The 273503-nt window shown below is 61.7% G+C and overlaps 13 protein-coding genes across 23 annotated transcripts; 8 read left to right on the top strand and 5 right to left on the bottom strand.

Moving 5' to 3' along the window:
• Positions 1-14934: 14934 nt before the first annotated feature.
• On the bottom strand, positions 14935-34697 carry LOC123346434 (HLA class II histocompatibility antigen, DR alpha chain-like). 2 transcript variants are annotated; one of them, XM_044983829.1, is made up of 6 exons: positions 34565-34697; positions 32850-33107; positions 32119-32400; positions 31680-31830; positions 19206-19208; positions 14935-14946 (listed from the first exon to the last, which is right to left on the bottom strand). In XM_044983829.1, coding segments are annotated over exons 1-6 (777 nt in total). In that variant the 5' UTR covers positions 34647-34697; the 3' UTR covers positions 14935-14945. The 2 variants fall into 2 exon arrangements, with proteins under 2 accessions (XP_044839764.1, XP_044839763.1); XM_044983828.1 differs by lacking the exons at positions 14935-14946; positions 19206-19208 and having other exon boundaries at positions 31676-31830.
• A 1702-nt stretch (positions 34698-36399) lies between these two features.
• On the top strand, positions 36400-45822 carry LOC123346422 (H-2 class II histocompatibility antigen, E-S beta chain-like). Its single transcript, XM_044983812.1, has 6 exons — positions 36400-36599; positions 37723-37992; positions 39668-39949; positions 44010-44120; positions 44681-44704; positions 45061-45822. The coding sequence occupies exons 1-6, from the start codon at positions 36494-36496 to the stop codon at positions 45072-45074; spliced, it is 807 nt and encodes a 268-aa protein (XP_044839747.1). The 5' UTR covers positions 36400-36493; the 3' UTR covers positions 45075-45822.
• A 35378-nt stretch (positions 45823-81200) lies between these two features.
• LOC123346435 (HLA class II histocompatibility antigen, DR alpha chain-like) lies at positions 81201-83764 on the bottom strand. The gene is made up of 4 exons (XM_044983830.1): positions 83669-83764; positions 82218-82475; positions 81562-81843; positions 81201-81355 (listed from the first exon to the last, which is right to left on the bottom strand). Exons 1-4 carry the CDS (start codon positions 83748-83750, stop codon positions 81201-81203), a joined length of 777 nt encoding a protein of 258 aa, XP_044839765.1. The 5' UTR covers positions 83751-83764.
• Positions 83765-88250: 4486 nt separating this feature from the next.
• On the top strand, positions 88251-94110 carry LOC123346421 (H-2 class II histocompatibility antigen, E-S beta chain-like). The gene is made up of 6 exons (XM_044983811.1): positions 88251-88411; positions 89310-89582; positions 90533-90814; positions 92780-92890; positions 93446-93469; positions 93833-94110. The coding sequence occupies exons 1-6, from the start codon at positions 88306-88308 to the stop codon at positions 93844-93846; spliced, it is 810 nt and encodes a 269-aa protein (XP_044839746.1). The 5' UTR covers positions 88251-88305; the 3' UTR covers positions 93847-94110.
• A 7978-nt stretch (positions 94111-102088) lies between these two features.
• On the bottom strand, positions 102089-193660 carry COL11A2 (collagen type XI alpha 2 chain). The gene is made up of 67 exons (XM_044982829.1): positions 193569-193660; positions 175780-175947; positions 174892-175102; positions 173535-173697; positions 171681-171818; positions 166480-166677; positions 165480-166295; positions 163151-163336; positions 161109-161168; positions 160066-160107; positions 159892-159954; positions 159344-159418; positions 157409-157495; positions 156336-156392; positions 155694-155747; positions 154930-154983; positions 154783-154836; positions 154016-154069; positions 153052-153105; positions 152788-152832; positions 148983-149036; positions 148846-148890; positions 148379-148432; positions 148042-148086; positions 147862-147915; positions 147017-147061; positions 146654-146707; positions 146265-146309; positions 145450-145503; positions 145248-145355; positions 144388-144441; positions 144248-144301; positions 143474-143518; positions 141518-141571; positions 141002-141046; positions 139588-139641; positions 138467-138520; positions 137499-137552; positions 137247-137354; positions 137056-137145; positions 136924-136977; positions 135935-136042; positions 135345-135452; positions 135215-135268; positions 135062-135115; positions 133916-134023; positions 119995-120048; positions 119851-119904; positions 119719-119772; positions 118423-118476; positions 117562-117669; positions 117319-117372; positions 117090-117143; positions 116434-116487; positions 115624-115677; positions 115178-115285; positions 113883-113936; positions 113736-113789; positions 113180-113287; positions 112226-112279; positions 110552-110587; positions 110400-110453; positions 109840-110110; positions 108975-109087; positions 108607-108675; positions 107341-107574; positions 102089-102803 (listed from the first exon to the last, which is right to left on the bottom strand). Exons 1-67 carry the CDS (start codon positions 193642-193644, stop codon positions 102657-102659), a joined length of 6153 nt encoding a protein of 2050 aa, XP_044838764.1. The 5' UTR covers positions 193645-193660; the 3' UTR covers positions 102089-102656.
• Positions 129763-130600, top strand: LOC123346441 (tropomodulin-3-like). The gene has a single exon (XM_044983838.1). It carries the CDS (start codon positions 129941-129943, stop codon positions 130598-130600), a length of 660 nt encoding a protein of 219 aa, XP_044839773.1. The 5' UTR covers positions 129763-129940.
• A 6993-nt stretch (positions 193661-200653) lies between the features above and the next one.
• Positions 200654-215979, bottom strand: RXRB (retinoid X receptor beta). Of its 3 annotated transcripts, none has more exons than XM_044982973.1 (10): positions 215806-215979; positions 213286-213488; positions 212649-212802; positions 211721-211900; positions 210957-211120; positions 210536-210665; positions 208871-209003; positions 208537-208628; positions 204025-204130; positions 200654-202149 (listed from the first exon to the last, which is right to left on the bottom strand). In XM_044982973.1, the coding sequence occupies exons 1-10, from the start codon at positions 215822-215824 to the stop codon at positions 202002-202004; spliced, it is 1329 nt and encodes a 442-aa protein (XP_044838908.1). In that variant the 5' UTR covers positions 215825-215979; the 3' UTR covers positions 200654-202001. The 3 variants fall into 3 exon arrangements, with proteins under 3 accessions (XP_044838908.1, XP_044838907.1, XP_044838909.1); XM_044982972.1 differs by having other exon boundaries at positions 213271-213488; positions 215806-215975; XM_044982974.1 differs by lacking the exon at positions 215806-215979 and adding an exon at positions 213998-214144 and having other exon boundaries at positions 213271-213488.
• Positions 215980-216550: 571 nt separating this feature from the next.
• SLC39A7 (solute carrier family 39 member 7) lies at positions 216551-223741 on the top strand. Of its 4 annotated transcripts, none has more exons than XM_044982971.1 (9): positions 216551-216647; positions 217890-218031; positions 218104-218445; positions 218548-218716; positions 218955-219038; positions 219388-219525; positions 220381-220515; positions 220671-220867; positions 221870-223741. In XM_044982971.1, exons 2-9 carry the CDS (start codon positions 217903-217905, stop codon positions 222119-222121), a joined length of 1446 nt encoding a protein of 481 aa, XP_044838906.1. In that variant the 5' UTR covers positions 216551-216647; positions 217890-217902; the 3' UTR covers positions 222122-223741. The 4 variants fall into 4 exon arrangements, with proteins under 4 accessions (XP_044838906.1, XP_044838904.1, XP_044838905.1 ...); XM_044982969.1 differs by having other exon boundaries at positions 217890-218043; positions 218086-218445; XM_044982970.1 differs by having other exon boundaries at positions 217890-218094; positions 218155-218445.
• A 316-nt stretch (positions 223742-224057) lies between these two features.
• Positions 224058-229301, top strand: HSD17B8 (hydroxysteroid 17-beta dehydrogenase 8). 2 transcript variants are annotated; one of them, XM_044983375.1, is made up of 9 exons: positions 224058-224202; positions 225516-225718; positions 226145-226261; positions 226341-226436; positions 226712-226797; positions 227391-227475; positions 228089-228131; positions 228352-228426; positions 229110-229301. In XM_044983375.1, exons 1-9 carry the CDS (start codon positions 224157-224159, stop codon positions 229124-229126), a joined length of 768 nt encoding a protein of 255 aa, XP_044839310.1. In that variant the 5' UTR covers positions 224058-224156; the 3' UTR covers positions 229127-229301. The 2 variants fall into 2 exon arrangements, with proteins under 2 accessions (XP_044839310.1, XP_044839311.1); XM_044983376.1 differs by lacking the exon at positions 226341-226436.
• A 9681-nt stretch (positions 229302-238982) lies between these two features.
• Positions 238983-243954, top strand: RING1 (ring finger protein 1). Its single transcript, XM_044981577.1, has 7 exons — positions 238983-239117; positions 239785-239888; positions 240086-240246; positions 241190-241405; positions 241773-242078; positions 242584-242752; positions 243513-243954. The coding sequence occupies exons 2-7, from the start codon at positions 239811-239813 to the stop codon at positions 243612-243614; spliced, it is 1032 nt and encodes a 343-aa protein (XP_044837512.1). The 5' UTR covers positions 238983-239117; positions 239785-239810; the 3' UTR covers positions 243615-243954.
• A 644-nt stretch (positions 243955-244598) lies between these two features.
• On the bottom strand, positions 244599-256906 carry VPS52 (VPS52 subunit of GARP complex). Of its 2 annotated transcripts, none has more exons than XM_044983506.1 (20): positions 256753-256906; positions 255052-255136; positions 254768-254820; positions 254603-254678; positions 254235-254302; positions 253854-254029; positions 253318-253468; positions 252926-253026; positions 252292-252424; positions 251942-251999; positions 251610-251743; positions 250347-250502; positions 249671-249789; positions 249041-249164; positions 248664-248759; positions 248230-248337; positions 247475-247540; positions 246729-246840; positions 246392-246510; positions 244599-245167 (listed from the first exon to the last, which is right to left on the bottom strand). In XM_044983506.1, the coding sequence occupies exons 1-20, from the start codon at positions 256876-256878 to the stop codon at positions 245021-245023; spliced, it is 2208 nt and encodes a 735-aa protein (XP_044839441.1). In that variant the 5' UTR covers positions 256879-256906; the 3' UTR covers positions 244599-245020. The 2 variants fall into 2 exon arrangements, with proteins under 2 accessions (XP_044839441.1, XP_044839442.1); XM_044983507.1 differs by lacking the exon at positions 256753-256906 and adding an exon at positions 256244-256262.
• Positions 256907-257232: 326 nt separating this feature from the next.
• Positions 257233-260505, top strand: RPS18 (ribosomal protein S18). Its single transcript, XM_044983508.1, has 6 exons — positions 257233-257324; positions 257930-258028; positions 258756-258842; positions 259188-259289; positions 259951-260042; positions 260394-260505. The coding sequence occupies exons 1-6, from the start codon at positions 257322-257324 to the stop codon at positions 260467-260469; spliced, it is 459 nt and encodes a 152-aa protein (XP_044839443.1). The 5' UTR covers positions 257233-257321; the 3' UTR covers positions 260470-260505.
• Positions 260506-262001: 1496 nt separating this feature from the next.
• On the top strand, positions 262002-272691 carry WDR46 (WD repeat domain 46). 3 transcript variants are annotated; one of them, XM_044983238.1, is made up of 17 exons: positions 262002-262204; positions 263103-263288; positions 263445-263525; positions 263702-263814; positions 264013-264100; positions 264549-264610; positions 265002-265106; positions 265398-265548; positions 266146-266281; positions 268079-268178; positions 268686-268839; positions 270258-270383; positions 270606-270627; positions 270896-270990; positions 271259-271354; positions 272059-272172; positions 272452-272691. In XM_044983238.1, exons 1-17 carry the CDS (start codon positions 262148-262150, stop codon positions 272551-272553), a joined length of 1788 nt encoding a protein of 595 aa, XP_044839173.1. In that variant the 5' UTR covers positions 262002-262147; the 3' UTR covers positions 272554-272691. The 3 variants fall into 3 exon arrangements, with proteins under 3 accessions (XP_044839173.1, XP_044839174.1, XP_044839172.1); XM_044983239.1 differs by lacking the exon at positions 270606-270627 and having other exon boundaries at positions 262003-262204; positions 263106-263288; positions 270258-270405; positions 272452-272690; XM_044983237.1 differs by lacking the exon at positions 270606-270627 and having other exon boundaries at positions 262004-262204; positions 270258-270405; positions 272452-272690.
• The last annotated feature ends 812 nt before the right edge of the window (positions 272692-273503 follow it).

Genomic DNA, 273503 nt, shown 5'->3' with positions numbered 1-273503 from the left:
AAATGAATAGAGCTTTGAAATGCAAGTCGGCATTGTTAGAGGTAGAAGGGTAGATGTTTGCTCAGGTCTTGGGATGCAAGCAAACAAGTCTTGTCTATTGCTAGAGCTTTAATTCAAAGATCAAAAAAAGGAATATTAACATTTATGATGATACTTGAGTAAAATAGTATTATTGTCTATGTGTCTCTTTGAAGGTTGTGCTAACCTGTATCTGAACTGTTTAATGGATAAATTACTCTGTGCTAATTGCCACGATGTTTGGGAGAAGGAGTTAAGCCTATTGTTTTCTCAGGCCGAAAGGCTGCTGGAAATGTATAAGAAGCCTGGGACACGATCCTTCTTCATCTCAGATCTGCTTTGGGTTTCAAGAGGGGGAAACCCTAAGCCACAAGGATTGAGATCCCCAGTCACTGACTGGAGCCACCCTGAATATGGACATTGGACTATAACCTATGGACTATTTCTAAAAGGACTTTTGGCAACTACAAGCTCATCTCTGCTGTGTCTGAACCTCAAGAATTGAATTCAAGTCTGTCTGTATATGGAGCTTTTAACCAACTCTCTCTCTCTTTCTTTTTTAATAAATTTTAGCTTAGTTAATAAGAATTGGCTATAGCGTGTATTTTGGGTAAGATCTAAGTTATAATTGGACCTGGGTGTGTGGCTGATCCTTTGGGATTGGAAGAACCTTTTCTTTTATATGATGAAGTAAGATTCTCAGGAATCATCATCATATCTGACAGGTGTGTCTGGACGGAGGCCTGAGGCTGGGCACTTTAAGGGAACTGCGTGGTTTGGACTTCTAAGTGACCAGTGAGGTGCTGTAGAAGCTGTTTTGTGCTGGTTGGTAAATCTAAGTATTGGAATAACCACCAGCATTTGGGGTTTGTCTGCCCCGTTTGGTTTGCAGTTCACCCTGATCGAGTGACCTCAGCTGGCTCCCACGGGCAGCACCGTCACACAGGGTACATGGCCTCTCCCCTCTAGGGGCACCAGCTCCAGCCCAGCCCCAGTGTGGGGAGACCGGCTGGCAGGAGGGCAGTGAGCTATGTGGACTTCCCCTCCATGGGGCGCTGGCTCTGATGCAGGGCCCTGTTGGTTGCAATGGCTGTTTGCCCCGGCAGGGACAAGGGGCCCTGCCAGCAGCCCGAGCTCTGCGTGCCCTGGGCTCTGCGCTCCCCTTGCCCTGGGGACGGGTGACACAGGGCCCTGCTCCCTCCCCACTGGCCCTGCCACGGGGCTGCCTGGCCTGGGGGAGCCGCCCAGCCAGGGCCACTTCCCCTCCGAGCCCTGGAACCCTCCAGCTTCTCCCTTTCACTTCCCCCAGGGCTGGACTCTGCCCAGTGCGGGACTGCAGGGAAGGAACCAAAACCCCAGGCGTCTACAGTGTCGCTTGGCCCCCACGCAAGGACCCCAGCACTGAGACGCTGGACCCGGGGTCGGCTTCATGGTGCTGGGGGCTTCCCGCATGGAGAGCTGGCCCCCATCCAGCCCCAGTCTCAGTCGGGGTCTGTGCAGCGCCTGTCAGAGTGGAGATGGGGCCTCAATTTCAGTCAGGGAAAGTATATGCAGCACCCAGAACAAGAGGGACCCCAGTCTGAGCCTGGAGGCTCTAGAAACCACTGTCATGGAAATAATTAATACAAGGACAAGGGATACTTTTCACTTTTATTGACTATCAGAGGGGAGCCGTGTTAGTCTGGATCTGTAGAAGCAGCAAAGAATCCTGTGGCACCTTATAGACTAACAGACGTTTTGCAGCATGAGCTTTCGTGGGTGAATACCCACTTCTTCGGATGCAAGTAGTGGAAATTTCCAGGGGCAGGTATATATATGCAAGCAAGAAGCAAGCTAGAGATAACGAGGTTAGTTCAATCAGGGAGGATGAGCCCCTGTTCTAGCAGTAGAGGTGTGAAAACCAAGGGAGGAGAAACTGGTTCTGTAGTTGCAAGCCATTCACAGTCTTGTTTAATCCTGAGCTGATGGTGTCAAATTTGCAGATGAACTGAAGCTCAGCAGTTTCTCTTTGAAGTCTGGTCCTGAAGTTTTTTTGCTGCAGGATGGCCACCTTAAGATCTGCTATTGTGCGGCCAGGGAGGTTGAAGTGTTCTCCTACAGGGTGACAGGAGATCTACATTACTCACTTCACCTCTCTACAAAGGAAAAAGGACTGTAAGCTGTCTAAACTCCTACCTGCTACATGGGGCCACAACCGTGGTACCCCTAACCCACCCAGCAATATCGTTAATCTATCCAACCACACACTCAGCCCAGAAGAAAAGTCTGTCCTATCTCGGGGACTCTCTTTCTGCCCTGCCACCCCCACCAACATGATACAGTTCTGCGGCGATCTGGAAGCCTACTTTCGCCCTCTCCGACTCAAAGAATACTTTCAGGACAACACTGAACAGCGCATTGATACACAGTTACCCTCCCACCAACAGCACAAAAAGAACTCCACATGGACTCCTCCTGAGGGCCGAAATCACAGTCTGGACCTATACATTGAATGCTTCCGCCGACGTGCACAGGCAGAAATTGTGGAAAAACAACATCGCTTGCCTCATAACCTAAGTCGTGCAGAACGCAATGCCATCCACAGCCTCAGAAACCACCCTGACATTATAATCAAAGAGGCTGATAAAGGAGGTGCTGTTGTCATCATGAACAGGTCTGACTACCAAAAGGAGGCCGCCAGACAACTCTCCAACACCAAATTCTACAGGCCACTTCCCTTTGTACAGATCCCGCTGAGGAATACATTAAGAAACTGCACCATCTGCTCAGGACACTCCCTACACTAACACCGGAACAAATCAACATATCCTTAGAGCCCCGACCAGGGTTATTCTATCTACTACCCAAGATCCACAAACCCAGAAATCCTGGACGCCCCATCATCTCTGGAATTGGCACTCTCACTGAAGGACTGTCTGGATATGTAGACTCTCTACTCAGACCCTATGTTACCAGCACTCCCAGCTATCTACGTGACACCACTGATTTCCTGAGGAAACTACAATGCATTGGTGACCTTCCAGAAAACACCATCCTAGCCACCATGGATGTGGAGGCTGTCTACACAAACATCCCACACACAGACGGAATACAAGCTGTCAGGAACAGTATCCCTGATGATGCCACAGCACAACTGGTTGCTGAGCTCTGTGCCTTTATCCTCACACACAACTATTTCAAATTTGATGACAATATATATCTCCAGATCAGTGGCACTGCTATGGGCACCCGCATGGCCCCACAATATGCCAATATTTTTATGGCTGACCTGGAACAACGCTTCCTCAGCTCCCGTCCACTCACGCCCCTTCTCTACCTACACTACATTGATGACATCTTCATCATCTGGACCCATGGGAAGGAGACTCTGGAAAAATTCCACCACGATTTCAACAGCTTCCACCCCTCCATCAACCTCAGCCTGGACCAATCTACACGGGAGGTCCACTTCCTAGACACCACGGTGCAAATAAGTGATGGTCACATTAACACCAACCTATACCAAAAACCTACCAACCGCTATGCCTACCTTCATGCCTCCAGCTTCCATCCCGGGCACACCACAAGATCCATTGTCTACAGCCAAGCACTGAGGTACAACCGCATCTGCTCTAACCCCACAGACAGAGACCAACACCTACAAAATCTCCACCAAGCATTCTCAAAACTACAGTACCCGCACGAGGAAATAAGGAAACAGATCAACAGAGCCAGACGTGTACCCAGAAGCCTCCTACTGCAAGACAAACCCAAGAAAGAAACCAACAGGACTCCACTGGCCACCACATACAGTCCCCAGCTAAAACCCCTCCAACGCATCATCAGGGAACTACAACCCATCCTGGACAATGATCTCACACTTTCACAGGCCTTGAGTGGCAGGCCAGTCCTCGCCCACAGACATCCTGCCAACCTGAAGCATATTCTCACCACTAACTGCACACTGCACCATAGTAACTCTATCTCAGGAACCAATCCATGCAACAAACCTCGATGCCAACCCTGCCCACATATCTACACCAGCGACACCATCACAGGACCTAACCAGATCAGCCACACCATCACCGGTTCATTCATCTGCACGTCCACCAATGTAATATACGCCATCATATGCCAGCAACGCCCCTCTGCTATGTACATCGGCCAAACTGGACAGTCTCTACGGAAAAGGATAAATGGACACAAATCAGACATTAGGAATGGCAATATACAAAAACCTGTAGGAGAATACTTCAACCTCCCTGGCCACACAATAGCAGATCTTAAGGTGGCCATCCTGCAGCAAAAAAACTTCAGGAGCAGACTTCAGAGAGAAACTGCTGAGCTCCAGTTCATCTGCAAATTTGACACCATCAGCTCAGGATTAAACAAAGACTGTGAATGGCTTGCCAACTACAGAACCAGTTTCTCCTCCCTTGGTTTTCACACCTCACCTGCTAGAACAGGGCCCCATCCTCCCTGATTGAACTAAGCTCGTTATCTCTAGCTTGCTTCCTGCTTGAATATATACCTGCCCCTGGAAATTTCCACTGCTTGCATCCGAAGAAGTGGGTATTCACCCACAAAAGCTCATGCTGCAAAACGTCTGTTAGTCTATAAGGTGCCACAGGATTCTTTTCTAATAAAAGTGAAAGGCAGCCAATTTAAAGCTGGCAAAAGGAAATAGGTGCTGTTGGTCTGTGGAACTCACTGCTACATGATCTCACTGGACCAAGAGCTCAGCAGGATTCACACAAGAACGGGATGTTTGTAAGGATGGGGAGTATCTGCAGTGAGGGGTTAGCAGGAGTTTGGAACAAGATCTACCTGCATCTGTGCCAGGACAGGAGCTGAGCTCTAGCTGCTGGGGGGTTAAACGTGGGGCAGGTTATCCTATCCCTGTGGGGTTCCTGCCCCCCTCCTGCAGGGGAAGTTGGGACTGGCCTCCCCTCAGAGATGAAAGTCCACATTAGATGGGCCCCTGGACTGAGCCGCTCTGGGGATCCCTGCCCCTCTAAGGGTCTGTTTACATCAGACATCTGCCCACCCCGACCTCAAATGTCCCAGGCCCAAAGCCCAGCGCGTGGGCTCAGACTCCGGGGCTGGGTCACAGGAAGGTTCTTGTCCAGGCTGTCACGGAGTCCCCGGGTGATGCTCTGGAGCTGCTCCCCACCAAGCCAGTCAGGACCCTGGGGAGCCTCCTCTCCCTCGGAGCAGCCTGTCTGCAGGGCAAGAAGCTCCCACGGCTTCACCTCCTGGGTCTCTCTTTGGAGCATTCAGCATCCTCTGCCCCTCCGTGCGCTTCCCACAGTGAGTCCGCCCAGGCGGGGTCCTGGGGGGGCCACAGGGTCCTGCCCCCACACTCCGCAGTCAGACGTGACTCTCAGCCAGCCAGGAACACAGAGGTTTATTCGATGACAGGAACAGGGTCTAACACAGAGCTTGTAGGTACAGAGACCAGGACCCCTCGGCCGGGTCCATTCTGGGGGGCAGTGAGCCAGACCCCCACGTCTGCCCTCACTGCTCGTCCCCAGCCAGCTCCAGACTGAAAACCCCTCCAGCCCCTCCTCTGCTCAGCCCCTTTCCTGGGCCAGGGGGTCACCTGACCTCTTTGTCTCCAACACCTTCAGTTGGCACCTTGCAGAGGAGGGGCCCAGGCCATCAGTTGACAGTGTCAGGCATTTATGTGCACTGGCCCTTTGCTCTGCCAGACACTTAAGAACTGCAGAGGGGACACCGAGGCACCAACACAGTATTCAGAGGAAACATTAAGAACATTCCCAGTTCGTCACATCTCTCCCCCCTTCGAGACTGAACTGAGCGGGGTCACTCCAGCCAGTGACCTGGGGAAGTTCGAACCCACCAACATTCCCATGGATGCTCCAGCATCTCTCCCATTCCTTGGTGGGGGTTACACCAGGACAGTCCAGTCTCACACCCTCCCTTAGGTCAGGGGTGCTTGGTGGCACTCGCAGGCCGCATGTGGGAAGGTTTATGTGGCCCGAACCCTTTTGCCCCCCAATACCCCTGGGGTTCAAACTGGGCCGGGGTCTTCTCCCAGCGCCCTGGGCTGCGATTCGGGGTCTCTTGGTTAAGAGCCCCCATCTTGGCCTTGGCCAGCGCTGGGCTTGGGCAGCCGCTCCCCACCTTGTGACCCAGATACAACACCTCTGCCGCCCCCACCTGGCACTGTCCAGCTGTTACCGTCAGTCCCACCTCCTTGGGGCAGCCCAGCCCCCGCTTCACCTGGGACACCTGTTCCTCCCAGGTCTGGCTAGAGATGCCCATGTTATTAGTGTTACTGCTTTAACAAGGGGAGAGGGAGTTTGTTATTACAGAAGACTGGAGAGGGAACCTGGGACCCCAGCCGATGCCCTGGAGGATGGAAACCCCAGCGACTAGTGACCTGGAGACCTGGAGACCCAGTTCAGGAGTCGCAGCCAGTTCTGGCCAGTGGGAGGACAATGGGCTATGGGGAGAGGACCCCGGTGACCTGATCAGCTGGTTCCAGCCAGAGGGGCCAGAGGACAGAAGAAGGGAGATGAGGCCCAGGCGGCCCTGTTTACGACCCTGTTTCCCTGGAGAGAAGCCAATGGACAGAGGGGGCTTGGGGCCGGGATATCGGAGGCCCAGCTGGGAAGCAGGGGGGCTCGGGGCTGGAGAGGGGGAGCAGGCAGAGCCCCCCTGGCTGCAGGGGGACTGGGATGTGCTGGGCTGAGGGAGGCCAGGCCTGAGGCCCTGAGAGTTTCCTGTGCTGTGTTCAACTCTCAATAAACCCTCCTGTGTTACGCTGGCTGAGAGTCGCTCCGGGCTAGAGAACAGGACGAGGAGGGGGCAATCATCCCCTTCGGCGGGGTGGAGGCCCCAGGGGGCCCAGAGCGAGGGGACTCCCTGATGGGGCCCACGGCAGAGACAGACGTGCTGAGGCTCAGGGAGGTGCGGCTCCAGGAGGTGGAGGGGCCTGACCCCGAGAGAGAGGGGACCCCCGAGAAGGGCTGTCACACGGAAAGGGGCACCCCCATGGACCGCATGGGGCCACGAGTGGGCACAATCTGTGAGTCCATGACAATAACATCCTCTGGCAAGGAGTTCCACAGGTTGACTGTGCATTGTGTGAAGAAATACTTCCTTTCGTTTTAAACCTGCTGCCTATTCGTTTCATTTGGTGCCCCCTAATTCTTGTGATATGAAAAGGAGTAAATAACACTTCTTTATTCACTTTCTCCACACCAGTCATAATTTTATACACCTCTATCATATCCCCCCGTCACAGAGTCCCCAGGTGATGCTCTGGAACTGCTCCCCACCAAGCCAGGCAGGACTCTGGGAGCCTCCTCTCCCTCGGAGCAGCCTGTCTCCAGGGCAAGGAGCTCACACGGCTTCACCTCCTGGGTCTCTCCTGGGAGCATTCAGCATCCTCTGCCCCTCCGTGTGCTTCCCACAGCGAGTCCGCCCAGGCGGGGTCCTGGGGGGGGCCACAGGGTCCTGCCCCCCCACTGCGCAGTCAGACGTGACTCTCAGCCAGCCAGTAACACAGAGGTTTATTCGGTGACAGGAACAGGGGCTAACACAGAGCTTGTAGGTACAGAGAACGGGACCCCTCGGCCGGGTCCATTCTGGGGGGCAGTGAGCCAGACCCCCACGTCTGCCCTCACTCCTCGTCCCCAGCCAGCCCCAGACTGACCCCCGCCAGCCCCTCCTCTCTGCTCAGCTCCTTTCCCAGGCCAGGGGGTCACCTGATCTCTTTGTCTCCCACACCTTCAGCTGGCATCTTTGCAGGGGAGGGGCCCAGGCCATCAGTTGCCAGGAGACAGAGTTTAGGCCATTCTCTGTGCAGACGGCATCACACTGGCCCTCTAGGGCTCTACAACAATCACACCCCCTTATCCCACCATCTAGATCCTTGAGAAATGCATAGGAGAAACTGAGGCACCCACACAGTAGTCAGAGAAAATCTTAAGAACATTCCCACTTCATCACACAGGCATCTCAGGGCTGGCAGAGCCGGCTGGGCCGGCAAAACCCTTCAGGCACCAATCAGAGACAAGGTGGCTACTAACCGGCTGCCCTTGGTGGGGTTTGGTCTGACTGTGGCAGGCGGCCCAAGAACTAAACCAGGCTGGATCAGAGCTGGTGCCCCTAGAGGGGAAAGGCCCCAGGCCCCACCCCACTCCCTGAACCAACCAGTCCTCGCCCTGTGGCAGGATTGAAGCTAGCGCCCCCTAAACAGTAAAGGCCCCATGTCTCGTCCCCATTCCCCTTTAGCCAGCCAGGCCCCTGCCAAGATCCGGGCTGTGTTGTGCCAGCAGGGCCGGCTCCAGACCCCAGCGTGGCAAGCACGCGCATGGGGCGGCATTTGCCGGCAGGGGCGGCAGGCGGGTCCGGTGGACCTCCCGCAGTCATGCCTGCGGCAGGTCCACCGTAAGCCCGGGAGCAGCGGACCTCCCGCAGGCATGACTGCGGAAGCTCCACTGGAGCCGCTGGACCAGCAAACCGTCCGCAGCTGTGGGCATGGGCGCCGACTTATATGGGCTCCTGCGGCTTTAGCCCCAGGAATATTCACAGACAGGGGCTCTGCTCCAGCAATATTTGGAGCTAGGTTTCTCCCCTGCTGTGCGCTGCCGGCAGCCCAGAGCCTTTTAAAACCCCGCCGCGGCAGGGAATCAGAGGGCTCGGGGCTGCCTGCCCCAGGGGGGAGCCCAGAGCCCTCTGTTTCCCGGCCGCGGCTGGGATTTAAAAGGCTCTGGGCTGCCTGCCGCGGCGGGGAGCCCAGAGCCCTCTGATTCCCAGCTGCGGCTGGGATTTAAAAGGCTCTGGGCTGCCTGCCCCAGGGGGGAGCCCAGAGCCCTCTGATTCCCGGCCGCGGCTGGGATTTAAAAGGCTCTGAGCTCCCCGCCGCAGTGGGAAGCCCAGAGCCCTCTGATTCCCGGCCGCGGCTGGGATTTAAAAGGCTCTGGGCTGCCCGCCGCAGCAGGCAGCCCAGAGCCCTCTGATTCCCGGCCGCGGCTGGGATTTAAAAGGCTCTGAGCTCCCCGCTGCGGCGGGCAGCCCAGAGCTCTCTGGTTCCCGGCCGCGGCTGGGATTTAAAAGGCTCTGGGCTCCCCGTGGTTGCAGGCAGCCCAGAGCCCTTTAAATCCCAGCAGCGGCTGAGATTTAAAGGGTTCTGGGCTCCCCGCCGCAGCGGGCAGCCCAGAGCCCTCTGATTCCCGGCCCGGCTGGGATTTAAAAGGCTCTGGGCTCCCCGCGGTTGCAGGCAGCCCAGAGTCCTCTGACTCCCAGCCGGGGCTGGGATTTAAAGGGCTCTGGGATCCCCGTGGCTGCCAGCAGCCCAGAGCCCTTTGAATCCCAGCCTCTGTCCGCTGATTGCCCCCTCCCCAGACCCCTGCCCCAACTGCCCCCCAGAACCTCCACCCCCTATCTAAGCACCACTGGTCCTTGTTCCCCGATTACCCCCTCCCGAGACCCCTGCCCCTAACTGCCCCTTGGGACCTCAGCCCCTATCTAAGCCTCCCTTCTCCTTGTCCCCAACTGCCCCCTCCTGAGACCCCACCCAACTTCCCCCCCCAGGACCACACCCCCTACCTGTCCCCTGATAAACCTCTTAGACTCCCATGCCTATCCAATTGCTGCCTGTCCCCTGACTGCCCCTTCGAACCTCTGCCCCATCCAACTCCCCCTGCTCCTTGTCCCTTGACTGTCCCCCGGAACTCCCTACCCCTTCTCCAACCCCCAAACCGCTTACTGTGCCACTCAGACCAGCGTATCTGGCTCCATGCAGCTCCAGATAGTTGCTGCCATGCTCCCCCATGGAGCCCACAGCCCTCTCCCACCCCCAGCACCTGCCTTCCAGATTTGAACACCTCAAAATTCAGGAGTGCTCAAGCTCGGTTTGGGCAGCTTTTACTTCATTTCTCCTGTGGAGGCCAAGAATTAATTAATATAGGTTTGAAGGGATCTTAATGTATGTTAGATGTTAATGTGACCCTGCATGCTATGTGGTACAGAGAGAATTGTGTGAAGAGTCATTACGACCTTGTGAATTGCAGTCTTGTTTTCTGTTCTAGTATTGCAGACAAATAAGATAGCGAATAGGCTTATGTATAAACAAATGCAAATGTTTACTTTTACTGTCTCCAGGTTTGCTAGCCACTGTCTGTTAAGAAGGTATAAAAATTATTATGATTGTTTACTACTTGAGAGAGAGATCCGTCCAGGTTAAGGGGCAACCCAGTTCCTGACACTCTCTCCCTCTTGTGTTCACTAGAGTATTATAATAAAGTATTTGTTTTTGCTGCACCTAAACATAAAAGCGAGAACTGAGTTTTTCTTCGACAATTTGGGGGCTCGTCCGGGATGGCAACGCCCACGGACACACAGACGGCTGCTACGGATCGTTCCCCTTCGAACCCCATGGCGCCACAATAGAGGTAAGAGACCTTTTGAAATCTCTATTGGGGTATCGGAGGAGGACTGTCTGTGGGGGACGTCTGTTTCTGCTGGGCTCACGCCATCTGAACTTATTGACTGTGCAGCAGGATCAAATGCAGAGTGGTATTGGGGAGAGGCCCCGATAAGGTTAGTTTATAGCAGTACTGGGAACTGCTGAGTTGGCCAACAGGTACATGCATAAGGTAATGCATGAGGTAATGCATAAGGTAATGCATTAGAATGCACCGGTGCTGAGGGGTTTTTACCGCCTCAAGAGGGGTTGTCATACCGCCTCATAGTATTGGTCCGGACCAGGTAATGATGCATCTTGGTTAAAAAAAAAAAAAAAAAAAATTTAAAAAGAGATAAAAAGGTTAAAAAAGGGTTAAAAAGAGGAAAAGAGGCCTTGGTGTGTGTGTGTGTGTGTATACCTGTGTGAGTGTTTGTTACTGGAAGACGCCCAGATTGCCCTGTGAAGCGATTGCTAATGATCAGGAGTAGTCTAACGCAAGCCCAGTAACTAGTGGATCTTTAGGAGATCCGACCCACGGTGGGCTGACTCAGCTTGGCATAGTCCGGCGAGGAAGCAGCCTGGGTCTAGGAGTGTGTGAACCCATCTTCCCTCCCCTTTCCCTTCTGTGTGGGCTACTGACAATCTGATCGTCTCCCTGGAAGCAATTAGAGTACGCGGCTAGCCGACGCTCTTTGCTGAAAGGGGGTGTGAGAGGGTCGTAGTCTTTCTTGTGAGTCTCTCCTGTACGTGAGTGCCCTGTAGGGAGGGATTCTTAGATTCTGGTCCGCGAGCGTGGACAGGGAACCCCTCTGAGTTTGTGTGATTGGAACATGGGGGAGGGACAGTCTAAACTTTCCACCTTACCCCCTAAGGGTACCCCTGCATATTACATGTACGTACATTATGGTCCTCAAACCTGCAGGTATTTAAATGATTGGAATCTATACACGCGTGAAAATTCATTTAAACAATGCCCATTAGAAGGTACCTTTGAGTTAGATAAACTTACATACCTCAGGGAAACCCTTAAATCACACGCCTCTGCTGCGCAGTGCGAGCACTTTCTGTCTTGGTGGGAGGAAGCAACAAAGAGACTCCATGAGTCTCGGGTGCGGAGTCTGAAGGACTCCCAGGAGAAATTAAAAATTGAAGTACAGGATTTAAAACTTAAATGTAAGACATCCAAAGGTCTTCCTGCTTCAGTGCAGCCCTCTGCTTCTCTTTATCCTCAATTAGTTCAACCTGAAAGTGAGGAGGAGACTACAGAAGATATAGTGGATTTTTTTAGCAGCATTCCACAGCCGCTGCCAGTTCCCCCCACGGCCCCCCCTTCTCGGGCTGTGCAGGCAGTGGTTGTCTCGCCGCCGCAAATATCAACTGCACAAGTTGTTCATTCTCCTTCTTCGGAAGAATTATCTTCTTCCTTACTCACTGACACCAGTAGTCCGGTTAACCCTGCTTCTGCTGATAACAATGCCGGCTACTTTCTTAGAAGCACGACACAGGCACTCCAGGCTCCTTTAAGAGACTTGCCTGGAGCTGGGGCTGTAGGGGGGTTGGTTAAGGTACATGCCCCTTGGACGCCTGGAGATCTTAGAAACTTGGTGAAAGAATTTCCTAAAATCAGGGAGGAGCCGGTAAAGTTTAGAGAAGAGCTCCAGACAGTGATTCAATGCTATAATCCATCTTGGGCGGATATTAATCAGCTTTTACGAGCTGTACTGCCCGCTGAAGTTCAGCAACGACTTAACAGACAGGCAGCTTGGCCTGATGCCGACCCTGGTATTGGGGATGCTTTGACAGAGGCTAGGAATTGTCTCTTGACCTCTATTTCGGAAGTTTGTCCTAAGAAAACAGATTGGACCAAGATTGCAAATTGTAAACAAAATAAGGGAGAATCCCCTGCTGATTATCTTGATAGACTAACAAAGGTCTTTGAACAGCATTCGGGAATTACTGATCCAGCTGATAATGCCAGGGAAGCGGTAGGAGCTGCTTTTGTTCAGGGACTCTTGCCAAAGGTTCAGCAACCATTGAGAACTATTTGTATTGGCTGGCAAACTAAACCCCTTTCAGAATTGGTGACAGTTGCAAATCATTGTACGGCTTGCATAGACCAGAAGAAAGAAACCAGTGAAACGAAACTTATGGCTTTACAGTTACAAACTTATCAGCTCAGGGGTCGTGGGGGAATGAGAAGAGGACGGGGACGAGGTCGTGGGAGAGGTATGGGAAGGGGTTCCTCATATCCTGCCCAGAATCCTGCCCCGACTGGGAGCACTGCATGCCACTTGTGTGGTCAGGAGGGACACTGGAGGAATGAGTGTCCAAATCGGTTAGCTCAAAATCCTACTCAGTTCCCAAATCCTGAAGCGCCTGTATTCTCCCCACAGGGAACCCCTTACTAGGACAGCCTGAGGAAACTTAACTGCATCATGAATCCTTTAATTCCTATTAATCAAGAAGGCCCATTTGTTGATTGTAATATTGCTGGTAAATCTGTTACTTGTCTTGTGGACACTGGGGCTAGTAGATCTGCTCTGAGATCCTCGGAGTTTCCCTCTGTTCCTTTGTCCACTTTGTCTGTTAATGCTGTGGGCATTTCAAACTGTCCTGTTTCGCATCCTGTCTCAGTACCCCTCGAAATTTGTCTTGGCCCTCTAGAAGATAAACATTCCTTTCTACTCAGTTCTACTTCTCCTGTGAATCTGCTGGGAAGAGATCTGTTGTGTAAATTAGGTTGTACCATTTACTGTACACCAGATGGCGTATTCTTACAGGTTCCTGATGAGAATACTAACCTGGTGTTGGCCACACTCCATATATCCGAGCCAGCTGCGTCGAAGTCTCCACTCAGCCCTGACCTTGTGCATTTATTGTCACAAGTGCCCCCCCATCTCTGGTCTCGTCATGCAAATGAGGTGGGACAGATTAGAACTGCCGACCTGGTTACAATTCTTGTTGACCCTGCTAAGATTTTGCCAAGAATTCCACAATACCCACTGCGTCCTGAAGCAGTGGCAGGCATAGCTCGAGTTATAGAATCTTTATTACAACAAGGTATTATTGTTCCCACGATTAGTTCTTGTAATACTCCTATCTTTCCTGTAAAGAAGCCAGGAAGGAACACCTATCGGTTTGTTCAAGACCTCCGCGCTATTAATGCTGTGGTTTTGCCTTCTTTTCCAGTGGTTCCAAATCCAGCTACCATTCTTTCTTGTATTCCACCGTCAGCCACTTATTTTACTGTTGTGGATTTGTGTTCAGCTTTTTTTTCTATTCCAATTCACCCAGATAGTCAGTATTTGTTTGCCTTTACTTATAAAGGATGTCAGTATACCTGGACCAGGTTACCCCAAGGGTATACTGAATCTCCCTCCCTGTTTTCTCAGATCCTGAAGAAGGATCTGGATGATGTGGTTTTCCCTGGAAAATCAGTGCTTATACAGTATGTGGATGACCTTTTGCTGGCGTCTTTCTCTTTTGAATCTTGTAAAACTGATACTCTGATACTTTTAACTGCTTTAGCTGCCAAGGGTCACAAAGCATCCCAGGAAAAACTCCAACTGTGTCAACCCAAGGTTCATTATCTTGGTCATGATATTTCTCATGGCAAGCGTCATTTATCAAACTCTCGTATTTCAGCTATTTTGAATATGCCTAGGCCTGGTACTGTTTCTCAAATGCGTACTTTTCTGGGCATGACTGGATACTGCAGACAATGGATTTTAGGTTATGCAACAGTGATTAAACCCTTGCAGGATCTGACTAAGTCTGGTACCCCTGAGCCACTTCCTTGGCCTCCAGAGGCTGAAAGTGCTTTTGTTGCTATTAAACAGAGACTATCTACTGCTCCGGCCCTGGGACTTCCTGACTATACTAAACCATTTACTCTTTTCTGTCATGAGCGTAATGGGTTTGCTTTGGCTGTACTAACGCAAAAGCACGGAGACAAACACCGTCCAATTGCGTACTACAGTACTGCCCTGGACGCTGTGGCGGTGGGATTTCCCCCTTGTTTACGGGCTGTGGCGGCCGCGGCCCTTTCTGTTCAGTTATCTGAATGTCTGGTATTAGGCTCTCCTTTGATTGTGTGTGTTCCGCATGCTGTGGCTGCGCTGTTGTTGAAGTCTAGGACGCAGCATTTATCCGCTTCTCGTCTTATCAAATATGAGCTAATTTTGCTTTCTTCCTCTCATATTACTTTGGCTCGTTGCCCCGTTCTAAATCCAGCTTCTTTGTTGCCTGGGCCTGAAGATGGAGACCCGCATGATTGTGTATTTGTAACGTCTGTTCTTACTCGTCCTAGGGATGATTTACTGGATGTGCCTTTGCAGAATCCTGATCTCCTTTACTTTGTGGATGGGTCGTGTTTGCGAGATTCTAAGGGTAAATTAGTTGCTGGTTATGCTGTATGTACTGCCTGTGCTGTGGTTGAAAGTGCTTTCCTTTCTTCAGTGTTTTCCTCTCAAGTAGCTGAACTTGTGGCTTTGACTCGAGCTTGTGTTCTGGCTCGAGATCAAACGGTCACTATCTATACAGATTCTCGTTATGCTTTTGGAGTAGTTCATGATTTTGGATTGCTTTGGAAATATAGAGGCTTCCTTACATCCACTGGTTCTCCTATTAAGAATGGGTTTTATGTTTCTGCTCTTTTGGATGCTCTTTTGTTGCCTAAAGCTATAGCTGTTGTTAAATGTACTGCTCACAAGACCCCTCATGATGAAGTTACCCGTGGAAATGCTCTGGCTGACTCTGCAGCTAGAACAGCGGCTCTTTCTGCACCTCAGGCTGCACATTCCTGTGTACTGATAGAGCAGCCTTCACTGGCCTCCCTTGAGGATCTGGCTAAGATCCAGGAGGCAGCATCGAGAACTGAGAAGCACTCTTGGAGTGCTGCTGGCTGCATTTTACATTCTGATCATCTTTGGCGTGCCCCGGATGGTCGCCTGGTGGCACCGAAGATGTTACTGCCCTATCTTGCTCGCATATACCATGGGATGGCACACGTGAGCAAAGGGGGGATGGTTGCTGCAGTTACCCGAGATTGGTTTGCACCCATTTTCCCTTCTGTTGCCCATTCCTACTGTCAACACTGTGTGATTTGTCAACAGCACAACATTGGTAAAGCTGTTAAAGCTAAGCAGGCAGCCCACCCTCCTCCTTGGGGACCTTTTGTAAATATTCAGATTGATTTTATTCAAATGTCTAAATGTTGTGGTTATGAATATGTATTGGTTTTAGTTGATGTATTTACCAATTGGGTTGAAGCTTTTCCCTGCAGGAAGGCAGATGCCAGGACTGTTGTGAAACTTCTGCTTAAGGATTTTGTCCCTCGTTTTGGCATCCCTGTGAGTATCAACAGTGATCGTGGAACTCACTTTACTGGACAGATTGTAAAGGAGTTATGTGCAACTTTGCAGATCCAACACAACCTTCACTGCCCTCATCACCCACAATCTGCTGGGACAGTGGAACGCCAGAACGGGATTTTAAAAAATAAACTGGCCAAGATTTGTGCTGAAACAAACTTAAAGTGGCCAGATGCCCTTCCTTTGGCACTGATGAGCATGAGAGCCATTCCCAATCGAAAGACTGGACTCAGCCCTCATGAGATTTTGACAGGACGCCCAATGCGACTACCAACTGCACCCCCACTGACCTTAGCTCAGATGGACATTCATTTGATGGATGACATAATGCTTAAGTATTGTCAGGCACTAATGAAATGTGTTAAGTCTTTTTATACACAGGTGAAGGAAGCCTTACCGAGGGATCCTGTGCAACCTTGCCACTCGTTGGAACCGGGAGACTGGGTCTACATAAAGGTCCATCAACGAAAGACTGCCTTGGCTCCACGCTGGAAAGGCCCTTTCCAAGTCCTGTTGACTACCAACACTGCTGTGAAGTGTCAAGGACTACCTGCCTGGACCCATGCATCGCACTGCAAAAAGACTCCTCCACCTCGGGAGGACACTCCTACTGATGATCAACGTACTCCTTCTTCTAGCCCTGCTGTGCCTGCTGGACAGCGGAAGAAGAGGACAAGGTGACGTGCTAGAAACCTCTCCCTTATCCTCTAACAGATCTACTGTGCCTTTGGATTTTTCTAACGGAATTCCAACATTACAACCCTCTTCCCCTTATCGTGCTAGACCACAATTGCTTTTGGGGAAGAAAAGAAGATACATTCGTTCTGCAAACACCTCCAGAGTCCCGGGATTCCTGACTAAAAGAGACATTATGAACTGGCCCTGGTGGAAGAAACGCAGCATCATTTATTGGCAAGGAGGAAACTGTGGGGTGCGTGCTTGGGCATGTGGGGTTGAATGGTGGCTTGGATTTCTTCCAGGGGCAGGGCTCTGTGCTTATGGACAAGTACCCTGGGGATGTACTGCCCTCCCTAATTGGCTTTCAGATAATGACTACCAAAAGCACCTTGCTACCACAAAGGTTACCCCCACTAGCCCCTCAACCCTGGCCGTCACTTCTGTAATTTATCCAGATGTACACAAAATTGTATATTCTAATGAAATTCGTTGGCCCAGACCTTCCCATCTTAGTGATTTATTAGAATATTGCTCGGAAAGCCTATTTTTTAAAGTTCACCAAACTTCATATGAGAGAACCATTGAGTGGAAAACAAATGGATCAGTGGAAATAGGGATCCATAATATTACTGCACATCAGCCCCGAGATTTTATAAATGAAATTGATGGGTTCCATAGTGAAGTAGATATGATGGTTATTCCTGGAATTTGTGCTATGTTACCTGAAAGAGGCCCTTATTTTATTTGGTTACTCAATTAGTGAATAATCAAATGACTACCCAAAGAGTTTGTTCTGCTACTGGAAATTTTACCTGTATTGAGACCATTCCGGTGACTGATAATGTGACCTGTACTTTATTGCAATACACTCCCTCTTATGCTATTGATATTAATGCCTCTCAGAAATATATGAAGGTCTACAACCAGCAGATGTGGTATAGACCTACGCTGAGGGGAAATGTGCCAGAATATCGGTGGACTGTACTTAACACTACACTAGGGACTGTGAAGTTTACATTGCCTTTATCTAGTTTTCAGATCACCTCTACATATCCAAATTGTTCACAAGGGGCTGCCATTAGATTAGCACAACAGAGGGCCTGGGTTATTTCCTCTAGAAAGAAGAGGGATCTAGCCGGATCCTTGTGGGATGGGGCCAATTCTGCAGCTGCTGTTTGGAATATTTTTAAGACCCAGGAGCATGATGAGAAATTGGGCCAATTAGAGAAGGCCACCGGCCTGATTTCTGGGGCACAGCTGACACAAGTGCAAACTGGGGTGGGTGAGTTACATGTCATTTCCGCCCTTAGTTCTATGACCCAGAATTTATTGAGAGCGATGGTACTGAATATCACTGAGGCTGCGAAGGCATTGCAGTGGGATCTAGCATGTTCGGAAATTCAGGATTTCCTGAATGACCAGCTGATGGCCATTCGGAATGATCTAGTGCACCAAGCTTGGCCCACTGCCCTTACAGACACGTCAGGAGTACCATCTGATCTGTGGCCATGGAGACATACTTGGAGACTTTCTGGATGGAAGTGTGGACGTTCACAGTGCTCCTTCCAAGCATATGGACCCTTTAAGGGGGTGTGGGCTCCCACATACCGAATCCTGCCGGGTCCATGGGGAGGATGCATGTGGGATTGGGTGATTCACCGAGATATCTGGGAAGTGAGGCCACCTGATTCTCCTAATCGATTTTTGGTTAGTGCTCCTGGGCTTACAGCTGATATTTGGATGGGGTTAGGGAATTTATGGACATTTTGGCCGTTAGAACCACCACAGCTTCAGTGTATACGGAAACTGGAGCCAGGGGAAGTTGTCACTGTTTATGACCATATTTGCTGGGAGGGTAGTGGTCAAGGAACTACCCTTACAGGACACCCACTTTTTCAGGCTAATGATAGCTGTGTGTACGTTAATACCACCACGTTACAAGATATACATATTAATCTTACCACTGCTGCAGGCACTCATATCGTTTACTGGCCTGCAGATAGGATGTTACATGTAGCTCTTAGATTTCAGGTATATTTTAATTGGACTAGGATAGTACCTGATCGGTTTCAGAATTTGCATTCATTATTGCCACAGGTTCGCAGAATCTCTGCGTTGCAAGGACAAATTCACATGCTTCAGAATATATATCATGCTGAACAGAATGCCTTTCATACAGCTTATAGAGTATCTACTTTATGTACTAAGTTTGATATATTGTGCATTGTTGCCAAAACTGTACGACAACCCCATTATTTTATTCCTATGGGGATGTTATTGTTTGTAGTGTTGTTAGTTGGTGTGGGATTATGTTATTGTTGTTGTTGTTGTAATAGACGTAATGATGGTAATAATACTTTTCATGTTCATACTAATCATTCATTGTCATTACATCCCATGAAAACCCCTAAAGTGGCCATGTCTCCTGTAGACTCTGAGATCCATGATTTGATGCAAATTGAGATTTGAGGTATTTGTTGTACTAGAAGTACAAAAGGGGGGAGTGTGGAGGCCAAGAATTAATTAATATAGGTTTGAAGGGATCTTAATGTATGTTAGATGTTAATGTGACCCTGCATGCTGTGTGGTACAGAGAGAATTGTGTGAAGAGTCATTACGACCTTGTGAATTGCAGTCTTGTTTTCTGTTCTAGTATTGCAGACAAATAAGATAGCGAATAGGCTTATGTATAAACAAATGCAAATGTTTACTTTTACTATCTCCAGGTTTGCTAGCCACTGTCTGTTAAGAAGGTATAAAAATTATTATGATTGTTTACTAATTGAGAGAGATCTGTCCAGGTTAAGGGGCAACCCAGTTCCTGACACTCTCTCCCTCTTGTGTTCACTAGAGTATTATAATAAAGTATTTGTTTTTGCTGCACCTAAACATAAAAGCGAGAACTGAGTTTTTCTTCGACACTCCCAAATCAGTTTCCCCTGCAAGGTGCCAACTGAAGGTGTTGGAGAACAGAGAGATCAGGTGGCCTCCTAATGCCTGGAAAAGAGACAAAGGCCGGAGGAGGGAGTGTCAGTGCCTGTGCGGACTTCTGGGAAGTGCACGGTGTGGAAAGGGATGCTGTGATGCTTTGGAACATCTCCATACAAAGCCAGTCAGGACTCTGGGGGAGCCTCCTCTCTCAGAGCAGACTGTCTCCAGGGCAAGAAGCTTACACCTTCCTGGGTCTGACCTCGGAGCATTCAGCCCTTCCACGTCATGCACTTTCCAAAGTGAGTCTGCCCAGGCTGGTCCTGGGGCAACCAGAGGTCGCTGCACCCCAACTCCGCAGTCAGATGTGACTCTCAGCCAGACAGTAAAACAGAAGGTTTATTAGATGACGGGAACACAGTTTAAACAGAGCTTGTTGGTACAGAAAACAGAACCCCTCTGTCAGGTCCATCTTGGGGGGTGGGGAGCCCAGAACCAAGTTCTGGGTCTCTCCCCATTTCCCCAGCCAGCTCCAAACTGACACTCCCTCCTCTGGCCTCTGTGTCTCTTCCAGACAAGGAGGCCACCTGATCTCTTTGTCCCCAACACCTTCAGTTGGCATCTTGCAGGGGAAACTGAGGCACCCACACAGTATTCAGAGAAAATATTAAGAACATTCCCACTTCATCACAACAGATGCAACAAAATATAATACTGTATATTGAAGTAGGCAAGTGCTGCTTCTGACTTTCCACTTTTAATTGACCCTTGTAATCTTGTGGCACTGACGCGTTGTAGCTTCATTTTATATCGGCTTACAGGGCGGGAGCGGGGGGGGGCACCACCATTTTGGGCCCCACCAAAAATTATACAAACCTGCCGCCTATGGCTGTGGGAGGTCCAGCCGAGCCCCATGTCACAGCTGGGAACAGAGCCCCAGCCAGGGAGGGATTCACCCCAGTGCACACAGCACAGTAGTGCCAAAGGGGGGAACTGAACCCAGGAGTCCGGGCTCCCAGTTCCCCATGCACTGGGCACCATTGGCTGCCCTGGGGCGAGCTGGGCACTGGGGGAGGGCTGGGTTGGGGGGCTCAGACGTGGGAGCCAGGCCGAGGGGAGGAGATTCGGGCTCTGGTGCCTCCCGCCCTCCAAATCCTGATTTCAGGCTTTGCGCAAAAATCCTCTGGGCTCAGAGGGCGACTGAACTCAACTCCCAGCTGGGGGTGCGTGTGTGGGTGTCAGGGCTGTACTGAGCCTGCGCGGGGCAGGGACGGGAGAGCTGGGGGATCCGCTGCCCCCTATCCCCAGCCCAACCCGCCCGGCTGCTCCCAGCTCGTCAGCCTGCCCCAGTGCAGCCCGGCAGGAATCTGCCGGAGACCGATGACGCTACCGAGAGCTGCGCGCTGATTGGCTGGGGGTGGGGGGGTGACTTCAGTTCAAGGTGAAGTGGAAGCTTGTGGGGAAATCCCCGAGGGCTGGGAATTGCGGGGGCAGGTGCGGACGCTGGGCGGGCGGGGTGCGGGGTGAAGGGCTCTGGGAAGTTGGGGGGCTCAGAAGCTGGTCCAGTCAAAGCTCTGAGCTCCCCTCCCCACCCTGTCTCCCTGAGATGCTGGGACCCACCCGGCCACAGCCCAGGCAAAGCTCCGGTTGGGGCAGGGATCTGCAGTGACCCCTGAGCCCTGCTCTGCTCTGGGCTGTGGCTTTCCAAGCCAATCACCATCCTGTAGGTCTAACCTGCATTCCTGGTTCCCAGCTGGCCTGCCTGGCACTGGCTGTATGCTGTATGCGCACCCCTTGGCCGATTCCTTTAGCACTCTTGGGTGTAAATGATCCAGGACTGGTGATGTGAGAGTGTCTGACTTTAGCAGCTGCTGCCTCACCTCCTCCTTTGTTAGAGACGGGAAATTTTCTGGCGTACAACATCACCCACAGCAGGGGGGTCTCCAAATTACGGCCCGGGGCTTCCATTTGTCCGGCCCTCCAACCAACAGGGGAGAAGTGAACAGCTGAGTAGGCAGCCGAGCAGGCAGGGGGAGGGGCTGCTGGCAGCAGTTCACGCGGAGCAGCAGCACAGCTGAGCTGTGCAGAGGGGTGAGTGCCCCCGGAAGCCAGTGTCCCCCCAGAAGGGGAGCCTACTTAGGGGAGAGTCGTTTCTGCAGCCGAACAGGCACAGACCCCTGCCTTAGAGTAAAAATACAAGCCAGATGCTTAATTACATCTCCAGTAAATGGAGTAAAGAAGATGGAAATTAACAATTTCATAATGGTTAAATTTTAACTACAGCACTAATAGAACCAAACAGTATTTGCATGATACAAATGTGAGTTTTCAGAAATAAAACTAAAAAGTGAAATGATTTTTGATGTATTGACAAATATTTTGTGTGATTTCACTGTACCTGCATCGATTAACTTTTATACCTGATTTAGAATTTAATGCTACACTGACACAGTAGTGTTGTTTTTTAATGATTGTGCATATATTTGCATATATTTAGTTTCTTTCACAGTCGCTTCGGCCCCTGAAGCCCCATCAAAAATCTAATATGGCCCTCGTCTCATAAAGTTTGGAGACCCCTGATCCACAGCATCATCAAGGACAGACACAACCTCCTGCCTCACTCCAAGCACAGCCAGGAATAGCTAAGGGACATTTCTGCCTTTCCAGCTTCACTAGTTAGTTTCACCAGCTGCATCCAGCACTGGACCTGGACCCGACCTAGGGCTATGTTTGTTCCTGATGTGTTGTTCAGCTGTTTTCTTGCTGTCTTTCACACTATTGGCCATTGAATCCTTTAGTTTCCCTTATCAGTTGCCTACGTGTTTACTTGTAACTTATATTCTTTGCCATTTACTTCCTGTTTCCCAGCCTCTGTACTGACTGGGCTTTGATATCCATCCAGCTTGGTGTTTGCATGTTCCAGCCATTCACGCAGCGTTCTTAAAGCGCCTTTTTAATCCAAAGCCTGGACCCTGCCGGGGGCTGTCAGTGAGTGGACTCCTGCCCCCCCGCAGGACTCAATGGGGCTCCCCTCACGCATGGTCTGTTTGTGCAGATCCAGTCTCAGGGCCATGGCTGTGTTTGGAAAGCAACATGCTCCCACCGGCTCAGCCGTTGCAGTGGTTCGCGGCCCCCCCTGTGAAAAATGGGACCCTGGTTTCTAGTCTGAGGTCATCTCACGTCAGTTCCCAGATGCTGGCTTCCGTTCTGCTTTGTCTGGGAGACTGAAGAGCCCCCTGCTCCCAGCAATTGGCTCCCCGGGTGCTTGGTCCAGGATCAGGTCGCCCCTGAACCTTCCCCTGGATAAACTGCACAGAACAGGCTCCTTCCGTCTCGCACTGACAGACAGCTTTTCCAGACATTCGATCATCTTTATGGCTTCTCGCTGAAACCCACCAGCATCTCAGTGTCCATTCTGGAGGGCACACCCCAGGGCTGGACACAGCAGCCAGTGACGCTCTCACCAGGGCCGGGTACAGAGGTGACACCATCTCCCCGTGCCTGCCCCATATTCCCCTGTTCCTACAGCCCAGGGTCACATCTGCCCCCTGAGCCACAGCATGTTCAGTTGGCTTCCACCATGACTCCCACGCAGAGCCATAACTAGGTATTTTTGCGCCTGAGGCAAGAATATAAAATTGCGCCCTCCCCCAGGGCAGGCTTTTTGGCAGCAATTCAGTGCGGGTCCCTCGGTCCCTCTTGGAGGGAAGGGCCTGCCGCTGAATTGCCGCTGAAGAATGAATGAAGGGGCGGTGGTAGAGCCTGTGATTTTGGGAGGTCAACTCATGATTTTTGACTGCTTGGGCTGGTAATGCTGCTTCCAAGATGGTCTTTGGTTCCAGTCCAGTTCCAATCCAGAGAGGGGCTCACAGGTTAAGAGAGGAGGGAGGTGCTGGATATCAGCAGTGACCACTAGGAATCAGGATGTGTCCTGAGAATGCTGGGAGTTCAGATCTGCAGGGCAGGATCGGGGTGGCAGGTTTGTAGACATTTTGGTGGTGCCCAGAACCTGCCCCTGCCCAAACTCCACCCCCCACCCCCGCCCAAGGCTCTGGGAGGGAGTTTGGGTGAGGGAGGAGGTCTGGGGTTGTGACGTTATTGATATAAATGGGGACCATATAGAACATGGGTTGCAACCAAGGTCCTGTAGTGGCTCCAAATCCTAAGTAAAGGGGGTCATATAAGGTGTCTAAGACCAGGTTCTGGGTTGCTGATTATAATTATGCTGTCTATATGTCTGTATCATTTTTAGTTGAAGTTATGAATGTTGGCTCTATGCTGTCTGTATTTCAAGTTTGTGCTGTGCTTCTGGGGGAAGCCTCCCAGACAAGCTGGTGTTAGCTCTGCCTAGCCTGTTTGATGGCCCATTAAGGACCGTCAGCTACACAATGGACCCATGGAGAGAAGGCAGACACGCCTTGTGACTCAGCAAAGTATGCAGGGACTGGCCCATGTGACTCCAGGCTCCATTTTGCTGTAAATTTCCACAGTGAAGACAAAGAGATTCTTACACCTGGAAAAGTCTATATAAGGCTGATGCTTCATCTCCATCTGGTCTTCAATCCTGCTTCTGACCTCTGGAAGGACTTTGCTACAAACTGAAGCTTTACACAAGGGACTGAACGACCCATCCCAGTGGGGGATGCATTCCAGAGACTCAAACCTGCAGTTTACTCCAGCACTGCTGCAAGCCTGAACTAAGAACTTTGCCATTAATGTATGTAATTGATTCCATTTAACCAATTCTACCTCTCATCTCTACCTTTTTCCCTTTGTAAATAAACCTTTAGATTTTAGATTCTAAAGGATTGGCAACAGCGTGATTTGTGGGTAAGATCTGATGTGTATATTGACCTGGGTCTGGGGCTTGGTCCTTTGGGATCGAGGGAACCGTTTTCTTTTATTGGGGTGTTGGTTTTCATAACCATTCATCCCCAGGACGAGTGCACTGGTGGTGATGCTGGGAGACTGGAGTGTCTAAGGAAATTGCTTGTGTGACTTGTGGTTAGCCAGTGGGGTGAGACCAAAGTCCTTTTTGTCTGGCTGGTTTGGTTGGCCTTAGAGGTGGAAAAACCCCAGCTTAGGGCTGTGACTGCCCTGTTTGAGCAATTGGTCCTGATTTGGCACTCTCAGTTGGGTCCCGCCAGAATCGCTCCGTCACAGTGGCGTAGTCGTGCTTGGATCCACAGGACCAGGTCAATTAAGCTTTGGGTCAGAACCCCACGCTATCCAAATTTTAACTTTGGGATTGAGAGTTTGGTTGGTTAAAGATCAGTGACCATGAGACAGAGAGCATCAGGAAAAGCAAGGAAACTGCAAGCCTTGAGAGACAGCCTGCAGTTTGATTATGCGCAAGAACTGGCAAAAATTCGAATGGAAGAGAAGCAAGTCTTGGCCCAGCTGGAGAAAGAGGCGGCTGAGAGAAAGAGAGAGGCAGCTGAGAGAAAGAGAGAGGCAGCTGAGAGAAAGAGAGAGGCAGCTGAGAGAGCAAAAGAGGCTGCTAAGAGAGAAGAAAAAGCTCGTAAGGGGCGTCTGGAGCTGCTGGCTGCTGAGGAGGAGACTCACAAGGTGCAACAAGAAACTGCTAGACTCCAGCTCCAAGTCAAAAAAGCAATGGAAGAACGGCAGAGACTGTATCCTCTGGAAAATCCAGTTTATAACTGTGTTGATATGTGGTATTACTCTGGGCAGTTCTCTGTGTTTAACCCGTTTTGCTATGGCTATGGAGAGGGGAATTCTAACCTGGTGGAAAATAGCGGTTTGTCTGTGCAAATAAGCAGTGTGTCTGGGAATGAAGTTTCTGAATGTCTGTCTGATGTCTCAGAAGTGAATCTGAAGTTAGATCAAGAGCAGAAAGATCTCATGGATGAGGAAAATGTTTCTCAGGAGCAGATTAAAGTAAATGGTCAGGTTAGAGCCCTAACTGAGGAAGGAGAGGGTAAATTTGTAATGGGTAATGAATTGGTGGCTAGTGCAGCTTGTAGAAGTAAACCTGAAATGGGTAACTGTGATTTGCTAAAAGTAGCTCAGTGTAGTGAAAAGAGCAGCAGCTTATCTGTTGGGAGAGGCAATGTGCCTGGTAGGGAAAGTTCGGAGAAGCCTAGGCAGCCTTGTGAGCTGGTGGCTTTGTCTAATCAGCAGTTTGGGAAGGGAGGGATAGTGGAAGATGAGTGTCCATATCCCTTACCTGTTTCCTGTGTGGAGAAATGTGACAGTGGAGGGAATGTGCCTGTGTCTGTCAGGAGTATTGACTTGCCTATAAAGGAAGCTACCCCAGTCTCCAAGCAGTTGTCTGTGAACAGCCCTGTGTGCTGGGACAAGGGAAGTAAAATCCCAAGCTGTGTGTCTGGTAAAGGAGAATGTGTCTCCGGCTCTTCTGTGTCTGTGGAGCAGACAGAAGGTGCCTGTCAGCCTGTGATGGTTGAGGGTGATTCAGTTGTCTCGAAGTTGGTTGTAAATACAGCTAAAGCCCAGGAAGGGAATGGTCCTGAGTTTGGGTCTGCTGGGGAGAATGGCACTGTGACTAGGTTGCATCCAGTTAGTTTCTTAGCAAAATCCCAGAGAACAGACAATTCTGGTGCTTGTGGTTTGCCAGTTGCTAATGTGTGGTTGGAAAAGGGTGCAGCAACTCTGTCTGATCAGGGTGATACCCCAGCCAGGGCACAAGGAGAGCATAAAGGTGATTTAATTGTGTTACCGACTGACAGTTTGACAACTTGTAGCAAGAAGGAAAAGATTCCTGAACTTGTTCATGGCCAAGGGAAGGAGATTGTTTCTAACCTGTTATCTAGAAAGTCTGTAGCATCTGTGGTTGCTCAGGGAAGTGTTCCTGTAGAGCAAGCCCTAGGTGAAGAGGGGAAGGGCAGAATTTCTGTGAGGGGTGAATTGCTGCTTAGAGAAGCTCCTAGGGAAAGGAATCCTCATGGTAGCCTGTGCAAGCAGTTTACTGCAACTGAAGGGTGTAAAAGTGATTTAATCAAGAAAGTTTCAGTTCCTAACAGCCAGAAATTTTCTGTTGTGAATGGATCCACTGACTTTCCTTTTGAGAGATCCAGTGTGGGCAGCTTTGAAAAGGTCTCAGGTGGAGTAGAAGCTGTTAAGGAAGTTGAGCAGCCCTATAACCACCTGGCTGTGTGTGGCCAGCTTGTTGGTGGGGAGACAATGCTGTTGGGACAGGAATGTCTCCATGCTGAATCTGTAAGTGAGCAGTCTGTGCTTCAGGATCTGAGGACAGATTCAGTTACTGGTGTTTCAGAGCAGAACAGTTGTATGGCTAAATGCTTGAGGAGGCAGGGGAGAGCAAGCCAGCTCTCACCCTCAGACTCTTTGGATTTGTGTGGTACCTCTGTGAGACAAAGTCCAGCCTTGGAATCCATAGCAGCTGAAGAGTTAAAAGCTAGTGTCTGGGTAGATGCGAATTACTTGGCTGGCAGGGAGAAGACAGAATTGCTAATAGCTGTTAGCACAGAGGGCCCGCCCCATCAGCCAGTGAATTCTGTTAAGCAAGAGAAATCAGGGTTTAATCCAGAAGGAAAGAGAAGACTGAATTTTGCAAAGGGAAGCCACAGGTTAACCCTAAAATGCCCAAACTCCAATGGTATTGAGCCAAGGGTGTGGCATGACAAACATGATTGTAAATGGACACTTGCAATGAATTTGTTGTTATTGCTAATGCTAATTTTTGTAACTAATGTGTTGCTATGGCCAAGAACTGTAACAATGTACAATGTGCCTAATCTTTTGGAAAATCCCTTAAACATGTTGAAAGGAATACATGAAAACACACTTTATGTTAAAAGGCCTTGCTATACTGATGTTTCACAGTTAATGCATGTAAACAGTGTTGGAACTTTTCACAGGGGAAAATACATTCCAGACCTGATGTGCTGTATGAAAGGGGAAACTGAGGCACACTACCATATTGCTTTCATGGCTAAATGCCAAGATTCCTGTACTATGAACAACCTCAATATCTACATTGGTTTAATGTTATTTGGGTTCAAAACATTGGCCAGAACTGGTATGGATAAAGTAGCTATTTTCTTTAGCTCTTGGCAAGATCACATGAAACATACAGGAACCATGCTGCAAAAGCTAACCAAGTTATACCTTGAGTTTGTAAAGAGATCCATTCATGTTATTGAACATGACTTTGATAAACCATTTCGGTTATACACTGGTACGGCCTCTAGCCCAACACTAGCTGTAGTGAGACAGACCCAAGGAAAGGGGGCTCTTGGGATGCAGTCAGCGATGTTTTGTCATCCCTTCCTGCATCAATTTTGCGTTGGGGGTGTGACGTTATTGATATAAATGGGGACCATATAGAACATGGGTTGCAACCAAGGTCCTGTAGTGGCTCCAAATCCTAAGTAAAGGGGGTCATATAAGGTGTCTAAGACCAGGTTCTGGGTTGCTGATTATAATTATGCTGTCTATATGTCTGTATCATTTTTAGTTGAAGTTATGAATGTTGGCTCTATGCTGTCTGTATTTCAAGTTTGTGCTGTGCTTCTGGGGGAAGCCTCCCAGACAAGCTGGTGTTAGCTCTGCCTAGCCTGTTTGATGGCCCATTAAGGACCGTCAGCTACACAATGGACCCATGGAGAGAAGGCAGACACGCCTTGTGACTCAGCAAAGTATGCAGGGACTGGCCCATGTGACTCCAGGCTCCATTTTGCTGTAAATTTCCACAGTGAAGACAAAGAGATTCTTACACCTGGAAAAGTCTATATAAGGCTGATGCTTCATCTCCATCTGGTCTTCAATCCTGCTTCTGACCTCTGGAAGGACTTTGCTACAAACTGAAGCTTTACACAAGGGACTGAACGACCCATCCCAGTGGGGGATGCATTCCAGAGACTCAAACCTGCAGTTTACTCCAGCACTGCTGCAAGCCTGAACTAAGAACTTTGCCATTAATGTATGTAATTGATTCCATTTAACCAATTCTACCTCTCATTTCCACCTTTTTCCCTTTGTAAATAAACCTTTAGATTTTAGATTCTAAAGGATTGGCAACAGCGTGATTTGTGGGTAAGATCTGATGTGTATATTGACCTGGGTCTGGGGCTTGGTCCTTTGGGATCGAGAGAACCGTTTTCTTTTATTGGGGTGTTGGTTTTCATAACCATTCATCCCCAGGACGAGTGGCACTGGTGGTGATACTGGGAGACTGGAGTGTCTAAGGGAATTGCTTGTGTGACTTGTGGTTAGCCAGTGGGGTGAGACCAAAGTCCTTTTTGTCTGGCTGGTTTGGTTTGCCTTAGAGGTGGAAAAACCCCAGCTTAGGGCTGTGACTGCCCTGTTTGAGCAATTGGTCCTGATTTGGCACTCTCAGTTGGGTCCCGCCAGAATCGCTCCGTCACAGGGGTGCAGGCCCTAGGCTGGGGCAGGGGATTGGGGTGCAGGCTCTGGGAGGGAGTTTCGGGATGGGAAGGGTGCAGAGGGATGGGGTACAGGGGCTGGGAATGGGGGAGGCACGGCGGGGGGTGGGCGGCAGGCTGGTTATAGATTACCCAGGTTATAAATATCTCTGTGCCAGCAGCTTCTTTTTTTTTTTTTTTTCTCCACCACTTTCTGCGCCCCTTGGCTTTGTGTGCCTGACACAAGTGCCTCACTCACCTCGCCCTTAGGTTACAGCATTGCCCCCACGTCCAGTTCAGAGTCACGGCTTCCCAGGGTACAGCCCCACGTCATCTGGGGCCTACATCCTTGGTTTCGAGCTGTACAACCTTGCACGTGGCTGAATTGGCACAGCTCACCAAGTGACCCAGCTCGTGCTGTGGGTAAGTTAACTGACCTATCCCATCACCACCTGCCATGTGCCCCCCGCAGCTCGGTGTCCCTGCAGACGTGCCCAGCAGTGGGTTTACATCGTCTCTCGCTCACTGAGTTATTGACAAGCCCTGGGCCAAGGTCCAGGCCCTGCCAGACTCCACTGGAAACACCCCCTCCCCCAGCCACATGCCCAGCCCCCCAGGGCCTCCCCAGCTGGCAGGGGCCCAGGGCCTGTGTCTGGAGCTGCCTAAAGGGACCTGGGAACATTCCTCCCCGGGGACAGCTGTACAGCGGCAGCCAATGGGAACGCGCAGGAGGCTGGACCAAGGCTCCAGCGGACAATGGGAGAGCTTGGCTGGTTGGTGGCGTTATTGGCGGGTTGGAGCAGCCAATCGCTGCTGGTGGGAGCTGGGGGTAGGATGGGGTGGGGTCTCCCAGCATGTGTCAGGGGAGGGGTGCGAGCAGGACCGGCTCCAGACCCCAGCGCGCCAAGCAGGCGCGTGGGGCGGCCCTTTCCCGGGGGGGCAGCATTTGGCTCCAGCGGACCTTCCGCAGTCATGCCTGCAGGAGGTCCACCGGAGCCCGGGACGAGCGGACCTGCCGCAGGCATGACTGCGGCGGGCGCGCTGGTCCCGCGGCTCGGAGGGAGCTCCCGCAGGCATGACTGCGGATGCTCCACCGGAGCCACGGGACCACCGCACCCGCCGCAGACACTTCTGCCCCAGCCGCGGGACCGGGGAAGGGCGGCGCAGCGCGGTGCCCTGCTTGGGGCGCCCTAATTTATAGAGCCGTCCCTGGGTGCGAGGAAGCTGGGCTGGGGCTCGGTGCCATGGTCGGGGGGGGGGGGAGGGGATCTGCCCTTCGCGTCACAGTGACCCCAGCCTGGGGGACGTCACCGCAGCCCCCAGACAGGCCAGCGTCTCTCTGCAGCCGCTCGCACTGCGGGGCTCAGTCCCGGGGGAGCCTGGCCCATGAGCCCTGCCCTGCTCCTGGGCTCCCGGCCATGGGACGAGCTGAGTGCTCCATGGACCATCCCTCAGCCCCAGAGCTCCCACCACCGACCCAGCTGGGAGAGAACCCAGGAATCCTGGCTCCTTCCTTACCCCTCCTACCAAACTCCCCTAACTCCCGGTATTAACCGGTGCCCCTGGACAGGCTGCAGCTGGGCTGGGGTAACACAGGCTGCCGCGGGCACGGCCCAGACTGACCAGCGTTTAAATCATGATAAAAAACGTCCCCAAAATCCACTTTATTGCTGTTGGCAAAGCTGCAGAGCGATGGGGGCGCAGGGCTGTGACTCACCCAGGGCGCAGGGCGGGGGCTGTACAGGGACGGGGCCCGTCCCACACAGACCCCGCGCTGGGCGCTGGGCGCTGGGCTCAGCAGGGCTGGACCCGGGGGAGCCGCACACGGGTGCGATGGGGCCTTTAGCCGGGTGCTAGCGCTGGGGCTGCCCAGAGTGGTCCATCTCCCCCATGAGTCTCTAGGAGTCTCTAGTGGGTTGGTCGGCACTGTTATGGGGCCAGGGGGCTCCTGCCCGGGTACAGCAGCTGGCATCAATGGGAGCAGGGACGCTGGGGGCGGGGAGGGGGGCGCAGCGTGAGCGGGTCTAATGAAGGCACCTGGGAAGGATTTGGAGGCCCCCGTCTCCTCCCCCCGTTCATCTGAAAGGCAAAGAGGGTCAGTTACCAGGAGCCCTGGGCTCCAATGTGAGACTGGCAGGGATCGATGTCACTCCCCAGCACCCCGGGGAGTCTCCCATTGACACAGGGGAGGCTGGGTGGGGGAGGAGCTGTAGCTGGCTGCAGGGGTGGCACAGTGGGTGGGGGTCTACCAGTGGGTGCTGGGTGGGGGAGGGGCAGTGACTGTCTGGGAGGGGGCACAGCAGGTGGGGATCTCTCCAGGGGGTGCTTGGTGGGCCCAGGGGCTGTGGCTGGCTGGGGGGGGTCACAGCAGGTGGGGGGTCTCCCCAGGGGGTGCTGGGTGGCCCAGGGGCTGTGGCTGGCTGGGGGGAGCACAGCGGGTGAGGGGGTCTCCCCAGGGGGTGGTGGGTGGGGGAGGCGCTGTAGCTGGCTGGGGAGGCACAGAAGGTGGGGGGATCTCCCCGGGGTGCAGGGTGGCCCAGAGGCTGTAGCTGGTTGGGGGTGCACAGTGTGGGGGTCTCCCCAGTGGGTGCTGGTTGGGCCTAGGGGATGTGACTGGCTGGGGGTACAGCAGGTGTGGGGGGTCTCCCAATGGGTGTTGAGTGGGTCCAGGGGCTGTAGCTGTCTGGGAGGGGCACAGCAGGTGTCTCCCAGGGGGTGCTGGGTGGGTGAGGGGAGCACAGGGTGTGGGGTGTGTCTCCCAGTGGGTGCTGTGTAGGCCCAGGGGCTGTGGCTGGCTGGGGGGGGACACAGCAGGGTGGGGGACTCTCCCCAGGGGGTGCTGGGTGGGCCCAGGGGCTGCGGGTGCAGCGGGTGCCTCCCCGGGCAGCAGCTACTCACAAGGGGCCCCGCGGGTTGCGGGCGGCGTTCATCTTCATCCCCTTGATGATGAGGATGGTGCCCGCGATGATGCCGACGATGCCCACGGCCAGGCCCAGGGCGCACACCAGGGTCTCTGTGGTCTCGGGGACGGGGCTGGGCACCTGGGCTTCTGGAGAGAGGGGGAGAGGGACAGGGTATGGGGTGAGGGGGGCTGTTCCTGCCCCTCCCTCCCATTCTTGGGATAGAACCCAAGTGTCCTGGCTCCCAGCCCCCCCTGCTCTACCCACCAGCCCCCACTCCTCTCCCAGAACCGGGGAGAGAACCCAGGAGTCCTGGCTCCCAGCCCCCCTGCTCTAACCCACTAGCCCCCCACTCCCCTCCCAGAGCTGGGATAGAACCCAGGCGTCCTGGCTCCCAGCCCTGTGCCCAGCAGGGTCCCCGGGAGCCCCGGCCTCACCCCAGTGCTTCGTGAAGGTCTCAGCCAGCCCCCCGTGCTCCACCCGGCAGTCGTAGAAGTCGCCCTGGCTGGGCAGGAAGGGCAGGTAGGAGAACTTGCGGAAGGAGTCGTCCTGGCGGGGGTAGAAGTCGGTCTCGTAGACGCCCCCCGTCACCTCCTGCCCGTTCTTCAGCCACGTCACGCTGAGCACCGGTGGGAAGAACTTGTCCGCGAAGCAGATCAGGACGTTGGGCTCCCCCAGCTCCACGGGGCCTCTGGGGAACACGGTCACCTCAGGGGGCACTGGGGAGACAGGGGTCAGTGGGTCCCATTGCCTGCCCCTCAGCCAGCCAGTCCCTGGGGCTCACGCTCCAGCTCAGGGGTCTCTCCCCAGGACTGTGGGGGCGTCACCGGGGCCGTCCCAGCTCCCTGCCCTGACGGCTCATGGGGCACCAGGGGCAGGGGAGAGAATCCCTCAGGGGCAGGGCCTGGCGCTAGGCAGGGGCCATGAACAGCCCTCGGCAAAGGAGCTGCCCTGGGCCCCCAGCCTGGAGGGTGAGAACTGCCCGGGCCCCCTGCCCTGCAGAGCCCTGGCCCGGCTGACTGGCCCCCGGAGCCCTGTAGGGGCTGGAGGGGAGCTGAGTGGGGACGCACAGCCTTTCAGCTGCCTGATACTGGGCTCAGGTGGGGAGGGGAGGGTCCCCTGGTGAGCAAGGTGGGGAAAGGGCCCCAGTTGCCCCCCCGTTCTGTACCATTCTGGGCCTGTGTGTGATTGGACCTCTTGATCAGGGACTCCAGGTTATGCTTGAGCACAGCCATGTTCCCCAGGGCGAGCTGCGCCTCGAAGCTGGCGAACTTGCTAAAGTCGGGCAGGCGCCAGATGGTCTCCTTCCTCTCCAGGTCCACGTGGAACATCTCGTCCTGGTCGAACTCATGCATGTACTCTCCAAAATCCTGCTGGGCTGGGTCCGTCCTCTGGTAGATATTCACCTCAGACATCATGTGGTCCACTGCGGGGAGACGGGCATCAGCAGCAGCCCCAACACCAGCCCCCCTGGGGGACAGGGTTTCTCAGCACTTCCCCTCAGGCCACAGCTCCCAGCTGTGACATTGGCATTAGGATTTGGTGGTGTGAGGGGAAAGCGGGTGCAGGGAGCCCAGGGACCCCTGGCATTGTGCTGGTGCATCGGGGTCAGCGCTGCCTGGGAGGGGACAGCGCCCCCTACTGTGACCCCCCCCTGCTCATTTGTTCACTCCAGCTCTCCCATCCAAGCACTGGCCAGGCCTCTACCCACTCAGCCTGTGACAGGGGGAGACGATCCCCACCCAAAGTGGCTCCTGGGGGGAGCTGGGGGCTGCGGCTGCAGGACATTTCATTCTCCCATCTGTGTGTGGGGCTGGTTCCGTGTCCCGGGGTCGCCAGGACCTGGTTCTCGGGGCGATTTCAGTCCCTGGTCCCCGATACTCACACCCCAGGGCCGGTCACTGGGAGACCCGGGAATTCCCCAGCCAGAGACACACTCCAGGAGCGGGAGGCATCTGGCTGGAGGCTGAGGCTGGGAGTCCCCAGGGCCCAAGGGAGTGGGATACCTACATCCTAGGGCAATGGTGTGCAAACGGGGGGCACAAGAATTTGGAGGGGGGAGTGCAAAGAAACTTCCACATTTCATCCTTTTAAAAACCAAACATACACATCAAAGCCCAGGCTGGCTATTTTCAACAATTTGCTAAGTTTATAACTACACTAGGTCTGCTGTGCCCTTAAAATTAATTTTAATTCTCATTAATTTTAAAACTCATTTAATGATTAATAATTGATATTAAAATACATAAACTGGTAACATATAATAACGGCTGAGAGCCCTTTCTAGAGTGGGTCAGACGCTCTAACACTAAACCAAAGGAGTGAACAGACTCATCTGTGTTTCCCCTCCACTTTCTGGCATGAAATAGTTTCAGATCACAAGTAATCAGGGCTGGGGGGAACAAAGGGAGGGTGCACAACTAGAAACATTTGCACACTACTGTCCTAGTGAGTCATTCAATGATCCCAGCCTTGCCCGGTAGGGGCCCGCTGGGCGGGGGGGTTCAGCCTCTGAGTCCCTGTGGAGAAGGGGGGCTGCACCCCTAGGGCAGGGCCATGTCATGTCCAAACCACAGCGATTTTTCCACAATCCCTCTGCTGCCCCCGTGCCAGCCTCCTCCTCCCAACAGGGGTGAGACCCTCTTCCCTGCAGCCCCCATCCCATCCAGATCAGCCCCCTGACTCCTTCTTGCCCACCCCATCCCCCCTCTACAGGGTGAGACACTTCCCCTGCAACCCCCACCCCAACCTGGCTCACCCCCGTCCCATCAGTCCCCCATTGTCCCCTTCCTGGTGGGGGAGCCAGGCACTCTGGGGGTGAAGCCGTCTTGTCCCCCCTCTCGCCCCCGGGCTCAGGTGTCCCAGCCCCCGCCCCGCCCATACCTCTCACCGCCCCGGTGCCCGGCAGGGCCAGCAGGGTGAGCAGGGCCAGCTGGGCCATGGGGACGCCCCGTCCTGCGCCCATCTCCTCTCCCTGGCACTGGGCTGGGCGCGGGGCCGGCAGCACTAGGAGGCGGCGGGGGCACATGTCACACCCTCGGGGGGGGGGCAATGCCCGGCATTGGCCAGGGGAGCCCGGCCCAGGGGCCCGCACCCAATGGCAGAAATCCCTGCGCCGACCAGGCTGTTACCGGGCAGAGCAGCAGCGCTGAGCCTCCCCGAGAGGAGATGGAGAAATTCAGTGCTTCTGGCTCGCAGGATCGTGTCACGAGTCAGGATAATTCTTGTGTTTTCCTAAAGCCCCAGCTCCGGGAGTCACGTGGGTCTGGGAGGATCCCAGCCTCGTTCTTAGAGCCCAAGGGAGTGTCCAGCCCTCGGGGCAGTGGGGAGAGCTTCGACCTGTGACCCCCAGGCACCCTGAGGCTCAAAGAGCAGAAGGCAAATAACCCCCACACCTGGGATTTGTACAGAATCGCAGGATTTTAGAGCCAATCGCAGGATTTTGGCGAGCCTGACTCAGGATTTCTGAACATTTGGGGTTGGCAATACTGCAAATTCCCGGCCAGATGCCTGCTCCCAGGGCTGGGTCTGCACAGTGAGGCTCAGAGCGGTGCGGCTCCACCCAGCCCAGTGCAAACACAGCGCTGCCAGGAGGGGTTTATCCCCAGATTGGGGCCAGCCCCTTCCCACACTGTGCTGCCCAGAGGTGCTGGACTAGGGGTTTGGGGAGGGCTGCCACACACCCCGGCTTGAAGTGGTTTCCATCTTACAGTGTTTGGTCCAATGGCTCTCAGCATCCCTGGGCCCTCACCCCATCCACAGACACCCTGTTCTGCAGCAGGGCTGGGTGCGCATGGGGGGCTTGGCCGGCCCAGCTCTGCACTGGGAGGGAGGGGTATCACACCCCTGAGCCACACAGCTCTGCCGGGATAAGTGTTAAATGCAGTTCAGGGCACGGATGGGGGTCGGGGGATCATTAATGAGAGACTGGGACATGGGGACCTCTCTAGAAGCTGCTGGCTCTGATCTGCTGTTAGTGACCAAACTCCCTCCCCCGGGGCTGTTCTGGGCCCTGTGTGGGGCATTGGTCCCTGTCCCCCGCCCCTCACCATGGCACCAGCTCACCCCGCCCCCCAGCTCTGAACCTCCCTCCTCAGATGGGCCGTGGGGACAATGGCACGGCCCTGCCCCACAGTGTGGGGGGTGAAGGCAGCGGGGGGAGGGGGGGGGCTCACAGACTGAGGGAGGCCAGAGAAGCCCCTTAGGGAGATCGATGGTGGGAGCAGCTGGGAGGCCGAGCTGTGCCTGACCCATGGCCCCTGCTCTGGTGGGGTGCCTGGGGGGCAGGGCTCAGGCATATGGAGGTGGAGGGGGAAGCTCAGAACTTCTGTCTGTGGGACCAGCCCCAAACCTTCCCCTGGGGCTAAATTTACCCCCAACAAACCAGAGACACCCCCAGACACACCGGTTCTGCCCCAGCCGGCAGCAGGGGGTTGAGGCACCAGGGGAAGGGGACGGAGGGTCCCAGGCCTGTTGCTGGGGGCCCTGCTCTGGGGGGGCTGGTCCCTGGGCCGGCCCCGCTCTCCAGCTGCCCCGGGGTCATGGCAGGCGCCAGGCGAGTCCAGCAGCCCGACCCCAGGCCCTGCTCTGCCCCCTGCGAGGGAGAAGTAGGGAACCGAGCCCTGCTGGGGCCGGCTCTGCCTGGCGACTGGTGATGCTGCCCAGCCCCGGTGCTGACTGGCCCCTGGGCTGGGGGTGCCCAATCCCCGGGGCCGTGGGCAGCGTCCCGGGGCTGGTGCTCGGAGCTGGGCAGAGAAGGTCTCAGTCTGGGGGGTCCCGAGGAGTTTCCAGGTCTCTCCCTCCTGAGCAGCGATGGGGGCGGGTCGGATCCTGGGGGCCGGGAGCCGCTGGGCTGGGGCTCTGCTGGTGACACTAACGGTGCTGAGAACCCACCTGGCTCATTGCACGGAGCCCCCAAGTGAGTAGAGACCCCAGCGCCCCAGGGAGCCCCGTCCTGGGCAGCGCTGGGTGTATCTGGGGGGGTCAGACCCCAGCGCCCCGGGGAGCCCCGTCCTGGGCAGCGCTGGGTGTAACTGGGGGGAGATCAGACCCCAGCGCCCCGGGGAGCCCCGTCCTGGGCAGCGCTGGGTGTATCCGGGGGGGGGGTCAGACCCCAGCGCCCCGGGGAGCCCCGTGCTGGGCACCGCTGGGTGTATCGGGGGGGTCAGACCCCAGCACCCCGGGGAGCCCCGTCCTGGGCAGCGCTGGGTGTATGGGGGGGGGGTCAGACCCCAGCGCCCCGGGGAGCCCCGTCCTGGGCAGCGCTGGGTGTATGGGGGGGGGTCAGACCCCAGCACCCCGGGGAGCCCCGTCCTGGGCAGCGCTGGGTGTATGGGGGGGGGGTCAGACCCCAGCGCCCCGGGGAGCCCCGTCCTGGGCAGCGCTGGGTGTATGGGGGGGGGGGTCAGACCCCAGCGCCCCGGGGAGCCCCGTCCTGGGCAGCGCTGGGTGTATGGGGGGGGGTCAGACCCCAGCGCCCCGGGGAGCCCCGTCCTGGGCAGCGCTGGGTGTATGGGGGGGGGGTCAGACCCCAGCACCCCGGGGAGCCCCGTCCTGGGCAGCGCTGGGTGTATGGGGGGGGGGTCAGACCCCAGCGCCCCGGGGAGCCCCGTCCTGGGCAGCGCTGGGTGTATGGGGGGGGGGGGCAGACCCCAGCGCCCCGGGGAGCCCCGACCGGGGCAGAGCTGGGTGTATGGGGGGGGGTCAGACCCCAGCGCCCCGGGGAGCCCCGTCCTGGGCAGCGCTGGGTGTATGGGGGGGGGGTCAGACCCCAGCACCCCGGGGAGCCCCGTCCTGGGCAGCGCTGGGTGTATGGGGGGGGGGGTCAGACCCCAGCGCCCCGGGGAGAACCGCCCGTGCTGCTTGTCGTCTCTCCCCTGCGCCCCCCGCGGCTGTTCTCAGTGTCATTCCCCTTCTTGCGCACGCGACACGCCCCTGCGGCGGGTTCCTCGTCGTTCGCGGGGCTCCGGCTGTTCCCCCCCCGAGCTCCGAGCCCCGGGGCAGGCGGCGGGTCCCTGAGCCCAGCCCGTCTTGCCCCGCAGGGCGGTTCGTGTACCAGGTGAAGGAAGAGTGTTACTTCACCAACGGCACCGAGCGGGTCCGGCTCCTGCTCAGGTGGACCTACAACCAGCAGCAGCTCGCGCACTTCGACAGCGAGGTGGGGGTGTTCGAGGCGGACACGGAGCTGGGGCGGCCCGACGCCGAGTACTGGAACAGCCAGCCCGAGCTCCTGGCGCAGGCGCGGGGTGAGGCGGACCGGTTCTGCCGGCATAACTACGGGGTGGAGAAACCTTTCACCGTGGACAGGAGAGGTGAGTGGGAGGGGGGGGGGTGCACACTGCGCTTCCCCCCCCCAATTATCTTCATGGTCCCGACCTGCGCCGGTGGGGGCTGAGCTCCAGTACTGGGGGGGGGGGGGCAGCAGGGATATAGGGGGCGGGACCAGGGCACGGGTAAAGGACACGGGGAGGGGCAAAGAGAGCAGGCCGGGGTGGGGGTGGGGCAGCATCTCCTCCCCTTCGCCCCCTGGTGTGGCTGCGGCGCCCCCTGTCGGCAGAGCCCCACCCGGGTCAGTCTCTGGGAGCATGTGTGACTGACCCTCCCCCACTCCCAGCCCCCCCACTTCTCTGAGGGGTTCAGCCCCCCACACACTAAGACCCCCTGGGGCAGGCGGCTGCTGCAGCTCCAAATCTCCTTCCTGCGCTGGGGGTGGGGCTGGGCAATGGGACAGAACTTTCCCCACCCCCCCTCGAAGTGCCCCTGGCTGGGGGGTGGGAGCAGGCCCTGGTCCCTGGGCTGAGACCCCATCTCCCTGGCAGGGCCGGTGCAAGGAAGTTTCACGCCCTAGGTCAAACTTCCATCTTGCGCTCCCCCACTAACCCCCCACCCGTGGCAGCTCAGCCCTGAGGCACACCCCCCCCCCCCCAGCAGCTCGTCCCCACCCGGCCCGGGGAGCTGTGCGGCAGCTCCCCACCCCAGCTCACCTCAGCTCCACCCCCTCCCTAAGCCCTGTGGCAGCTCCCCACCCCACCCCCCTCCATCCTGAGGCTCACCCCCCCGTGGCAGATCCCCACCCCCCTGGCCCGGGGAGCCTTGTGGCAGCTCCCCGCAGGGCCGGCTCCAGACTCCAGCATGCCAAGCGCATGCTTGGGGCGGCATGCTGCGGGGGGCGCTCTGCCTGTCGCCGGGAGGGCGGCAGGCGGCTCCGGTGGAGCTCCTGCAGACGTGCCTGCGGTGGGTCCACTGGTCCTGTGGCTTCGGTGGAACATCCGCAGGCACGTTTGCAGGAGGTCCACCAGAGCCGTGGGACCAGCGACCGCCAGAGTGCCCCCCGCGGCATGCTGCCCTGCTTGGGGCGGCGAAATTCCTAGAGCTGCCCCTGGCTCCCCGCCCCAGCTCATCTCTGCTATGCCCCCTCCCTGAGCACGTCATCACCGCTCCACTTCTCCTGCCTCCCAGGCTTGCGGCGCCAGTCAGCTGTTTGGCGCCACAAGCCTGGGAGGGGAGGAGAATTAGAGTAGGGGCAGCGTGCTTGGGAAGGAGGCAGACCAGAGGTGAGCTGGGGCAGGGAGTGGTTCCCCTGTGTGCTGCCCCACCCTTACTTGCTGCAGGCAGCCCTCCCTAGGCCCCCCTGCTCTAGCTCACCTCCATTCCACCACCGCCCCAGAGCACGCTTTTATCTGCCCCCAACCACTTGGCACCCTAGGCAGCTGCCTGGTTTGCCTAGTGGTTGCACCGGCCTTGCTCTCTGGGCCCCGAGCATCAGACAGTCCCTGGCTCTGTCCCCATGGGGGTAACAGGACACGACTCCCCTCGGGCCCTTTCTGCCAGAGCCTGCCCAGGGCAATGGGAGGCAGGAGAGAACCAGCCCCTGGAGGGTAGATGACGGGCTGAGGCCTGTCCCTGGGGCAGGGGAGCACCTCTTCTTCCTGAGCACCCTCCGTCTCCAGCCCCTTTCCCAGAACCTCCCCACCTCTCTCCCCCCAGTTCAGCCCGAGGTGACAGTTTTCCCCACAAAATCGGGGTCCCAGCCCCACCCCCACCTGCTGGTTTGCTCCGTGATGGGGTTTTACCCCAGGGGGATCGAGATCCAGTGGCTGAAGAACGGGCAGGAGCAGACGGCCGGGGTGGTGTCCACGGAGCTGCTCCAGAACGGAGACTGGACCTTCCAGATCCTGGTGATGCTGGAGATGAGCCCCCGGCGCGGGGACGTCTACACCTGCCAGGTGGAGCACATCAGCCTGCAGGGGCCCCTCGCCGTGCACTGGGGTAAGAGCCTCTGGGTGTGGGGCAGCCCCTGAGCCCGCAGGGGCACCCCTCGGGGGATGGGCCTGGGTCAGAACGCTCACAGGAGCCCTGATAACCCAAATCTATTGACCTGGGCTGGGAGCTCACGTCCATGGGCTCCAAAACACTGTGTAGACACAAACTGAGTGGGGCAGTGACGGGGCGGGAAACAGAGAAAAGTCTCCATAATAATGACTGGTCTGGAGAAGGGAGATCGGGAGCGTCTGTTCTTCCTGTCTCAGAGCACAAGGACAAGGCCACACTTAGTGGAATGGAAAGGGGTGAATTGACACCTAGTAAAAGGAAGGACGTTTCCCACACACTGTGTAATTAGCCTGTGGAACTCACTGCCACAGGATGTCACTGAGCCCAAGAACAGAGCAAGGGTCACACGGGGGGCATGGCTACACTTACAAATTTGCAGCACTGCAGCAGGGTGTGAAAACACACCCTCTCCAGCGCTGCAAATTGCGGCGCTGCAAAGCGCCAGTGTGATCAAAGCCCCGTTATTCCCCACAGGGAGGTGGAGTACGGACAGCGCTGGGAGAGCTCTCGCCCAGCGCTGGCGCTTTGACTACACTTAGCGCTTCAAAGCGCTGCCGCGGCAGCGCTTTGAAGTGCAAGTGTAGCCATAGCCAGAGACTGGCTATTTCTGTGTCTCACAGACTATCCAGGGCTAGACTCAAGCCTGGTCTACACTAGGTGTTTAAACCGGTTTTAGGAGCGTAAAACCGATTTAACGCCACACCCGTCCACACTGAGAGGCCCTTTATATCGGTATAAAGGGCTCTTTAAACCGGTTTCTGTACTCCTCCCCGACGAGAGGAGTAGCGCTGAAATCGGTATTACCATATCGGATTAGGGTTAGTGTGGCCGCAGATCGACGGTATTGGCCTCCGGGCGGTATCCCACAGTGCACCACTGACCGTTCTGGACAGCAATCTGAACTCAGATGCAGTGGCCAGGTAGACAGGAAAAGCCCCGCGAACTTTTGAATATTTCCTGTTTGCCCAGCATGGAGATCCGATCAGCACGTGTGGCGATGCAGTTAAAAAATCAAAATAAAGAAAGAGCTCCTGCATGGACCATGCGGATGTGATCGCTGTAAGGGCAGGCAAATCTGTTCTATCAGCGCTCCGTTACAGAAGACGAAATTCAAAATCATTTTTTAAAAATCTCCAGACAGATGCCATAGCAGGGGCTCAGCGCACTGCTGCGTGACAAGCGTAACGGAAAGCCAAAGAATCAAATGGATGCTCATGGACTGGAGGACTCAAGCTATCCCACAGTTCCTGCAGTCTCCGAAAAGTATTTGCATTCTTGGCTGAGCTCCAAATGCTTCTAGGGTCAAACACAGTGTCCGCGGTGGGTCAGGGCATAGCTCGGCAATCTACGCACCCCCCCACCCACCCCCGGAAGTGAAAGGGAAAACAATCCTCTCTTGACTCTTTTACATGTCACCCTATCTTTACTGAATGCTGCAGATAGACGCGATGCTGCAGCACTCAACACCAACATCCTTGCTCCCCCCTGCCATGGGTGGCTGATGGTGCAAAAGGACTGGTATCCGTCCTCGTCATCAGCCTATTGGCACATGGGGCAGTGCAAAAGGACTGGTAACCATGCTGACTAGCATCCGTGAGGTTGATCAAGGGCGCCTGGCCCTCATTTTTCCTGGTAGATGGTGCAGTATGGCTGGTAACCATCCTCATCATAGCAACAGGGGGCTGAGCTCCATCAGCCCCCACCCTTCATGTGTAAAGAAAAGATTCAATTGCCCCTGGATGCTGGGCTCCTCTTCTCCACACTCCTTACTGTCCTGTCTGGACTATCATAGCAGCTGGAGGCTGCCTTCCACTCATTTCTCACTAACAAGTCACTGTGTCTTATTCCTGCATTCTTTATTACTTCATCACACAAGTGAGGGGACACTGCTACGGTAGCCCAGGAAGGCTGAGGGAAGAACGGAATCAACAGGTGGGGTTGTTGCAGGAGCACCCCCTGTGAATAGCATACAGCTCATAATTTCTGCTGAATCTGACACAGAGCAGCTGTGCTCTCTGGTTCTATGATACAGTGGTTCTCTAGTACACTTGCCCATATTCTAGGCAGGACTGATTCTATTTTTAGATACCAAAAAGGAGGGATTGACTCAGGGAGTCATTCCCAATTTTGGCTTTTGCGCCCCTGGCTGATCGGCCAGGGACACTTATGACAGCAGCAAATGGTGCAAAAGGACTGGTAGCCATGATCATCTTATTACCAATTTATGGTATGGTAGATGGCACAGTATGGCTAGTAACCATCTCTGCTGTCATGGAAAAGCATGCTGCTGTGTAGCGCTGCTGAATCGCCTCTGTCAGCGGCATCTAGTACACATACGGTGACAATGACAAAAGGCAAAACAGGCTCCATGGTTGCCACGCTATGGCGTCTGCCAGGGCAATCCAGGGGAAAAAGGCGCGAAATGCTTGTCTGCCGTTGCTTTCCCAGTGGAAGGAGTGACTGACGACATTTACCCAGAACCACCCGCGACAATGATTTTTGCCGCATCAGGCACTGGGATCTCAACCCAGAATTCCAAGGGGCGGGGGAGGCTGCGGGAACTATGGGATAGCTACGGAATAACTACCCACAGTGCAACACTCCAGAAATCGATGCTAGCCTCAGACCGTGGACGCACACCACCGATTTAATGTGTTTAGTGTGGCCGCGCACACTCGATTTTATACAATCTGTTTTGCTAAACCGGTTTATGTAAATTCGGTATAATCCCGTAGTGTAGACGTACCCTCAGAGCTGTCCCTTGGGTAGGGCTAATCGGGGCAATGGCTCCAGGCTCCTCAGGTTGGTGCGATTCGCCAGCACGATCAGTCCCAGAAGACGTGAATCCGTCACTTCCACCCTGGGCCTCGCACTCTGCTAGAGTCAGCCCTGGCTACACCACTTCACACTGACAATGGGCGGGGATCTGAAACCTCCCGCTGCAGGGCCTGAGCCGATCTCTGACGATCACAGGGCAGGAGGAGCCCTGACATGGGGCAGATTGTCCCACAGCTGCTCCTGCAGGCCCTGGCCCCTGGCTCTGACCCAGCCAGCGCCGGTCACTGGCACAGACGGGAGCCCGGCCCGGAGGCCCCTGGCTCTGCCCTGGCCGGTGCCGGTCACTGGCACGGACGGGAGCCCGGCCCGGAGGCCCCTGGCTCTGCCCCGGCCGGCACTGGTCACTGGCACAGACGGGAGCCCGGCCCGGAGGCCCCTGGCTCTGACCCGGCCCAGAGGCCCCTGGCTCTGCCCCGGCTGGCGCTGGTCACTGGCGCGGATGGGAGCCCGGCCCGGAGGCCCCTGGCTCTGCCCCGGCCGGCGCCGGTCACTGGCACAGACGAGAGCCCGGCCCGGAGGCCCCTGGCTCTGCCCCGGCTGGCGCTGGTCACTGGCGCGGATGGGAGCCCGGCCCGGAGGCCCCTGGCTCTGCCCCGGCCGGCGCCGGTCACTGGCACAGACGAGAGCCCGGCCCGGAGGCCCCTGGCTCTGACCCGGCCGGTGCCGGTCACTGGGCAGACGGGAGCCTGGCCCGGAGGCCCCTGGCTCTGCCCCGGCTGGCGCCGGTCACTGGCACGGACGGGAGCCCGGCCCGGAGGCCCCTGGCTCTGCCCCGGCTGGCGCCGGTCACTGGCACGGACGGGAGCCCGGCCCGGAGGCCCCTGGCTCTGCCCCGGCCGGCGCTGGTCACTGGCGCAGACGGGAGCCCGGCCCGGAGGCCCCTGGCTCTGCCCCGGCTGGCGCCGGTCATTGGGCAGACGGGAGCCCGGCCCGGAGGCCCCTGGCTCTGCCCCGGCCGGCGCTGGTCACTGGCGCAGACGGGAGCCCGGCCCGGAGGCCCCTGGCTCTGCCCCGGCCGGCGCCGGTCACTGGGCAGACGGGAGCCCGGCCCGGAGGCCCCTGGCTCTGCCCCGGCCGGTGCTGGTCACTAGGGTGCAGACGGAAGCCCGGCCCGGAGGCCCCTGGCTCTGACCCGGCCCGTTCCGTGTCCCTGTTTCAGAGGCGCAGTCTGACTCCGCCAGGAGCAAGATGCTGACGGGGGTCGGGGGCTTCGTGCTGGGGCTGATCTTCCTGGCGCCCGGACTCCTCATCTACCTGAAGAATAAGAAAGGTGAACGGCTCGGGGCGGGGGCGGGGCACCAGGGTGTGGCTGGGGGGAGGTGGGGCTGGGGGGGCTCAGGGGAATCTGGGCCTGGCTGCAGGCTCCCCCCGCCCACCCCCAGCAGGAGCTGCTCAGAGTCTGGCAGGGGCCTCCCGGCTTCTCCTCTCCTGGGGCCCAGGCTGGGTCAGACCCTCCCCCTCCTAGGGCAGGGACAGAGCAGGGGCCGTGGGGAGATCTCAGTGCGGGGCCCCGGGGCCAGGCTGGGAGCTCCCACTGTCCCCTCCCCCGGCCGAGCCCCAGGGTGGGACAGACCCCGACCCCTCGCAGTGCAGGGAGCTGCCCCTGCCCCGGGGCTCAGAGCGTTTCTGTCCCCTCCCCCGGGCAGGGATCCTGGGTCAGGGATTTACAGTAATAACGGGGGAGGGGGGGACCCCAGGTCTGGGGGCCGGAGGGGGGCTGGGTTCCTAGTGGGGGGTGTTCCATGCCGTGGGGCAGGGGCTGGAGCTCTGACCCCCAGGAACTGGCTCCCCCCGCCCAGGGCTCTGACCATGTTTCTCTCTGTTTTTCAGGGCGCCCCGTTCCCCAACCTGCAGGTAATTTCAATCCCCCTCCCCCGTTACACCCGCCTCCCCCCACACTGAGCACAGGCTGCCTGGGGCACCCGTGGGGCGGCTGCTTCTGCCCCTCGGCCCGTGACACCCGCCCGGCTCAGCCCCTGGGCAGCTGGGCAATGGGGCTCTGGCCCCGCGGAGGAGGAGGCTGCGGCTCCCTCGGTCCCCGTTCAGGCCGATCCCCGAGCTGCTCCCGGGGGCAGAGGGTCCTGGGTCCTGCCGAGCATCCCCCAGCCCTACAGCTGCCGGGCAGAGTCCCTGGGGCCTGGCAGAGAAAATCCCCCGTCCTCCTGCTAGCCCCACGGCCAGGGGCTGATTTCTCTCCCCTCTCCCTGCAGGGCTCCTGAGTTAGATCCTGGGCGTCGGATCCCCCGGCCGGCAGGAGTTTCCATCCGTCTGTCCCAGCCCCTCGCCCAGCCCGGAGAATGCAGAACCTGGGGCCGGTCCCTTCCTGTCCCCGTCTGCTCCCTGCGCTCTGCCCAGCTCCAGCCCACGCTGCCCCCCCGGGGACCCGTCCCTGCCCCTCAGTCCCAGCCGGGCCCCGGGGTGACCCTTTCCCGCTGTCGAGTGGCTCACGAGGGTGGGGACCAATCTCAGGGCACAGTTAGTACCCGGGGCACCAACCCCACATTGGGTGAGTTCTGTGCTGAGATTTCACCAAAGTATCGGGTGTGAACTCTGCAGGCCCTGTAACAACGTAACCGCGGAGCCACAGACACTCCCCTTGGGCTCTGTGATCTGTCTGGCCACCCCGGCCAGCCTGCCCCTGTGATCCATCGATCATCCCTTCCCCCCCAAATCACAGCAACGTTCAGTCACTCCCTGTCCCAATGCACCAGTCGCTCACCCCAGGGCAGCTGCACCTTCAGTCTCACCGCACAGGCAACGCTTGTAGCCAGTCCTGTGATAACCTCAGTAAAGATTTGTTACCTAAGACAAAGCACGGGGAGTTCTTGACAAGGTTACAGCAGGTCACACACACCTCAGGGAGTTACAGCCCTAGGGGCCCAAAGGTCACAGAAACTCCTGTCAGAAGCAAGCGCTGTGTGTGCTGTGGGGCTGACCTGGGCACAGCCAGGGGATCTGGTGCTTATGCCTGGTCATTCCTGCCCTTTCCCATCCAAGCAGCTTCCAGCGAGGGGTTTCTCCTGGACGGGGGTGTTCATGCCCTTCCTCCCCACGTTCCAGCTGGTGGGACGAGCTCCTGCACCTCTCCTCTTCATAGGTGTGTGTCTGGGGGGGTGCCCTCAACCAAGTCTTGTGTCCTCTCAGATCCTGCAATAGCCCCCCTGGGGCGCAGGGCTTGTCCACACGCCCAGCGCTGCTGCAGCACGTCTGGTGAAGACGCTTCGTGCCGATGGGCGGGAGATCTCCCCTTGGCCTGATAACCCATCTCTGCGCGGCAGGGGAGTGGGGTGGAGACGGTCTCCGCTGGCAGCGCTGGGCACATGAGTGCTTGTGTCCATGTCACTCACGTCACACAGGGAGGTGGTTTATTCACACAGGAACGTGCGCCGGGGGGGGGCCAAGCAGGGGCAGCTCCCCCCATCAGTGCAGGCACAGAACTGCCCCAGCCCCATGGGGGAGACGACATGTCCTGAAGCCCTGGAGCCGCGGGGAGAAATCCAGCTCCTCTGGCTGCCAGAGTGGGGGAGGGAGCCAACTCCTCCAGGCACAGGGGGCACAGAAATGGCCCCTCCAAAAGTGGCCAAATTTGTATTCCTGTGCACGCCCCTGCGACACCCTGAGCGACGTCAATTACTCTGACACAAGTGGCAGTGCAGACTGACCCCAGTGCAGTGGTTCCCAAACTGGGGTTCATGAACCCCTGGGTGTTTGTGAAATGTTACAGGGGGTTCTCAGAAAAAAATTCCCTAATGGCGGACAGAACTGTCCATGGGGCCAGCAGCCCGGAGCCCCTGGACTTCCAAGGGCTAAGCAGATCAAAGCAAGCACATCTACCACACTGAGGAGATTTAAACTTCAAGACTCCTTTTACGAAATGGAAAGGGAGGTGGATATTTTTTGCTGTTTAAAAATTAAATAGGCAGCTAGTGTTGTTTTTAAAATTATTATGAAGAACAAGTTTAAGCTTTGTTGTAACGGGCGTTGTTTGCCTGGACTGCTCAAGCCCTGAATGCCTGTGTAGGAGGAATTCTTTGAGTTGTCTTCCTGCTGTTTCATCTGATACTTCTTGATGAAACATAGGAGCCTTTGAATAAGCCTGTTATAAGACAAGTGATACAAGCTACGGAAGAGAGATCTTGGAAGAGTGTTGCCATTTTCATAATGTAATAAACATACTGTAATGATAAATAATAATTAGTGCGTAATAAGCATGTCATAAAAACAAATTTTATATTTCCAAGATCACTGCTTTTATAATTTATACTCAGGTAAAGGAGAAAATCCCTGGAAATATTCATTTTTAGGAGGGGGTTTGCGAGACTTGACATTTGAGTGAAAGGGGTTCACAGGTTGTTAAAGTTTGGGAACCACTGCCCTAGGGCATCTGTCGCTGGGCTGGGCACTCTGGTGTTTCACCGCTGGTGACATGTCTCTCCTGCTTGGGGTCACTGATTCAGGGCAAACCCCTCCCTGTCGCCAGACAGGCTGGGACGCGCGTTCTAGGTGAGACTCACGCTGACAGCCATTGCCAGCATCTCACACAGTCTGACCCCACTGGGATCCATCTAACCCCATTTTAACAGTGCAAACACACAGCTGAGCCTGGCTGGGCATGGGGCAGGGGCTGGATCTGAGTGGGAGGTGATTCCGGGGGGGGGGGGGGGGTTGCGGGTTTGTTCCCAGGCTGGATGGGCTTCTTGCCCAGGGGTGGGGACAGCGGGGAGGGGGCCCCAAAATCCCTTCCCCAGGGGAGAGGCAGCTGGAGAGATGCTCCTGTCCTAAGCCCGGACTGCAGTGACCAGCCTGACAACACAGCCCCGGGGGCTCAGCAATGGGGCAGCAGGGCTGGGGAGCAGCTCAGGGGCAGCACACGGGGTGGGGCAGTTATTACCCAGCATTCCCACCACCCCGCACCCCCAGGGAGTCACAGCCCCCCCCCCGGGCCCAGAGAGTCACTCCCCAGCCACCCCGGAGCCCTGTCCCCAGCAGAGTCCCAGACCTGTCTCAGGGGTTGGCTCTGAGCTCCAGTGTTTGCCAGCAGTTACCAGGTGTGACGAGATGGGAATTGTCTGTGATGTTATTTATGTGACCTCTGTGTGCCTCAGTTTCCCCCATATGCTGCAGTGTTACCCAGTGGGGCGGAGAAGGACTGTCTGCTCTCAGGGCAGGCTAGGAGCCCCAGGTGTGGGTATCACCCAGCTGCCTGGGCCAAAGGCCCCAGATCAGTGGGGCAGCTGAGAATGGCAGATCTAGTAGCCAGGACATTGACACACCGAGCACCCAGCACCCCAGAGGGAGACGGACTCCCCGCCTCTCCGCAGGGGGCTGAGCAGTGACCCCCAGCTGGAGAGCAAAGGGTTGGGCGGGGCGAGGGGGGGAGGAGCTGGCTGCTGGGAGGAGTCGGGGCTCTCACCTGGCGCCTGCCGAAGGAGGAGACAGAGGGAGCCTGAGCCCAGGGGTTCTCTGCAGCCGGGCTGGGCGCTGAGCTGACCATGGGCCGGGCTGTAACGCTCCATCCTCTGAGCTCCCCTCAGGGCTCCCTGTGCTGGGGCAGCTGGTGAATAAACCCCCTGTTCTGACAGCGCCGTGTGTGTCCCTGCGAACGCTGAGCCAGGGCACTGATCCCCGAAGCGTGGCCAGGTCTCCCCCAGGGTCTCCAGAGAACAGTGACTCTCGGGGGAAAGCATCACAGAGAGATACAGATAAAAAACAATAACCAGGTGTAACCACACCCTGAGCAGCAGGAATTGCCCGTCTCCCACACGGGGCGTCAGGGGGGCCGAGCTCCTCCCCGCCCACCCGCCAGAATTGGGGCCCTCGGGACCAAAGCCCCTCTGTCGGCGGATCCAAAGCAAGGCTGTCATGGAGTGTGGGGGAGTCCGGCCCTGCACTCCCGGACTCCCTGCGATTCACCAGGACTCTCAGCCAGCCAGTAAAGCAGAAGGTTTATTTAGACAACAGGAACACAGCCCAGGACAGGGTCTTGCAGGCACAGATAACAGGATCCCCCCTGTTAGGTCCATCTTGGGGCCCCAGGAGCCCCATAGCCCCCATTGGGGATCAGAGCCCTGTCTGTGCTTCCCCTCTTTTCCCCAGCCAGCTCCAGTCTGCCCAGCCCCTTTCCCGGGCCAGGAGGTCACCTGACCCCTTTGTCTCCAACACCTTCAGCAGAAAGGTGCCGAGGGGCCCAGGCCATCAGTTGCTAGGAGACAGAGTGTCAGGCATTCAGGTGCACTGGCCCTTTGCTCTGCAGCAACCACACACCCTGATCCACCACCTAGATAGTAAGAACTGCACAGGGGCACTGAGGCACCAACCCAGCATTCACAGACCCCAGTAAGAACAGTCCCACTTCATCACAAAGGCCCCAACCTGTTAAACTCCCTCTCTCTAGCCCCAGTTCGTTTTGTGGCCCTCACCTCTCCTCTGGCCCAGCCCTGCCATTCTGGGCAGGGCCGGCTCCAGACCCCAGCGCGCCAAGTGCACGCTTGGGGCGGCGTCCCACGGGGAGAGCGGCAGGCGGCTCCGGTGGACCTCCCGCAGGCATGCCTGTGGAGGGTCCGTTGGTCCCGCGGCTCCGGTGAACCTCCTGCAGACGTGCCTGCGGGAGGTCCACCAGAGCCGCGGTCCCAGCGGACCCTCTGCAGGCACGTCTGCAGGAGGTCCACCGGAGCCACAGGACTGGCGACCGGCAGAGCGCCCCCCGCGATGCGCCGCCCTGCTAGGGGCGGCGAAATTACTAGAGCCGCCCCTGATTCTGGGTGACCCGCCCCAGGCTGGGCGATACATCTCTGAGCCGGTCACAGTCCCAGGCACTGCAGTGATTCTCCCCCTGCCCCTCCACTGCTGTTAGTGCCTGGGGAGCTGGATGACCCTCCCCCCCCACACACACACAGGCCCAACAAGGGAGGTGGAAAGCCAGTACAAATTACCAGGGCTCGGCAGTCCGGAAGGGGGCCTGGCTTCCCCGGCTGTCCCCCCTCCCTTTGGCCCAGTTTAGCCGATCTGCCCTTGCTGGGGGGTCCAAAAAATTTTTTTTCACCGGGGCCCGAACCCGCTCTCAGCGGCCTTCCCTGCCTGTAGTGATCTATAAACCCTTCATGAACATAACCCAGTGTGGGCCCCACAGACACCGCTCAGGGCTGTGATATCGCCAGGGCCAGCTTAGGTTTTTTGCCGCCCCCAAGCAAAAAACAGTTTGGCTGCCCCCCATCCCAGCCCTGGGTTCCCCTTGTCAGGGACTCTAACCCCAACAGCGAAGTTCGTTGTCTGACCGCAGAGAGACAGGCAACACCAGCAAGGTCCGATCAAAAGCTCTTTACTGACAAGTGGACGCATCAATAGAGAGCAGCTCGTCTCCAGAGAGAACCAGCCCACTCTTTTACAACTAAGTATAGGTTATATAGACAGTTCCGTCGCGTCACAAATTATTCATTTCACACAACCCATATCCCAGCCCCCTTTGATTAGTAACAAACCCTAGTATAACAAAGCACATCTGTCTTTCTTTATAATGTAAGCAAGTCGTGATGCCCCAGCAACTTTCTTATCAGCATGGTTGCCAAGCACCAGAAACTGGAAGACAGGAGTTAAGAATGGACCTAAGACAGAAACAGGGAGTGAATACAGGGAGGCTGGCTCCCTATCAGTTCTTCAAACGAACTGTTCCTAACCCAGCACAGCTGGTACTATGCCAGGAATCCAGCCCCTCACTTATCTCACTTTTTCCCAGGGCTTTGTGAGACAATGCTGCTTCTCAGTATTTTTCCACTCTGGGATTACCCAGAAACCTCTGTTAGCCTGACTCCGGTCAGGTTGGCATAACTGGTTTTGTGCTACATCTTTATTCAGGCCTAACAATCCCCCCTTTGTCCCTAGAGGACCAACGGGACCGGGTTACGGTTTCTTCCGTTGCAGCCGAAGCCTCAGATCGCCCACAGGGATAACAGTTCATTGGTCTGGGGCACTGACCATAAATCAGTTAGGTATACCAAGTGGTTCAAGTCCCCAGATGTCTCGGTGAATAATTCAGTCCCACATGCATCCTCCCCATGGACCCAGCAGGATTTGGTATGTGGGAGCCCACACCCACCCTAACCGATCCAAATGCTTGGAAGGAGCACTGTGAATGTCCACACTTCCATCCAGAAAGTGTCCAAGTATGTTTTCCTGACCACAGATCAGATGGTTCCTGATGCGTCTGTAAGGGCAGTGGGCCAAGTCCGGTGCTCAAGATCAATTTAAACATACTAGATCCCACTGTAATGCCTTCCCAGCCTCAGTGATATTCAATACCATCTCTGTCAGTAGCTTCTGGGTCACAGAACTAAGGGTGGAAATGACATGTAACTCACCAACTTCAGCCTGTGCTTGGATTAGTGGAGCTCCAGAAGTAAAGCTAGTGGCCTTTTCTAGTTGGCCCAATTTTTCATCATGTTCTCGGCTTTTAAGAATATTCAAAAAGGCTTCTGCACTATTGGCCCCAGCCCACAGGGATCTGGTCAATTCCCTCTTCTTCCAGAGGAAATAACCCAGGCTCTCTCTGTTGTACTAATCTAATGGCAGCCCCTTGTGAGCAATTTGGGTATGTAGAAGTGATCTGAAAACTGGATACGGGCACTGTCATTTAAAATCCAGTTAGGGAGGTCAATACATGCTGAAGGATTTATCCAAAACACAGGGCGCAAAGCAAGGCTGTAGAATAAACCCCAAAATCCAATCAATACCACATTCCCAAGCAGGGGTCCCACAAATTTCTTCCTGCCAGTGTGTAATTCTTTGTTTCTTCACCAGGGTCAGTTCTCAATGTCCTTTCTGGTCATGAATTCCTGGACTTTGGCAAGTGAGTGTTTCTTCTCCTTTCCCGAAACAGTTGTAGTTCAGCATTCTACAGGGGAGAAGTTACCAGGACATCACCCTGTAATGGTTTTGCTTCTTTTAGAAAAATTCAAAGGCACAGTAGATCTGTCAGTGGACAAAGGAGAGGTTAACTAGCACGTCACCTTGTCCTTTTTCCCTGCTATCCAGAAGGCACAGTAGAACTAGAAGAAGGAATAGGCTAATCATCAGTAGGAGAATTCTCCCGAGGTGGACGGGTCTTTTTGCAGTGAGAATCCTGGGTCCAGGCAGTCAGTCTTTGGCACTTCACAGCGGTAGTGATAGTGAGCAGGACTTAAGGGCCTTTCCAGCACGGAACCAAAGCAGTCTTTCGCTGGTAGACCTTTACAGTGATGCAGTCTCCTGGTTTCAAGGAGTGGCAGGGCTGCTAGGGTCTTCGGGTAGTGTTTCTTTACCTGTAAAAAAAACCTAACACACTGTATTAGTGCCTTTGCAGATCTCATAGCTGTGTGGGCAAATTTAAGTCCCCCCCTTTTTCTGGTTATCAGCCAAGTCTTAACTGTGAGCAGTGTCCTTGAATGGGGCCAGCGCCTGATCCTTGGACTGAGCATGTTAGCTATTTTTTCTCAGTTAACTTGTTTTTTTTTCTTTTCCCCTTTTTGACCCTGTTAACCTACAAAGGAAACTTACCTTTTACTTATACACCCTTTTGTTAACAATGAACACATACACATTGCTGTTATACAGTACATTAGTCTTATTATTTAATGTATGCCACATATACCCTTCTACTAAAATAACCTTACTACAGAGCTTTGGAACAACAAGCCAGGACAAGCACACCCACTTTGATGAGTTCATTCAATACAACCTCTAGTCCAATAGCTTCCCACCATCCCCAGCCCTCTGGCTAAAAGTCTGAGGTAGCCAGAAGGATCCCATGTACAATATGGGGAGTGGGTTAACTTTTCATGTCCTTGCTTCCAAAGACTGTTGATATGCACATTTTAATAACAATTTTAATTAAAAGATTTGGCCAATAAAGTTTCTCTCTCTTACTTAAGGAAATGTATTAGACTTTAGTATATCACATTTTCCTGATTTATCCAAACACTTTGTATTTCAAGTTGAACAAAACAAGTATTTGCATTCCAATCCAACCCTTCCACCTGATTTTAAACCAGACCATCCCATGAAAATATCAAACACAACAAGTCTGGCCACGAGACAAACTCCACAAGACAGAACATAGAACACAAAACATAATTTCTATTGTGCTAGTAAATGCATGGTACGTTGAATGCTGTTCAGCTGGCATCAGTTTTCTCTGATTATCTGAAAGACAAAAACAGAGGTCTACCCCTTGAGGGCAGTCAATCATTGCTTAAAATATACAAATATCCTTGTTGATTTTAGGCAAAACAGGGGAATTACCCTATATTTTCTTTGTATGTGTTTCATAGGCAGCCCAGGTTTCAGTGGCTTCTACCTTATCAGTTAGATAATTTGCATTAATACAGATGCTTTCTGGCTTGCTTTTTACTTTTAACTCCTGCTTTTAAACACTGAAAGAAAACACCACTTATAGTGCCCTTAGAGCCTAATACAATTTCAATTGCATAACACTGTATACATTCTTTAGCTAATTCAACAAAATTGTTCATAGCCAAATGATTGCAATCTAATAATTTCTTTGCCTAAATTTACAAACATTTTAAAGACACCAAGAACTTTTTTCTTTAGCATGTTTACAAGGTTCAACTACTGTTCCCTCCAGCAACTACAGAGTTAACTTTTCACTCTGCCTTAAATCACTTGCTTGTCTTCCAACAGCCACTTACCAATTCAAATAACCATTCCAAATATCCTCCTGAGTATTTGAAATCCCCATGCTTATACTTACTTACTCCTTCCGTCCACTACACCCTTAAAAGTTTCCAACCTGTTCTCCAATTTCTCTGTCTGTTGCCTGCCCGCCTGGGCCTGATCCTGCTTTTCTCGCTGAACCGTCCCTCCCATGGGCACCAACTTGTTCCAATACCAGTTTAGTTAGGAGGGTGGGCTTCACAACTAGCACCCACCCTTCTGGTCTTTTCCCTAAAACATTTTTACTTACAAGACTACCCGACCCGAGTCCTCCCTCGTGAGGCTTGCCACCTGGGCAAAACGCATGGCCCACTGGCGTTTAACTATTTAATTTCCTCTTGTAGCAAACACACTGCTGTTACGGCATATGCTGAGCACAAATGGTTAAATTTTAACAAGTCCCTGAAGGACTGGTACTTGCTTAGCCAGGGCTTCCTTTTCTAACTGGAAGTCCTGTCTCAAGGCCTGCAACTTGCCCTGGGTGCAGGTTTGAGTTGCTGCCTGGTTTATGATCTATGCTCTTAATTGCTCAATTCTAGTTATCAAATACACATCTCTTCCCTTTTCTCCAACTTCTCTATTGCCCAGTCCCGCTACGACTGGGGGTAGATCCACCTGCCACCCTTCCCGGTCAACCAGGGTGGAGAGAGGAATGCTAAACCCCTCTCCAGTTCTCAGACTTTCTGCAGCTGAGAATGGGCACACCTTTAATTATGCAATCCTTAACATATAACACCAACAGTACCAAACAGAACAAACATAAAATAACAAGGGTAAAACAGATAGATGGTGTGAATTCTGCAGGGCTCCCCCATTCTCAATTGCTCACCAAACTGTGACAAATTTCTGTTACCAATCTATCCCTCATGTCAGGTGATCAGGCTGACACTGCAGGACGTTGGGGGAAGATAAAAAAACACACCATATAACCGAATTTTAAAGCTTCATTAAAAATAATAAAACAACAATGGAGAGTGTTGGGAACGCTCCCACATCACTCAGGAAAAACATGAATGCCCCAAGCCCTAAGCCACTTCAATACTCACACATGTCCAGACTGGCCATGTCTGTGTATAACGCTCAGAGAAGGGGAATAGGTAGACGGGAGATTATCCTGTATACAGCTTGTCCAGAATTTCCAACATGCTTCCGCTCTTGGGAGGGCTGTTCTTTTACACCCTGGAGTCTCCTGCGGTGTCTTTTTCAGAGATTCCAGTCCAGGTCAGCTGCCTGTGGCTTCTCCAGTGTCACCAAGACACACCGGCTCCGGGATTGCAAAGACTGTTGGATCTCACTGGACAGTTAAGCTTTGCAAATGCAATTTCAATTCTGTAACTTGTACTGCCTTTGGTTTGCCTGTCTCTATTTTTCCACAGCCAGCTGGGGCTGAAAGCAGTTTTTCTTTGTACTTAGCATAGTCTGCGTTGATTCTTGACCCTGAACACAAAGCAACTTTCTCTTTATCTCTGGGCCAAGCTGAATTTCAAATTAACCCCTTCCTAGATAAATTGCTCACACTGTGTCAGAGGCTTTTCTTTGTGATTAAAAGCTCCTCTGAGATGTATGATCTTATCTAGATTGAAGGTACCTTCTAATGGGCATTGTTTAGATGGATTTTCACGCATGTGAAGATTCCAATTCTCTAAATACCTGCAGGTTTTAGGACCATAATATACGTACATGTAATATGCTGGGGTACCCTTAGGGGGTGAGGTGGAATGTTTAGACTGTCCCTCCCCCATTTTTTACTCACACACACAGGGAGGGTGCCCTGTCCGCGCTAACGGCTCATAAACTAAGGATCTCTCCCTAAAGGGCACTCACACAGGAGAGACTAACGAGGATGACCACGACTCTCCTACACCTCCCTTCAGCAAAGAGCGTCGGCTAGTCTCTGGGAGACGGCGCCGCTTACTCTGATCGCATCCAGTGAGATGATCAGACTGTCAGTAGCCCACACGGAAAGGAAAGGGGGGGGAAGATGGGTTCACACACTCCTAGACCCAGGTAGCTTCCTCGCCGGACGATGCCAGGCTGAGTCAGCCCACCGTGGGTTGGATCTCCTAAAGATCCACTAGTTACCGGGCTTGCGTTAGAGTAGTCCTGGTCACGAGCTTTCGCTTCACAGGGTCCTCTGGGCGTCTTCCGATAACAGTCACTCACACTGGTATACACACACACACACACACCAAGGCCATTATTTCCTATTACCACGATGCATCTTATCTTGCTGCACAGTCAATAAGTTCAGATGGCATGAGCCCAACAGAGACAGACATTCCCACGGACAGTCCCCCTCCCAGTGCAGCTCTGGGGCATATGATGGGGATTTTTACAAGAGCTCTCCTGTATCTGTTTATGACATCTCCATACAGCTTAAACATACAGCTCCAAAAGCTACCTGTCCCTTCATGGGTTTATAATTATACCATACAAACAAATGTTCCAGAAATCTCCTTCCAATCTCTAAGTATTAGAGACAATGGGGCGTCCCCTGGGCACTTACTGCCAACTTGTCCCATTTGGTAAGGGGACTCTAACCCCCACCTCCCGCGTCGAGCGCTCACTTACCTCTCCACGGGACTCGAACACCTGGACTGGGACTCAAACCCAGGCTGGGACTCTAACCCAGACCTGGACTGGGACTCTAACCCAGACCTAAGTTGTCAGGGACTCGAACCCCGACAATCTGCACTGGGACTCTAACCCAGGCAACCTTGACCCTACTCAACGGGTAGGTGGATGTTGCTGGATTTCTACGAGCTTCAGCTGGTTCACAGAACTCGCCTTATCGCCGATGCAGAGATCAGATTACCAGGCAAGGCTCCTCTAAACCAGAGGATGTGCGCTGCGTTGCCTCAGAGTCCGATCCCCTGCTGGAGAGTCAGACAAAGTCCCGGCGGAGTCGCCAAAGATGTCGGGGACTCGAACCCCAACAGCGAAGTTCGTTGTCTGACCGCAGAGAGACCAGGCAACACCAGCAAGGTCCGATCAAAAGCTCTTTACTGACAAGTGGACGCATCAATAGAGAGCAGCTCGTCTCCAGAGAGAACCAGCCCACTCTTTTACAACTAAGTATAGGTTATATAGACAGTTCCGTCGCGTCACAAATTATTCATTTCACACAACCCATATCCCAGCCCCCTTTGGTTAGTAACAAACCCTAGTATAACAAAGCACATCTGTCTTTCTTTATAATGTAAGCAAGTCGTGATGCCCCAGCAACTTTCTTATCAGCATGGTTGCCAAGCACCAGAAACTGGAAGACAGGAGTTAAGAATGGACCTAAGACAGAAACAGGGAGTGAATACAGGGAGGCTGGCTCCCTATCAGTTCTTCAAACGAACTGTTCCTAACCCAGCACAACTGGTACTATGCCAGGAATCCAGCCCCTCACTTATCTCACTTTTTCCCAGGGCTTTGTGAGACAATGCTGCTTCTCAGTATTTTTCCACTCTGCGATTACCCAGAAACCTCTGTTAGCCTGACTCCGGTCAGGTTGGCATAACTGGTTTTGTGCTACATCTTTATTCAGGCCTAACACCCCCCACACACTCCCCTTCCGCCCCAGCCCTGGGCTCTCCCCCACAACCTGCACCCTCCTTCCACCGCAGCCCTGGGTCACTGGTAACTCGCTCCCAGGGCAAGTCATTCAGCAGGAATTTTGGATGTGCATAAAACACAGACAGGATTGGTTCCCATATGGTTACAGAGCTGCAGTAAAGTGGAACAAGTTTCAGCTTGTGTGATTGGAGGATATCTGGATGCATATTATAAGACTGTCCTCCATAAATGAGGAAAAGTTGAGGTGCCTTTATCATTCTTTTGTTCCACTCTTTCTTTCTATGGGGAATTTGCCAATGCAATCTCACTGTCTTCCTTTTAAACAGATAAAACTTTAAAAGGGCAATGGCTGTTGAAAATAGCAATTGCAGTCCTAAAAAATACTGGGAAGCATGTCTTGCTTCTTCATTTCGTATCCTACTTTTTCTACAGCAAGTTACAGTGGATCAGTATATTTGATTTGGGAGAAATGAAGTAACAGCCGCCCAAACTGAGCTTGAGCACTCCTGAATTTTGAGCTGTTCAAATCTGGAAGGCAGGGGCTAGATTCCCTTTCTGAATATTAGCTAAATCTGAAACGGAAAAGTCAATTTCTGCTTCCATGTCTCAGAAGTGGAAATCCTCCTAAGTGCCTGGTACTGTATCTAGAGCTGCCCAGGTCCAGAGCCTCCCCTCCCTTACTTTTAATTTTAAATTCTCGTGGGATCCACTTACCTCCCTTGCTAGGCTTCAGATAGAGAGGGGCACTGTCCATTTAGTCCACCCAATTCCTTCTTTGGGGGCTGCAAGGTGAGGTCACACCAGTATCCCTAATGCAGTCTGGGGATGTCTTCTGAAGGGGATATCTGGGCCAAAGCCTTCTACTCCTTGGGCACACTTGTTCCCCATTCACAGTGCCACCCCTTTCCATTCACAACAAGCTGCAGCATGGCTCAACTACCTCACTCCCTACCCCTCCCTTTCCTGTTGATAGCTGCCAAGGGACTGCTGGGAAATGTAGTTCTTTCCCTGCTCCAGGGCTGGCTCTATAGGCAGGGAGCTAGGCAAGGAACTACAGCACCCAGGGTCTCGTGGGTTCTCAGCTCCCATGCCGGATTTCCAGCTGCTCCGTGGCTCTGCTTCTGCAGGGTTGTGAGAGGGGAGGAAGTGAGTTAAACAAAAAAAAAGAAAGGATGGCCAGAATGCTGCCCCCTGGAAATGTGCCACCCCAAGCACCTGCTTTTTTTGCTGGTGCCTAGAGCCGGACCTGGATATCACCTTCCTCATGAAGCAGTAATGGACCCAAGTTGCCCAGCTGGCATCCTGGGGGAATCCGTGGCTCACGGCCTGGCCAGGTACCAGCTGGGAGAGCTGCGTTCCCTGTCGCATGGATCATCCCGCACCATTCGCTGGGGCACCAGGCTCCATTAGTCCCCTGGCCTGAGCCCCTGTCACTGGCTGCGGGCCAGCGAGGGGTCAGTACACGCAGGGCGATGGCTCCAGGACGGACAGTGTGGCTGTAGTTTGCGGAGGCCCCGGCCCCAGGCCCCATGTTGTGTATGTCAGTGTGTGTGTTCCTGTGTCACGGACTCACAGATGGTGCCCACTCGTGGCCCCATGCGGTTCGTGAGCGGGGGGGTGCCCCTTCCAGTGTGACAGCCCTTCTCGGGGGCCACTCTCTCTCGGGGTCAGGCCCCTCCACCTCCTGGAGCCGCACCTCCCTGAGCCTCAGCACGTCTGTCTCTGCCGTGGGCCTCCCCAGGGAGTCCCCTCGCTCTGGCCCCCCCGGGGCCTCCACCCCCCAAAGGAGATGATGCCCCCCCCACCCTGGTCTCTAGCCCGGAGCGACTCTCCCCCAGCGTAACACAGGAGGGTTTATTGAGAGTTGAACCCAGCACAGGAAACTCTCCGGCCTCAGGCCTGGCCTCCCTCAGCCCAGCACATCCCAGTCCCCCTGCAGCCAGGTGGGCTCTGCCTGCTCCCCCCCTCCAGCCCTGAGCCCCCCTGCTTCCCAGCTGGGCCTCCGATATCCCCGGCCCCAGGCTCCCTCTGTCCATTGGCTTCTCTCCAGGGAAACAGGGTCGTAAGCAGGAAGGCCTGGGTCTCCTCTGCTCTCAGCCCCCCTCTGGCCCCTCTGGCTGGAGCCGGCTGGTCAAGTCGTGGGGTCCTCTCCCCGCAGCCCATTGTCCCCCACTGGCCAGAACCGGCTGTGACTCCTGAGCTGGGTCTCTGGGTCACCAGTCACTGGGGTCTCCATCCTCCAGGCGATCAGCCAGGGTCTCAAGTTCCCTCTCTGGTCCTCTATGCCAACAAACTCCCGCTCCCCTCCCCTCGTTAACCCAGTAACACCCAGGGACACTGAGTCCCACCCCCCTGCATGCACCCACTGGGAAACACGGAAAACCTCAAGAAAACCCCCCACTTCGTCACATCTCTCCCCCCCTTCGTGGCTGAATGGAGCAGGGTCACTTAGCCAGTGACCTGGGGAAGTTCAGGGCCCCGCCCCGTGATAAAGCATCGGCTGTAACATCGGCCTCCCCCTCACATGAACCATTCCCATGTCATCCCCCTAGAGGAGCAGGCTCCATCTCAGCAGCTTGGCATTAGCCCCTTTCATTTGGTGCAGCCACGTCAGGGGTGAATGGTCAGTGTACACAGTGAAGTGCTGCCTAAATAGACACGACTGCAGTTTTTTGAGGGCCCACCCCATGGCCAGGCCTCCCTTCTCGATGGCCGCATGGTGCTGCTCCCGGGGCAGCAGCTTCTTGCTCAGGTACACGACGGGGTGTCTGTCCCCCTTAGTATCAGTTTGCTTCAGCACCGTCCCCAGCCTGTGTCCGAGGCGTCGCTGAACACCAGGAAGGTTTGCTGAAATCCGGGTTTACCAGCACCGGGCCCTGGATGAGTGCCCCCTTCCGTGCACAGAGAGCCCTCTGGCACTGCTTGGCCCAGACCACCTTGTCCGGCTTCCCCTTCCTACACAGCCCCGTGAGGGGAGCCGCCAGGGAGCTAAAGTGGGGCACAAACCTCCGGTAGTACCCCGCCATCCCAATGACAGCCTGGCCCTGCTTCTTAGTCTGGGAAGCGGCCAGTCCTGGATCGCCTCCACCTCGGCCGGCTCCGGCTTCAGGTGGCCGCCCCCCACCTTGTGGCCCAGGTATAAAACCTCCGCCATCCCCACCTTGCACTTTTCAGCTTGTATGGTCAGTCCTGCTCCCTGGAGGGGACCCAGCACCCTCTTCACCTGGGACACATGGTCCTCCCAGGTCTGGCTAAAGACACAGATATCGTCAATATACGCCAGAGCAAAGTCCTGCGTCCCCCTTAGCAACTGATCCACCGGGTGCTGACAGGTGACCAGCACCTCCTTGAGACCGAAAGGCAGGACCAGGAACTCAAAGAGCCCTATTGGGGTGGTGAAGGCAGACTTCACCCTGGCCTCTGGGTCCAAAGGCACTTGCCAGTAGCCTTTGGTCAGATCCATGGTAGTGAGGTACCAGGCGCCCCCCAACTTCTCTAGGATCTCATCGGTCCTGGGCATGGGGTAGGCATTGGACACGGTGATGGCATTGAGCTTTCAATAGTCCACACAGAACCGGATCGACCCGTCCTTCTTGGGGGCCAGCACCACCGGCGAGGCCCAGGGGCTGGCGGACGGCTGGATCACCCCCAAAGCCAGCATGTCCCTGACCTCTCTCTCCAGGTCCTGGGCTGTTTTCCCAGTGACCCTGAATGGGGAACACCTGATGGGATGGTTGGTTCCCGTCTAGTGAGCCCAGGCCAGCTGGAGAACAGCTGCTGGTGTGAATGCAGCACCTCTCTGATCTCTGCCTGCTGGGCTGGGGTTAGCTGGTCTGAGAGGGGAATGGATTCCAGCGAGGGGTTAGCCCCTGCCTCAGGGAGGAGTCCCACCAGGGGATCCTCTCCCCTCTCCTCCCACTGCCTACCCGCAGCCAGCACCAACGTCTCCCTGTCCCAGTGCGGTTTCATCCTGTTGACATGATACACCCGGTGGCTGTGTGCCCGGTTGGACAGTTCCACCACATAGTTCATCTCATTTACCTGTCTGATGACCTTGAAGGGGCCGTCCCAAGCAGCTTGTTCCTCCTCACGGGGGTGAGGAGCATCACCTGGTCCCCAGTGGCATAGGAGCAGGCCCCTGCTGAGCAGTCGTACCAGACCTTCTGCTTCCTCTGGGCCCTTGCTAGGTTTCCCCTGGCCGAGCCCATGAGCTCCACGAGCCTTTCCCAGAAAGCCGGTACATACTCCACCACTGATTCCCCGTTGGGAGAGGCCTTTCCCTCCCACTTGGCCCTCATCAAGTCCAGGGGTCCCCTCACCTTCCTCCCGTACAGCAACTTGAACAGGGAGAGCCCTGTGGATTCCTGGGGCACTTCCCTATATGCAAACAGCAGGTGGGGTAAATACTTGTCCCAGTCCTGTGGATGTTGGTCCATAAAGGTTTTCAGCATCCTCGTTAGGGTCCCATTGAATCTCTCCACCAGCCCGTTGGACTGACGGTGGTAGGCTGAGGCCCAGGTGTGTTGGACCCCACACTTCTCCCACAAGCACTGGAGCAGGGTTGACATGAAGTTAGACCCCTGGTCTGTAAGGATCTCCTTGGGGAACCCCACTCTGCTGAAGATGGTCAGCAGCGCGTCTGCCACGGTGTCGGCTTCGGTGGAGGACAAGGCCACCGCCTCGGGGTAGCGAGTGGCGAAATCTACCACCACCAGGATGTATTTCTTCCCTGACCGGATCGCCTTGCTGAGGGGCCCCACTATGTCTATGGCCACCTTCTGGAAAGGCTCCTCTATGATGGGCAAAGGTCTCAGAGCTGCTTTCCCCTTGTCCCGGGCCTTCCCCACCCTCTGGCAGGGGTCACAGGATCTGCAATACTGTCGGACAGCGTCAAAGACCCCAGGCCAGTAAAAGTGCTGCAGCAGCCTGTGCCTGGTGCGCCGGATGCCCTGACAGGGGAAGATCGTGGGCCAAGTACAACAGTCTGCGGCGGTACCTCTGGGGAACCACCAACTGCCTCCCACCTGTCCAAGGTTCGGTTTGCCCTGAACCAGCCCATTCCCGGTACAGGAATCCCTTCTCCCACAGGAATCGCTCCCGGCGGGCCTCCCCCTGGGACCCTGCCCCCCCCCCCCCGTGGCCTGCCAGGGCCCTCAGTTTCTCCAAGGAGGGATCCACCTGCAGTGCTGTTTGGAATCCAGCTGCTGGGTTTGAGGATACAGCCCTGGCTGGTGGTGCCTCAATTTCCCCACCCTGGGACGGAGGCGCTGGCCCAGCCCTGTCGAGCCCTGCCCTCGCTGGCTCTGGCTCCGCGTAGGGACCAGGGCGCTCCAAGTGCCATCCGGCCAGTTCTCCAAGTCATTCCCCATTAGCACCTCGGTAGGCAGGTGATTGTGCACACCGACCTCTTTGGGTCCCTCCTTAGCCCCCCATTTCAGGTGTATCCTCGCTACAGGCACCTTGACGGGGGGCCCGAACCCTCCCCTCAGGGTCATGTTGGCATCGGGCACTAGCTGGTCTGGGTCCACCCCCTCGGGCCGCGCCAGCGTCACCTCCGTGCCCGTGTCCCAGAACCCTGGACGCTCCTTCCCCCCACCTCAATGGGGATGATGTGGGGATTGTCCCCCGGGGCCTGTCCCACGCTCACCCGGCGGATGGAGTACGGACGCTCTGGACCTGGGGCCCTGCCTTCCCCTGCTGGCCTGGCCTGGCGGTACCCTCCCCCTGGCACAGCCCTCTCACCTGACCCGGCAGTGCCCCCTCTCGGTGGGCTTCCACCCAGTTCACACTGCGCGGGTTCTACTTGGCCGCCATTTCCTTCATCTTCAGGCACTGGGCCACCTTGTGCCCCTTTTGGCCACAGTAATTACATGTCAGGTCCCTCAAGTCCCACGCGGGGTCGGCCACCCCGGCGTTCCCGGCCCCCCTGAGCTGGGCTTCCTGGAGTCCCACCTTGGAGAGGTCTCAGGGTGACTCCCCTTCTGAGCCCCCGATGTGGGTCTCCCTCCTGCCCCTGATCTGCTGTCCACAAACTCATCCGCCAGTGACCCCGCCCTGCGCTGCTCCTTGGGCTTCCAGTCCACTAGCCACAGCTTACGGTCCAGAGGGCAGATGTCATCCAGCTGCTCCAACCCCACCCGGTTATACACGTCCTCTGCGGTGGTGGCCCCTGCGCCCTTCCCCCACTTGCCGAGATATTCCCCCAGCAGGTTGGCGACCTCCATGTAAGTGACCCCTGAGGTCTTGCGCACACCCCGGAATCGTTTCCTGTTCGCCTCGGGGGGCAGTTCAAACTCCAGCAGCAAAGCCTGTGTGAACAGGTCGTAGTCCCCGTCTCCACACCATCCACCTGGCTGAACCCCTCTCTGGCCTTGGGACCCAGCCGGGGGGGTCAGACAGCGCAGCCTGTCTGCGGGGTCAGTCTGGGTCAGATCACAGGCCTGCTCACAGGCTGTGAGATAGGCATCAATATCCTCCCACCCCCTTGAACTGGGGCAGCAGTTTGGTGTCTAGACTCCCCCCAACACTGGTGTCTTGGGGCCCTTCCCCACTTACCCCCCGGAAGGCCCTCTTGGCTGCTGCTCCTCCAGCTCCAACTCCTGCTTCCGCTGTTCTGCACTGTCCACCAGCCTTGCTCCTCCAGCTCCAGCTCCAGCTCCAGCTCTAGTTTCCGCAATTCTCTAGGGAGGAACCTGACTGGGGTCTCCCTGTGCTGACTGGAGAGTCGGGTCTGACACCCTCCCAGTTGCTACACAGACTGCCCCCCCCCCGGCTACTCCCCGGCTCACCGGGCACCCAGGGAGTCCCCCTGGGATCTGGAGCCAGGTCATTCTCTACACGCTGAGCCATCAGCTGCTCCTTAGGGAGCCTCCCCACGCTCGGCCCCCTCTCCCTGCACAGACCTGCCAGGTTGCACTTATGGCGCCGGTTCTAGGCCATTTCCAGGCTGGTTTCGTTCAATCCCCTTGTTCTGTCGCTGGTAGCAGCTCACTGCAAAGTGCCTGCACCCGCAGCCACACGTCTACAGGGGGCATCCGCCAACCATCCTCTGCAGCCACGTTGTCACGGACTCACAGATGGTGCCCACGCGTGGCCCCGTGCGGTCCGTGGGGGGGGCCCCTTTCAGTGCGACAGCCCTTCTCGGGGGGGCCACTCTCTCTCGGGGTCAGGCCCCTCCACCTCCTGGAGCCGCACCTCCCTGAGCCTCAGCACGTCTGTCTCTGCCGTGGGCCCCTCAGGGAGTCCCCTCGCTCTGGGCCCCCGGGGCCTCCTAACCCCTGAAGGGGACGATTCCCCCCCCCCTCGCCCTGTTCTCTAGCCCGGAGTGACTCTCATCCAGCATGAAACAGGAGGTTTATTGAGAGTTGAACCCAGCACAGGAAACTCTCAGGGCCTCAGGCCTGGCCTCCCTCAGCCCAGCACATCCCAGTCCCCCTGCAGCCAGGGGGGGCTCTGCCTGCTCCCCCTCTCCAGCCCCGAGCCCCCCTGCTTCCCAGCTGGGCCTCCGATATCCCCGGCCCCAGGCTCCCTCTGTCCATTGGCTTCTCTCCAGGGAAACAAGGTCATAAACAGGCAGGCCTGGGTCTCCTCTCCTCTCAGCCTCCTCTGGCTGGAACTGGCTGGTCAGGTCACCGGGGTCCTCTCCCCGCAGCCCATTGTCCTCCCACTGGCCAGAACCGGCTGCGACTCCTGAGCTGGGTCGCCAGGTCATCAGTCACTGGGGTCTCCATCCTCCAGCCCATCGGCCGGGGTCCCGAGTCCCTCTCCGGTCCTGTGTCCCAACAAACTCCCTCTCCCCTCCCCTCGTTAAACCAGTAACACCCGGGGACACTGAGTCCCACCCTGCTGCATGCAACCAACTGGAAAACACAGAAAATCCTTTGTCACACTCGCCCACATGCTTAGGGTCTAACTGATCACCAGATGGTGGGTGGGGAAGGAATTTCCCCTGGGTCAGATTAGCAGAGACGGGGGTGGGAAGGGTTTCGTCTTCTGCTTGCAGCATGGGGCACAGGGAATGGACAGGTTTAAACTAGTGTCAATGGTGCAGTCTCTGTCACCTGACATCTTTAACTCATGGTTTGAGGGTGTCAGCGACTCAGCCAGAGGTTCGGGGTCTGTCACAGGAGTGGGTGGGTGAGGGGCTGTGGCCTGCAATGTGCAGGGGTCAGACTAGATGATCATAATGGTCCCTTCTGGCCTTAGAGTCTTTGAGCAGGAGGACATGGAGCCAGGACTCCTGGGTTCTCAACCTGGCCCTGGGAAGGGAGTGGGGGCTGGTGGGTTAGAGCAGTGGGCTGGGAGCCAGGACTCCTGGGTTCTATCCCGGCTCTGGGAGGGAAGTGGGGTCTAGTGGATAGAGCGAGGGGGCTGGGGCCAGGACTCCTGGCCTAATCTCAGACACATCATCTGTGCTTTCTAACCCAGAGGAATGAGGCCCGAGTGACCAAATGGCTCCAGGCTGGAGGGGAATTGGGGTGGCTGGTTGGTTTGTGGTGGGGGCGGGGTATAGGGCCTCTCCCCTCTATGGGCACCAGTTCCAGTCCACCCCCATTATGAGGAGACAGGCTGGTGGGGGGCGCAGTGAGCTATGGGGCCTCTCCCCTCCATGGGGCGCTGGCTTTGATGCAGGGGCCTGTCGGTTGCAATGGCTGTTTGCCCCGGCAGGGACGCGGGGCCCTGCCAGCAGCCCGAGCTCTGTGTGCCCTGGGCCCTGCGCTCTCCTTTCCCTGGGGATGGGTGACGTGGGGCCCTTCTCCCTCCCCACTGGCCCTGCCACGGGGCTGCCTGGCCCAGGGGAACCGCCCAGCCAGGGCCACTTCCCCTCCGAGCCCTGGAACCCGCCAGCTTCTCCCTTTCACTTCCCCCAAGGCCGGACTCTGCCCAGCGCGGGGCTGCACGGGGGGGAAACGAAACCCCGGGCGTCTGCAGCGTCACTCGGTCCCCGAGCAGGGACCCCAGCACTGAGACGCTGGACCCGGGGTCGGCCTCACAGTGCTGGGGACTTCCCCATGGAGAGCTGGCCCCATCCAGCCCCAGGCTCAGTTGGGGTCTGTGCAGCGCTGGGCACAGTGGGGCCCTGATCTCTGCTGAGGGAGTCTGGGTGGTGCCTGGCACAGTGGCGAGGCTGAAGTCTTGGTCCGGGGGTGTATGTGCAGCCCCTGGCACAACAGGGAGTCTGGGCCTCTAGACAGCGCAGTATTAGAAATAATTAATGGAAGAACAAGGGGACAGTCAGTGAAATTGAATCATGGCCAATGTAAAGCTGGGAAAAGGACAGATGCACCTCTGGCCTGTGGAACTCACTGCCACAAGATCTCACCTGGAGCTCAGCAGGATTCACACAAGAACTGGAGGTGTATATGGACCGTGAGGGTATCCCGTAAGGGTTAATAAGGGATTGGGATGGGAGCAAACACCACCTGCGGCGGGACAGCAGCTTAACTCCGGCTACGGGGGGGTTAAACTTCTCCCAGGGCAGGTTATCCCATCCCTGTGGGGTTCCTGCCCCTCCCCCGGAGCAGCTGGGACTGGCCTCTGTCAGAGACGGGGACCGGGTTAGATGGGCCCTGGCCAGGCTGAGCTGCTCAGGGATTCCTGCCCCTCAGCGGGCCTGTTTACATCAGACCCCTGACTGACCCGACCCCAAACTCCCCAGGACCAAAGCTCAGTGTGCGGGCCCAGCATCTGCGTCCGGCACCTCCTGCTGCCCGGAGCCGCTGTGCAGGGAAAACCCTGGAGGGCACCAGTCAGTGCTGGGTCTGGAAATTGGGATCGTACAAACTGGCTGCACTTGTGTAACGTTATGAGTGTAATATAATATCTCACTGAAAGGTGGCAGGGCCAGAAAGAGTTAATTATCTCCCAGACTGATCTGACCCAGGGCCCAACTTTAGAGACTGGTTAGGAAGATCTGTAAATGAACTGAGCTTTGAAATGCAAGTCTGCATTGTTAGAGGTAGAAGGGGAAGTGTTTGCTCAGGTCTTGTGATGTTAGCAAACAAGTCTTGTCTATTGCTAGAGCTTTAATTCAAAAAATAAATATTAACATTTAGGAAGACACTTGAGGGAAATAGTATTATTATCTCTGTCTGTGAAGGTTGTGGTAACCTGTATCTGAACTGTTTAATGGATAAATTACCCTGTGCCAGTTGCCAGGATGTTTGGGAGAAGGAGAGTTAAGCCGATTGTTTTCTCAGGCCTACAGGCTGCTGGAAATGAATAAAAACCCTGGGACACGATCCTGCTTCATTTCAGATCTGCTTTGGGTTTCAAGAGGGGGAAACCTTGAGCCATATGGATTGAGATTCCCCAGTCACTGACTGGAGCCACCCTGAATATGGACATTGGACTAGAACATCTGGACTGTTTCTAAAAGGATTTTTGGCAACTACAAGCTCATCTCCGCTGTGTCTGAACCTCAAGAATTGAATTCAAGTCTGTCTGTATATGGATCTTTTAACCAACTCTCTCTCTCTTTTCTTTTTTCATAAATTTTAGTTTAGTTAATAAGAATTGACTATCTCGTGTATTCTGGGTAAGATCTAAGTTGTAATTGGACCTGGGTGTGTGGCTGATACTTTGGGGTTGGAAGAACCTTTTCTTTTATACGATGAGAGAAGATTTTCAGGAACCATCATCATGTCTGACAGGTGTGTCTGGACGGAGGCCTGAGGCTGGGCACTTTAAGGGAACTGCGTTGTTTGGATTCCGAGTAACCAGGGAGGTAATACAGAGGCTGTTTTGGGCTGGTTGGTAAATCTAAGTATTGGAATAACCACCAGCGTTTGGGGTTTGTCTGCCCCGTTTGGTTTGCAGTTCACCCTGATTGAGTGACCTCAGCTGGCTCCCCCGGGCAGCACCGTCACAACTTGGCCCATGGGTGGGTTTGGGGAGACTGGAGCAGGCAGCTGAAGAGCCAAACCTGGGGCTGGATCGGAACTGGCGCCCTCTAGATGGGAAAGAGCCCGTGTCCCCTTCCCTGCCCCCAGTCCCTGCCCTGGGGCTGTACGGAACCCAGCTGGGATCGGGGCCGTGTTGTGCTGGGCGCTGCCCAGACCCGCAGGCTCTGCCCTCGGAAGGTTACAGGCTAAGACGACAAGACCCAGGGGGGTCGCCAGCCCCACGTCACAGCTGGGAACGGAGCCCCAGACAGGGAGGGATTCACCCCAGTGTTCACAGCACAGTACTGCCAAGGGGGGAACTGAACCCAGGAGTCCTGGCTCCCAGTCCCTCTCCCCTGTAACTCACCAGACCCCCGGAGCTGGGGTTAGAACCCAGGAGTCCTGGCTCCCAGTCCCCGCTGCTCTAATAATCAGACCCCACTCCCCTCCCAGAGCCAGGGGCTGGCTGTCCTGAGGCCAGCTGGGCTGGGGGCTCAGACATGGGAGCCAGGCCGGGGAGGGGGGCTGCTCGGGCTCTGGTGCCCCCCACCCCGATCCTGATTTCAGGCTTTCTGCAAAACTCCCCTGGGCTCAGAGGGCGACTGAACTCAGCTCCCTGCCGGGGTGGGGGCTGGACCGAGCCTGCGGGGGTGAGGGGCTGGGAGATCCGCTGCCCCCTATCCCCAGCCCCCGTCTCCGTCACCAGCCCAACCCGCCCAGCTGCTCCAGCCTCCCACAGCGCAGCCAGGCCCAGCCAGAATCTGCCGGAGACCGATGACGCAACCCGGAGCCGCGCGCTGATTGGCCGGGGGGGGGGTTACTTGAGTTCAAGGTGAAGTGGAAGCTTCTGAGGAAAGCCCCGAGGGGCGGGGCTGGACGGGGGCGCTGGGGGGACACTGGGTCGGGGAGGGGGATGGGGCTGACGCTCGCACCAGCCCTGCCATGGACACAGCACCCCCCCATTCCCCCGTGTGGAGATGCACCGAGAGCCATGGGGGGGGGGGTCTTAGCCTGGGGGTCAGGGATTGGGATGTGGGGCCCGCCCGCCCCAGGGCACTTGGGGGTCGTGGGCAGAGGGGCTGGGCTGGGGCCAGCTGCCAGCACGGGTGTGACAGGTTGGATTGGGGGGCCGGGTTGAAGTAGGGGGCAGGGCCGGGGGCTAGCGCTGGGGGGAGGGCAAAGGTCGGGGCCCCCCTCACCCCAATGAGCCCCAGGATCCCAGCTCCCGAACATGCTGTGCCCAGCCCAGCCCTCGGGGCAGCGCCCAGCCGGGTGAATCGGGGCCAGGCTCCCCCAGCCGCAGCGGGTGCTGAGCCGGGAGTGACACCCCCCAGGAGCGGGCCCCCAGCACGGCTCCATAGAGAGCCAGGCCAGCAGGGACCATCGGATCCCTGGTGCCTGGTCAGATCAAGGCATTTCAGCCTTTGGGGGACCGAGCTGATGTGTCCCCACCAGAGCCCAGGAGGGACCAAGGGGCCCCAAGGGCCAACACCCCTGCAATGGCAGGGACCCGATCCACTGAGCCCGGCCAGTGACCCACACCCCAGGCTGCAGGGGAACAGGAAACCCCCCAAGGGCCCTGCCTGTCTGTCCTGGGGGAGATTCCTTCCCTGCCCCAGTCTGGGGACCCCCAGCAAGTGAGCTGGACAGAGTCTCTGGAGCGGCTCAAATAAATGTGTTAGTCTCTAAGGTGCCACAAGGACTCCTGTTCTTTTTGCGGATACAGACTGACACGGCTGCTACTCTGAAACCATCTCGTTTCAATGACTCCGCGAGGGTGTGAATCGCCACCCACCTCCTCTGGGGGCTGTTCCAGTGTCAGTCACCACCCTCTGCTAGGAAACTGCACCTTATTTCAAACCGAGTTCTGTCTAACTTCAGCTTCCAGCCATTGGCTCTTGTTCTGCCTTTGTCAGCAGGACTGAGAAGCCGCCCCACTCTCAGATCTGTCTGGGGGCCAGGACCTAGCCCCAGTGATCAGCCCCTCTCAGCCTTTAGCCTCCCCACCTAAGGGTTGTTACCCGGCCCATGGACGTGGGGCGTTTTTCTGCCCTCCTTTGAACTCGCTCCAGCATTTCCACATCCCTCTTCAAGTGCGGACCCTAGAGCTGGACCCAGCAATCTTTGTCAGTCTCACCAATGCACCATACAGAGGCAGGGTCACGTCCCTACTTTTACTCGATATTCCTCTGATTATACAGCCAAGGATCTGCTCAGCCCACCTTGCCACAGCCCTGCACTGAAAACTCATGTTGAGGCAGGTATCTGCCCTGATCCGAGCCTGTCTCTGAGTCACGACTTTCCAAAGCCGTCCCTGTCCTACAGGTACAACCTGCATCCTTGGTGCCCAGAGGGGCGGCCTGGCCTTGGGCTGTATTTAACCTCAAAGTGCCCCTCATCTAGTTCCTTTGAGACTCTTGGGTGTTAAAGATACAGGACAGTTGATTTGAAAGTGTCTGAGTTTAGCAGATGCTGCCTCCCCTCGTTCTTTGCTAGAGATGGAAAATGTTCTGTTCCCATCACAGTATCATCTGAGATGGACTCAGCCTCCTGCATCACTCCAAACACAGGCAGGAATAGATGTGGGACATTTCTGCCTTTTCTGCACCTGTAACGTTTTACCATCTGCATCTAGCAATGGACCTATACCTGACCAATGGGTATTTTTGTTCCTAATGTGTTTTAAAATGTCTTTATATTGTCCTTAACCCTGATGGCATTGGATCCTTTAGCTTCCCTTATCCATTGCCTGTATTTGTTGACTTGTAACATATTAGTTACCATTTACTCCCCCTTTTCCCATCCTTTGTATATTGATTGTTTAATGTTTGATCGTTGTTCCCACATCTCCTTTCAAGCAGGATGGCTTCTTGCTGAGCACAACTTTTTCCATGTCTGTGGCATCGTGGCTTGTGAGGGGTCTGTGAGCTGTCGGGGGGAGCCCTGGGGCTGGGGGGTCTGTGAGCTGGGGGATCCTTTCCCTAAGGGAGGGTTTGGTAGCCCCTTGGTTGGGTGGGTGTGAGATGAGGGGATCCGTCTCTCTGAGGGGAGTGGGGGTCCAGGCAGGATTTTCTCAGCTGGCCCAGCTGCCCTATCTGACTTAGCTGCCCTCACAGCATCTCTAGGCTGGGCAGCTCCTCACTCCATGATGCACTGGGAGCTGCTCCCCATCCCCCACGCTGGGCCGGCACCAGGGACTCTCCCAGGATCGGTTCCTTGGCACGTGCTCTCGGGACCCGGGGCTTTGCCAGGGACTTTCCGTGCACCGGGTGTGGATCCAGAAGCACCAATTGCAGGCCCTGGGGCTGCTGGGTCATCGGTTGCTGGGTGAAACTTCTGCAGCAAGAGCTGGGTCCAGGCTCTGCATCAGCCATGTCTGCTCCATCCCCAGCCCAGGGGACAGGGCGTGCCCCGAGCTGCAGAGACACCCCAGCCGGCTGGAGGGACAGCAGCCTCCCTGCGCCCTGGCATAGGGCAACCAGTGCCCTGCAGCCTTGTGACCTCTAACCTGCCGGACCCGCCTGAATCCCAGACCCTCATCCCTACACCCTGCCCTGGGTAACCCCTGACCCTGCCAGACCCTGTCCTGTGTGCTCCCTGATCCCCCCATTCCAACCCCTCCCCCAGCCCTACACCCCCCCAGGTAATCCCTGACCCTGCTGAACCCTGTCCTGTGTGCTCCCTGAGCCCCCCCAATCCTAGCCCCTCACCCCCAATCCGGTAACTTCTTACCACTCCAGACCCTGTCCTGTGTGCTCCCTGAACACCCCCATCCCAGCTCCTTCAGCAGTCCCAGCAGGGCCGGCTCTAGGTTTTTTGCCGCCCCAAGCAAAAAAAAATTTTGGCTGCCCCCCCCCTTTTTTGGCTTTTACACGTTTGCTCTTTGCAATTTTGTTTGTTTTGTTTTGTTTTGTTCCTATTATTTAGGAAACTGGAGAGAAGATGCAGGGCTGCATGGAAAGACACACTGGCCAGTAGAAGAGTAACGTAGGCTTTTAATGTTTTCAGTGAGCTTATCACAGAGTGAGACTTTACGTGTTTAAACGTACGTGTATTATTGTGAGATGTGTCTGACGCTGCAAGATGAAAAAGCAGCAGTGACTGACCCTGGGTTACTGGAGCAAACCAAAGTGCCTTGGGCGCTAGAAAGGGGAGAGAGTAGGGAGAAAAACGTAAGGCTCTTTGGATCCACTTCTCATCCTGAGTCAACTCCTTCAGGTGACAGTTTCCTCAGCCCCAGACCCGCCTGAGCCAGACTTGTGGCTCGGATCCCAGCCTCAGAGCCAGCTCCAGGCACCAGCATTCCAGGGAAACAGGGTCACCTGGGTCTCCTCTCCCAGATTGGACAAATGACCAGGGAGGAGTATAAAAATATCGCTCAAGCTGCAGGAGTGAAATCAGGAAGGCCAAATCACACTTGGAGTTGCAGCTAGCAAGAGATGTTCAGAGTAACAAGAAGGGTTTCTTCAGGTACATTAGCAACAAGAAGAAAGTCAAGGAAAGTGTGGGCCCCTTGCTGAATGAGGGAGGGAACCTAGTGACAGAGGATGTGGAAAAAGCTAATGTCTTTTTTTGCCTCTGTCTTCACAGACAAGGTCAGCTCCCAGACAGCTGCACTCTGCAGCACGGTATGGGGAGGAGGTGACCAGCTCTCTGTGGAGAAAGAAGTAGTTCGTGTCTATTTAGAAAAACTGGACGAGCACAAGTCCATGGGGCCGGATGCACTGCATCCGAGGGTGCTAAAGGAGTTGGCCGATGAGATTGCAGAGCCATTGGCCATTATCTTTGAAAAATCATGGTGAACAGGGGAGGTCCCGGATGACTGGAAACAGGGCCGGCTCTAGGCACCAGCCCTCCAAGCATGTGCTTGGGGCGGCACTTTCTAAGGGGCGGCACTCCACCCTCCCCCCCCCCCTTTTTATTTTTTATTTTTTTTGCTTGGGGCCTCATTGCCGGGAGCCAGCCCTGGCGCAGCCACTCGCCCGAGCCAGGATCCGCACCCACTGCCCAGCCCCGCGGCGCCTTGCACAGCCCACTCGGAAAGACGGCGCCGCCAGGAGTGGCAGCGGCAGCAGGACCCCTCCTCCCTCCTTCCCCGGCTCCTCACACGCTCTGGTAGCTCCTCACACAGCCGAGCCGGGCTGCGGCGGCAGCGAGAAGGGCTCCCAGAGTCAGGGCCGCCCATGCAGGGGGGGGCAAGTGGGGCAATTTTCCCCAGGCTCCGGGCCCCGCAGGGTATGTCGGAGGCTCCCCCCACCTCCGTCTTCCCCCATCCCCTGGTGTCTCAGCTGGTAAAGGGGCGGGGCTGCGAGCTGCAGCCGAGCGGCGGGAACTCAGACCCCGCTGGAGACACCAGGCTGCTGCAGCGCTGTTGGGTAGAGGGGGTAAGTCGCATGGTAAGGGGCCAGGCCGGAGCCAGGTACCCCCCGACCCCATTACCCCCCAGCCCTGACCCCCAGCTCCAACCCCAGCCCCTCTGAGGTGGGCACCCCCCCAAACCCATCCTCCCCCCCCCAGCCCTGACCCCCAGCTCCAAGCCCAGCCCCTCGGACCTGGGCACCCCCCTGACCCCATTCCCCCCACAGCCCTGACCCCCAGCTCTGAGCCCAGCCCCTCTGAGCCGGACACCCCCCTGACCCCATTCTCCCCCAGCCCTGACCCCCAGCTCTGAGCCCAGCCCCTCTGAGCTGGGCACCCCCAACCCCATCCCCCCCAGCCCTGACCCCCAGCTCCGAGACCAGCCCCTCTGAGCCAGACAACTTCCGCCCCCATCTCCCCACATCCTGAGCCCAGCCCCTGTGAGCCGGGCACCCCCCAGAGCCCAGCTCCCCACCCAGCCCTGTGCAACAGCAGCACCACCTCCAGGCAGTGACAGCCCATTGGCACCAACCATCACCATCACCCAGTGACAGCCCATTATGTAATTGCAAATGTAGACAGACCAGTAAAGCATTTAATGTTTTTAAATAATGTATTTGGTGTATTTTCAAATTATTACAAATTAATTTTCACTAGTTATTTTTTACATTTCCAAATACATGTTACTATAGTTTTGCAACTTTTTTTATGGAAGGGCCCCCAAAATTGCTTTGCCCCAGGCCCCCTGAATCCTCTGGGCAGCCCTGCCCAGTGTGTGTGAGGAGCCGGGGAGGGAGGGAAGCGGGGTCCCCTGGAGCCGAGCCCGGGCTGCGATGGTGGCGAGGGGCTCCTGGAGTGTGTGAGGAGGTGAGCGGCCGGCTGGGTTCGTCGGTGCTGAGCAGGTAGCCCCGCAGCCGGAGATCCTCGCCTTCCCTCCCGCCGGGGCTGGGCCAGGGCACCGTGAGGCTGAAGAGCAGCAGGTCCAGGGGGCTCTCCAGGTCTTTGGCCGCCAGCATGTCGGGGGTGAGGGCGGTGAGCGCGAACTGATCCACCTTGGCCACCAGCAGTGCTGCGAAGCCCAGGGAGGGGGCCGTGTTCTTTGCGCCACCCCGTAGCCGTGCCGCCACCTGGAAGTACTCCCGCTCCGTGCTGCCCAGCAGCTCCACCCACATGGGGACAGAGTCTCAGCTGGGCCAGGGCTCGGCTGCAGTGTGCTGGTAGCGGATCCCACATTTGGGGAGGAACCCAGTGCTGGGGCAGCAGGGGGTGTGAATGGGGGGGCACTGGTGGGCAGGGGGGGCTCATGTCTGGGGGTGGGGGGGGGGCAGCCAAAAATTTTTTTGCTTGGGGCGGCAAAAAACCTACAGCCGGCCCTGACTGGAAAAAGGCCAATGTAGTGCCCATCTTTAAAAAGGGGAAGAAGGAGGATCCGGGGAACTACAGGCCAGTCAGCCTCACCTCAGTCCCTGGAAAAATCACGGAGCAGGTCCTCAAGGAATCAGTTCTGAAGCACTTGGAGGAGAGGAAAGTGATCAGGAACAGTTAGCATGGATTCACCAAGGGCAAGTCATGCCTGACTAACCTAATTGCCTTCTATGAGGAGATAACCGGCTCTGTGGATGAGGGGAAAGCAGTGGACGTGTTATTCCTTGACTTTAGCAAAGCTTTTGATATGGTCTCCCACAGTATTCTTGCCAGCAAGTTAAAGAAGTATGGGCTGGATGAATGGACTATAAGGTGGGTAGAAAGCTGGCTAGATCGTCGGGCTCAGCGGGTAGTGATCAACGTCTCCACGTCTAGCTGGCAGCCGGTATCAAGCAGAGTGCCCCAAGGGTCGGTGCTGGGGCCGTTTTATTCAATATCTTCATCAATGATCTGGAGGATGGCGTGGGCTGCACCCTCAGCAAGTTTGCAGATGACACTAAACTGGGAGGAGTGGTTGATACGCTGGAGGGTAGGGATAGGATACAGAGGGACCTAGACAAATTAGAGGATTGGGCCAAAAGAAACTTGATGAGGTTCAACAAGGACAAGTGCAGAGTCCTGCCCTTAGGACGGAAGAATCCCATTCATGGCTACAGACCAGGGACCGAATGGCTAGGAAGCAGTTCTGCAGACAAGGACCTAGGGGTTACTGTGGACGAGAAGCTGGATATGAGTCAGCAGTGTGCCCTTGTTGCCAAGAAGGCTAACGGCATTTTGGGCTGTATAAGTAGGGGCATTGCCAGCAGATCGAGGGATGTGATCATTCCCCTCTATTCAACATTGGTGGGGCCTCGTCTGGATACTGTGTCCAGTTTTGGGCCCCACACTACAAGAAGGATGTGGACAAATTAGAAAGAGTCCAGCGAAGGGCAACAAAAATGATTAGGGGGCTGGAGCACATGACTTATGAGGAGAGGCTGAAGGAACTGGGATTGTTTAGTCTGCAGAAGGGAAGAATGAGGGGGGATTTGATAGCTGCTTTCAACTACCTGAAAGGGGGTTCCAAAGAGGATGGATCTAGACAGTTCTCAGTGGTACCTGATGACAGAACAAGGAGAAATGGTCTCAAGTTGCAGTGGGGCAGGTCTAGGTTGAATATTAGGAAAAACTTTTTCACTAGCAGGGTGGTGAAGCACTGGAATGGACTCCCGAGGGAGGTAGTGGAATCTCCATCCTTGGAGGTTTTTAAGGCCCGGCTTGACAAAGTCCTGGCTGGGATGATTTAGTTGGGGCTGGTCCTGCTTTGAGCAGGGGGTTGGACTAGATACCTCCTGAGGTCCCTTCCAACCCTGATATTCTATGATTCCCCTCTTCTGTCCTCTGGCCCCTCTGGCTGGAGCCGGCTGGTCAGGTCACCGGGGTCCTCTCTTCGCAGCCCATTGTCCTCCCACTGGCCAGAACCGGCTGTGACTCCTGCGCTGGGTCCTTGGGTCATCAGGTCACCAGTCACTGGGGTCTCTATCCTCCAGGCCATCGTCCGGGGTCCCGAGTTCCCTCTCCAGTCCTGTGTCCCAACAAACTCCCTCTCCCCTCCCCTCATTAAACCAGTAATACCCAGGGACACTGAGTCCTACCCCTCTGTGTACAAACCATTGGAAAACCACAGAAAACAAGACACCCCCCCTCACTTCGTCACACCTTCCTGAGCCCAGACCCTGCTACACCCTCTCCAGACCCACCCCTCACCAATCCCCACCCTGGGCAGTGCCCTGAGCCCAAGACTCTGCCAACCTCTGTCTCTGGGCCCGAAGCCCAGACCCTGCTGGCACCATGCCCTGCCCTCCCCACCAATGTTCAGTCTGCAGTTCTCCCCACTGCCACCTGCCCCCAGTGCTGCCCTGCAGCTCCCGATCCTGCCCCCTCCTGGTATTTCCAGGGCTCTCTCCCTGGTGCTGTTAGTTCCCATACCCCAGCCAGGGCCCAGGAGGGAGCTTTATGGGGCAGTAATCGCCAGGAGCGCTCTGCTGGCCTCTCCTGAAGGTCAGTACCACGTCCCTGGGGCCCTCACCCACATCCCAGTCATGGAGCCAGAGCTGCCAAGGCCAGAAGGCACTGTTTGGAGCATCTAGTCTGAGCTCCTGCATGGCCTAGGCCAGAGAATTGCCCCCAGGGATCCCGGCATCCAGCCCATATCGAGCTAGAGCGGGTCTGTTAGAAAGAAACGTCCCAGCCTGATGTACAGACTCCAAGTGCTGGCGAATCCACCGTGTCCCTGGGTCGTTCCAATGGTTAGTGCCCGTTCCAATGAAACATGTGTCCCTTATTTCTCATCTGAATTTGTCTCACTTCAGCTGCCAGCCACTGGCTCTTGCTCAGCTTTGTCTGTGAGATCAAAGAGCCCCCTGCTCTCAGACATCTCTCCAGGAACCATCTCCTGGATGACCTGCATAGCCTGAGCTCCTTTCATCTCTCACTCAAAGGCAGGTTTCTCCGAACCTTGAATCGTCCTTGTGGCTCCTCTCTGAACCTTTCAAGCGTTTCAATGGCCTTTCTGCAGGGCAGACTCCAGAACGGGACACGGCAGCCAGTGACGGTCTCACCAGGGCTGTATACAGAGGTGATACCATCTCCCTGCACCTGCCCGATATTCCCCTGTTCATACAGCCCATGGTCACAGTCACCCTCTCAGGGTACGTCTACACTGCAAGTAGACACCCACGGCTGGCCTGTGCCAGCTGATGGGCTTGCGGGGCTAGGCTGCGGGGCTGTTTCATTGCAGTGTAAACTTCCAGGCTTGGGCTGGAGTCCAGGGTCTAGGAGCCCACGTGGTGGGAGGATTCCAGATCCCTGGCTCCAGCCCAAGCCCAGAAGGCTACACTATAATGAAACAGCCACACAGCATGAGCCCCATGAGCCCGAGTCAGTAGGCAAGGTACACCTACACTACACTTAGCCACAGATCGCCCTAGGAGCTTGTGTTCAATTGGCTTCTAGCATGACACCCCCTGCCCCAAGTCCAGTTCAGAGTCACTGCTTCCCAGGATACAGCCCCACCCGTCCATCCTGTGGGGCCTACAGCTTTGGTTCCTAGATGTGCAGCCTTTCTAGATTTTTTGTAGATCCCAAGGCCAGAAGGGACCATTGTAATCTCCTCTGACCCCCTGTGTAGCACAGGCCAGAGACCTGCCCCACAATAATCCCTAGAGCAGATCTTGGAGAAAACCAGCCATTCATGATCCAAACATTGCCGGGGTGGAGAATCCGACACAGCCCTGGGTAACGTGTTCCACCGGTTTCTTCTCCTCACTGGTAAAAATTGTGCCTGATTTCCAACCTGAACTGGTCTAGCTTCAATTTCCAGCCATTGGACCATGTTAGATCTTCCTCTGCTAGGCTGAAGAGCCCATTATTAAATATTTGTTCCCCACTTACCTTGCCCCTGGCTGTGTGAAAACACATGTGGATGGGCCCAGCCACCAAGCAAACCCAGCTGGCGCCGTATGTGTAACTGACCTGTCCCATCATGATCAGCTGCCCCCCAGCCTCGGTGTCCCTGCAGACGCACCCCAGTGTGGGGTTACATCGTCTCTCGGCTTACCCAGCTACTGACTCGCTCTGGCCCCAGGGCCGGGCCCCACCGGCCCCACTGAAAACAGCCCCCCCAGCCACGTGCCCAGGCCCCCAGGGCCTCCCCAGCCGGCAGGGGCCCAGGGCCTGTGTCTGGAGCTGCCTAAAGGGAACTGGGAACATTCCCCCCAGAGACAGCTGGACAGCGGCAGCCAATGGGAATGTGCAGGAGGCTGGTCTAAGGCTTCAGCGGCCAATGGGAGAGCTTGGTCGGTTAGTGATGTTATTGGCGGGTTGGAGCAGCCAATCGCTGCTGGTGGGAGCCGGGGGGGGGGTCTCCCAGCATGTGCCAGGGGAGGGGTGCGAGGCAGCTGGGCTGGGGCTCGGTGCCATGGTCGGGGGGGGGGGGGAATCTGCCCTTCACGTCACAGCGACCCCAGCCTGGGGGACGTCACCACAGCCCCCAGCCAGGCCAGTGTCTCTCTGCAGCCGCTCGCCCTGCGGGGCTCAGTCCCGGGGGAGCCTGGCCCATGAGCCCTGCCCTGCTCCTGGGCTCCCGGCCATGGGACGAGCTCAAAGTGCTCCATGGACCATCCCTCTGCCCCAGAGCTCCCATCTCCGCTGCAGGAGGAGACCGGCCACATTTCACACAAGTGGAAACCGAGGCACATGAAGGTGATTTACCCAAGGGTATTCACCAAGTCAGTATCAGCAATGGGAATAGAACCCAGGAGCCATGACTCCCAAACCCCACCCCTGGTCTAAGCCACTAGCCCCCACTCCCCTCCCAGAGCTAGGAGAGAACCCAGGAGTCCTGGCTCCCAGCCTCCCCCCACTCTAACCCACCAGCCCCCCCTCTCCTCCTCTCCCCTCCCAGAGCCGGGGAGAGAATCCAGGAGTCCTGGCCCCCAGCTCCCTTGCTCTAACCCACCAGCCCCCATTCCCCTCCCAGAGCTGGGAGAGAACCCAGGAGTCCTGGCTCCTTCCTCACCCCTCATACCAAGCTCCCTTAACTCCGGATATAATCCAGTGCCTTGGACAGACGGGGGCTGGGCTGGGGTAACACAGGCTGCCACGGCCCAGACTGACCAGATTTTAAATCACGCTCAAAACCTCAGAAACGTCCCAAACCCACTTTATTGCTGTTGGCAAAGCTGCAGCGGGAGATCAGGGGAGGGGGGGCATAGGGCTGTGACACACACCCGGGGCACAGGGCGGGGGCTGTACAGGGACTGGGCCCGTTCCACACAGACCCCGTACTGGGCGCTGGGCTCAGCAGGGCTGGACCCCGGGGGAGCCGCACACGGGCGCAATGGGGCCGTTAGCCGGGTGCTGGGGCTGCCCCACCAGCCATGGACCTGATCCCGCCCCACAGGGACCCTATTGACCCAGGATCAGGGCTGCCCAGAGGGGAGGGCAAAAGGGGCAATTTGCCCCAGGCCCCGAGCCCCACAGGGGCCCCCACGAGAGTTTTTCGGGGCCCCTGGAGTGGGGTCCTTCACTCGCTCCGGGGGGCCCAGAAAACTCTTGCGGGGCCGGGCCCAGGACTTTCTTTCGCTCCCCGTCTTCGCCGGCAGGGGGTCCTTCTGCTCCGGGGCGGAAGGACCCCCCCACTGGCGAATTACCGCCGAAGCGGGACCCAGCGCTGAAGTTCAGCTCAGTCTTCGGTAGCGGGGGGCCCTTCCGTTCTGGGTCCCGCCGCCGAAGTGCCCCAAAGACCCGGCTGCACTTCAGCGGTGGGTCCCGCTTCGGCAGTAATTCGGCAGCGGGGGGACCCGCCGTAGGTCTTCGGGGCACTTTGGCGGCAGGTCCTGGAATGGAAGGGCCCCCCGCCGCCGAAGACCCCAGGTCCCTGGAATCCTCTGGGCAGCCCTGCCCTGGATGGCTGAATCTGGCCCAAAGCCTTCTGGGTAATGGCTGGAGGGGCTTTACCTGGGGTGACTGACAGCAGCCTCTGGCCAATAGGGGCCGGGCTTGGGGCCCAATCCAGCGCCCACCGGAGTCATGAGAAACCTTCCCCATGGCGGCAGTGGGGTTTGGATCAGCCCCGTGGGCCCTGCTGCCCCGATGACGTGCGACCCCCATTCCCAGCCCCAGGGGGCAGCAGCCCTCTCCCTGGATAGGTGCCCCCCCCCGCCCCCAGCCCAGCACAGGAGTGCGGAGAAGAGGGGAGCCCAAGGGGCCGGCTCCCTGATGAGTCTCTAACGGGTTGGCTCAGCACAATTATGGGGCCAGTGGTCTGATACAGCAGGGACGCTGGGGGCAGCACAGAGGGGGTGTGCGAGTGGGTCCCACGAAGGCACCTGGGAGGTTCGGGGGCCCCAGCTCCTCCATGCGTTTACCTGAAAGGCAACGAGGGTCAGTTACCAGGAGCCCTGGGCCTTGACGTGAGGCTGGCAGGGATCGGGGCCACTCCCCAGCACCCCCATAGAGCCTCCCATTAAAACAGGTGGTCCTGTCTGGGCTCAGGGACTGTAGCTGGCTGGGTGGGCACAATGGGTGGGGGGTCTCCCGAGGGGGTGCTGGGTGGGGGAGGGGCTCTGGGTGTGGCTGGGGGGTCACAACAGGTGGAGGTATCTCCCGAGGGGGTGCTGGGTGGAGGAGGGGCTGTGCTGGCTGGGGGGACACAACAGGTGGGGGGGTCTCCCCAGGGGGTGCTGGGTGGGGGAAGGGCTGTGGCTAGCTGGGGGGGGGCACAGCAGGTGGGGGAGGTCTTGCCAGTGGGTGCTGGGTGGGCCCAGGGGCTGCGGCTGCCTGGGGGGCACAGTGGGTGGGGGGATCTCCCCAGGGGGTGCTGGGTGGGCCCAGGGGTGGCGGGTGCTGCAGGTGCCTCCCTGGGCAGCAGCTACTCACAAGGGGCCCCGCGGGTTGCGGGCGGCGTTCATCTTCATCCCCTTGATGATGAGGATGGTGCCCGCGATGATGCCGACGATGCCCACGGCCAGGCCCAGGGCGCACACCAGGGTCTCTGTGGTCTCGGGGACGGGGGTGGGCACCTGGGCTTCTGGAGAGAGGGGGAGAGGGACAGGGCCTGGAGTGAGGGGGGCTGTTCCTGCCCCTCCCAGAGCCAGGACAGAACCCAGGAGTCCTGGCTCCCTGCCCCCTGCTCTAACCCACCAGCCCCCACACCCCTCCCCGAGCCAGAAGAGAACCCAGGAGTCCTGGCTCCCAGCCCTGTGCCCAGCGGGTCCCCGGGTGCCCCAGCCTCACCCCAGTGCTTCGTGAAGGGCTCGGACAGCCCCCCGTGCTCCACCCGGCAGTCGTAGAAGTCACCCTGGCTGGGGAGGAAGGGCAGGTAGGAGAACTTGCGGAAGGCATAGTCCGGGCGGGGGTAGAAGTCGGTCTCGTAGACGCCCCCCGTCACCTCCTGCCCATTCTTCAGCCACGTCACGCTGAGCGCCGGCGGGAAGAACTTGTCCACGAAGCAGATCAGGACGTTGGGCTCCCCCAGCTCCACGGGGCCTTCGGGGAACACGGTCACCTCAGGGGGCACTGGGGAGACAGGGGTTAGTGGGTCCCATTGCCTGCCCCGAGCCAGCCAGTCCCTGCCCTGGGGCCGGATCGAAGCCAGCGCCCCCCAGAGGGGACAGGCCCCTGCCCCATTCCCTGCCCCCCTGAGCCAGCCAGTCCCTGGTGCTCAGGCTCCAGCTCAGGGGTCTCTCCCCCGGACTGTGGGGGTGTCACCGGGGCCGTCCCAGCTCCCTGCACTGACAGCTCATGGGGCAGGGGAGAGAATCCCTCAGAGGCAGGGCCTGGCGCTGGGCAGGGGCCACAAACAGCCCTTGGCAAAGGAGCTGCCCTGGGCCCCCAGCCTGGAGGGAGCCCAGGAAAGGATGCCTGGCAGAAAAGGCCCCCCCGTGCCATACCATTCTGGGCCTTTGTGTGGTTGGAGTTCTGGATCATGATCTCCATGTTCTCCTTCAGCACGGCCATGTTGCCCAGGGCGCCCTGCGCCTCGAAGCCGGCGAACTTGCCGAAGTCAGGCAGGCGCCAGACGGTCTCCTTCCTCTCCAGGTCCACGTGGAAGATCTCGTCCTGGTCGAACTCGAACATGAACTCCCCGCCCTCCCGCTGGGCTGGGTCCATGCGCTGGTAGAACTGCACCTGGGAGATCATGTTCTCCGCTGCGGGGAGACGGGCGTCAGCACCGGCCCCCTGGGACAGGGTATCTCAGCACTTCTCCTAAGGCCACAGCCCCCGCCCCGGCCGTGACATTCACACTAGGACTCACTGGTGTGAAGGAAAAGCAGCCGCAGGGAGCACAGGGAGCCCTGGCACCACGCTGGGGCATTGGGGTCAGCACTGCCTGGGAGGGGACAGCCCCCCCTACTGTGCCCCCGGCTCATTTGTTCACTACAGGTCTCCCATCCAAGTGATGGCCAGGCCTCTACCCACGTAGCTTGTGAAGGGGGACACAATCCCTGTCAAAAGGGGCTCCTGGGGGAAGTTGGGAGCTGCAGCTGCAGGATATTTCATTCTCCCGTCTGTGCATGGGGCTGGTTCCCTGTATCAGTGTCTCATTCTGTGTCCCAGGGTCGCCAGGACCTGGTTCTCGGGGCGATTTCAGTCCCTGGCCCCCGACACTCACCCCCCAGGGCTGGTCACTGGGAGACCCGGGAACTCTCCAGCCAGAGGCATTAAAGCTGTGCTGGGGGGTCAGACACACTCCGGGAGGGGGAGGGGTCTGGCTCCGGCCTGAGGCTGGGATCCCCCAGGGCCCAAGGGAGTTGGGCACCTACATCCTAGGGAGTCGTTCGCTGACCCCAGCTCGCCCGGCAGGATCTCACCGAGCGACTGCAGAGGAGGGAACCCGCTACCACCAGCCGAGGAGAGTCGGCCCCACAGAGCGCCCCCCTCCGTGGGTCTGAGCCCTGGGGGGACGGGGACAATGGGGCCAGGCCAGGGAGTGGGAACAGGGGCTCCCTGCTCTGCACAGACGCACTCACTGCTCAGCAGGGTCTGGCCCTGGCGCGGCTCTTTGGGGAACGTTCCCCCACCCCCCCGTGCCTGGCGCCCCCCTGGGGGGATCAGCCCCCGAGTCCCTGTGGGGGAGGGGGGCTGCACCCCTAGGGCAGGGCTGTGTCGTACCCAAACCACAGTCACTTCCCCACGATCCCTCTGCTGCCCCCGCGCCAGCCTCCCCTCCCCCCTCCCTGCCACAGGGGTGAGACCCTCCCCCCTGCAGCCCCCACCCCCATCCAGCTCACCCCAGTAGCCCATCAGCCCCCATTGTCCCCTCCCTGGGGGGGGAGCCGGGTGCTCTGGGAGTAAAGCTCCCCCCCTCGCTCAGGTGTCCCAGCCCCCGCCCCACCCGTACCTGTCACTGCCCCGGTTCCCGGCAGGGCCAGCAGGGTGAGCAGGGCCAGCTGGGCCATGGGGACACCCTGTCCTGCACCCATCTCCTCTCCCCGGCACTGGGCTGGGCGTGGGGCTGGCAGCACTAGGGGGCTGGGGGGGAGGCACATGTCACACCCTGGGGGGGGGCAGCACCCAGCATTGGCCAGGGGAGCCCGGCCCAGGGGCCCGCACCCAATGGCAGAAATCCCTGCGCCGACCAGGCTGTTACCGGGCAGAGCAGCAGCGCTGAGCCTCGCGGAGAGGAGATGGAGAATTTCCCGGCCAGGCGTCGGCTCTCAGGGCTGGGCTGCCCGGCAGAGCCTGGATGGGGCGGTTCCGCTCATCCCGGTATGGGGACAGGGCTGCCAGGAGGGGTTATTCCCCGGTGTGCATGTGGTACCACCAAGGAGGGTTTGTCCCTAGTGTGCATAAGCATGGGAACTAGAGGTCCAGGTGGTGCTGCAGCACCCCCAATTTTTGCACGGATCCTGGCCAGCAGTTCCGCACCCGGGACTCTGCTCCTGCCCCCAGCTTTGGTCCCAGCTTCAGTCCCCTTACCCCTGTCCACGCCCCCCACCCCCCCAAGCCACGGCCCAGACCTGGACCCAGCTCTGGGGAGAGGGGGTTTCACAGACTTACAGATCGTGACCACTCGTGGCCCCATGCGGTCCGTGGGGGGTGCCCCTTTCAGTGCGACAGCCCTTCTCGGGGGGCCACTCTCTCCCGGGGTCAGGCCCCTCCACCTCCTGGAGCCGCACCTCCCTGAGCCTCAGCACGTCTGTCTCTGCCATGGGCCCCCCAGGGAGTCCCCTCGCTCTGGGCCCCCCAGGCCTCCTAACCCCCGAAGGAGATGATGTCCCCCCCGCCCCCCCCCGTGCCCTGTTCTCTAGCCCGGAGCGACTCTCAGCCAGTGTAACACAGGAGGGTTTATTGAGAGTTGAACCCAGCACAGGAAAGTCTCCAGGCCTCAGGCCTGGCCTCCCTCAGCCCAGCACATCCCAGTCCCCCTGCAGCCGGGGGGGCTCTGCCTGCTCCCCCCCTCCAGCCCAGAGCCCCCCTGCTTCCCAGCTGGGCCTCCGATACCCCCGGCCCCAAGCCCCCTCTGTCCATTGGCTTCTCTCCAGGGAAACAGGGTCGTAAACAGGCAGACCTGGGTCTCCTCTGCTCTCAGCCCCCCCTCTGGCCCCTCTGGCTGGAGCCGGCTGGTCAGGTCACCGGGGTCCTCTCCCTGCAGCCCATTGACCTCCCACTGGCCAGAACCGGCTGTGACTCCTGAGCCGGGTCTTCAGGTCACTAGGTCACCGGTCGCTGGGGTCTCCATCCTCCAGGCCATCGGCCGGGGTCCCGAGTTCCCTCTCCGGTCCTGTGTCCCAACAAACTCCCTCTCCCCTCCCCTCGTTAAACCAGTAACGCCTGGGGACACCGAGTCCCACCCCCTCGGCATACAAACCATTGGGAAAAAAAAGGAAAAACAAGAAAATCCCCCACTTCATCACAGGGGGCATGGACAGGGTAAGAGTGGGTGTGAGGTAAAAAGTTTGGGAACCACTGACTGCTCAGGGTTTAGCTGATCGCCATATTTGGGGTCTTGAAGTCTTCAAACCACAATTTGGGGACTTCAATAGCCAAGACATAGGTTAGGGGTTTGTTACAGGAGTGGGTAGGTGAGATTCTGTGGCCTGCATTGTGCAGGAGGTCAGACTAGATCAGGGGTCTCAAACATGCGGCCCGCGGGCCGCATGCGGCCCGCGGAGCTCTTCCCTGCGGCCCGCGGAGCTCCCCAGGGGAGCTCCGCAGGGGCCCCCAAGAGAAAAGCGGAGGCTCCCACCTCCGCCCCTCTCCTGGAGCCTCGGCGCATAGAGCGCCGAGTCTCCGTCCGAGCGCCTGAGCCCCGCCCCGATCCGAGCCGCGTGGGGAGGGGGCGGGGCTGGGAGCTCTGGGCTGAGCGCTGCGCTCGGCGTGGAGCTACCAGCCCCGCCCCCTCACCACGCGGCTCTGAGCGGGACCGCCGGAGACGCGCTCGGGTAAGGGGGGGGGGAACGCGGGACCCGCCGGGGCCGGGCCGGGCCGGGCCGGGCCGGGGGAAGGGAAGCGGGACCCGCCGGGGCCGGGCTGGGGGGGGAAGGGAAGCGCTCAGGGCTGGGGCAGAGGATTAGGGTGCGGGGGGATGAGGGGTTCATGATGTGGGGGCGCTCAGGGCTGGGGCAGAGGATTAGGGTGTGGGGGGATGAGGGCTCTGGCTGGGGCTGAGGATTAGGGTGCAGGGTCCTAGTGCCTGCCCTCCGCCAGTACTGGCAAGGCAGGCTTCCCTTACCCTGAGCCTCTCCAACCCCAAACCCTCAGCCCCAGCCAGAGCCCTCATTCCCCCCGCACCCTAATCCTCAGCCCCAGCCCTGAGCACCCCCACATCATGAACCCCTCATCCCCCTGCACCCTAATCCTCAGCCCCAGCCAGAGCCCTCATCCCCCTGCACCCTAATCCTCAGCCCCAGCCAGAGCCCTCATCCCCCCGCACCCTAATCCTCTGCCCCAGCCCTGAGCGCCCCCACATCATGAACCCCTCATCCACAGCCCTCACCCCACTCCAAACCTCTTCCCTAGCCCTGAGCCCCCTCGCATCATGAACCCCTCATCCACAGCCCTCACCCCACAGCCCAACCCTCTTCCCTAGCCCTGAGCCCCCTCCTGCATCATGTACCCCTCGCCCTCAGCCCCACAGCCCTCACCCCTGCACTCCCTCCTATCCCCAAACTCCGTCCCAAAGCCTGCACCCCCACCCCCTGCCGCAGCCTGGAGCTGCATCGAGCACAGAGCCTGCATCCAGACCCCCTCCCCCACCCAAACTCCCTCCCAGAGCCTTAGGCAGTAAATCTAAGTGCGTGTTTTGTCCTTTGAGTGAGGTGCATTACTGAGTGTATATATTTATTAAAACTGCGCGCGCTTAGGGGAGGAGGTGGAGAAGAGACAGGGCAGGGGCGGGGCCTCATGGAAGGGGTGGATTGGGGGTGGGGCCAGGGGCAGCAAGGGGGCGTGTCAGTGATGCGGCCCTCGGGCCAATGCACTAGTCCTCATGCGGCCCTCGGGGTCATTTGAGTTTGAGACCCCTGGACTAGATGATCATAATGGTCCCTTCTGACCTTAAAGTCTATGAGTCTATGATTCAGCACCCCCACTGTAAAAATTGTTCCAGCACCACTACCAGTGTGGATGCAGCACTGTCGCGCAGGGGTGTGTGTGTTATCCCCAATATGGGGACAGCGCCTCCCTGTAAGGGCACTTGCCCGGTCCACACATGCCCTGTTCTGCAGAGCGACTTTGTGCACATTGGGGGCGTGGCGACCCAGCTCTGCACAGGACCCACAGAGCTCTGTACATAGTAGACCAAGCCACAGACAGGTTTTGGGGGATCATCCATGGCAGATTGGGACATTGGGCCCTATGTGTGGTGCATTGGTCCCTGTCCCCTGCCTAAACCCTCCTCACCCGCCATGACACCAATTTGCCCCCGGCCCCGGCTAACGCGCTGGATGTTCACACTGAGCCTGGCAGGAGGCGCCGGAGAGGGGCGAACCTGGAAGTTGGGGCGCTGGCCTTAGGGTGACCGGATGTCCTGATTTTGTAGGGACTGTCCCGATTTTTGGGTCTTTTCCTTATATAGGCTCCAATTACCCCCCCCCTACCCCACAGACACACACCCCCTCTGTCCTGATTGTTCACACAATTGTTGTCTGGTCACCATAGTTGATCTGGGACCCAGGAGCCCTGGGGTCATTCCCGGCCCTGCCACAGACTGTGTGTGACCCTGGGCCAGTCACTGACTCTACGGGGCCTCCCCCCCCCCAAACTGGACCATGGGGACACTGGCCCGGCCCTGCCCCACAGGGTGGGGGGTGAAGGCAGCAGAGGGGGGGAGGGGCTCAGAGACTTGGGGGCCAGAGAAGCCCCTTGGGGAGATCGATAATGGCAGCAGCTGGGAGGCCGAGCTGTGCCTGACCCATGGAGACTGAGCCCCCGCTCTGGGGGGTGCCTGGGGGGCAGAGCTCAGGCTCATGGGGACTGAGCCCCCGCTCTGGTGGGGTGCCTGGGAGGCAGAGCTCAGGCCTGTGGGGGTGGGGGAGGGGGAAGCTCAGAACTTCTGTCTGTGGGGCCAGCCCCAAACCTTCCCCTGGGACTAAATGTACCCAGACAAACCAGCAACCTCCCCGACACACCCGTCCTGCCCCATCCGGCAGCAGAGGGTCGAGGCACCAGGGAAGGGGATGGAGAGTCCCAGGCCCGTTGCTGGGGGCCCTGCTCTGGGGGGGGCTGGTCCCTGGGCCGGCCCCGCTCTCCAGCTGCCTGGGGCCATGGCAGGCGCCAGGTGAGTCCTGCAGCCCGACCCCAGGCCCTGCTCTGCCTCCTGCGAGGGAGAAGTGGGGAACCGAGCCCGGCTGGGGCCGGCTCTGCCTGGCGACTGGTGATGCTGCCCAGCCCCGGTGCTGACTGGCCCCTGGGCTGGGGGTGCCCAATCCCCGGGGCCGTGGGCAGCGTCCCGGGGCTGGTGCTCGGAGCTGGACAGAGAAGGTCTCAGTCTGGGGGGACCCGACGAGTTTCCAGGTCTCTCCCTCCTGAGCAGCGATGGGGGTGGGTCGGATCCTGGGGGCCGGGAGCCGCTGGGCTGGGGCTCTGCTGGTGACACTGACGGTGCTGAGAACCCACCTGGCTCATTGCACGGAGCCCGAAGGTGAGTAGAGACCCCAGCACCCCGGGGAGCCCCGTCCTGGGCAGCGCTGGGTGTATGGGGGGGGTCAGACCCCAGCGCCCCGGGGAGCCCCGTCCTGGGCAGCGCTGGGTGTATCGGGGGGGGGGGTCAGACCCCAGCGCCCCGGGGCGCCCCGTCCTGGCCAGCGCTGGGTGTATCCGGGGGGGGTCAGACCCCAGCGCCCCGGGGAGCCCCGTCCTGGGCAGCGTTGGGTGTATCGGGGGGGGGTCGGACCCCAGCGCCCCGGGGAGCCCCGGCCTGGGCAGCGCCGGGGGTATCCGGGGGGGTCAGACCCCAGCGCCCCAGGGAGCCCCGTCCTGGGCAGCGCTGGGTGTATCGGGGGGGGGTCGGACCCCAGCGCCCCGGGGAGCCCCGTCCTGGGCAGCGCGGGGGGTATCCGGGGGGGGGCGTCAGACCCCAGCGCTCCAGGGAGCCCCGTCCTGGGCAGCGCTGGGTGTATCCGGGGGGGGTGTCAGACTCCAGCGCTCCAGGGAGCCCCGTCCTGGGCAGCGCCGGGTATATCCGGGGGGGTCAGACCCCAGCGCCCCGGGGGAGCCCCGGCCTGGGCAGCGCTGGGTGTATCGGGGGGGGGGGTCGGACCCCAGCGCCCCGGGGAGCCCCGTCCTGGGCAGCGCTGGGTGTATCGGGGGGGGGGGTCGGACCCCAGCGCCCCGGGGAGCCCCGGCCTGTCTTCCCCTGTCTCCCCGCGGCGTCTAGGCTCGGTGTGACTGTCCTTTAACGCCCGCCGGGCTCCCCTGGGTGCGGGAGGGGTTTGGGGTGGGGGGGGTCTCTGGAGGCTCCGGCTGTTCCTCCCCCGCCGGGCTCCGAGCCCGGGGCTGGGGGCGGGTCCCTGAGCCGAGCCCGTTTCCTCCCCGCGCAGGGCGGTTCGTGTTCCAGCAGAACTGTGAGTGTCACTTCGCCAACGGCACCGAGCGGGTCCGGTACCTGGAGCGGCACATCTGGGGCCAGCAGCAGATCCTGCACTTCGACAGCGACGTGGGGGTGTACGAGGCGGACACGGAGCTGGGGCGGCCCACAGCCGAGAGCTGGAACAAGGACCAGGCGTACCTGGCGGACAGGCGGGCTCAGGTGGACACGGTCTGCCGGCACAACTACGGGGTGGCGCAGACGGGGAAGGTGGTCGGCCGCACAGGTAAGCGGGGGGCGGGGCCAGGAGCGGGGGCGGGGCTCCGAGGGGGCGGGGCCGCAGCAGGACACGCTGCCCCTCTCTATAGGCTGGTGGCGGGGGATGCGGGGTAGTAGAACGTCTCGTGCTATGGCGGGGAGGGCAGCAGGCGCTGGGGCGGGGTAACGGGGGGGAATCTCTCCTCTTACCCTCCTCCGGGTCTGGCTGCGGCGCCCCCTGTCGGCAGAGCGCAGAGCCCCACCCGGGTAAGTCTCAGGGGAGTAGCTGACCCTTCCCCCTTCCCAGTCCCCCCACTCCTCTGAGTGGTTCAGCCCCCAGCGCCCCCACTCAGACCCCTGGGGCAGGCGGCTGCTGCAGCTCCTACCCCCCTTCCTGGGCTGGGGGGGCTGGGTGATGGGGCAGAACTTTCCCCTCCCCCCAACCCCATCCATCCCCTCAGGGTGCCCCTGGCTGGGGGGTGGGAGCAGCCCCTGGGCTGAGACCCCGTCTCCCTGGGCCCAGGGTCAGACAATCCCTGGCTCTGTCCCCAGGGGGCTAACAGGACGTGACTCCCCTCGGGCCCTTTCTGCCAGAGCCTGCCCAGGGCAACGGGGGGCAGGAGAGAACCAGCCCCACCCCAGGGCAGTGAGAGGGGAACGGGGTGGCCAGGGAATCGGACCCCACACACCATGGGGAGCCCTGTCTGTCCTGGGCATGTACTGGGGAACGGGACCCACACATCCAGGGTGCCCTGCTCCAGGCAGCTGCCAGGTGTATCGGGAGGTCGGATGCCCTGTCCTGGAAAGGCACCGTGTGTATGGTTGGGGGGATTGGACTCCACACACCCTGGGGAGCATCACCCTTGGCAGGTGCTGGGCAAATGGGGGGGGGGTTTTTCCCTGCGGGGGGCACCTGTTCTCTCTGAGCCTCCAACTGCCTCCGGCCCCTTTCCCAGCCCCCTGTCTCTTTCCCCCCAGTTGAGCCCAAGGTGAAAGTTTCCCCCACGAAATCGGGGTCTGAGCCCCACTCCCACCTGCTGGTTTGCTCCGTGACGGGGTTTTACCCCGGGGGGATCGAGATCAAGTGGCTGAAGAACGGGCAGGAGCAGACGGCCGGGGTGGTGTCCACGGAGCTGCTCCAGAACGGAGACTGGACCTTCCAGATCCTGGTGATGCTGGAGATGAGCCCCCGGCGCGGGGACGTCTACACCTGCCAGGTGGAGCACATCAGCCTGCGGGGGCCCCTTGCCGTGCACTGGGGTAAGAGTGCTGGGTCACCCAGCCCCCACGAATACCAGCCCAAGGCAAGACTTCAAAGCGCTGTCTGCTGTGGCCTAATACTCTGTTTCATGTTAATTATGTTCCAGTGGGTTCAGCTCTGGGCTACAGTCTCTAGTTCAACAACGTTATCCCTGTTCTGGATCTAGAGCCCATGGGACCACATGGGACCATAGCCACTTAATACGTACACGAGCGTCTGTCTGTCTTTTAGCAGCTTTATTAGGGTTACCAACAAAGTTATAAATGTCACAGCACATACAACCCCTAAAGATAAGTACCACGTACTAGTTACACCTACACCTACACCTAGTACCACGTACTAGTCACATCCTCCTAGAGATGGTGTTAGTCTGGTGCCCCCTCATGGATTGACCATCAATACACGGGAGTGGTTCCTGCTGGAGTTTTCCATAGGAAGCTCCATTTTCCTGCTCTGAGCACTTTGAAGTATTTATTGATAACTTTGGTTAATTTCACTTCCTGGTTTTTATACTCCGTGTGCGGAGTTGAAACCCAGGGTGCTGCGTTAGTTGCTCCTGCAGTGGGTTGAGGTGGGGTGTGCTGACTGTTCAATATCCTGGAACTCATTTGCTGCTGTATTTCTTACACTTCAACGCTCGTGAGAATTTAGGTTCGGGGTAAAGTACTGATCATGGCCACGCTGGGAGCACTCTTCCAGAAGTGCTGAACTCATTCTCTAAAGCTTATCGTTTTATTCAAACCCGACAGGTGCCAAATCCATTTTGCTTTAGGATTTACAGATTAATTAGATTAGGCATTTTGGAAACAACAGCTGTAACAGCTGGAGACACTTCATTTCATTTTTGATAATCAGTACATGCATCTGAAGAAGTGTGGGTTTTTATGCACAAAAGCTTATGCCCAAATGAATCTGTTAGTCTTTAAGGTGCCACCGGACTCCTTGTTGTTTTTGTGGCTACAGACTAACACGGCTCCCCCCTGATAAAATGTCATGATCCATCTGGTTTTTGTACTGGCCAAATTGGAGAATTGCACATGGAAGTACACGCACGAATGATTTCCTGTTGCAGCAGAGAGTCACTGCCTTTAGCAGTATAAGGTTTGGCCTGATTTGGAAAAGGACACTGCTGTTATAGGGGGAATTTTCTTCTACCATTGTAACAGTTACATCTATATTTTTACATGTGTGCTTGTGTTTAGCAAAAGCATCAACCCTACTCACAATTTTTAGAGCACTTGTACGAGCCCAAATCTATTGACCTGGGCTGGGAGCAGCTGTTCTTCCTGTCTCACAGCAATGGGACAAGGGGACACTCAGTGGAATGGAAAGGGGCAAATTCACACCTGGTAAAAGGAAGGACGTTTCCCACACACTGTGTAATTAGCCTGTGGAACTCACTGCCACAGGGTGTCACTGAGCCCAAGAACAGAGCAAGGTTCACAGTGGGACTGGCCATTTCTGTGGCTCACAGGAGCATCCAGGGCTAGACTAGTTCATGCTGACAACGGGCAGGAATATCACACCTCGCACTGCAGGGCCTGAGCTGAGCTCTGATGATCCCAGACCAGGAGGAGCCCTGAGGTGGGGCAGATTGTCCCAAAGCTGCTCCTGCAGACCCTGGCCCCTGGCTCTGCCGCGGCCTGCGCCGGTCACTGGCGCGGACGGGATCCTGGCCCGGAGGCCCCTGGCTCTGCCCCGGCCGGCGCCGGTCACTGGCGCGGACGGGAGCCCGGCCCGGAGGCCCCTGGCTCTGACCCGGCCGGCGCTGGTCACTGGGCAGACAGGAGCCCGGCCCGGAGGCCCCTGGCTCTGACCCGGCCGGCGCCGGTCACTGGCGCGGATGGGAGCCCGGCCCGGAGGCCCCTGGCTCTGTCCCGGCCGGCGCTGGTCACTGGCGCGGACGGGAGCCCGGCCCAGGGGCCCCCGGCTCTGACCCGGCCCGTTCCATGTCCCTGTTTCAGAGGCGCAGTCTGACTCCGCCAGGAGCAAGATGCTGACGGGGGTCGGGGGCTTCGTGCTGGGGCTGATCTTCCTGGCGCCCGGACTCCTCATCTACCTGAAGAATAAGAAAGGTGAACGGCTCCGGGCGGGGGCGGGGCACCGGGGTGTCTCTGGGGGGATGTGGGGCTGGGGGGGCTCAGGGAAATCTGGGCCTGGCTGCAAGCTCCCGCCCCCCCCAGCAGGGGCTGCTCAGAGCCTGGCAGGGGCCTCCCGGCTTCTAGCCCCCTGGGGCCAGGGCTGGGTCAGACCCTCCCCCCTCCTAGGGCAGGGACAGAGCAGGGGCCATGGGGAGATCTCAGTGCGGGGCCCTTGGGCCAGGCTGGGGGCTCCCACTCACCCCTCCCCCGGCCGAGCCCCAGGGTGGGACAGACCCCGACCCCTCGCAGTGCAGGGAGCTGCCCCTGCCCCGGGGCTCAGAGCGTTTCCCGTCCCCTCCCCCGGGCAGGGATCCTGGGTCAGGGATTTACAGTAATAATGGGGAGGGGGGAACCCCAGGTCTGGGGGCCGGAGGGGGCTGGGTTCCTAGTGGGGGTGTTCCATGCTGTGGGGCAGGGGCTGGAGCTCTGACCCCCGGGAACTGGCTCCCCCCGCCCAGGGCTCTGACCATGTTTCTCTTTGTTTTTCAGGGCGCCCCGTTCCCCAACCTGCAGGTAATTTCAATCCCCTCCCCCGTTACACCCGACTCCCCCCACACTGAGCACAGGCTGCCTGGGGCGCCCGTGGGGTGGCTACTTCTGCCCCTCGGCCCGTGACACCCGCCCGGGTCAGCCCCTGGGCAGCTGGGCAATGGGGCGCTGGCACCGCGGAGGAGTCTGCGGCTCCCTCGGTCCCTGTTCAGGCCGATCCCCGAGCTGCTCCCGGGGGCAGAGGGTCCTGGGTCCTGCCGAGCATCCCCCAGCCCTGTGGCTGCCGGGCAGAGTCTCTGGGGTGCCCTGGGGTCTGGCAGAGAAAATCCCCCGTCCGTCCCGCTAGCCCCACGGCCAGGGGCTGATTTCTCTCCCCTCTCCCTGCAGGGCTCCTGAGTTAGATCCTGGGCGTTGGATCCCCCGGCCGGCAGGAGTTTCCGTCCGTCTGTCCCAGCCCCTCGCTCAGCCCGGAGAATGCAGAACCTGGGGCCGGTCCCTTCCTGTCCCCGCCTGCTCCCTGCGCTCTGCCCGGCTCCAGCCCGCACTGCCCCCCCTGGGGACCCGTCCCTGCCCCTCAGTCCCTGCAAGGCCCTGGGGTGACCCCTTGTCACGGAGTGTGGGGGAGTCAGGGCCCTGCATCCCCAGGCTCCCTGCGATTCACCAGGACTCTCAGCCAGCCAGTAAAGCAGAAGGTTTATTTAGCCGACAGGAACACAGTCCAACACAGGTCTTGCAGGCACAGGTAACCAGATCCCCCCGGTTAGGTCCATCTTGGGGCCCCAGGAGCCCCATAGCCCCCATTGGGGATCAGAGCCCTGTCTGTGCTTCCCTTCCTTCCCCAGCCAGCTCCAGTCTGCCCAACCCCCTCCGGCCCCTCCTCTCTGCTCAGCTTCTTTCCGGGGGGGCCAGGAGGTCACCTGACCCCTTTGTCTCCAACACCTGGGGGTTGCACCTTCGCAGGGGAGGTGCCCAGGCCATCAGTTGCTAGGAGACAGAGTGTCAGGCATTCGGTTGCACTGGCCTTTTGCTTTGCTGGATACTTAAGAACTGCACACAGCACCCCAGTAAGAACAGTCCCACTTCCTCACACCCGTCCTGCATTAACCCTTTCCCTGCCCCAGCCCAGCCCCACGTTCCCTCTCGCTGACCCCGCGGCCCTCGGGGAAGCTTTGGGAGACGCTGCTCCGCAGCCTGGGGTGAGCCGGACTGAGGCTGGCGCTGTTATAACTGCTTCACCCTAATAAATCATCCCCAGCCCCCCCGGCTCTGTGCTCACTGCTCCCCCAGGGCCGGGACAGGGCTGGGGGCTCTGGGCTCTGGGTGGGGGGAGGGGACACGGGGCACAGACCAGCTGCCCTGGGGAGGGGACTCCCCAGACACACCATGGGGCCATTCAGTGGCTGCAGGGATCAGGGTTGTGCTGGGCAGGGCTGGATCTGACTGGAGGGAGGGGGCAGGACCCCAGAGGGGGGCTCTGGGGGTGGGGGTGACTCCTGGGGGGGGGCTGTGGGTTCCCAGTCCCAGTGCAGACCGGTTCCTTCCCCAGGGGTGGGGGCAGCAGGGAAGAGGCCGTGGGGAGCGGGAGCCCCAAGCAGGGCCTCCCAGAGGATTCAAGGGGCCTGGGGCAGAGGCACCACCCGCTGTGGCGCTCGTACTCACTGGGCGGCTCCGGGTCCTTGGCGGCACTGACGGACCCGCTGCCACAGCCCCGGAGCGAGTGAAGGACCCATCGCCCAAGGCCCAGAGCACCATCGGGTGAGTAGAAATTAAAAAGGCGCCTGTAGCCGGGGAAGGGATTCTCAGCCAGGGCGCGCGGGGCCCTGCAGCAAATTGCCTCACTCACACCCCCTGCAGCCCTGCCCCAAGCCCCTTTCCTGGGGAGAGGCAGCTGCAGAGGGGGAGATGCTCCCGTCCCCCTGGAGAGCCCAGGCTGCAGCCCAGCAGCACGGACACCCCGGCCTGGGGGGCAGCGACAGGGCCGGGCTGGGGGGGGGGGGGCTGCCAGTCAGCCGGGCTGTGGGAGCTACACGGGAGGCGCTTGCGAGCAGGGGCGGCGCGTGGACCCGCCGCCTCCCCCCCCGCCCTGCTCGGTGCCGCAGAGATGTGGCAGCCGCTTCCAGGAGCCCCGCTGCGTTGCCAGCTGGGAGCCACCTGTGGTAAGCACCTCCCAGTCAGAGCCTGCACCTCGCACCCCCTCTTCCACCCCAACTCCCTGCCCCAGCTCAGAATCCCCCTCCTCCCAAACTCCTTCCCAGGAAACAGACGGGTAAACAGGGGCCCTACAAAATCTAATAGCCCCGGGCCAACAGGAGAGTTAATCCGGCCCTGCCATTGGGTACTGGCGTCCCCGTCACTTCCTGTCCCAAAGTGCCATGTTCTGTTCCCCAGCTGCCAGGCCCCACCCCAGAGGTGGCTGCATTTCTGTGGGGGGAATTGGCCCCAGTGCTATCGGGTGCAATGAGCTCTGGGATCCTGGTGGGGGAGCGTCCCCGAGAGTGGGGAGACGAGGCCGTGGGGACGTCCCTGTCAGCTGCTCCCATGGGCTGTCCCTGCGGGAGGGGACAGAGGACGAGGGCGTGAATCTGTGTGAGTCACTCAGAGCCTGGCCTGCTGCTCCTACTGCTGGCCAAGGCCCCCCTGCCGTGGAGTCTCCTCTCCAGCGCCCCACACGGACCATCCCGGCCCTGCTCCTGTCCCCCACACTCCCTGGCTATTCACCTCCCTGCCGCTGTGCTAACCACAGTCTGTGTCACAACTTAACTATCATGGAGCTACGGCAGCCCCAGGACCCCTGGGCTCCAGCCCAGCTCTGAGTACGGGCCCTGCTGACTCCAGCCCCTCGGCTTTCCCTGCGCAGGCTCCGTCTGGGGGACAAGTGGATGGGGCTGCGCTGAAGGGCCGGGGGGGAGGGAGGACTGGCTGACTCAGGGGGTCGGGGATGGGACACGGGGCCTCTGCCCTTTGGGGGCTGGGGGCTCTGATCCAGCCTCAGGGCAGGGGACTGGCTGGCTTAGGGGGCTGGGGCCGGGCCATGGGGCCTTGGCAGTCCAGGGCCGTCAATCCGGTGTCAGCGTGAAAGTCCCCGTGCAATTGCCCACAGCCCAGTGGAGACGTTTCTCCGGCCCCGCGACCCAGAAAGGGTTAATGCTCCACGTCGTTTCACACCCCGTCTGCCTGTGGGTGGACAGAGGGACAGACTGACGCCTGCTTTCCCCTCACCTGGTTTCACTTCCCCTCCCCCAGGATGGTTCTGAACCCCCCCCCCCCCAGCCTCGGGCCCCAGCCGCATCCAGCACACTCTGCTCCCCGGCCCTCTCGGCCCGACTCTGCCCAGCGCCCGGTGATGCCGGGTCGGCGCCGCGCTGCCACTGGCCGAGCCCCAGAGGCGCTAACCCCGGCCCAGCGTCTCTGCCTGTTTGTGCGTCAGTGAGACACCAGGTCCCATGGGTGGGCGTCATTTCGGTGCCAGGGACTTTCCACCCAAAACCCCCCCAGGCCTGCAGCCTGGCTGGCACCCAGGGCCTGGCCCAGCCCCCCACCTGCACTGGAGAGGAATAAACTGTGAGTGAAATGCAGCCCCGGTCGGTGTCCTCACCCCACGGTACAGGGGGGGACACTGAGAGCAAGGGACTTGTCAGAAACCACAGAGTCGGGAGAGAACCCAGGAGTCCTGGTTCCCAGCCCCCTCCTCCCCCCCTGCTCTGACCACCAGCCCCCACAGCCCTCCCAGAGCTGGCAGAGAACCCAGGCGTCCGAGCTCCCAGCCCCCCTGCTCTAACCACCAGCCCCCACTCCACTCCCAGAACTGGCAGAGAACCCAAGAGTCCTGGCTCCCAGCCCCCCCTGCTCTAACCCACCAGCCCCCACTCCCCTCCCAGAGCTGGCAGAGAACCCAGGCGTCCGGGCTCCCAGTCCCCCCTGCTCTAACCACCAGCCCCCACTCCCCTCCCAGAGCTGGCAGAGAACCCAAGAGTCCTGGCTCCCAGCCCCCCCTGCTCTGACCCACCAGCCCCCACTCACCTTCCAGAGCCGGGGAGAGAACCCAAGAGTCCTGGCTCCCAGCCCCCCCTGCTCTAACCCACCAGCCCCCACTCCCCTCCCAGAGCTGGCAGAGAACCCAGGCGTCCGGGCTCCCAGTCCCCCCTGCTCTAACCACCAGCCCCCACTCCCCTCCCAGAGCTGGCAGAGAACCCAAGAGTCCTGGCTCCCAGCCCCCCCTGCTCTAACCCACCAGCCCCCACTCCCCTCCCAGAGCCAGGAAGAGAACCCAGGTGTCCTGGCTCCCAGCCCCCCCCCCCTGCTCTGACCACCAGCCCCCACTCCCCTCGCAGAGCTTGGAATAGGACCCAGGAGTCCTGTCTCCCAGCCCTCCCCACACTAGACCCAACTCCCCAGCCAGGACAGAACCCAGGAGCCCTGGCTCCCAGGCATCCCCTCCCCCACATGCTAAAGAGAAGTATGGGGGCTCTGTCCATCTGGGGTGCTCAGTCAGAGGAGTGGGGCTGGTGCAGAATGAGGGGTCCTGGCTGAGGATGGGGGTTTGGGGGTGCTCAGGCTCGGGGTGCAGACGGAGGGACAGGCTGCGGGTCACAGATACAGACACCCCTGCCCAAGCGGGACCCTGTGTGTCCGGCTTCCCTGCAGGTGGGTTCTGGGGATGTTGGGGGGCGGATCTGTGGGACACGTCCCCTCCCTCATGGGTGAGGCACTTCCCAAGCAATCCAGCCCATCCTGCACACCCCCGCCCACTGGATTCCCCCACCCCCAGCTCTATGGAGCGGGTGCTGCTGCGGGTGTGAACAGAGCCCCCTGGTGATGCTCTCAGAGACAGACACGGGTCGCTCCCTGGCCCCACGGCGTCAGCAAATGCTGCTCCCTGCAGGGACCCCAGCCCAAGGGACCCCCCTGCCCCGTCCCAGCCCGGGACAGACCCATAGCGAATCCCATCCCAGAGCCGACAGCCTCCCCACGGGGCTCCAGGGAGCAGGACGGGGTGAGCAGCCGGGTGAATCCAGGGGCTTGGCCAAGACCAGCTGCTCACCCGGGGGGGGGGTCAGGCGCTCTCCCCCTGCCCACCCAGCTCGCACCCACCCAGCAACGGGGGGCTCTAGTGGGGGCAGGCCGGGTCCCAGGGCAGCGCCAGGTGCTGGAGGGCCTGGCTATGGAGGGCCGGGTCCCCAGCCGGGGTCACTGGCACTGAACTCAGGCAGAACCCCCCCCCCCTGTGTCCATGGGGTGAGAACGGCTGCGGGGGGGGGGGGGATGACAACATTCTCCCCAGTGATTGGTCGAACCCGGGCAGGGGTCTCCACAGCTTTACCAGCTCCCGTCTGGCTCTGGGGCTGCCTCCGGCTCAGCGTGGGGAACCCTCCCCCGCCCCATGGGGACCAACCAGCCCCGATTCCCTCTGTCCTCTCCCCCTGCAACCCCCCCACCGGCCTATGGATGGGGGACGCCCACAGGGGCTCTCCTGGCACCACAGAGCCGGTGAGACTCCAGCAGCGCCTAGCGATGGGGGCCCAGCAGCGCCCGGTCGAGGGCTGGGGCGTCACACAGGGCCGCCCAGAGGGGGGGGCAAGAGGGGCAATTTGCCCCAGGCCCAGGACCCGACAGGGGCCCCCACGAGAGTTTTTCAGGGCCCCTGGAGCGGGGTCCTTCACTTGCTTCGGGGGGGCCTGGAAAACTCTTGCGGGGCCGGACCCAGGAGCTTCTTCCACTCCCGGTCTTTGGCGGGGGGTCCTTCTGCTCCGTGGCAGAAGGACCCCCCACTGGCGAATTACCGCCGAAGTGGGACCCGCCGCCGAAGTTCAGCTTGGTCTTCAGTGGTAATTCGGCGGCACTGAAGACCGGGCTGCACTTCGGCGGCGGGTCCCGCTTCGGCGGTAATTCGGCGGCGGGGGTGCCCCCGCCGCAGGTCTTCAGGGCACTTCGGCGGCAGGTCCCGGAATGGAAGGGCCCCCCGCTGCCGAAGACCCCGGGCCCCCGGAATCCTCTGGGCGGCCCTGGCGTCACAAGCACATCGGGGCCCCTCAGGGCGTCCCAGGGGGTGAGATTGTTGCAGAGCAAAGGGCCAGTGCGTAAATGGCCGACACCCTGTCTCCTGGCAACTAATGGCCGGGGCCCTTCCCCCCCGCGAGGGGATGCTAAAGGTGGGGGAGACAGAGAGATCAGGTGACCTCCTGGCCCGGGAAAGGAGCTGAGCAAAGGAGGGGCTGGAGGGGGTTGGGAGTCTGGAGCTGGCTGGGGATGAGTGAGGGCAGACGTGGGGGTCTGGCTCACTGCCCCCAGAATGGACCTGGCCGAGGGGTCCGGTTCGTGGTACCTACAAGCTCTGTGTTAGCCCCTGTTCCTGTCATCGAATAAACCTCTGTGTTACTGGCTGGCTGAGAGTCACGTCTGACTGCGACGTGGGGGGGCAGGACCCTGTGGCCTCCCCAGGACCCCCCCTCCCCCAACTGGCCGAGACTGGCCAGGCTTCTGCCCCAGTCCCAGGCGGCTCCGCTCTGGGGAGGCAGGTGGGGCCCCACAGGTGGTGGGAAGCCCGGAGCCGGAGGTGCACCGGGGTGCGGCCAGGGGGCCGAGAGAGGCAGGGGGGTGGGGCCAGGGGGTGAAGAGGAGCCCTCGGGGGTCAGGCTGAGAGGATCAAGTGGTGGGTGGGGGGAGCCAGTGGGGTCTCAGGATGCAGTGCAAGCGGAGCCCAGCTCCATGGGGCCACTGGCGCCATTGTAAACCCGGCACTGCCCTCCCCCCAGGCAGCTGCGCCCCCTCCCCCCCAGCCTGCACCCCCCTGCGCCCCCGGGGGATTACCAGGGGCTCTGACTGAGGCCAGGCTGAGGGTGGATCCCTCTGGGGCAGCTCCTCCCCGGGTGCAAACCAGCATTGCCTCAGGGGGCGTTGCTGATTTACACCGCTGAGTAGCTGGGCCTGATTCACCCTCACGGGGCCATTTCCACACGTCCCTGTCACCGGGCGGGACGGGCTCTCCGGGATCCCTGCGCCAGGCCCCCGACGGGAGCGTCCCGGCCACAGATGTGTCTGGCTCCGGCTCCACACTCAGGAACGTCTCTGCGCCGGCGGGCGGCTGCGCCAGCCCCTCCCTCCGCTGGGGGCTGGAAACGGGCTACGTGCCAGCCTCAGCCTGGGCCTGGCCGGATCCCCCCACTGGTTCTCGGGCCTTGGCCTATAACTGCGGCAGCTCGTCCCCGCCCCCAGGCGTTTACCCCCCTTGGCTACAGAGCGATGGGAGCCCCTGGCAGCCGAGCTCCTCCGGCCTCCTCTAGGTCAGCTCCAGCCGCCCTTTGGGGCTCATCGCTCGGCCCTGCGGGACCAGAACCGGCCTCAGTGTTCCAGCTCCTCACCGGATTCACTGGCACAAAACGGGTGCAAAGCACTCGCCCCCCCACCCCCGTGTAACTGGCTGCATGATGCACCGGGCGGCGGTGAGTCGGGCTGGGCTCGGGGATAAAATCCAGCTGCCAGCGGCTAGAACAGGCCATGGGCCGGCCTTGCAGGGGGCCACGGATCCACACGTGGGTTTGTGCCTGGCCTGTGTTTTCATGGGGGGTGAAGGAAAACAGAGCAACGGAAAAAGGCCCGAGCAGGGCGAGGCGGCAGGACACCAAAAATAACAACCCCCAAAAGCAGCAAAATTCTAGCTGATCTATTAACACAACTTCCAACATTACTTACAAACATTCCACCGGCCGCCGGCTCAGCACCGGGGGCGCCCGCCGCCTGTCAGACCCCGAAAAGCCAAGACAGTCGCCCCGTGAAACGTGTGTCCAGCGGCCCTGAGAAAATCAATTGGATTCCCCCGCCACAGCCCCCCAGCTGCAGGACAGGCAGCGTCGCTGGAGCACTGGGCTCGTGTGGGATTCAAACTCTGCAGCAGGGCCCAGACCCCTGTGTGTGTCCACACCTTAAATAATAGAGTTAATTTAAAATAAAACAATCCAGCCAGCGTCCTTCTCTTCGCTCCTTGGCTTCTCCCACGGGGGGAGGTTAGTGAAGGCTTTTAAGATACACCCAGAGCAAAGATCCCTTGCAAACAGCGGGTGTGGGGGGGGGGAGGAGGGGATCTGAGCCCTGGGGAGATGTTAATTAACAGGGTTTGTTCATTATTGTAACTGATACGGCAGGGAAGGCACAGAGCACGGGTAGGGCAGAGAAGGGCCATGGAGCCCTGTCCATGTGGGGAGGGGGGCACCCCACTGTTATTAATTAATACGTTTTGTTCCTTTGATATTAATTAGTCCAGTGGGGGAGGGGTTGGAGCCCACAAATCAATACTAATTACCATAGTGGGGGAGGGGAACGGAGCACCCCACTGAGATTAATGGCAAAGGAAGAAGAAATGTGAATTGGGGGGGGGGGAGGGGGGCGGGGACTGGAGCCCGTTGATAGGGATGAAGGAGCCGGGACCAGGGGCCCATCTAGCCTGGCCACCCGCCTGTGCTGCTCTGGGTGGAAAGGGCAGGGACCCTGCAGGAGGTGACTAAAACAGGAATTAAACGAACCCTGTGAGGAGGAAGTTTCCTCCTGACCCCATCCCTGCAGGCTGGCACCTGCCCTGAAGCATGAGGGTCGTGGTCACTGTGACAGGTGTCAGCACTGTGGGGAGGGGGGACGGGAGCCCATGGGGTTAACCCAGGTCCTCTATCCACGATGCTGCCCGGCACAGGGGAGCCGGCCGCCCTGCTGACGTTAATTAACTCTGGTTCGCTCACAATGTTCATTAGACATTAATGGCTTTGCTCCCCGGTCAGAGGGAAATTGGGGTACCGGGTCCATCGTTTCGGGGTGGCTCCAGTCGGGTTAGAGCTGAGGGGCTCTGGGAGATATGGAGGGTGAGCCCTGAGACACTCTGGGGAATATGGCCCACAGGCAATGAGGGATGTAGCTGGGCATTCTGGGAGCTCTGGCTGGAGGACTGTGGGGCTCCGAGGGATCCAGCCAGTGCGTTGGTGTAACTGCCCTCTCGCTACACGTTAAAATACAGGAGGCTCTAAGCAGTGACGTCTCTTCGGTGTCTCTCTCCGGTCCCTGGTCCCAGCGCCGGGTGCGTCGGTCTCGGTGGCTGTGGGTCGTCGTGGCGGGTCCGTCCCTCGGGTGGCCGGTAGGTCCCGTAGCTTCGCTGCTCGGGGGATGGTGGGGCCTGGGCCAGGCTGGGACAGTCCCTCAGGGACCAGGGCAGGGCTCACGGGGGTTGGTCCTAGCCCAGGAAACAGACGGGTCCCACCTCAAACCCAAACTTCTGGTTGGGCTCCCCAAAGTCTGTGAAGTGCGCGTCCAGCAGGGGGAGCTGCTCCACACGGGGCGTGTTCACCTCCAGCACCGTCCTGTCCGGGCCCTTCCGCCGCTGCAGGGGGAGGGACGGGGGGAGGGTCAGGCCGTGGGGTCAGTGGCTCCAGGGGCTGTTCCTGCCATAGGCTCCCCCGGGGGGGCCTCTCTCGCCACGGCGACCCGGGCTCTGCCCTCTGTTCCTGCCCTCTGTCCCCGCCAACTGTCTGGTCATCCAGCCTCCCTGCTAGTGTATCCATCCATCCCTCCATCCTCCCAGCCTCCCTGCTAGTGTATCCATCCATCCCTCCATCCTCCCAGCCTCCCTCCTAGTGTATCCATCCATTGCTCCATCCTTCCCTCCATCCTTCCAGCCTCCCTCCTAGTGTATCCATCCATTGCTCCATCCCTCCATCCATCCTTCCATCCTTCCAGCCTCCCTGCTAGTGTATCCATCCATCCCTCCATCCTTCCAACCTCCCTGCTAGTGTATCCATCCATCCCTCCATCCTTCCCTCCATCCTTCCAGCCTCCCTCCTAGTGTATCCATCCATTGCTCCATCCATCCCTCCATCCTCCCAGCCTCCCTCTTAGTGTATCCATCCATCGCTCCATCCTTCCCTCCATCCTCCCAGCCTCCCTCCTAGTGTATCCATCCATTGCTCCATCCTTCCCTCCATCCTTCCAGCCTCCCTCCTAGTGTATCCATCCATTGCTCCATCCCTCCATCCATCCTCCCAGCCTCCCTCCTAGTGTATCCATCCATTGCTCCATCCCTCCATCCATCCTTCCAGCCTCCCTGCTAGTGTATCCATCCATCCCTCCATCCTTCCAACCTCCCTGCTAGTGTATCCATCCATCCCTCCATCCTTCCCTCCATCCTCCCAGCCTCCCTCTTAGTGTATCCATCCATCGCTCCATCCTTCCCTCCATCCTTCCAGCCTCCCTCCTAGTGTATCCATCCATTGCTCCATCCCTCCATCCATCCTTCCATCCTTCCAGCCTCCCTGCTAGTGTATCCATCCATCCCTCCATCCTTCCAACCTCCCTGCTAGTGTATCCATCCATCCCTCCATCCTTCCCTCCATCCTTCCAGCCTCCCTCCTAGTGTATCCATCCATTGCTCCATCCATCCCTCCATCCTCCCAGCCTCCCTCTTAGTGTATCCATCCATCGCTCCATCCTTCCCTCCATCCTTCCAGCCTCCCTCCTAGTGTATCCATCCATTGCTCCATCCATCCCTCCATCCTTCCAGCCTCCCTCTTAGTGTATCCATCCATCCCTCCATCCTTCCCTCCATCCTTCCAGCCACCCTCCTAGTGTATCCATCCATCCCTCCATCCTTCCTTCCAGCCTCCCTCCTAGTGTATCCATCCATCGCTCCATCCTTCCCTCCATCCTCCCAGCCTCCCTCTTAGTGTATCCATCCTTCCCTCCATTGCTCCATCCATCCCTCCATCCTTCCAGCCTCCCTGCTAGTGTATCCATCCATCCCTCCATCCATCCCTCCATCCTTCCAGCCTCCCTCCTTGTGTATCCATCCATTGCTCCATCCTTCCTTCCAGCCTCCCTCCTAGTGTATCCATCCATTGCTCCATCCTTCCAGCCTCCCTCCTAGTGTATCCATCCATCTCTCCATCCTTCCAGCCTCCCTCCTAGTGTATCCATCCATTGCTCCATCCTTCCCTCCATCCTCCCAGCCTCCCTCCTAGTGTATCCATCAATCCCTCCATCCTTCCAGCCTCCCTGCTAGTGTATCCATCCATCCCTCCATCCATCCTTCCAGCCTCCCTGCTAGTGTATCCATCCATCCCTCCATCCTTCCCTCCATCCTTCCAGCCTCCCTCCTAGTGTATCCATCCATCCCTCCATCCTTCCCTCCATCCTTCCCCCCATCCTTCCAGCCTCCCTGCTAGTGTATCCATCCATCCCTCCATCCTTCCCTCCATCCTTCCCTCCATCCTTCCAGCCTCCCTGCTAGTGTATCCATCCATCCCTCCCTCCATCCTTCCAGCCTCCCTGCTAGTGTATCCATCCATTGCTCCATCCTTCCCTCCATCCTCCCAGCCTCCCTCTTAGTGTATCCATCCATCTCTCCATCCATCCCTCCATCCTTCCAGCCTCCCTGCTAGTGTATCCATCCATTGCTCCATCCATCCCTCCATCCTTCCAGCCTCCCTCCTAGTGTATCCATCCATCCCTCCATCCCTCCCTCCCCATCGCCCGTCCATCCAGCCTCCCTCCTAGTGTATCCATCCATCCCTCCATCCTTCCAGCCTCCCTCCTAGTGTATCCATCAATCCCTCCATTCTTCCAGCCTCCCTCCTAGTGTATCCATCCATCCCTCCATCCTTCCCTCCATCCTTCCAGCGTCCCTCCTAGTGTATCCATCCATCCCTCCATCCTCCCAGCCTCCCTCCTAGTGTATCCATCCTTCCTTCCCTCCATCCTTCCCCCCATCCTTCCAACCTCCCTGCTAGTGTATCCATCCATCCCTCCATCCTTCCCCCCATCCTTCCAACCTCCCTGCTAGTGTATCCATCCATCCCTCCATCCTTCCCCCCATCCTTCCAGCCTCCCTCCTAGTGTATCCATCCATCCCTCCATCCTTCCAGCCTCCCTCCTAGTGTATCCATCAATCCCTCCATCCTTCCAGCCTCCCTGCTAGTTTATCCATCCATCCCTCCATCCTTCCAGCCTCCCTGCTAGTGTATCCATCCATCCCTCCATCCTTCCCTTCATTCTTCCAACCTCCCTGCTAGTGTATCCATCCATCGCTCCATCGATCCACCCCTCCCCATCCATCCCTCCCTCCCTCCTAGTGTATCCATCCACTCTCCTCAACCCTGCAACTGTCTATTCACCCATCCCCGGGTATCCATCCTGTGACGTCGCACTCCATATGATTTTATGCAAATATGCTAATGAGTGTGAATATAATGTAACTGGAATATGCTTCATGCAAAAGGTCTCTTGTAAGGGATCATTACAAAGCCTATAATCTACTGAGTGTGATCATCCTGTTTGTACGAATGTACCACTCTTGGATCTGAAACTAGGAATCTGAAATATAACTCTGAGGCCGATTGTAATTATGCAAAGTGTGGGCCAGTAATGGTGCTTTGGAATTTTGATGGCTCCCATTAAGGAGGACAATTGACTGCAGACGTCTCTGTTTACTTGTAAGTCTCCCTGTACCTGTGTGTGCTAGCAAGTGGGCAAGGAAGTCTTACAGCGACATGTGACCATGTCACCTGAACTGGAATCCATCTTTAACCTGCCGCTTTTCCATGTAGAAGGGGTGGGGGGGAACCCAGAGAGGGACAAAGGATTCCCGCCGGGTGCCAAAGCTATAAAAGGGGGTGGAGCAGGACAAAGGGGGCTGCAGTCATGAGAAATCCCCCAGTTACCAGCTGAGCTGGAACAAGGGCTGTACCGGGGAAAGGACGGGCCCAGACTAGGAAGGCGTCTCCAGTCTGTGAAAGCAGCTTATTGGAGCCTCTCTGAGGGTGAGATTTTATCTGTGTTCACTGTCTGACTGGATTAGGCTTAGACTTGTGTGTTCTATTCTAAGCTTTATACAGAGTAAGACGGATTGATTTGGGTTTAGACCCCACTGGGAGTGGTCTGAGTGCTGGAGACAGGAGCACGTCTTAAGCTGTTTTCAGTTCAGCCTGCAGCTTGTGGGGGACGTGGTTCTGACCTGGGTCTGTGTTGGCAGCAGGCTGGCGGGTCTGGAGCAACCAGGCAGGGCACTGAACCCCCAGGCTGGCAGGGAAAACAGGCTCAGAGGCCGTCTCAGCACATCAGGTGGCAGTTCCCAAGGGGGTTTCTGCGATCCCGCCCGTCACAGTGTTCGAAATCCAATGGGGTTTCCCCGCACAGGTTCGGATCCCGTTCATGACGCCGCTGTGACGGGTTGGGGTCGTTACTGTCCTTTGGTTCCAGTTTCTTTCAGGTACCCTGGGGGGGTGGACAGGTTCTCCCTTGAGCTAGCTGAAGACAAAATGGAGGGGTCTCCCAAGGCTTTACATCGTGTCTCCTTGTGGGTCTAAACCCCTCCCTCCCCCTGTGTAGAATCCCCTCTACAGGCTGGAGTTTGGGAGTCACATGGGCAAGTCACATGTCCCTGCATGACTCAGTTCTCTCCAGGAACGTTCCCAGGAAAGCTCAGATGTGGATTGGCCTCTGTCAAGGCCCAATGTTAGCCAAGTATTTCCATTTACTTCAATAACCCCCTCACAATTCCTTGATCACATCTGCCTTAGGTGCTTCCTACAGCAAACACTTGAAATCGAAGCATCGAGCCAATGCTCATAACTTCCGATATAAAAATGATACATGATTATGAATAAGATGAAAACATTCCGTAGAACGTAACCTGTGCAGAGATCTGTGACATGGCCTATGTAGCATAAACGTAGCCCAGTTATGTCATATTTACATTCATAAGCATATTTCTATAACACTATGGGGTGCGTCACACATCCCTCCCTCCCAGTGCCTCCGTCCCAGTGTATCTGTCCCTCCCCAGACCTCCACAGGCTCCCGTCTCGCCCTTGGCCCCCCCATCCCAGCCTGTCCCTCCCCCGGCTCCCCGCCCCGGCCCCGCTCACCGCGCAGCCGTCGGTGAGGGCCGTGATGTAGGGGCTGTTGTCGTAGCTCATGTCCTCCTCGTTGGCGCCCCGGAGGCGGAGGGCGCGCTGGTGGCCCCCGGAGGCGGCGCTGCGCCAGCCCACCGAGCGCTGGCAGTGGTAGGTGAAGTTCTGCCGGGCGGCCACGCTGAGCAGCCGCAGGAAGGTGAGCTGCACCGCGCCCACCGGGCGCCCGTCCGCGTCCACGTACGAGAACTGGGGGGGGCAGGGACATGTTAGGGGGAGATGCACGTGGCGGCCACCCCCCGCACTCCCCGCTCGGGGCAAGGCCTGGGGAGCCCCTGCCCGGGGGGCACTCAGTGGGGATCAGAGTCTGTGCTCTGTGGTGAAGGGCACCAGAGGCAGGGAGAGAGATGGACAGAGCCGGAGACAGACGGATGGGCAGAGTGGAGGACAGGGGATGGGCAGAGTGGAGGACAGGGGATGGACAGAGCGGAGGACGGGGGATGGGCAGAGCGGAGGACAGGGGATGGACAGAGCCGGAGACAGACAGATGGGCAGAGCGGAGGACGGGGGATGGGCAGAGTGGAGGACGGGGGATGGGCAGCTCCGAGGACAGGGGCATTAGGGTGACCAGACGTCCCGCTTTTATAGGGACAGTCCCGATTTTGGGGTCTTTTTTTTATATAGGCTCCTATTACCCCCACCCCCGTCCCGATGTCTCACATTCGCTGTCTGGTCACCCCAAGGGGCACGGACAGAGCCCCAGATGGGTTTCTCGGGGGTGGATCTGCCACGCCGCAGACAGAGGGACTCAGGGCTGGACAGACATCAGATGGGGAACAGGCCAGGCAGACAAGACTCCAGGTGGGTCTAGGGATGGATCAGATCGAGGAGAGTCTGGGGCCAGAGAGAGGCACCCTCGGGGCTGGGCACGGAGGAGGATTCCAGGGGGTGAATGACAGAGGAGTTGGAAGGTTGGATGGACGGACGTTAGCTGGAGGGGGGTGCGGTCACTGGAGATCCCAGGTGTCAGCAGGGGGTCAGTGTTGGAGCCGGGGGGGGGGGGGGGGGGGGGGTACAGGAGGTATCTGCATGCGCACACACACATGCTCAGGCAGGGCCTGTCTCTGGGGCTCATTCAGAGGTGCCACGGGCCGGCTGTGTATGGGGGGCATGAGCTGTATTATCGGGCTGCAGGATCCCCAGGACCAGGCCGGCTGTCGGGGTGACCCTGGTGGTGTCACTCCAAGCCCAGGACACCCGCACCGGCCGCCCGGCTCTCACCTTCCTTCCTTCCCGGAACTGGCTGAACCAGCGCGGGGGCTTCTCCTCCTGCCACGCAGACATATGGACCTGGCGGGGGAGACCAGGAGAGACAGGCTCAGGGGGGGCTGCACCTGGGGTGCCCCAAATGCGCTGAGCCTGGCTGGGAGCCGGGGGTGAGGCTGGGGCTAAATCCTCCCTTCAGCCAGCCACAGCTGCTCTAGTGCCAAAACCAGACAGCGGCAGCTTGGGGCTGTTATAACAGGAAAGAACCCAGGAGTCCTGGCCCCCAGCTCCCCTGCTCTAACCCACCAGCCCCCACTCCCCTCCCAGAGCGAGGAGAGAACCCAGGAGTCCTGGCCCCCAGCCCCCACCCCCATCACACTCACCTTCTGTGTCTCTTTGGTGGGGAAGAGGCAGGTCTCCCCGCCAGCCGTGAAGTCGCAATGCACCTTGAAGGAGTCCCGGGAGCAGCCCTCGTTGGGGTCGATCCAGTACTCGCCTGGGGGCAGGGAGGGTCAGTTCACAAAGAATCCTCTTCGTCCCCCCCACCCCAGCCACCCCAGCAGCACAGTCCCCTAGTGCCACCCAGGGACAGCCCTGACTGCCCGGGCAGAGTCCCCTGCTGCCCCCCCTGCCCCCCGCAGCCCAGCCCCTAGCGCCGCCCTGGGGCCATGGGGGGCCCTGACTGCCCGGGCAGAGCCCCCTGCTGCCCCCCCTGCAGCCCAGCCCCCAGCGCCGCCCTGGCCCAGCCCCTAGCGCCACCCTGGGGAGCCCTGACTGCCCGGGCAGAGCCCCCTGCTGCCCCCCCCCCCTGCAGCCCAGCCCCTAGCGCCGCCCTGGGGCCATGGGGAGCCCTGACGGCCCGGGCAGAGCCCCCTGCTGCCCCCCCTGCAGCCCAGCCCCTCGCGCGACCCTGGGGAGCCCTGACTGCCCGGGCAGAGCCCCCTGCTGCCCCCCCCCTGCAGCCCAGCCCCTAGCGCCGCCCTGGGGCCATGGGGAGCCCTGACTGCCCGGGCAGAGCCCCCTGCTGCCCCCCCCCTGCAGCCCAGCCCCTAGCGCCGCCCTGGGGCCATGGGGAGCCCTGACTGCCCGGGCAGAGCCCCCTGCTGCCCCCCCCTGCAGCCCAGCCCCTAGCGCCGCCCTGGGGCCATGGGGAGCCCTGACTGCCCGGGCAGAGCCCCCTGCTGCCTCCCCCTGCAGCCCAGCCCCTAGCCCTGCCCCGTCTCCCATCCAGCCTGGCCCGGCGCTCACCGTCGGGCAGGTCGGGGTGGCAGAGCCGCAGGTCCTGGCAGGTGCGAGCCGGGTTGTCCTGGGTGCCCATCGGGTGCTTCATCTGCTCGATCTCCCGCTTGAGGGCGGTGAGGGAGCCGAAGATCTCGTCCATGCCGCCCGCGTGGCCGTGGGCCCCGTCCGCCGCCAGCCCCTCCCCGTCCTCACCCACCAGCTGGCTGGCGTCGATCGACCGCTTGCTCTTCCTGGGCAGCTGGATGGGCAGCGGCTGGATCACCTCCCCGGGGGGACCCTGCGCCGGCACAGCACCGTCAGTGGGGCAGGGGTGGGGGGAGGGGGTGGGTAGGGGCAGGGCAGGGACAGTGTGGGGCAGGGAAGGAAGGGGCAGGGGGAAGAGTGGGGTAGGAGGGGCAGGGAGAGCAGGGGGCAGGGCGGGGCAGACAGCCGGGTAAGTAACCGAGCCGGGAAGGGGGACGACACTGTGAGTGAGGGATGGGGGGACCGGGGGAGCAGCCGCAGTGCAGGGAACGGACGGTCCGAGGCAGCAGGTCGAAGGGAAGCGGAGGGGGGGGGTCACTCACCGGGTGTCCGGGGGGGCCGGGGACGCCTCGCTCACCCTTGGGGCCGGCTTGTCCCTGGCGGGGAGAGAACAGAGACGTCAGCTGCCTGCAGGGGTGACGGGATGGGGGGGGAGCAGGGCACCCCCTGCTGGGGCACCTGGGACAGCGCTTACCGTGGCTCCCTTCGCACCCTTGGGACCGGCCGGGCCCTGCAAAGCAACGACAGGACAATCAGAGACACGGGGCGCTGGCAGCCCTCAGGCCGGGGGAGGGGCGGTGTGATGGGATGCACCCTGTATTCACACCCCTAGTGAGGTCCCTTTGCACACCAGTGACTGGCTGGTCCGTGAGCTCACGGGGCCCCACGTAGCCGCGTCGTACACACGTCACGGACTGACAGGTCTGGGGAGGCGCAAGGGCCCGCGTCCAGCCAGGCACCGCACCCAGCAAGCGGCCGCGCTCTGGCACGGGGCCGGGGCAGGACCAGGTCTGAGGCCAGGGCTACGCTGCAGACTGTATCGGTGTAACCACGTCGCTCGGGGCTGTGAATAATCCACCCCCGAGCGAGGCAGTTACACCCACCTGCTGTGGGAGAGCTCCGCCCGCCGACACAGCGCCGGCCCCTCGGGGAGGTGGATTAACTCCGCCGACGGGAGAACTCCCCAGTGTCGACATCCCTGAGCTCAGCACACCCGCCCCCCCCGACTCCACATCCCCTCGCTCCGGGGGACAGAGCGTTATCTGGGGGTCCCCTCGCTCCGGGGGACAGAGCGTTATCTGGGGGTCCCCTGGGGGACAGAGCATTATCTACGGGTCCCCTCGCTCCGGGGGACAGAGCGTTATCTAGGGGTCCCCTCGCTCTGGGGGTCAGAGCGTTATCTAGGGGTCCCCTCGCTCTGGGGGTCAGAGCATTATCTAGGGGTCCCCTGGGGGACAGAGCGTTATCTAGGGGTCCCCTCGCTCCGGGGGTCAGAGCGTTATCTAGGGGTCCCCTCGCTCTGGGGGTCAGAGCGTTATCTAGGGGTCCCCTGGGGGTCAGAGCGTTATCTAGGGGTCCCCTCGGGAGTGTGCAGGCATGTCCCAGGGGCTGAGCTATCCAAGGGGGGGCGGACACCCCACGCTCTCACTCCCTGCCCAGCTTATTCGCCTCTGAGGACACAAGAAACCGGCCGTCGGCCTCCAGGACAGGCCCCGACTCGGCGCATGACCAGCAGTTAGGGACTGCGCCTGGGACCATGCCCGGCCCCTTAGGGCTCGTTCTGGGCAACGTTTTATCTTTATTCTCCCTGTGACTGTCTGACCTCGACGCCTTGTCACCGGGACCCACTGACCACCTGCCGCTCTGTAGTGAACGAAGCTCAACCCTAATCCCGGGCTGTGAGCTGTGTGGGTAACGCCACCTGTGGGGCTACCGGCTGTATGAGATCCCCTATCAGCCTGGCCAGGAGAGGGCTGGCAGTGCAGAACACCGGCCTGGGGGGCAGCCCGGAGCGGGCTGGGGTCACCCTGCAGCACTAACCCAGGCTGGTGGGGCCGGGCGTGACCCGGGCGTGGCTGGCAGGTGGCGTCTGTACCCAGCCCTCGGGGGGAACATGCTGGGGGGGCTGTAGGGGGTCCAGGCTGGGAGCTCCAGCAGCAAGGCACCGCAGGGCTCCCCAGGATACCGGGCAGGCAGTGACACAGCCCCTGCCCCAGTCTGGAGCGCACCCCGTAGTGTCACGGGCACGTTACAGGGGATGCCCAGACACAAGGGTGAGGGGCAGATGACAAAACAGGGCCCATTGCAGGTGATGCTCAGATGGGGGCGCCATGGGGTGAGGCACAGGGTAAAGTCAAAGGTCACTCACAGGAAGTCCCGGGGGCCCGGTGGGGCCGATGGGGCCGGTAGCACCAGGGATCCCCTGCAGGGGCGAGAACAGAGCGGAATTAGCACGAGAACAGGAGCACCCCAATTAACCCCTCGCACCCCAGACCTCACAAGGGCTCTCACATTTGCCCCCCGTCTGCCCTGGGTCCAACACAGCCTCCTCCCTGGGCAGCCCTGCTCATCACCCCCAACCCCACCCACAGAGCAGTGATTAGACCCAGGAGTCCTGGTTTCCAGCCCCCCCTGCTCTAACCCACCAGCCCCCCCTCCTCTCCCAAAGCTGGGATAGAACCCAGGAGTCCTGGCTCCCTGCCCCACCCCCGCCCTAACCCACCAGTCCCCACTCCCCTCCCAGAGCCGGGGAGAAAACCCAGGAGTCCTGGCTCCTGGCCCCCCCCCGCCCTAACCCACCAGCCCCCCCTCCTCTCCCAGAGCTGGGATAGAACCCAGGAGTCCTGGCTCCTGGCCCCCCTGCTCTAACCCACTAGACCCCACTCCCCTCCCAGAGCCGGGGAGAGAACCCAGGAGTCCTGGCTCCTGGCCCCCCCTGCTTTTACCCCCCAGATCCCCCACTCCTCTCCCAGAGCCAGGGATAGAACCCAGGAGTCCGGGCTCCCAGCCCCCCCTGCTCTAATCCACCAGCCCCCACTCCCCTCCCAGAGCTGAGGAGAGAACCCAGGAGTCCTGGTCCCCAGCCCTCCCTGCTCTAACCCCCCAGCCCCCACTCCCCTCCCAGAGCCGGGGAGAGAACCCCGGAGTCCTGGCTCCCAGCCCCCCTGCTATGACCCACTAGACCCCACTCCCCTCCCAGAGCTGGGGAGAGAACCCAGGAGTCCTGGCCCCTGGCCCCCCCAAGCTCCCACTGCTCCCCACATGGCAGGGGTCTCTGGCAGGGGGTCTGGCGGTGAAGAACTCCCCCTCCCTCGATACTCACGGTCTCTCCTTTGGACCCCAGGGAGCCCTGTGGGCCAGGCAGGCCCCGGTCCCCTTTCTCGCCCTGCTCGCCCGGGGGCCCGATCAGGCCGATCAGACCGGGGTGGCCCTGGGAAAGAGACAGTGGTCAGTGCAGGACAGACAGGCAGACGGGCTGCATGCTGGGGGTGGGCGTGTCGGTAGGGACAGCGTGTGGGGAGGGGTCTCTGCCCTGGGTGCTCACACCCCCTCGTGCCCCTTGTGCGGGCTGTGGGACATGCACCCCGGGGATACTCGCAGGCGGTTGTGCTGACGTGTCTGGTTCACACAGACTTGTGTATCGCTTGTGCCATGCTCGTGATGCGCGTGTCGTGAGCGTTCCCATCTCCCGGTGCATTCACCCGCACTGTGTAGCACGTGTGTGCTGGCATGTTCCCTGGCACTGCGTGGCGTGGGCTGGCGCCACGTGGCACATGCTGGTGCACACTGGTGCACGGGGCGTGTATCATTCCCCCCCCCCACGGGTGTGTTGTGTGTGTTCACACAGGCCGTGCACCCCCCGTGTGCCCCCCGCTCACCTTCTCTCCTTTGGTTCCGGAGTCCCCTTTGAGGCCGGGCAGCCCCGGGGGGCCCTGCGGGGAGACACAAGCAGAGCGGTTAGCCGGGGAGGGGGGGGGAGCGGGGAGGGGGGGCTCCGTCGCACGGGAGGGCGGAGTCACACTCACCACAGGTCCAGGGGGGCCCGTCTGGCCCGTCGCGCCCGGCTTGCCTTGTTCTCCCTGCGGGGGATGGAGGGGAGAGTTAGTGCTAAACGCTGCCCCGACCATGCCCTGGGGCTGCCCCCCACCCTGATCTGGGGCTCCCAGCCTGGAGGCAGTGGGTCCTGCACCCCACCCCTCTGGGGCTCCCCAGTCGGAGGCAGTGGGTCCTGCACCCCACCCTGCTCTGGGGCTCCCCAGCCTGGAGGCAGTGGGGCCTGCACCCCACCCCTCTGGGGCTCCCCAGTCGCAGGCAGTGGGTCCTGCACCCCACCCCTCTGGGGCTCCCCAGTCGGAGGCAGTGGGTCCTGCACCCCACCCCTCTGGGGCTCCCCAGCCTGGAGGCAGTGGGTCCTGCACCCCACCCCTCTGGGGCTCCCCAGTCGGAGGCAGTGGGTCTCATGCGTTGACCGCTCTGGACAGGCCTGCAGGGGGCAGAGCTCCACTCTCAGCCCATTGGCATTGGGGAAGGGCTGTTCTGGATTCACAGCGGGGGCAGCTGACACCAGCCCCAGCCCCAGCCCCCGTGTGTCTGGGGCTCAGGGACCCATCAGCAGGCAGGGAAATACAAGCATGGACTGCAGAGCTGAGGACACCTCACCCCCTCCCAGAGCTGGGGCAGAACCCAGGAGTCCTGGCTCCCATCCCGCATGCTCTAACCCACCAGCCCCCACTCCCCTCCCAGAGCTGGGGCAGAACCCAGGAGTCCTGGCTCCCAGCCCCCCCTGCTCTAACCCACCAGCCCCCACTCCCCTCCCAGAGCTGGGTGAGAACCCAGGAGTCCTGGCTCCCAGCCCCCCTGCTCTAACCCACCAGCCCCCACTCCCCTCACAGAGCCGGGGAGAGAACCCAGGAGTCCCGGCTCCCAGCCCCCCTGCTCTAACCCACCAGCCCCCACTCCCCTCCCAGACCCAGGGAGAGAACCCAGGAGTCCTGGCTCCCAGCCCCCCTGCTCTAACCCACCCGCCCCCACTCCCCTCCCAGAGCTGGGGCAGAACCCAGGAGTCCTGGCTCCCAGCCCCCCCTGCTCTTACCCCCCAGCCCCCACTCCCCTCCCAGACCCAGGGAGAGAACCCAGGAGTCCTGGCTCCCAGCCCCCCTGCTCTAACCCACCAGCCCCCACTCCCCCCCCCCCAGAGCTGGGGATAGAACCCAGGAGGCCTGGCTCCCAGCCCCCCTGTTCTAACCTGCTGGCTCCCACTCCCCCGCAGAGCCGCGACAGAACCCAGGCGTCCTGCTGGCGTGCACTGGCTGTCACTTACCACTGAGCCAGGGATGCCTCTCAGCCCGTCAGGCCCCTGCTTGCCGGCCGGTCCCTGGGGCCCCACGGGGCCGGTCTTGCCAGGGGGTCCCACGGCGCCTGGCTCGCCCTGGGGGACGGAGGGGCAGGGTGAGCTCGGGGATGGGCGACACGGTCACAGCTGTGGGGGGGGCTCCTTGGCGTCGCCGCGCCCCGTTGGGGTCAGAGGCCATCCTGGGGCTCCCCGTCACACCGAACCCAGTGCATCATGGGTCAGGAGCCCTTGGCATGGTTGGGCCGCGGCCTGGGTGGCTGCACCGGGAGCTCCCAGCCTGGGCCCTGGGACAGACCCAGCTGGGCCTCGTCTCCGGGGAGCTCCGAGCTGGGTCTGACCCCAGGGGATCCGGGACCCAACACCTCCCCAGCAGAGACGCCACCCGGGGGGGGGATGGAGTCTGAGTCACTTACCTTAGTGCCCTTCTCGCCCTGACGCCCCTCGGGACCCGGGGAGCCTGCGGGACCCTGCGGAGAGAGGAGACGGGGAGTGAACAAGGGAATGGGGCAGGGGCCTGTCCCCTCTCAGGGGTGCCGGCTCCCACCCGGCCCCAGGGCAGGGACTGGCTGGCTCAGGGGGACGGGGAATGGGGCAGGGGCCTGTCCCCTCTCAGGGGTGCGGCTCCCCCCGGCCCCAGGGCAGGGACTGGCTGGCTCGGGGGGCAGGGAATGGGGCAGGGGCCTGTCCCCTCTAGGGGGCGCCGGCTCCCACCCCGCCCCAGGGCAGGGACTGGCTGACTCAGGGGGGCAGGGAATGGGGCCTGGGGCCTGTCCCCTCTAGGGGGCGCCAGCTCCCACCCCGCCCCATGGCAGGGACAGCTGGCTCGGTGTGGGGCGGGAGGGGTCCCTGGAGCTAAGCGGTTTCCCTGTTATTAGCTGCCACGCTCTGGCCCGGGCGTTTCACTCGCTGCCGGGACGGGAAGGAATTTCCTGCCCTCAGTGCCAGCCCCACCCTCCCCACAATGAGATTCCCACGGAGCTGGATTTGTGTGTGTGCGTGTCTGCTGCCCCCTGCTGGCGGGTCACTGTGGCTGCAGACGGGGTGGGTGCCTGGGGTGGGGGGTCTGTGTAGGTCAGAGTCCCCGTCGCACAGTGGCTGGGACAGCAGGCGCGTCCCTCACACCCCCTGTGCAGTGAGACGCTTCTGCCCGGCTCCTGGGGGACGGCGGGAGGAGGGGGGTGACCTGGGCAGGGGAGTGGGGCCCTGACAGACCCATCACTTACCCTCTTCCCTGGGGGGCCTGGGGGGCCATTCTCTCCTGTCGGGCCTGGCGAGCCCTAGAGAGAGAGAGAGGTGGAGTTAGGAGAACCAATCTAATCCAGAACGTCAGGGAGAGGGGAACCCGGAGAGGTGGGGAATCTGATCTGGAACATGAGGGAAAGGAGAACCCAGAGATGGGGGGGGGGGTCTGATCCGGAACGTCAGGGAGAGGGGAACCCGGAGAGGTGGGGAACCTGATCTGGAACATGAGGGAAAGGAGAACCCAGAGATGGGTGGGGGTCTGATCCGGAACGTCAGGGAGAGGGGAACCCGGAGAGGTGGGGAACCTGATCTGGAACGTCAGGGAGAGGGGAACCCAGACATTGGGGTCTGATCCAGAACAGGGGAACCCAGAGTACAGTCACAGAGGGTGGATCCGGAACATCAGAGGTGGGTTCCAATCCAGAACGTCGGAGGGGCCAATCAGGAAGGAATCCAGAGAAGGACCTGATCTGGCAGGGGGGGGCGTGCGGAGTCTGATCAGACTGATGGGGGCACTCGGGGGGGGGGGCTGTTGACACAGGTGGGGTGTCCAGTCCAAATGTCAGGGGAGAGCCATTCCAAACCACCGGGGGGGGGGATCCCGTCAGGGCCCCGCTCGGGAGCCCTGGTCACTCACCAGCTGCCCGGGTTCCCCATCCTCGCCTCGCTCGCCCTTCGCCCCGTCCTGGCCCTGGAGGGGGAAAACAAGCCCTGAGTCAGCAGGAGGCCGCGGCAGGGACCCAAACCCCAGCCGGGGGGCCCCAAACCCGGCTGCATCCCCCCTAGGACCCCACCCCACCTCCCAGCACCTCCCCCGCCCCCAGACTGCAGGGACCTGGAGGGCAACGCATGGGGCAGATACTTACCCTGGGGCCCATTTCACCTGGGGGGCCTGGATCCCCTGGGAAACCAACAGGACCCTGGAAGAGACAGGAATGAATTAGCCTGAGCCACCTCCTCCTACAGCCAGGCACAGAACCCAGGAGTCCTGGCTCCCAACAACCCCCCCCCCCGCTCTAACCACTAGACCCCACTCCCCTCCCAGAGCTGGGGAGAGAACCCAGGAGTCCTGGCTCCGCCTCCCCCGGTCTCTGCGCCGCGTCACTCACGGGGTTCCCCTTGGGCCCATCGTCTCCGGGGGGCCCTTTCCCTCCAGGGGGTCCAGATGTGCCAGCGGCTCCGGTCTCTCCTTTCTCCCCTCGCTCTCCTCGCGGGCCCTGGGAAGGAGACAGAGCATGGGGTGGGGGGGGGGGTGTCAGTGTGGGGGAGGATGGGGGGAGTGGCCTGGGAGGGGACAGAGCTCTGGGGGTCAGCTCTAGGGGAGGGATCCCAGCCCCAGTGTCCCTTGGGGAGATCCCCCATGTGTGCGGGGGAAGGAGTCTCTTCGGGGGGGCTGTCACGGGGAGAGGTCCTGGCCCCACTGTCTCTGGGGTGGGGTTCACAGCCTGGGGAGAAGGGAGCACTCCAGACTTGGGGGGGTTCCCGTTGGAAGAAAGGGGCTCTGGGGGGGTTCTCACTGGGTGGGGGAAAAGCCAGGCCCGGCCCTGGGTCTCCCCCCACAAGGCAGGGGATAGATGGGCCCTGAGGGGCCCTTGGCTGGGGGGAGCAGTGCTCTGGGGGTCCCTGACAGGAGACACCCCCAAGGAGGGGTCCCTGGCTGGAGGCTGACAGCTCTGGATGGGCCTTAATAAGGAAGAGACAAATGTGGGGAGGTGGCCACTGATCCCCATAGAAGGCAGGGCCCCAGTAGAGGGGATGAAGGAGGGTTCGGCGGGCTCCTTGGTTGGGGACGGAGCGGGGGCGTCCCATGGGATAGCGTCTGTGCCGCCAGGTGGGGGCGAGGACCCCGCGGGAGCCCCGGGGGGGTAGGAGAAGGACAAACAGGGGGAGGGGGTTCCCGGGGGGGGTTAGTGGCCGTGCTGCCAGGTAGGGTGTGCGAGGGAGCAAGGGCAGGGGGCCCAAAGACTCACCTTGACTCCTGGCTCCCCAGGGATGCCGGGGGCCCCCGACTCGCCAGGCTCACCCTGAAATGAGAGAGACGTCAGCGCTTGCGTTCCGACCGGTCCCCCCGGATGGTCCCAGGGACACAGCGCGGCAGCACCCCACAGGCACTGTGTCACTAGACCCCACTCCCCGAGCCGAGAGAGAACCCAGGAGTCCTGGCCCTGCTCCCCTCCCGAGCCAGGAGTGAACCCAGGAGTCCTGGCCCCACTCCCCTCCCGAGCCGGGAGAGAACCCAGGAGTCCTGGCCCCGCTCCCCTCCCCGAGCCGGGAGAGAACCCAGGAGTCCTGGCCCCACTCCCCTCCCCGCGCCAGGAGAGAACCCAGGAGTCCTGGCCCCACTCCCCTTCCAGAGCCGGGAGAGAACCCAGGAGTCCTGGCCCCGCTCCCCTCCCCGAGCCGGGAGAGAACCCAGGAGTCCTGGCCCCACTCCCCTCCCCGGGCCAGGAGAGAACCCAGGAGTCCTGGCCCTGCTCCCCTCCCCAAGCTAGGAGAGAACCCAGGAGTGCTGGCCCCGCTCCTCTCCCAAGCCGGGAGAGAACCCAGGAGTCCTGCTCCAGCCGCACATTCCCCTGGGCGAGTGGTGGTGGGTCCCTTTGACTCCTGCAGTGGGTGACTCTGAGTCCCCCCATCCGTCCCCTCCCTTCACGGGCCATGGGGAGAACAGGGTGGCCTGCACTGCCCTCTGCATGCTCTGCAGGAGGACAGTGACTCGCCCAGTCTCAGGCTGCAGGGCAGCGGGGTCAGGAAGGGATTTGCTCCCCGAGACTCAATCAGCTGGAGACAGGCACCACACGGGGGGGCGGTGCTCTGAGGGGCTCCAGAGACACCTCTGTCTGGCTGCTGAGTCTGGCTCTCATGCTGGGGGTCCCCAGACTGGGGCAGGGAAGGAATCTCCCCCAGGACAGACTGGCGGGGCCCTTGGGGGGTTTCCTGTTCCCCTGCAGCGCGGGGTGTGGGTCGCTGGCTGGGCTCAGCAGATCAGGTCCCTGCCATCGCAGGGGTGTCAGCCCTGGGGGCCCCTCGGTCCCTCCTGGGCTCAGCTGTCGTGGCCCCTGGCTCGGTCCCCCGGGCGCTGACACGTGTCGGTCCAGCCAGGTCGTGGGGCTGGGCACAGGGTGACAGGGAGCGATTCTCTGCCCGCCACTGTCCAGGAGCCAGGCTGGAGCGAATGGGCTCTTCTGGCCTTGAACTCCATGAAATCTACCAGCCCCACCCTGCCCCCCCGGGCTGGGAGAGAACCCAGGCATCCTGCCTCCACCTACCTTCTCTCCGGGGGGGCCCAGGTTGCCGATGCCTCCGGGGCCGCCTTGGGGTCCCTGCAGGGGGAGAGAGCAGAGCTGGTTACCTCCGGGGACGCGCGGGGCAGGGCTGACAGGGGGGGGGGAGGAACTTACGTCGGCTCCAGAGGGTCCGGCTGGGCCACGCGGCCCCGGTGGTCCTGGGGGGCCCTGTGGGGAGAAAGAACAAAGTGAGGGGGGCTCTGGGACATTCCCACCTGGAGGGGGGGCTGGGAATGGGGGGCAGCCGGCGTCACTTACCATGGGGCCCACGTCACCTGTCTCACCCTTCTCCCCCGCCGGGCCCGGCAGACCCTAAGGAGAGACAGAGCATCAGTGCAGGGCACATCTGGACTGGGGGAGGGGCGGATCAAGGGGCACATCTGTGTGGGAATTTGGCAGATGGGTATGTTAGAAGCTGAGTTGTTTAGGCTTCAAGGACGCTGACCTTGGGCTGGTTTTTATCTGCAAGTGGGCAGTAAACAGGATAATAAATTAGAAAGTAGTACAGGATGATAATTACCCTATGAAGTTACAGCTGTGCCTGTGTGTATATTATTAACCAATTAGCAATTGCTTGATTGCCTGGCTTTAATTGTATATAAGAGCATGCTGGAGAGAAATAAATGACTTTGCTTCCAATCACATTGATTGCTGGGCTCTGTCCGTGCCCACCTGAGAGGCACTGCGACGCAACAAATGGTGACCCCGACGTGATTCGAATCGAATGATGATAGTGTCGGAGGCCTAGTGTCGGTGGCCTGTTCCAGGCGGAGGAGCTGCGGCGGGGAGTGCTGGAGAAGCCCCCGGGCGTCCGAAAAGAGAGGCACACCTGAGCCCTGAGGAGAGCGGCTATAAGCCGCGGCGGAGAAAGGCGGCTATAAGTCGCGGAGGAAAGCGGCGGCTATAAGTCGCGGAGGAGAAAGGCGGCTATAAGTCGCGGAGAAAAGCGGCGGCTATAAGTCGCGGAGGAGAAGGGCGGCTATAAGCCGCAGAGGAAAGCGGCGGCTATAAGCCGCGGAGGAGAAGGGCGGCTATAAGCCGCGGCGGAGAAGGGCAGAGCAGCTAACATGGGAACCGCTGCATCAGCTGAAGAAAAGATAACACAGAAGCCTTTATTGCACATTATGAAGCGGCAGGGAGAAAAGCTCCCCTCTGATACGTTATCCCGCCTGCTGCGGTGGAGACAGAGAAGGGAACTTTTTGTTAAGCCGAGTACAATTTTTAATAAAACTGTGTGGGAGCGGCTAGGCTCCAAGCTTTGGAAGTCGGTGGCTCAGGGCGATGAGGAAGCCTTTTCCCTGAGTCCAGTATGGAATAAGACAAAGAAGATAGTAAAAACTCTCGCGGCCGAGGCAGGAGTGCAGGCGGCCCTTTCTAAGCTTTTCCGCCCAACGCCCGAAATGCCTTCTGTGTTGCCGGTTGGAGCCAGGGAGTTTTTCGGTGGCGAGGACACGGTGATACCTTTGGCTTCCGACCTGGGTAATGTTGCCCCTGTTATGGTTCCATTACCCTCCAATGTGGCCCTCGGCCCCGATATAACTAATCCTGCTACGGTCCCGCTACCCCCCGATACGCCCGAGCCTATGAAAACAGCTTTGCCGTATGCACCCCCTCCCAAGCCATGCCGTGTCCACGGGACCTGGGGGTGTCACGAATGCGGGGAAACAAAGAAGGCTCAAGTGAGACACGTGCCATCACAGGTCTATCCCAATTTGACTACGCCTATTCAGTTTACCCAGTTTAATGCCTTTTATAAGAAAATGGAGCGCCAGTGTCAACAGCTGCAGGCCATTAATAATAAGTTAGATCAAATGCAGGGTCTTCCAGCATCATTGTGGAAAGAGGGGGAGCTGGAGAGGCTCCGGACCGCCCTTTGGGCATACGAAGAGGAGGTGCTCTGCTGGAAGCGAGCCCTGGACGGGAAGACTTTGGAGTGCACGGCGCAGGCAGAGGCTCGTGAGGAGGTGCTCCGCTGGAAGCGAGCCCTGGACGGGAAGACTTTGGAGTGCACGGCGCAGGCAGAGGCTCGTTCCGTGGCCCCGGAGGTCATTCGGACCTACAAGCAAGTAAGTTGTTTTGGCAGGAGCCTGGAGAAGGCGTCCTACGCTGGCCGGTCTAAGCCTGGGACAATGCCGAGAAAACCGTTATGCTTCTCCGGTAGGAGCAGCAACAGCTGGGTGTCCTGACACAGGATTTACAGTTTAAAAGAAGTCAAGCAGGGAAAGTAAAAGAACAGAATGAGTTAATCGAAGACAGCTCATTCTTTTCTTTTTGGCCCCGGTCAAGGACACATTGCTCACAGCTAAGACTAATGAGAGCTGAAAAACCGCCCAAAAAAGCTAATGAGAGCTGAAAAATCCTGCCAGGCACTAACGGAATGTGTTAGCTGTCTCTTCTCACAGGTATGGAAGAGCTGCCCAAAGATCCTAGCAGCCCCCCCTCCCCCCATTCCTTGGAACCAGGAGACTGACTGCCTGGACCCATGATTCTTACTGCAAAAAGATCCTTTCACATCAGGAGGATTCTACTACTGATGATTGGCCTATTTTTTATTTATTTAGCTCCATTGTGCTTTTAAATAGCAGGAAAAAAGGACAATAAGCTGAACCATGACGGTGGTGGAAAAGAAGAAAAAACGCTCACATTATTGACATTGCCAAAGTCCAGAAATTCCTGACTAAAAGGACATTGAGAATTGACCCTGGTGAAGAAATAAAGAATTGTACACTGGCAGGAAGAAATTTGGGACTCCTGCTAAGAAATGTGATATTAATTGGATTTTGGGATTTATTCTACAGGCTGCGCCCTGTGTTTTGGATGAAAATTTTAGCATGTATTGCCCCCCCCTAACTGGATTGTAAATGATATTAACCCCCCCCCCCCATTACTAACCCCAGTTTTTTAGAGCCTAATTGTTTTTTGTTTTTAGAGTTTGAGAAAATTCGGCCAAAAGGTTTGTTGAGTATTCTCAAAGGGGGGAGTTGTAGGTTATTAGGCATAAATTTAGGTAATTTGGGAGGATGGCTTTGAATTTATGTGATCCTAGTATTTTTATGTAAAGTGTTTTTGTTAGCCTTATTAGATTTTTGTAAATTTTGTGTTATGTGCTGATTAGTGGTAGTTGTAAGGCTGTTTGATATTTGATGTAGCCTATATTAAAATAGATAGGTTGAAAGCAGATGATGTATGCATGAGAATGTAGCCCCCACGGTGGGAAAGTACAGATAATTGTTCACAGAAGATACCAGAAGAGTAGGGGCTAGTTAAGAAGTACACCCTTCTAGCTAAATTGATAGTGGGATAAGTTAGTGTCCATGAAAGGAACGGTTTAGCAAAAGGAAAAAAGGATCGGGCCCAGGCAGGCAGGCAATAGACAGAGAACTTGGAAAGGAAAAAAGGATCGGGCCCAAGCGGCAGGCCATAGACGGAGAACTTGATGAGGAAAAAAGGATCGGGCCCAAGCGGCAGGCAAGAGACAAAGAATTTGGAGAGGAAAAAAGGATCGGGCCCAGGCCGGCAGGCAATAGACAGAGATTGGAAATCAGGTTGATAACTTTTGAGGGTGTAGCGGGCGTAATAAGTAATTAAGCACAAGCTTGGGAATTTCAAATATTTAGGAGGATACTTGGAATGGTGATTTAAGTTGAGAAAGGTAGTTGTTGGAGAACAAGCGAGTAATTTAAGGCACAGTAAAAAGTTAATTCTGTGGTTGCTAGAGGGAATAGCAGTTGAATTTTGTAAAAATGCTAAAGAGAAAAGCTTTTGGTGTTTTGAAATGTTTGTAAATACTTAGGTGAAGAAATTAGTTTGTAATTGTTTGGCTATAAATAATTTGTTGCATTAGCTGAAGAATGTATATAGTGCTATGTAACTGAGATTGTACTGGGTTTTTAGGGCATATAGTGGTGATGTTGTTTTTTAGTGTTTAAAAATAGAAGTTAAAAGTAAGAAATTTTATGCTGTGAATGGCTTTGAATTTAGACGCAAGCCAGAAGCAATTGTATTAATGTAAATGATTTACTGATGAAGTATTTTCCCCTGTTTTGCCTGATATTAATAAGGGTATTTGTATATTTTATGTAATGATTGATTGCCCAGTAGGGGTAGATTTGTTTTTGTTTTTTAGGTATTATAGAAAATTGTTGCTAGCTGCATAGCATTTAATGTACCATGTATTTATTAATAGATTGTAATTTATGTTTTGTGTTCTATGTTTTGTTTTGTGGTGTTCGTTTTCTGGCCAGAATTGTTGTGGTGTTGTTAAACTGTTTATGTGGTTTATGTTGTTGTGGCAAACTCAGGCCAATTAGCTACCTGGAGAGGGGTAACAATTAGCCAGGAAGGCTTAGCCAGCAAAATAAGGTTCAGCTGGGGCAGGGGTTGGGAAGAAACTAATCAGGTTCAGCTGGCCCCAGTTGCTAGAGACCTTTTTAAACCCTCCCTGACAAGGAAGCCAGGGGGGAAGGAGGACGAGAGAAGCAGGGCAGCTGCCAGCAAGGAGGGACAGCTGAACTCTGAGACTCGCTGCAGGACGGAGGGCATTCTCCCCAGGGGGGAAAAGAAACTAGAACTAGGAGGCTGGCTGAGAAGGAATCAGCCCGGCCTTGGGAGATTGAGAAGGGTTTTTTTTCCCTTGTGCCTAGCCTGTGCCTCTGAAGCTAGGACGGACTGAGCTAACAAGCAGAGGGGCAGGTATTTTGCCACACATGGTGTCAGAAGTGGGATGGCCCAGTGAGTGAGGCTCCATGGCAAGCCGTAACTGGGCAGGGTGAAGACCACAAAAAAAAAAAAAAAAAAAAAAAAAAATTTTCTCCTTCTAAAATGGAGGATGTGCTGAAGGCACTGATGCAGGCCACTGCGGCCCAACAAGAGGCCACCCGAGTGCAGGTGGCTGCCCAGCGGGAGTCCGTACGGGTGCAACAGGAGACCAACCAGCTGTTGATGAGCCAGGCAGCCCAAGATCGAGCAAACCTGACCGAGGTAGTGAATCAGTTGAAGGCCCTGACCACGATGACGCAGGGGGCCCAGGGGACCCGACCGCTACGGGCAAGCAACTACTTGCAGAAGATGATACCAGAGGACGATGTAGAGGCATATCTCCTCGCGTTCGAGAGGACGGCTGGGCGGGAGGCCTGGCCACAGGACCAGTGGGCCGGTCTGCTGGCTCCATTTCTATGCGGGGAGGCCCAGAAAGCCTACTTTGACATGCCCGCGGAAGCAGCCATGGATTACTCTCGGCTGAAGGCGGAGATCCTGGCGAGGGCAGGCCTGACGCCTGCCATAAGGGCCCAGCGCTTCCATGAGTGGAAGTACCGGGAGGACAAACCCCCGAGGTCCCAGCTATTCGATCTGATACACCTTGCTCGGAAGTGGCTCCGCCCCGAGGCCCATGGTCCGGAGAAGGTATTAGAACTACTGGTATTGGACAGATACATGAGAGGGTTGCCGCCGGACATACGGGGGTGGGTCTGCCAAAACGACCCCTCCTCTTATGATGATCTGGTTGCTCTCGTGGAGAGACACTTGGCAGCCCAAGACCTATCTCGGACCCCCGGGGGAGGGAGGCGCCAATATCAGAGGCCAGCCTCTACGCCGAGGCCCCCTTTCGCCCTAGCCCCGGGCCGGAAAATGGAGGGGAGGCAGGAGGTGAAGGAACCACCGGCAGGCCTGGAAAGACTGGAGGACTGGGGAAGAAGGGCTCCGGGAATGCGTCCCGGCAGCCCGAAAAATAGGGGGCTGCCCAAGGGGGGATACCGATGTTATGCCTGTGGTGAACTAGGGCACATTGCTGCCCAATGCCCTAACCTTGGGGAGCCTATGCAGTGCGAACTAGGGGAAATAGGGGGACCGTGCGGGCTAATCAGTCTGGTCGGGGACACGATGGTCCCTCATAGATACACTCGGCCCGTTAAGCTGAACGGGATAGGGACCACAGCATTAATAGACTCAGGCAGTGCAATTACGCTGGTCTCTGGGAAGCTGGTCAAGCCGGGCCAACTATCCCAGGCCCCGCGCTCGGGAATATCCTGTGTACATGGGGATGTCGGCTACTACCCGACCGTCCCTGTACGCATTGAGGTGCTCGGAAACCCCACCGAGGTGACGGTAGGAGTCGTTCCGAAACTCCCTTACCCTGTCCTTATCGGACGGGACTTCCCGGGATTTGATGGCCTACTCCCCGGGAAAGAGGAGGAAGGGTGGGAGAACCCTGGGGGCCCAGGGGCGGCCCAGATGGGGGACCCTCTCCCCGCTTTCCACGAGTTTGGCCAGGACGTGTTCTCCCCACCGGGGAAGCCCAGGAAACCTCGGAGGGAACGGAGGGCCGACAAAAGGAGGGGGACGAGGATCCTGACCCGGTACCTGACGCCTACATTGGTGGGGGAAAGAAGGGGCGCAGCTGACAGCGGGGCCAGGCCCGCCGACTCCAGCCCATTTGTTGGGCCGGGTTCCCCGAAGGCTATCTCTGAGGGAGAGGGGGAGGAGGACCCCCCCGAAATGGGGCCCATAGGGGCCGCACGTGGGACTTTTGGTCAGGATCAGGCCAATGATCCCCTATACCATAACATTTTTAAAGAAGTAGTCGAGGTGAACGGGGTCCCGGTGGAGGGAAGAGCTAAGGGACCAGGACCGTACTACATGATTAAAAAGGATTTGCTGTATAGAGTAGTCCGGGTCCAAGAGCGAGTCATCGAACAACTCTTGGTCCCCCGGAAGCATCAAAGGGCGGTAATGGACCTCGCCCACAGTCATCTGTTCGGGGCCCATCTAGGGATGGATAAGACCCTCGACCGGGTTCTACAGAGGTTTTTTTGGCCTGGCATTTATGCAGCCGTCCGGCAGTATTGTTCCTCCTGTCCGGAGTGCCAACTACATGGGCCCCGACCATGCTTGCGGGCCCCTCTGGTCCCTCTACCAATCATTGAGACCCCGTTCGAGCGTATAGCTATGGACATAGTGGGGCCACTAGAAAAGTCAGCCCGGGGCCATCGGTACATCCTAGTAGTATTGGATTATGCCACCCGATACCCCGAGGCCATCCCCCTGCGGAATACCTTGTCCAAGTCCATAGCCAAAGAATTAGTCCAGATATTCTCCAGAGTAGGGATACCTAGGGAGATCCTGACAGACCAAGGGACCCCCTTTGTTTCCAAGCTGATGAAGGACTTGTGCGACCTGCTCCACATACGGACCCTCCGAACGTCGGTCTACCACCCCCAGACCGATGGCCTCGTTGAGCGCTTTAACAAGACGTTGAAAAACATGTTGCGGAAGGTGATCAGCTGCGATGGAAAAGACTGGGACACCCTGCTACCATACGTGCTGTTTGCCGTCCGGGAAGTCCCTCAGGCCTCCACGGGATTCTCCCCCTTCGAGCTGTTATATGGTCGGCACCCCAGGGGCATACTGGACCTGGCTAAAGAAGACTGGGAAGAGCAGCCAAACCCGGGGAGAAACATTGTGGAACATGTGCTACAAATGAGAGACCGAATCGCCAGGGTCACCCCCCTAGTACGCGAACACATGGAGAAGGCCCAAGGGGCACAACGGACCTACTACAACCGTCAAGCAAAGGCCCGGAAGTTCCAGGTGGGGGACCGGGTGATGGTGCTCCTACCCACGGCAGAGAGCAAGCTCCTGGCCAGATGGCAGGGACCCTATGAGGTAATTGAGGCGGTAGGGGAAGTTAACTACAAGGTCCGGCAGCCAGGTCGCCGGAAGCTGGAGCAGATCTATCACATAAATCTGCTGAAACCCTGCCAGGATAGAGAAACCCTGGTAACGGGGTTGGGGGCGCCACCCCCTAAAGACGATCGGCCCAACCAGGTGGGAATATCCCGGGAGCTGACCCCAGAACAACGATCCGAGGCGGTCAGCCTGGTCGAACGCAACCAAGACGTGTTCTCGGAGAAGCCCGGTCGAACTACGGAAGTGCACCATCACATCTTCACAGAGCCCGGGGTGAAGGTGCACGTCAAGCCATACCGGATCCCGGAGGCCAAAAGAGAGGAAATTCGGAAAGAGGTCAGGAAGATGCTGGCCCTAGGGGTTATTGAAGAGTCTCATAGCCAGTGGTCCAGTCCCGTGGTTCTGGTGCCAAAGCCAGACGGCAGTATGAGGTTCTGCAACGACTTCCGCAAGCTGAACGAGGTATCCCGGTTTGACGCCTACCCCTTACCCAGGATCGACGAACTGATCGACAGATTAGGAAAGGCCCGGTTCATGTCTACCCTGGACCTTACCAAGGGCTATTGGCAGATCCCCCTGGCGAAGACCGACAAGGAGAAGACGGCCTTTGCAACCCCGGAAGGACTATATCAATACACCGTTCTTCCCTTTGGATTACATGGGGCCCCCGCTACCTTCCAGCGGCTAATGGATAAGCTGTTACGGACCCATAGGGAGTACGCTGCTGCCTATCTTGATGATGTCATCATATATAGCCCCGACTGGGAGACGCATCTCGGAAAGGTAGAGGCAGTATTAGATACCCTGAGAAGGGCCGGGCTGACCGCGAACCCCTCCAAGTGTTCGATCGGGTTAGCTGAAGCCAAATACCTGGGGTATGTAGTGGGGAGGGGCGTGGTGAGGCCCCAGCTCAACAAGCTAGACGCCATATTGAAGTGGCCCCGGCCACTGCGGAAGAAGCAGGTCCGAGCGTTCCTGGGACTCGTGGGGTACTATAGGCGGTTCATTCCCCACTTTGCCACCAGGGCATGCCCCTTAACGGACCTGACCAGGGCTCGGGGCCCGGACATAGTGAAATGGTCTGCTGCAGCCGAAGCCGCTTTTGTGGATCTACGAACGGCCCTCTGCACAGACCCTGTCCTAGTAGCCCCAGACTGGGGGCAGGAGTTCGTCCTACAGACGGACGCCTCGGAAGTAGGCCTGGGGGCAGTGCTTTCCCAAATGGTCGGAGATGACGAACACCCCGTCCTCTACCTCAGTAGAAAGCTCCTGCCTAGAGAACGGAAGTACGCCATCGTGGAGAAGGAATGTCTGGCGGTAAAGTGGGCCGTAGAAAGCCTCCGCTATTATTTACTGGGACGGAGATTTGCCCTAGTCACGGACCATGCCCCGTTGCAATGGATGCACCAGAACAAGGACAAGAACGCGCGAGTGACGAGATGGTTCCTGTCGCTTCAGCCCTTCCACTTCACGGTTCGGCACCGGTCCGGGTCTCAACATGGCAATGCGGATGGCCTGTCAAGGGTACATTGTTTTCCGACCCAAGTGGCCCAACCCCATAGTGTTGAGCAGGGGGGGGGGATATGTGGCAAACTCAGGCCGATTAGCTACCTGGAGAGGGGTAACAATTAGCCAGGAAGGCTTAGCCAGCAAAATAAGGTTCAGCTGGGGCAGGGGTTGGGAAGAAACTAATCAGGTTCAGCTGGCCCCAGTTGCTAGAGACCTTTTTAAACCCTCCCTGACAAGGAAGCCAGGGGGGAAGGAGGACGAGAGAAGCAGGGCAGCTGCCAGCAAGGAGGGACAGCTGAACTCTGAGACTCGCTGCAGGACGGAGGGCATTCTCCCCAGGGGGGAAAAGAAACTAGAACTAGGAGGCTGGCTGAGAAGGAATCAGCCCGGCCTTGGGAGATTGAGAAGGGTTTTTTTTCCCTTGTGCCTAGCCTGTGCCTCTGAAGCTAGGACGGACTGAGCTAACAAGCAGAGGGGCAGGTATTTTGCCACAGTTGTGTTTTTCCTGCTAGGACCCCCCCCCCCAGTGTCAGTTTGATCACCTGACACATGAGGGATGGATTGGTAATAGAAATTTGTCACAGTTTGGTGTGCAATAGTAAAGGGGGGAACCCTGCAGAATTTACACCTTTTTTTTGTTTTATTTTTGTTAATTTATGTTTGTTGTGTTTGATGTTGTTGGTGTTGTATGTTATGAATTGCATGGTTATAGATGAGCCCTGTTATTAATTTTTTTTTGCTTTGTTTTGCATGCCCTTTTTTGTGTGTGGGGGGGGGAGAGGGACAGTTTTGCTGAGGAGAGGTGGAGGACGCTGGGTGCCGTGCCGGGAGCTTCATTTAAGAATAGAAATCAGTCTTTATTGGAAGTTTGAAAATTTAGTGACTTTCTACTATTAAGACATGACGCTTCCATTCCGAAAAGATTTGGACAAGTACAAGGATCTTGATGAGGATGAAATTCTTGGCAAGCTATCAGAAGAAGAACTGAAATAACTGGAAACTGTTCTGGATGACCTTGACCCTGAGAATGCACAACTTGATAACAAACACTCAGTTCTGTGACATAGTAGGAAGTAGTAATGGTGTCAGCAATGAAAGCTTCACAGACATAGTAAAAGGTGAAAGGACGATACCATTTTCAGATGAACCACCAAATCCCACACATGTAGAGGAGAGTTTGCAAAGGATTAAAGATAATGACTCTCGTCTTGTTGAAGTTAATTTGAATAATATAAAGAACATCCCGATTCCAACATTGAAAGAATTTGCTAAAGCTTTGGAAACCAACACCCATGTGAAGAGTTTCAGTCTTGCAGCCACTCGAAGCAATGACCCTGTTGCTGTTGCTTTTGCAGATATGCTGAGAGTGAACAAAAAATTGAAAAGTCTAAATATAGAATCAAATTTCATCACTGGGGTTGGCATTATGGCACTGGTTGATGCACTAAAAGAGAATGAAACCCTGTCAGAGGTCAGAATCGATAACCAGAGGCAGCAGTTGGGAACACCTGTAGAAACGGAAATTGCCAAAATGCTTGAGGAGAACACAAATATCCTTAAATTTGGATACCATTTCACACAACAGGGACCGCGAACCAGGACAGCTGCAGCTATCACAAAAAATAATGATTTGGTTCGCAAGAGAAGGGTTGAAGGAGACAACCAGTAAACCTTGCTGCTTGCCTTTTGTATTTTTGCTATTTGTGTGGCCGCCGTTGCTGTTGTGTGGCACGCACATTGGCAGAACCCTCCTGGCCCCTTGGGCCACTTCCATTACCTGGAGGAGGGATGTATTAGGTTAAAGCAGGGCATTGCGGAAGATATTGTTACGGTTTAGTTAGGCAGTTGGTGTTTTTATTTGCCTTTTAGCTTTGGCTTGTGTAGATTGTAGTATTGATTTTATAAGCTGGGAATGTACTGCTAATGCCTTCTCTCCTTTTCTTTTTGATTTTAAGAAAAGGGGGGAATTGTGGGAATTTGGCAGATGGGTATGTTAGAAGCTGAGTTGTTTAGGCTTCAAGGACGCTGACCTTGGGCTGGTTTTTATCTGCAAGTGGGCAGTAAACAGGATAATAAATTAGAAAGTAGTACAGGATGATAATTACCCTATGAAGTTACAGCTGTGCCTGTGTGTATATTATTAACCAATTAGCAATTGCTTGATTGCCTGGCTTTAATTGTATATAAGAGCATGCTGGAGAGAAATAAATGACTTTGCTTCCAATCACATTGATTGCTGGGCTCTGTTCATGCCCGCCTGAGAGGCACTGCGACGCAACACATCTGGATCCAGGGAGTTGGGGGAAGCAGGCAGCACATCTGGATTTGGGATGAAGAGGGACCTAGACCTAGGACACATCTGGATCTGGAGGATGCGGGGGGGGTGGCAGAGATGGAGGGACACATCTGGTTCAGGATGGGATGGTGGCCCAGAGGGAGGGACACATCTGGAGCTTGTGGGGGGGGGGAGCAGAGCAAGGGGCACATCTGGAGCAGGGATGGGGGGATGGGACCCAGACAGAGGGGCACATCTGGATCCAGGTAGGTGGGGAGGAGGGCACACAGGGATTGGTTCCCCCCGCCTCCCAGAACAGCTGGCTCGGGGGTGGGACCCAGCAGTAACTGGCCAGTGGTCGCACCGTCATGCTGCCCAGCAGTTTGGGACAGGAAGTGAAGGGGAATCCTGTCCCCAGCTAGAACTGCACCATGGGGCAGGCGTTACTTAGGGAGGCCGGACTGGGTGGCTAGGGCTGGGGCCATGGCTAGGTAAGGGGGCTCGGGCCGGGTCGGGTCTGGGTCCAGGGGGAGGGCGGAGACAGGTGGGAGGTATGGAGCATGGGGGCGGGGCCAGGCACAGGTGTAGGGCTGGGGCCATGGCTAGGTAAGGGGGCTCGGGCCGGGTCGGGTCTGGGTCCAGGGGGAGGGCGGAGACAGGTGGGAGGTATGGAGCATGGGGGCGGGGCCAGGGACAGGTGTAGGGCTGGGGCCATGGCTAGGTAAGGGGGCTCGGGCTGGGTCGGGTCTGGGTCCAAGGGGAGGGAGCCGACAGGTGGGAGGTATGGAGCATGGGGGCTGGGCCAGGGACAGGTGTAGGGCTGGGGCCATGGCTAGGTAAGGGGGCCGGGTCGGGTCTGGGTCCAGGGGGAGGGCGGAGACAGGTGGGAGGTATGGAGCATGGGGGCGGGGCCAGGGACAGGTGTAGGGCTGGGGCCGTGGCTAGGTAAGGGGGCTCGGGCCGGGTCGGGTCTGGGTCCAGGGGGAGGGCGGAGACAGGTGGGAGGTATGGAGCATGGGGGCGGGGCCAGGCACAGGTGTAGGGCTGGGGCCATGGCTAGGTAAGGGGGCTCGGGCCGGGTCGGGTCTGGGTCCAGGGGGAGGGCGGAGACAGGTGGGAGGTATGGAGCATGGGGGCGGGGCCAGGCACAGGTGTAGGGCTGGGGCCATGGCTAGGTAAGGGGGCTCGGGTCGGGTCGGCACTGGGGCCAGGGAGAGGGTGGAGACAGGTGGGAGGTATGGAGCATGGGGGCTGGGCCAGGGACAGGTGTAGGGCTGGGGCCATGGCTAGGTAAGGGGGCTCGGGCTGGGTCGGGTCTGGGTCCAGGGGGAGGGCGGAGACAGGTGGGAGGTATGGAGCATGGGGGCGGGGCCAGGCACAGGTGTAGGGCTGGGGCCATGGCTAGGTAAGGGGGCTCGGGTCGGGTCGGGTCTGGGTCCAGGGGGAGGGCGGAGACAGGTGGGAGTACAGAGCATGGGGGCTGGGCCAGGGACAGGTGTAGGGCTGGGGCCATGGCTAGGTAAGGGGGCTCGGGCCGGGTCGGGTCTGGGTCCAGGGGGAGGGCGGAGACAGGTGGGAGGTATGGAGCATGGGGGCGGGGCCAGGCACAGGTGTAGGGCTGGGGCCATGGCTAGGTAAGGGGGCTCGGGTCGGGTCGGGTCTGGGTCCAGGGGGAGGGCGGAGACAGGTGGGAGGTATGGAGCATGGGGGCGGGGCCAGGCACAGGTGTAGGGCTGGGGCCGTGGCTAGGTAAGGGGGCTCGGGCCGGGTCGGGTCTGGGTCCAGGGGGCGGGCGGAGACAGGTGGGAGGTATGGAGCATGGGGGCTGGGCCAGGGACAGGTGTAGGGCTGGGGCCATGGCTAGGTAAGGGGGCCGGGTCGGGTCGGGTCTGGGACCAGGGGGAGGGCGGAGACAGGTGGGAGGTATGGAGCATGGGGGCTGGGCCAGGGACAGGTGTAGGGCTGGGGCCATGGCTAGGTAAGGGGGCTGGGTCAGGTCGGGTCTGGGACCAGGGGGAGGGTGGAGACAGGTGGGAGGTATGGAGCATGGGGGCTGGGCCAGGCACAGGTGTAGGGCTGGGGCCATGGCTAGGTAAGGGGGCTCGGGCCGGGTCGGGTATGGGTCCCGGGGGGGGGGGGAGACAGGTGGGAGGTATGGAGCATGGAGGCGGGGCCAGGGACAGGTGTAGGGGTGGGGCCATGGCTAGGTAAGGGGGCTCGGGCCGGGTCGGGTCTGGGTCCAGGGGGAGGGAGGAGACAGGTGGGAGTATAGAGCATGGGGGCTGGGCCAGGCACAGGTGTAGGGCTGGGGTCATGGCTAGGTAAGGGGGCTCGGGCCGGGTCGGGGTCCAGGGGGAGGGAGGAGACAGGTGGGAGGTATGGAGCATGGGGGCGGGGCCAGGCACAGGTGTAGGGCTGGGGCCATGGCTAGGTAAGGGGGCTCGGGCCGGGTCGGGTCTGGGTCCAGGGGGAGGGAGGAGACAGGTGGGAGGTATGGAGCATGGGGGCTGGGCCAGGGACAGGTGTAGGGCTGGGGCCATGGCTAGGTAAGGGGGCTCGGGTCGGGTCTGGGTCCAGGGGGAGGTGGAGACAGGTGGGAGTATAGAGCATGGGGGCTGGGCCAGGTGTAGGGGTGGGGCCAGGGCACTGGAGTGGCTCAATGGGGGGCAGAGGGGGAACCCTGCAAGGCCAGTGACAGGCCCCACTCACCTGCAGCCCGATGGGGCCAGGCGGCCCGTTGAATCCGCGGGTTCCTTCGTCGCCCTTTGCCCCAAAGTGGCCCTGGGGGCCCCGAGCGCCCGGCTCCCCATCAGCCCCCTCGACACAGACACAAGAGAGAGTCAGAGACGGGCCTCGAGCGGCCCCGGGGAGACGGGACTCGCTGAGCGGGCGAGGGGCTGGGGGAGGTCTCGGCGCTGTGGGAGCAGCGGGAACCCCCCCCCCTGCCATTCCCCGGAATCCCACCCATACTCCAGCAGTGCGATGTGGGGCCCCTGTGCCATTGAAACCGAGCACCTCGCCCCCTGGCATGAGTGAGGGGCCGGGACACTGCGCTGCCAGGAGACAGGGAGCCTCCGCCCGGCATGGAGCAGACCGGGCTCCATCGCCCTCAGCTACGTTCCCCCCGCCCACATGGAGCCGATCCGGCTCCATCACCCAGGCCCTGCATGGAGCTGACCCGGCTCCATCACCCAGCCCCTGTACGGAGCTGACCCGGCTCCATCACCCAGCCCCTGTACGGAGCTGACCCGGCTCCATCACCCAGCCCCTGTACGGAGCTGACCCGGCTCCATCATCCAGCCCCTGCACGGAGCTGACCCGGCTCCATCATCCAGCCTGGCAAACAGCAGACCCAGCTCCATCATCCTCAGCTCTGTCCCTCAGCCCAGCATGGAGCCAACCCGGCTCCATCGCCCCCACCCTGCATGGAGCAGACCGGGCTCCATCGCCCTCAGCTACGTTCCCCCCGCCCACATGGAGCCGATCCGGCTCCATCACCCAGCCCCTGTACAGAGCTGACCCGGCTCCATCATCCAGCCTGGCAAACAGCAGACCCAGCTCCATCATCCTCAGCTCTGTCCCTCAGCCCAGCATGGAGCCATCCCAGCTCCATCGCCCCCACCCTGCATGGAGCAGACCCAGCTCCATCCCCCTGCCCTGAACGGGGCTGACCCAGCTCCATCCCCTTGCCCTGCACAGAGCCAACCAGCTCCATCACCATCAGCTCCACCCGCCGCCCTGCATCCAGCTCCATCATCCGGCCCTGCCCAGAGCTGGCACTGCCCTGTGCTACCAGCCACAGGGACACTCTGCCTTGTGCTGCAGGAGGCTGTCTGAGGGGTGCAAGGTACTTACGGCTGCTCCAGGCTGCCCAACTGGGCCCATGGGACCTGGGGGGCCTGGGGGACCCTGGAAGGAAGGAGACGGGGGTCAGTGATGCTGTGACACAGAGATACCCCAGGCAGGAATTGGGGGGGGGGATCAGGGGAGCCCCCAGTTCCTACTCACGTGTTCTCCCTTGTTGCCTTTGCCACCCTTCTGGCCCGGCTCGCCCACCTCGCCCTGCGGAGAGAGGAGAAGGGGGGTTTAGCCCATTGCCGTGTGTGGGGACAGGAGACAGACACAGACGGGGCCTTACCTTGTCGCCGTCCTCACCAGCACCCCCTGGGGGCCCCGCTGGGCCGGGCAGCCCAACGGGACCCTGGACTCCATCACGGCCAGCAGGGCCTATGGGACCTTTCTCACCCTAGGGAGAAACAGAGGGGAGTGAGGTGCACAGAACCCAGGAGTCCTGGCTCCCCCCCACCCCCCGTTCTAACCCACCCAACCCCACGCCCCTCCCAGCACTGGGGAGAGAACCCAGGAGTCCAGGCTCCCAGCCCCCCCGTTCTAACCCACTCAACCCCACGCCCCTCCCAGCACTGGGGACAGAACCCAGGAGTCCTGGCTCCCAGCCCCCCCTGCTCTAAACCCCCAGCCCCCACACCCCTCCCAGCATTGGGGACAGAACCCAGGAGTCCTGGCTCCCAGCCCCCCCGTTCTAACCCACCCAACCCCACTCCCCTCCCAGAGCTGGGAGAGAACCCAGGAGTCCTGGCTCCCGGCCCCCCCTGCTCTAAACCCCCAGCCCCCACACCCCTCCCAGCACTGGGGACAGAACCCAGGAGTCTTGGCTCCCAGCCCCCCTGCATTTGACTAAGCCCTGCTCCCCCCATGCCCTCTACTCACAGGAACTCCTTTCTCTCCAGCGGGGCCTGGTGGCCCTTGGGGGCCCGGTCTGCCTGGGGGTCCGATGGGGCCGCCCTGCCCAGGGCCACCTCTCTCGCCGGGGGAGCCCTGGGGGGAGAGAGAGGAGGAGTCACTTGCTGCCCCCCTGACGCAGTGGGGCTGCTCTTAATGTTTCCTCTGAATACTGTGGGGGGGGCCTCAGTTTCTGGCTGATACACTGTCTCCGTGGCAACTAATGGCCAGGCCCTTCCCCCCTGCCAGGGGATGCTAAAGGTGGGGGAGAACAAAGAGATCAGGTGACCTCCTGGCCCAGGAAAGGAGCTGAGCAGAGGATGGGGGGCTGGAGGGGGGGTCAGTCTGGAGCTGGCTGGGGACGAGGCGTGAAGTGCAGACGCGGGGGTCTGACTCACTGCCCCCCAGAATGGACCCGGCCGAGGGGTCCGGCTCGCGGTACCTACAAGCTCTGTGTTAGACCCTGTTCCTGTCATCGAATAAACCTCTGTGTTACTGGCTGGCTGAGAGTCACGTCTGACTGCGCAGTGGGGGGGCAGGACCCTGTGGCCCCCCCAGGACCCCGCCTGGGCGGACTCGCTGTGGGAAGCGCACGGAGGGGCAGAGGAGGCTGAATGCTCCAAGGAGAGACCCAGGAGGTGAAGCCGTGGGAGCTTCTTGCCCTGCAGACAGGCTGCTCCGAGGGAGAGGAGGCTCCCCAGAGTCCTGCCTGGCTCGGTGGGGAGCAGTTCCAGAGCAGCGCCCGGGGACTCCGTGACACCCCCACAGCAGGGTCCCCCCAACACATTGCGGGGACCGGGATCAGGGGTGAGGGAGGGGGCAGATCAGAGGGGGCGGAGGTTAGGGAGGAGAGGGGCTGATGGGGGAGTGAGGGAAGGGAGGTCAGAGAACAGTTGGGGAGGTGGGGGCCTATGGGAATAGTTGGGGGGAAGGAGTTGGGGGAGGGGCTGGCATGGGGGTCCCCACATCATACTCACTGCAGGTCCTGGGGGTCCGGCCGGCCCCTCGTTCCCTTTCAGCCCCGTGCCACCCTGCGGGGAGAAGCACAAGTCAGGGCCTGCTGGCACCGGGGACGGACTGGGAGCATTGGCGGGGGGGCGGGTACTCACCGGGGTGCCGGGCAGCCCACGCTCACCGGGGAAACCGCGCAGTCCAGCCGGGCCGTCTTTCCCGAGGGCTCCCGGGGGGCCGGGGTCTCCCTGCGCCGGGAGAAGGAGAAGGAGGATTAGGTGGGTCCCCCACCCTGCTCCCTGCAGCACAGCGCCCCCTAGCGCTGCACTGGAGCATCACAGCTCCTTACCTTGGTTCCTTCTTTCCCAGAGGGTCCTGGCAAGCCCTGCTCTCCCGGGGGCCCGGGGGGCCCTGGGTGACCTCTCTCCCCCATCTGACCAGACTCCCCAGAAGCGCCCTAGTGCAGGGAGAGACAAGAAACAGTGAGAGACCTTCAGGGAATGGGCCAGACCCTTCGACCCCTGCCTCTTCCACCACCAGGGGGAGCTGCTGACGGCCGCTCCCAGCCCACCCCGGCACCCCCCACCACCTGGCTTCTTACCTGAGGTCCCACCACTCCTGGGGGGCCGGGGGGGCCCGTCTTGCCTTGGAAACCCTGAAAGACAGAGAGAGATGGGGGCATTAGCATGAGCCACAGCAGATGGCTCTGCCCCCCACCTCCCGAGTGTAAGTGGAGATTCACATAGGAGTGTGCGAGGAGCAACGCAGAAAAGTGTGAGGAGTAACCATGGAGTATCCAGAGTGTAACACATGAGTGTGTGAGGAGTAACCATGGTGAATCCAGAGTGTAATACGTGAGTGTGTGAGGAGTAACCATGGTAAATCCAGAGTGTAACACATGAGTGTGTGAGGAGTAAACATGGTGAATCCAGAGTGTAACACGTGAGTGTGTGAGGAGTAACCATGGTAAATCCAGAGTGTAACACATGAGTGTGTGAGGAGTAAACATGGTGAATCCAGAGTGTAACACGTGAGTGTGTGAGGAGTAATGTGGGGGTAACCAAGACTAACACTGGAGTATGTGCGGAGTAATGCAGGAGTATCCAGAATGTAATACATCAGTATACAAGGATTAAAATGGGAATATCCTGAGAGTTACACGGCAGTAAGAGAGTAGTAAAGTGGGAGTAACCAAGAGTAACAGCGGAGTGAACAGAGAGCAATGTGCGAGAGAGGAGTAACACAGGAGTATCCAGAGAGTAATGTGGGAGTAATTTGGGGTAACATGGGAGTAACCAGAGAGTAATGCCAGAGTATGTGAGGTGTAATATGAGAGTAACACGAGAGTAATCAGAGAGTAACAGGGGAGTAAGAAAGGAGTAATGGGGAATAATCAGAAAGTAACAAGGTACTATGTGAGGAGTAATGAGGGAGTTTCCAGAGGTAGTCTGGAGTTACTTAGGTGTAACCTGGGAGGAACCAGAGTGTAACACGGGAGGAACCCCTGAGTAACACAGGGGTAAGAGAAAAGTATCTGAAGCCTAACAGTGCAGTAACAGAGACACGTACGACTTCTCCTCGCTGACCGGGGTGCCCGGGAAGCCCGTCCTTGCCAGGGGGGCCCTGTGGGGAGGAAAACGGAGAGGTCAGTGGGGCAGGGGGAGATCACAGTGGGAGGGAACTGGGGAGCAGTTAGGAGGGCAGGGGAGCCAGCTGGGGAGCTGGGGGAGCAGGCAGGTGGGAATGGCAATGGGAGAGGGCTGGGATGCAGGCAGGGCGGCTGGGGAGCAGGTGGGAATAGCAATGGGAGGGGGCTGAGGAGCCGGCAGGGGGCTGGGGAGCAGGTGGGGGTAGCTTGGATGCAGGGGGAGGGGGCTGAGAAGCCTGCAGGGAGGCTGGGGAGCAGGTGGGGGTAGCTTGGATGCAGGGGGAAGGGGCTGAGAAGCCCGCAGGGGGCTGGGGCAGGTGGGGGTAGCTTAGATGCAGGGGGGGGCTGAGAAGCCCGCAGGGAGGCTGGGGAGCAGTGGATGCAGGGGGAGGGGGCTGAGGAGCCGGCAGGGGGCTGGGGAGCAGGTGGGGGTAGCTTGGATGTGGGGGGAGGGGGCTGAGGGGCCGGCAGGGGGCTGGGGGCAGGTGGGGGTAGCTTGGATGCGGGGGGAGGGGGCTGAGGGGCCGGCAGGGGGCTGGGGGCAGGTGGGGGTAGCTTAGATGCAGGGGGGGCTGAGAAGCCCGCAGGGAGGCTGGGGAGCAGGTGGGGGTAGCTTGGATGCAGGGGGAGGGGGCTGAGGAGCCGGCAGGGGGCTGGGGAACAGGTGGGGGTAGCTTGGATGCGGGGGAGGGGGCTGGGGGCAGGCAGGGGGCTGGGGAACCGGTGGGGGTAGCTTGGATGCGGGGGAGGGGGCTGAGGAGCCGGCAGGGGGCTGGGGGCAGGTGGGGGTAGCTTGGATGCGGGGGAGGGGGCTGAGGAGCCAGCAGGGGACTGGGGGCAGGTGGGGGTAGCTTGGATGCGGGGGGAGGGGGCAGAGGAGCCGGCAGGGGGCTGGGGGCAGGTGGGGGTAGCTTGGATGCGGGGGAGGGGGCTGAGGAGCCGGCAGGGGGCTGGGGGCAGGTGGGGGTAGCTTGGATGCGGGGGAGGGGGCTGGGGGCAGGCAGAGGGGCAGGGGAGCCACTAGGTAGTGCACGTTACTCACCGGTGGCCCTTTGGGTCCGGGGAAGCCGTTTGGCCCCTGGGGGCCCGGGAGTCCCTGTGGAGAGCAGAGCGGAGGTTAGGGGACCTGGGGGGCAGGGAGAACAATGCCCGGCCCTGGGGACACCAGCACGGCCAGGGCCAGCCGTAGCGAGTGGGGGCCAGGCCAGTGTTGTACCGGGAGCCCGACTGCACAAAACCAGCCATGTCGCACTGCAGTGACCCACCCCTCGCACCAGGGAACTGCTGAGGCTGCTGCACACTGTGCCGAGCCCAGCAGCCGTGACCAGGGCCATGCGAGCATCGCACTGGTGACCCACCCCTCGCACCAGGGAACTGCTGAGGCTGCTGCACACTGTGCCGAGCCCAGCAGCCGTGACCGGGGCTGTGCGAGCATCGCACTGCAGTAACCTGCCCCTCGCACCAGGGTACTGCTGAGGCTGCTGCGCACCGTGCCGGGCCCAGCAGCCGTGACTGGGGCCGTGCGAGCATCGCACTGCAGTAACCCACCCCTCGCACCAGGGTACTGCTGAGGCTGCTGCGCACCGTGCCGAGCCCAGCAGCCGTGACTGGGACCGTGCGAGCATCGCACTGCAGTAACCCACCCCTCGCACCAGGGTACTGCTGAGGCTGCTGCGCACCGTGCCGGGCCCAGCAGCCGTGACTGGGACCGTGCGAGCTTCGCACTGCAGTAACCCGCCCCTCGCACCAGGGAACTGTTGAGGCTGCTGCGCACCGTGCCGAGCCCAGCAGCCGTGACTGGGACCGTGCGAGCTTCGCACTGCAGTAACCCGCCCCTCGCACCAGGGAACTGTTGAGGCTGCTGCGCACCGTGCCGAGCCCAGCAGCCGTGACTGGGGCCGTGCGAGCATCGCACTGCAGTGACCCGCTCCTCGCACTAGGGAACTGCTGCGGCTGCCGCACACCGTGCCAAGCCCAGCAGCCATGACTGGGGCTGTGTGAGCATCGCACTGCAGTGACCCGCCCCTCGCACCAGGGAACTGCTGAGGCTGCTGCGCACTGTGCCAGGCCCAGCAGCCGTGACTGGGGCCGTGAGAGCATCGCACTGCAGTGACCCGCCCCTCGCACCAACAAATCACTGCAGCGCCGCGCAGCAGGTCTGGAGCCGGCTCACGTAGAGGCTAAACAGTGCTAGCGACGCTCGGACAGGGCAGGCTGGATGAGGCCCAGCGGTGGTGAGCAGAGGCCTAGTGCGAGTGTTGCACTAATGTGACCCATGCCTGGCACGGCTGTCACACAGGGCCCTGGAGAGGTGAACAGGAATGGGCACAAGGCAGGGCAGGCTGCACAAGGCCCAGCAGTGGCGTGCCAGGCCCAGCTGGTGCAGCGAAGGGCGGCGCCCGGTGCCCAGGGCTCTGTGCACACCCAGGTCCCCCCAACGCCACGCCCACACTCACCCTTTCCCCGGGAGGGCCATGGGGGCCGTCACCGCCAGAGGTGCCCTGAGTGGGGAGACAAATGTGAGAGGTAACCGGGAACACATCCCCTTCCAACACACACTGACACACGTGCACAGACGTGTACATTCATCCCTGTGCAAGCACACACACCCATTCTCACACTCACACACACTCGGATGTACACAGACACCCGCAGAGAGAGACAGAGACACACACATAGACACACGGGACACGCACACAAATGGGGACACACACACAGAGACACACGGGGGGACACAGACACACACAGAGATACAGACAGGACACACACACAGACACACACACGGACAGACAGAGACACACAAGCACACACACAAAGGAACACATTCAGCCTTGCACGTTTGCACACCCAGAGCCTGCTCACACACGCTGACCTCTGAGCCCTGCCCAGACCTCACCCTGCGACACACTGGCCCCATCCCACCCCAACCCGACATTCAGACAGACGGACGGACCCGGAGCCCCAGCCCTCACCTTCGCCCCCAGCTTCCCAGTGGCTCCTCGTGGCCCCCGCTGGCCCCTGGGACCCTGGAGGAATGAGACAGAGGCGGGTGAGTGTCTGAGCCCTGGCTCTGCCCCCTCCCACCCTCCAACCCCCACTTCCTGGGGGGCAGAACTCCAGCGACCCACACGGTGCCCTGGGGGCATTCATGAGGATCTCAGGGGTGGAAGCGGCAGACTGGAGGGACCCACCAGCCACGTAGGACGCGGATGGACACATGACCCCCAGCCCTGGTAGGGGAATGCTGGAAAAAAAAACCCAACCCCAGATGGGAGGATTAAGGAGGGAGGTGGAAGGGGATATTTGCCCCCCCACCAGAGAGGGGCCCAGCCCCGAGGCCCTGTGCCAACACGGGGTGGAGCCCAGAGGGGACACATCATGTATGAGTCAAGCTGGGGAGTGAGCCCCATGGCAGGGGGTCTGGCTGGCCCCAGGGGTCATGGGCATGACCTCCCTGGGGACAGGGTGAGGGGGGTTCCATAGGAGGGGCAGGGGCCGGAATGGGGAGGCCTGCACTGGGCACGGATGGATGGATGGACGGACGGACGAACAGACGGACAGGAGAAACATGGATGGGAGAAGGAGGGGATGGAGGTTTCAGATGGAGAAAGCAGAGGGAAGGATGGACAGACAGATGAGAAGGGATGGATTGAGGGGAACTGGGATGGAGGATTGTGGCAGGATGGGAGGACGGAGGGGTGGATGGATGGATGGAGAAAACAGAGGGAAGAATGGACAGACAGATGAGAAGGGACGGATCAAGGGGACTGGGATGGAGGACTGGGCAGGGATGGGAGGATGGAGGTGAGGATGGAGGTCTGGACAGATGTGGAGAGATGGATCGGGGGGATTGGGACGGAGGACTAGGGAGGGATGGGAGGACTGGATGGAAGGAGAACACAGATGGAGGGATGGACAGATGTGGAGAGATGGATCGGGGGGATTAAGACGGAGGACTAGGGAGGGATGGGAGGACTGGATGGAAGGAGAACACAGATGGAGGGATGGACAGATGTGGAGAGATGGTGTGACAAAGTGGGGGGTTTTCTTGGTTTTTTCTGTGTTTCCCAGTGGGTTGCATGCGGAGGGAGGGGGACTCAGTGTCCCCGGGTGTTACTGGTTTAACAAGGGGAAGGGAGAGGGAGTTTGTTGGGACACAGGACCAGAGAGGGAACTCGGGACCCCGGCCGATGGGCTGGAGGATGGAGACCCCAGTGCCTGGTGACCTGGTGACCCGGAGACACAGCTCAGGAGTCGCAGCCGGTTCTGGCCAGTGGGAGGTCAATGGGCTGCGGGGAGAGGACCCCGGTGACCTGACCAGCCAGTTCCAGCCAGAGGGGGGCTGAGAGGAGAGGAGACCCAGGCCTGCCTGTTTACGACCCTGTTTCCCTGGAGAGAAGCCAATGGACAGAGGGAGCCTGGGGCCGGGGGGTATTGGAGGCCCAGCTGGGAAGCAGGGGGGCTCAGGGCTGGAGAGGGGGAGCAGGCAGAGCCCCCCTGGCTGCAGGGGGACTGGGATGTGCTGGGCTGAGGGAGGCCAGGCCTGAGGCCAGAGAGTTTCCTGTGCTGGGTTCAACTCTCAATAAACCCTCCTGTTTTATGCTGGCTGAGAGTGGCTCTGGGCTAGAGAACAGGGGGGGGGGGGGGGAAACAACCCCTTCAGGGGTGGAGGCCCTGGGGGGCCCACGGCAGAGACAGATGTGCTGAGGCTCAGAGAGATGCGGCTCCAGGAGGTGAAGGGGCCTGACCCCGGGAGAGAGCGCCCCCCCGAGAAGGGCTGTCACACTGGAAGGGGCACCCCCCACGGGGCCACGAGTGGGCACCATCTGTGAGTCCGTGACAGATGGATTGGGTGGAGGGAGGATGAATGCGGGAGCCCAGAGACTTGGCTGCAGTAACCCCCCCCCCCACCTCCCTCCCACACTCACCGAGGGGCCGCGCTCACCCCGGGGCCCTGGCTTCCCGGATAGACCCTGCAACAGAGAGAGTCAGTGAGACACAGCCAGGGCATGGGCACCCATGGGAGAACTCCTCAGCCAGCCAGGGCCCTGCCGGACCCATAATGTACCCACCCATGGGAAACACACAGGGACCCCCCACGCCCCACCCAGACCACCCAGGGACCCCTCAGCCAGCCAGGGCCCGGCAGGTACCCCTAACACCCACCCCTGGGACCCGCCACCCAGAACCAAGCCCATCCCAGCCCCCATAAAGACCCCCCATCCATGGCTCTGCAGGGCCCCCCATCCCCACAGAACTTGCACAGGGATCCCCCAATCCAGGGGTCTACAGAGACCTGGCCCATAGGACACCCCCAAGGACACCCTATTCGCAGCTCTACAGGGACCCCCAACTCCAACCCCCATGGGGACCCCACCCAGGGCTTTGCAGACACCCCCACCTAGAACCACCTCCCATGCAGCCCATCCCCGGAAGACCCTCCCCCACCCCCCAACAGCCTCTCACTCTTCACCCAGCCCCACCAGTAAGTCCCAGTTCCGATCCATCCCTTGGGAGCGGGGATGGGTGTCAGCCCCACCCAGCAGGACCTGCACCCCCGCTCAGATCCCCCCAACAGTTTCCCCCATGGGGATGCCTCCTGCAGAGGGAAGCATGGACCCCACTCCACCCGGGGGGCAGTGGGGGGAGCTGTACTGGGGCTGGGGGGAGCCATGCTGGGGGGGTGATGGAGGGTTACTCACCCGAGCACCCTTCTCACCATTGGTGCCAGGGAATCCAGGGAAGCCCTGAGATCCCTGCGGAGAGAGAAGAGATGGGGGTTAAGGGGGTGCGGGGGGCAGAGGGGAAGCAGGGAGGGAGACCCACCGTCCACAGCGCTCACCTTCGGGCCTTGCCGTCCTGGGTATCCGGGAAGACCTGGTACGCCCAGCTTCCCCTGCGAGAGAGAGAGAGAGAGAGATGGGGTTAGGGGGATGGGACACGGGGCCTTTCCCCACTTGGGGGCGCCGGCTCCCATCCGGCCCCAGGGTAGGGACTGGCTGTTCAGGGGGACAGGGAATGGGACACGGGGCCTTTCCTGTCTTGGGGGCGCCGGCTCCCAGCCGGCCCCAGGGTGGGGGGGCTGGCTGTTCGGGGGGGGGCAGGGAATGGGACACGGGGCCTTTCCCTTCTTGGGGGCGCCGGCTCCCAGCCGGCCCCAGGGTAGGGGGCTGGCTGTTCAGGGGGCCAGGGAATGGGACACGGGGCCTTTTCCCCTCTTGGGGGCGCCGGCTCCCATCGGGCCCCAGGGCAGGGACTGGCTGGCTCAGGGGGGTGGGGAATGAGACATGGGGCCTTTCCCCACTTGGGGGTGCCGGCTCCCATCCGGCCCCAGGGTGGGGGGCTGGCTGTTCAGGGGGGCAGGGAATGGGACACGGGGCCTTTCCCCTCTTGGGGGCGCCAGCTCCCATCCAGCCCCAGGGTGCGGGGGGCTGGCTGTTCGGGGGGGCAGGGAATGGGACATGGGGCCTTTCCCCACTTGGGGGCGCTGGCTCCCATCTGGCCCCAGGGTGGGGGGCTGGCTGTTCAGGGGGACAGGGAATGGGACACGGGGCCTTTCCCATCTTGGGGGCACCGGCTCCCATCCGGCCCCAGGGCAGGAACTGGCTGGCTCAGGGGGCAGGGAACAGGCACATGGTCGGGGGCCGACTCCCTCATGCTCAGCACTGCCCAGTCCTGCCCCATGGTGCCCCGGCTCCTCACCTTCTCTCCCACCAGTCCGAGGGGACCCGGGTCACCTGAGGGTCCGGTCCGGCCTTTGGGACCTTCCGGTCCATCCTCTCCTCTGCCTCCTGGGACACCCACCTCGCCCTGCGGGGGCAGAGAGGACAGAGGGGTGAGTGAGACTGGCATCGCCAGGAGCAGGCGGGCAGCGAGGGGTGGGGGGCTCCCGGCACAAACTTACCCTGTCTCCTTTCACCCCGAAGTCGCCTTTGAACCCGGGGAATCCGTCCTCACCCTGCACAGACAGACAGACAGACAGACAGACAGACCGGAGACAGTCAGAGAGGAAAGGCTGGTTAGCAGCTCAGCCGGTCTGACCTCCTGTATGCCACAGGCCACCAGGCCCCCCCCCGCCCCCGCACACTAACCCAGCCCCCGAAATGAGACTGAAGTGCCACAGCCCCTGGGAGACTCGGCTGTTACCTGCCACAGGCTGAGAACCGGGGTAGGGTGAGGGGCACCAGAGCCCGAGGCTCTGCCATGGCAGAGAAAGGGTTAAGTGAGAGACACCCCCTCCCACAGATAATCCTGGCCAGTGACCTACCCCCAGGCTGCAGGGGAAGGTGAGAACCCCCAAATCACTGCCAGTCTGAGGGGCAGGGGGGAGGGAATTCCCCCCAACCCCACCCACAGCGATCAGCTACACCCTGAGCATGGGTGCAAGGACCAGCCAGCCATGCCCATGGGTGAGATAATCCTGGGTGCCCCCTCAGCACCCGGGCCCCCCACCCAGTTCCTATCTCCAGCCGGGGCCGGCCCTGACACTGCAGAGGGAGGAGAGTTAAAACAAAACACTCAGAATACACTGGGGAGGGGGAAATCCCTTCCTGACCCCTGGTCAGGGGTCCGCAGCTAGGGGGCGCCGTGCACTATTCCCCCAGCTGGGCACTAGGGGGCTCTGTGCACCATTCCCCCAGCCTGGCACTAGGGGGCGCTGTGCGGTGCTGCCAGCAACATGTCTGACCTGCGGTTGAGGGTCGGGGAAGCAGAACTCACCTTCTCACCCTTGTGACCCTTCAGCCCCCGAATTCCATCCACGCCCTGGAAGAGATGGGGAGAGTTCAACAGGGTGAGCTGCACTGCAGAGGCCAGCCACAGATCTAGGCAAAGAACCCAGGAGTCCTGGCTCCCAGTTCCCACCGCCCCCCTGCTCTAACCCACCAGCCCCCACTCCCCTCCCAGAGCTGGGATAGAACCCAGGAGTCCCGGCTCCCATTGGCTATAATTCTCTTGTCTTGTTTTTCATTCTAGCCAGAATCCTCTTCTCCCCTTGAGGGTCAGGGACCTCCAGGCTTCTGGACCTTCACCCATCCTTACTAAGAATTGTGGGTAATATCCCAGTCCCAGAGAGTCACGCCAAGTCCTGGGACCAATCAGCCGCTTACCTTCACACCACGAGGGCCTGGGTAGCCAATCGGACCTTGGGGACCGGATGGACCCTGCAATAGAGAGAGATTAGACCAGTCACAGGGGAGAGTGGCTGGTGTCCCTGCTCCCTACTGGAGGGGTTAGAATCACGGATGGGAAACGTGTCACCCCACTGACCCGGGGGCTCTGAGCCCTGCACGCTGGGGGCCAGGGTCTTAGTACCTCACCCCTAGCACCTGGGGGGTTGTGACTTGGCCGCCAAGGTCTGAAAGGGCTAGGACTGGGGGGAGGGGAGCTTGACCCCGGTGCCTGAGGGGCGAGGGGATATTGGGGTTTGGGGGGACGACGGGAAGGGGCAGGAGTGGACATTCTCCCCTTACCTGGTTACCTTTGGTTCCCGACGGACCTTCCTTCCCCGGATGCCCCTGAGAGGGAGGGAATGGGAAAGGGAGGAGATGAATCATTAACACCAGCCCCACAGCACTGGGCGTTGCTCCATCCCCCTGCCTGGGGAGCCACCCCAACATCCCACACGCACCCCCGCTCCTGTGGCAAGGGCAGTGCCCCCTGCCTGTGGGGCAGGAATAGCCCAGCTGCCCTTTGACCTGAACTCCTTTAACCAAGCGTTGGGGACACCTGGCCTGGCTTGGGGTGAATGGTCAGTGGAGCTTGGTTGCGCCAGGGGGTGCAGGCCAGGGTTGGCGTGAGTGGGGGTAGCTGCCTTTGGGGACCAGGCCAGAGCTGAGGCCAGAGGCTCTGGGGCCAATCCCACCCGCTGGCATTTAACGGGGTCAACCAACCAAGCCAGGCTGAAGGGAAACCAACGTCAACAGGAAGTGGTACTGGCTCACTTCCTGTTAAACATGGCCACCAGGTCCTCGCCCCATGAGCAGGGGTGCGAGTGGGGGGCCAACAGGAAGTGGTGGTAGATCGCATCCTGTTAAACATGGCCACCAGTCATTGCCCCATAGCCGGGGGGCACTGCTCAAGAGCATCCCTATGATGATGGGGCCCCTACAGGAAATGTGATAGCTCACTTCCTGTTAAACATGGCCGCCAGGCTCTCGCCCCAGGGCAGAAGGGAGCCATGCCGTGCAGGAGGCCAACAGGCTCACTTCCTGTGAAATATGGCCGTCGTATTGCCATTCCGGGGCTGGGGGCCAGGGTGCTGGGAGGAGAGGGTGGAAGGAAGGAGGGGAGGAGCTGGGGTGAGCAGGTTACTCACGGGAGGCCCGTCAGACCCTGGCATGCCGGGGAGACCAGGTTTGCCTGTGGGACCCTGCGGAGAGAGAGAAAAGCAGAGCTCAGAGCTGGCAGAGCAGAGACCCCCATTGTGTGACCCAGGCTGGTGCAGCGGGTGGGGGCTGCACAACACTGGGGGGCAGGGTAGGTTTGGGGCACTCACCTTCTCTCCGGGGGGGCCCATAGCACCTTGTGGTCCAGGTAATCCCTGAAAGAGAGACACATGGTCAGATCCAGCCCCCACTCCCCACCCAGAGCCAGGGATAGAACCCAGGAGTCCTGGCCCCCAGCCCCTGCTCTAACCACTAGACCCCATTCCCCTCCCAGAGCCAGGGAGGGAACCCAGAAGTTGCTCCCAGCTCCCCCTGCTCTAATCCATTGGACCCCACTCCCCACCCAGAGCAGGGACAGAACCCAGGAGTCCTGGCTCCCAGCCCCCCACCCCCCCCGAACCCCATGTCCCCAGAGCTGGGCTGTTTCAGGGAGAGGGTTTTCCTTACCTGGGTGCCTGGAGTTCCCTGCTGACCTGGGGGACCTGGCTCGCCTTGCGGCCCCTGTAACAGTCAGACGCAACTGGAGTTAGAACCAGAACCACCCGCGTGTTATACAGAAAGGAGAGAGGGCACTGTTGCAGGGGAAGTTCACAACACTGGGATCACTGGATGGGGGCACTGCTGTAAGGAGACGCTCACAGCACCAGAGACCCCATTTAGGGCACTGCTGTAGGAGACGCTCGCAGCACCGGAGACCCCATCTGGGGACACTGCTGTAGGGGAAGTTCACAGCACCGGAGTTCCTGACTTGGGGCACTGCTGTAGAGGAAGCTCACAGCATTGGGGCACTGCAGTAGGGGAAGCTCCCAGCACTGGCATCCCTGGGTGGGCGCCCCTAGGGCATTTCCAACCCAGTCCATAGCAGGACCAGGCAGCGCAGACAGACAGACAGACAGACAAACATGCCGACTCACCAGGTTCCCTTTGGGCCCAGTGGGACCATCTATGCCACGCACGCCCTGCGGAGCAGACAGACAGACAGACGGGTGGAGGTTAGTGTGGTGGGGGTCACGGGGGCGGGGGGAATTGGGATGCCGTGCGTGGCACTTACCAGAGGCCCGGGGATCCCCGGTGGGCCTTTGGGTCCAAGCAAACCTCTGGGTCCCTGCAGGGAGGGGAGAGACCAGAGTTAGTGAGGCTGTGGGGACAAAGCCAGGCCTGGGTCCCCCCAACGGGGCTGTGGGGGGAGCCAGCAATTGCCCCCAACACTACCCTCCCCCCGCCCAGCAAACAGCAGCACACATGTGCACACACACACAGACACACACACACACGCACACCCTGCACCAGCCAGCGCTCCCGGCACCACACTGAGCAAGCAACACATAAACCCTGGAGCTGAGGACCCCATGAGGATGCTGCTCCGTGGTGCAGACCCTGCCCCTCGCTGATCCCAGACCCTGGGCCGTGTGTTGGGGTGAAACCCCAGAGCACCCCGGGACATGGCGCTAAGACCCCTCACTTTCAGTGCAACGAGACTCCGCTGGCGCCCGTACTAGGAGACGCTGGCCCTTGTGGAGTCTGCCAGGGGCAAGGCACGGGGGACCCCACAGGCCAGATCCCCAGTGGGTGATGCTCTGTCCCCAAGGCCTGGCCCCAGATGGCTCATCCGTCCATCCCGTGGGTAGCACCAGGCTAACCCCCAAACAGCTTCCGGGGGCTCGTCCGAAAGGGAACTGCTCTCGGGGAAGAGCATTCCGGGCAATGGGGAATCGGGCACCACGTGGGAACGTTCGCTCCGCTCGGGCTGTCGATAAACCCAGTGTTTCAGAGAGTCCAGACGCTTGCATTTGTACTGGGTTTTACTACCAAATCCAGCAGGAGAAAGGATTTTGGGGGGTTCTCATCCTCCCCCCACCCCCGGCTGTAGCTTTTCCAAACAGCGTCAAATCTGTAAATGTAACAGAGGGGGGAGAGGACAGGAGAAAAGAGAAAACAAACCCAACCAAATCCCAACGCCACCTCCAATCCCAACGCCAACCCTAACACCAACCACCATCCTAACACCAACGCCAACGCCTACTCCAATCCCAACGCCAACCCTAACACCAACGCCTACTCCAATCCCAGCGTCAACCCTAATACCAACCCCAACATCCACCCCAACCCTAACACCAACCACAATCCTAACACCAATGCCAAAGCCTACTCAAACATCAACGCCAACTCTGAACCCCAACGCCAACCCTAACACCAACTCCAGCTCCAATTCCAACTCTAACTCCGACAACAATCCTAACACCAATCCCAGCGCCAACCCTATCACAACACGATCCCTAATACCAACTCCAACGTCAACGCCAACCCTACCACCAACTCCAGTCCCAACCAACCCTAATACCAACTGCAATCCCAATGCCAACCCCAGTCCAATGTCAACTCCCACACTAAGCCTAATGCCAACCCTAACACCAACCCTAGCACCAACTCCAACGCTGATCTCAGCCCTAACGCCAAGGCCAGTGGCAGCCCCAATACCAACCCCAGCCCAACCATAGTGCCAGCCCCAATCCCTGCCTGGGACCCATTTTCCAAACCGATATGTCAGAGTGTTCCCTGCGCTAGTCGGCGCTCCCCTGTCCAGAGCTGGCTGCATTCCCATCCCGCGTCTCCCCAGCAGCAGGGCACTAGCACCCCCCATTTTCAGCCCACCCCTAACGGCTTCTTCAGGGACCCAGGTGGGGATTTTCAAATGGAGTCTAGGGCCCCAGTCGGGATCCCTTCCACGCCGTGCTAACCCTTGGCTAAATCCTGCCAATTTCAAACTCCTCCCCTCCACACTGCCAGCTCCTGAGGCACCACGGAGTCCCGTCCCGGCAATACCGGGGGTGCCGGGGCACAGGAGAGGGGGCAGTCTGGACACAGGTGGGAGCAGATGGAGGCTTGGGGGTAACCCATTAACTGGCTTGTTTCTGCTGAAGTGAGGGGGGTGAAGCAGTTAACGTTGGGCTTTGATTTTGCCATCAGTAGGTTCAATGGTTCATGGTGATTTTATGGAGAGGGGTTAACACAGGGGTGGGCAAAATATCACCCGCGGGCCACGTCCATCAGACCTTTTAATCCAGCCCTCAAGCTCCCGTTGGGGAGCAGGGTCGGGGGCTTGCCCTGCTCTGCGTGTGCCGTGGCTCTGCGTGGCTCCCGAACGCAGCGGCACGGCCCCCCTCCAGCTCCTACATGTAGGGGCAGCCAGGGGGTTCCTCATACTGCCCCCCCCAACAGCAGTTCTGCAGCTCCCATTGGTCAGGAACCGCAGCCAATGGGAGCTGTGGGGGTGGCGCCTGCAGACGGGACAGCACCGCAGAGCCGCATGGCCGGTGCTGCGCCTCTGCATAGGAGCCAGAGGGGGGACATGCAGCTGCTTCTGGGAGCTGCTTGAGGTAAGCGCTGCCCGGAGCCTGCACCCCTGACCCCCTCCCATGCTCCAACCCCCTGCCCCAGCCCTGATCCCCCTCCCACCCTCCGAACCCCTCGGTCCCAGCCTGGAGCCCCCTCCTGCACCCCAAACCCCTCATCCCTGGCTCCGCTCCCGAGCCCTCACCCCCACACACACACACACCGACCCTCTGTCCCAGCCTGGAGCCCCCTTCTGCACCCCGAACTCCTCATCCCTGGCTCCACTCCCGAGCCCTCACCCCCACACACACACACACCGACCCCCTGCCCCAGCCTGGAGCCCCCTCCTGCACCCCGAACTCCTCATTTCTGGCTCCACTCCCGAGCCCTCACCCCCACACATACACCCGACCCCCTGTCCCAGCCTGGAGCCCCCTCCTGCATCCCAAACCCCTCATCCCTGGCTCCACTCCCGAGCCTGCACCCCCAGCCCGAGCCCTCACCCCCCCACACACACACACATCGACCCCCTGTCCCAGCCTGGAGTCCCCTCCTGCACCCCAAACCCCTCATCCCTGGCTCCACTCCCGAGCCCACACCCCCAGCCCGAGCCCTCACCCCCCCACACACACCCACCGACCCCCTGTCCCAGCCTGGAGTCCCCTCCTGCACCCTGAACTCCTCATTTCTGGCTCCACCCCAGATCCCAAACCCCCAGACGGAGCCCTCACCCCTCCCACACACACACACATCGACCCCCTGTCCCAGCCTGGAGTCCCCTCCTGCACCCCAAACCCCTCATCCCTGGCTCCACTCCCGAGCCCACACCCCCAGCCCAAGCCCTCACCCCCCCACACACACACACACCGACCCCCTGTCCCAGCCTGGAGCCCCCTCCTGCATCCCGAACCCCTCATCCCTGGCTCCACTCCCGAGCCCTCACCCCCCCATACACCCAACCCCCTGCCCCAGCCTGGAGCCCCCTCCTGCACCCCAACCCCCTCATCCCTGGCTCCACTCCCGAGCCCGCACCCCCAGCCCTCACCCCCCCCCCACACCCAACCCCCTGCCCCAGCCTGGAGCCCCCTCCTGCCCTGAACTCCTCATTTCTGGCTCCACCCCAAATCCCAAACCCCCAGACGGAGCCCTCACCCCCTCCCACACTTCGAGACCCGATTTCGTGGCCCGCCATACAATTTCCATACCCAGATATGGCCCTCGGGCCAGACAGTTGGCCCACCCCTGGATTAACAACACAGAGCTGAGCGCCAAGGGGTTGAGAATCAAGGCTCAGCTGGGGCAGTTGCCTGGCTTCAGGCTCTCTGCAGACTCAGGCAGGGCCAGAAAAGTGAGGATCGTGGGGCCCAATTCCGTGGAGTGGAGGGGGAGTAAATCATGTGGGGGGGCAGGGTAAATGGGGCCCTGACTATCCCTCTGCACCACTCTGGGGAGCTGCTCCCTCTCACACTGGCACAAGCTCCCGCTGCCTGCCTGGCAGGGAGGGAGGGAGGGAGGGGACGTACCGGTTCTCCAGGGAGCCCTCTGGGGCCGACCTCTCCATCGTCTCCCTGGGGGAAGAGAAAAAGGGGGTGAGGCAGAGAACAGGGAGTGGGAGCAAGCTCAGCTCCCCCCAGCCAGTCCCTGCTCCCCATTTCCAGATCCCTCTGCTCCCCCCACCTCCAGCCCCCTCCATCTCCCCATACCCCTCAGCTCTCCACAGCTCCTTCCCCGGGGAGCCCCTCAGTCTCCCTCCCACTCCCCAGCCCCTCCAGTGAGCAGTTACTTACCCGCTGTCCATCCTCACCAGGGGGGCCTGGGATGCCCTGGGAACCCGTCTCACCCTGCGGGGACAAAGCCTTGGATCAGCTGGGCGGGCGGGCGGGGAGCCATGGGGGTTGTGTCCGTGGGATGTGCAGGGCTTTGGGGGTGGCTGTGTGTGTGATGGGGGCACGGCTGCATGTGCCGTGGGGGTGAGTGTGACTGAGTATGTAATTGCAGGGCGGGGGGTGCATCACAAATGTGCCGGATGTGTATGTGTTGTGCTGTGAACTGTGTACAGCTGTGTTGTTGTGCGTATGTGCACAACTGCCAGTGTGCTGTCTGTACTGTGTTTGTGTGACTGCACGTGTGTGGGGCTGTGTGTGAATGCAGTGGCTTTGTGTGTATTGTTGCGAATCTGAGTGTGTGCACACATAGTTAGGAGAGTGTTAGCATGTGCGTGGTTGTGTCTATGTGACTGTGTGATTGCACACACCTGGCTGCACAAGTGGGAGGCTGTGTGTGTACTGCGCGGTGCGGTGTGTTTGTGGTGACACAGCTGTGGAGAAGTGCATGGTTGTGCGTGTGTAGTGTTCCGTGTGGCTGTGTGCGTTGCACAGGGTGCGTAAGACTGTGAGTAGATTCTGAGGCCAGAAGGGCTCGGCTGCCCCTGCGTCGCTCCGGACGTCAGTCTGCCCCGAAACAAGCCCTGCTGGAACTAGACTGTGTATATCTGTGTGCGTAGATACACTTGTGTGTGCTGGCAGGGCGGTGTGTGACTGCGAAGGGGGGGCGGCGGCTCTGTCTGTGTGGTGTACAGTTGTGTGTCTGTGTGTGTATCAATGCTCCGAGGGGGGTGCACAGTTGTGTAGCGCACACATGGGCTAGCCAGAACTGACCGCAGGGCGGCCCCATCTCTCAGGGAGATCCCAACAGTGCACCTGGACTGTCCCCCACCTCCCCACCGCGAGGCGCCCGGCCAACGCAACTCACCCTGTACCCCTTGTCCCCTGGCAGCCCCGGCAACCCGTCAAAGCCTCGGTCGCCCTGCGGAGAGAAGCACAGAACAGCTCGCTGAGCCAGCACGCCCCGGCTGGGGAAACGCCCCTGCAAGACCCCCCTCCCGGCCAGGGCACCCCATCCCCGGGAGGTGGGCTGGAAATCCCCACTGGGAACGAGGTGGGCCTGTCCCGCGGGGGCCCCCGGGGATCCTGGTCCTGAAGCAGTGATGTTCCCACACAGAACGGGAGGGTCAGTGGTTGAGTTAGTGGGTCTCCGATGTGCTAGAGTGGATCACAGGTGCACGAGGATCACCATGCTGCGTGGGTGGGTTACCAGGGCACTGCATCACCAGGAGATTCGTGCACGCACTGAGTGGATCACTCACACAGCAAATGACTAGATCGCTAATGGATCGTCAGGCTGAATGAGCGAGTTACTAGAAGAGTGGATTACCACTGGATTCATGCATAGTCAGTGGATAACCAGCTCAGGTGATCTAATGATCTTCAGTGCCTTCACCTCATAGACTATTGGTGGATTTGCAGGGGCAGTGACCTAGTGGATTACCAGCAATGCAACCTACTGGATCAACACTGCTACAGTCCATTGGGTCACCAGAGCAGTGACCTACTGGATCATCAGTGGATCTACAGTGCTGGGACCTAGTGGATCGCCAGCCCAAGGAGGCCAGGCCCCAGTTGGTCCCTCGGGCAGGCTCACACCCAGTGCCTTGTCCATGGAAGCCATGACCCCGTTACCTTAACGCCAGGCTCCCCGGGCATCCCCCGGGCACCATCGGCTCCAGCACGACCCTGCCAGAGACACAGAGACGGGGTGAGAGGAGGCTCTCCAGGCACAGAACTGCCCCCACCCTGGGGTATCCCCACCAGGATCCACACACTTACCCTCCTTCCAGGCTTCCCCGGGGGGCCAGACAGGCCCTGCGGCCCGCGGGGTCCCTACAGAGAGAGAGGGAGGGAAAGGGTGAACAGAGCTTCCCCCACAAGCAGCAGGGGAAGGAAGAGAAGAAGGAGAAATGGGGGTGGGAGCTCTCCAGGGTCCGGGGGGTTAATGGGGGCTCTGGGGGGTCAGACCAGGGATAGGCTCCAGGGTGGGATGCGGTTCATGGGGTCAGGCCGGGAGGTTCTTCCCCAGTGTCTGAGGGGTTAATGAGGGCTGGGGTGGCAGAGAGCAGTAACAAAGGGTAAACAGGGGCAGGCAGCAGTGAACCCGGTTCTGGGTCAGGGTTGTAAGTCACAGGATCCAAACAGCCCAGAATAAAACCAGCGTCGAACCAGGGGTCAGAGGTCACTTGCCAGCATCAAGGGTTAGACATCAAGGTCAGGGGCCACTAGTCGTGAGTTAGGGTCACAGAACAGAGGTGGGGGTCACGGGTCATTCGCCCTGGTCTGGGGCCAATGACTGGGAGTCAGGGTCAGAGACCAGGGTCACGGGCTGGAGAGAGAGGTCAGGGGTCAGGGGTCAGTGACAGGGGTCAGGTTCCTGAGGTTAGAATGAAGGGGTCAGAGGTCAGTGGCTGAGATCAGAGGTCAGTGACAGGGTCATGTCCATGGGTCGGAGCAAGAGGTCAGGGCAGGAGCCAGGGGTCAGAGTCGGGGTCATGCTGGGCTCCAACCCACCGATCTCCTGCCAAGGCCAAGCCTGTTACCTGGGGTCCGAAGTCTCCGGCTTCCCCCTTCAGCCCGGCGCCCCCTGGCTGCCCCTGGAATGAGATAGCAGAGCAGAGGGGGTTACATAGGGGCAGCACATGGACTCAGAGCCACAACCCTCACCACAATCTCCCCAGGGTGCTGGGACCCACAGAACCTGGGGACGTGAAATTCCAGTGACACCAACCCCCCACCCTACCCCCTGCCCCACACCCCAGGGTGCTGGGACCCACAGAACCTGAGGACGTGAAATTCCAGTGACACCAACACCCCACCCTACCCCCTGCCCCACACCCCAGGACTCTTGGACCCACAGAACCTGCCCAGGGCGCTGGGACCCACAGAACCTGGGGACGTGAAATTCCAGTGACACCAACCCCCCACCCTACCCCCTTGCCCCACACCCCAGGGTGCTGGGACCCACAGAATCTGGGGACATGACATTCCAGTGACACCAGCCCCACACACCCAGAGCACGGGGAACACAAGGACATGAAGCCCTAGTGACTCCAGCACTCCGTGTCCCACCCCAGGGACACGCTGACACGTCCCCCTAAGCCCTGACACCCGTCCCCACATCCCCAAAGCACCAGCCATCAGGCGATGCCTCCTCCCAACCCCTGCCCAGAGCAGGTACCTACCAGGGGCCCAGGCCGGCCGGTGTATCCCATGGGTCCCGGGGGGCCACGCAGGGCCATCTAGGGGGAAGAGAAGAGAAGGAGAATTAGACAGCAGCAAACCAGGATCCCAGCCAAACTCAGAACAAAGCAGGGAATAAGGGGTGGGATTAGAACAGGGCTGAACAGGAAACTTGGGGATCTAGAGAATTATTGGGGCCTGGGAGGATTAGAACACGGTCCCAGCTGGGGATCTAAGAGGGGGATAAAACATGAATTTATCAGCATCGATAGACTGGAGGGAAAACAGCGACACTCGGTGTTCTAGAAAAGAAGCGAGAGATTTACTGGGGTTTTAGGAAAAAGCACATTGTGATGTCAGCAGGGTTCTAGAAGGAGACAAGCACGGTCCTAGAATGGGGGTTCTAGAGGCGTGACAAGTTGGGGCCTCATTGGAGTTCTAGAAAAGGGGAAACTGTGATTTGCTCCGCACTCGGGAGGGTTAATAAGGTTTGAGGTTTGAAGGGAAGATAAATCATGGTCTTAAGGCAATGATCCATGATAGTCTTGGGATTCTAGAAATGCTTTGTTATACTTGTAAGGATTCTAGGTGGGCATAGACTGTAACCCCCGTGGTTCCAGGAGAGCAGTCGACTATAATCTCGTCCTGGTTCTAGAAGGGCAGTACACTGAGATGTTGTTGAAGAGCTACTTAACCATAAGATTATAAATGAACCTAGGAGGGTAAGAAACAGGGATCTGCTGAGATTCTAGAAAGGTGACAAACCATTATCCTGCGATTCTAGAGTGGCAGTAAATTGTGACCTTGGGGAAGCTCTGGAAGGGCACAACCACTATTTGGTACAGAATCTTAAAGAGTAATAAAAGAGTGACCCTTAACATGGTTCTAGAAAGGTAATAAACTGTGACCCTACTGAGGATCTAGAAAGGTAACAACCCATTGGTATCTGGGTTCCAGATTACCAAATTTATCAGGGCGCCAGGGAAGAAAATAAGGCAGGATCTTTTCCAGGCTCCTTGGACCCCCTACCCTGACCCAGCCCCACTCTCCCTGCCCTGTCTCCACCGGGACTTACCCGGGCTTGCTGTAAAATGGCCTGCGCTTGTGCCTCTTGTGCTGACACCACAGGCCCCTTGTCTCCACCGCTGCTCCCAAACCGGAACTGGGGGAGGAAAGATCAACCTTCACACTGGTGCCATCCCTGAACTCACGTCGCTATCCCAGAACTGGGCTCCTGGGAGACATGCCCGGAGCCTCCCTAGAGCTCCAGAGCCCAAGTCCTGCTCTGTCCTTCTCACTTCATGGGGGGGCGGGGGCAGATCACATTGCCAGAGCTTCCCTGGCCTGTTCTAGACTCCCTATCCAATTCCAGGCTGCATTCTTGGTATTCCCCTTCTCGTCTAGACTCACACATATCCACTGCATGCTCTATGGTTCTAGGTAATACAACCAGAGTGCCCATTTCTGTTCCATACTCACATAAGCCCACTGTGTATCCTTGCTAGTTCCAGGTAATGCTATCAGGGTTCGCCCTGCTGTTCTAGACACCTATAGACTCACTGCATCATCTTTGGTTCTAGATAATGCTATTAGTACTAGCCTTTTGGTTCTCAACTCACTGTGCTCTCCAGTTCTAGATCACACTACAAGGGCTCTCCCTTCCAGGGCCGGCTCCAGACCCCAGCACGCCAAGCGCGCGCTTGGGGCAGCATTTTGCCGGGAGGGCGGCAGGCGGCTCCGGTGGACCTCCCGCAGGCATGACTGCGGAGGGTCCGCTGGTCCCGCGGCTCAGGGGGACCTCCCACAGACGTGCCTGCGGATGCTTCACTGGAGCCGCGGGACCAGCGGACCCTCCGCAGGCATGTCTACAAGAGGTCCCCCGGAGCCGCGGGACCGGCGACCGCCAGCGTGCCCCCCACGGCGTGCCGCCGTGCTTGGGGCGGCCAAATTCCTAGAGCTGCCCCTGCTCCCTTCTATCCTAAATTCCCATATCCTTATTATGTTAACTACATTTCTAGAGAATAGTACCAGAGTCCTCCTGTCCTGTTCTAGATTCCACACAGGCCCACCCATGGTGCAATCTCCAGTTCCTGATCACATATACAAGGTTTTTCTTCTGATCTAGACCTAGACATCTTCTCTGGTTTTAGGTAATATTTGCAGAATCCATCTCATCTATTACAGCTTTATACTCTGAAATACCTCTGTTTTAGGAGTTACTCTCTGGGTTCTAGATTAAAAGATCCCCACTACATACTAACAAGGACTAGCTAAGAGAGTCAGCCTCCTCTCTCCCATATCTTAGATCCTCACAGATCCACTCTACAATCTTCAGTTCTAGATCACAGTACTAGAGTTCCCCGTTTTGTTTTAGACTCCAGCTGACCCACTGTATCCTCCCCAGTTCTAGGTATTTCTGTTCTCAGAAATACCTAGAACACCATTTCTGTTCTCTCCTCACTTTTAGATCCCTACAGGTCCATCTGTCCTCTCTGGTTCTAGGCCATGCTATCAGAGTTCCTCTTGTTTTACTCTAGACCCCGCAGGCCCACTGTATAGTCTACGGTATTAGGTATCTGAGTTCTTGAGCCCCACAGACCCATTGTATCACCTACTAGTTCTGGATACTGCTATCTGAATCCCCATGCCTGCCCTAGACTTCCACAGACACATCGTATTGTCCCTAGTTCTAGGTAACACAATGAGAGTCTTCCTTGATTTATTCAAGACCCACAAACCCACATTATCCTTTCTGGTTCTAGATCACACAATTAGTTCTCCTGGTCTTATTCTAGACCTAAGAGCCCCCACCTTCCATACACTTCCTTGGTCCAGCTCCCACAAGTATTTCTTCTGGTTTTATTCCAGATCCCACAGAGCCACCCAAGTCCTAGGTCACACTATCAGCACCTTCCCCTGCTGTCCTAGACCCAAATCAGCCTACGTTAGCCCATTCCATTCCAGACTGCAGCAGCCCCATCTTTAACCCATCAAACACCTCCTCACTCACCGGGAGCATGAGAGATGTGCCAGGGGGTCCAGGCGTCCCATCCGAGCCAGGGAGACCTGAACGGCCAGGAGGACCCTGTTGGAGAGAGAGGCAGAGCGGGAGGTTATTGCATGGGGTGGGGGGGGCTGCGATCTTCCCTTCAGACAGTGCTGCTGCTGCCCCTGCCCTTCTCAGCACCCATAGCTCCCCCAGCGGTACATCAATCTTCCCCACGCACAGTGCAAGTCTCATATTCTCCCAACACTCTGACATACACTGACCCTTGTCGGGATCTCTGGCCTAACCCCAAACACCCCAGGCCATTGGCGCTGCGTATGCACACGCATGCACAATCACACATGCTAACGCATGCACACTCCCAGGCACTCACACGCACAGCGCCTTCCCCAGCCAAGGGGGCACAATGACATCCCACCCCAGAGCACATTCACACCTCCCCGTGCAAACACACGCTCACTCCTCCCTTGGAAGGGAGGCCGTGGTCTCCCCCAGAGCTGATGCTGGACCCACAACCCCTGCCACAGGGCCAGGTTCCAGCTCGCACTCACCCTCTCACCAGGATCTCCTGGGGGTCCCGGGGGGCCCTGTGTGCCCGGTGGCCCCGATATGCCCTGAGGAAACACATGAGAGACACACAGTGAGACTAATGCACCAGCAAGGGGATCTGCCCCCGGCCCCAGAGCATCCCCCAGAACTCCCCAGACAGACAGACAGGCTCTTACCGCAGGTCCCTCAGGGCCGGGGGGGCCCTCCACCAGCATTCCCTGCAGAACAAGAGGCAGAGAACAGGGTTAGGCCAGCAACAGGCCCGGGTGGGGCGAAGACACAGTGGGCCGGGGGGGGGGGGGAGGATAGAGCCCCCAGCTGAGGAGGCCTTGGGCAGACACGGCCCCGGCCATGAGGTGCCCTAGAGAGACTTGGGATTGCCCAGGTGAGTTTGAAAAGGGAGAGGATCTCCTGGCTCATCCACACCCCTCGCCCACTCCCCCATCAGGAGAGAGGGCCATGGGCTGAGAACACACGACTGTGCACCCTCCCACACACACAGACATATACTAACCCGAACATGCAAATATGGTGGCATGCATGCACCAGCGTGTGCAAATACACACACATACACACACACACACACATGCGCCGTGGTGCGTAACAGAGGCACACGCATGGGAACTAACATCAACATGCAAACTAGATGTGCACACACAGGCACTCGCAAATACACATTTGCACAGGCATACACAATTGTGCACAGTAACAGGTGCAAGCACTGACAGACAGATGCCAATGTGAATCTGCATGCAGGGGCCTGTGCAAACTCATGCACACACTCAGAGGCACATGCACCATATGTGCACACATGATTTTTCACACTTAAGGTGTGACAATACATATACGCTTGTTCACACAGGTGTGTGCAGACACGCACACGTCCCATCCTGCCATGCGCACCCTGCCCCCTTGCATACATACACTACAGATCACTACGTCCATCGCACACACACAACCCCGGGGGGCTCCAGGCCCAGGTGACCCGTGACAGGGCATGCAGGGTGCGCTGATCTCTGAATAGGGCAGGGGCTGAGACGACAGGAGGCGCTGGGGTGGGGGCTCTGTCCCATGCACAGCAGTGGTGCATTGGGGGCTGCATGGGGGTGGGGCACCCCAGGGCCCGGACTATGCAGAGATGGGAAACGTCCGGCATGAACAATGGAGGGGAGGGTGGGAGCAATTGGTCTCCCCCTAACCCGTCGATGCAGGGACCTACCGGTTCCATGACGGCCGGCTCTCCCTTCTCTCCTTTGTAGCCTCTGACTCCGCGCACAGCCTGGGGGTAACACACATATAACCGCAAAGAGGGGCCCGGTCAATATAACACACCCGAGGCCCCACTGGCACCTTCCCAGCCCTGCAAATCCCAGCTCGCGCACCAGGCGGCAGGGCTCATCCAGCATCACTCAGCTGCACCACCCCGGGCTCTGTTATCTGAGGCGCCCTATCCCCCATGGTCTGAGGAAAAGTGGAGTAAAGTCTGAGTCAAAACTGGTGCAACGGCTCAGTGAAAATGGAGAGGGTCCAAGCACGGTGCAAATAAAAGCGGAGCTCATCTCACTAAGGTCTGAGTAAAATAGGAGTAAAGTTTGAGTAAAACTGGAGAAAGTTCTGAAAACAGAGCAGGGTCTGTGTAAATGTGGAGTAAAGTCTATGTGAAAATGGAGTACACATGGAGCAAAAATCTGCATTTAAATAGAGCCGGGTCTGAATAAAAGTGGAGTAAAGGTGAAGTAAATGCAGATCAGGGTCTATGTAAATGTGGAGTAAAGTCTGAGTGAAACTGGAGTAAGGTCTGCATTTCCGTGGAGCAGAGTCTGTGTAAATTTGGAGTAAAGTCAGAGTAAACCTGGGGCAGGCTCTGTGTAAAACCCCAGGATTTTGTCCCAACCCTTCAGTTATCCTCCTGGGACCTAGGGAGACATGGCTGCCATTTCTCATTGGAGCCCACCCTTACCCTACCAGCCCCCTTGGAGCCTCGTGAGTTAGGATGCTCTGTTAGCTCTGAGCTAATCAATGCATCGCGACCCACAGCGGCTCTGAACGGAAGCTGAGGACAGGTTACATCACCAGATGAAACACACCCCAGGGGAGGGGGTCAGGGGGAGGAGAGATTTAAAGGCCCACATCTGGAGATGCCCCTGGCCCTAAATCCCCAGCCCCATTGAAATGGCAGGGTGGGGAGAGGGGAATTACCGCATCCCTTTTGGGGGTTATCCCCCCAAATCGGTAATTGACACCAGCGCTGACAATACTCGGGGAGGTGGGTGAATAACAGAGATGGCTGTACATGGGGATGACATCACAGGGCGTAAGATGACATCACAGAGTGGGGATGCCCTGGTGGGTTAGGAGCATTGCCAAGGCAGAGGATGTCATGGTTACAACATCAGGTGTGATGCCATCGGGGCACGACGGGCCCATCTCTGAACATACAAGGTGGGGGAGAGGGTGCTGATGTCACTCCGAGCAAGAAGTGACCTCACAAGAGAGGAAACGCATCACAGGAAATGGAATGGTGGAGGGAAAGTGACACAATGGTCAGTGAGGTGCAGGGAAGGACTGCCAAAGACAGGAAGCAACCACCACACTGGGCAGGAAGTGAAGGCAGCAAACAGGAAGTGATGCCACAATGGACAGCCATGACCCCCACGATGCCAAGCCAACATGGAGGAAGTGATGTCACGACAAACAGGAAATGACCATGACACAACAGTAAATGCTGACAAGGATGCCACAAACAAAATGACACCACACAGGAAGTGACAACATGGCAAACAGCGGTGACACCATGAAAAGCAGGAAGTGACACATCAACAAACAGGAATTAACACATCAGAAAGTGATACCACAACAAACTGGAAGTGACGCCAGGACACACTAACAAATGGCCACAAACAGGAAGTGACACCACAACGATAACAACACAGGACCACAAACAGGAAGTGACATCTCAACAAACAGGAAGTGACACCATGAGACACCAACACAGGACCACAAACAGGAAGTGACACCACAACAAACAGGAAGTGACACCATGAGCCACCAACACAGGACCACAAACAGGAAATGACACCACAACAAACAGGAAGTGACACCACGACCAACAGGAAGTGATGCCACAACAGGAAATGCCACCAACAAAAGACCACAAGGAGGAAGTGACACCACAACAAAGAGGAAGTGACCAGCGAAAGACCACCCATGAGAGGCCAGCAGGAGGAAGGGCCCGAGGAGACGTCCCCGTGCCCCACTTACGCCTCCGTTCTGGGGGGTCTCTGCAGAGAGCACGGGCCCCAGCTCCGATGGCTCGGCTCCCTCGGGAAAGTCCTTATAGACATACTCGTACTCCTGCCCCGTCACAGCTGTGTCCTCCCCTGTCACATACTTCTCCACAAGCACCTCGTCCTCACCCGGAGCGGCAGGGGGCGGGCTGGGAGCCTCCTGCCCCCCGGGATGGGGGAGAATGAGAAGAAACCCAGCAACACATTAATGCACAGCACAGCGCCTACTGGGAGACAGGATCAAGGAGATGTGCCGAAACTGGATCCCCCAGACCTCCTTGACTCCAGCCCCCTCTCGCCTGGCTCTAACCCGTTAGACCCCATTCTCCGCCCAGAGCTGGAGACAGAACCCAGGAGTCCTGACCCCCAGTCCCGAATCCTCAGTCCTTTCCCCACAGACCCCTGGAGCCTCTCCCACAGGGTCTCCATCTCTTCCATCGTGGGATCAGCACAGAGGCAGCTCTCAGGGGGACCAGCCCTGAATTGCATGGGGAGGCTTTAAGGCCTCACCCCACTGAGACAGATAGTGGGGCCGTGGGAACTAGTGGGGAGCTAGACCTCGCTCTGGAGCCAGCTCAGCCCCCTGCTCCTTCCCATCCAGCCCCTTAGCCACCCTTCAGTCCAACCCCAGGGCGGTTACCTCAGCCCAGGGCTCCAAGGAGGAGGGGGGAGTTGCCTCCAGCCCCGTTGTCTCCTCCCAGTAGTCACCATCAGGGTCCTGGTCAGGGGGTAGGGTATAATCTAGGTACTCGCCAGCCCCCCAGGGCTCCTCTGTAGGGGACAGCCCCACATCCTGGGTAGGAGGGGTCAGCAGTTGCCAGGGCCGGGGAGAACAGGGTTGGAACAGCAGTCATGGGGGCAAGGGAGAAAGATGGATGGATGGATGGATGGATGGATGGATGGATATGCACGTGGATGGATAGAAGGAGGGATATGCACGTGGATAGATGGATGGAAGGATGGATATGCATGAGGACGGATGGATGGATGGATAAACATGCATAGGGATGGACAGACAGATGGACAGACAGGCAAATATGCACAGGGATGGATGGATGCAGTGGACGAATGGAAGTGCATGGAGATACATGCATGAGGATGGATTGACAGATATGCAAAGGGATGGATGGATTAGAGGAGAGCGAGAAAGAGGACAGAAGTATTAGCAGGCTATTCTTGTTCTCCCTCCTGCCCTGGGGAAGGGGCAGGGGCAGCGGAACTGGATTCATCCCGGCTCGTTTTCCCGGACACACAGAGACAAACCGATCGCTGATGGAATTGCGCCCCCTGCAGAGCCCCCTTCTGGGGAGCGACTGCCCCATGTCATTCAAGGGGGACTTGGGGTGTCCATTCACGGTAAAGAAGGTGCAAGATAAATCAACACAGAGAGAAAATGTGAGGGAAGTGGGACATGATGGGGCCTTTCCCCTCTAGGGGGCGCCGACTCCCATTTGGCCCCAGGGCAGGGACTGGCTGGCTCAGGGGGCGGGGAATGGGAAATGGGGCCTGTCCCCTCTAGGGGGCGCCGACTCCCACCTGGCCTCACGGCGGGGACTACCTGGCCCAGGGGGGCAGGGAATGGGACACGGGGCCTGTCCCCTCTAGGGGGCGCCGGCTCCCACCTGACCCCAGGGCAGGGACTGGCTGGCCCAGGGGGGCAGGGAATGGGACACGGGGCCTGTCCCCTCTAGGGGGCGCTGGCTCCCACCCCACCCCAGGGCAGGGACTGGTGGCTTAGGGAGGGAATGGAATACAGGGCCTGTCCCCTCTAGGGGGCGCCGGCTCCCACCTGGCCCCACAGCGGGGACTGCCTGGCTCAGGGGGGCGGGGAATGGGACACGGGGCCTGTCCCCTCTAGGGGGCGCCGGCTCCCACCCGACCCCAGGGCAGGGACTGGCTGGCTCAGGGGGGCGGGGAATGGGGCAAGGGCCTGTCCCCTCTAGGGGGCGCTGGCTCCCACCCCACCCCAGGGCAGGGACTGGTGGCTTAGGGAGGGAATGGAATACAGGGCCTGTGCCCTCTAGGGGGCACCGGCTCCCACCTGGTCCCACGGCGGGGACTGCCTGGCTCAGGGGGGCGGGGAATGGGATTTGGGGCCTTCCCCACATTCCCCGTCTGCTGGTTTATTTATGTTGCCGAGGCGTTTCCCGAATGGCCCCGTCACAGACAGACAGACAGACACGAGCGAGATGCACAGACTACGGGGATGGGGAGGAGGAGCATGCTCCCCCACCAGATCTCAGATCGTGCTGCTCCCTCGGGGGGTGCCCAGCACCGATCTGGATGCCTCGCTCTTGCTCTACCTGCTGGTAGCCGTTGCCGTGTTTCCTGGGCGCGCCGGCGCCAGCGTAGGCCTTGCCCCCCGTCTGGGCCTTGCCCAGGGCATTTTTCACGGCCGGGTGTTTCCCCGCCGCTGCCATCTTGGTGTTGCCGGGGGATTTGCCGTTGCCAGGGGACTTGGCGTTGACGGGGGATTTGCTGTTGCCGGGGGATTTGCCGTTGCCAGGGGACTTGGCGTTGCCGGGGGCTTTCCCGGGAGATTTCCCGCCACCGGGAGCTTTGCCGTAGGCTGGGGCCGTGCTCATCAGCTGCTGCCGTTTCTGCTGCTTGGGCGCCGGCTTGGCGGGCGCCTTGCGGCCCGGCCCAGCGGGTTTCTGGTGCCGCGGAGGCGAGGAGGAGGAGGAGGATGGAGGTGATGAGGGTGAGGATGAGGATGGCAGCAGCAGCGACACACACAGAGACCGGGAGCCGGGCACAGAAGGAAAACACAACACACATGGCATGAGTTCACGGGGAGCAGGGGTGCAGGGGCTGCTGCAAGGACTCCCTGGTGTACGGAGCACCCCACATCCCTCAGGGTCACCCCAAGCCCCCTCTGTCCCTGGGAGCTTGTTACATTCAGAGCACCCCGAATCTCCAGGGGTCACCCCAGAGCCTCTCCACCCTGGGGACCTGGATACATTCAGAGCACCCCAAATCTCCAGGGGTTGCCCCGGAGCCTCTCCACCCTGGGGACTGGCTACATACAGAGCACCCCAAATCTCCAGGGGTCGCCCCAGAACCCTCATTGTCCTTAGGATCCCCATGTGTATGGAGCACACACCGGGATTCCCTCCCCTCTGCCCCCCCAGAGGCCCCAGCAGCAGGTTACAATGTGGGGGGGCATGGCTTGCCCCCTACTAGTAGCCCCATTCCCTGTCCCCCCAACCTGTGCCACCCGCGCCCCTGCTCAGGGGGTGCCATGAAGCAGTGATGGATGGATGGATGGATGGATGGATGGATGGATGGACGGATGGACGACACTGTCATGAGAGGATGAGACACAGACACAACAGGAGCTGGGGCAGACAGACGGACATGGGTGGGGGGGAGCAGAACCTGCCCCCCCCAGGTTACCTGCTCCACTTCGCCCCCCGAAAGTGTGGGGAGAGGTGAGTTCCCATCCTCTTTATTCCCGTAAGAGTGGGGGTACTCAGAGTACTCCATCTCCTCATCAAAGTACTGGGCGCGGGGGGGGGGGGGGATGGTGGAAGGGGGAAAAGGAGGAGAACAAAACAATCATAACAGAAACCCACAGCAGGGGGAGGGTCAGGGGCTGGACCAGGGTGTGGGGGTCTGTCTGCTCCCCCTGCCCCAGTTCTCCCCCTCCCCCGCTCGCCCTCCCTGGGCCTGACTCAGTTCCCCCACTCAGGGCAGGGATGCAGCGGGGGGCAGAAGTGCCTTTAAACTTCCAGTTCTGGGGTTCACCCCCCATCCCTCCACGAGCCAGAGCAGTCTGCCCCAAGAAGGAGCAGGGCATGCTGGGAATACAGGGGTGGGTTGATCTGAGAAGGAGCAGGGCATGCTGGGAATACGAGGGCGGGTTGACCCGAGAAGGAGCAGGGCATGCTGGGAATACGAGGGCGGGTTGACCCGAGAAGGAGCAGGGCATGCTGGGAATACGGAGGCGGGTGGCCCCAAGAAGGAGCAGGGCATGCTGGGAATACGGGGGTGGGTTGACCCGAGTAGGAGCAGGGCATGCTGGGAATACGGGGGTGGGTTGACCCGAGAAGGAGCAGGGCATGCTGGGAATACGGGGGCGGGTGGCCCCGAGAAGGAGCAGGGCATGCTGGGAATACGGGGGTGGGTTGACCCGAGGAGGAGCAGGGCATGCTGGGAATACCGGGGCGGGTAGCCCCGAGAAGGAGCAGGGCATGCTGGGAATACGGGGGCGGGTGGCCCCGAGAAGGAGCAGGGCATGCTGGGAATACAGGGGCGGGTGGACCCGAGAAGGAGCAGGGCATGCTGGGAATACGGGGGCGGGTGGCCCCGAGAAGGAGCAGGGCATGCTGGGAATACGGGGGCGGGTGGCCCCAAGAAGGAGCAGGGCATGCTGGGAATACGGGGGCGGGTGGCCCCGAGAAGGAGCAGGGCATGCTGGGAATACGGGGGTGGGTTGACCCGAGTAGGAGCAGGGCATGCTGGGAATACGGGGGCGGGTGGCCCCGAGAAGGAGCAGGGCATGCTGGGAATACGGGGGTGGGTTGACCCGAGGAGGAGCAGGGCATGCTGGGAATACCGGGGCGGGTGGCCCCGAGAAGGAGCAGGGCATGCTGGGAATACGGGGGCGGGTGGCCCCGAGAAGGAGCAGGGCATGCTGGGAATACGGGGGCGGGTGGCCCCTAGAAGGAGCAGGGCATGCTGGGAATACGGGGGCGGGTGGCCCCGAGAAGGAGCAGGGCATGCTGGGAATACGGGGGTGGGTTGACCCGAGTAGGAGCAGGGCATGCTGGGAATACGGGGGCGGGTGGCCCCGAGAAGGAGCAGGGCATGCTGGGAATTCGGGGGTGGGTTGACCCGAGGAGGAGCAGGGCATGCTGGGAATACCGGGGCGGGTGGCCCCGAGAAGGAGCAGGGCATGCTGGGAATACGGGGGCGGGTGGCCCCGAGATGGAGCAGGGCATGCTGGGAATACGGGGGCGGGTTGACCTGAGAAGGAGCAGGGCATGCTGGGAATACCGGGGCGGGTGGCCCCGAGAAGGAGCAGGGCATGCTGGGAATACGGGGGTGGGTGGCCCCGAGAAGGAGCAGGGCATGCTGGGAATACGGGGGTGGGTGGCCCTGAGAAGGAGCAGGGCATGCTGGGAATACGGGGGTGGGTTGACCTGAGAAGGAGCAGGGCATGCTGGGAATACGGGGGTGGCTGGCCCCGAGAAGGAGCAGGGCATGCTGGGAATACGGGGGTGGGTTGACCTGAGAAGGTGCAGAGCATGCTGGGAATACGGGGGCGGATGGCCCCGAGAAGGGGCAGGGCATGCTGGGAATATGGGAGCGGGTGGCCCCGAGAAGGAGCAGGGCATGCTGGGAATACGGGGGTGGGTGGCCTGAGAAGGAGCAGGGCATGCGGGGAATACGGGGGTGGGTGGCCTGAGAAGGAGCAGGGCATGCTGGGAATACGGGGGCGGGTGGCCCCGAGAAGGGGCAGGGCATGCTGGGAATACCGGGGCGGGTGGCCCTGAGAAGGAGCAGGGCATGCTGGGAATATGGGGGCGGGTGGCCCCAAGAAGGAGCAGGGCATGCTGGGAATACGGGGGTGGGTTGACCCGAGGAGGAGCAGGGCATGCTGGGAATACGGGGGCGGGTGGCCCCGAGAAGGAGCAGGGCATGCTGGGAATACGGGGGTGGGTTGACCCGAGGAGGAGCAGGGCATGCTGGGAATACAGGGGCGGGTGGCCCCGAGAAGGAGCAGGGCATGCTGGGAATACGGGGGCGGGTGGCCCCGAGAAGGAGCAGGGCATGCTGGGAATACGGGGGTGGGTTGACCTGAGAAGGGGCAGGGCATGCTGGGAATACGGGGGTGGGTGGCCCCGAGAAGGAGCAGGGCATGCTGGGAATACGGGGGTGGGTTGACCCGAGGAGGAGCAGGGCATGCTGGGAATACGGGGGTGGGTTGACCTGAGAAGGAGCAGGGCATGCTGGGAATACGAGGGCGGGTTGACCCGAGAAGGAGCAGGTTATGCTGGGAATACGGGGGCGGGTGGCCCCGAGAAGGAGCAGGGCATGCTGGGAATACAGGGGCGGGTGGCCCCGAGAAGGAGCAGGGCATGCTGGGAATACGGGGGCGGGTGGCCCCGAGAAGGAGCAGGGCATGCTGGGAATACAGGGGCGGGTGGCCCCGAGAAGGAGCAGGGCATGCTGGGAATACGGGGGCGGGTGGCCCCGAGAAGGAGCAGGGCATGCTGGGAATACAGGGGCGGGTGGACCCGAGAAGGAGCAGGGCATGCTGGGAATACGGGGGCGGGTGGCCCCGAGAAGGGGCAGGGCATGCTGGGAATACGGGGGCGGGTGGCCCCAAGAAGGAGCAGGGCATGCTGGGAATACGGGGGCGGGTGGCCCCGAGAAGGAGCAGGGCATGCTGGGAATACGGGGGCGGGTGGCCCCGAGAAGGAGCAGGGCATGCTGGGAATACGGGGGCGGGTGGCCCCGAGAAGGAGCAGGGCATGCTGGGAATACGGGGGCGGGTGGCTCTGAGAAGGAGCAGGGCATGCTGGGAATACAGGGGCGGGTGGCCCCAAGAAGGAGCAGGGCATGCTGGGAATACGGGGGTGGGTGGCCCCATATGGGGGAGAGTTAAGGGGACAGCAGTTATGAGGGGCAGATGGGAGGTCTGGGCCCCCGAGATGAAGCTGGCAGTGTTTCCCTAGGGGGTAAGTTCGGAATCCCAGTGGGTGGGTGGGATCTGAGGGGCACGTAGGGGGTGGGGGGCTGAGATGAACCCGGCAGTGTCTCCTCGGGGGGGGTTCAGGTTTTTTCCTTTTGCACCTGAAAACGTCAGCAAAGGACCAGCAGTCCCGTATCTCCCCCAGATCAGACCCACGGGCCCAACCAGCTCTGTAACCCCCCCACAGATCAGACTCACGGGCCCAACCAGCCCCGTAGCCCCCACAGATCAGCTCCTCGGGCCCAACCAGCTCTGTAACCCCCCCAGATCAGACCCACGGGCCCAACCAGCTCTGTGACCCCCCCCAGATCAGCTCCACGGGCCCAACCAGCTCTGTAAACCCCCCCTCCCCCCAGATCAGACCCACGGGCCCAACCAGCTCTGTAACCCCCCCAGATCAGACCCACAGGCCCAACCAGCTCTGTAACCCCGCCCATATCAGCTCCACGGTCCCAACCAGCTCTGTAACCCCGCCCAGATCAGCTCCACGGGCCCAACCAGCCCCGTATGCCCCCCCAGATCAGCTCCACGGGCCCAACCAGCCCCGTATGCCCCCCCAGATCAGCTCCACGGGCCCAACCAGCTCTGTAACCCCCCCAGATCAGACCCACGGGCCCAAGCAGCCCCGTATGCCCCCTAGGCTTGCCAACTTTCTACACGCACAAAACTGAACACCCTGGCCCCACCCCTGCCCTGCCCCTTCTCTGAGGCCCTGCCCACCACTCACTTCATCCCCCCTCCCTCCGTCACCCACTCCTCCCACCCTCACTCACTCACTCATTTTCACCGGGCCGGCTCGGGGGGTTGGGTGTGGGAGAGGGTGCGGACTCCGGCTGGGGGTGTGGGTTCTGGGGTGGGGCCAGGGATGAGGAGTTCATGGTGCGGGACAGGGCTCTGGGCTGAAGCAGTGGGTCGGGATGGGAGAGGGGTTGAGGGCTCCGGCTGGGGGTGTGGGTTCTGGGGTGGGGCCAGGGATGAGGTGTTTGGGGTGCAGGAGGGTGCTCTGGGCTGGGACTGAGGGGTTTGGAGGGCGGGAGGGGAATCAGGGCTGGGCCAGAGGGTTGGGGTGCTGGGGAGGAGGTCAGGGGTGGAGGCCCCAGGCGGCGCTTACCTCAAGCAGCCCCTGGAAGCTGCGGCGTGTCTCCTCTCCAGCTCCTATGCGGAGGCATGGCCAGGTGGCTCTGCACGCTGCCCCGTCCACAGGTGCCACCCCCGCAGCTCCCATTGGCCACGGTTCCCATCAATGGGAGCTGTGGGGGCGGTGCTTGGGGCAGGGGCAGGGGCACCGTGCGGCGCCCTCTGGGCGCCCCTACGCATAGGAACCGGAGGTGAGACATGCCGCAGCTTCTGGGAGCTGTGCGGAGCCACGGCCTGCAGGGAGCCTGCCTCAGCCCCGCTGCGCCGCTGACCGGACCTTTCACGGCTCAGTCGGTGGTGCTGACTGGAGCCGCCAGGGTCCCATTTCGACCAGGCGTTCCAATCGAATACTGGGCACCTGGCAACCCTAATACCCCCAGATCAGCCCCACGGGCCTGACCAGCCCTGTAACCCCCTCAAATCAGCCCCACGGGCCCGACCAGCCCTGTATATCCCCCAGATCAGCCCCACGGGCCCAACCAGCCTCGTATCTCCCCCAGATCAGCTCCAGAGGCCATCCAGCCCCGTATCCCCCATGAGATCAGCCCCCCGGCCTGTCCAGCCCCATGACCCCCCAAGATCAGCCTGCTGGGCCCATCCAGCCCCGTATCCTCCCCGAGATCAGACCCAAAGGCCTGACCTGCTCGGTCTGCCCCACGTCCCTCACCTCGGGCCTGGCAGGTCTCTGCTGCGCCTCCTGTGCCTGGGGCGCATGGGGCTGAGCGTGGCAGTCGGGGCTGTAGTGCTCACAGTAGTCATAGGCTGCCTGCGGGTTCGGGGCGATGAGCAGCTGCTGGATGTCACCCTGCAGAGAGAGACAGACGGGGTGATGGGGGGACGGGCACTGCTGGGCCTGGAGTCCCCACCCGCCACTAATCATAGACTCATAGAATCTCAGGGTTGGAAGGGACCTCAGGAGGTATCTAGTCCAGCCCCCTGCTCAAAGCAGGACCAACCCCAACTAAATCATCCCAGCCAGGGCTTTGTCAAGCCTGACCTTAAAAACCTCTAAGGATGGTTAGGTGGTGGAATCACCACCTCCCTAGGGAACCCATTCCAGTGCTTCACCACCCTACTAGTGAGATAGTGTTTCCTAATATCCAACCAAAACCTCCCCCACTGCAACTTGAGCCCATTGCTCCTTGTTCTGTCATCTTCTACCACTGAGAACAGTCTAGATCCATCCTCTTTGGAACCCCCTTTCAGGTAGTTGAAAGCAGCTATCAAATCCCCCCTCATTCTTCTCTTCTGCAGGCTAAACAATCCCAGTTCCCTCAGCCTCTCCTCATAAGTCATGTGCTCCAGCCCCCTAATCATTTTTGTTGCCCTCCGCTGGATTCTCTCCAATTTATCCACATCCTTCTTGTAGTGTGGGGCCCAAAACTGGACACAGTACTCCAAATGAGGCCTCAGCAACGTCCAACAGAGGGGAATGATCATGTCCCTCAATGGGGAAAGGGGCCAGAGAGGGAGGGATAGGGGCTGCAGGGAGGGGTGGGAGGGGATGGATCACGGATGGGTTGCAGGGGATAGACGGATGAGGGGCTGCAGGGAGGTCATGAAAGGATGGATCATGGATGGATTGGGGATGGATGGAGGATTGGGTGGATGGACAGGTGTGTGGGGATGGATGGAGGGAGGGAGGTGGGGATGGAGGGATGGATGGATGGATGGATGGACAGGTGTGTTTGGGGATGGAGGGAGGGAGGTGGGGATGGAGGGATAGATGGGGGTTAGGTGCACGGACACGTGTGTGGGGATGGAGGGATGGATGGGTGGATGGACACGTGTGTGGGGATGGATGGGTGGAGGGAGGTGGGGATGGAGGGATGGACTGTGGGGAGAGAGGAATGGGTGGGTGGAGGGGTGTGCGCAGGGATGGATGGAGGATTGGGTAGATGGACAGGTGTGCGTGGGGACGGAGGGAGGGTGGGGATGAAGGGATGGATTGTGGATGGATGGAGGATTGGGTGGATGGACAGGTGTGTGGGGATGGAGGGAGGGAGGTGGGGATGGAGGGATAGATGGGGGTTAGGTGCACGGACACGTGTGTGGGGATGGAGGGATGGATGGATGGGTGGATGGACAGGTGTGTGGGGATGGATGGGTGGAGGGAGGTGGGGATGGAGGGGGGGACAGTGATGGGTGAGTGGAGGGGTGTGCGCAGGGATGGATGGAGGATTGGGTAGATGGACAGGTGTGTGTGGGGATGGAGGGAGGGAGGGTGGGGATGAAGGGATGGATTGTGGATGGATTGGGGGCATAGATGGATGGCGGGAAGGATGAATTGGGGGATAGATGGAGGGGTGTGTACAGGGAGGGAGGGCGGGAAGGAGAGGAGTTACCCTGATACCATCCGGCTTCCCCATTGTGACCCCACCCAGAAATAACCCCCAATTTTCCCCCAAACCACCCCCAGGCACTTCCCCCCATTCCTCACACCCAGACAGTCTTAGGGGAGACACGGGGGTCAGGCAGGGTCCCCGTGGGCAGAGGGACACAGGGTGGGCTGGGCTGGTACCTGGAAGACCTCCTCGTCGAGGATGCGGGTGCCAAAGACAGTGATGCCGCGGGTGTCGATCACCGGGCGGGGGCCCCGGGGCAGCGGCCGCGTCACCTTCTTCTTACAGTCCAGGATCAGCGTCACCGACTGCTTGCGCACACTCAGTGCCAACCGGTGCCACCTGGGGACACGGACACGCCGATGGGAGGGGGCAGGACACACAGGCACGGGGGGGGAGGCAGTGATGGAAAGGGGAGTCCTCAGGTGTTGGAGTGGAGTCGGTGTAGGGGGCAGAGGGTACCATGTGCTGCAGTGTTGGGGGTCAGGTGGTACCCACTTGCCGTCAGCGAGGTTGATGCCCCGGAAGAGCGGGTAGTCCTCGGGGTCAAGGTGGGGGGGTTGGAGGTCAGGGGTCGAGGGTCAGGGGGTACCCACTTGCCGTCAGCGAGGTTGATGCCCCGGAAGAGCGGGTAGCCCTCGGGGGCGGGGTGGGGGGTGGGGGTCAGGGGTCGGGGGTCAGTGGGTACCCACTTGCCGTCAGCAAGGTTGATGCCCCGGAAGAGCGGGTAGCCCTCGGGGGCGGGGCGGGGGGTTGGAGGTCGGGGGGGGTCAGGGGGTACCCACTTGCCATCAGCGAGGTTGATGCCCCGGAAGAGCGGGTAGCCCTCGGGGGCGGGGTGGGGGGTTGGAGGTCAGGGGTCGGGGGGTACCCACTTGCCGTCAGCGAGGTTGATGCCCCGGAAGAGCGGGTAGCCCTCGGGGGTGAGGTGGGGGGGGTTGGAGGTCAGGGGTCAGGGTCGGGGGGTACCCACTTGCCATCAGCGAGGTTGATGCCCCAGAAGAGCGGGTAGCCCTCGGGGGCGAGGTGGGGGGGGTTGGAGGTCGGGGGTCAGCGGGTACCCACTTGCCGTCAGCGAGGTTGATGCCCCGGAAGAGCGGGTAGCCCTCGGGGGCGGGGTGGGGGGTTGGAGGTCAGGGGTCGGGGGTCGGGGGTACCCACTTGCCGTCAGCGAGGTTGATGCCCCGGAAGAGTGGGTAGCCCTCGGGGGCGGGGTGGGGGGTTGGAGGTCAGGGGTCGGGGGTCGGGGGTACCCACTTGCCGTCAGCGAGGTTGATGCCCCGGAAGAGCGGGTAGCCCTTGGGGGTGAGGTGGGGGTGTTGGGGGTCAGGGGGTACCCACTTGCCGTCAGCGAGGTTGATGCCCCGGAAGAGCGGGTAGCCCTCAGGGGCGGGGTGGGGGGTTGGAGGTCAGGGGTCGAGGGTCAGCGGGTACCCACTTGCCGTCAGCGAGGTTGATGCCCCGGAAGAGCGGGTAGCCCTCGGGGGCGGGGTGGGGGGGTTGGAGGTCAGGGGTCGGGGGTCAGCGGGTACCCACTTGCCGTCAGCGAGGTTGATGCCCCGGAAGAGCGGGTAGTCCTCGGGGGCGGGCCGGCCGTTCTGGTCCTGGTAGAGGAAGACGGGCGAGCGCCCCAGCTCCACGCCCAGCTGCTGGGTGCCGTGCTGGTCGTACATGGAGAGCAGGAACGCCTGGGTCCCGGCCTTGGCCTTCACCAGGGCCATGATGGAGAAATCCTCCGGGAACTTCCCTGGGGAGACACCGGGGCTGTGGGACCCCACGGGGGCCGTTCGGGGGGCAGGACACTGGGGGGTGCAGGGACAGCCAAAGGGGGATGTAGGAGTGTTCCACTAGGGACACGGGGGGGGGGGGCGTGGGAATGTCCCAACGGGGATGTAGGAATGTTCCACTACGGACATGGCGGTGGGGGTGCAGGGACATCTCAAGAGGGGCATGGGATTGTTCCACTAGTGACACAGAGAGGGGGAGCTGCAGGAATGTTCCACCAGTGACACAGGAGGTGTGGGAACTTCCCAAGGGGGCGGGGGAATGTTCCACTAGACTAGGGACGCTGGGGGTGTGGGAACATCCCAATGGGGATGTAAGAAAGTAGGGGTGGGCACACAGGAATGTTCCACTAGTGATATGGAAGGTGTGGGAACATCCCAAGGGGGTGTGGGAATCTTCCACCAGGGACACAGATGGGTGCAGGAACATCCCAAGGGGGATGTAGGAATGTTCCACTAGGGGCTGGGGCCATGCTGGGAGCTGGGGTGTGTGGGACCAGCCACGGAGGCGGGGGGAGCCTGTGGGAACAACGCCCGTGGGAAGGGCACGGCTGATGGAGGACACAGGGAGGGGGAACACGCCGCAGGACAGGGAGGGGGTGGACTATCCCATGCGGGAGGGGGGCGCATGGCCCAGTACCTGGGAAGAGCTGCCTGGTGGGGGCGCTGATCTGCGCCTGCCGTGATATCCTGTAGGCCACGTCCGGCCCCGTCCCTGCCTGCCTGGCGGGGCAGAACCCCGTCGCCTTCCGCACGCCGGCCGGCTGGGCCTGGAACTGCAGTGCCTTCAGCACGTCCACCGGCTCTGCTGTGGGACACGGGGGGGGAGGGGTCAGAGCTCTGCAGACAGCCCCCACCTCCCCGACAGGGGCCCCCTCCCCAGCCACACACAGCTCCCCAGTTCTGGGATCACATGAACTCACCCTGCAGCTACCAGGGTCCCCCCCTCCAGCCGTGACTCCCATTCCCCGCTGAGTCTCTCTATATTCAGCCTCCCCCCAGCCTATGAATCCCCCTCCCCATGAGAGTCCTTCTGCCCTGTGGGGTCTGGGACGCGGACGGTGGAGGAACACTCCCAGAGCAGGCAGGCCTGGCTGCATGGAAGTGGGTGTCTGGACAGCTAAGGGGGGCTGGCCGGGAGCGCGGAGAGGGGGTCCCCCTGCCCAGGTGCACTGGAGGCCGACTATCGGACTCCAGGCTGGGGGCTCAGGGCAGGGGGGCCCTGGCTGGGGAACAGGGGGGACTAGCAGGACTGGGGAGGGGATAGGGGTCCCCTCAGGTGCGCTGGCCAGCGCTATCCAAATTCCAATCTCCCCTCCCGGGACACTCACAGAGACGGGCCTTTTCAGGCCCAATCAACGGGGTCTTTGTTCCCAGCTGGCGGGGGAGGGGGTGTGGAGGGTCCAGGGGAAATACACACGTGGCACGCGCACACACACACACACACACACACACACACACTCAGAGCAAGGGGGGCAGCGATTCACTCACACACCCCATCTCACAATCACCCCCTCCCAGGTACACGGGCTTTGCTGCCCAAACGCAGCCCCTCTCCCCACAATCCCACCCGACTACCCATCGCACGCACAGAACGCACCCTCTGCCAGCAGCAGGCACCCAGCCTGCTTCAACATCGCACGCACGCTGTCTCGCACGCACATGCACCATTTCACCACGGCCCATTCTCCATTGCACATTCCACAAGCACAGCCGCCTCATCACAACTCGCACACCACCCTGCCACACAACGGCGCCCTCCCCCTGTCAGTCACAATCACACACCCTGCCTCACAGATGCACCCACCCTGAGCTCACAATCACCAGCTGCACATACCCCATAGCACAGGGGCTCACAGGTATCACCATTACACACACACACACACAGTCACACAGAGCCCATTTCACAACTGCACGCAGCTCCCAGTCTCCCCCCCCCCCACCCCGCCCCCTTTCAGCTGGACCCAGTATTTCCCTCTGAACAAAAACAAGTCTGCAGAAGCCATCAGCTGCAGCCAGGCCTGGCTGATGGCCCATTCCCCTGCCCACGCCCCACGCCTCAGGCGGGGCCGACCCCTCCCAGCCAGGGGCGAGGGGTGATGGGTGGCAGCAAGGCCATCTGCATAGGGGAGCGGGGGGGAGGGGGGCAGAGGTGCTCAGACGGATGGGGACATGGTCCGGGTGACCCTCGCTCCAGACAAGAGGGGTTCATGAGGGAACAGCCGGAAAAACAGAGGCAAAGGAGCCATCACCACTCCGGGCTCTTGGCGTCAGGGTCCTTTGAAGGAATTACCACCTCCGCCCCCTGCCCCGGACACTGGCCACAAGGGGGAGCCCAGGCCGGCTCGCGCGGTCAAGGGTGGGCAGTGCCTGCTGGGTGGGGGCACTGCCCCCCCCAAGTGCAGGGCCTGCCCTGGTTGGGGGGTGATGGAGCAGGGTTGGGGGCAGGGTGCTCAGGGGGTACTGCACCGTGGCTGACCCCCCAACACACCCCTGTCTGTTTGCGTCTCTCCACACCTGTCCCCCTCTCCCATTCTCCCATCCAGCCCTCGTCTGGGTTTCTCATCAGCCCCACGTTTACGGCCCTGATGTGACGGCGGGAGCCCCATTCCTCCCCCGTCGTTGTTCCATTCGGAATCTGGCATCCATTAATATCCCCAGCAGGACACAGTGAGACAGACCAGAGCCCTTGGCGCAGGGCACTGCCACGGGGAAGCTCGCAGCGCTGGGAGATCTCCAGCTTTGGGCACTGCTCCAGGGAAGTTTGCAGCGCCAGACTCCCCAGCTGGGGGCACTGTTGTGGGGAAGCTCGTAGCACTGGAGAACTGGCAGGGGAGGGGAACATTAGCCCCTGGCAGAGAGGATCGAAGCCCCCCCACACACACACACTCAGGGCCCATCTCAGAGCCACGTCCCCACCCGGGGTCTCCCGGCCCCCCGCCGAGCGCGGCGCTGGCCCAGCCCCGGCCGGGAGCGCTGGCAGCCAGGCCGCGCCAGCCGCACAGAGACACCTTTCTTCTGGCTGCCAGGCGGCGCGAGGAAAAGCCATTAGGGCTGCATAGCACAACTCCCTGGGGAGGGGTGGGGCGGGAATGGGGGAGGGGAGCCCCAGAGCCAGGGCTGGAGCGGGGGGGGTTCTGAGGGAGGAGACACTAGGGGAAGAGGGGGTGGGGATCCGGGGGGGTGAAGGGGGGATATTGGCTGTAGAAAGACGTGAGAGGAGAAGGGCCAGGAGCAGGAGGGGCAGGAGGGAGAGGGCTCCGGTGTGGGGGTCACAGTGTGAGGTCGGGGTCAGGGGAGGGGGTTGTTCAGGTGGAGGAGGAGCAGGAATGGGGGGGGCCAGGTAGAGTGAGAGGGGCCAGAGAGGTCACAGTGGGAGGTCAGGGGAGGGGGGTGCAAAGAGATGGGGAAGTGGGGGCAGGAGGAGGGGGCAGAGGGGAGGGGATGTGGGGGCAGGTGGAGGGGGCAGAGGGGAGGGGATGTGGGGGGCAGGTGGAGGGGGAAAGAAGGCAGGACGCGAGGGGCAGAGGGCCGGAAGTGGGGGCAGGGGGAAAGGGGCAGAGGGTGGGAAGTCAGGGGCAGTTGGAGAGGGGCAAAGGGAGGATGTGGGGGGCAGGGGAAGTGGGGGAGAGGAGGGGCAGAGGGGGCAGGGGCAGAGGGCTGGAAGTGGGGGGCAGGGGGAGGGGCAGAGGGCAGGAAGGGGGCAGGGGGAGAGGGGCAGAAGGGGGAAGTGGGGACCAGAGGGAGGGGCAGAAGGGGGAAAGTGGGGGGCAAGGGGAGGGGACTGGGCCGCGGAGAATGGGCCGTTTATATGAGTCACTTCCTCTGTTTGAACCACAAGCTCCCCAGCATGGGGGGCCATGTGGGGGCTTGGGACCGGACGGGGTCACCTGATCCTGCCGGCGACCACACAACCCACAGCGCCCCCCACAGCTGCCCTGGCTCCCCCCGGCCGTGCCCCCCCCCCCCCCATGGCCCTGCTGCAGGCTTGGCGGGGACGGGACATATTTGCAGCAAGACGCAGGGACCTGCCAGGGATCTAGGAAAGCGATTAGCTCCTCGCCCTGCACCTGCCGGGGGGTGGGGGGCAGGGTCCCTGCACAGCCCCATCTCTGGGGCACGGGACCCTGAGCATCTGCTGGGGACGTGCAGGAGGCTCTGCCCCGAACCAGCCGGAGCTGAGCGGCCTCGGTCCCCGCTCCTGAGAATCCAGCCACGGCTCATCCCACCGTCTGAGTCTGTCCATCTGTCCTGGTCCCAGGTCACCCCACATCTGTCCTGGCCCCAGGTCATGCTGTGTCTGTCCGTCTGTCCTGTTCCCCCAGTCACGCCATGTCTGTCCGTCTGTCCTGTTCCCCCGGTCACGCCATGTCTGTCCTGTTCCCCCAGTCACGCCGTGTCTGTCTGTCTGTCCTGGCCCCAGGTCACGCTAGGTCACAGCCAATCCAACCCCACCTCTACACGGATCGTGCCAGCCATCCCAGAATGCCTCGGGGCCACAATCCCACGGGGCAGCCAGTGCTCCCCTCCCACACCCCTCAACTCTCTCCCAACATACCCCTGGCCCCCACCATCCCAAGGGGGACCTGGCGCACCCACCCCACAGCTCCATCCCAGGGGGGACCCAGCGCACCCACCCCACTGCTCCATCCCGGGGGGACCCAGCGCACCCACCCCACAGCTCCATCCCTGGCAGCCCTTGGCCCCCACCATCCCAGGGGGGACCCGGCGCACCCACCCCACAGCTCCATCCCAGGGGGGACCCAGCGTGCCCCAGTTCCACACCAGCAGGTCACCAAAACAAGGACCCCGCAGCATCCTCTAAATTCCAGCTGACACTGGCTCTTCCCAGGCCCAGAGAGGGTCCGGCAGAGCCCCCAGTGCCCCCCACCCCCAGAGCACCCTGCTGCCAGGGCAGGGACAGAGAGACAGGCTGGTATCTGGGGCCGCTGACCCCATACAGGACACCCAGCTCCACTGCCTGCTAAGACAGACCCTCCCCAGTATCAGCTCCCCCCGTCCCCCAGCAGCCCCCATGTATAGGAGTCCCCCCTCCACCCCTCCTGTATAGGATCCCAACTCTTCCCACAGAGGCCCTCCCCCCCCCCCGTCCTTGGCTCTGCCCCCCCCCCGCCGACTGCCCCCACTCTGCCCCCTTGCTCTGATCCCCATAGCCCCCACACCCCCGCATATAGGATCCTGTCTCTGATCCCACCCCCCACCCCTGCCCCTGACCAGAAAAGTCAGAGTTTGTGCCCTGGTGTCTGTTTCTCCCCCTCCCCTACACACCCCACTGCTAGATCTGGCTGCTGTGCCCCCCCCCACCCCAGAGGTGGCTGCATTTCAGGAAGGCTGGGTCCCCAGAGAGCAGGCGACAGGGCTCTGGGATCCTTTTCGGGGGGGGGGGATATTCCTATTGCCCAGAGCACAGAGACCCCACACAGAGGGGAGACATACCCCCCATTCGGGGGGACGGGGAGATTGGCTAGACAGACAGGGACCTGGGGACAGAGACAAGCACTGCCACCTGGGGACAGACACTAGGACCCAGGGATGGACAGACAGCAGAGCAGGAACCTGGAGCCAGATGGACAGACAGACAGCGGGACCCGGGGGACAGGACAGACACCCACAGAGACCTGGGACAGACCGGGGGGACAGACACTAGGACCTAGGGATGGACAGACAGACAGCGGGACCCGGGGGACGGGACAGACACCCACAGTGAGACCTGGGGACAGAGGGACACGCTGGGACACTAGGCTCTGGGGTGGATGGACAGACAGACAGCGGGACCCGGGGGACGGGACAGACACCCACAGTGAGACCTGGGGACAGACAGGACAGAGGGACACGCTGAGACACTAGGCTCTGGGGTGGATGGACAGACAGACAGACAGACAGCCACCTGGCGGGGGGCAGACCGAAAGCCGCCCCCACCCCTTGGTGAGCGCTCCCCTCCCCCAGCTCGGTGCTGTGTGAAAGGCTCAGCCCCCGAGGCTGGGTGGGGCAGGGCAGGAACGGGGGGGGGGGGCAGAAGGGCCCTTTCTCTGCCGGACACGGCCCCAGGGGTCAGGGCAGGGGCTGACAAACCACAGGAGCGCACGGCTCCCGCCACAGGCCGCTGGCTGGGCCCCCAGACATCAATGCACTGAGACAGCCATTCATACTGCCCTGCCGGCCCCCGCCCCGGGGGGCATCACACCAGTGGCCACCCGCTGCCGCCAGCCCCCTCGGCACCCCACGCGCGACTCACCCCACCCACCAGGACTCCTGGGTTCTATTCCTGGCTCTCGGAAGGGAGTAGGGTCCAGTGGGTTATAGCAGGGGGGCTGGGAGCCAGGACTCCTGGGTTCTATTCTCTAAGGAGGAACTCCTTTCCCTTTTTTGTGCCTCAGTTTCCCTGTCTGGGATAAAGCCCCATTGCAAAGTGCTCTGAGAACTACAGATGTACCATGCCCCCCCTCCGCACAGAGACCAGCTATTTACCCCACTCCCACCGAAGTCCAAACCATGTACCCCTAACTCTTCCCCCACCTGATTAACCCCCAGACCCTCACCAGCAGGCTTGTGTGGGAGGGGCTGCTGCTTTCACAGTCGGATGAGGAGAAGAGAGGCAGCTCAGAGAGGGTCCCCAATCCTTGATAGCTTTCCCATCTCCTGGCTTGGCCCCCAAAGTCCAGGTGGGGCTCTCTGTGACCCAGGGGTTGGGCTGCACCGGGATAAGGGAGAGGCGACACTGGGGCTTCTACATACAGTGCAATGCAGCCAACTCTAGGCAGGAGCATGGACAGCTGAGTATAACAGTGCAAAGTAGGTGAGGGATTTTAACCAAGGACAAAGAGGGGGGAACATGGTACCCTGGGGTTATTAATATCCCCACAGAGATGGGTTTGGGGATCTGATAGACTCCACCCCCCCAACCCCAGAGGCACAGATAGAACCCAGGTGTCCTAGGCCCCATTCCCCACAGCCCCAGTCTGTGTGGCCCTGACCTCCCGCTGCCCCTGCCCCACCCAGCTGTGGTTTCCACCCCACTTCTCCCCACCCAGCTCCTCCAGCCAGTACACCCCAGCTGGGCTCCTGCAGAGGGTGCAGGGGAGACCCTGCCTGGCACTGGGAGCACCCAACCCCTACAAGACTCAGGGCAGGGTGGAGGGTGGATTGTCTTAGAGAACTAAAGAAATGGGCAGAGGAGCTGCAATCCCCTGGGGCTGGGGGCTGCAAAGGACCAGATGCCTTGGGGATGGGCACAGGGATAGATAGATAGATAGATACTGAGTAAAGTATGGAAATAGATGGATGGTGATGCAAGAAGAATGGAATGGATGACACCTTAGGAGCAAGGAAGGGATAGAGGGATGGATGGAAGCGAGGGATACATGGATGGATGGAAGCACAGATGGGATCTGGGGAGGGATGGACGTGAGGGATCCATGGATGGATGGAAGCACAGATGTGATCTGGGAACTGATGGAGGGATGGAAGCGAGGGATACATGGAGGGATGGAAGCACAGATGAGATCTGGGGAGGGAGCAGGGCCGGCTCTAAGTTTTTTGCTGCCCCAAGCAAAAAAAATGTTGGCTGCCCCCCGTCCCAGCCCTGGGCTCCCCCCCTCACATCCCCTGCCACCCCAGTGCTGGGCTTCCCCCTTTCCCCTCCACCAGTGCCCTCCCCCCACCCCGCTGCCGCCCCAGCCCTGAGCTCTCCCCCCCCACCTGCACCCTCCTTCCGCCGCAGCCCTGGGTCACTGGTAACTCGCTCCCAGGGCGGGTCATTCAGCAGGAATTTCGGATGTGCACAAAACACAGACAGGATTCGTTCCCATAATTGGAGGATATCTGGATGCATATTATAAGACTGTCCTCCATAAATGAGGAAAAGTTGAGGTGCCTTTATTATTCTTTTGTTCCACTCTTTCTTTCTATGGGGAATTTGCCAATGCAATATCACTGACTTCCTTTCAAACAAACAAAAAGGCAATGGCTGTTGAAAATAGCAATTCCAGTCCTAATAAGCATTTCTTGCTCAATTTTATCCTACTTTTTCTACAGCAAGTTACAGTGGATCAGTATATTTGATTTGGGAGAAATGAAGTAACAGCCGCCCAAACTGAGCTTGAGCACTCCTGAATTTTGAGGTGTTCAAATCTGGAAGGCAGGTGGTGGGTGTGTGGGGGGGGAGGGGGCTGTGGGCTCCACGGGGGAGCACGGCAGCATGTATGCAGCAGCTGTCACGCTGGTCTGAGTGGCACGGTAAGGGGGTTGGGGGGTTGGAGAAGGGGTAGGAGGTTCCGGGGAGGCAGTCAAGGGACAGGGAGCAGGGGGGGCTGGATGGGGCGGAGGTTCGGGGGGTCAATCAGGGGCAGGGAGAAGGGGGGTTAGATGGGTCAGGGGTTCAGGGGGGGCAGTCAGGGGACAGGCAGCAGTTGGATAGGCATGGGAGTCCCAGGGGTTCGTCAGGGGACAGGTAGGGGGTGGGGTCCTGGCGGGAAGTTGGGGGGGTCTCAGGAGGGGGCAATCAGGGGACAAGTTGAAGGGAGGCTTAGATAGGGGGTGGGGTCCTGGGGGGCAGTCAGGGGCAGGGGTCCCGGGAGGGGGCAATCAGGGGACAAGGACCAGCAGCGCTTAGATAGGGGGTGGGGTCCTGGGGGGCAGTTAGGGGCAGGGGTCCCGGGAGGGGGTGATCAGGGGACAGGGAGCGGGGGGGGGGGGGTTGGATGGGTTGGGGTTTCTGTGGGGGGCAGTCGGAGGGAGTGGATGGTGGCAGGGTGGGGCTTCCCTCCCCCGGACTGTCCTGTTTTTTGAATGTTAAAATATGGTCTCCCCCTACCACCATTCACAGCACTCTCAGCACGCTGCCGCATGAGGTCCCCCTCCTTCCTTTCCAGTTGGTAGTGGCCAAGGGAATGCTGGGAAATGTAGTTCTTTCCCTGCTCCAGGGCTAGCTCTATAAGCAGGGAGCTAATCAAGGAACGACAGCTCCCGGGGGCCCCTGTTGGTTCTCAGCTCCCATGATGGATCCCTGCCGCCGCTGCAAATGGGCTGCCCCAAGCAGGTGCTTGCTTTGCTGGTGCCTAGAGCCGCCCCTGGAGGGATGGAAGCACAGCTGGGATCTGGGGATGGAGGGATGGACGCGAGGGATACATGGAGGGATGGAAGCACAGCTGGGATCTGGGGATGGATGGAGGGATGGACGCGAGGGATACATGGAGGGATGGAAGCACAGCTGGGATCTGGGGATGGATGGAGGGATGGACGCGAGGGATACATGGAGGGATGGAAGCACAGATGGGATCTGGGGATGGAGGGATGGAAGTGAGGGATACATGGAGGGATGGAAGCACAGCTGGGATCTGGGGATGGATGGAGGGATGGACGCGAGGGATACATGGAGGGATGGAAGCACAGATGGCATCTGGGGAAGGTGGGATGGACGCGAGGGATACATGGAGGGATGGACGCACAGATGGGATCTGGGGATGGATGGAGGGATGGACGTGAGGGATACATGGAGGGATGGAAGCACAGCTGGGATCTGGGAACTGATGGAGGGATGGAAGCGAGGGATACATGGAGGGATGGAAGCACAGCTGGGATCTGGGGATGGATGGAGGGATGGACGCGAGGGATACATGGAGGGATGGAAGCACAGCTGGGATCTGGGGATGGATGGAGGGATGGACGCGAGGGATACATGGAGGGATGGAAGCACAGATGGGATCTGGGGATGGATGGAGGGATGGACGCGAGGGATACATGGAGGGATGGAAGCACAGATGGCATCTGGGGAAGGTGGGATGGACGCGAGGGATACATGGAGGGATGGACGCACAGATGGGATCTGGGGATGGATGGAGGGATGGACGTGAGGGATACATGGAGGGATGGAAGCACAGCTGGGATCTGGGAACTGATGGAGGGATGGAAGCGAGGGATACATGGAGGGATGGAAGCACAGCTGGGATCTGGGGATGGATGGAGGGATGGACGCGAGGGATACATGGAGGGATGGAAGCACAGCTGGGATCTGGGGATGGATGGAGGGATGGACGCGAGGGATACATGGAGGGATGGAAGCACAGATGGGATCTGGGGATGGATGGAGGGATGGACGCGAGGGATACATGGAGGGATGGAAGCACAGATGGCATCTGGGGAAGGTGGGATGGACGCGAGGGATACATGGAGGGATGGACGCACAGATGGGATCTGGGGATGGATGGAGGGATGGACGTGAGGGATACATGGAGGGATGGAAGCACAGCTGGGATCTGGGAACTGATGGAGGGATGGAAGCGAGGGATACATGGAGGGATGGAAGCACAGCTGGGATCTGGGGATGGATGGAGGGATGGACGCGAGGGATACATGGAGGGATGGAAGCACAGCTGGGATCTGGGGATGGATGGAGGGATTGACGCGAGGGATACATGGGATGGAAGCACAGCTGGGATCTGGGGATGGATGGAGGATGGACGCGAGGGATACATGGAGGGATGGAAGCACAGATGGGATCTGGGGATGGAGGGATGGAAGTGAGGGATACATGGAGGGATGGAAGCACAGCTGGGATCTGGGGATGGATGGAGGGATGGACGCGAGGGATACATGGAGGGATGGAAGCACAGATGGCATCTGGGGAAGGTGGGATGGACGCGAGGGATACATGGAGGGATGGACGCACAGATGGGATCTGGGGATGGATGGAGGGATGGACGTGAGGGATACATGGAGGGATGGAAGCACAGCTGGGATCTGGGAACTGATGGAGGGATGGAAGCGAGGGATACATGGAGGGATGGAAGCACAGCTGGGATCTGGGGATGGATGGAGGGATGGACGCGAGGGATACATGGAGGGATGGAAGCACAGCTGGGATCTGGGGATGGATGGAGGGATGGACGCGAGGGATACATGGAGGGATGGAAGCACAGATGGGATCTGGGGATGGAGGGATGGAAGTGAGGGATACATGGAGGGATGGAAGCACACCTGGGATCTGGGGATGGATGGAGGGATGGACGCGAGGGATACATGGAGGGATGGAAGCACAGATGGCATCTGGGGAAGGTGGGATGGACGCGAGGGATACATGGAGGGATGGACGCACAGATGGGATCTGGGGATGGATGGAGGGATGGACGTGAGGGATACATGGAGGGATGGAAGCACAGCTGGGATCTGGGAACTGATGGAGGGATGGAAGCGAGGGATACATGGAGGGATGGAAGCACAGCTGGGATCTGGGGATGGATGGAGGGATGGACGCGAGGGATACATGGAGGGATGGAAGCACAGCTGGGATCTGGGGATGGATGGAGGGATGGACGCGAGGGATACATGGAGGGATGGAACCACAGATGGGATCTGGGATGGATGGAGGGATGGACGCGAGGGATACATGGAGGGATGGAAGCACAGATGGGATCTGGGGATGGAGGGATGGAAGTGAGGGATACATGGAGGGATGGAAGCACAGCTGGGATCTGGGGATGGATGGAGGGATGGACGCGAGGGATACATGGAGGGATGGAAGCACAGATGGCATCTGGGGAAGGTGGGATGGACGCGAGGGATACATGGAGGGATGGACGCACAGATGGGATCTGGGGATGGATGGAGGGATGGACGTGAGGGATACATGGAGGGATGGAAGCACAGCTGGGATCTGGGAACTGATGGAGGGATGGAAGCGAGGGATACATGGAGGGATGGAAGCACAGCTGGGATCTGGGGATGGATGGAGGGATGGACGCGAGGGATACATGGAGGGATGGAAGCACAGCTGGGATCTGGGGATGGATGGAGGGATGGACGCGAGGGATACATGGAGGGATGGAAGCACAGATGGGATCTGGGGATGGATGGAGGGATGGACGCGAGGGATACATGGAGGGATGGAAGCACAGATGGCATCTGGGGAAGGTGGGATGGACGCGAGGGATACATGGAGGGATGGACGCACAGATGGGATCTGGGGATGGATGGAGGGATGGACGTGAGGGATACATGGAGGGATGGAAGCACAGCTGGGATCTGGGAACTGATGGAGGGATGGAAGCGAGGGATACATGGAGGGATGGAAGCACAGCTGGGATCTGGGGATGGATGGAGGGATGGACGCGAGGGATACATGGAGGGATGGAAGCACAGCTGGGATCTGGGGATGGATGGAGGGATGGACGCGAGGGATACATGGAGGGATGGAAGCACAGCTGGGATCTGGGGATGGATGGAGGGATGGACGCGAGGGATACATGGAGGGATGGAAGCACAGATGGGATCTGGGGATGGATGGAGGGATGGACGCGAGGGATACATGGAGGGATGGAAGCACAGATGGGATCTGGGGATGGAGGGATGGAAGTGAGGGATACATGGAGGGATGGAAGCACAGCTGGGATCTGGGGATGGATGGAGGGATGGACGCGAGGGATACATGGAGGGATGGAAGCACAGATGGCATCTGGGGAAGGTGGGATGGACGCGAGGGATACATGGAGGGATGGACGCACAGATGGGATCTGGGGATGGATGGAGGGATGGACGTGAGGGATACATGGAGGGATGGAAGCACAGCTGGGATCTGGGAACTGATGGAGGGATGGAAGCGAGGGATACATGGAGGGATGGAAGCACAGCTGGGATCTGGGGATGGATGGAGGGATGGACGCGAGGGATACATGGAGGGATGGAAGCACAGCTGGGATCTGGGGATGGATGGAGGGATGGACGCGAGGGATACATGGAGGGATGGAAGCACAGATGGGATCTGGGGATGGAGGGATGGAAGTGAGGGATACATGGAGGGATGGAAGCACAGCTGGGATCTGGGGATGGATGGAGGGATGGACGCGAGGGATACATGGAGGGATGGAAGCACAGATGGCATCTGGGGAAGGTGGGATGGACGCGAGGGATACATGGAGGGATGGACGCACAGATGGGATCTGGGGATGGATGGAGGGATGGACGTGAGGGATACATGGAGGGATGGAAGCACAGCTGGGATCTGGGGATGGAGGGATGGAAGTGAGGGATACATGGAGGGATGGAAGCACAGATGGGATCTGGGAACTGATGGAGAGATGGAAGCGAGGGATACATGGAGGGATGGAACCACAGATGGGATCTGGGGATGGATGGAGGGATGGAAGCACAGATGGGATCTGGGGAGGTAGGGATGGAGGGATGGAAGCGAGGGATACATGGAGGGATGGAAGCACAGATGGGATCTGGGAACTGATGGAGAGATGGAAGCGAGGGATACATGGAGGGATGGAAGCACAGATGGGATCTGGGGATGGATGGAGGGATGGAAGCACAGATGGGATCTGGGGAGGTAGGGATGGAGGGATGGAAGCGAGGGATACATGGAGGGATGGAAGCACAGATGGGATCTGGGGATGGATGGAGGGATGGACGCGAGGGATACATGGAGGGATGGAAGCACAGATGGGATCTGGGGATGGATGGAGGGAAGGGCAGGTGGAGCGATGAATGGAGGGATACTCTGGGTTCTGGAGATCGGGGGTGGATACACATTCCCGTGAGCTGCAGGTCCCTGGGTGCTCTGTGGGGTTATATAACCGGGGGGCCCACGCACGAGAAAGGATGGTCTGGAGACATGGGGAGGGCTGCAGCTGCGGGTGGGGATGGGGCAGCAGGGAGAGACATGGGGGATGATCCTGCATCCGGGTCCAGCTCCAACCCTGTGGGACCATCCCAGCCAGACCCCCAGCACCCCCTCCCGGATCTGCCCCTGCCAGACCCCAGCACCCCCCCTGGATCTGCCCCGGCCAGACCCCCAGCACCCCGCCGGATCTGCCCCGGCCAGACCCCCAGCACCCCTCCCGGATCTGCCCCTGCCAGACCCCCAGCACCCCCCCTGGATCTGCCCCGGCCAGACCCCCAGCACCCCCCCGGATCTGCCCCGGCCGGACCCCACCCTGGATCTGCCCCGGCCGGGTGGGGCGCAGCAGGTCTGGAGGCCTGACTCTGCAGTGTCTATTTTGGGCTGGTCCAGGCAGCTTCCGCCCAGAAACCCAAACAGTAATTAGAGCGAGTGCGGGGGGGGGGCCCAAAGGAAAAGCGGGTGGGGGGGGAGGATTCAGAAAAGGAATGAACAGGAGAGGAGCAAACAGGGAATGAAAGAAGAAACAAAAAGGAGGGGAAGGGCCCAGACACTGGGGGTCCGGGGGGGAGGGGAGGAAGGGCCCAGACACTGGGGCTTGGGGGGGAGGGGAGGAGGGGCCCAGACACTAGGGGCCTGGGGGGGAGGGGAGGAAGGGCCCAGACACAGGGGGTCTGGGGGGGAGGGGAGGAAGGGCCCAGAAACGGGGGGCACGGGGTGGGGGGTGGGGAGGACGGGCCCAGACACTGTGGGGCTGGGGGGGTGGGGAGGAAGGGCCCAGACACTGGGGGTCTGGGGGGGGGAGGGGAGGAAGGGCCCAGACACTGGGGCCTGGGGGGGAGGGGAGGAGGGGCCCAGACACTGGGGGCCCGTGGGGGGAGGGGAGGAAGGGCCCAGACACTGGGGGCCCGTGGGGGGAGGGGAGGAAGGGCCCAGACACTGGGGGCCGGGGGGGAGGGGAGGAAGGGCCCAGACACTGGGGGCCCGGGGGGGGGGGGAGGCAGGGCCCAGACACAGGGGGTCTGGGGGGGAGGGAGGAAGGGCCCAGACACAGGGGGTCTGGGGGGGAGGGGAGGAAGGGCCCAGACACTGGGGGCTCGGGGGGGGGGGAGGGGAGGAAGGGCCCAGACACAGGGGGGCTGGGGGGGCGGGGAGGAAGGGCCCAGCCCAAGGGGGTCGGGGGGGGGGGGTGGGGAGGAAGGGCCCAGACACTGGGGCCTGGGGGGGAGGGGAGGAGGGGCCCAGACACTGGGGGCCCGTGGGGGGGGGAGGGGAGGAGAGGGCCCAGACACTGGGGGTCTGGGGGGGAGGGGAGGAAGGGCCCAGACACTGGGGGCCCGTGGGGGGAGGGGAGGAAGGGCCCAGACACTGGGGGCCCGGGGGGGGAGGGGAGGAAGGGCCCAGACACTGGGGGCTCGGGGGGGGGGGAGGGGAGGAAGGGCCCAGACACGGGGCGTCTGGGGGGGCGGAGAGGAAGGGCCCAGACACGGGGGGCCCCGGGGGGGAGGAGAGGAAGGGCCCAGACACTGGGGGACCGGGGAGGGGAGGGGAGGAAGGGCCCAGGCACTGGGGGCCCGGGGGGGGAGGAGAGGAGGGGCCCAGACACTGGGGGCTCGGGGGGGGAGGGGAGGAAGGGCCCAGACACTGGGAGCCGGAGGGGGGAGGGGAGGAGGGGCCCAGACACTGGGGGCTCGGGGGGGGGAGGGGAGGAAGGGCCCAGACACTGGGGCTCTGGGGGAAGGGGAGGAAGGGCCACTACACACCCACACCAACAACCCCTCCCAGGGGGAGACACAACTACACAACTGTCTACACACACAACTTGGGGGGGGGGGACACGGGGACACAACTATACGCACTCACACACACAACATACACACACACCCCTTGTGGCAGGAAACAGAAGTACACAATTGTATGAAACACACACAGAGCTACACACCTGCGCACGCACACACCCTATGGGGAGACACAACTGTACAATCCACACACACACACACACCACAGGGCCAGAATGGTGCGGACCAGGCACATGCAGCCCCCCACCAGCCCCAGCCCAGTAAGACAGAGATCCCCGAGTCCACCCCTCCCATCCCGGAGTTAACCCTGTGAAGGGAGTGGGGGGGGGTGCAGGGGGGTGCAGGAGACATGGAGTGAAGAACATGGGAATGGGGGAGCAGGGGGAGATTGGGGGTGCAGGGGGCTGAGCAGAGGAGGGGGGCGCAGTGGGGCCCTGCACTCACTTCCCCAGGGTTAGAAATCCCCACACACAGGGGAGGCGGCTCTGGCTCAGCACAGGCCGGGCCGGGCAGGGGGTCAGGGGAAGCCGCAGCCCAAAGATAAATAAACCCCCCACGCCCAGCCCAGCGCACACTCCCGCCCTGTTCCCAGCACAAAGAGCCTCTGTGTGTGCAGGGCCCGGGGGGCGCAGGCCACACGGGCAATGGGGGGCCCTGGGGGCGCAGGACACGTGGGCAATGGGGGGCTCTGGGGGTACAGGCCACACGGGCAATGGGGGGCTCTGGGGGTACAGGCCACACGGGGAATGGGGGGCCCTGGGGGGCACAGGCCACACAGGCAATGGGGGGCCCTGGGGGCGCAGGACACGTGGGCAATGAGGGGCAATGGGGGTACAGGCCACACGGGCAATGGGGGGCTCTGGGGGGCGCAGGACACGTGGGCAATGGGGGGCAATGGGGGGCACAGGCCATATGAGGGAGCACAGGCCATATGGGCAATGGGGGGCTCTGGGGGGCGCAGGACATGTGGGCAATGGGGGACTCTGGGGGTACAGGCCACACGGGCAATGGGGGGCACAGGCCATATGGGGGAGCACAGGCCACATGGGCAATGGGGGCTCTGGGGGGCGCAGGACACATGGGCAATGGGGGGCTTTGGGGGGGTGCAGGACACATGGGCAATGGGGGCTCTGGGGGCGCAGGACACGCGGGCAATGAAGCAAACCCGGACAGGTCGAGGGGGCGGATCCCCCATTTTCAGTCCAAGCCAGTCCGGGTGGGGGAAGGCTGGATAAACAGGGTTGGATCCATCGCACCAGAGAAGCCCTGTGCCCCCAAGCCAGCAATTCCCCCTCCCAGAGCCCCCCAATACCGGAGACATCCCCACTCTGCCTCTGGTGCCAGAGAAACCCCAACAGCCCCCTGCTGCCAAAGATCCACCCCCAAGCCTGGGGGAGACTCCCCCATAACAAGTTGGGGGGCTAAAGTTGGGGTGGAATAAAAAGGAAGGATTGTACCCACCAAATTCCTGACCTCTCCCTGCCCCCCACTCCATGACGCCTTCATCCAGTTCTCATTGCCCTAAAATCCAGGCTGTCCCTAAACCCCCAAATTCAGGCCCCCGTTTTCAGATCCCCTGAATTTCTGACCCTCCTGCACCCTTAACCCCCTGCCCCCAGAGCCTGTCCCCTTGTCCCCCCAGTACCCCCAGTGCCTGTCCCCTTGTCCCCCCACGCCCCCAGTGCCTGTCCCCTTGTCCCCCCCCTGCCCCCAGTGCCTGTCCCCTTGTCCCCCCAGTACCCCCGGTGCCTGTCCCTAGGATCTGCCCGTCATGCCCAGGGGAGGAGGTGCTGTCTCTGCCACATCACCCCAGCCGGCGCCCCCAGCCCTCCCTGGCCACCTGCTGGCGGCTCCGCAAAGCACAATGGGGGGGGGGCTGGGTGACAGGGAGGGACACCCCCTCCCTGGGGCTCAGCTGTCACAGCTGGGACCTGCCTTCCCCAGTCCCCCACCCATCCCCCCTCCGGACACCAGGCACCCACCCACCCCCAGCCTGCCCCGAGTCTCCACTCACACACCCAGACCCCAAACCCGGCGCCCGCCTGCCCCCCAACCCGAGCCCGGGCTCCAGGGGACCATGCCAGAGCCACAGCGCCTCTGCCCCCTCCTTGTCCCCCGGCACTGACACCCCCCATGCCAGCCCTGGACTGGGCACTGACCTCCTACCGCAGCCCCTGATCCCCCCATCCAGGGCACGGACACCCCCCTGACACTGCGTCCCAGAGACAGGCAGACACACACCCCCCCCCGGCACAGAGCAGGACACTGACCCTGTCCCAGATCTCCTGGTCCCAAACAACGAGACCCCCCGGTGCCCTCCCAGCGCCCCAGACACAGACCCCCGGTGCCCTCCCTGAGCCCCGACACAGACACCCCCATGCCCTCCCAGCACCCGAGACACAGACTCCCGAGCACCCCGACACAGACCCCCCCGTGCCCTCCCAGCACCCCAGACACAGACCCCCGAGCACCCCGACACAGACCCCCCCCGTGCCCTCCCAGCACCCCAGACACAGACTCCCGAGCACCCCGACACAGACCCCCCCCGTGCCCTCCCAGCACCCCAGACACAGACCCCCGAGCACCCCCCTGAGCCCCAGACACAGAGCAGGACACTGACCCTGTCCCAGATCTCCTGGTCCCAAACACAGAGACCCACCGGTGCCCTCCCAGCACCCCAGACACAGACTCCCGAGCACCCCTCTGAGCCCCGACACAGACACCCCCGGTGCCCTCCCTGTGCCCCGACACAGACCCCCCCGAGCACCCCCCTGAGCCCCGACACAGACCCCTGAGCACCCCTCTGCACCCCGACACAGACCCCCCCGTGCCCTCCCAGCACCCCCGACACAGACTCCCGAGCACCCCCCTGTGCCCTGACAGACCCCCCCGAGCACCCCCCTGTGCCCTGACACAGACCCCCCGTGCCCTCCCTGAGCCCCAGACACAGACCCCCGAGCACCCCCCTGCGCCCCTCTCCCCACCCCCCCGTACCTGCCCGTGCGCACAGAGGCAGCAGCAGGAGCAGAGGCAGCAGCCCGGGTGCCCGGGGGCGCTTGGCGCGGGCCATGGCCGAGGGGGGCTCTCCGGAGCCCGGCAGGAGCGGAGGGGGCAGCCCGGGGTCGGGGGCGCAGGGCGAGGGGATCCCGGCTGCTCGGTAGCTCCGGCTGCCCCGTGTCCAGCTCCGGCTCTGTCTGCGAGCGCCCGGCTCCCCTGCACCGTCCCAGCCCGGCCCGCTCCCCCCCGGCCCGGCCCCCCTCCAGCCCTGCCCGGCCCCCCCGGCCCGACCCACTGCCCGGCCCCCCTCCAGCCCTGGCCGCCCCGGGCCCCCCCCCACTGACCCCCCGTCCAGCCCGGCCCGGCCCGCCCCACTGCCCGGCCCCCGTCCAGTCCTGCCCGCTCCCCACTACTCCCCCAGTCCTGCCCGCCCCGCCCCCCACCTCCCACTGCCCGGCTCCCCTGTACTGTCCCAGCCCGGCCCGGCCCCCCTCCAGTCCTGCCCTCCCCAGCCCGTCCCCCCTCCAGTCCTGTCCGCCACGTGCCCCCTCCATCACGCCCCGGCCCCCCACCCACACTGCCCTTCAAGCCCTGCCCAGCTACTGCCTCCTCCCGCCCGGCCCGACCCCACTCCAGCCCTGCCCCCCACTGCCCCCTCCAGCCCTGCCCACCCCGACCCCCCTCATCCTTCCCTTCCCCCGCTCCCCACCCTAGTCTTGCCCTGCTCGCCCCAGCCCTGCCCGGCCCCCCTCCAGCCCTGCCCTCCTCTCCCCGGAGACCCGCCCCTTCCTACGCCCCTGCCCACTCCTCCCACCCTGAGATCTCAGCCCCCCACACACCTGCAGGCCCCCCCACCTCCCAGCTCCGCTCCACCCCCCTGCCCGGCTCCTTACCCAGCTGGGAGACACCCCCCCACTCCCACCTCTCCCTGGGAGACCCAGTTTCCTGCACACTCTGCCCCTAACCGCCCCTCCCCCCACCTGACCCACAGACTGATCTCCCCCCACTCAAAAATTCCCCCCCCAGAGATGCCCTTCCTCCCTTTACCCCTCCCAAACCCCCCCCCAACCCTTTCCAGGTGAGACCCACCCCAGTGCCACCTCCCTCTCCTGGCTCAGAGCCCCCCATCTCCTAGCAACTCCCCCACTAACCCCCCCCCCCATCTCCTAGCAGTCCCCACCCCCCGCTCATGCAGGGAACCCCCCAGCCCCTGGGGGGTGCTGTAGGAAATGGGGCTCCCCCTGCTGGGTGTACTTGGAGGGAAGGGGAGTAATCTCTCACACACACACACACACACAGCCCTGGACTGCACATCCACACACCCCCGCCCCCCAAGCAGGGACACAGCCCCTAGGCTGCAAAATCCAGACTGGTTCAGGGGGGCAGGGGCCTGTCCCCTCTAGGGGGCGCCGGCTCCCACCCAGCCCCAGGGCGGGGACTGGCTGGGGCGGGGGGGCAGGGAATGGGGCAGGGGCCTGTCCCCTCTAGGCTCCCATCCGGCCCCAGGGCGGGGACTGGCTGGCTCAGGGGGGCGGGAATGGGGCAGGAGCCTGTCCCCTCTAGGGGGCGCCGGCTCCCACCCAGCCCCAGGGCAGGGACTGGCTGGCGCGGGGGGGGCAGGGAATGGGGCAGGGGCCTGTCCCCTCTAGGGGGCGCCGGCTCCCACCCAGCCCCAGGGCAGGGACTGGCCAGTTTGGGGGTGGGAGCCAGGAGGCCTCCATCTCCCCAGCACAGCCCATCGGTCAGGGTTGGATGCTGCCCCCTGGTAGGGCAGAGGGGCCTGATTCCTCCCCCGCCCCCCGAGCTTATCAGCCAGGGCAGCCCCTGCACCTTCCCCTCACTCCCCCGTCAGCAGCTTCCCCGAAATAGGCACCCGGGGGGTCCCTGCCCAGGGCCCCTGCAGTGTGGGGTGTGTGGGGACGGTGTGGAGGTGGGGGGGTGCATGGATGTGGGGGTCCCTGCCCAGGGCCCCTGCAGTGTGGGGTGTGTGGGGAGGGTGTGGAGGTGGGGGGGTGCATGGATGTGGGGGTCCCTGCCCAGGGCCCCTGCAGTGTGGGGTGTGTGGGGAGGGTGTGGAGGTGGGGGGGTGCATGGATGTGGGGGTCCCTGCCCAGCGCTCCTGCAGCACGCGAGGGGGGGGTGCACAAGCACAGATAATTGTGCATGAGTGACCCTGTGTGTGCAGGTGCCCACAAATCCGTGTGCTGCACTGGGAGCTGTGCTGGTGAGCCCCTGTGTGCGGCTAGAGGTGTGAGTGTGTCTGTTCACAGCCTGGGTGACAGCATGTGTGCGCGCACACATACGTGTGTGTTAGCATGCCCGAGGGTGTATGTCAGTGTGCACACGTGTGTCAGTGTGCGTGTGGGCGCTGGCAGCAAGGGGGGAAGGACACGCTTGTGGACGAGGCCCTGGCCTGGCTGATGTGATCCCTGGCTCCCCGGGGCCCCACGGCAAGTCACTGGGGCTCTCTGGGCCTCAGCCCCCTCCCTCCTGGGCCCCACGCTTGGTCTGTGAGACGGGGTGAGGGGGGGGAAGACACAATATGTGGGCAGGAGGCAGGAGGGTCCCATCCCGTTCCCCCTCCGCAGGGCCACGTGCTCCCCTGGAAATGGCCTCATGAGCAGAGCGGCCGTGTGTGTGTGTAACCATGCACGAGTGTGCATGTTGCAGGCCTGTGTATGTGTGAGGCTGGGCACACGCATGTGACTGTGGGTGTGCGTGGATACCCCTGCCACCTGCAACACCCTCTTCATCACTGCCCAGCCCGAGTCACCATCCAGCCCCCACTCGACGCCATCGCCACTCAGTACCGTCGTACACCAGCCCCCCCCCCCAGCTGGCTCCAAGCTGCCCCCAGGCAGGAGGGGCAGCTCCCCCCAGACAGCCACAGAACTCCCCCCCCAAACCCACCTCCCCACTCACCAGTACTGGGACACTTGCCCCAGCCCAGGCCATGGGGACGGACACCACGATCGCCTGGTTCCGCTCACGCCCTCTGCAGCTCCTGGCACCGGCCGGACACTGACCCCCGGGGCTGACCCAGCCCGGCCGCTCTCAGGCTGTGGGTGCACCAGGCTCAGCTTGGCTGCCCCAGCAGTGCGGCAGCGGGGCCTTGTGGTCCCCGTCTGTCTGTCTCCGTGGGGGCCTTGGCCTGGCCTTACGCTGTAACCGCTGGGCCGGGGCTTCGCTCTGGGTTTGTGCTGCGCCTGGCGCAACGGGGCTGAGGTCCCCGCGCTACCATAATACAGCTAGCAAATACCGACAGCCAGCGGGGGGAGAACAGCCCCGCCTGCGGCTCCCCACCCGCGCACCGGAGACACCCCAGCGCCCTGGAATCCATCGGCCCTGAGTCTAGAGCCCCCAGGACAAGCCCCCGCTGCCAGGAGCCAGGCAGCAGACGGGCCCCAGCCCAGTGCTCCTGCCACTCCCTGCGCGTGGGGGAAGGAGACACAGGGGGAAGACACCTGCGGGGAGACCCATGGGGGGAAGGAGACGCGACGGGAAGACACCTGCGGGGAGACCCATGGGGGGAAGGCACGGGGCAGGGGGGGGGAAACAGGAAAGCCGCCGTGCCCAGGAGACTCCAGCCCAGCCCAGCCCGAGGTATATTTGGATCCAGAGCTCCAGCCCCAGGCTGTAATCAAGGCTCTGTAATTAGCCAGAATTTCCCCTAGGAACCAGGGGCCCGGCCTTGAGGGTGGGAGGCTGGAACAGATGGAGCCAGAGCCTGAAAATAGAAGGGGAAGGTTGGGGGAAGGCTGGGATGAGGGGACCCCAGAGGGAGGGGCAGGCTGAGGGGCAGGGGAAGTTGGGGGGATGGAAGGGGGAGCAAGCTGGCTGGGAGGAGGAGACGGGGGAAAGGACGGGGCTGGCAGGGGAGGGGGCCGGTTGGGAGGGGCAGGGGCAGGTAGGGAGCCAGTGGGGGGGCAGGGGAGCCCCGTCTGTGGCCCAGGGCCAGGCCTCTGACTAAGGCCAGCCCCACCCCAGCACCCACAATGACAGGTTCCCCAGTAATTGCAGCCTGGCTCGGCCTGCCCCAGGGAGGCTCCCAGAGCCACCCACATCCGCCCAGGGCTTCCCATAGCCTCGGCTGGGGGGCGGGCGCATGGCCCAGCGGGGACAGCGCTTGCTTGGCAGTGGGACCCAGGGGGGTGGGTGCACGGAGAGCAGGCACACGGGGAGGTGGGAGACTGAACCCCGCGGCCGGGGGATCCCAGTGTCCCGGGTCCCACTGGCTGGGCGCAGGGGCTGGCTGGTTCCTGGGCTGCCAGGGTCAAAGCTGGGAAGGGGGGTGGGGGGTTGTGGTTAGTGGCTGGGCCCCGGCCCAGCAGCCAGACAGCCGGGCCGTTCATGCCCTGCACAGAGCTGCCTCTGTCCGCCCTGCGGATAAACACGGCACCGAGCCGCTGCCCAGGTTCAAAGGGGCCCCGGCACGGCCCCCGCCCGGCCAGCTCCCAGCCATGGGGCCGGGCTCTGCACTGGGATGGGGGGTGCCCACGGTAGCCTGGCTGGGAATAGGCCCCCCACTGTCCGTGAGGCAGGGAACATCCTGCAGGGGGCGGGACCTGCGTGGGAATCGCACGGCCGGCCTGTGTGCACCTGTGTGCATTGCACTAGTGTGTGCGAGGGAGTCGTGTGTGTCTCGCAAGGCATGTGTGCTTGGCATATGTCAGTGCATGTGCCACATGTGCGTGTGTGTGCACGTGCGCCTGCCCAGAGGTGGGCGGATTCGTGCTGGCCAGTGTTTCAGAGGCCAGCTTGTCTGTGCACAAGTGTGTGCTTTGCACCAACGCCTGTTCCTCCAAGGGCACGCTGGGTTGTGCACATCTGTACCCACCTCTAGGGCTCCCACCAGGGTGGAGATGGGGGGGGGGGTGTCTGCAGCACTGGATCTCCCATAACAGATGGGATCCCTGAAGGGGGGGCAGCTACCTCTGCTGGAGCTGTGTCTTTGGTCCCCCCCTCCCCGCTCCAGCTGCCTCCTGCCCCCCAGGGGGACAAACACCAGTAACCCACAGACACCCCCTGTCTAACACTCACTCACACAGACGCTGCCCCCCCTCCCCAGCTATTTTGGGAGATGGGAGTTTGCTCTGGGCTGGAACCAGAAATAGACACTGTGGCCAGAGGGGAGGCACCGTTCCCTGCACCACCCCCCATCGCTCCCCCCCCCCACCTACCTTGATCCAGCCCCACGCCCGGGGACTGGCTGTCTAGGGGGACCAGGAGGGGAGGGAATGGGGCCTTTCCTCCCTAGGGGGCACCTGGGACCCAGTGTCACCCACTCCTGTAGGAGTCCCCCACCCCCCAGTATCCCAGACCCGCCCCTAGCACAAGGGATCAACCCCACCTAATATCCCAGCCCCCTAACCTCCCCTGCCCCTCCCCCACAGGCAATATCCCAGCCCATCCCCCCCCACAAACCGGGGGGGGAGAGTTTAGAGGCCCTAGTCCTGCCTCCTCCCCCCAGCAGCTAACAGGACTGGGGGACGGAGGAGGTTGGGGGGCCCAATCCCCTCCCCAGAGAACAGCTGGGGAGGAACAGACAGGAAGGGCCCAATCCTGCCCCAGCTGCTTTCAGGGCTGGGGGACCAGACCGAGGGGCCCGATCCTGCCCACTGGAGCCAGGTCTGTGCGGGGTCCCCGGCCCGGCAGGTGAGCTCAGCTCCGGGCACAGGGCAGCTTTGAGCGGGGCCCAGGCCGGCTGAACAAAGCCCCCCTTGTCTGCCCCCCCACACACAGCTCAAACAAGCCCCATTGATGAGACACAGCGGGGTCATCTCGGGCCACGGGAAGGGGTGTTTCCTGGCGGGGGCAGGGACCCCACGGGAAACGGCCGGCTGCGACTGGGCTCTTGCTGCAGCAGGACACACACACCCCATGCAAGGGCAGGAGGAGGGGGGTAGCTGGGGAGGGGGGGCTGTGTGCACGAGTGGGGAGCAGGGTGGGTGGAAAGGACTTGGCTGTGCGGGGAGGGGTCACATGTCCCTACTGCAAAGGGGAGGTGTCGGGGGGAAACAGCTGTGCAGGGATGGGAGTGAGGTGTCCCTGCAGCGGGGGGGGGGGAGCTGTGCAGGGATGGGAGTGAGGTGTCCCTGCAGCAGGTGGGGGAGCTGTGCAGGGATTGGGGGTGAGGTGTCCCTGCGGCGGGGGGGGGGAGCTGTGCAGGGATGGGGGGGTCAGGTGTCCCTGCAGCAGAGGGGGGGGAGCTGTGCAGGGATTGGGGGTGAGGTGTGCCTGCGGCGGGGGGGGGGGAGCTGTGCAGGGATGGGGGGGGTCAGGTGTCCCTGCAGCAGAGGGGGGGGAGCTGTGCAGGGATGGGGGTGAGGTGTCCCTGTGGCAGGGGGGTGGCCATAGGGGGTGCTGATCGCTCGTGGATAGAGGTGGAGGCCACGGCTCAGGGAGGGTCCCTGCAGTCCAGGCAGACTGGGGAAACAAGTGGGGCTGGGGGGTGGGGGCAGGAGACCAGATAGAACCTTCCCTGCCCCCCACATCCCGCCTGGATTGTCACCCTGGAGAAGGACCGACACCCCCCCCGACAGTGTGAATCAGCCCAGAACTGTTCCCCCCATCCCAGCCGGGGGTCACAGCTCAGCCCCAGGCAGTGGGACCATCACTCAGGGACCCCCCCCCCACAGCCCTCCTGGGTTTGAACCATCCTCCCTCTGTTCTCCTTCCCCCGCCCCCGGGTCCAGTTGTGGACCACTCCCCCTCCCCCCATCCTGCTCTCTTCCAGCCCCCCACCTTGGTCAAAGTTTGGACCATCGCCCCCCCGCCCCCAGGGTTCCAGTCCCCCCACCAGGTCCCTGTCCCCTCGATGTCAGAGAAACATCCCTTCCCAGGATCCCAGAGGAACACTCCCTGCCCCCCCGCGGTCCCAATCCCCCCCACTCCCAGAGGAACACCCCCAGCCCCCCCACAGTCCCATCCACCCCCTCAGTCCCAGAGGAACACCCCCTGCCCCCCCCCACGGTCCCAGCCCCCACAGTCCCAGAGGAACACCCCCTGCCCCCCCATGTCCCAGCTGGGGCAGAACACCCCCAGGGCACCGGCCCGTCACCACCAGCGGGAGGCGCTGTCCGTGGTTGAGAAGCAGCAGCTTTAATCACTGTAACTCCAAAGCAATGGGGGGGGGGTGTTAATAATAATAAAAGCGAAAATAACGGGGGAGGGGCGGGCGAGGAGAAGGGCCGAGCGCAAGGGGGGCGCTGCTAAGGCAGGGCCCCCACCGACACACCCCTCCCCCCACAGCAACTCAAACAAACTGTCCAAGCAGGAGTGCCCCCCAGACCCTGCAAATGGGGGGGTGACATTCCTGCCACCCCCAATTCACCAGGGGTCTGAGCGCCGGCTCACAGCCACAGACCCCCCCCCCCCCGAGGCTGTAGGACCTACAATAACCCCCCACCCCCACGGGAGAGCTCATGGTCAGTGTGGCTGGGGGAGGCTGCAGTCTGGACTCCGGAGGGGGAGGGGGGGGGGTCTGGTATCTGCTGCATAGTTTGAGGTGGGGGAGGGGCGCAGGGTGTCGATTCAAAGTGCTAACCGGGTGCCTGAGAAATGGGGGTTGGGGGGGCAAGCGGGGCACAATCCCCCAAGCCCCCCACCAGGAACTGCCCCTCCCCTGGCAGAATGGCAAGGAGGCGGGGGGGGCGGGTTTGAGAACTAATGACAGACATGAGCTGGCCCCCACCCAAGAATGACCCCCCCAGGGCAGGTAACAGCCCCCACGGGCGCGGGGGGCGGGGTCAGCAATGACACAGACCCCTCCCCCCAACCACCAACAGCACAGGAGTCTCTCCACACACAGCCATTCCTCACAGGAGCACTCGAGGGGGATTTCGCCAGAAGACCCCCCCAGACAGGGGAAGGGGGCCATGCCAGGAACCCCTGAAGGGAGTGAGGCCAGGTCCCCCCACAAGGTGAGGGGCTGTGCCAGGCTTCCCATGTCATGGGGGGTCCCACTGCCCTGCCGAGAGAAGGGGGAGACGGGGGATTATTTTACAGTGGGGAATTTGGGGGGGCTCCTCTCACCCCCCTACCTGAAATCTCTAGCTTTGCTGCCCCCCAGCACACCGATACTGGGGTGCCACAGCACTGAGGGAGCCTGGGAGGTCAGCCCAGGGCACCCCACTACGGACGAGGGGGTGCCAGCAACTGGGGGAACGAGGTACACCCCATGGTCCACCCCTGGGGAGCGGTCTGGGGCCACCCCAGCTCTAGGCAGGCACACAGGGTACACCCTAGGGGGCTCCCAAACCAGGGATGGGGAAAGGGGGTACGCCCAGGGGGCCCCAACACGCAACTGACAACGCTACCCCCAGGGCCTTCTCCTGGCAGCCCCCCAAAGAGTCCGCAGCCCCCCAGTCCAGCGGTGGGCGCCGGGGAGCCGCCGCAGTCTGCGCCGCTCTCGTGTGGCCGGCCAGGGGCTCAGGACAGCTGGTGGGGGGCCTCCAGCATCTCCATGAGGAAGGTGTCGATGGGGGTGTCCCCGATGAGCTTGAAGAAGAAGAGATGCTCCAAGCACTTCAGCCCGATGGAGCGCAGGGCCGGTAGGCGCAGCAGCAGCTTGGCGAATCTGGGGGGCAGGCGGGGGGTTAGATGGGGGGTGGGGAGATCCCTCAGCCAGTGCCCCAGAACCCACCACGCTCCCCGTACACACGGCTCCCTGGACACACACCCCCCAACATCCCCCACCACTGTCCCAGAACCCCCCACGCTCCCTGTACACACAGCACCCCACATCCTCCAACGTCCCCCGTACACACGGCATCCTGGACCCCCAACATACCCCATCACTGCCCCAGAACCCCCTACGCTCCCTATATACACTGTACCCTCTGCTGCCCCCATCACTGCCCCAAAACCCCCCGTGCTCCCCATACACACAGTATCCTAAACCCCCAACATACCCCATCACTGCCCCAGAACCCCCCACGCTCCCCTTACACACAGCACCCCACATCCCCTGTACACACGGCATCCTGCACCCCCAACATCCCCCAGAACCCCCCACGCTCCCCTTACACACAGCACCCCACATCCCCTGTACACACGGCATCCTGCACCCCCAACATCCCCCAGAACCCCCCACGCTCCCCGTACACACAGCACCCCACATCCCCCAATATCTCCTGTACACACAGCATCTGCACCCCCAACATCCCCCACCACTGCCCCAGAACCCCCCGTGCTCCCCGTACACACAGCACCCCACATCCCCCAACATCTCCTGTACACACAGCATCCTGCACACCCAACATACCCCATCACTGCCCCAGAACCCCCCACGCTCCCCTTACACACAGCACCCCGCATCCCCCAACATCCCCCGTACGCACGGCATCCTGCACCCCCAACATCCCCCACCACTGCCCCAAAACCCCCCGCGCTCCCCGTACACACAGCACCCCGCATCCCCCAACATCCCCCGTACACACAGCACCCTGCACCCCCAACATACCCCATCACTGCTCCAGAACCCCCCGCGCAGACAGCACCCCACATCCCCCAACATCCCCTGTACACACAGTACCCTGCATCTCCCACCACTGCCCCAAAACCCTCCGTGCTCCCCGTACACACGGCATCCTGCACCAACATACCCCATCACTGCCCCAGAACCCCCCGTGCTCCCCGTACACACTGCACCTCACATCCCCCAACATCCCCTGTACACACAGTCCCCTGCATCCCCCATCACTGCCCCAGAACCCCCCATACCCCCGTGGGATCCCCCCCCCCATGGCAGACAAGATCCGGGTCAGGCACAGGGAGCTGGCACCACCTAGTGGCCACCTGCAGCATCTACTGCTCCGGAAGCAGAACTGGCCTCCCCGACAGCAGCAGCGCCCCCCCCGCCCCTCCTGGGTGAGCGGCGGCTCCAGGCGCAGACACCCGGGCACTGACCCCTGCCCCCAACACCATCCCGGGCCTCTCCTCCCTCCTGCCCCACCCCCATACCCGCCCCGCTGCCCGGCGTACCACCTGCTGCCCCACTCCTGTACCTCCCCTGCTGCCTGGGGTATCCCCCCACTGCCCCACCCCCATACCCCCCCACACTGCCCAGCATGCCTCCCCACCACTGCCCACCGCCGTACCCGCCCCATTGCCCAGGGTACCCCCGCTACCCCACCCCCGTACCCGCCCCACCACTGCCCCACCCCCATACCCGCCCCACTGCCTGGGGTACCCGCCCCACCACTGCCCCATACCCACCCCACTGCTCTGTGTACCCCCTGCTACCCCACCCCCGTACCCGCCCCACCGCCTGGGGTACCCCCCCCACCACTGCTCTGTGTACCCCCAGCTACCCCACCCCCGTACCCGCCCCACTGCCTGGGGTACCCCCTGCTACCCCACCCCCGTACCCGCCCCACTGCCCTGTGTACCCCCTGCTACCCCACCCCCGTACCCGCCCCACTGCCTGGGGCCCCACTGCCCGCCCTCGTACCTGCCCTGCTGCTCGGGATACTTCTGCTTGCAGTAGGACTCCAGAGACGCGTAGACCTTCTCCCGCAGCAGCTCCACCTCCCCAGGGTTCGACAGCCCCTTGGCATCTGTGGGGGGCAGCGCACACAAGCCCTCCTGGGTCAGCGCACACACAGCCCTCCAGGGTCAAGAGACCCCAAGGTGAATACGGTGCTGGACAACTGGGGGGGGGGGATCGGCGCCACAGGGTCCTTTACCAGAATTGTAGAGGACAATGGGGGGGGGGGGGAAGTCCCAGGGCATTGTGGGGGGGGGGGGGTTCTGGGGAGGTCCCTTACCTTGGCTGAGGGAGGCAGACAGGGCCGGGGGGTTGGGGGAGGTCTCAGGGGGGTCCCTTAGCCGGGTTGAAGAGGATGACAGGGGGGCAGGGGTAGGCAGCGCTGAGAGGTTGGGGGGGTTCTGGGGTGGTCCCTTACCCCAGCTGACGAGGATGACAAGGGGCAGGCAGCACTGGGGGGTTAGGGGAGGTTTCAGGGGGGTCCCATACCTGGCTGAAGAGGATGATGGGGAGCAGGCAGCACCAGGGGATTGGGGGAGGTCCCAGGAGGGTCCCTTATCCGGGATGAAGAGGATGAGGGGGGGCAGGCAGCACCAGGGGGTCTCAGGGGGGTCCCTTACCAGGGCTGAAGAGAATGGGGGGGCAGACAGTGCCAAGAGTCTCAGGGGGGCCCCTTACCCGGGCTGAAGAGAATGCGGGGGCAGACAGCACCAAGAGTCTCAGGGGGGTCCCTTACCCGGGCTGAAGAGGATGAGGGGGGCAGGCAGCACCAGGGGGTCTCAGGGGGGGTCCCTTACCCGGGTTGATGAGGATGAGGGGGAGCAGGCAGCACCAGGGGGGTCCCTTACCCGGGTTGAAGAGGATGAGGGGGGGCAGGCAGCACCAGGGGGTCTCAGAGGGGGGTCCCTTACCCGGGTTGAAGAGGATGGGGGGGGGCAGGCAGCGCCAGGGGGTCTCAGGGGGGTCCCTTACCCGGGTTGAAGAGGATGGGGGGGGCAGGCAGTGCCAGGGGGTCTCAGGGGGGTCCCTTACCTGGGATGAAGAGGATGAGGGGGGCAGGCAGCACCAGGGGGTCTCAGGGGGGTCCCTTACCCGGGCTGAAGAGAATGGGGGGGGGAGGCAGCACCAGGGGGTCTCAGGAGGGTCCCTTACCCGGGTTGAAGAGGATGAGGGGGGCAGGCAGCACCAGGGGGGTCTCAGAGGGGGGTCCCTTACCCGAGTTGAAGAGGATGAGGGGGGCAGGCAGTGCCAGGGGGGTCTCAGGGGGGTCCCTTACCCGGGTTGAAGAGGATGAGGGGGGCAGGCAGTGCCAGGGGGGTCCCTTACCCGGGTTGAAGAGGATGGGGGGGCAGGCAGCGCCAGGGGGGTCCCTTACCCAGGTTGAAGAGGATGGGGGGGGCAGGCAGCACCAGGGGTCTCAGGGGGGTCCCTTACCCGGGTTGAAGAGGATGAGGGGGGCAGGCAGCGCCAGGGGGGACACGGGGGGGGTCCCTTACCCGGTTGAAGAGGATGAGGGGGGGCAGGCAGCACCAGGGGGGACACAGAGGGTGGACCCATACCTGGGTTGAAGAGGATGAGGGGGGCAGGCCGAGCCAGGGGGGTCTCAGAGGGGGGGTCCCTTACCCGGGTTGAAGAGAATGGGGGGGGCAGGCAGTGCCAGGGGGTCTCAGGGGGGTCCCTTACCCGGGTTGAAGAGGATGGGGGGGGAGGCAGCGCCAGGGGGTCCCTTACCCGGGTTGAAGAGGAGGGGGGGTCAGGCAGCACCAGGGGGTCTCAGGGGGGTCCCTTACCCGGGTTGAAGAGGATGAGGGGGGGCAGGCAGCACCAGGGGGTCTCAGGGGGGTCCCTTACCCGGGTTGAAGAGGAGGGGGGGGGCAGGCAGCACCAGGGGGTCTCAGGGGGGTCCCTTACCCGGGTTGAAGAGGATGGGGGGGAGGCAGCACCAGGGGGTCTCAGGGGGGTCCCTTACCCGGGTTGAAGAGGATATGGGGGGCAGGCAGCGCCAGGGGGGTCTCGGGGGGGTCCCTTACCCGGGTTGAAGAGGATGAGGGGGGCAGGCAGTGCCAGGGGGGTCTCAGGGGGGTCCCTTACCCGGGATGAAGAGGATGAGGGGGGCAGGCAGCGCCAGGGGGGTCTCGGGGGGGGTCCCTAACCCGGGTTGAAGAGGATGAGGGGGGGCAGGCAGCACCAGGGGGGTCTCAGAGGGGGGTCCCTTACCTGGGTTGAAGAGGATGAGGGGGGCAGGCAGTGCCAGGGGGGTCTCAGAGGGGGGGTCCCTTACCCGGGTTGAAGAGAATGGGGGGGGCAGGCAGTGCCAGGGGGTCTCAGGGGGGTCCCTTACCCAGGTTGAAGAGGATGGGGGGGCAGGCAGCGCCAGGGGGGTCCCTTACCCGGGTTGAAGAGGAGGGGGGGGTCAGGCAGCACCAGGGGGTCTCAGGGGGGTCCCTTACCCGGGTTGAAGAGGATGAGGGGGGGCAGGCAGCACCAGGGGGTCTCAGGGGGGTCCCTTACCCGGGTTGAAGAGGATGGGGGGGGCAGGCAGCACCAGGGGGTCTCAGGGGGGTCCCTTACCCGGGTTGAAGAGGATGGGGGGGGCAGGCAGTGCCAGGGGGTCTCAGGGGGGTCCCTTACCTGGGATGAAGAGGATGAGGGGGGGCAGGCAGCACCAGGGGGTCTCAGGAGGGTCCCTTACCCGGGCGGAAGAGAATGGGGGGGGGAGGCAGCACCAGGGGGTCTCAGGAGGTCCCTTACCCGGGTTGAAGAGGATGAGGGGGGCAGGCAGCACCAGGGGGGTCTCAGAGGGGGGTCCCTTACCCGAGTTGAAGAGGATGAGGGGGGCAGGCAGTGCCAGGGGGGTCTCAGGGGGGTCCCTTACCCGGGTTGAAGAGGATGAGGGGGGCAGGCAGTGCCAGGGGGGTCCCTTACCCGGGTTGAAGAGGATGGGGGGGCAGGCAGCGCCAGGGGGGTCCCTTACCCAGGTTGAAGAGGATGGGGGGGGCAGGCAGCACCAGGGGGTCTCAGGGGGGTCCCTTACCCGGGTTGAAGAGGATGAGGGGGGCAGGCAGCGCCAGGGGGGTCTCGGGGGGGGTCCCTTACCCGGGTTGAAGAGGATGAGGGGGGGCAGGCAGCACCAGGGGGGTCTCAGAGGGGGGTCCCTTACCTGGGTTGAAGAGGATGAGGGGGGCAGGCAGTGCCAGGGGGGTCTCAGAGGGGGGGTCCCTTACCCGGGTTGAAGAGAATGGGGGGGCAGGCAGAGCCAGGGGGTCTCAGGGGGGTCCCTTACCCAGGTTGAAGAGGATGGGGGGGCAGGCAGCGCCAGGGGGGTCCCTTACCCGGGTTGAAGAGGATGAGGGGGTCAGGCAGCACCAGGGGGTCTCAGGGGGGTCCCTTACCCGGGTTGAAGAGGATGAGGGGGTCAGGCAGCACCAGGGGTCTCAGGGGGGTCCCTTACCCGGGTTGAAGAGGATGGGGGGGCAGGCAGCACCAGGGGGTCTCAGGGGGGTCCCTTACCCGGGTTGAAGAGGATGGGGGGGGAGGCAGCACCAGGGGGTCTCAGGGGGGTCCCTTACCCGGGTTGAAGAGGATATGGGGGGCAGGCAGCGCCAGGGGGGTCTCGGGGGGGTCCCTTACCCGGGTTGAAGAGGATGAGGGGGGCAGGCACGGCCAGGGGGGTCTCAGGGGGGTCCATTACCCGGATGAAGAGGATGAGGGGGACAGGCAGCACCAGGGGGGACTCCGGGGGGTCCCGTACCCGGGTTGAAGAGGATGAGGGGGGGCAGGCAGCACCAGGGGGGTCTCAGAGGGGGGTCCCTTACCCGGGTTGAAGAGGATGAGGGGGGCAGGCAGTGCCAGGGGGGTCTCAGAGGGGGGGTCCCTTACCCGGGTTGAAGAGAATGGGGGGGGCAGGCAGTGCCAGGGGGTCTCAGGGGGGTCCCTTACCCAGGTTGAAGAGGATGGGGGGGCAGGCAGCGCCAGGGGGGTCCCTTACCCGGGTTGAAGAGGAGGGGGGGGTCAGGCAGCACCAGGGGGTCTCAGGGGGGTCCCTTACCCGGGTTGAAGAGGATGAGGGGGGGCAGGCAGCACCAGGGGGTCTCAGAGGGGGGTCCCTTACCCGGGTTGAAGAGGATGGGAGGGGCAGGCAGCACCAGGGGGTCTCAGGGGGGTCCCTTACCCGGGTTGAAGAGGATGAGGGGGTCAGGCAGCACCCGGGGGTCTCAAGGGGGTACCATAACCCCGTTGAAGAGTATAAGGGGGGCAGGCCGCGCCAGGGGGGTCTCGGGGGGGTCCCTTACCCGGGTTGAAGAGGATGAGGGGGGCAGGCAGTGCCAGGGGGGTCTCAGGGGGGTCCCTTACCCGGGATGAAGAGGATGAGGGGGGCAGGCAGTGCCAGGGGGGTCTCAGAGGGGGGGTCCCTTACCCGGGTTGAAGAGAATGGGGGGGCAGGCAGTGCCAGGGGGTCTCAGGGGGGTCCCTTACCCGGGTTGAAGAGGATGATGGCCCGGAGGCAGCCGAGCTCCGTCTTGTCCATCCGCATGTCCCGCATCTTGGAGACCAGCTCAGTCAGCACCCTGGGGGGGAGGGGCACACATCAGTGGGCCCTGGGGCAGGGACGCCCCCCCCCCACACTGAGAGCTCAGCACGGGCTCCCCGACCCCCCCTGAACCCCAACACTGTGCTCTGGAGACCCCATCCCCACCTGTCAGCAAAGGCCCCCTCGGACCGCCCGCTGCTGTGCCCCATGGGAACCACAGCCTCCTTACCAGCCCTGTGCCCCCCAGCGAGCGCAGCCCCCTGGGCCCCTGGCCCCCACCTGTCGAAGATGGCCCCCACGCCGGCGCTGTGGGCGCTGTTGCGATGCACGTGCAGCCCCGTGGCCAGCAGGATCCCGTCCTTCACCGAGATGGAGCGGTGCGAGAAGGACGCGATGAGGAGCTCGTTCCAGCCTGGGGTGCAGGGAGAGCGGCTGAGAGCCAGGCCTGGGGACCCCAGATCCCCTGCACCCCCCCAGAACCTCTGGCCTCCCCACAGCTTGTGCCCAGAGCCCCCCCCATCCCCTGCCTCCCCACAGCTTGTACCCAGGACCCAGGGTACACAGCTTGTACCCATTGTGAGGGGCGAGGGGAATCCACCCCACCCGCCACGTTACTTAAGAGCAAAGCCAACCCAGTTCCACTGGCAGTCGCCCCACTGCAACAGGACCTGTCCCCAGGAGCCACAGACCAGAGGGGACAGTTTGGGGTCCCCTCCTTCTCTAGGGTCCAGCCTGCAACCATGCGCACCAAAGCCCCCTTGTCTCACTGCACTGCCCTCTGCCTGAGGGCAGCCCCAGGGAGGCACCCGCCTCCCTCCCTCACCCCCTACCGCCGCGGTCACTCAGCCGCCCCCACCCATCACTCACCCGCCTGCCTCCCTCACCCCCTACCGCCACGGTCACTCACCTGCCCCCACCCATCACTCCCCCGCCCACAGCAGGACATCCCGCCCCTGCACCCCGTGCCACTCACCCGCCCGCAGCAGGACATCCCGCCCCTGCACCCCGTGCCACTCACCCGCCCGCAGCAGGACATCCCGCCCCTGCACCCCGTGCCACTCACCCGCCCGCAGCAGGACACCCCCGACCCCCATTCACTCCCCTGCCCGCAGCAGGACGTTCCGCCCCTGCACCCCGTGCCACTCCCCCGCCCGCAGCGGGACGTCCCGCCCCTGCACCCCGTGCCACTCCCCCGCCCGCAGCGGGACGTCCCGCCCCTGCACCCTGTGTCACTCACCCGACCGCAGCAGGATGTCCCGCCCCTGCACCCATCACTCACCGTCCCGCAGCAGGACATCCCGCCCCTGCACCCCGTGCCACTCACCCGCCCGCAGCAGGACATCCCGCCCCTGCACCCCGGGCCACTCCCCCGCCCGCAGCGGGACGTCCCGCCCCTGCACCCCGTGCCACTCCCCCGCCCGCAGCGGGACGTCCCGCCCCTGCACCCCGTGCCACTCCCCCGCCCGCAGCGGGACGTCCCGCCCCTGCACCCGTGCCACTCCCCCGCCCGCAGCGGGACGTCCCGCCCCTGCACCCCGTGCCACGCCCCCGCCCGCAGCGGGAGGTCCCGCTGCACCCCGTGCCACTCCCCCGCCCGCAGCGCGACGTCCCGCCCCTGCACCCCGTGCCACTCCCCCGCCCGCAGCGGGACGTCCCGCCCCTGCACCCCGTGCCACTCCCCCGCCCGCAGCGGGACGTCCCGCCCCTGCACCCCGTGCCACTCCCCCGCCCGCAGCGGGACGTCCCGCCCCTGCACCCCGTGCCACTCCCCCGCCCGCAGCAGGACATCCCGCCCCTGCACCCCGTGCCACTCACCCGCCCGCAGCAGGACATCCCGCCCCTGCACCCCGTGTCACTCACCCGCCCGCAGCAGGATGTCCCGCCCCCACCCATCACTCCCCTGCCCGCAGGGGGACATCCCAACCTTGCACCCCATGTACTCACCCGCCCGCAGCAGGATGACCTGGTCATCCAGAGGCAGCTCTGAGAAGTGAGGGATGCGCTTGGCCCACTCCACCAGCGTGAAGAGCTGCTTGTCGGCCGCCTGGCAGATGTTGGTCACCGGGTCGTTTGGCTGGAGGGCAGGGTCAGAGACAGGGGCAGGGAGGGGTCAGACACAGCCTCCTCCCCCCGCACCGCAGCCTCCACTCTCCCTCCCTCCTGCTCTGCCCCCCCAAAGCCCCCTGCCCTCCCCCTCCCAGAACCCAGCCCCACCCCAAGGACCCTCCTTTCCCCAGAGCCCCCTGCCTCCCCCCCAGACCTGAAACCCCACCCCTCTGGAGCCCCGTGACCTCCCCGGACATGCCCCTTGCCAGGGCCTGGATCTGCCTTCCACCTCCCAGCTCTGTCCGCTCCCCACGCTCACCGAGCTGCCCCCGGTGCCAGAGCCATCGACGCTTTGGTCCGATTTCTGCTCCACGGCCAGCTCTGCCTCCAGGATCTTCTCCACCGGCATCTCCTCATTCACACCGCCTGCAAAATCCCCCTCGCCGTCCTTCTCCTTCCCCCGCTGCCGCTCCTCCTGCACCGCTGGGGGGGATGGGGACAGGTCAGACATGGCACAGACATCATCACCCCCCCACACTCCCTGCTGCCGCTCCTCCTGCACCGCTGGGGGGGACGGGGACGGGTCAGACATGGCAGAGACATCATCACCCCCCCCCACTCCCTGCTGCCGCTCCTCCTGCACCGCTGGGGGGGACGGGGATGGGTCAGACATGGCACAGAACCTGCCACAACAAAGACTTCCCTGCCCTCTGCTGCCGTCCCTCCTGCGAGGTAAGACACGGCATAGGAAACCACCACCACCACCACCACCCCCCGCTGCTGCTCCTCCTACACCTCCCAGAGGGGCACCGTCCACTCAGACATTTCTGGTAGCGGCAGTACCAGAACTGGCCCCGCCCCCTCTCTGGCCCCGCCCCATTCCACAGGCCCTGCCCCCAGGCGGGTGGCCAGGCATTTCTGGTAGTGCCAGTACCCCCTCTGGTCCCGCCCCATTCCACAGGCCCCGCCCCCAGGTGGGCAGTACCTTCCCTCTTCATGCCAGTGGCCAGGCATTTCTGGTAGCGGCAGTACCCGCTCTGGCCCCGCCCCATTCCACAGGCCCCGCCCCCAGGTGGGCAGTACCTTCCCTCTTCATGCCAGTGGCCAGGCATTTCTGGTAGCGGCAGTACTGGCAGCGGTTACGCTGGCGCTTGTCCACGATGCAGTCCTTGTTATCCCGGCACGTGTAGGTCAGGTCCTTGCGGATCGTGCGCTTGAAGAAACCCTTGCAGCCCTCGCAGCTGTACACGCCGTAGTGCTTCCCTAGGGGGAGGGGGAGAGTCAGGGAGAACCCTGGCGTCCGGGCCCCCAGCCCTCCGCAACCCACTCCCTTCCCAGAGCCAGGGACAGAACCCAGGAGTCCTGGCTCCCAGCCCTCCACAACCAGCTCCCCTCCCACAGCCAGGGACAGAACCCAGGAGTCCTGGCTCCTAGCCCTCCACAGCCAGCTCCCCTCCCACAGCCAGGGATAGAACCCAGGAGTCCTGGCTCCTAGCCCTCCACAGCCAGCTCCCCTCCCACAGCCAGCGATAGAACCCAGGAGTCCTGGCTCCCAGCCCTCCACAGCCAGGGACAGAACCCAGGAGTCCTGGCTCCCAGCCCTCCACAGCCAGGGACAGAACCCAGGAGTCCTGGCTCCCAGCCCTCCACAGCCAGGGACAGAACCCAGGAGTCCTGGCTCCCAGCCCTCCACAGCCAGGGACAGAACCCAGGAGTCCTGGCTCCCAGCCCTCCACAGCCAGGGACAGAACCCAGGAGTCCTGGCTCCCAGCCCTCCACAGCCAGGGACAGAACCCAGGAGTCCTGGCTCCCAGCCCTCCACAGCCAGGGACAGAACCCAGGAGTCCTGGCTCCCAGCCCTCCACAGCCAGCTCCCCTCCCACAGCCAGGGATAGAACCCAGGAGTCCAGGCTCCCAGCCCCCCCCCCACCCCCTTCCCCACTCTAGCCCACTAGTCCCCACTCCCCTATCACAGCTGAGGACAGAACCCAGGCGCCCTGGCCCCCGGTACCTGATGATCTGTCCCCACAGATGGCACAGAGGCGCTTCCCCGGCATCATGCCACCGTGGGGGTGGCACGGCAGACCCCGCACGCCCAGGGGGGGCTTGACGTCTTCCGAGCTGCTGACGGAGTGCATGCCCGACAGGTTCACAGTGGAGTTAATCTGGGTGCAGACAGATGTGAGCTGACCTGGCTACCCTGCCAGGGAGCCTGCCCCACTCCCCAATCCCTCCCCTCAGCTCCCATCCCCTCATGGGTATCAGCCCCCAGAGGAGCACGCCCCAGTCACTGCTAGGATTCAGCCTTTCCCTCCCTTTACCCCTGTGGCCCCCAGCCCAGCCCCACACACGCCCCTATCCCCATCATGTCTGTGACCCCTCATCTCATCTCTCCCAACTGGGGCACGTTCCCTATTTTATCCACTTCCCAACTCACTGGCTGCCCGTCCCCGCACACTGGATCCCAGCTCCTCTCCCTCCGAGGAGACCATCCCCCTAACTCCGAACCCTCTCCCCAGGGCTCGGCTCCATGGCGCTGCACCCCCTTGGGGAAGCCCCCAGTCCCCCTCACCCTCCCCACCCCCCACCAGCTCTCCTCTGCCCCCTGGGGGAGGAGCCACCCTCCCCCTTACCTGGGGGCTGCTTACGGGGCCATAGCCGCTGGAGGGCGTGGCTGGGAGCCCAGGGGACCCCAGGGACGAGCTGATGACGGGGAAGGGGGAGCCCAAACTGCTGACGGGCGAGTTGATGGAGGAGGTCATGGCCGAGCTGATCATGGAGGGGTGAAGTGGGGCCGAGAGCTCCGGTGGGGGTGATGAGCTCAGAGACGAACTGTCGGGGCTCCTGCAGTCTGGGGCGGAGAGAAGGGAATTAGCTCATCAGCACAGCGGCCCCCAGTGCCTAACGGGGAGACGGGGCAGAGACAGGACACAACCAGTACACACACACCCTGGCAATGTGGCGCCCGAGCGCCTGGCTGGGGAGATGTGCCCCCCCCCCAGGGAAACAGGGGACAGCTGAAACACCACCCCTGATGCAGCATAGCACCCCCCGGTGCCCGGCTGGGGAGACAGGGCACAACCAGGACATCCCCCTCCCCCGCCAGCAGTGTGGCACCCCGAGCACCTGGCTGGGGAGATGTGCCCCCCCTCCCCTCCAAGGAGATGGGGGACAACTGGGATGACACTTCCCCCGCAGCATGGCGCCCAGTTGGGGAGACAGGGCACCGAGGGCAGGGCCCCCAGTAACATGACACCCCCTGGGGTGACAAGGCACAGCCGGGACCCTCCCCTTGCAGCGTGTTGACCCCTGGGGAGATGGGGCACCGAGGGCAGGGCCTCCAGCAGCATGGCACCTCACCCTGGGGTTACTGCAGGTCAGCGTCTGCCCAGATGTCTGCACTTCCCCCCCACCCCCGCTATTGCACAAGAGTCCAGTGAGCACATGATCACCCTTCTCTGCCCATCACCCCGGCAACAGGCACCTTGGGGGAGGGAGGAGGATCAGGAGTGGCCCCCGGAAATGGGCCCTCTCCCAGCGAGGCACCCCCTTGCCCCAATCCCCAGCACTGGAAATGGTCCCCCAACCTCATAACCCCCTTATTTCCCCTTCCACCTGCAATCCCTGTGCAGATCTCAGCCTACTAGTGTGGGGGGTATGTGCTCTGGGGGACAGGTCTCCCCAAAATCCCAGAGAGGGACAGCCCACCCCAGCCAGGGGTCCCTGGAACACAAGACCCCCACAGTGGAGGAGAGACCCCCGAGAAGGGCTTGCCTGGGACCCACCCCACCCCCTACTTTGCAATCTCCCAACCCCACCATTATTCATGCTGCCCCCCCCAAAACCTGCCTGACCTCACTGGCTGCTCGCATGGAGCCTCCTCTCTGCCCCGAGCACCCAGCATCCTCCCCCCTGGGCACCCACCCCCTCCATCCCTAGCACCCCCCTCCTCTCCACCCCCTGAGCACCCAGCAACCCCTCCACCCTCCTCTCTGCCCCGAGCACCCAGCACCCTCCCCCCCGGGCACCCCCTGAGCCCCTAGCAACCTCCCCCCCGGGCACCCCACCACCACCCAGCACCCTCCCCCCCCAGGCACCCACTCCCTCCGCCCCTAGCAACCTCCCCCCCGGGCACCCCACCACCACCCAGCACCCTCCCCCCCGGGCACCCACCCACCCTCCTCTCCGCCCTGAGCACCCAGCACCCTCCCCCCCGGGCACCCACCCCCTGAGCCCCTAGCACCCCCTGAGCCCCTAGCAACCTCCCCCCCGGGCACCCCACCACCACCCCCTGAGCACCTAGCACCCGCCCCCCCGGGCACCCCCTCACCCTCCTCTCCACCCCGAGCACCCAGCATCCTCCCCCCTGGGCACCCACCCCCTCCATCCCTAGCACCCCCCTCCTCTCCACCCCCTGAGCACCCAGCAACCCCCCCCCTCTGCCCCGAGCACCCTCCCCCCCGGGCACCCTCCCACCCTCCTCTCCGCCCTGAGCACCCAGCACCCTCCCCCCCGGGCACCCCACCACCACCCAGCACCTCCTCTCCGCCCTGAGCACCCTCCCCCCGGGCACCCACCCCCTCCGCCCTGAGCACCCAGCACCCTCCCCCCCGGGCACCCAGCACCCTCCTCCCCGGGCACCCACCCCCTCCGCCCCGGGCACCCCCCCCACCCTCCTCTCTGCCCTAAGCACCCAGCACCCTCCCCCCGGGCACCCACCCCCTGAGCCCCTAGCAACCTCCCCCCCGGGCACCCCCCCCCCCCTCCTCTCCGCCCTAAGCACCCAGCACCCTCCCCCTGGGCACCCACCCCCTCCGCCCCTAGCAACCTCCCCCCCCGGGCACCCCCCCCACCCTCCTCTCCACCCCCTGAGCACCTAGCAACCTCCCCCCCAGGCACCCCACCACCACCACCACCCCCCCCTGAGCACCCAGCACCCTCCCCCCCGGACACCCCCCCACCCTCCTCTCCACCCCCTGAGCACCCCCTGAGCCCCCAGCAACCTCCCCCCCTCCTCTCCGCCCCCCCCCGGGCACCCAGCACCCCCCGGCTCTCGGCGGGCCGGGCCCCACGCTACGTCACGCCCCTGCCAGCACCCCCGGGTGCCCCCCCGCGCAGGGCGGGTCCGGGCGGGGCCCCGCAGGGTGTCTCCCCCCCCCCCGGCTCACCGCGGCCGCGGTCTCCCATCCCGGGGGTCCCCGCTCCGTGCCGGGGGGATCCGGGCCTCAGACCCCCCCGGGCTCCGGCCTGATCCAGGCTCCGCCACCGCCTCCTGCGGGAGCCGAGCGGACCCACAGTGCACCGCGGCCGGGCCCAGCCGACCCAGCATGCCCCGCGCGGGGGCCTCCCCGGCCCAGCATGCACCGCGGCCGGCCCCAGTATGCACCGCGCGGGGAGGGGGATTCCGGCCCATAATGCACCGCGCGACGGCTCCTTCAGACCATAATGCACCGTGGCCGAGCCTATAAAGGAGCCCACAATGCACCATTGACCATCCACGAGAACCCGCCCCCTCCGCCTTCCCGGCATGCAATGCTATAAACCATAGAGACGGGATTTATTCCAAACAGTCACTGTGACGGCTCTATCTCGGGGACCCGGCTTTCCTCCACGCCACTTACACTAGAGATGGGAGAACATCCCAAACTGTCCGCTTTGGTTGCTCCCAGACCGGCGGGGAGGTGAAAGCGCTCCGCCCCGCACAAAGATGGCGACCGCTAGTCAGGCTTCACCCCGCCCCGCACAAAGATGGCGCCCCCCATGGTAATGGTCCGGCTAAGTCTCGCCACAGTCACCATCTTTGTGAGGGGCACCCGGACGGCCTGCTGCGGCCTCCATCTTTAAGAGGGGCGATATTAGGGTCTATGGTGGCCGCCATCCTTGTGAAGGGCACTGCCTGCTCGCGGGGGAGGGGTGGACGGGTCTGGGGATTGTTCCCGCGAGATTTTGGAGGGGGAGGAGCCTCGCTGCCACGTCGGGTCTGAGCCGGAGCTAACGGATCCCAGTGACGGTGAGACCCCCCGGGGCATAGAGAGGGGGGAGGGGGCTAGAGGGGCCGGGTGGATCTGGGAGGACATGGGGCCCGTGGCCATAGAGAGGAAGGGGTTGGGGGCTAGAGCGCCCCTTGGGTTGGGGGCTCGAGGGGCCCCGGGGTCACAGAGACAAGCCCAGGCTGGGGGGGCTGGACACGGCGGGGGGGGGGGGTAGAAGGGCCTGGGGGGCTGCATGGCAGGTAGAGGGGGCCACGTGGAGGTATAAGGGCCATAGAGATGCTAGGCAAGAGGGGCCAGAAGGGCCGCACCAACCCTAGAGCCTGTGGGAAGCCCCGGGCTATAAACACGTGGGTGGCAGAAGGAGCCACTGTGTGATGCTAGCCCTGGGCACACAGCGTAGGCAGGGCCGTGTAGGGCCGCGGCGCTGGGAAGGAGGGCACTGCGGGATCATAGAGGTGGCAAAGAGAGCGTAGAGGGGACAGGGAAGGGTGTCTAGAGCCCTGGTTCTCAACCAGGGGTTCACTCCCATGGGGGGTGCGCGGGGTCTTCCAGGGGGTACATCACCGCAGCTCGAGTTTTGCCTAGTTTTACAACAGGCTGCATGAAAAGCACCAGCCAAGTCAGTGCAGACTAAAATGTCACACGGCTGAGGAGAAAGCCAGCCATGGTTCAGTAACCGTGGGCTGTGACGCCTGTAGTGTTATGTCTGGTTTTATAAGCAGGTAGTTTTTAAGTGAGGTGAAACTTGGGGTAGGCAAGACAAATCAGCCCCCCGAAAGGGGTGCAGTCCTCTGGAAAGGCTGAGGGTGTAGAGCGTGTACTATATGAGTCATAGTGATTGTGAGAAGGATCTTGCAGGGGTTCTTCGAGAGCAGCGTTTCTCACTTTTTCTGATACCAGGGACCGGCTTGCTGCCTTCCAACCTGTCTCAGGGAGATCTCTGAGATGGCGCCGGTCCCCAGACCGGTCGTTGAGAAATGCTGTTCTAGACCCTCCTCTTGTGATCCCCGTGACCCAGCAGTGCCGCTTCTAGACGCTTCTCTCCATCACTATGGCCCTGCAATGTTAGATCTGTTCTGGTTAGTTATGGTCAGGCAGTGCAGGCTCTAGACTCTGCTGCACCGCTATGATTTTACACTGGCCTCTCTAGAATTTCTTCCACATTTCTGTGGCTTCTCTACCTCTGCTGGAGGGAATGGGGACTAGAGGGGATATGTGAGTGTGACGGGGAAGGTCATGCTCACACTCCTGCTTTCCAGCCGTGACAGCAGGATGGTGCTGCCTGGATGGACGCAGGGCAGAGCGGGACTCTATGGCCCAGTCGCCGCCATGATGGTCTGTGCAGCGCTGATACAGATTACTTCTTCGCACGAGGATCTGCACCACGGGCATTCGCACGAGGATCTGCACCACGGGCATTCGCACGAGGATCTGCACCACGGGCACAGCCATGCTGGGCACAGCCACGCTGAGGATCTGCACCACGGGCACAGCCACGCTGAGGATCTGCACCACGGGCATTCGCACGAGGATCTGCACCACGGGCACAGCCACGCTGGGCACAGCCACGAGGATCTGTACCACGGGCACAGCCACAAGGATCTGCACCATGGGCACAGCCATGCTCACCACAGCCACTCGCACGGGGACTTCCACGGCCATGGGCATTCGCACAAGGACTTCCACGGCCCCAGCGAGGCCGACTTTAGCCACCAGCCCAAGGAGGTCCATGTTCCGCACTCGGCTGAGGGGTCCCCGAGCCACCAGCAGTTGCCTGGGAAGGAGAGGCAGGACTTGGTCACGCTATGGACACACGTGAGTTCCTGTGTCGAACGTGGAGGTGCTGCCTTGCACGTGCTTGCACCGGCGTAACCCCCTGACAGTCTCTCTCCTCCCCCCTCCCCGCAACCTCTGCAGGCCATCGGAGCCACCTTGCTGATCAGCGCCGCCCCCTACTTCATCCTCTTCCTCATCCCCGTGGAGTCAAACACTTCCCAGCACCAGGCCCTGCTCAGGCTGCTGCTGAGCTTTGCCTCGGGGGGACTCCTGGGGGACGCCTTCCTGCACCTCATCCCCCACGCTTTGGGTGAGCAGCACACAGATGGAATGGGACATGGGGCCTCTCCCCTCTCAGGGTCCCAGCTCCAATCCGGCCTGGGGCAGGGGGACTGGTTGGCTCAGGGGCGGGGAATGGGATACAGGGCGTTCCTCTCTGGGAGGTGCCTGGGGTGTGGCCGATCTGGCTCAGGGGGCAGGGAATGGGCCCTGGGGTCTCTTCCCTCTTGGGGGTCTGGTCACTCATCTCTGCCCCTTTCCCTCCCCAGTGCCCCATTCCCACCACATGGAGGGCGGCCATGCCCATTCTCACTCCCCCACGGTGTCGGCTGGCCATGGTCACTCCCACCAAGGTGAGGCCAGGGGCAGTGGGTGGGGGAGGGAAGGCCGGACAGACCAGGGAAAGGGGGCTGTGGTTGGAGGTTTGTGTGGGGCAGCGTGAAGGGGGGCCCGGAAGGGCTAGGGTTTCTGCAGAGAGCTGGAGTGGCTCATGTCTGTGGCTGGGACAGGGGATGGGGGTAATGGCTATAGGGGAGGGCAGGTTAGTGGGTTGGCACTCTTTCCACCCCCACCCCCCAGGGCAGCATCCCAGGCAAGTGATGGCCGTGGGGCTCTGGTCCTGGGAGGGGGCTGAACCGTGGTGGGGGAAGGAGGGCTGACAGTCTCTTTCCCAGCCTGCCCTACGTCATCTCTGCCCCCTAGGGCAGGATCACCAGCGGATGATGGCTGTGGGGCTCTGGGTGCTGGCTGGCATTGTAGCCTTCCTGGTGGTGGAGAAGTTTGTGAGACACGTGAAAGGGGGACATGGCCATGGGCACAGTCACGGCGGGCACAGCCATGGTACGTACCACAATGGAAACCCCCCCCCAATGGTTCCCCCAGCCATGGGCACAGCCGGACACCACCCCCTGCATGTCCCACCCGCCCCCCATGGATCTCCCAGCCTTGGGCACAGCCATGGTACGTACCGTCCTGGACCCCTTCCCCCCCATGTCCCCCCAGATCCCCTCCCCACAACCCAACCCTCCCCCCAGATGCCCTTCCCATGGGCAGAGCCACGGTGGCACAGCCACGGTACGTACCAGCTGGAACACCCTCCCCCATCTCCAGCACCCCTGGCTTGTACACGTTGTTAGAACCCCGGGTCCAGCCATGGGAACGGTGGAGGGCTGGAAAACCTGGAGTCCAGGAGCGCCGTCTGTTTCACTGACCCCGGAGAAGGCGAAGGGGTGACGTGATCCCCGTCTCCGTCCTGCCGGGCTCCCCGGTCTAGCCCAGGAAGCTCTAATGCCATCCACCGGCTGGGGAATGAACCAGTGGAACCATTTCCCAAGGTCCTGGCAGATTCTCCAGCCCAGCCGTATTTAACCCACGGTTGGCTGGTTCTCTCCGAGATCTGCTCTGGGGTTATCATGGGGCAGGTTGCTGGCCTGTGCTGTACAGGGGGTCAGACCGGTCCCTCCTGGCCTCAGAATCCATGGATTGGAGTGGGCTTGGGAAGTGGGGGGCCATACAAGGGGCCTGACGGGTCTGCAGGTGACTCTGGGGATCAGTGGGAGGGGTGCTGGTGGGTCCTGGACCCACACGGTAGCAAGAGTCCCCCGCCTCTCCCTGCACTGTCCCTGGGCAGGCTCCAGGGAGGGGGACTAGGGCAGTCTGCCCTGACCCCCCAACTACCCCCTGGTCCACCCACAGCTCCCAAGGCGAAGAGCAGCTCTGGCGAGGAGGACAATGGGCCCCAGGAGAGGAAGGCCGGCAAGGCACGTGCCCCTGACAAGGCAGCCCCCAAGAAGAGGGGCCAGGAATCAGAGGAACAGACTCAGGAGTCCAGTAAGTCGTCGGGGGGGGGGGGAGCTGGGTCCGTGGGGGGCACCATGGCACAGAGAGCATCTGGGGAAGGATAAGGGGGGTGCGGCGGAGAGGGTTTGAGGGGGCTGTGATCAGGTTGGGGGGTTTCAACTCCTGTCTCCTCCCCCCCCCCCCAGCAATGAAGGTCTCTGGGTACCTGAACCTGGCGGCCGACCTGACGCACAACTTCACGGACGGGCTGGCGATCGGGGCGTCGTTCCTGGCAGGGGCTGGGGTGGGGGCTGTGACCACCCTCACCGTGCTGCTGCACGAGGTGCCCCACGAAGTGGGCGACTTCGCCATTCTCGTCCAGTCGGGCTGCAGCAAGCGCAAGGTACAGCCCCCGCCTTGGGATCCCTGCTGCCCCTTCCCCCTTGGTAACCCTGCCCCGGACCCCCCCGCCCTGGGATCCCTGCCCCCTTGGTAACCCTGCCCCGGACCCCCCCGCCCTGGGACCCCTGCTGCTTCCTGCTCCCGCCCTGGGACCCCTGCTGACCCCACCCCCTTGCTAACCCCGCGCTGGGACCCCTGCTGCGGCCTGCTCCTGCCCTGGGATCCCTGCTGACCCCGCCCCCTTGCTAACCCTGCCCCGGACCCCCCCGCTGGTGCCTGCCCCCCCAACCTGGGATCCCTGCTGACCCCGCCCCCTTGCTAACCCTGCCCCGGACCCCCCCGCTGGTGCCTGCCCCCCCCCAACCTGGGATCCCTGCTGACCCCGCCCCCTTGCTAACCCTGCCCCGGACCCCTGCTGCGGCCTGCCCCCCCAACCTGGGATCCCTACTGACCCCGCCCCCTTGCTAACCCTGCCCCGGACCCCTGCTGCGGCCTGCTCCTGCCCTGGGACCCCTGCTGACCCTGCCCCCTTGGTAACCCCGCCCTGGACCCCTGCTGCTTCCTGCTCCTGCCCTGGGACCCACGCTGACCCTGCCCCGGACCCCCGCTGGTGCCTGCCCCCCCAACCTGGGATCCCTGCTGACCCCACCCCCTTGCTAACCCTGCCCCGGACCCCCGCCGGTGCCTGCCCCCCCCCCACCTGGGATCCTTGCTGACCCCACCCCCTTGCTAACCCTGCCCCGGACCCCAGCTGCTGCCTGCTCCTGCCCTGGGACCCACGCTGACCCCACCCCCTTGCTAACCCTGCCCCGGGTCCCCCGCTGCTGCCTGCCCCCACCCCTGTATTCCCTACTCACCCCTGTCCTGGGACTCCTGCCAAGGCCTGACCCCGCCTCCCTGTATTCTCCTGCTGACCCTGCCCCAAACCCCCACTTGCCCCCCAGTCCCACCAAACCCCATAGCCCTCCACTGACACCCCCCGGTCCCTCTCTCTCCCCCGCAGGCGATGAAGCTGCAGCTGCTGACGGCGCTGGGCGCCCTGGCGGGCACGGCTTGCTCACTGCTGGCCGAGGGCATCGGGGAGGCGGCCACGGCCTGGATCCTGCCCTTCACGGCGGGCGGGTTCATCTACGTGGGCACCGTGTCAGTGATCCCGGAGCTGCTGCGGGATGCGGCGCCCCTGCAGTCCCTGCTGGAGGTGCTGGGGCTGGTCTGCGGCGTCGCCATGATGGTGCTCATCGCGCACTACGAGTAGCAGGCCCCAGCAGGGGGCGCCTGGGGGGCGGTGGTGTGTGGACCCAGGCGTCTGGCAGGGGACTCCCTGTGGACTCCACGGGCGGGGGGGTGTGGTACGCCCTGGCATCCGGGACACAGGGGGGAGGGGAGCGGGGACCAGTTCTGCGTGGACCCAGGTGTCCAGGATTGGGGGTGCTATGTGGGCTGTTGGGGGGGAGGGAGGCCTCATGAATCCTGGTGACCAGGGTGGGGGATGTGCCCCCTCATCCCAGATGCCTGGGTCCACCCAGAACTTCCCCCTGGGGCAGGGCTGCTGTGTGAGCCCTGGGGGTATCGGGGTGGCAGGGAGGATGCAGTGCGTGCCGTGGGGAGAGGGTGGCACGGACACTGGTGTCCAGGTGCTGACACCCTCACTCTGGGATTGGGTGGTGGGGAGGACCCCAGTAGTGGGGCTGGTGCAGTACAGGCTCTGGGGCTGGGTTAGACCTCAGGGTGGGCACCATATAGACTGCGGGGGGGTGAGGTACCCTGCAGACACGGGCACCTCTGCTGGGGGAAGGGGGGCAGCCGCACAGCCCCCATAGCCAGGGACAGAGGATGGCCCAGACACCGGCATGGGGGGAATCTCATTGGCCTTGGCATCCGGGGGCATCATCTGACTTCCAGCTGAACGGGGCAGGAGGGTGCGAACCTGGGGCGGGGGAGATAATGTGATGCTGCTTGATTTGTTTTCTGGGAGGGTCTAAATCCAAGTCCCTCCCCGGCCCTGTGTGTCCCCTAGGGGTGAGATGGGGGCAGCAGGGCCGCCCCTTCCTTTGGAAGGGGGAGCTTATGGAAGTGAATCCTCTGGGCCACATCATGGGTTGGTTTGGAGAAGATGGGGAGAAAAGCCCCTGCCCTCTGGACCACGTGGGGGGCTACAGGGGGGGTTACCCAGAATCCTTTGCTTCTTGGACCAGGTTTTATTGGGGCAGATTATTCAGGATTCTCCCCCACAACCCACCCTGTGTGACCCCCAAACCAGAGCAGCGATCCAGGCTAGTTCCATATGGGGTGGCTGCCCTGACCCCCCCCACACACACCGGGGACCAAAGGGGCATTGAGTGGGGCTAATCAAGACACTGCTAGGCGACAGTTCCCCGACAGACGTTATTTTGGAGGGGACGGGGGTGATTCTGGAGTGCAGGGGCTTTGGTGATGGAGGGGACAAGCAGACCCAGTCATCTGTGGCTGCTGGGGGATGGGGGGGGATTGGCATGCGGACCCAGGCATCCCGACCTGGGGGAATTAGCATGAACTGCGGGATCCAGGGGTGCCATGTGGACCCAGGCATCCAGAGCTGGAAGGCGAATCACAAGCACCCAGCTCGATGGTGTCCCTATTGAATGGTATGTCCTGTGGGAGGGGCTGTTAATTGGGGGTGACTTTGGAGCCTGGTGGTTGCGGGGTCAATTACTCCCGGGGGGGCAGGAAAGGTTTCATAAGGGGGGGGTATATTTTTGTAGATGATTTTGCTTTTGTATGGGTGGGCTGGGGATTGGGGGCCAGGAGGGGCGGGGTGGGGCCCTGCAGGACTACTTTGTGGATGATTGTAGCGAAAATTGTGTCATTAATTAACGGATTAAACAATGATCTGAGATGCTGTTGGTGCAAAGTCTGTATGTACTGGAGGAGGGGGTGGTACCCCATGGACAGCAGGGGGCATGGAGTGACCCCCTCACTGCATGCTTCATCAGGATCTGGTCCTGGCTCCTAACCCCCGAGCAGGGCGAGAACCCAGGAGTCCTGGCTCCCAATCCTCCCCCCACCCCTGTGGGGGGAGAGAACCCAGGAGTCCTGGCTCCCAGCCCCCACTCCCCTCCCAGAGCGGGCAGAGAACCCAGGAGTTTTAGCTCCCAGCGTGCGTCCCCACCCCAGCTGAGTAGAGAACCCAGGAGTCCTGGCCCAGCTCCCGCACTCTGGGCCGGGAGGACTCTGACCATAGAGTTCCCGCCTAGCGCTGCCGTCCCTGAGGCCCGTCCCCGCCCCCGCTCTATGGTCCCCGCGCCGCTGTCATGGCGGCCCCGCTGCGGCTCCGCTCCACGCTGGCCCTGGTGACAGGTGCCCCCAGCAGGGGGCGCTCGGGGGCGGAGCTACACGGGGGGCTGGGGCGGGGTCCGCGGGGGGGGGGCAGGTTCCTGGGGGGCATTTGGGGGGGTCCCTGTGTAGGGAGGGGGCTGGGGGGACTTTGAGGGCGCCCAGAGGCTGGGGGGGTTCGGGGGGGGGTTCTGGGTCCCCCCCGTCTCTGACCCTGGTTCCCCCCATGGCAGGCGGGGGGGCAGCGGGATTGGTATAGGTATCTGCAGGGGGTGTTTCTGGGGGTCCCTAGCGGGGTTCTGGGCCCCCCACCCCATCTCTGATCCTGGCTCCCCCCATGGCAGGCGGGGGGGCAGCGGGATTGGTATAGGTATCTGCAGGGGGTGTTTCTGGGGGTCCCTAGCGGGGTTCTGGGTCCCCCCCGTCTCTGACCCTGGTTCCCCCCATGGCAGGCGGGGGGGGCAGCAGGATTGGTATAGGTATCTGCATGGGGTGTTTCTGGGGGTCCCTAGCGGGGTTCTGGGCCCCTCACCCCATCTCTGACCCTGGTTCCCCCCATGGCAGGCGGGGGGGCAGCGGGATTGGTATAGGTATCTGCAGGGGGTGTTTCTGGGGGTTCCTAGTGGGGTTCTGGGCCCCTCACCCCATCTCTGACCCTGGTTCCCCCCATGGCAGGCGGGGGGGCAGCGGGATTGGTATAGGTATCTGCATGGGGTGTTTCTGGGGGTCCCTAGCGGGGTTCTGGGTCCCCCCGTCTCTGACCCTGGTTCCCCCATGGCAGGCGGGGGGGGGGCAGCGGGATTGGTATAGGTATCTGCATGGGGTGTTTCTGGGGGTCCCTAGCGGGGTTCAGGCCCCCCCACCCCATCTCTGACCCTGGTTCCCCCCATGGCAGGCGGGGGCAGCGGGATTGGTATAGGTATCTGCATGGGGTGTTTCTGGGGGTCCCTAGCGGGGTTCTGGGCCCCCCACCCCATCTCTGACCCTGGTTCCCTCCATGGGGGGGGCAGCAGGATTGGTATAGGTATCTACATGGGGTGTTTCTGGGGGGTCCCTAGAGGGGTTCTGGGCCCCTCACCCCATCTCTGACCCTGGTTCCCCCATGGCAGGCGGGGGGGGCAGCGGGATTGGTATTGGTATCTGCAGGGGGGTGTTTCTGGGGGTCCCTAGCGGGGTTCAGGCCCCCCCACCCCATCTCTGACCCTGGTTCCCCCCATGGCAGGCGGGGGGGGGCAGCGGGATTGGTATAGGTATCTGCATGGGGTGTTTCTGGGGGGTCCCTAGCGGGGTTCAGGCCCCCCCCACCCCGTCTCTGACCCTGGTTCCCCCCATGGCAGGCGGGGGCAGCGGGATTGGCCGCGCTGTCTGTGCCCGGCTGGCCGAGGAGGGGGCGCAGGTGGCCGTGGCTGACCAGAATGAAGCGGGGGCTGCGGAGACAGTACGGGGGCTGCCACGTGGGGAGTCCGGCCAGGAGCACGAGGCGTTTGGGGTGGACGTCAGCTCAGCCCAGAGCGTGGGGGAGCTCATGGCTCGGATCCAGGTAACGGGGAAGGAGAAAACCCAGGAGTCCGGGCTCCCCTCACTGTAACCAATGGATTCCTCTCCCCTCCAGAGAACCCAGGAGTCCTGGCTCCCGTCCCACCACTCTAACCACAAGGCCCCACTGCCCTCCCTGAGACCCCAGATATCCTAACACCCCCCTCACACACATACACTCACCGCTAGGCCCCACTGGCCTCTGGGAGAACCCAGGCCCCCTGACCTCTTCCCCCCCACCCCACTCTAAGCACAAGCCCCCACTGGCCTCCGGGAGAACCCAGGCCCCCTGACCCCTTCCCCCCCCCCCACTGTAAGCACAAGCCCCCACTGGCCTCCGGGAGAACCCAGGCCCCCTGACCCCCCCCCCACTCTAAGCACAAGCCCCCACTGGGAGAACCGAGGCCCCCTGACCCCCTGCTGTCCCCAGGCCCGGTTCTCCGCCCCGCCCCAGGTCTGCGTGAGCTGCGCCGGGATCACCATGGACGAGTTCCTGCTCAAGCAGACAGAGGCTGCGTTCGACAAGGTGCTTCAAGTCAACCTCAAGGTACATGGTTTCTGGATGGGGGCAGGGCAGAACCCCCCCAGCTGGGACCCCCCGGCTAACTTGGCCCCCCTCTCCCCAGGGAACCTTCCTGGTCACCCAGGCTGTGGCGCGGGGGCTGGTGGAGAGCGGAGCCCCAGGGGGGTCCATCATCAACATGGGTAGCATCGTGGGCAAGGTGAGAGCTGCGAGCTTCCTCAGGGCAGTGACTTGGGGGGAATAATAGGGGCTGTCAGCTTCCCTGGAGCAGTGCCCTGGGGGGATAGTGGGGGTTGTGAGCTTCCCTGGAGAAGTGCCCTGGGGGGGATGGGGGCTGCGAGCTTCCCTGGAGCAGTGCCCTGGGGAGATAATAGGGGCTGTGAGCTTCCCTGGAGCAGTGCCCTGGGGAGATAATAGGGGCTGTGAGCTTCCCTGGAGCAGTGCCCTGTACTCACATGTCCCTCTCCCTGACAGGTGGGGAACCTGGGGCAGGTGAGCTATGCAGCGTCCAAGGCTGGTGTGGAGGGGCTGACCAAGACCGCTGCCAAAGAGCTGGCCAGGTGGGGCTGGGCACTCCACATGGCAGGGGGGCAGCCTGGGGTGGGGACTGCAGGGCAGCAAGGGGGCAGGCTGAAGGGAGGAGGGTGGGGCAGGAGGGGGGACTACAGGGCGGCAAGGGGGCAGGCTGAAGGGAGGAGGGCGGGGCAGGAGGGGGGGACTGCAGGGCCGCAAGGGGGCAGGCTGAAGGAAGGAGGGCGGGGCAGGAGGGGGGGGACTGCAGGGCGGCAAGGGGGCAGGCTGAAGGGAGGAGGGTGGGGCAGGAGGGGGAACTGCAGGGCAGCAAGGGGGCAGGCTGAAGGGAGGAGGGTGGGGCAGGCTGGGAAGGCTGGGGGCACAGGATGGGGGGTGCAGCTGGGGGGCAGGCTGAGGAGGCCTGGGAAATGTGGGGCAAATCATGGATAGGGTGGCAGGGTGTGGGGCAGGGGGATGATGTGGGGGGCTATGCTGGGAAGATGGGGGGCTGGGGCTTAGGCTGGGGCAGAGGTTTGGGGGGCATAGTTGGGGGCAGCTGGCTGTTGGGGGGAAGCAGGCCAGGGGAAGCTGTGGTGACCAGGCAGGGGGGCTGCCCTCTCCCCCATGGTCCCCCCCGCAGGTTTGGGATCCGTTGTAACGTGGTGCTTCCCGGGTTCATCGCCACCCCCATGACGGACAAGGTGCCTCCCAAAGTGCTGCAGAAGGTAACACCAGAGGGGCTGGGCCCCATAACTCCCCGCCCCCTCCCTTCAGAGAACCTGCCCTGTATTACCCTGAGCCCCACAGCCCCCTCTGCCTCGTATCCGCCTCCCCCTGGGCCTCACAACCCCTCTCTGCCCCATATCCCCCCGCCCCACAACCCCCCTGCCCCATAGTCCCCTCAGCCCCCTAGTCCCCCTCTACTCTGTTATCCACACGCCCAGCCCACCTTTCCCTCCGAATCCCCCATCACCCTGGCCCCCACAGGCCCCTCTGTCCCATACCTCCCCCGGTGCCCTTCTCCCCCTGAGCCCGACAATCCTGCCCAGTACCCCCCATTGCTCCACAGCCTGGGGGATACTGGGGCTGTGAGCTTCCTCAGAGCAGTGCCCTGGACGGAGCTCTCTGGGGCTATGAGCTTCCTCGAAGTGGTGCATGGGGCGGGGGGGGGCACTATCTTCCCTGAGGCACCCAGCCCATAACCCCTTATTACCCCCTGCAACTCCTCTCCTGCCCCTGCAGGTCTGTGCCCTGCCCCTGGTTCCCCCCTTTCCCCTGGGGTGCAGGGGGGCTCCATGCTCACCAGTCATCTCTGACCCCTCCCCTCCCGCTGTTCAGTTTGCAGGGATGGTGCCATTGGGACGACTCGGGGACCCCAAAGGTGAGACCCCCTGACTCAGGGTTCCCTGTGCAGGGGGGGCTGGATCTGCTGGGCGTGGGGAGGAGGGGTGTGGGGCCCAGTTCTGGGGGGTGCATGTATAGAGTGGGGTACTGGGGGGGTCGGGTCTGTGCACACTGATTTGGGGTGGAGCACAGGCGGCTTCCCATTAGGGAAGGGGATGTGGCCCCCACACGTGACCCGCCCCCCCTTCCACCCCCAGAGGTTGCTGACGTCTGCGTCTTCCTGGCCTCAGAGGAGAGTCGCTACATAACAGGGGCCAGTGTGGAGGTGACAGGTATGGGTTGGGGCAGGAGCCAGGACTCCTGGGTCCTATCCCAGCTCTGGGAGGGGAGTGGGACCGGTGGGTTAGATCAGGGGGGGCTGGGAGCCAGGACTCCTGGGTTCTCTCCTGGCTCCGGGAGGTGAGTGGGGGCTGGTGGTTAGAGCAGGGAGGCTGGAGCCAGGACTCCTGGGTTCTCTCCCCGGCTCTGGGAGGGGAGTGGGGGCTGGTGGGTCAGAGCAGGGGGGCTGGGAGCCAGGACTCCTCGGTTCTGTTCCCGGCTCTGGGACAGGAGTCGGGGCTGGTGGGTGAGAGCAGGGGGGCTGGGAGCCAGGACTCCTGGGTTCTCTCCCCGGCTCTGGGAGGGGGGGGGCTGGTGGGTCAGAGCAGGGGGGCTGGGAGCCAGGACTCCTGGGTTCTCTCCCTGGCTCTGGGAGGGGAGTGGGGGCTGGTGGGTCAGAGCAGGGGGGCTGGGACCCAGGACTCCTGGGTTCTCTCCCTGGCTCTGGGAGGGGAGTGGGGGCTAGTGAGGTAGAGACCACCCAGGAGGGTGGGAGGATGGGGTGAGAGACAGAGATGAGGGGAGGGGCAGGGATACGAGGTGCTTGGGAGTAGGGGCAGGGGTGGGGGGAAAGCGGGAGGAACAGAGGGAGCGGGGGGAGACAGCTGGGGGCTCCCTCATTCTCTCTCTGTTGTAGGGGGTCTCTTTCTCTGATGGATCTGCCCCCGGCCTCTGGACACACGCCCACCGCTGGGGGAAGCAGCGGTTGCCAAGTGCCTCTGTGAGCTGCCCCCGGGAAGCCCCCGGCCCTGCAGGATCTGGGGAGCGGAGCTGAGCTGGAGGGGTCCGGGCAGCGTATTAAAATAAAACACTGATTGTACCAGGCTGATTCCGTCTGCCACTGATTTCTTCCCTGATGCTCCCGGACTCCTGGGTTCTATCCCCGGCTCTGGGAAAGGAGGGGGGGTCTAGTGGGTTAGAGCAGGCAGGGGCGCAGCGTGTGGGGCTGCATTAATGAGTGTTTGCAGCCGCGGGGGTGGGGGGAGCCTGGGGCTGGGGAAAAGGGGAGGGACTGGGACAGTGGGGGGCAGGGATTTGGGGCCTGGGGCTATAAGAGCTGGGGGGAGGGGAGGAGTGGGGATAGTGGGGAGGGGGCTGTAGGATTAGAGTACTAGGGGGAGGGGGAGGCAGAGAGTGGGGGGCTGTGGGGAGGGGAAGAGTTTTGTGGGAAAAGTGGATTAAGGGGTTGTGGGGAGGAGGGGCAGGGGGATTGGGGGGCTGGCTGTGGGGAGGGGGCTGTGAGGAGGAGGGGCAGGGGGATAGGGGGGCTGGCTGTGGGGAGGGGGCTGTGGGGAGGAGGGGCAGGGGGATTGGGGGGCTGGCTGTGGGGAGGGGGCTGTGGGGATTGGGGGGCTGGCTGTTGGGATGGGGCTGTGGGGAGGAGGGGCAGGGGGATTGGGGCTCTCTCTGGGGATGGGGCGGTGGGGAGGAGGGGCAGGGGGATTGGGGGCTGGCTGTGGGGAGGGGCTGTGGGGAGGAGGAGGGGCAGGGGGTTGGGGGCTGGCTGTGGGGAGGGGGCTGTGGGGAGGAGGGGCAGGGGGATTGGGGGGCTGGCTGAGGGGAGGGGGCTCTGGGGAGGAGGGGCAGGGGGATTGTGGGGCGGGCTGATGGGAGGGGGCTGGGGGGAGGAGGAGCAGGGGGATTGGGGGGCTGGCTGTGGGGAGGGGGCTGTGGGGAGGAGGAGCAGGGGGATTGGGGGGCTGGCTGTGGGGAGGGGGCGGTGGGGAGGAGGAGCAGGGGGATTGGGGGGCTGGCGGTGGGGAGGGGGCTGTGGGGAGGAGGGGCAGGGGGATTGGGGGGCTGGCGGAGGAGAGGGGGATGTGGGGAGGTGGAGTAGGGGGATTGGGGGGCTGGCTGTGGGGAGGGGGCTGTGGGGAGGTGGAGCAAGGGGACGGGGGGCTGGCTGGGGGAGGGGGCTGTGGGGAGGAGGGGCAGGGGTTGGGGCTGGCTTGGGGAGGGGGAGGTGGAGCAGGTGGATTGGGGGGCTGGCTGTGGGGAGGGGGCTGTGGGGAGGTGGAGCAAGGGGATGGGGGGCTGGCTGTGGGGAGGGGGCTGTGGGGAGGAGGGGCAGGGGGTTGGGGGCTGGCTGGGGAGGGGGAGGTGGGGAGGTGGAGCAGGTGGATTGGGGGGCTGGCTGTGGGGAGGAGGGGCAGGGGGATTGGGGGCTGGCGGGGGGGCGGGGGGGGTGTGGAGGGTGAGTCGGGGGCTTGGGGGGCTGGCTGTGGGGAGGGGGCTGTGGGGAGGTGGAGCTCGGGGATGGGGGGCTGGCTGTGGGGAGGGGGCTGTGGGGAGGAGGGGCAGGGGGATTGGGGGGCTGGCTGTGGGGAGGGGGCTGTGGGGAGGAGGGGCAGGGGGATTGGGGGGCTGGCTGTGGGGAGGGGGCTGTGGGGAGGAGGAGGGGCAGGGGGTTGGGGGCTGGCTGTGGGGAGGGGGCTGTGGGGAGGAGGGGCAGGGGGATTGGGGGGCTGGCTGTGGGGAGGGGGCTCTGGGGAGGAGGGGCAGGGGGATTGGGGGGCTGGCTGTGGGGAGGGGGCTGTGGGGAGGAGGAGCAGGGGGATTGGGGGGCTGGCTGTGGGGAGGGGGCTGTGGGGAGGAGGAGCAGGGGGATTCGGGGGCTGGCTGAGGAGAGGGGGCGGTGGGGAGGAGGAGCAGGGGGATTGGGGGGCTGGCTGTGGGGAGGGGGCTGTGGGGAGGTGGAGCAGGGGGATTGGGGGGCTGGCGGAGGAGAGGGGGATGTGGGGAGGTGGAGTAGGGGGATTGGGGGGCTGGCTGTGGGGAGGGGGCTGTGGGGAGGTGGAGCACGGGGACGGGGGGATGGCTGGGGGAGGGGGCTGTGGGGAGGAGGGGCAGGGGGTTGGGGGCTGGCTGTGGGGAGGGGGAGGTGGAGCAGGTGGATTGGGGGGCTGGCTGTGGGGAGGGGGCTGTGGGGAGGTGGAGCAAGGGGATGGGGGGCTGGCTGTGGGGAGGGGGCTGTGGGGAGGAGGGGCAGGGGGTTGGGGGCTGGCTGTGGGGAGGGGGAGGTGGGGAGGTGGAGCAGGTGGATTGGGGGGCTGGCTGTGGGGAGGAGGGGCAGGGGGATTGGGGCCAGGCTGTGGGGAGGGGGAGGTGGGGAGGTGGAGTAGGGGGATTGGGGCTGGCTGGTGGGGAGGGGGCTGTGGGGAGGTGGAGCAAGGGGATGGGGGGCTGGCTGTGGGGAGGGGGCTGTGGGGAGGAGGGGCAGGGGGTTGGGGGCTGGCTGTGGGGAGGGGGAGGTGGGAAGGTGGAGCAGGGGGATTGGGGGGCTGGCTGTGGGGAGGGGGCTGTGGGGAGGAGGGGCAGGGGGATTGGGGGGCTGGCTGTGGGGAGGAGGAGCAGGGGGATTGGGGGGCTGGCTGTGGGGAGGGGGCTGTGGGGAGGAGGGGCAGGGGGTTGGGGGCTGGCTGTGGGGAGGGGGATGTGGGGAGGTGGAGCAGGTGGATTGGGGGGCTGGCTGTGGGGAGGGGGATGTGGGGAGGTGGAGCAGGGGGATTGGGGGGCTGGCTGATGGGAGGGGGCTGTGGGGAGGAGGAGCAGGGGGATTGGGGGGCTGGCTGTGGGGAGGGGGCTGTGGGGAGGTGGAGCAGGGGGATTGGGGGGCTGGCTGTGGGGAGGGGGCTGTGGGGAGGAGGAGCAGGGGGATTGGGGGGCTGGCTGTGGGGAGGGGGCTGTGGGGAGGTGGAGCAGGGGGATTGGGGGGCTGGCTGTGGGGAGGGGGCTGTGGGGAGGAGGGGCAGGGGGATTAGGGAGCTGGCTGTGGGGAGGGAATGGGGCTCTGCCCGTCCCACACGCTTCCCTCCTGTTTGAAGCCGCCGCCCCCTTGTCCCGGCGGGGCGGGCGGTGGGGGGGGGTCGCTGGGGGGAGATGCCTCCTATTCATGGCCCCATCTCTCAGGGCAACGGCCGGGGGCGGGGGAGCCGCGCACAAAGGGGGCAGAGGAGAGGGAGGGACCCTCGTGTGTCAGAGCCAGTGTATGTGGGGGGGGCTTTGGGGGTCTGAGCCCTTCTCCCTTCTCCCCCCGTCTGAGCCCTAATCTGGGGGGCTGAACCCCTGGCCCTGCCCCCCAAGTGAGCTGGACTGGGGGTCTCTGCCCCTCTGGGGGGCTGAACCCCTGGCCCTGCCCCCCAAGTGAGCTGGGAGCTGGGGGTCTTTGCCCCTCTGGGGGGGTCTCAGCCACAAGCCCTGCCCCCCAAGTGAGCTGGACCTGGGGGTCTCTGCCCCTCTGGGGGGCTGAACCCCTCGCCCTGCCCCCCAAGTGAGCCGGGGGTCTCTGCCCCTCTGGGGGGGTCTCAGCCACAAGCCCTGCCCCCCAAGTGAGCCGGGGGTCTTTGCCCCTCTGGGGGGGCTGAGCCCCTCATCCTGCCCCCCAAGTGAGCTGGACCTGGGGGTCTCTGCCCCTCTGGGGGGGTCTCAGCCACAAGCCCTGTCCCCCAAGTGAGCTGGGAGCTGGGGGTCTCTGCCCCTCTGGGGGGGTCTGAGCCCCTGGCCCTGGCCCCCAAGTGAGCTGGAGCTGGGGGTCTCTGCCCCTCTGGGGTGGTCCGAGCCCCCGCCCCACCGCCCTGGGTGGCTGCCGGGCCGGGGGGCGGCGGGGGACACACACCGCGCCCCATAGGGGAGGGGGCGGACCCATCCCCATTCAGGCAGCTTCCCCCGAGCCTATTCAGCCGGCCGGAGGGTCCCCCGCCCCCTCCCCCTCCCGCCTATTGTGGCCCAGCTGCCCGGCCCCTCGGGGGGGTTGCGGGGGGGTCCGGCCGGAGCCTGCCCCAGCTCACACACCCGGGACGGAGCCGGCGCACAGAGAACAGGACGGGGTTCGGGGAGGGGTGGGGGGATCCGCCCGCCCCCCATGGGGAATGGGGGAGGGAGATGGGGGGCAGCACCCCCTCTTAGCTGCTATGGGAGGGGCCGGCGGGAGAAAGCCAGACACCCCATCTCATGGGGGGGGGCTCGGCCGGAGCCCCCAGGGGAGGTGGACAGGGGCTGGGGGATTCAGAGGGGGCCGGAATAGGCGACGGGATGGGAGCTGGGGGGGATTTGGGGCTGTGGGGGGAGGGGACTGGATTTGGGGCTGGGAGCGGGAATGGAGCGGCAGAGGTTTGTGGGGGGATTTGGGGGTGGGGGAGCAGGAATGGGGCTGGGACACAGGAGATGGGGGTGGTCAGGGGCAGTGAGCAGGGAAGTGGGGGAAGGAATAGGGGGCTGGATTGGGAGGGATTTGGGGGGGCAGGAAGGGGAGCAGGAATTAACCTCTTTTCTCCCTCCCCATGAGGCGGAATTTAGGAAGGCGACAGGTGGAGTTTGCCCCCCCAGCACACGCTGACCCCAATGGGGGGAACTGGTGTCAAACCTCCCCCCCTCCAGCCCCGCCGCCCCCCTCCCCGGCTGCCCTGGAACAGCCGGACAGCCAGGGACTTTCCAAAACCTTCTGCTTTGTATTTGATGGGGAGGCACCCCCAGCTCCTGGGGGCGGGAGTTGGGGGGCTGGGGGAGATCTGTCCAGCCGTCTCTCTCCACCTGTTTCCAGGTGGGAGTTGCTGCGGCGGGGGGGGTGGAGGGCTGGTGAAGCTTGTGTTAACTTGTGGGCTTGTTAGCTCCGGTATGTTCTGGGTTGTGTCAGCCGAGGGGGGGTGGGGTCCTGCGTGTTAACATGCATGTCACACATGTGGCAGTCAGGGACTGGCTGGGTTAACATGTGGGAGGATGCATCTCCATGTGTGTTTAGCAGACAGGCTGTTGGGTGTCCCATGTGTGTTAGAGTGTCTCTGTGTGGGGATGGCTGTATATTACACGTGCCAGCACATGTGTCCATGTGTATCAGGTACTGTGAGGGCTGGTGGGGGGGTCCCCATATGTCTGGGTGTGTGCTAGCGTGTGCATTAGCACATTGGATTTTGGGTGTCCTCTGTGTTATTGGGAGGGCTGCAAGGTATCCCGTGTGTCTCATGTGGTAGCATGTGTACATGCCTGTGTTATTGTGTAGGAGTCAGGTCTCTGACACGCTGAGAGCTTTGCAGTGTCTGTGTCCATGCGTGCTGCGTGAGGGTTGTGATGTGCACTGCACGCTAGTGTGTAGGATTTGCAGTGTCTGTGTGTTAGCATGTTGCGTGAGGGTATCCTGTGTATTACCATGTCTTGAGGTGTGTTAGTGTGTGTCAGGCATGTGGGATGGAGGGGTTCTGCATGTTAGCGTGTCAGCTGTAAGGTGTCCTGGGTGCTAGCACGTGACATGCATTATCCAGGGGAATCCTCCATGGGACCTCTCAGCACTCAGACACACACACCCCAGTCCATGTCCCGTGTCTGGGTGCCAGGGATTGGGGTCCACAGGGTGCGTTCCCTGCCTTCCTTAAGTGTGTGTGTGTGTGTGTGTATGCACCTCCACATTTACTTTCATGTGTGTAGAGGATCATGTATGTGGGATCACATGTACTGACAGCACAGCTCACACTTGGGTGAAGCCACATGTAGATCACATGTGAAGCAGATGCCATGTTTAATGGTGCGCTCATGTGTGTTTTCAAGAACACATGAATTGATGTTTATTTCTGATCAGACAATGTTGGATGACAGTTATCTGTGAGTTCATGCATGTCTGCATTTGAGTTCTTGTGAAGTCACATTGACACTTGTGCAATTCCATGTGCACTCATGTCAGATGCTGTGCTGCTTGTAAGCTTGGGTGTGTCAGAGGTCATGCAGCTTTGTATGGGAGCTCACAGTTGTGCCAGACAATGTATGTGAGTTCGTGTGTGTTAATTAGCCTTGTTCATAAGTCTGTAAGCTCAGCTGTGGTCAGTTTATATCACATGCATATGTGAACTCGTGAATGAGCTCACGTGTTTGACGAGCTGCTACATGTAAGAGCATGTTTGAGTTCATGTGTGTTTGTGGTTATGTATGCACATGCATGTGGGTGGTGAGCTCACATGTGTTTACATCATGGTTCATGGTTATTTTTTATTTCATGTCTGTGCCACACAAGGTCACTTTTTTGTTTGTTTTTGGTTCATGGACGGCATGAGGGCATATATGTGAGTTAACAAAGGTTTGCATCAGAGTTCATACATGTGTGAGTTTGTTACCCATGATTCCATGTGTGTTTGGACCAGATCCCATGTGTCAGTTCCTATGTTTGAGTTTACACATATGACAGCTCACATGTATAGTTGTGAGTTAACACCTGTTTGCATAACAACTCATGACTGCCATGTTCAAATGGACACATGTTCATGCTAGGGATCACACGTGTGTGATTGTGCGGGTTTATGTGCATTTGTCGCCTACCATGTATATGAGGTCACATGACCAGATTCACATGTGTTGGTTGCCCTGTTTGCACATGTAGATTCACATGTTTAGACAACTCTATTGACAATAGAGTTCACTTTTGTATCAGACTCCTTTATTGTGGGTTCATGTATGTTTGAATCAGGCACTGTGTGTGTGTTCACATATATGCTTGTGTATGGTGTGTGATGCGTGTGTGTGATCGTGTGTGATGATGTGTATGATTATATGTGTCTGAATTCACGTGTTTGCATCACAGCTCACCCATGTGCAGGTCTATGGGTTGCCAGCCCAGTTCAGATGTGTAATGTGACACATGTGAGCTGGCATGTTTGCATAATGGCTTATACATGTAATATTGTGTCTGTGAGTTCACACTGATCTGAACCCCAGATCACACCTGTTCCAGCCCAAATGCTTATCAGCATGTTGTCGTCCTGAGTTCATCTCGCTGCTCATGGGAGGTGACGTGTGTGAATCGTCCCCTCACGGTGTCATTCACACCCCTCCCTGCACTGTGGCTGCCCCCACATATCCCCCAGCCCCCGACTCTGCCCGCAGCCTGCACTGAACGCCGGCTCCTGATTGTCCAAACGCAATTCTTGTGTCTGCGCCCAAGAATTGAGTGTGGACGTCGTGAGCCGGGGTTTCCTATCGACACCTGGCAGAGACGGGAAGGCACGACCCCCCACAGCACCCCACACAGCCTGTGGGAATGGGGCCTTTCCCCTCTAGGGGGCGCCGGCTCCCACCCGGCCCCAGGGCAGGGACTGGCTGGCTCAGGGGGGCAGGGAATGGGGAATGGGGCAGGGGCCTGTCCCCTCTAGGGGGCGCTGGCTCCCATTCGGCCCCAGGGCAGGGACTGGCTGGCTCAGGGGGGCAGGGGATGGGGAATGGGGCAGGGGCCTGTCCCCTCTAGGGGGCGCTGGCTCCCATCTGGCTCCAGGGTGGGGACTGGCTGGCCCAGGAGGGCAGGGAATGGGGCAGGGGCCTGTCCCCTCTAGGGGGCGCTGGCTCCCATTCGGCCCCAGGGCAGGGACTGACTGGCTCAGGGGGGCAGGGGATGGGGAATGGGGCAGGGGCCTGTCCCCTCTAGGGGGCGCTGGCTCCCATTCGGCCCCAGGGCAGGGACTGGCTGGCTCGGGGCAGGGCGGGTGATTCTCCCCTTCCAACCTCTCTCATTCATCAACCCCAAACTTGTCAGCCCCTATGACCTCTGGCCTTTGACCCCCCCATCTCGTTATCTCTATGGAGACCAGTGGCCTTGGCAGGTGGCAACCCATAACCTGGGGATTTTCCCGCCCCACCTTCACCATTTGAAAACTGATTGGCCAAGGAGTAGGAGTGCAAATACAGGTGCAAATGATTGGTTGGCAGATGGCAGGGGATATAGAGCGCACCCTCTGATTGGCTGCTAGGGAAGGTCACAAACCCGATTGGCTGAATGTACTTGCCAGCTCCCTCCCCCTGCCCATTCTGGTTGGACAAGGGGTGGGGAGATATGAATTTGTCATGATCTGATTGGCCAGCGGTGTGAAGGCGACACTCCCTGATTGGCTGACAGGTGGGGGGCATGCAGGTGGCTCAGGTTTTAGGGTACAGTGCCCCCAAAGTGTTAAGGGGCCATTTCTAGGGTCTCTAGGGGGCAGGGCCTGAGAGCAGAGCCGGGGCAGAGGGAGGCGAGGGGAGACCCCGGGTCGGGGTGACGGGGCAGTGAGGGGAGGGGGGTGGGGCTCTGCCTGTGTCTGGTGTGAGCCCCTCCCAACTCCAACCCCAGTGCTAACTCCCCCACCCCCGCTCCCGGCCCATAATCCTCTGGGCCCTTTCACTGGGCACAATGGGCTGGGAGGGGGGGGTGCAGCCTGTGTGGTCCCAGCCCCATTCAAAGGCCTGGCAGAGACACCCGGAGCAGCCACCGCTCCCACCCACCCCCTTTCCTAGCCAGCCCCTCCCCCACCCCACCCCCAGCAAACACCGAGCCCCTGTCCCCAGGGGGGTGAATGGGGGGGTCAGGTCAGGAGACTGGGGGAGAGAGAGACATGGGGTGGGAAGGGGGCATTGGCAGGGAACCCTCCCACCCGCTTTCACCCCATCTGCACCCCTGAGCCCCCGACCCCCCCAGTCTCCTTCAATTCCAACCCGGCCCTGGGCTCCCCCTGCCCCCGCAGCGCTGCCAGTGCCCCTCACTCCCAACCTGCAGCTCCCCCCCAATTCCCAAGTTCTGTGGTCACCCTGATGGAGGTGTTGGGGGGGGCTAATGGCAGGTAAATCACACGTGGGGGGAACAGTGTGGGGGGGTCCTGCAGCTACAGGGAATAGACTCTGGGGTCTCTGTCTCAGGGGGCTGGGGGTCCCGTTCTAGGGGGTTAAGCTCTGCCTAGTGTGAGGGGTGGGGGGCAGGGTCTCTCTCTCTGGGGGGAAAGGGGAGGGACAGGGGGGTCCAGGGGTGTGTGTTGGGGCCAGGACCTATCTGTGGGCAGGGCTGGGGGTTGCTGGGGGAAGGGGCGTTGGGGAAGGTCTCTCTTGGTGGCTGGGGGGGGTCTCTCGGGGGCAGACTCTGGGGGAGGGGCCATGGCGGTCTCATTAAGGGAGGCTGGGAGGTCTCTGTCTCGGGGGGTCTCTCCAGAGGGTCTTGGGGGGGCTCTCTGGGGGAGGGGCCGTGGAGGCTCATTAGGGGAGGTCTCTGTCTTGGGGGGGGTCTCTCCAGAGGGTCTTGGGGGGGTCTCTCTGGGGGAGGGGCCATGGGGCTCATTAAGGGGGGGCTGGGGAGTCTCTCCAGAGGGTCTTGGGGGGGTCTCTCTGGGGGAGGGGCTGTGGAGGCTCATTAGGGGAGGCTGGGGGAGGTCTCTGTCTTGGGGGGGGTCTCTCCAGAGGGTCTTGGGGGGGTCTCTCTGGGGGAGGGGCCATGGGGCTCATTAAGGGGGGGCTGGGGAGTCTCTCCAGAGGGTCTTGGGGGGGTCTCTCTGGGGGAGGGGCTGTGGAGGCTCATTAGGGGAGGCTGGGGGAGGTCTCTGTCTTGGGGGGGGTCTCTCCAGAGGGTCTTGGGGGTCTCTCTGGGGGAGGGGCCGTGGCGGTCCCATTAAGGGGGGCTGGGGAGTCTCTCCAGAGGGGCGGGGGTCTCTCTGGGGGAGGGGCCGGGGGGGGGTCTCCGTCTCGGGGGGATTCCCCGGGATCCCCACCCGCCCCGTTCCGCTTCGGGCGGGTGACATCACTGGCGGGGGGGTGCCTGACGTCACGGGGAGGAAGGGGAGGAAATGACGTCTCTCGTGGAGGGGAGGCCCCGCCCCCCACGAAAGTGAAGGAGGAAAAAAAACCTTGTTTGTGTGTCGGACCCGGAGAGTCGGTGAGGGGGGGCCTGGAGCTGGGGAGGCCCTGGGGGGCCGGGAATGGGGGGCCTGGAGCTGGGGGGATCCTGGGGGGCTGAGAATCGGGGGGGGCCTGCAGCTGGGGGGCCCTGGGGGGCCGGGAATGGGGGGGCCCTGCAGCTGGGGGGCCGGGAATGGGGGGCCTGGAGCTGGGGGGACCCTGGGGGGCTGAGAATCGGGGGGGACCCTGCAGCTGAGGAGGTTCTGAGGGGGGGGCTGGGAATGGCGGGGACCCTCCAGCTGGGGGGATCCTGGGGGGCCGGGAATGGGGGGGGGCCTGCAGCTGGGGGGCTGGGAAGGGGGGATCCTGCAGCTGGGGGGCTGGGAAGGGGGGATCCTGCAGCTGGGGGGACCCTGGGGGGCTGAGAATCGGGGGGGACCCTGCAGCTGAGGAGGTTCTGAGGGGGGGCTGGGAATGGCGGGGACCCTCCAGCTGGACGAGCCCTGGAGGGGGAGCTGGGAATTGGGGGAAAACCCTGTGACTTGAGGAGGGGCAGTTCCTTCGCAGGAGACCCTGGGGGCGGGGATATGGGGGAAAAGTGGGAGGCTCGAGGAGCAGCCCCTGGGGAGCTTGGTGTATCTGGGGGGCTTCCTGGGTATCCCCAGCTTTGGCTGCTCCCCATTGATCTGTCGTGTCCCCCCCAGCTCCCCTCCCCTCAGCCCCCACCACCATGGCGACCCCTGCCAACGCGCAGAGTGCCAGCAAGACCTGGGAGCTGAGTCTGTATGAACTGCACCGGACCCCCCAGGTGAGACCCGTGAGGGGGGGACTCGGCTGGGGGGGGCGGGGATAACAGGCTCAGAGGGAGGGGGTTGGATGGACCCATTGGTCTGATTTGGTAGGGTAGGGGTATGAGGACAGAGGGCTGGGCTGCGTGGGGGAGGTGGGGCTGGGGGGAGGCCAGGCTGGTCTGTGGGTGCCTGGGCTCTGACACCCCCCCGGCAGGAGGCCATCATGGACAGCACGGAGATCGCGGTGTCCCCGCGCAGCCTGCACAGCGAGCTGATGTGCCCCATCTGCCTGGACATGCTGAAGAACACTATGACCACCAAGGAGTGTCTGCACCGCTTCTGCTCCGACTGCATCGTCACCGCCCTGCGCAGCGGGTATGGTGGGGCAGCGGGGAAAGACGGAAGGGAAGGGGGTGTCTTGGGGAAGGGATGGGGCCGCCTGGAAGTGTGTCAGAGAAGGCCTGGAGTTGTGGGGGGTTGCTGGAGGGCGCATTGAGTGAGAGTGGCTGGGGAAGGGCCGGGTGGGGCGGGGGGTCACTGAGGGGTGTATTAGGTGGGGGGTGGCTGCGGGGGTGGTTGCTGGACAGCACATTGGGTGGGGGGCGGCTGGGTGGGTTGGGGGTCATTGGGGGGTGTATTGGGTTGGGGGTGGTTGCTGGACAGCGCATCGGGTGGGGGTGGATGCAGGGGGCAGCTGGGGAAGGGCCGGGTGGGGCGGGGGGTCACTGAGGGGTGTATTAGGTGGGGGGGTGGCTGCGGGGGTGGTTGCTGGACAGCACATTGGGTGGGGGGCGGCTGGGTGGGTTGGGGGTCATTGGGGGGTGTATTGGGTTGGGGGTGGTTGCTGGACAGCGCATCGGGTGGGGGTGGATGCAGGGGGCAGCTGGGGAAGGGCCGGGTGGAGCGGGGGGTCACTGAGGGGTGTATTAGGTGGGGGGGTGGCTGCGGGGGTGGTTGCTGGACAGCGCATTGGCTGGGGGGCGGCTGCATGGGTTGGGGGTCATTGGAGGGTGTATTGGGTTGGGGGTGGTTGCTGGACAGCGCATCGGGTGGGGGTGGATGCAGGGGGCAGCTGGGGAAGGGCCGGGTGGGTTGGGGGAATCACTGGGGGGTTTATTGGGTGGGGGGTGGCTGCGGGGGGGGGTCGCTGGAAGATGTATTGGGTGGGGGGTGGCTGCAGAGGGCGAAGGGGAAGGGCCAGGCGGGTCAGAGGGTTACTGGGGCGTGTATCGGGTGGGGGGTGTCTGTGGGGGGCAGACAGGGAAGGGCCCGGCGGGTCAGGGGGGCCCATGCCCAGGATAACCCCCCCTCGGTGCAGGAACAAGGAGTGCCCCACCTGCCGGAAGAAGCTGGTCTCCAAGCGTTCGCTCCGCCCCGACCCCAACTTCGACGCCCTCATCTCCAAGATCTACCCGAGCCGGGACGAGTACGAGGCGCACCAGGACCGCGTGCTGGCCAAGCTGAGCCGGCTCCACAACCAGCAGGCGCTCAGCAGCAGCATCGAGGAGGGGCTCCGCATGCAGGCCATGCACAGGTGGGGGGCAGGACCGAGGCGTCCGGAGGGGTGGGGTCTCCCCAGGATCACGGCTGCATTTCACACAGTTGTTGGCAGGGAATTTCCTGGGTTTTTACCACCCTTTTTTTGTGCAGAGGAACCAGGGCGTCGCTATAGCCACGCCCCCCCGGGACCCTCTCCACCCTCCCTAAATCCCACCCGTTAGCTCTGCCCTCAACGCCCTGCTTGGGGGGCCTGGGGCCGGCTGAGGGGTCCGGCCCAAAGCGAGTGCTGCGTCTATTGGCTCAGTTCGGCATTTCCTGCAGGTTTTGCTGGGAGTTTCCTAGTGTTTTCCCCCTCCCCTCCCCCTCCCCCAGATAACCCCCCTCTGCTCCCCCCACCCCAGGGCGCAGCGGGTGCGGAAGCTGCACCAGGAGTCCGATAACACCACGTTCAGCGGGGGGGAGGACAACTGCGACAGCCGCTCCCACCTGAGCAACGCCTCGGCCCCCAGCCACCCCGAGGCCGGCCCCAGCCGCAAGCGCTCACGCGCCTCCGACGACTCGGGGCCCGAGCCCGACCCTGAGACCTCGCACGACGGAGGGGGCTGCGGGACCCCCGAGCCGGGCGCGGAGCCGGGCAGCAGCGAGATCGAACTCGTCTTCCGCCCCCACCCCGTGCTGGTGGAGAAAGGGGAATACTCCCAGACCAGGTGAGAGCAGCCGGGGGCCCCTCCATTCCACGATCCCCCCTGAGCCCCAGCGTCCCCCTCCGAGAACCCAGGCTGCTCCCCGTGCTGGGGGAGGTGGGAGTTCTCCCAGACCAGGGGAGAGCAGCCTCCGGGGGCCCCTTCATTCTACGATCCCCCCGAGCCCCAGCGTCCCCCTCCGAGAACCCAGGCTGCTCCCCGTGCTGGGGGAGGTGGGAGTTCTCCCAGACCAGGAGAGAGCAGCCTCCGGGGGCCCCTTCATTCTACGATCCCCCCGAGCCAGCTGCAGCAGAGGGGAGAGCCTGGGGACCCCAAGACTCCAGCACCCCATTGTCACACGTGCCCCCTAGAGCTCTGCCTGCTCCCACCCCACTGCACCTCTCTCAAGTGCAGCCTCCAAAGTGACCTGCCCCTCTGTCCCCTCCCCCGGCACTCATACCCCCCCTCCCAGCACCCATACTCCCCCCCGGGCCTGGGAATCCCCCTCACCCTGCCCCATGCCCGGCAGGTACGTGAAGACGACGGCTAACGCCACGGTGGACCACCTCTCCAAGTACCTGGCCCTGCGCATCGCGCTGGAGGAGGCGCCGGCCCCTGGCCCCGAGGCCCCCGGCCTGGAGGATGTGAGCGAGAAGCAGTACACGATCTACATCACCACCTCCGGGGGGCCCTTCACGGTATGGGGGCTGGGAGGCAGCGCTGGCCCTAGGGCAGTACTAGGGGTCTGTGCTGTGGGGCAGGGGCCAGCAGGGGGCGCTCTCCCCTGCAGCCACGGATGGCCCCATTGCAGCACTATGGGGCGGGGACTGTGGGGGTCAGGGGTCAGCAGGGGGCGCTCCCCCTTGCAGTCAGGGATGGCCCCATTGCAGCACTGGGGTGGGAACTGTGGGGGTCAGGGGTCAGCAGTGGGGGCTCCCCCCTGGCAGCCAGGAATGGCCTCATTGCAGCACTATGGGGCAGGGACTGTGGGGGTCAGGGGTCAGCAGGAGGCGCTCTCCCCTGGCAGTCAGTGATGGCCCCATTGCCACAGTAGGGGGGTGGGGGCTATGGGCAGCCGGGGGCGCTCCCCCCTTGCAGTCACGGATGGCCCCATTGCAGCACTGGGGTGGGGACTGTGGGGGTAGGGGTCAGCAGGGGGCGCTCTCCCCTGGCAGCCAGGGATGGCAGGGAGCACTCCCCCCTTGCAGTCAGGGATGGCCCCACTGCAGCACTATGGGGCGGGGACTGTGGGGGGTCAGGGGTCAGCAGGGGGCACTCTCCCCTGGCAGCCAGGGATGGCCCCATTGCAGCACTATGGGGCAGGGACTGTGGGGGTCAGGGGTCAGCAGGGGGCGCTCTCCCCTGGCAGCCAAGGATGGCCCCATTGCCACAGTAGGGGAGGGGGGGGTGTGGGCAGCAGGGGGAGCTCCCCCCCCCACTAACCCCATCTCCCCGCAGACCCTGAACGGCTCCCTCACCCTGGAGCTGGTGAACGAGAAGTTCTGGAAGGTCACCAAGCCGCTGGAGCTGTACTACGCCCCCACCAAGGAGCAGAAGTAGGGGGACCCCTCTGACCAGGACTGACCCGTCCCCCCCATGGAACTCAGCCCGACGATCGCCTTGCTGCTGCGCCCCCGTGTACAGCCGCTGGAGCCAGCAGGGCTGGGGCCCAGGCAGGGCCCCCAAAAAGCTGGAAACATCCCCCCCAAGGACGGGGTGCTGCTCCCAGGACAGATGCCTGCCCCTAAGGGGCTGTGTAGGGGCACCCCTAGATTCTGCTTTGTCCCCTCTGCACAGGGGTGCCACCTGCTGCTTCCCCCCATGCTGGGGGTGGGATTCGCTTTGGGGGCTTTTCAAAGTGGTTCTGCTGTTTGTGGCTCATTAAGCAATTTGGGTCTTTGAAGCATCAGCGTCTGAGTCTCTTGGGGTTCAGGGGCAAGGTGGAGGAGCCTGGGCCCCATCTTCACAGAACTGCTCTGACCCACCAGCCCCCACTCACCTTCCAGAGCCGGGGAGAGAACCCAGGAGTCCTGGCTCCCAGCTCCTGCTGCTCTGAGCCAGCAGCCCCCACTCCCCTCCCAGAGCTGGGAGGGGACCCAGGAGTCCTGGCTCCCAGCTTCCCCTGCTCTGACCCACCAGCCCCCACTCACCTTCCAGAGCTGGGGAGAGAACCCAGGAGTCCTGGCTCCCAGCCTCCCCTGCTCTGACCCACCAGCCCCCACTCACCTTCCAGAGCCGGGGAGAGAACCCAGGAGTCCTGGCTCCCAGCTCCTGCTGCTCTGACCCAGCAGCCCCCACTCCCCTCCCAGAGCTGGGAGAGAACCCAGGAGTCCTGGCTCCCCCTCATGTTAGGGAGGGGAGGTACTGGGTGAACTGGACATGCTGGTGTGAGCTGGGGGAGTTCAGGCCGCTGGAGCACGTGTCTGAGCCGGGTACCAGATGCAGGCCCTGATTCCCACCCAATCTCCCTTCTCTGTGCTAGAGCAGGGTGTGGGGTCCTCCCTGCTGTTCTCCCACTCCCCACGCCAAGCTGGTGAGTAGCTGGTGAGTAGCAGGGAGTTTATTGTCACTGTACAAAGCCAGATACACACACAAGCCACCTGGAGCGGAGGGGAGAGCCCCCCCGACCCCCACCTGCAGGTCCCTCACCTTCCCCCTCTCTTGGGGGGAGCCACTGCAGGGCAGAAAGGGGTGCTGACATGGGGGGGACAGGTCCCTGCTGCAGCCTGGAGCTGCCCCCCCAACCATAGGGGCCCCACAAGTTGGTGGGGAGCGCTGGGGTTAGACTGGTCCCCGTGGGTTACAGCAGCAGGGGGAGAAGGGAAGAGTGGGGCAAGGGTTTTCCACTCCCCACAGTGCACTGGGGAGAGGGGGCACAAACCCCCTGTGCCCACACAGGGGAGGGGGCTGTGCCGATCCCCCCCCCCAGGCCTGGGGCAGGGTTGGGGGCCACAGGTTCCCCTCTCCTAGAAGTTGGGCTTGTGTTTCTTCAGCTCCACCATGAGGTGGTGGATGTTGATGAGCTCGGCGCGGGCCGGCAGGGCGCGCAGGGGCGGCTGCGCCAGCACCTTGTGGAAGCGGTGATAGTACTGGATCAGCTGGGTCAGCGCCCCCTGCAGGGGGGAGAGAGTGGGGGAGTCAGAGCCCCTCAATGCCCCGTGTCCATCCCCCCACAGGCAGTGCCACCTCCCCCCAGACCGCGGCGCTCCTGTCCCCACCTGGCGGGAGCTGGCTCTCAGCCCGACCCCCCAACCCATACATAACGTCAATACCATTACTGCTGCTGGGCCATGTCCTTAGCCCCTCCCTGGGGGAGCAGCTGCAGGGTAACGGGGCTCTAAGGAACATCCCAGCCCCCCTCATGCCTGTCCCTGCCAGGGGCCCGGGGGGGCTACATGAAATGACTATAAGGGGGAGCTTGTCAGACTGGGAGGGCGTATCTAGGGGGGTCCCTGCCAGGGTCGGTCCTGGCTCCCGTACTAGTCAATAGTTTTACTAATGGCTTAGAGAATGGAGCAGAGACGCTGCTTATCAAACCTGCAGCTGACATCAGGCCTGGGTGGGCAGGGGCCGGGGAGGGGGCCTTGCCAGCGCTGTGGAGGGCAGGGTTAGAATTCTAACCAGCCCGGACACCTCGGAGAACTGGTCTGAATTCAGTAAAGTGCAAAGTAGGTCCCTGCGGCAGGAGAACAGACACAGCTCCAGCCTCGGGTCTAGCTGGCTGGGGGGCTGCCGAGCTGCAGCGGGGGTTACGGTGCATCACACAGCGAGTGAGTAGGAACCAGCCCTGTGCTGCAGCTGGGGAGAAGGCTGGTGTCACGCTGGGCTGTGCTAACGGGTGGCGTGTGTAAGACGCAGGGCGTAACAGTCCTGGAGTGTGTCCAGCCCTGGGCCCCGCTGGGGACAAGTGGGAGAGTCCAGAGGAGAACACAAGTGACAAAGGGTTCGGGACCCCGACCTGTGAGGACAGGTTAAAACCACCTGGCTCGGTTAGTCCTGGGGGGGGGCCAAGAGCAGCCTTCAGCTCGGCCCCGGGCTGTTCTGGAGAGGACGGGGGTCGCCTGCTCTCCGTGGCCCCAGCAGGCAGGACACGGAGCAAGGGGTGAGTCCAGCTGGAGATGAGGAAACGTTTTCTAACTCCCCAGGCAGCGACGCTCCGGACCAGGCCCCACACCCGGGAATCCCCGTCCCTGGAGGCTTTTCAGGCCAGGTTGGACAAGCTCCCACGGGGGCTGGGCTGGGTTTACTTGGCCCGGCCTCAGCACAGGAGGCTGGACTCGGTGGCCTCTGGGGGTCCCTGCCAGCCTCCCGGCTCCATGATTCGCTGCCTGTCTCACCTGAATGATGCTGGTCCCGTTTTTGAAGTTGCTGAAGGATCTCATGACGTCCTGGCTCAGCGATTCCACCGAGGCCTTCCACGTGGTGGAGAATCCACGCACCAGCTGGGTCACCCGGGCTGGGGAGAGAGGGGGGTCAGGGCCTAGAACCTCCCCCTATTTGGGGAACCCCTTTGTAGAGAACCCAGCACCGAGGACAGGCTCAGCCGCCGGCCGAGGGACCCTTACAGCTCCCCCGCTGGTGTAGCCAGTGGAGCGGTGGAGACAAGGGGGTAGGAACGGGATCCCTGTTTGTCACCCTCCTCGTGTGGGGGGCAGGAGGGTCCCCGTGTCTCACCCTCCTCCCCACGCAGTCGGTCGAGCTGCCCCTTCTCAATGAGTGACTCCGACTCCTTGACGAAGGCGATCATCCCCCCGAACGGGGGCGACAGGATCTCCTCGATGAACTCCTGGGGGGGGGAGGGGAGAGTCAGCACCGGCCCTGCCCCCCCATCCTCCCCCCACTCCCACCCCCATCCCAGTGCCAGCCCTGCCCCCCCATCCTCCTCCCACTCCCACCCCCATCCCAGCGCCAGCCCTGCCCCGCCCATCGTCTCCACACTCCCACCCCCATCCCAGCACCGGCCCTGCCCCCCCCATCCTCCCCCAACTCCCACCCCCATCCCAGCGCCAGGCCTGGATCAGGGCACCCCAAGAAGCTTCCCACTGGGTGGGGAGACCCCATGTGGGGGGGTCCTTGTGGTGGCACCAGGTGGTCAGACCCCTTTCCCCACTCCCCCTACACACACCCCCAAAGGGCCACGTGACGCATTCTTCAATTCCAAGGCCAGAAGGGACAATTGTGACCCCAGGATGGAGCTTGGGCTCAGCTGATTCCTCACCGCGCCCCCCTGTTCCAGAGCACCGCACCCCCACCCCACCTGTTCCAGACCCCCACCCTGCCCCATCTGTTCCAGAGCCCCGCCCCCACTGCACCCCCCACCCCACCTCATCTGTTCCAGACCACCCCCCCCCAGATCAGTGCCCCCCGCCTGGACCCATAGCCACACTTTGGCCCTAGTTGTGTGGCGCATGGGAACTCACCTGGGACCGGGCTGAAAGCAGCTGCTGGAAGCCCTCCACCTCCTTGCTCTCCTCCACCGCCCGCTCCTGGGGAAGGAATGGGGCAGGGGTGTGATTTGTCAGCCCAGGGCCCTCAGCACCAAACGAGGTGGGGCAGGGAATGGGGTGGGGGGGGGTGACCTGTCAGCCCAGGGCCCTCAGCACCAAGCTGGGGGTGGTGGTGCAGGGAACGGGGCGGGGGGGGTGACCTGTCACCCCAGTGCTGTCAGCACCAAGCTGGGGGGGGGGACAACATGTCAGCCCAGGGCCCTCAGCACCAACGGGAACGGGGGGGGGGGGGGACCTGTCACCCCAGTGCTGTCAGCACCAAGGTGGGGGGGGGGGAACATGTCAGCCCAGGGCCCTCAGCACCAACGGGAACGGGGGGGGGGGACCTGTCACCCCAGGGCTGTCAGCACCAAGGTGGGGGGGGGGCTGCCTGGCTCAAGGGATGGGGGGGAGAGGGAGGCAGGGAAAGGGAGACAAGGCCTCTCCCCTCTATGGGGCACTGGCCATCAGCCAGCCCCAGGGCAGGGGGGTAAATGGCTGGGTGAGGTTGGAATAGGACACTGGGCCTGTCTCATCTAGGGGGCACCGGCTCCCACCCAGCCCCCGGGCAGGGACTACCTGGCTCAGGGGGGCAGGGAGGGGACATGGGGCCTGTCCCCTCTGGAGGGTGCCAGTTCCCCAGGGCACAGGCTGGCTCTGGGGGGGTGGAGCATGCGGGGGGCCGTTACCATGAGGACGCTCAGCATCATGTCGTAGTTGTTGATGAGGAAGATGAGCTGCTCCTTGCGCGATGAGAACTCAGCCGCCACCCGCAGCACGAAGTTCTCCACCTCCACCTGGGGCAGAGCCAGGGCTGAGGGGCCGAGCCAGTCACCCCTGTGCCCGAGCTGGGTGTGCCCCACCCCCATGGGCCCGAGTGACCCCAGCTCCCCCCGGCCGCAGGACTCCTGGGTCCCCTGGCTGGGTGTGACCCCAGCTCCCCCCGGCCGCAGGACTCCTGGGTCCCCTGGCTGGATGTGACCCCAGCTCCCCCCGGCCACAGGACTCCTGGGTCCCCTGGGCTGTATCTCCCTCCCCGTGGTACCCATAGCTCTCTGGCAGCACAGGGCCCACCCTGGTATCCACTGCACCCCCCACTGTGCTGGGTCTCCCCCCCCCGTACCTGCAGCTGCCCCAGCAGCGTGTGGGTTCGCTCGTTGGGGAAGGTCTGGTTGATGCTGACGATGGCAGAAGAGAACTCTGCATAGCGCCGTGTGATCTGGGGGGACATGGGGTGCGGGGGGTGAGGGCACAACAGGGTTCCCGGGGACCCCCAGACACTGCCCCCCCGGCGTTCCCTGACCTCCACCCGACACCCCAACCCCCCCAAACTACTCACTCTGCCCTAGGCCAGCCCCCCCCTACTCCCCAGACAGCCCTCACCCCCCTTCCTTGCCCCATATGAGCACCCACTAACTCCCCACACCCCCAACCCCTCCCACCAACACTACCCACCCTTCCCAGGGTGAGCCCCCACCCCCCCATGCCCATCCCCCCTACATAGTGGGGGCGCGTGTCCAGGAAGCCCAGTCTCTGGGGGTCCGTGTTCTGGATGCTCTGGATATTCAGCTCTAGGATGTACTCGAACCGCGGCCACAGGATCTCCAGCAGCGTGTCCCAGTACCTGGGGGGAGCCGGAGGACTGGGTTCTCTCCTGGCTCTGGGCGGGCTGTGGGGCCCAGTGGGCAGAGCAGGGGGCTGGGAGCCAGGACCCCAGGGCTCTCTCCCAGCACCACATGGGCAGTGGGTCAGAGCAGGGGCCTGGGAGCCAGGACTCCTGGGGGCTCTCCCAGCGCCAGCTGAGGAGTGGGGCCCAGCGGTCAGACCAGGGGGTGGGAACCAGGACCCTGGGGCTCTCCCAGCGCAGGGGGCGGGTGTTGGGGCCCAGCGGCAGAGCAGGGGGCTGGGAGCCAGGACCCTGGGGCTCTCCCAGCGCAGGGGTGGGGTCTGGGGCCCAGCGGTCAGACCAGGGGGCCGGGAGCCAGGACTCCTGGGGGCTCTCCCAGCGCCGGGCAGGCTGTGGGGCCCAGTGGCAGAGCAGGGGGCTGGGAGCCAGGACCCCGGGGCTCTCCCAGCGCAGAGGGGGGGGGTTTGGGGCCCAGCAGCAGAGCGGGGGGGTCCCACACTCACTTGTCGATGGCGGGGACGTTGCGCTTGGCCATGATGGCTCGGAAGCGCAGGACGATGTGGATGCAGAGGAAGATGGCGATGCTGTCGTAGCAGTCGCACACGTACCCATCCATGTGTTTCTAGGGGGCACAGACACGGGTCAAAGGGGCCGAGAGCCCACAACAGCTGCCCCCTCCCCGCAGCAAGACCCCAGCATCTCCCCCCCGGCCTGCCCCCCCCCCCGCCGAGCCCCCGCCCCCAGGCTCACCAGGAACACGGCCAGCGCCTTGCCCATCTCCCCCTGCCCCCGGCCTGCCCCCCGCCGAGCCCCCCCGCCCCCAGGCTCACCAGGAACATGGCCAGCGCCTTGCCCATCTCCCCACCCCGCCGAGCCCCCCCGCCCCCAGGCTCACCAGGAACACGGCCAGCGCCTTGCCCATCTCCCCCCGCCCCGGCTCACCAGGAACACAGCCAGCGCCTTGCCCATCTCCCCCCGCCCCCGGCCTGCCCCCGCCGAGCCCCCCCGCCCCCAGGCTCTCCCGGAACACGGCCAGCGCCTTGCCCATCTCCCCCCGCCCCCGGCCTGCCCCCCGCCGAGCCCCCGCCCCCCGGCTCACCAGGAACACAGCCAGCGCCTTGCCCATCTCCCCCCGCCCCCGGCCTGCCCCCCGCCGAGCCCCCCCGCCCCCAGGCTCACCAGGAACATGGCCAGCGTCTTGCCCATGACGGTGTTGAAGAGCTCCTGGGCGCTGGGCCCCGTCACCAGGAAGAAGTCGCAGAGGAAGAGATACTCGCGGCAGCTGTTGTCCAGCAGAGCGTAGTGCTGGCTGCGGAACAGCGACTCGAAGGGGTACTGCCGGGGAAGGGGGGGTTAGCTGGGGGGGACACACAGCCCCCCCCAACCCCTCTGGCAGGGGAACAGAGACTCGAAGGGGTACTGCCGGGGAGGGGGGGTTAGCTGGGGGGGCCGGACACAGCTCCCCCAACTCCTCTGGCTGCGGAACAGCGACTCGAAGGGGTACTGCCGGGGGGTGGGGGTGGGGGTGGTTAGCCAGGGGGTGGGGACACAGCCCCCCCAACCCCTCTGGCAGGGGAACCGCGACTCGAAGGGGTACTGCCGGGGGGGGGGGGTTAGCTGGGGGGGGCGGACACAGCCCCCCCAAACCCGCGGGAAGGGGAACCGCGGCGCAAAGGGGTACTGCGGGGAGGGGTTAGCTGGGGGGTGGGGACACAGCCCCCCCAACCCCTCTGGCTGCGGAACAGCGACTCAAAGGGGTACTGCCGGGGGGGGATTAGCTGGGGGGGACACAGCCCCCCCAACCCCTCTGGCAGGGGAGCCGCGACTCGAAGGGGTACTGCCGGGGGGGGGGGGTTAGCTGGGGGGGCCGGATACAGGCCCCCCAACCCCTCTGGAAGGGGAACCACGACTCGAAGGGGTACTGCCGGGGGGGGCGGGTTAGCTGGGGGGTGGGGACACAGCCCCCCCAACCCCTCTGGCAGGGGAACAGAGACTCAAAGGGGTACTGCCGGGGGGGGGAGGGGGTTAGCTGGGGGGGCCAGACACAGCCCCCCCAACCCCTCTAGCAGGGGAACCGCGACTCGAAGGGGTACTGCCGGGGGGGGGTTAGCTGGGGGGTGGGGACACAGCCCCCCAACCCCTCTGGCAGGGGAACCGCGACTCGAAGGGGTACTGCCGGGGGGGGGGTTAGCTGGGGGGGCCGGACACAGCCCCCCAACCCCTCTGGCAGGGGAACCGCGACTCGAAGCGGTACTGCCGGGGGGGGAGGGACACGCACCCAGCGCCCCCCAACCTGCTTCCCCAGTGGCCCCCCTGATCCACTGGCCCTAAGAGGTCACAGCTTCCTGCCCCTCCCCCCACAGCCGGGCCAAGCCTCCTGTCCCCACCACATCTCCTCCCCAGCCCCCCAGCCTGACCCCCCCTGAACCCCCATTTGCTCACGCGGACATCGCTCTTCTGGGCAGCGTGGGGCACAATGATGGGCCCCTCCAGCTCGGCCCCCCCAATCACGCTGCCCCGGTTCCCCAGCGTGAAGATCGTGTTGCGGTTCTTCAGTGAGGGCTTTGAGAAAAACCGTGCGGGGAGGTGTCAAGGGAAAGAGCGGGGAGATGCTGCCCCCCCCAGCTCCACTTCCCTCACCTTCCCAGCCAGTCCCCCCCAGCCCCACCCCCTTCGCCTTCCCAGCGAGCCCCCCCACCCTCAGCCCCACACCCTTTCCCTGCCCCGCAGGGTGCCTGGGAATGCAGCTTTCCAGGCACAGGGAGCCAGGATATCTTTCTTGGCCGTGTCCTCCACTCCCATCAGGTCATCCTTCTCCGCCACCTCCTCGTACTGCAGGACAGACAGGCAGATGGGGGGGGTGTCAGTGTGGGGTCCCCAGCCCCTCCCCCAACACTGAAGGACAGATGGGGGTCAGTGTGGGGTTCCCAGCCCCTCCTCCCAGTACTGCAGGACAGATGGGGGGGAGGTTAGCATGGGGTCCCCCATCCCCACCCCGTCATTCACATGGTGGGGAATCAGAGCACGCTGTGTGGGAATCCCCACCCCCACACGCCAGCCCCATGAGGCTCTGTACACCCCCCCCACCCCGAGGGCTGCCCCACTCTCCCCGGGCTCCCCTCACCTGGATCTTCATGAGGCGGCTGGTGTAGGATTTGAAGTAGGACAGGTAGATCTTGCTCATGGTCTCCACGTACTGCTCCCGCAGCTCCTGGGCCACCGACCGCTCGTTCCCGAGCAGGAACTGGTAGAAGAACCTGCCAAGGCGCGTCAGTCTGGGGAACTGCCCGCCACTGGTGCAAAGCATTCTGGGAGAGCGCCATAGCCCCCGCTGCCCGCTGGCTAACGTGTAGTGGAGCAGGGAATTCTGGGAGATCCCCATACGCTCCCATCCACACTCCAATGGCTGACATTTCCTGGAGCAGGGCATTCTGGGGGATCCCCATTAACCTCCACCCCATGGCTGACATGTACTGGAGCAGGACATTCTGGGGGATTCCCATTTACTCCCCAACCCATGGCTAACCTCTACTGGAGCAGGGCATTCTGGGGGATTCCCATTTACCCCCCACCCCATGGCTGACCTCTACTGGAGCAGGGCATTCTGGGGGATTCCCATTTACCCCTCACCCCATGGCTGACATGTACTTGAGCAGAGCATTCTGGGGGATTCTCGTTTACCCCCCACCCCATGGCTGACCTCTACTGGAGCAGAGCATTCTGGGGGATTCTCGTTTACCCCCCACCCCATGGCTGACCTGTACTTGAGCAGGGCATTCTGGGGGATCTGGTAGTTGGTCATGGGTTTGCGGAACGAGTAGATTTTCTGTAGGATGAACTCCCGGATCTTGGTCACAGCCTGCAAAGGGTCGAGGGGGAGCGGATCACGGACCACAGGGCAGGCTGAGCCCACGCGGACACCCTTCCCTTCCCCCCAGCGCCTCCCCACTCCCTCAGCTCCACACCCACTGCACCTCCATCCCGCAACACCCGTGTGACCAGCAGGGCCACCCCATGTGCAGAGATCCCCCGGGAGGGGCTGACGCAGCCTGACCGATGACCCCTGACCGCTGGGGCCTGGGGGAGACGGAGCGCAGCTGGCCCGGCTCTGGGGGAGGGGCCGAGCTTGCTCTCCCAGGGCGGGGCTCACCTTGACCTTCAGCCGGTCCAGCACGTTGTGCACGTCAGTGCAGGCCATGGTCTCGCGGAAGGCCTGCTCCTTCACGTAGTTCATCTTGTTGTTCAGCTCGTGCAGCTGCTCCAGGAAGTCCTGCTCAGTCACCGGGGCCTCCAGGATGGTGCTGGGGGCGCGGGGGCAGGGACAAAGGCGGCCCAGGGTCACACCTCACAGCCTGCGCATCCAGCCCAGAGGTGGTGGCCAGCACCCCAAACTCCCCTACCCACCAACGCCTACACCCTCATCTCCCTGCAGTCTGTCCCCGCACGGTGCCCTCCCCACACCTCCCATCCCCCTGCCTGGCAGCAGGTCCTCAGCTCAGCCCCCCCGCCCCCCCCAACCATGGCAGCCAGTCCCCAGCTTGTCCCCCCACAGTGCCTTCCCCACACCTCCCATCCCCCTGCCTGGCAGCCAGCCCTCAGCCCAGTCCCCCATCTGATCATGGCAGACGGCCCCCAGCTCAGCCCCCGACCTGACCACGGTGGCTGGCCCCCAGCCCAGCTCCCCACCTGATCATGGCAGCTGGCACCACGAGCTCGTCCACCAGCTGGCTGAGCTGGCTACGCACGGCCTGGCGGTTCTTGAGCCGCAGGTTCATGGCCACGGACTGCTCCTGCAGCGTCTGGATCTCACAGCTGATGCTGCTCAGGTCACACTGGAAGGAGCTCAGCATCTGCTCCATGCGCTGCGGGGGAGGGCGGACCAGTCAGAGACAAGAACTGCAGACAGTGCTCTGGGGAGTGAGGGGTGGGGGTGTGGAGAGTTTGGGGGCATCAGGAGGTTGGGGGGGTTATGGGGTTCCAGGTATCACCTTCAGGATGGTAACCCAGGCAGTGACCGAAGGGTGGGGGCCTGGAGGGGTGGGGGCCCCACAGGGTTCAGAGGCTCACCTCCAGGATGGCGTCACAGGCAGTGATCTGGTTGTGCAGGGAGGTGATGTTCTTGCTCTCCTTGATGTCTGCAGGGCAGGCAGGCTGCTAAGGAAATGGGCATGGGGGGCCCAGCCAGCCAGGCAGTGGGGGGAATGCTTGTGAGAGGCCCTGGGGAGGGGCCACTTTCCTCTTTCTCCTGGGGAGGGGTTTGCCCCTTGACACCCCCTTTGCCATGGCGCCCGCGGGCACCGCGTTGGGGACCTCTGCCCCAGAGTATGAAGCAGTACAGCCAGGGTGCAAGGACCTCCCCCTGACACTGAGACCTCCCCCCATCTGACCCCACCCACACTTCGTGGGCTGTAGGGGGACTCCATGAGGCAGGATACAGTCCCTGATGGAGGCGTGCTCAATGTGCTGCAGCTCCAGTTCCACCTGCTTGGAGTACTGCCGCAGATCCACACCCTGGGGAGAGAGGGGAGAGTCACCTGGGCTGGGGGGCAGGGGCTCACCTGGGCCCCTGCCCCAGGAGAGGGAGGAGGGGGGCAACTTACTGTCTTCAGCGCCTCCTGAACCAGGGAGTCCTCCAGGTTGGCTTGGATGTGAACTAGGGTAGGGGAGACTGGGTCAGTTCCCATAACAGTGGTCCCCCAAACCCACCTCCCCACAGTACCCCCACCTCCCTGCATTCCCCCCACGCCACAGTGCTCCCCCACCTCCCTACATCCACCCAAACTACTCCTGACCTCCCCCACCTCACGGCCTTCCCCCACTTTCCCAGATCACTGTCTGCCCCCCACTGGTTGCTGTGCAGGGGTAAGCCCCCCCCCCCCCTTACTGTCCACTTCATCCAGGATGAACTCATCTGAGGTGAGGTCCAGGTCCCCCAAGTTCAGCTGCAGCGACTGCTCCTCTCCACGGCCCTAGGGAGTGCAGGTCAAGCTGTTACGGGGGGCTGTGGGGGAGCAGTGAGCTCCACTAGGCTCTGGGGAAGGGGTCTTGGAGGTACACCCAGTGACCAGGCTAGGCAGGCTGGAGGGTATAAGTGCCATAGAGGTTCAGGAAATAGAGCTCAGGGTTACGGGGGGGGGGGGGCCTAGGAACAGAGGGACAGGTGGGGGTCAAGGAGGGAGCACAGACCGTAGGGCTCACTGCAGAGATCAAAGACTACAGGGACATGGTATAGGAGTTGGAAGCTATGGGGTGTGGGGCACAAAAAGGGGCCAGTGGGGTTCTATCACCCATGAAACAGGAGGTCCCAGGGTCATGGGGGACACCGTGGGGTCAAAGATGACAGCTGAGGGTGGATTCAGGGGATAGGAGAATCTGAGGTTATGGGGGGGTGGTTAGGGCACCGCAGGGAGTGAAAGATCATGGTTAACACGTGGAGACAGAGGATACATAGCACTGGTGAGGGTCAGCACCTCAGTTCCCTGGAAGCTGCGCGGCCACACAGCAGCCTATTTAGCGCAGTGCAGGCTCTCAGGGAACCCACCCGAGGACCTACTGCGGCCGGGGCATCCCTCCCCCGGCCCCAACTCTGCCGCAGCCTGGACCTGCTGAGGCCGGGACACCTATCCTGCAGCCCCAACCCCAGAGCTGCCATGGCGAGGAGAGGTGCCTCTCCCCCACCAGCCCAGGTGCTGCTGCGTAGAGAGAGAGAGAGCTGGGGGGAGTCCTCTCTCCCCACTGTAGCCCTGGGGCAGCCTGCACCCCAAAACCCTCACCCCCGGCCCCACACCCCAGCCAGAGCCCTAACCCCCTCCACACCCCAAACCTCTGCCCCAGCCCTGAGCCCCTCCTACACTCCGAACCCCTCGGCCCCACCCCCACCACATGAATTTTGTTATGTGCGCCAATATGAAGGTGATGTGTCACATGTCACCTCCATACTGGAGCAAAAAACAAAATTAATTCCACACATGGATGGGAAAAATAAGAGACCCATGGTCAGCGCGCAGCGAGGGTCACTAATGTCACACGGTGTTTGGGACGGAGGCCTGGCCACCAGATGCGGCAGCCCCACGCACCGGCTGAGACACAGGACAGATGCCACTGGGTCCGGATGGGAGGGGCAATGTGGGGCCCCTAGCAGCTGAGTTGGGGGAGGCGCAGAGAGAGGGAACAGAGCAGGGGAGGGGCAGAGGTCGGGGGACCAGAGCGGGCAGGAGGTTCAGGGTGGGGTCAGGGGTCACAAGGATATGGGGTCACATGAACAGGCATGGGGGTGACAGAGTGGGATGGGGTCATGTTGGGGTCAGAGGTCAGGGTGATGCAGAGAGGGCCTGGGGTCACTGGGGTCAGGGTCAAAGGTCGTTGAACTTTCAGGCTCCCACATTTCACACAACACTTAACGGGGTCACATGCAAATCCTGCCCAGACCCAGGACCACCCCACCGCACGCTGGGGGTGGGGGTGGGTTGATGACAAGTGGGGGCCAATTTGGACACCAGGGGGCGGTTCCCCACTACGGGCCTATTTTGAAAGGGACCGGAAGTGGGGTGCCTGGGGACCGGAAGTTGGGCTGGGGGACCCTCACCATGCCCTCCTCTTCTTCCATCTCAGTCACCCGCAGCCCCAGCTCCTCATCGGGCCTCAGCGCCGCCATCATCCCCGCCCCGCTCCTTCTTTCGCTCCCACCGCATCCGGGCCTCCAAGGGCTCATTTCCGGTCGTATGCCTTTAAAAAACTACAACTCCCATGATGCACCGGGTGGGCGGCGGGTCTCCCGGAAATGAGGTAACAAAGCCCCTCCTTTAGTGAACGGGAGGACATGAACTGGCATGAACATGCCACCCGAAGTCGAAGGGGGTCAGTCCCTATCAAATAGGGGGATTTAATCCTATAGGAACCTTCTGTCATGGGGCAGGTTTCATACCCGGACTTCACATATTGGTGCCCAACCCGGTAGCCGTGTCCCTAGTGGAACTCTGCGGGAGGATGATCGGAAAGACTACGGGCAGAACCGGAAGTTTGTCTTCTCTGCCGGAAGGTGAACTGCCCTGACCGGAAGTTTATCTGCCTGTAGGGGGAGTGTCTATAAGAGGCATCGCGTCACTTCCTCTCTCTCTTCCGGACGGGGCGAGACTGGAGCGCAGAGTAGCCGCCATGGTGAGAGCGGGGGGGATCTGGGTTCATCCGCCCCGGGGAGGGGGGCAGCGGGGCCGGCGGGGGCTTGTCCGAGAGGGCGGAGCCGGGGCTTCCTGGGGCGCCCCCCATTTCCCGCTGGGGGCTCCCCGGGGAGCCGATCGGGGGCAGGAAGGGGCCGGGGGGGGGAGCTGCGATCAGACCGAGGGGGGGAATCGGGGTCCATCCGCCCCGCAGCGGGGGGCAGCGGGGCCCGCCCGCGCTCCCTGGGAAGGATAGAAGCGGGGCTTTGCGGGGAGGTCCCCCTGTGCGGGGTGAGGCGTGGGGGGTTACAGGGGGACTGGCCCGGGGCGGGGGGGGAGGCTGGGACGTGCTGGCTGCGGGGGGGGGGGGGAGGAGGCTGGCTGAGGGAGGAGGGGGCTCTAGGGGACTGGCACTGGAGGCAAGGCTGGCAGAGAGGGTGAGGGGGCGACTGCCACTATATATAACAGCCAAGTGTGGGGGGTGCTGCATCCTGGAGGAGAGGGTTGGGGCTGACTCCTGCCTTGTGGGGAGTGTGTCCCCAGCTGGGGGCATTGATAGGGGACAGTTCTGTGCTGACACACACACCCTGCTCCTTTTCTCCTTAGTCTCTTGTGATCCCTGAGAAATTCCAGCACATCCTGCGAGTGCTCAACACCAACATAGATGGGCGACGGAAAATCGCCTTCGCCATCACCGCCATCAAGGTGAGGGGGGCATGGGGTATCCCTCCCCCCGGTGGGGCATGGCTGTGTATCCCTGCTGTCAGCCCTGGGAATGCTGTACCAGAGCGAGAACAGCAAAAACATCCCAGTGCCTCTGTGTGCATCCATGGGGCGCCCTCCCTGGGGAGATGGGGTTCTGCTGGGGGGGCCCCATCTAAGACTTGGGGGTCAGGACTGACCCTGTGTGGCGGAGCGGGCAGGCCGGCGGAAGGAGAGGTGCTGCACAGCTGGGATGGGATGGAGAAAGGGGTCGGGCTCCCAAAGGTTCTCACGCCATGCAGTTAGCAAGGGGAACTCCCTGTCACAAGGTCTCACTGAGCAGGATGCAGGTGTAACCCAAACACCTCCGGGTGTAGTGTCTGTCCCATCTAGTGGCACTGAGACCACTCAGAGAGACAGATTAACGATCCGGGCTAATGGCTAGGTGGCTTTTACCTCATGCAGTAGAGGTCCAGAGGTCCCAGGTTCGATCCCATGGTCTGTCTGTGTTTCATGGGCAAGGGTGGGGGTGTATATGGAGACATGTATCGGGGGTGGGGGGGTTAAAGCTGGGCTGTACCCATGGTGTCTCTTGAAGCAGGTTCTTCTGTCCTGGCATGTGGAGGGTCTTGCTCTCAGCATCAGAGACTGAGCTTCCCGGGAACGTTAGTGAGTGGAGGGTACTGAGTCCCTGCCCCGGGGCTCTGTTAATGTTTCTTCCCCCTTCCAGGGTGTGGGTCGGCGCTATGCCCATGTGGTGCTGAGGAAAGCGGACATTGACCTGACCAAGAGGGCTGGGGAGCTGACAGAGGATGAGGTGGGCGAGGGGGGAGGTGATCTCTCTGGGACCATGAGGGGTGGCACTTGTCTCAGATGGGGTGGGGGTCTCTGGGATGAAGGTGGTATGGCTCTCACTTGGGAATCTGGGTGGGGGGCTGTGCAGTGAAGGGGGCTGAGGCTTGGGGTGTATCTGGGAGCCTGCTGAGGGGTGTTGGGTGGGGGTGGATTTCTTGGGGTATCTAGGTGGAGGTTGACATCAAGAGATTGGGAATTTCTCGGAGCGGGGATGTCTGGGCTGAAGGAGGGAGATCTCTCTGGGGTGTTGGGAGTCTCTGGGGTGAGGGGAGCCCCCTGCCTAATCCCATCTCTGTGCCCCCCACAGGTGGAGCGTGTCATCACTATCATGCAGAACCCCCGGCAGTACAAGATCCCCGACTGGTTCCTCAACAGGCAGAAGGACGTCAAAGACGGCAAATACAGCCAGGTGAGAGCAGGGTGCAGAGCCCATTGCTTGGTGTGTGTTTGGGGGGGCTCTGATGTTCAGAGCAGTGTGGGGCTGGGCACATTCCTCCCCCCACTGCAGAGGCTGCTCTGGGGTCCTGTAGGCAGCAGGGGGCTTTGTCACCCCAGTGCATTGTGGGAGCCCCAGCCCATTGGCTGTCACTGAGAGTTAACAGGAATCCTGTCCTAGCATGCTTGCCCTCGGCACTCGAGAGGCGGATCGGGGGCTTCTGTCTCTGACTCCTGCCGTGAGGATGAGGGGAGATGCCATGGAATTGAAAGGGGACAAGTTCAAACCTGCTACAAGGAAAGACTTTTTCATACGTTCCCTGTACTTAGCCTGTGGAACTCACTGCCGTGGGATTGGGCATTTCTGTGACTCTCGGACTATCCAGGGCTGGACCAGTTCATGCTGACAATGGGCAGGGATATCAAACCTCGCACTGCAGGGCCTGAGCCGATCTCTGACAATCACAGATCAGGAGGAGCCCTGAGGTGGGGCAGATTGTCCCACAGCTGCTCCTGTGGGGCTCTGCCCCAGCTAGCGCTGGCCCCTATTGCAGAGGGAAGCTGGCCTGGGTGTCTGTGAGCCAGTCCAGCTGTGCCTGACCTCACCCCCCACCCCTCCATGTCTGTCTCCTCAGGTTCTGGCCAACGGGCTGGACAACAAACTGCGTGAGGACCTGGAGCGGCTAAAGAAAATCCGGGCGCATCGGGGCCTGCGCCACTTCTGGGGGTACGAGAGGAGCGAGAGCTGTGGAGCTGGGAAGGGTGAATGGCGGGGGGCCTTTTGCCTACTCCCTGGGAGATGGTTGAGGGTCCCCTTCATCCTTTGCTGTGCAGTGGGGATGGGTGGCTGAAGATAAAGGGGGTCATTGGGCTGGATAAGGGGAGGGGGAACTGGGCGCAGAGCCTTTGCATGTGGGTGTAGCAGGGGATTATGGGACAATGCAGAGCTGGGGGTGTAGGGCCATAGGACTTGGCTGAGGGGTGGATTCAGAGATTTGGGGGGGACAGGTCTGGAACCTGGGAGCAGCAGCAGGGCAGGCTGGGGTCTGGTCCCGTCTCACTCCCCTCTCTCCCCCAGGCTGCGTGTGCGGGGCCAGCACACCAAGACGACCGGGCGCCGGGGCAGAACCGTTGGTGTCTCCAAGAAGAAGTAGTGTCTGCCCTGTGTCTGCAATAAAGTGCTGTTCTCAGAGCTGCCTCCTCACTGTGTGGGGGAGGGCGATCTTTGTGACTAGGGAGTGACCCCCAATGGGGAGAGATCAGGGGGTTGTCATTGCCTTAGGGGGAGGGCAATGGGGAGGAGTAAAGCAGGGCCCAGCTGGGCCAGCATCATTCTGGCCTCGGCCCTAAAGATTCTGGAGGGGGTTGGTGTGGGGCTGGGTCTCAGGGGGCCCTTTCCCCCATGAACTGGATAAGAGTGGTCAGTGCAGGCCCTAGCGGTGTTGGGGCAGGAGTGCAGGGTTCCATTCTGCATCCTGCACTACCCCCAATTGGGGGTGGGGTACAGGCCATTTCTTCATGGCCTGTGTGCAGTGCTTCAGCCCCTGCACCTTGCCCCACCTATAGCTGTGCCCCCTGAGGGATCCCTGCATAACCAGCCCCCACCTTGGGCAGCTGCACCTCACCAATGGGTGGTGGGTCTCTGCATCCAAATTAGGGGAGTGGGAAATAATGTATATGGCTGTCCACTGATTTAGCAGGAGCCATGGTGCTTGGTAAACTGGCCCCAGAGAAAGTGTTTTTATTAAGCTAAATCTTAGTGCAAACAGCCAGAAACAACAGCGGCGGCCATGGGGGACTGTCCTGGGAAGAAGAGGCTCTGAAAAAGTTGTGGGGGTCATGGTGGATAAACAGCAGGTGGGCTCCCTGGGGGATGCTGGGCTGCAGAAAGGGGAGTTGTGAACAGAGGTTATTTTCCCTCTGGAGGGGGCCCTGACATGGCCGCTGCTGGAATCAGGTGTCCAGTTCTGCCACCCACAATTCCAGGAGGCTGTTGATAACCTGGAGAAGTCGGAGAAGAGCTGTGAGAATCATAGAATTCAAGATCAGAAGGGACCATTATGATCATCTAGTCTGACCTCCTGCAAAGAGGAGAACAAAGAGGAATGAAAAGGCCATCCAGTGCTAGGCTCCAGGAGGCCAAGCTGTGAGGCTAACAAGGTGAAAGGGTGACAGCCTCTGTAGGTATCTACCTACCAATCAAACGTCTGGCAACAGGATTCATGGGCTGGTGCTGGAGTTACACGAACTCACACTGAAATAAGGCATCAATTTTTAATGCTGAGAGTAATTAAACCAATTTCCACAGGTGGGTGGGGGTGGATTCTTGGGCACGGTTGGGTTTTAAATGAGGATTGGCTGCTTCTCTAAAACGAATTCTGTGCTAGGGGTTATGGTGGGGCCGCTCGCTGCCCTGGAGTCAGACTAGATGGGCACAAATGTCCCTTTTGGCCTTGGAATTGGTGAAACCCCCTGCCCCTCCCCAGAGGTGGCTGCATCCCTGTGCCCCGTAGCGTGACCCTGGTGAGTTCCCCCTACCACGTGGGCTGTGGTGAATTCACTGGCCTCCCTGTCAATGGGTCTGTATGGGATGGGCTAGGCCTGTGCCCTTATCCAAGATGGCCGCCGCTTGACTTTGCTCAGACCCACGTCTCGGCGCTGGAGAGTTGCCCTCACCCATGATGTCACCTGTACGGCTTCACTACCGGGCAGGTTGTCCCCACGCTGATTGGCCGCGGGAACAGTCGCCTCGCTTCGTGATTGGGTGCGGCGGCCGGGACCAGAAGAGCCTGGCCCGCAGCTGGAGGCTGCACGTGGTTCCAGGCGCTGAGGATGGAGGCGGCGGCTGGGAGCGGGGCGCAGAGGAGGCCAGCCGGGGGGGGCAAGAAGGTGAGTGCTGGGGTAGTGAGCCCCCTGCCCTCGGGGGGCGGGAGTGGGGCAGTTCCCCCCCCGCCGTGTCTGTGGGGAGGGGGCAGTTCCCCCCCCGTGTCTGTGGGGCGGGGATTCCCCGTGGGGAGTGGGGCAGTTCCCCCCCCGCCGTGTCTGTGGGGCGGGGATTCCCCGTGGGGTGGGGCAGTTCCCCCCCCCGTGTCTGTGGGGCGGGGATTCCCCGTGGGGAGTGAGGCAGTTCCCCCCCCGCCGTGTCTGTGGGGCGGGGATTCCCCGTGGGGTGGGGGCAGTTCCCCCCCAGTCTGTGGGGCGGGGATTCCCCCCGGGGTGGGGGCGGTGGTTACCCCGTGTCATGAGCAGGGAGGGGGCAGGTCACTAACTCGAGCCGGGGGCGAGCACCCAATTACAGAGTTTGGGGGGAGTTTATTGCCCCCAGCCACGTCCGTGAGGCGGCCGGGTCTCTACGGCTCCCCATGTAACCTGGGGACACGGGGGAGGGGCTGGCTGTATCTGCGGGGTGTCCCGCGAGGAGTGATCTGAGGGGCAGGGCTGGCCCATCCCTGCAGCGGGGCAAGTCTTTCTCTGGGGGGGGCTGGAGGGCAGTTCCCCCCCCCCCACGATAATGTGTTGTGGCTGGTGGTTCTGCCTCTGGTGGTGGGGGCTGCTCCCCGTCAGGCCAGTGGGAGTGCCTGGCTATTCTGCCCTGTGGGGCAGGTATCTCCCCACAAGTTGGGGGGCAGTTTTAGTTCCTCTCCTCTGCCCCCCACCCCCAGCTGGGGGAACTGACTCCCCCCATGTCTCACCCCCTCATCAATCTCCCCACCTCCTGAGCTGGGGGTAACTGATTCACCCCCATGATTCATCACCCCTTTCTCTTCCCCTGCCCCCCCCCCCGAAGAAGAAGATGACGAAGAAGCTGCAGCGCTACTGGGAAGGGGCCCCCCAGCCGGACACCCCCGCAGATGCCCCCTCCAAGGCCAAGAGGCGCCGCAATGAGAAGACCAGGCCACGGGCTGGGGCAAAGGGGAGTCTGCAGGCCAGGAAGGTGCTGCGGGCGTCAGAGGCCGCAGGCCGGATCTCTGGGGTAAGGTTGGGAATGCTAGGGGCCTGGCCATGGGGGGAGGAGGGGTGGCTGAGGTGGGGGGCTGGGGGCTTGCACGGCAAAGGGGAGTACTGCTGGGGGGATGGGGGCCCGTAGCAGACCCCCCCACACACCCTCCGTCTGTCTTTCTCTCCCTAGAAGAGGGACCCGTTCCCTGGCGCCGCCCCCCTCCCTCACCACAAGGTGAAGAAATTCCAGCGGGGCCAGAAATCGCAGCTGGTGAGTCAAGGGGCGAGGCAGAAATTGAGGGGCAGCTGGGTCCTGGGGGTTGCCGGGCAAGGTCGTCCCTGGGGGGGTCCCCCCATGGTTACTGACCCCCACTGGTGGGGGTCAGGAGGAACGGGACCACGTGTGGCTCTCACCCCGTCTGTCTGTCCGTCTGTCCACCCCCCCAGGCAGGGGCGTCCAGCCAGCGGCTCCGGGACCATCTGGCCTTGCTGGAGCAGAAGGTGGAGCTGGCAGTGCAGCAGGCGGCGCGCATGGAGCTGCTGCTGCCCGAGGAGCCAGGGTGAGTGTCTCTTCCCCCCACCCCAGTACCCCCATCATCCCCTTGAGCTGGGGCTACGCGCTGGTTCTGCCCCCACCCGATGGGATGGGTGACCCCCCTCCCCCTAATGCCACACACACGCCCCCAATCCTGGCCAGCTCCCCTCCCCCACCAGTGCCGGGTCCATTCCCGGCTCTCACCCCCACCCACCCCCCACAGGTTCCTGGAGGGGGACCCCGGTGAGGACACCTGCACCATCGCCCAGGCCGACATCGCCGAGGCCATCGACATCGCCAGCGCCACCAAGGTCAGAGACGCCCCCACGCGCGGGGGGTGTTTGTGTGTGTGTGTTGTGAGGTGGGGGGAATGGCAGGGGGAGGGGTCGTCCCTAGGATATGGGGGGGGGGGTCACTGGGCAGTATGGCGGGGGGAGCCTCGGTGGTATCCTGGGGCAGCATCTCAGTGGTAGAGGGGGGTCACTGGGGGGAATCCCAGGGCAGCGTCTCACTGGTGCAGGGGGGTCACCAGGGGATCCCAGGGCAGCGTCTCAGTGGAGGGTTCACCCGGGAGGCAGGGATCTGGGGGGAGGAATCTTGGGACAGCATCTCAGTGGTTCATGGTGGGTCACTGGGGGGATCCGGGGGCAGCGTCTCACTGGTGCAGGGGGTCACCGGGGGGGATCCCAGGGCAGCGTCTCAGTGGGGGGTTCACCCGGGGTTGGGGTTAGTGTCTAACCAGGTCTCTCCCCCCCATAGCACTTTGAGCTGACGCTGAACCAGTTTGGCCCCTACAGGATGGATTATACCCGACCTGGCCGGTGAGTGGGGGGGTGGGGGTGGGCAGGGAGGAGCATGTGCAGGGAGAGTGGTGGGGGGGGAACGACCCGTGGGGCAGGTGGGAATCAGTGGGGAAGGTGTGGGGGCTGGTCGGCTGTACCTAGGTGGCAGGTCTTCTGAGGTGCGGTTTGAGAGGCAGGGCCCGACTGGGTTCTCCTGTGGGGGGGAGGGTCTGCGTCAGGGACCCCTGACCCCACAGGCCTCCCCTGAGCTGCTCTGGGGGTCCCAGCAGGGTCCCAGGGGGGCAGATCAGGAGATATACGGAGACTGGATTGTGTGTGTTAGAAGATGAGTCTCCCCAGGCCAGGACCCCGGTGCATGGCTGAGGGGTTCCCCGGCTGCTCCCCTCACCCCTCCCGTCTCCCCCCACAGACACCTGCTGCTGGGGGGCCGGCGGGGCCACGTGGCAGCCCTGGACTGGCAAACCAAGTCACTGCTGTGTGAGATCAACGTCATGGAGACGGTCACTGACGTCACGTGAGTGTGTGACTAGGGGCGTGCGACACGGATGGGCAACCAAGGGGTGTGCAGCACGAGGGAGTCAGGGGGGCTGCATCCGCTGCTCCCTGCAGGTGTAACGGTGCATCAGCAGGACATGCCCATCGCACCTGTGGGTGTGCACCGGGAAAGCGAGTGTGCACATCCCTGCCCGTCCGTGGCCGGGGAGGCTGGTTGCGCGGCGCGAGGGGGCGTGTTGCACACGGGCTGAGCCGTGCAATGGGACACGTTGTGGTGTCGCCCCCCGTCTCACGCCCCCCCCGTCCCCAGGTGGCTGCACACGGAGAACATGTTCGCGGTGGCCCAGCGGCGCTGGCTCTACGTCTACGACAACCAGGGCGTGGAGCTGAACTGCCTGAAGCGCTTCAATGGGGTCCTGCGCATGGAGTTCCTGCCCTACCACTTCCTGCTGGCCACTGCCGTGAGTGTGTGTGGGGGGGGGTGGGGGGTCCTGCTGGCCACTGCCGTGAGTGTGTGTGTGTGGGGGGGGGTCCTGCTGGCCACTGCCGAGTGTGTGTGTGTGGGGGGGGTCCCGCTGGCCAATGCCGAGTGTGTGTGTGGGGGGGGGGGTCCTGCTGCCCACTGCCGTGAGTGTATGTATGTGTGGGGGGGGTCCCGCTGGCCACCGCGGCGGGGGGGGGTCCTGCGCATGGAGTTCCTGCCCTACCACTTCCTGCTGGCCACTGCCGTGAGTGTGTGTGTGTGGGGGGGGGTCCTGCTGGCCACCGCAGTGTGTGTGTGTGGGGGGGGGGTGTCCTGCTGGCCACCGCGGCGGGGGGGGGGTCCTGCGCATGCAGTTCCTGCCCTACCACTTCCTGCTGGCCACTGCCGTGAATGGGTGGGGGGGGGGTACCTGCTGCAGTGGGGTCCAGATGCCGGGGTTCCTGCTGCCCACCACAGTAAAAGAGGGGGGCCCGGACACCAGGGCTTCTGCTGGCCACTGCGGTAAAGCAGGGGGTGGGCTTGGGCGCCAGGGTTTGGGGGCCGGTGCCCCACTGACCCCTCCTGCCCCGTGCAGAGCGAGACGGGGTTCCTGCAGTACCTGGACATCTCGGTGGGGAAGGAGGTCGCCACCATCTGCACCCGGGGGGGACGCCTGGGCGTGATGGGGCAGAACCCGGCTAATGCCATCGTCCACCTGGGACACAGCAACGGTGAGACCGCCCCACGGCTACCCCCAACCCCCACGGCTACCCCCAACCCTGCTCCCACTCCAAACCCATAACTACCCCCAACCCGACCCCACGGCTACCCCCAACCCCCGCTGCTACCCCCAACTCTTCCCCCAACCCCGCTCTGAACCCACTGCTACCCCCAACCCCCACTGCTACCCCCCAACCCCGTCCCCACTCCAAACCCATAACTACCCCCAACCCGACCCCACCACTATCCCCAACCCCCACTGCTACCCCCAACTCTTCCCCCAAACCCACGGCTACCCCCCAACTCTTCCCCCAACCCCGCTCTGAACCCACTGCTACCCCCAGCCCCCATTGCTACCCCCCAACTCTTCCCCCAACCCCGTCCCCACTCCAAACCCATTGCTACCCCCAACCCGACCCCCCGCCTACCCCCAACCCCCACTGCTACCCCCCAACTCTTCCCCCAACCCCGCTCCAAACCCACTGCTACCCCCAACCCCCACTGCTACCCCCCAACCCCGTCCCCACTCCAAACCCATAACTACCCCCAACCCGACCCCACCACTATCCCCAACCCCCACTGCTACCCCCAACTCTTCCCCCAACCCCGCTCCAAACCCACTGCTACCCCCCAACTCTTCCCCCAACTCCATCCCCACTCCAAACCCACTGCTACCCCCAACCCCGTCCCCACTCCAAACCCACTGCTACCCCCCAACTTGACCCCACTGCTACCCCCGACCCCACTGCTACCCCCCCACCTCCACTGCTACCTCCAACCCCGTCCCCACTCCAAACCCACCACTACCCCCCTACACAACCCCACCGCTACCTCCGACCCCACTGCTACCCCCCAACTCTTCCCCCACCCCATCCCCACTCCAAACCCACAGCTACCCCCTAACCCGACCCCACGGCTACCCCCAACCCCACTGCTCCTCACAACTCTTTCCCCAGTCCAAACCTACTGCTACCCCCAACCTGACCCCACAGCTACCCCCCAACCCTGCCCCAAACCCACTGCTACCCCCCAACTCTACCCCAACCCCCAACTCTTCCCCCAACCCTGCTCCAAACCCACAACTACCCCCAACCCGACCCCACCCCTACCCCCAACCCCACTGCTACCCCCAACTCTTCCCCCAACCCCATCCCCTCTCCAAACCCACTGCTACCCCCCAACTCTGCCCCAAACCCACTGCTACGCCCAATCCGACCCCACCGCTGCCCCCAACCCCATTGCTACTCCCCCATACCCCATAACCAACCACCCGCCCAGCCACCACCCTTGTCCACCAGGGGCAGAGCAACGGTGAGACCTCCCTGTGCCCCACCATAATCCCCTGACACCCATATACCCCATAACCAACCCACAACCTGGCCAGCACCATCATCCACTATGGGTACAGAAACAGAGAGACCCCCCTGTGCTCACCCCATCCCAGAGCCGTCGTCCCCTGCCCCACGCTGCTAGGAGCGTTTCTCCCAGGGCCCTCACGCCCTGTGTGTGTCAGTGTGTCATCCCCGCAGGGGCAGACGGCAGCTCAGACAGGGATGTTCCATCAACCTCCCAGCATGCACTGGGCTCAGCGTGGCCCCATTCTGCCCTAGGGACCCCTGGCCCCATCTTCTCCCCGCGGCAGCCTGGCCTGGTCAGTCAGACCCAATGCTATGACTGGCCCTTAGCGACCCCCGCTCCCCACCAGCGGCGAACCTGACTCTGTCCATCCCCTCCACCCCTCGCTAACCCCTTGTGCCCGGTGGGGGGTGACCCCTCGTTAACTCCTCGTGCTCTGTGCCCGCCCCCAGGCACGGTGACCCTGTGGAGCCCCAACGTCAAGGAGCCCCTGGTGCGGATGTTGTGCCACCAAGGGGGGGTCCGGGCCGTGGCCGTCGACAGCTCCGGAACGTGAGTGACTGCGGGGGTAAGCCCTGCCGTGGGGGGAGGGGGCCTGAGTGGGGTGAGCAGGGAAAGGGGGCTGCAGGGGTGCATGTGGGTGAAGGAGGGGAGCTGGAGGGGTTTCCTCCCCACTTCCCCCAGCTACATGGTGTCATATGGGCAGAGGTGGAATATGGAGAGGGGTTGGGAGGGTCACGGTGTGGATCTCCCCCCACCTTCCTGGGGTGGGATATTGGGGGGGGGGGGAGTTTCACACAGTGGGTCTCCCCCCGCTTCCTCCCAGGTACATGGTGACATCGGGGCTGGGGTGGGGGGCTGTCATGCTGTGGATCTGCCCCACCTCCCCCCAGATACATGGTGATGTTGGGGCTGGTGGGGGGGGGGGTCACACTGTGTGTGTGGGGGGTGTCATGCTGTGGGTCTCCCCCCGCTTCCTCCCAGGTACATGGTGTGGTGGGGGTCACACTGTGTGTGTGGGGGGGGTCATGCTGTGGGTCTCCTCCTGCCTCCCCCCAGGTACATGGCGACGTCAGGGCTGGACCGGAAGCTGCGCATCTACGACCTCCGGGCGTATCAGCCCCTGCAGTCGCTGGTGCTGCCCGTGGGTGCCGGGCACCTGAGCTTCAGCCAGCGGGGGCTGCTGGCGGCTGCCTGCGGGGACGTGGTGCAGGTAACGATTCCACCTTCTCCCTCCCTGCACACACGGACACCCCCCTACTCCCCCCCCCCCACACACAAACACCGGCACTGGGCCTTCAGCCAGCTGGGGGAGCTGTGGGGCCGTGGGGCAGGTATTCCGGGCCGTCCCCCGGCTCTCGCTGGGCTCAGCAGGGCCCCATCTGTCCTGCATCCTTCCCCCGCAGACTGGGGATTGCTCAAACCCACTTCCCATTTCCCCCCAACTCCCCTCCAAAAAACCTGGGCACTGCTTTGTAGAGAGGTAAATAGTGGTGTCCCCCAGGGGTCTGTACGGGGCCCAGCCCTATTCCACATATTCATAAATGATCTGGGAAAAGGGGTAAACAGTGAGGTGGCAAAATTTGTAGATGATACAAAACTACTCAAGATAGTTAAGTCCCAGGCAGACTGCGAAGAGCTACAAAGGGGTCTCACAAAACTGGATGGCTGGACAACAAACTGGCGGATGAAGTTCAATGTTGATAAATGCAAAGTAATGCACATTGGAAAACATCATCCCAACTATCCAATGACGGGGTCTAAATTAGCTGTTACCACTCCAGAAAGATCTTGGAGTCAATGTGGAGAGTTCTCTGAAAGCATCCATCAATGTGCAGCGGCAGCCAAAAAAACAAACAATGTTGCAAATCATTAAGAAAGGGATAGATAATAGGACAGAAAATATCATGTTGCCTCTATAGAAATCTATGGCCACCCACACCTTGAATACTGTGTGCAGATGTGGTCACCCCCATCTCAAACAAGATGTATTGGAATTGGGGAAGGCTCAGAAAAGGGCATCAGAAATGATGAGGGGTTTGGAACAGCAGCCGTATGAGGAGAGATTAATAAGACTGGGACTTTTCAGCTTGGAAAAGAGACGACTAAGGGGGGATATGATAGAGGTCTGTAAAATCATGACTGGTGTGAAGAACTAGGAGTCACCAAATGAAATTAATAGGCAGCAGGTTTAAGTATTTTTTCATAAAACTCTTTGCCAAGGGATGTTGTGAAGGCCAAGATGATAACTAGGTTCAAAAAAGAACTAGATAAGTTCATGGAGGACAGGTCCATCAGTGGCTATTAGCCAGGCTGGGCAGGGATGGTGTCCCTGGCCTCTGTTTGCCAGAAGCTGGGGATGGGCGACAGGGGATGGGTCACTGGATGATTCCCTGCTCTGTTCATTCCCTCTGGGGCACCTGGCACCGGACACTGTCGGCAGGCAGGAGACTGGGCTGGATGGACCTTTGCTCTGACCCAGTGTGGACAGTCTTATGAGCCTGGGCCCCATCTGTCCCCCAACCCGGGCACCACCTGAGGGGTAGCTCTGACTGCCCTGTGCTCTGACACCCCCTGTGAGCCAGGCCCTGCTGCAGGCACTAATCCCCCATGTCTGCCCCCCTCCCCCAGGTGTACCGGGACGTGCCCGTGCAGCCGCCTCACAAGCCCTACCTGTCGCACACGCTGCCCTGGGCAGCCCACGGCCTGCGCTTCTGCCCCTTCGAGGACGTGCTGGGCGTAGGGCACGGCAGCGGTTTCACCAGCCTCCTGGCGCCAGGTACGGACCCCCCCCAGCCCCCACTCAGTACCAGCCCCCAATCCCCCATGGCGTCACCAGCCTCCTGGTGCCAGGTATGGACCCCCCCATAACCTCCCACAGTACCACCCCCCAATCCCTCACGGCATCACCAGCCCCCTGGTGCCAGATATGGACCCCCCCTATAGCTCCCCCCAGTACAACTCCCTATCCCCCACAGCTTCACCAGCCTCCTGGTGCCAGGTACAGACACCCCCTCCCCGATAGTGCCCCCCCGTACAACTCCCATCCCCCATGGCATCACCAGCCTGCTGGTGCCAGGTATGGCCCCCCACTATGCGCCCATAACCCCCCCTGTGCCCAGTAGCTGACATGCCTGTTGTGTGCCCCCTGCGACAGCCTGCGGGGGCCTGGCACGGCTGTGTGGCTGTGTCCATGGCAGAGGGGGGATGGCCCCCCATCCCCACTAACCTCCTGTCATCTTCTTCTCCCTCCCTCCCCCCCCGGCCAGGTGCTGGACAGGCAAATTTTGACGCCCTGGAGAACAACCCGTTCCGGAGCCGGAAGCAGCGGCAGGAGTGGGAGGTCAAGGCCCTGCTGGAGAAGGTAACGTCACCCCCCCACTCCCGCACACAGTGTGCAGCCCTGCCCCCTTCCCCCCCACCCATGCAGCCCCAGCTGGGGGGCAGCTGGATCTCAGTGGCAGGCCACTGCTCCGGGGCCAAGGGGGCTCATGCTAAGGGAGGGAGCTCTGGGGCTTGGGGGAGGGGACGGTAGCTGGGATGTCTGTGGGGGCACCGTCTGGAGGGGCGGTGTCATGGGAAGGGGGAGCCTGGGTGATCCAGGCCCCCCCTAACAGCTTGGTCCCCGGCAGATCCCATCGGAGCTGATCACGCTGGACCCAGGGCAGCTGGGCCAGGTGGATGCCATCACCATGGAGCAGAAGCACCAGGAGCGAGTGGAGCGGCTGGTGAGTGACTGGGGGGGGGTGTGTGCACCATGGTGCATTGTGGGAAATGGGGATGACACTGTGATGCATTGCGGGGTGTGGGGACCAGGCAGTGCCGTGGCTGTCACTCAGGGGGCACCGTGGTGCATTGTGGGAAGGCAGCGCACCACTGTGGTGCGTTGGGGGAAGTGGTGGGGGCGGCACCGTGGTGCATTGTGGGAAGTGGGGGGGTGACACTGTGGTGCATTGCGGGGTGTGGGGACCAGGCAGTGCCGTGGCTGTCACATAGGGGGCACCGTGGTGCATTGTGGGAAGTGGGGGGTGACACTGTGGGGCATTGCGGGGTGTGGGGACCAGGCAGTGCCGTGGCTGTCACACAGGGGGCACCGTGGTGCATTGTGGGAAGTGGGGCGGGTAGGACAGTGGGGACCAGGCAGTGCCAGGGTCGCTGTGGCACATCAGGAGCATTGGGGGGGGGGGGTGCCATGGTGCATTGTGGGAAGTGGGGGGGGTGACACTGTGGGGCATTGCGGGGTGTGGGGACCAGGCAGTGCTGTGGCTGTCACATAGGGGGCACCGTGGTGCATTGTGGGAAGTGGGGCGGGTAGGACAGTGGGGACCAGGCAGTGCCACGGTCGCTGTGGCACATCAGGAGCGGGGGGAGGGGGGGGCGCCATGGTGCATTGTGAGATACAGGAGGACTCTCGCTCCTTCCTGCCCCCCAGGGCTTCGACCCCCAGGCCAAGCCGACGTTCCAGCCGCGCCGGAAGCTGAAGGGGCGCAGCTCAGCCGGGAGCCTCCTGCGGCGCAAGAAGAAGGTGGCGAACGAGGAGCAGCGGGTACGTCTGTCCTTGCTATCCGCCCTTGGGTCAGGCTTTATCCCCCACAACCCAAGAGCCAGCTCTCCACTTCCTGTCTCAAACAGGGATTTCTCATGTGCCTGCCCCCCACCACAACTACCCCGTCTGACTGGGCCAGTGACATCAAGGGGCATCTCCCTTGTACCCCAGGGCTCATTACGCTGTGAATTGGGGTGGGGGGTGGATCCCATGGCTGCTCCCCCGCATTGGGCCATTTACAGGGTGTCCCCGGCTCACCCCCGCTCACCCTCCCCCCAGACCAAGATCCAGAAGAGCCTGGAGCAGCAGCAGGCGGCAGAGCGAGAGCGGAAGGTGGCACCCCGGGCTAAGAGGTCGGCGCTGGATCGGTTCAGGAAATAGCCTCGGGGAGGCTGGGGGAGGGGATTGCCCCCCATGGGGGCGATAGGGGCCACGAGCGTTACCCATCCCCTCCGGGGTAGGGGCTGTGGGGTCCCCCACTCACCCTACACTGTACCCTGACATTTTTGTATTAAAGTTGTCATTGGCTTTGCCTGGCTCTGGTTTGCGGGGGGGGGTAACTCCAGGTGGGGGCAGAGGGGGGCGTGGCTGAGACCTGATCGCAGGTGGGGAGGGGCTGGGGTGGCTCTGTGCAGCAGGGAGTGTTTGGGGGCAGGGGTTACTGGCGGTGGGGGCCGTGCGTGGGGGCAGAGGGGAGTGTGGCTCGTAGCCAAGCCCAGGCTCGGGGGGCTCTGTACAGGGGGGGAGGGAGAAGAGCTCCTGGCAGCTACCGGCACCCGGCCAGCTGGGGATAAACAGGCCAGGAGCACAGAGAGGTGGAAATTCAAAGGCTTGCGGGTCTCAACGGAAGGTTCTGGACCAGCCCCTGAGGGGGCTCGGTTCCAGCCCCTGGAGTCCCGTCTGTTTTACACCTCTGCAGGGGAACGGAGCCTGTGTGTGTGGGATCTCCAGGCCCCTGTCAGGGTGCACCCTGCCCCCCGCCAGAGCTGAGATCACCCCCCGCTGGGCTGCCCTGCCCTGGGAGCAGTGCTGCCCCCACCGTTCCAGCACTCTCACTCCCTCGCCCAGCTGTGGGGTCACGGGTTAACTCCTCAGGGGCTGTGTGACAGGTGTAACACACATGTTCCCTCTCTGCCACCCCCCATTGCTCTCCTAATGCGAGGGGAAAGGTGCTGATCTAGCCAATTACACACTCACCCCCCCCCCCAGCCCGGCAGCCGAATGACTCCCCAGCGTCCCCCCTCTGCTGGGGATGAGCTGCAGTGCCTGCCAGCCCCCCATGCAGTCCCCAGGGGCGCTGTGCACACGCCCTGCCCACATTCCGCTGTTGT

The sequence above is a fragment of the Mauremys mutica genome, chromosome 12 (assembly GCF_020497125.1).
Source record: "Mauremys mutica isolate MM-2020 ecotype Southern chromosome 12, ASM2049712v1, whole genome shotgun sequence".
NCBI lineage: Eukaryota > Metazoa > Chordata > Testudines > Geoemydidae > Mauremys > Mauremys mutica.
This window is presented reverse-complemented; position numbering and strand designations above follow the sequence as displayed.

Excerpts from the sequence above, each read along its gene's own strand:
- LOC123346422 (XM_044983812.1), top strand. The coding sequence starts at position 36,494 with ATGGGGGCGGGTCGGATCCTGGGGGCCGGGAGCCGCTGGGCTGGGGCT. Across the intron at positions 37,993-39,667 it reads TTTCACCGTGGACAGGAGAG|TTCAGCCCGAGGTGACAGTT; the intron begins GTGAGTGGGAGG and ends CTCTCCCCCCAG. Across the intron at positions 44,121-44,680 it reads CTACCTGAAGAATAAGAAAG|GGCGCCCCGTTCCCCAACCT; the intron begins GTGAACGGCTCG and ends TCTGTTTTTCAG.
- LOC123346421 (XM_044983811.1), top strand. The coding sequence starts at position 88,306 with ATGGGGGTGGGTCGGATCCTGGGGGCCGGGAGCCGCTGGGCTGGGGCT. Across the intron at positions 88,412-89,309 it reads TCATTGCACGGAGCCCGAAG|GGCGGTTCGTGTTCCAGCAG; the intron begins GTGAGTAGAGAC and ends CTCCCCGCGCAG. Across the intron at positions 90,815-92,779 it reads GCCCCTTGCCGTGCACTGGG|AGGCGCAGTCTGACTCCGCC; the intron begins GTAAGAGTGCTG and ends TCCCTGTTTCAG.
- VPS52 (XM_044983506.1), bottom strand. The coding sequence starts at position 256,878 with ATGAGCCCTTGGAGGCCCGGATGCGGTGGGAGCGAAAGAAGGAGCGGG. Across the intron at positions 255,137-256,752 it reads TGGAAGAAGAGGAGGGCATG|GGCCGTGGAGAGGAGCAGTC; the intron begins GTGAGGGTCCCC and ends TGCACTCCCTAG. Across the intron at positions 252,000-252,291 it reads GCCGCCTCATGAAGATCCAG|TACGAGGAGGTGGCGGAGAA; the intron begins GTGAGGGGAGCC and ends TCTGTCCTGCAG.
- SLC39A7 (XM_044982968.1), top strand. The coding sequence starts at position 217,903 with ATGGTGCTGCCTGGATGGACGCAGGGCAGAGCGGGACTCTATGGCCCA. Across the intron at positions 218,446-218,547 it reads TGGTCACGCTATGGACACAC|GCCATCGGAGCCACCTTGCT; the intron begins GTGAGTTCCTGT and ends CAACCTCTGCAG. Across the intron at positions 219,526-220,380 it reads TCACGGCGGGCACAGCCATG|CTCCCAAGGCGAAGAGCAGC; the intron begins GTACGTACCACA and ends GTCCACCCACAG.
- RING1 (XM_044981577.1), top strand. The coding sequence starts at position 239,811 with ATGGCGACCCCTGCCAACGCGCAGAGTGCCAGCAAGACCTGGGAGCTG. Across the intron at positions 239,889-240,085 it reads AACTGCACCGGACCCCCCAG|GAGGCCATCATGGACAGCAC; the intron begins GTGAGACCCGTG and ends CCCCCCCGGCAG. Across the intron at positions 240,247-241,189 it reads GTCACCGCCCTGCGCAGCGG|GAACAAGGAGTGCCCCACCT; the intron begins GTATGGTGGGGC and ends CCCTCGGTGCAG.
- HSD17B8 (XM_044983375.1), top strand. The coding sequence starts at position 224,157 with ATGGCGGCCCCGCTGCGGCTCCGCTCCACGCTGGCCCTGGTGACAG. Across the intron at positions 225,719-226,144 it reads AGCTCATGGCTCGGATCCAG|GCCCGGTTCTCCGCCCCGCC; the intron begins GTAACGGGGAAG and ends TGCTGTCCCCAG. Across the intron at positions 226,437-226,711 it reads TGGGTAGCATCGTGGGCAAG|GTGGGGAACCTGGGGCAGGT; the intron begins GTGAGAGCTGCG and ends TCTCCCTGACAG.
- LOC123346435 (XM_044983830.1), bottom strand. The coding sequence starts at position 83,750 with ATGGGTGCAGGACAGGGTGTCCCCATGGCCCAGCTGGCCCTGCTCACC. Across the intron at positions 82,476-83,668 it reads GGGAACCGGGGCAGTGACAG|CGGAGAACATGATCTCCCAG; the intron begins GTACGGGTGGGG and ends GTCTCCCCGCAG. Across the intron at positions 81,844-82,217 it reads CCACACAAAGGCCCAGAATG|TGCCCCCTGAGGTGACCGTG; the intron begins GTATGGCACGGG and ends CTGTCTCCCCAG.
- RPS18 (XM_044983508.1), top strand. Across the intron at positions 258,029-258,755 it reads TCGCCATCACCGCCATCAAG|GGTGTGGGTCGGCGCTATGC; the intron begins GTGAGGGGGGCA and ends TCCCCCTTCCAG. Across the intron at positions 260,043-260,393 it reads GGCCTGCGCCACTTCTGGGG|GCTGCGTGTGCGGGGCCAGC; the intron begins GTACGAGAGGAG and ends TCTCTCCCCCAG.
- LOC123346434 (XM_044983829.1), bottom strand. The coding sequence starts at position 34,646 with ATGGGCGCAGGACGGGGCGTCCCCATGGCCCAGCTGGCCCTGCTCACC. Across the intron at positions 32,401-32,849 it reads TCACACACAGGCCCAGAATG|TGCCCCCTGAGGTGACCGTG; the intron begins GTACAGAACGGG and ends CTGTCTCCCCAG. Across the intron at positions 31,831-32,118 it reads GACCTTCACGAAGCACTGGG|AAGCCCAGGTGCCCAGCCCC; the intron begins GTGAGGCCGGGG and ends CCCTCTCTCCAG.
- COL11A2 (XM_044982829.1), bottom strand. The coding sequence starts at position 193,644 with ATGGCCCGCGCCAAGCGCCCCCGGGCACCCGGGCTGCTGCCTCTGCTC. Across the intron at positions 144,302-144,387 it reads CAGGACGGCAAGGCCCGAAG|GGATCTCAGGGCTTCCCTGG; the intron begins GTGAGCGCTGTG and ends CTCTCTCCGCAG. Across the intron at positions 119,905-119,994 it reads CAGGTGACGTGGGCCCCATG|GGCCCCCCAGGACCACCGGG; the intron begins GTAAGTGACGCC and ends TTCTCCCCACAG.
- RXRB (XM_044982972.1), bottom strand. Across the intron at positions 210,666-210,956 it reads CTGGCACCGGGGGCAGCTCG|CCAAACGACCCGGTGACCAA; the intron begins GTGAGCGTGGGG and ends CCTGCCCTCCAG. Across the intron at positions 208,629-208,870 it reads GTGGGGGCCATCTTCGACAG|GGTGCTGACTGAGCTGGTCT; the intron begins GTGGGGGCCAGG and ends CCTCCCCCCCAG.
- WDR46 (XM_044983238.1), top strand. The coding sequence starts at position 262,148 with ATGGAGGCGGCGGCTGGGAGCGGGGCGCAGAGGAGGCCAGCCGGGGGG. Across the intron at positions 268,840-270,257 it reads CCTGCGGGGACGTGGTGCAG|GTGTACCGGGACGTGCCCGT; the intron begins GTAACGATTCCA and ends CCCCTCCCCCAG. Across the intron at positions 270,991-271,258 it reads TCAAGGCCCTGCTGGAGAAG|ATCCCATCGGAGCTGATCAC; the intron begins GTAACGTCACCC and ends GGTCCCCGGCAG.
- LOC123346441 (XM_044983838.1), top strand. The coding sequence starts at position 129,941 with ATGACCTTGACCCTGAGAATGCACAACTTGATAACAAACACTCAGTTC.